The sequence below is a fragment of the Aptenodytes patagonicus genome, chromosome 1 (assembly GCF_965638725.1).
Source record: "Aptenodytes patagonicus chromosome 1, bAptPat1.pri.cur, whole genome shotgun sequence".
Lineage (NCBI taxonomy): Eukaryota > Metazoa > Chordata > Aves > Sphenisciformes > Spheniscidae > Aptenodytes > Aptenodytes patagonicus.
Window position 1 is genome coordinate 209343069 of NC_134949.1, and position 288358 is coordinate 209631426.

Genomic DNA, 288358 nt, shown 5'->3' on the forward strand with positions numbered 1-288358 from the left:
GTAAAAGTTGTTACTTTTTTAAAGAAAGATGGCTGTTACAGATACTTTGGTATATCCTTTGTAGCGAAGGCAAAGCATGAAGTGAACTTTATAAGCAAAATAAGTTTAAAGTGATACTTCAGGAATAGTCTATACTGTATTCCTGTACACTAATAGTGAACTCCAAGATTAGATAATTCACAACAGTGAAATTAAGTGTCAGGGTTATACAATAAGATTTTATCTGCTAAAATATAAGATTCAGAAGAATCAAGAAAACATTGTATCTCTGACACAAGCACTCAAGCAAAATCCTATACAGAGATTCAACTCATTCTGGCAGGTGTCCTTAAGACAGTTTACTTACGCTGTTTGGTAAGGTGAGTTATTTAAAAAAATGTCAGGAATGTATGTTGCTGATAGAAGCTGCATCTCTGCCAATAAATTCTGCTTTCTTCTGCCCTATGAACAAAGCTACTTTAATGTGGACTAACTCCTGCTGACCAACTCCAGCATGCCTTTTCACACTACAACCATTCCATCTTATTTACAGGCTTTGGCATTTCCTCTATTCCCTGAAAGACTCATTTGTGTCCATAAGTCACACTGATCCAAAACTTCCTGTAACTGAACCTGAAAAGTAGGTGTAAATTTGAAATACCTGATTTGTACTTAATGATAATTATCTTTTCACTCTTTAAAAAAACCAGACATTTAAAGGTGGTACAGATCACGTAGATATGACTTCATAACACATCTGCAATATTTGGCAATACTTAAATGCAAGTAGTACCTATATAAGATGCAAAATATTTCTGAGCATTTCTTATGAAATAGTTTCTAAATTCTGGTTACCTGCAAGAAAAGAAATTTTCCTGTGATAAAATGTTGTATCAAATAAAAAATATTCCCAAGGATCCAGAAAAACTTAAACTTTTTCCTGACTATGAATAATACTATATATATAGTGAATCGTTCACTGGAATTAAGACCATGGCTATTGCTATTTACTCTTTCACAAGATAATATATTTTACTCATTACAGTTCCATTCCAGTCACAGAAACACACACTAGCAATTGGATCTTTTATTTCAAAATGAACAGAGACACAGGAAAATTGGCTTTTCCCTGTAAAACTTGAACTGATCAACTCAAAACAGGCAATCTGTGCACTGAAAGATGCCAATTTGAATGAGGTCTCCTCTAGGGACAGTTACTATCATATGCCTGTTCATGAACCAAATGAAATGAAATCATGGGGAAGTCCTTCATGAACACACAGCTCTAGCTACCATTAGCAAACAAATTCAAGCATTTACTTGAATCTGATGATCAAACTACCCTCATAAGCAGTATGTGTTTTCTCCATTCCAGTCACAAGACAGTATTACTCCAAAGCCAAACAATTCTTCTGCTCATAAGTTATCTTCTCAAGAAACTATGGTCCACTATCAAATGTGTTTGCTATATTAATTTAATATTAAGTTACACCCTGCTTTGATGATGTGCACTAATGTGTAATAGTTGTCAAACTGGATCTGTTAAGTAGGTTACTAGGTGCAGTTGTCATCAGTTCCTTGATGGATTATCTTGTTAAGGAAGCCATTATAAAATCACTTCTGATGGGGAATGATGAGTATCATTACAAATGATACTCACATAGAAAGGCCAAATTCTGGTCCCATTAGAGTAAATGGCATAGGACTTTTGCTGAGTGCATTCATACTTGTAATAAAAAATAAGGTCTAGAAGGTTACCTGATCCAATGAAAAAATTAAGTGAGGGAAAAGCACCTACTGTTTATAGGCAAATGAAAAATTAGCTTCAGTATCCTTGGGTTTGCGACACAGGACATCTTCTAAGACTAGCTAAGCAGTTTCCTATTTCTAAAGACTTAATACCTTGACAAGTTGTCCCCTAAATCAATGCCCTTGAATCACTCCATCATTTCTCAAGACTAGCTAAAAACGTAAAGCAAGTAAGAAATGATATGCAAAACTGGCAAAGTCATGGAGAAGAAACTTTTATTGCGTGCCAGTTAGGTTTATTTCTTATTGTTACACTGTCAAGTACAATGTTAACGATCTATGCCCAGATATGAAGAACATAAGAGTGGCTGATAAACTATGTAATTTTCAGGGCAACAGGAGCAACATCAACTCTCACTGAACTCATAAAATTGGCCCTTGAAAATTACATCTGTCCTGGTTTCGGCAGGGATAGAGTTAATTTCCTTCCTAGTAGCTGGTACAGTGCTGTGTTTGGGATTTAAGATGAGAACAAAGCTGATAAAGCACCGATGTTTTAGTTGTTGCTAGGTAATGCTTACACTAGCCAAGGACTTTTTAGTTTTCCATGCTTTACTGACTGAGAAGGCTGGAGGTGCACAAGAAGCTGGGAGGGGGCACAGCCAAACTGGCCAAAGGGACATTCCATACCATGTGACGTCATGCTCAGTACATAAACTGGGGAAAGCTGGCCGGGGGGGCTGCTGCTCGGGGACTGGCTGGGCATCAGTCGGCGGGTGGTGAGCAATTGCACTGTGCATCACTTGCTTTGTGTATTATTATTATTATCATATTATTATTATCATCATTTTATTTCAATTATTAAACTGTTTTTATCTCAACCCACGAGTTTTTCTCACTTGTGCTCTTCCAATTCTCTCCCCCATCCCACCAGGGGCAGGGGGAGTGAGCGAGCGGCTGTGTGGTGCTCAGTTGCCGACTGAGGTTAAACCACGACAACATCATATCAGATTGTAGTCTCCTACATGTTTCTGAGAACAAAATGGTCTGTTCCTAAGAATTCTGAGTTCTATTGAAAAAGAGAAAGTAAGTAATGATACTGGTCATGTAAGTAACCCAGTAAGTGAATAAATTCAGACATTTTCTGCGGCTTCTCGCTTAAAATGGTTTGGCTTTTACTGCAAAACTGTGTTAATTAACCATTTTATTAATTTTGGACTCTTTGAAGTGGATCACTATGCTATTGACCCAAGTTAATAAATGGTTAAAAGCTCTTTCCCATAACTCAGTGATTTCATGGGAAATAAATATTTTCTGATTAAATATATTGTGATAGTGCCCAAAGACTTAAAGTGGGTTGCCGGAAAAAGAAGACAAAGAACTAAGCTAAGGCTCTTTCACACAAGAAATATTGTATATTGGATTGAATAAAAACCTATAAAGTTTCTCTTCTTTCCCTTCTTGAAAAATGATCAATTCATGAAGAATCAATTATTCATTGACTGCTGAGACAGACTTTCCTTTGAGAAAGAAAACAAGGAAAGAAAACAAATCCTGAGTGGCAAAATTAGCGCTCCAACTTCACAGGAACACTTGCTCCTGGCGTGGAGCTGGCAGATACTCCCTCGTTTAGCATCTCACAATCTGAGAGCCATGACACTTCTCCTGGCATTTCCCTATTACCAAGCAGAATTCACTCACAGTAGAGAAACTAGCCCCTGTATTTTCAGTTAGGTTAGCACTTACTACAGGGTCCTCTCCGTTCTTCCAATGAACAATGTCATGTATTTATCTTTATAGCTACCTATTTGTATAATAACGTACATATATTTGTATTCTTCCTATATCATCAAACTAATACTTGTCTGGCTTTAGCTTTGCATTTTAATTTAATAAGAAATTACATGTAATTACTTTCTTTAATAAATTTTCATTTGGAGTACTGATGAAGATGAAGGCCTCTGGCAAGATCTGGCTCTTAAAACTGGCCTGAGCACCTTTCAAAAGCTATCTTGTGAGCTAGCATAGTTGGGCCTACTTTCAAACAGAATTCATGTTACTTACACAGCTTTTTGATCGCTGTTTCAAAGTCTTTGTCTTTGAAACCAAGTTGCAATGTCATCAGTAAATCTAGGGTGGGTTTCTCCTTGTGCTTTATGTCCTCTTCTTCGTTCAAGGATTTTGAATCTCGTCATTACATACAAGGCAAAAGTTTTGGTGAAACAGTATCTCCTGGCTTAATCAGTACAGACATTATTTCTTTCTCTTTTATCTATCTGATTTTATCTATCTAGCTGATCTAACAGCATTAACCAATTTAAAAGGTTTATTTTAAAATATTTAGTTTTTGCACTTGGTAAAATAAATAATACAGGATAATATGAATATGAAAGTCATCTATCAGGTCTTCACATTATTGACAAAGAAAGTCAAAGTAGTACACAATCTGCTATAATATCTAACTGATCACAGGACAAGTTAGGCTATCCAGAAATAAAGGGATTGATTAGGTTATCTAGTAATGTCCGATTTAAGAAACAGAGATTCTGCTTACTTAGCAAAGTGATGGACATTGCATAAAAATACAAAGGGATGTACATATCCATTTAAAAAGGGATTGATTGAGAGATTCAATTGCATGTCTCCAACTGTCACTGAAATCAGTGACAAAACTTATCCTGTTGACAGTGGGTATTATTTCCTTCCTCTTATATTATTCTTTAAGAAATTAGACATTCTGACAGGGAGGATACTCACCAATGTTTTCTTTCCTGAATGTTCATGCTTCAATGATAATTTAAACTCTTTAAACTATCAGTAATAGAAGTATCATACTAAACAAATATCAAATTAAAAAAACCCCAACAACCAACACCACCTTTTTGCTGCTTCTGTTGACAGAAGTCAACAGAGTAATCAAAAGCCCTAAATAACAGTCATCTCACTTCAGTACATGCTTAAAAACTAGCAAGTGAGGGGGAATTGTCTGTTTTGCCCCCTGTGGTAGCCAGTAGTGTTCAGCAGTACAATTTCTTTGTAGTCTGTCTTTTCAAGGGCTACAAACACACAGCAGTTGCATTTCACAGTGATTGTTTTCTGAAATAGTTGCCTTTACGCCCCCGTAGCTCTCTTTGGCAAAGAAATTTCTCGAGCCTCCCTTAATTTTCCTCCTCTCGAGGGGTCTACCGTGGCCTTGATCTCAGGTTGCTGCAGCTTGGAAAGGCCGAACTCTCTCCAGCAACTCTGGCAACCCCTGTCAGGGAGCGTGTTGCTACAGGACGCTGCCCATTCTGCAAGTACCCATTTCGCCCCACCGGCAGTCTCCCGCTCCGGCAGCCATTAAAGCCTTCCCTGCCTAGAGCAGGCTGGGTTTGCTGTGGAGTGCCAGCTCCCAGTGAGTCACCCTCTCCTCCTTTCTTGCACCTCAAGGAAAAAGGCAGATTGCTCCGTGGGACACCATTCTTGCTGGTGCTTCCTTACCACAAGCTCGACCTTAAATTTGGAGCAGACTAACAAAGCTTTTAGCTCCTCTGCTGGAAACAGCTGTTCCTACAGGCTGCCCGTCAGGGGCGGGAGAGCGCGAGTAGCGACACGAACGCGGCCTGTTTACCGTGGGTTTGAACCATCCCTTTTCCGGAGAGGCTGTCAGCGTTCCTCTCACCAGCGGAGGACAGCCACGGTTCCCGAGAGTCGGCTGGCCCGGGGGCGGCGGGCCCTCGGGGAGCGCTTCCCCGCCGGAGGAGAAGGCCCGATCCGTCGTGCTTGGCGGCGGCTGCAGGCCCCCACGCCTGCGGCGAGCTCTCAGCCCCTCTCCTGCTGCCCGCTGCCCAGCCTTGCCGGTCGTGTTCCCCGTGAGGGGAGGGCGGCAAGCCCGCCGCGCTGAGGCGCCTGAGGCGGGCAGAGGCCTCCGGAGCCCCCAGCCGACCTAGCTGGCGGGAAGTATGTTTGTCGTGCAGTGACATGAATTTCAGCTGGTGAAAATACCTGTCCGTCAGAGTGAGGGGGGGAAATAAGCGCCGTGGAAAGAGAAATGAATCCAGAAATGTAAAATGGAGGTTGTTTCATCGTTCAGGCATTGGGGTAGCTTTCTGTGGTCTTCATGAAAGCTGTTAAGATTTTTGAAGGGAGTACTGTGTTTGATAAACAAGGGCAAGTGAGTGGACAACCCTGGGATTTTTCAGTAAATTTTGAACTTTTAATACAGTACAAACATTTTAAAAAGCACCACCTTTTGTGTACTCAAAACTACAGATCAAAACGAGAGGTGGGAGCTGTGGATCTTTAATCAGTTTTCCCCTTAGGGCTTTCTTAAACCAATACATTTTGGAAAGTAAGCTGTTTTATAGATGAGCTGGTTTTATTTTTGTATATGGTAGAGTTCCAATCACATTTTAACAACGAAGAAAAATGAGTATGAAGGTAAAATAAATTTATTGGCTAGAAATATTCCCTGAAGCCAGATGCTCGGATGGATGGTGACAGGCAATGTCTTTAGCCAGAAGGTCTAAGCATAGGTAATTAGTAACAAGAAATACTGTCTCAGCATGCATGCCATCTCATCAGCATCTTGGGTAATTTTCTACATTTAATTTTGTGATGTTTTGTTGCAGAGATGTTTACACATAGTAGAAAATCTCGTGTCTTTCCTCACATAAACCTTGTTCTCTTTTTCTCCTTCTGATAATGAGGTTTGTGCAGGTATCATCACTGACAGGGCTGTTCTCTGCTCACTGAAAATGTGTAATCTCATTAGCAATAATGGAAATCGAGTTTATGCATCAAAAAGAGAAAAGATCATTAGTAATTTAATCGCTGCCTGTGATAAATCCTGCTCAGGATTTATCCTAAGCAGAAACATTGATAGCTTTTTCTTTTAACCAGAGGGTGTATCTTTTGTATTGCTCCAGAGATAATAGAAAGTATGTTCTATTTTATGAGGATCAGAATCATAGTACTTAGACATCTAAAAGTCCCTTTAGCTCATGCTTTTTGTGCCAGTGATAATGCAGATTTGTTCATTACTAGATACTTTCCCCAGTCTAGTGCTTAAGTCTTCCAGGAACTATTCTTGTTTTTCAGTTTAAGCGGTTTTTATTCTTGCTTCTTAGCTTTATTGCTGGTTTTAGCAATAATTTTTGTCTTAAGTAGTTCTTTTCTTCCCTGTACTAAGAAATTTGTATCTCATTTATTTTTTCAAGAAATCAAGATTTTATTCTGCAAATCTTTCTGTCAATTTGAATCCTTTCTGCTGCTTTTTGGAAAAGATGCGCTCCTGCTCTGATTAGTTTGTGGGATACAAGCCTCAGTCACCAAATGTGGCCACAGGCAGGAACAGCACTATGTCCAGCTCTGTTTGTCCCAAGTCAGATTTGGTGAAAATATGTGATAGAATTTTGTATTCCTTTAGCCATGTTATTTTCCTTGGTTTTTGCTTGCAGGACTCTTCAATGCCAGCTTGATCTCTGAGAAAGGGTTCATAGGAGTGGTTTGCAAAGACGCTTAAAACTGCAAGTCATGTGCACAGCCAAACTAGTTTAATTGTACATGTAGACATGGTGAGTGACCATGGGAATGATCTGCTTGCAGTTACAAATGACCTTTAAAAATGAGCTCTTTTATCTCACCTTGTATCACCTTCTAACAGTTACAACTATAGGAGGCGTTAGAACAACATAGATATGTGGTACATTTATAGATGACAAGGGGTTCGTGTGGAAATAAATAAAAAAAAAAAAGTCTGTAATATGTAATTAAAGACCATGTCATCACAGGATAAAATACGTTGAATTAACATTGGATAAGAAATCATGTGTATCTCAACCTTAAGGATGATCACAGAATTATTCCCAGCTCCCACTGGTATTCTATTCAGCCTCAGGTCCACCTCTTGTCTCCTTTCTACTGTCTAATGATACCTGAGTCTGTTTTTTGGATCAGGTCTAGTGAGAGGCCACTCACAGACCTGCTCCCTCCTGCTTTGCCTTCCATTATCCCTGCTTGTTTCCTTCCATGCACTTCTGTGTATATCCTTTTTTTTTCTTCAAGGTCATGTACTTACAGAGGTCATTCTTGCATAAGTAAGGACCTGTCCTACATGCTTGCTTGTCCAACAGATGACTGTAATGCATCAGTTATATATGTATCCTCTGTTATTACTTAGAAAGCTGCATTTTCTGTCTGCAGTGTCAATCTCACTTTGCTGTCTTTGGATTATTGGTCGTTACAAGACAGAACACACGGAGCAGATGTCCTATTGAAAACTGTCTGGAATCATCTACTCTACCATTTACTTAGCATCTTTGAGTTTAACTTCAGTTTTTAATCTACTTTCCCTCCCATGGCAGATCTCAAGGTCCTTACAGAATTACAAAATACCGTTAGGTTTTGGCATTATATCCATTGCTAAGAACTCACTGACAGGCCTTTACACAACAGATATGGGGCCCTGGAACTTGAGGGCGAGGCAAACGAGGATGTAGATGAAGGTCCATCCAGGGGGTCACCTAGGGTGAGGCAGTCAGCCCCACGCATTATGACTGCCGCTGCTAAGAAAAAAAGGAGGGTAATTGTCATAGGCGATTCCCTTCTGAGGGGAACAGAGGGCCCGATATGCCGACCGGACCCGTCCCACAGGGAAGTCTGCTGCCTCCCTGGGGCCCGGGTCAGAGACATCACTAGGAAGCTCCCTGGTTTGGTACGGCCTTCTGATTACTACCCGCTGCTGGTTATACAGGCTGGCAGTGATGAGGTTGCAGAGAGAAGTCCTGCAGTGATCAAAAGGGACTTCAGGGCACTGGGGCGACTGGTTCAAGGATCGGGAGCACAGGTAGTGTTTTCCTCTATCCCTACAGTGGCAGGGAAGGATACTGAAAGGAGCAGGAAAACACACCTGATCAACACGTGGCTCAGGGGCTGGTGCCATCGGAAGAATTTTGGGTTTTTTGATCATAGGGAGGTTTACACAGCACCGGGCCTGCTGGTGACAGACGGAGTTCAGCTGTCTCACAGGGGAAAAAGGATCATGGCTCATGAATTGGCAGGGCTCATTGAGAGGGCTTTAAACTAGGTTCGAAGGGGGAAGGGGATAAAACCAGGCTCGCTAGAAATGAGCCTAGGGGTGGCGTGCCGATGCCGGGGGCGAAATCGATAGCCCAGCTCAAGTGCATCTACACCAATGCACGCAGCATGGACGGCAAACAGGAGGAGCTGGAAGCCATTGTGCAGCGGGAGAGATGTGACTTAGTCGGCATCACAGAAACATGGTGGGGTGACTCTCATGACTGGAGTGCTGCAATGGATGGCTATAGACTCTTCAGAAGGGACAGGCGAGGAAGGAGAGGCGGTGGGGTGGCCCTGTATGTTAGGGAGTGTTTTGATTGTATAGAGCTCAACGATTGTGATGATGATACGGTTGAGTGTTTATGCGTAAGGATGAGGGGGAAGGCCAACGAGGCAGATATCCTGCTGGGAGTCTGTTATAGACCACCCAACCAGGATGAAGGGGCGGATGAAGCGTTCTATAAGCGGCTGGCAGAAGTCTCTCAATCGCTAGCCCTTGTTCTCGTGGGGGACTTCAACTTCCTGGATGTCTGCTGGAAATACAACACGGCAGAGAGGGAGCAGTCTAGGAGGTTCCTGGAGTGTGTGGAAGACAACTTCCTGACGCAGCTGGTAACTGAGCCTACCAGGGGAGGTGCCTCGCTTGACCTGCTGTTTACTAACAGAGAAGGACTGGTGGGAGATGTGGTGGTCGGAGGCCGTCTTGGGCTTAGCGACCATGAAATGATAGAATTCTCCATTCTTGGTGAAGTAAGGAGAGGGGCCAGCAAAACCGCAACCATGGACTTCCGGAGGGCAGGACATTGGCCTGTTCAGGACGCTGGTTGAGAGAGTCCCTTGGGAGACGGTCCTGAAGGGCAAAGGGGTCCAGGAAGGCTGGACGATCTTCAAGAAGGAAGCCTTAAAGGCACAGGAGCAGGCTGTCCCTGTACGCCATAAGAAGAACGGGCGGGGAAGACGACCGGCCTGGCTGAACAGGGAGCTCTTGCTGGGACTCAGGAAACAAAGGAGAGTTTACCGCTTGTGGAAGAAGGGGCAGGCGACTCAAGAAGAGTACAGGGATCTCGTTAGGTCGTGCAGAGAAGAAATGAGAAAGGCAAAAGCCCAGCTAGAACGCAATCTGGCCGCTGTCGTTAAAGACAACAAAAAAAGCTTTTACAAATATATTAATGACAAGAAGAGAGCCAAGGAAAATCTCCATCCTTTATTGGATGCGGGGGGGAACATTGTCACCGAGGATGAGGAAAAGGCTGAGGTACTCAATGCCTTCTTTGCCTCAGTCTTTAACAGGCAGACCAGTTATCCTCAGGGTACTCGGCCCCCCGAGCTGGAAGACAGGGACAGCGAGCAGGATGAACCCCCGGTAATCCAAGAGGAAGCAGTCAATGACCTGCTACGCCACCTGGACGCTCACAAGTCTATGGGGCCAGATGGGATCCACCCGAGGGTGCTGAGGGAGCTGGCGGAGGAGCTCGCCAAGCCACTCTCCATCATTTATCAGCAGTCCTGGTTAACGGGGGAGGTCCCGGATGACTGGAGGCTTGCCAATGTGACGCCCATCCACAAAAAGGGTCGGAAGGAGGATCCGGGGAACTACAGGCCTGTCAGCCTGACCTTGGTGCCAGGGAAGATTATGGAGCGGTTCATCTTGAGGGCGCCCACAAGGCATGAGCGGGACAACCAGGGGATCCGGCCTAGCCAGCACGGATTCACGAGAGGCAGGTCCTGCTTGACCAACCTGATCTCCTTCTATGACCAGGTGACCCGCCTAGTGGATGAGGGAAAGGCTGTGGATGTGGTCTACCTGGACTTCAGCAAGGCCTTTGACACCGTCTCCCACAGCATTCTCCTAGAGAAGCTGGCGGCTCACGGCTTAGACAGGTGTACTCTGCGCTGGGTCAAAAACTGTCTGGACGGCCGGGCCCAGAGAGTTGTGGTGAATGGAGTTACATCCAGTTGGCGGCCGGTCACGAGCGGTGTTCCCCAGGGCTCAGTTTTGGGGCCGGTCTTATTCAATATCTTTATCGATGATGTGGATGAGGGGATTGAGTGCACCCTCAGTAGGTTTGCAGACAACACCAGGTTGGGCGGGAGTGTTGATCTGCTCGAGGGTAGGAAGGCTCTGCAGAGGGACCTGGACAGGCTGGATCGATGGGCCGAGGCCAATTGTATGAGGTTCAACAAGGCCAAGTGCCGGGTCCTGCACTTCGGCCACAACAACCCCATGCAGCGCTACAGGCTTGGGGAAGAGGGGCTGGAAAGCTGCCTGTTGGAAAAGGACCTGGGGGTGCTGGTTGACAGCCGGCTGAACATGAGCCGGCAGTGTGCCCAGGCGGCCAAGAAGGCCAATGGCATCCTGGCCTGTATCAGAAATAGTGTGGCCAGCAGGAGTAGGGAAGTGATTGTGCCCCTGTACTCGGCACTGGTGAGGCCGCACCTCGAATACTGTGTTCAGTTTTGGGCCCCTCACTACAAGAAGGACGTTGAGGTGCTGGAGCGTGTCCAGAGAAGGGCAACGAGGCTGGTGAGGGGTCTGGAGAACAAGTCTTATGAGGAGCGGCTGAGGGAGCTGGGGTTGTTTAGCCTGGAGAAAAGGAGGCTGAGGGGAGACCTCATCGCTCTCTACAACTCCCTGAAAGGAGGTTGTAGCGAGGTGGGTGTTGGTCTCTTCTCCCAAGTAACAAGCGATAGGACGAGAGGAAATGGCCTCAAGTTGCGGCAGGGGAGGTTTAGATTGGATGTAAGGAAAAATTTCTTTACTGAAAGAGTGGTGAAACATTGGAACAGGCTGCCCAGGGAAGTGGTGGAGTCCCCATCCCTGGAGGTATTTAAAAGACGTGTAGATGAGGCGCTTAGGGACATGGTTTAGTGGACATGGTGGTGTTGGGTTGACGGTTGGACTCGATGATCTTAGAGGTCTTTTCCAACCTCAATGATTCTATGATTCTATGATTCTATGATCAAGGAGGAGAAGAAAATAATCTGGAAGCTCAGGTCAGTTACCCTAACATGCTGCATTGCAGTGTTTCAGAACATCCCTGCTCTTCTACCAGTAGTCACAGATCAACCCATGGATCAGTGGGTTTTATGGTGTTACATACCCTCCTTTTTGTCATAGTCCATAGCCTGTGGTGAAGGACCCATTACGGGGACTTCAGGTACAGAGGGACAGCCCTCATCAGGAGCACAGCGCTGTATTGCTGGAGGAAAGTGTTCTTCAAGAGTCACGAGTAGTTACTGATGGCTAGAAAATAAGGAAAGATCTGGATATGATGACCTGATTTTATGAAAAAAAAAGATGTTGGGTAGGATTAAAACATTATTTTTAGGATTAGCTCTGTAAATCTAAGCTGGAAAAGAAGAGCTGAGTTTTACTCAGTGATTTTTTTCAGGATAAATAAATTGAGGGGTCTACATGCTCTATTGCAACATCCTTTCTAAGTAATGAATGTGGGACTGTATAGCGATACGTATTTCTCTATTTCACTAGTGTATTTTACTATTAGCTTATTCTAATATCAGAATAAACTATTTCTTCTAACAATGTATTGAATTTCTCTTATATGAATACAATTTATTAGACCATTTCAAGGACTGTGATTCTTAAATTCTGTAATGTTGGACATGGGAAAATCTGATCGCAGCTTTTTTCCAAAACTGTAAAATACAAAGACTATGGCTTTTTTGGTGTATTTGCACTTCTCTACAGGATGTGCATATATTTCAATACAACAAAAAACTTACAAGTTTTAGAGGAACAGATCCTCCTCTTCTGGTGAAGAGCATTTACCCTCAGGAGATAAGGGCTGTACAAGTTACACAGTACAGTGCAAAGTCAGATACTTAACGTTCTACTAGTGGCTTGTTACGTTCTAGTAGTGGATGTCTCACTGTTTTCTGTTTGTGGCATAGTGTTGTAAAACAAGGCTCATTACAGTAATATAAATCAAACAGTATTTTTGATTGCCCCCAGTCTGCTCCTACTAAAAGCACAGCTTTTTTTATCTCAATCTTAGTTTTTCTGTTGGTTTCAGTTGAACCTGCTTCTTACGGCAGACTTATAGTGGCCAGATTTATTCCACCTGTCCTTGGACACTTAGCAGCTGTTCAAGGCCCCTGTGTAGTCAACTGGAAGAAATTGTTATCTCTGTATGGCAATTAATATCTTAGCTGTTGTAAAATTGCTCTGTGGAAGTACCTTTCTAGCTCTGGTAGCTACAGAGCGAGCCTATGGTGCATAGGCTTCTGACTTAGATACTACAGTGAGATTTGAAAAATGGTACGAAATGCTTAAATATTCTTTTACCTGAAATGTCTTGGTACATGCATCTGCTTTGACTTAAGCATAAAATACTTGCCTCTTGATTTTTGATATTTAAATAACTTGCAATATCATAGTCCTATGTAAATGTCTCATGCTTTTAAGGTATTTAATTAAGAACTAAGAATTATGGCTATAACACCTGAAATTGCTGGAAGGAAGCTAATTTATTGCCAAAATTATTGCCCAGCTGTCTGGCGTTTTTACTAAATTTCTGCTTTTCTTCCATAATTATTTGGTTTCTGTTCCAAACCTCCTCCTCCTTATTTATCTGTGCTTTATGAACAAAACATCATTAGTATACCTCACATCAATTATACATGAGGCTAATGAAGCATTAGACACTACTTAGACTTCTGTTCAAGTTCTAGTGTAGAGGCCAGGGTGAAAAGTTAATTTATCGTTTACAAGATGATCCCCTTCAGTAAGAGTTAGCATGAAGTAAGGAAAGAGTATGTAGGTAGGAATTACAGAACCATTTCATAACTTTCTAGAGAAAAAAAATACATGTACCATCTGTGCAGTGAGTTAGAACTCCAGATGAAAGTACTTATGAAAGGCAAATATTTTGTGCCGGACTTGTCATTGCCAATCATAATTCAGCATTTACTTCTAAAGTTCAGTGGTTGTGGCTCCAGACACAGGTGGTGTTCATCTTTGAGAAAATAAGCAAATACTAGTCACTCTTAATCATGTAGGTTGACACTGTCTGAGAAAACTGGCTTTCCACAGTGAAGTATCATATGCAATTATTGCCATGAACCCTCCTCTATAGCAATATGTAGCAAGGCAATCAGTCAGCTGAATCCCAAAGCCCTAACAGTCCATTAAAGCATGGTTTGAAATATGCAACTGTTGCAGTCGTCAAGACTTCTGTATACTTCATCTGTACTTTTGAATTACTCTAAGGATTAACTAGTTTTACTGTCTTTTATTGTTGGCATATGGTTTTGTTAATCAAGGTTGTAATACAGCTGCATGTGTACTTAATGTATTTTAGAATTAAGTTTATTTTGTTCTTGACTGTACTTTTTGAAGAGAAACAGACAATCTCATAAAGGCAAATGCGGTTCTTTGCAGCACTTTCTTTCTGTCTATGTTTAGCAGTTCCAGTATTAGGAAATGTGTGTCTTCTTGCACATAACAAAAATGTCACGAAGGCCAGACGTCAATACATGGGAGTGATCTCATGAATCTTTCAGGAAAAACAGCTGGTTCATACTATTCCACATGGATAAATCACTCTCGGACCATAAAAAAATTGAGCGCTCTACAAAAGGAAGCCCTAGTTTTCTTCTTAGTGGATGATAAAGCATTTTTCAGTAAATTCTAATTAGTTCATAGAGAGACTTGGAAGACCAATATAAAAAAAAAGAGTTATTCACAAATTGGATATGTTAAATGCATTGTGACAGCCAGCGTTTAAAGTAAATTACTTATTTCATATACGGAAGGTGTTGTAACAGCCTCCTCCTCCAGCTAAGAAATCCATTAAACTCCTCAGTGTATATAGTCAATTGGATCACTTGCTTACTGAGACATTCATGTTTCTAATAAAGAGTAATTGGACAATGCAACAGGATAGAAATGTAGAAAAATTCTTTCTTTTTATACCGTCAGATTAATTTATTAAAATGATTTTACAGACATGCAATTTCTTAAAGCATTGTTTAACTTTAAAAGCTTCAAGCATGCCCATAATTAAGTGATGAGTAGTTCTTTCATAGCAGCAAACTATAAAAAGACCCCTCAGCTACATCTGTAATGCAGATGCTGTAATGAAAACAGGGAACAATGAATGAAGTACTGGAGACACAGGCTGAAAGCCGCATCCATTAAGGGCTTTTGGAATCAAAAAAAAAAAGGATACTTCGAAACCATTAGAACCAAGACTCACAAAACAGTGTAGGAGTGAGAAGGAAAGCAGTTGAGAAGGGCAGCGGGAACAGTGCAAACAGGGAGCCCACAAGCTTACTTCTGTGTTTTACATAAAGTAAAGCTGATAATTTGGAACTGAATGATGACAGAACACTTTTGCTTTAAGTAATCATCGTCTATCCTGAGGAGAACCACAATTCCAAAGGTCTGCGTTTATCTTTCCATATATAATGTCTACCTTAACACAATACCTCATGTACTGTCATGGCTTTGTGAGACCTTGTGTGTAAATGACAGAATTAAGATAAACAGATAAGAGAATTATAAACAGATGTGTGTCACATGCAGGCTTGCACCCACAGTGGTTTTCACAGACCTAAATAAATTGATTTAAAACTGGTTTTAATTACACCGGTAGGACTGCTGTGTGCTGATAGGGCATCAGTTAGGCCTTGGTTTCTGTGTTTTGACACAGCCAAGGGGCTTTTAGTGTGTATGATCTACTTACGTGTTATGCAATGTATAAGTGTGTTAACATACATTATTGACTGATTAAGGTAGTGAGGCAAGTCAAAAAACCAAAACAAAATCATATAAAGAGCCAGATTCTCTTACATTTACACTTACATAATTGAAATTGATTGATGTAATTTAGACCTTACACTGCTGTCTGGAAAAAAATTGGCCAACAAACTGATTTTGTGAGAAATAATATTTTTTTAACAATAGAGCAATATTAAGTAGAAATTATTAAGTAAAAAAACAGAGCATTGATAGCAGATTATGTCTCATAATTATAGAAACTACCTTGTTAGATGTGCAATCTTAGGGAAAGTTAGTTCTCTTCTATCTCCATTTCTGTAATACAAATAGAACTGTCTCTAGCTTTGATTTTTTTTTTTTTTTAAGTTTTAAGTTAGTGTTATAAGGATTTGTAGCAGGTGTAGGTAAAGATAGTGTAATTTTAAAGATCTAAATTATATCTTAATAATCATCCCATTTCTGCGCTCTGCTTTGGACAGCACCAGTTGGCTCTTCCTGAGCAATACTCGGCTTTAGTTTGGCAGACAGTTCATCCCAGGAACGGGGTCCGAAAGGGACGGTAGAGAGCACTGCACGAGGTTCGGCTCCTCCCAACTACACGCTGGCCCAACAGGCTTTATATCCTCGAACACTCCCAGATAACCTCACGTTACACCCCATTCATGCAACACAGGATTCGGTGTCATCCTAAAACAAGAACTGCAGATTGGTCTGCAACAGAGAGGTATTTCAGAAACTGACCAAAAATCACCTCCTAAGGCAATAAATGTACATGGTAGCCAAAAGAGCCCCAGACAGGGATCCATCCTTGGACTTGATCTGTGGGTGCAGTCAGATAGTCTGCTGGAAAAAGGAAGCACAAACCAATGCGAAGACAAGCAGAGTGAGAGACACTGATGTGGTTGGTTATATATTGCTTCCTTTTTTATGTCTGATTAGAGTAATCGACTCAATTTTTAAATTTTAATTGAATAAGCTCATGTAACTTTCAAATTAAAGATTTGCGTAATGTAAGAGTTATTTCAGATATCTTGGCAAATTTCACGGAATGAAAATCTTGAAAGAGGAGTACTGGTCTAGTCCTGAAGTGCCAACCACTTGAACACAGGTCAGGAGCACTCCAAGAGTCTCTCCTCCACGAAAGGATTTGGTTTGGAAACTGCCCATGGGAAGTACTCATTGGAGCAAAGACTCTCCTGTTGACAAGTGTTATCTACAACTTCCATGGCATGTTAGGGGGCTGGAAGCAGGGCTGGAGACTTGAGGACTGAAACCGTAACTATCGAACAATGATTGTGTTGATAAAACTTATGGTGTACTACCTCGCTGGTAAGAAGTTAAATTCCCTTAAAGAACAGGACAATGGGGGTGGAAGATACATTGTGGAATGTGCATACCACAAGTTTCAGCTGTTGTACAACTGTGTAATCTCAGTCCTTTGGCTGACTGACTGTATGCACATTTAATTATTGATGGGCCAAAATCCAATAGTAGTGTTCAGTCAAAGGTAAGCTCGGGTACAATGACCGGAAGGTTTCTGGAAATTCCAGGTAAGTCATAAGAGATGAAGTACAACTGCCTCATTGTTTATTTTACTGTAGTCTGAACTCTGTATGGAGCACTTCTGGATAGAGTTTCCAAAGCCATCATGCTCTCTGCAGTGGCCATAGAGACCTGAGAAACACCTACAACTAAATGTTTTGTCTTCTAGAAATAAAAATCTCTCTCTATGGGAAATCTGAAGAACTCTCCATCACAGATGCAGGTAGTTTGAGGAAAGTATATGTGGAGGCAAAGCTGTTTTTCATATGGAAGTCTTAACACCTTTGGTGAGAATCTAACAGATCCTTATCTAGATGGGAAAAAAAAAAATCACGTAAAAGGAGGAATCTACTCTCCCTTTATTGAGGTTATATACTGTACAAAAATACTATAATCATTAATAAGAAGTGGGAAGCATAATGCTATGGGTTCATATGAGGGACTGGTGAGAACTGAAAAGATTAAAGTTTCTTGGTGGAATTAGATCTTTTTTTTTCAGATGGAAGTATTTTAAGTAGATACTTCAATAATATATATATGCTTATATAATGGATGTGGAAAAACTACTTGACTGTCCCTTGTTAAGTGATGCACCAAAATCACAATGGTATGGACTTCACTCAGCTTAAGGAACTGCCATTTTGGCACTTTACGTGCTATCTCACACAGCATAAAGGAATTTTTCCAAATACTAGGAAATTAATCCTGCCCACCAGAAAAAGCTGATCAAGGCATCACAGGCTGAAGAACTTTATGTGCGTGATAGCTGTCCAACTACCTATAAAACAAGTTTTACCTATAAAACAAGATCATCATCTTCTGTGATGCAGAAGCAGAACTACATTTTAGGAAATGGTTTCATTCCTGCTACGCCACTTGTTTAATTTCCAGAACACAAAATTGCCAATCCATAAGCTCAATTTTCTCTGCTTTTGTGAAAGCAAACATGGTGTGTGGGGGTGCAAAACAGGGACTTTGGGCAAACAAATCAAGATACAAAAAAATTCCTGCAAGTCAAATACGTGTTCTCTGTGGCAAGATTTTCCTGCACTCTGTGAACAGTGAGGTGACTTAGCAATAACTAGCATTAAGGATGCTAGTTATAATCCAGAGGCACGGTCAAACTACATACGCCCTATGACTGGAGACTTGAAAACTTCATTTTGCAGTAGTTAGAAAAGCATGCAGACTGTCTCTCTCCTCTCTCCCCACCCCTTCCGTCTCCCGTTCTCACATTCTTGGTGTGTGAGCATATGAGGAGTACGCCCAGCACCACTTCAGCTCCATCTTAATCACAGAAAAAAACCCCTTGTCTGTGAAGAAAAATAGTACTTGGTCAAATTCTGCTAGTTAACAGCCAATCTTCGAGAAGCAGTCAGTCACCACTGAGCACCCGCATTATAACACTGCTTCATCCTAGAAGCTGCAGGGAAGACTCGGTGCAACGTGGCCGAGGAATTTTTAAAAGCGTGGAGGACTTCTTCACAACTCAATCCAAGAAGAAAAGTTCCTTCAAAAGGGGGATTTTCCATAGGTAGTTGCATTTTCTTACAATCTTTTCTGCTTTGCATCCAGCATAGGTGGTATACAGCAACTGAGGCAGCCAAATAAGCTCAAATCTGTTGTATGTTGTGTGTTGTTTGGCAAAATGGGTGTGGAGAGAGGGAGGAACAGCTGTGGATGCTGCAGCAGGAACTCTCCAGGGCAGGCAAGGGTGTAGTCACTTTGTACCACATTTTTTGTGGACACGCGTACAGCAGTGAGGAAAGAATGAGGGAGCGGGGGGAGCAGAAGCTGTGTGCGCCCTTAAAGATATTACCGACATTATTCACTATGCAGCTCTGAAAGCTAAAGTATAGGTGTACTTACAGTGTTAGTGTGCAGGATAGATGATGAGAGCATGTGTTGGGTGAACAGCACGTTAGTCTTCTCATATAATCAGGATACAGGCAAGTCTTTGAAATGTGGTGGGAAGAGAACCTAAACCCTCCCTTGCACACTTCCCAGCTTTCTCGCTGTAGTTTTTAACTGCTAACATTTAAGTGTCATCATTAAGTGCTATCTACAGGTTCCACAAGACAACACTACGGCCTTACTTTAGCTTTCAATTCACAGGGATGAAAGTAGCAGTAAAAACATATAGCATCATCGCTTAACCAATCAGACAACCGAATTCCCCAGGCAGATTTTGGAATCGCCTGTTTACAAAGGTATCTTCATTGATCCTTTGTCGTTGAAGCATTACCACGTGTGCAGGTGTGGAATAACAATATTCATGAAGAGTACAATTAAGTAACAATGTATAATAGAGTGCATTATCCCCTGAAAATATGAAGCCTAACATTTTAGTGCATTCAAAAACATTTAGTAGTAGTGAATACTTTCTATAAACTCAAGAGTTTCATAGTAACATAGAATAGTGACCTAATTAATTCATAGTTACTGAGAAAATGATTTTTGGATGTTTTATCTGTACAAACAGAAGTTTTCAGATCTGCTCTCGTGAAGACTGACATCCTTGTTTTATTTAAATTGGATGCACCTCACCAGGTGGCCAGTGTAATCCGATTCCTGTTCATGGGACAGAGTTCCTTGCTGATGGAAAAGTTCAGTCAAGGTATATAATTCAAATTGGTTTACCTGCTAACGCTTAACTTTTTTACAGTTCATACTCCTGAGGACATTTCTCCAACAGACATTTCACCAAGCTAATTTCAAATAAATAAATATGTTGCTGTTTAAAAAGTCTTCCCCATCATACTAGATCACAGGCTCATTTTTCTTAGAAATTATCTTTTCTAAATGTGTTTAAAATTACTAAGATGTATTCCAAGAAAAAAATTAATGCTAAAGCGGCAACTTGACTTGTCTCACATATTTCTAGCTCACTAATATAGTAAATATATTTGAGGCTCTCAAATACTAATCCACCTTGCCATCAGTAGTAGCATTTGTGACAAAACCATTGTTCAGAATTAAACAGCATTCCATCCAGGTTTTATTTTCCTATTCTTATACAAGGAAAGCGTGTATCTATAGATGATACATTTTTGCAAACCATTCACCTTCTAATTTTGACTTTTAAAAATTAAGGCATTACTGGAACAAAAAGAAAGCAGTGTCTCTGATGGTTACTATTTGGCTACATGAGGCTTTGCACGGATGACAATTATCTCAACAATGTTAGATGAGTTGAACTCAGATCTCATAGTAACAGGATTGTGTCACATTGATTTTGACAGTGTTTTGGAGACTCTGAGGTTGGTTAATAATTCAAACTGTTTCCATATGTTTGTCAGCTAACTGGTGTTTCACTGCTACAGGAGCTTACAAATAACGCAAGCAGGTTTCAATTACATTCACAGTATTTACATGCATTTTTGTTTGCGTTTCATTCAGCTTGAACAACGAAAACGTATAGACACTCAAAATCTAGGCACTAAACACCAAGTTAACAGCATTGCAGAGGAATAATTAAATTACTTCCTCTGAAGTTAGACTTCCCTGAGACAATCGTATTAATAGTAATGTTTCACTGTTTGCTGTAAGTGAAAAACCTAAATTGCAGCCCAGCATGATGAAAATACTCCTTTTCAAGTGGAGCATCAGTAACTCATGTAGGAAGGACAGGATCTGCCAAGTGCTTTTATGCAGTAATCATTTATTCAATAGCTAGAGTTCTAGTATTAACCCAAAAAATGCCTGAAGAACTTCCTCTATAAGAAGCATGAGAAAAATTTCCAGAAATACTACCAGATTTTTTGAAGTCTGTGCTTAAAAATAAAAGTTCTTTAAGTGCTTTTTGTTTAGTCCTCTCCTACCTGCCATTCCATAATTGCTTGGTAGGACTCTTCTCCCTTTCCTAAGTGCCATTTAAAATTCACATACAGAGTGCGTGCTCTGTCAGTTAAGTTTCATTTTCCGAGACCAAATTGCTGTACCCCTGGATGAGAGTTCTTCCCCACAGAAAAGCCAGGATGCGCTTTTGATTCCAAGGATCAATGGAAATTTATGTCAGCTTCATGAAAACATAATACAAAAGACTCATCTTGCCACGTTGACATGAACTTATAAAACAAAGATACAGCATAGAAATTGTGGGAACACTGTACAAATGAAAACCAGTGAAATGCTAATTAGAACAGAAATTCTTCACTTACACTGCTGTAAAAATGCAAAAAGTGTCAACTAAGACAATGTGAGAGTATGCCAAATTTTATTCATATTTTTAAATATAAAGATGATTTGGGAAGGTTTATTAAATATACCAGTGAGACAGAATTATTTGAGTGGATTCTCCTATTCGTATTCATCGACTTTCCAATTACAGTAGGTCTTTTTATTTAAGAAGGAGCAATGTCTTCTGTAAAACTGCATGCAATCAGAATGAGATTTTTGTGCTCAAAATACACCTTCAATGTTTCCAACAGGTGTTTATTACAGATGCAGAATGACTGTTTGCTTTAGAGGCGTATCTGGTATGCTAAGCTTCATTGTATAGTCAGTCCATTTTATCAAGAAGTCTGAGCTACAAAAGCTAAATATTTTTTGTTGTTTTATACTATTAATGTTGTAAAAATAAAGTACCAACATAATTTCATTTACAACAGGAAAAAAAGCAGCCTTATTATACTTGGCTTAAAGTCCATATCTATATAAAGAACTGTCCATTTAACTAAGCTAAAAAAAACCAACCCCAAGAACCCTCAGTTCCTGAAACACGAGGTTCTCTGGTTTTCTTTTATATTTCCTGTAGCACTATCTTTAACGTATCACCCCCCCTTTTGAAATGCACTTTAGCTAGTTATTTCATCACTCCTGGTTTTTCGATCATCCATTCTACACGGTCATGTTACCATACAGAATTATTATATACAAGACTCCAGCTATTTAACGTGTACACAAAAGTGATGAATCTCAGGCTTTAAGAATATAATGCATCCAGTATGCCCGAGCACAGTCCTTGCAGGTCACAAGGAACATCAAAGCACTGGTTGGTGTTTTATACTGTATGGTGAACTTAAGTGGACAAAAAATGTTTTCTTGGTAACAGGTTATTGAAAAAAAACCCAAAACATCCACCGAATACCAATAAGTATAAGCCTTCACGGTTGCTCCTGATAGAAGTTTTAATTGTAAAATACCAATTTGAAATGTTAAGACACTTGCTGCATAAAAATAGGTTTCTTCTAAAAACATGCTGGATCCTTCCAAGTCACACCCAGGGTTTCCATCCAGGAAAGAGTCGGCTCAGATTTTTAGGGTCCATGGCCTGCTGTATGAGGAGGTTCACCTGCCCTCCCACACTGAGCACTGTTCCCTCCTCAACACCTTTCAGCTTCTCCTGAAGTCTCATCAGAACACGCTCAGCCACTTTGTTAAAACTCTGGTCATCACTGCTGGCAGAATAAAAAAAGAAAAACAGGTGCACTAGGTACGGATCCTGAACAGCATGAGCAACATTCAGTAAGAAAACCGTAAAGCAAGGCAACAGTGCAGTAGGCAGACAGCAAGAAAAAAATCTTGCACCTGGCTTTTCTTTTACATTCTTGTGGATCAGTATTGAGTGTAGAGCTCATGTCAGCCTCATCCTCCGGTCTCTGCTGCAAATACAAAGCTTTCAAGGGGTTCATGGTCCAGTCGAAAAGAGGATCATACAGCAGCACCTACACAGTAAATAAACCTCTATTTAAGTTAAACTGTTAATGACAGCTAGTCCAGTGCCCTAGCAGGAAGAGAAACACTCAGTTGGTAATGCTCATGCTAACCACCACATTAGGACCCCCCTTTTTTTTTTTAAATCCAATGGAATTGGGCTAAATTGCTTAGTAGACAATCCAGCAATAAAACTGCACTTGGTCATTTGCAGGTATTGGCGTTGTTCGTACTTGACTCAGTTTTGCCACTCAGTACCATCTCAGCAATGAAGAGGTCATTTTTTAATACACTTCTAAGCACATCATTATTTTTTAATGCATAGTATAAGCTGCTTTGAAAAGTCAGTTTAATTCTCATCTTTGTGACTTACGCAAAGAGGATTTAATTCAAATGACACTACTCATGCTAGGAATGATGCACTATGGCTAGACGCATTTAGATGCTGAAGAGGGAAAACTGCATATGCCTAAAACGAGTAGTTCCCATATAAAATGCAAACTGGTCTTGATTTTATGGAAGATTACATGAATTAAATCTGACCAACACTGCTAAATTAAAATTGAACAAAAAACCCCTACATGAATATCTGGTATAGTAGTGCATACAAAGACAAAGACAAGAAACTGAAGATATTCTGGCAGGTTACTATCAGAAAGAATGAAAAAATGCTTACCTCTACAATAGTCAGCAAAGCTTCTTGAGAATTTCTCATAACAGCCATTGTTTTCTCACAGCATCTAGAAAATATTTTACTGTATTTTTAGTTTCTTTTTAGTAAAATGGAATGGTATTTTCATCATTTAAATAATGGATATGTGTACCCTTCTTAAAGGTTAATTTCTAACAAATGAGCAACCTCTCTGATGTTTCCATTTTGGAAAAAAAAATGGAGAAATTTGGAAATATAAGATGAGAAGGAGACTGGGTAGTTCACTCATTATATTCCCTACAAGGAAGAGATTACCTGTTTCACTGTCTGAAATGTTTCCATACATAGAATTAACCACTGAGTTAACACCGATCGTTGAGGTATGCCACGATGGCAAAATTGCTTGGCTGGATGAAAACGTGTGTGCCAGAGGTGCTCGGCACCACGTCGGAGTATCTTGGTAGGGTTCCTTAACATGAAATGAGCAGATCCAGTAGCCAGAGACATGAAGCTATTTCTGAAATCTCTCCAGTGAGTTTAGATGCAGAAATGGCTACCTACATTCACTCCCAAGTAAACTAAGCTTGTGGAAGGAATACAAAACTTTTCTTATGGGACAGGCACTCCAGTGAAAGAGGGATTAGGCCTCCTGTCTACTTCAGCATGAGAACACACACAACAAAGCTAACTGACTATGTTCACACCCAATCCTTGCTCATGCACTCACACCTGCACTGCCAATTACAAGTCAGCCTGGCTGAGGCAGAAACAGTATTGCACCAGTGCCTTTTATACTGTATTTACTTCAGCTGGAGCCAAACAATTCACGTTTTTCTGTATCATGGGACAAAAGTTTCAGAAGTAACACAAAACTGTGAATTTGACAGCATCACGTTTAGTTAGAAGTGGCAGTGCCTGTTCCTTCACAGGACAAAGGTATATTAGGAACTACTTATTAATGGTAATTGCTACCTTACAAAGAAAACACGCTATGTACTTTTTTAAAGACATAAAATTTTGGGTTTGCAAGCACTACGTTCACGAACATCATGAAAGTCTTGAATGAGAGAAATGTCCTGCTTTTTAGGGCTCTCTTGGGTCCGTCACAGGAGATAGGATGGAGGTTGACAGAAACTCAGCCTTTTGGGATTTTTCTGTTTTGCAGCTCAAATCTATTGTGGGAGTTATATTTTGCGCTTGCAAAGCGGTATCAAATACATGATCCAAAAGAGGAAAAAGACTGCAAATTACTTACATAAAACTGAACAGAAATAAGAGACAGAACAAAATGGTTCAAAGAAACTTAATAGCTCCGAATATATAGTATAGCTCTGAAAGAAATACATAGTTCTGAAGGAAAAAAATCCAGCAGTCTAAATGAAGGGATGAAACTTAGCTGTGGAGTCTTTGGAAGCACTGAGCCATTCCTGAATTCCACAAGAGGGTGACAATAACCCATTAGTTAGTGAAGAATATGAAGCTGAACAACAATAATGAACTTGTAATTGGTTATATAAATAAGAGCGTGTGAGTTAGAGGACAGCATTTACGTTTGGATATTATCAGCAGAGATCTGAGTCTCCTCTCAAGCACCAGAACTATTTAACATGTAACAATCACAATGCCAGAAGTACTCTGCTGCCTCTTTACCCCTATGCAGTACAGGAGCACTTACCTTCTGAAGACTCCTTCCACGCCAGTGATACCCATTCCGTCCACAATGTCCCTGGTTAATCTAAACGGAACAGTCTCTGGTGTGGGAAGGATTTTACCTTGCTCAAAAGCAACCCCTAAATGAAAGGATAATAAATGTTTTAAAAAATGTTAAAGTAAAGAAAAATTAAGGTTCTCTTGCCTGTCCCACTTACCCAGATCTATATGCACTAGTTCTGCCGTTTGTTCATCTATCAAGATATTCTGAACATGTCTGTCTCCAAGTCCAAGAATGTAGCCAACTAAAAGAAAAAGGTAAGTGCTGAAACTGTATTTACATGCCATAAAAACCAGGGAAAATTTAACAAAGAGAAAATTATCAGAAGCAGTGTAACACATGAACAAATTAAAAGTGAGAATCTTTCTTCCCCCATGTATACATATTACTCCAGTAAAGAGCAAATGTCATTCTGCAAATCCAAAAAGAAGAGGTTATCTGAATGCAACTGCAAAAAGGTTATTCTTATACATTCTTATTATGTGTATTGTTTTATCTACTCCACAGACTTCTTGCCCATTTCTCTCTGTAGATAGGTTAACCAAACAATTTCACAGCTTTCAAAAAAAAAAAAAAAGCAATTGCACAATAAAATTAGGGTTTGTTATTATTACTATTTTTAAGAAAACCTTTTAACTCACAGTATCATATAATCCAGAAAACATATGGACATAATTCAGTCCGTAATTCAGTTGGGGCAGCTCAACTATACATAAATAGTTCGAGTGATTCTTGTCTAAGTCAGTTTTAAAAATCTCCAGTGATATAAATTATAAGATCTTTCATGTAAGCCTATTTCAGTGCTTTACTGTCCTTAAATGTAGAAACCCTCCATCTCTCTTGCTGCAATTTATGCCTGTTACTGTTTTTCTATTAGCTGATGGACATGGGTAGCAGTAGTATTTCCTACAAAAATCTTTCATCTGAATTCTGCTAAATTGTAGATTTACTTCTTTTTTTTTTCAGCAAAAAAGGGGGTGTATAAGCAACATGCTAACATCTAAAATAGGATCTACTGCAATGTACACAATCTACTATCAAATGTCTTCCAGAGACTCAATACAGAACTGCGTCATCCAATGGAAATCCACAATCCAAGTACATATATTTCCTTATTAAGACAGAAAAATCAAAGGAAAAATGCCAAAGCTTAAAAAAACCACATTTCAGCCATGGCTAATGATGCCAGTACAAATATAGTAAAAGATTAAGCTTTTCAAGTCAGTTAAAACATTTGAGGCTACAGATGTAGCCTCTACTCGGCACTGGTGAGGCCGCACCTCGAATACCGTGTTCAGTTTTGGGCCCCTCACTACAAGAAGGACGTTGAGGTGCTGGAGCGTGTCCAGAGAAGGGCAACGAGGCTGGTGAGGGGTCTGGAGAACAAGTCTTATGAGGAGCGGCTGAGGGAACTGGGGTTGTTTAGCCTGGAGAAAAGGAGGCTGAGGGGAGACCTCATCGCGCTCTACAACTCCCTGAAAGGAGGTTGTAGCGAGGTGGGTGTTGGTCTCTTCTCCCAAGTAACAAGCGATAGGACAAGAGGAAATGGCCTCAAGTTGCGCCAGGGGAGGTTTAGATTGGACATGAGGAAAAATTTCTTTACTGAAAGAGTGGTGAAACATTGGAACAGGCTGCCCAGGGAAGTGGTTGAGTCCCCATCCCTGGAAGTATTTAAAAGACATGTAGATGAGGCACTTAGGGACATGGTTTAGTGGGCATGGTGGTGTTGGGTTGACGGTTGGACTTGATGATCTTAGAGGTCTTTTCCAACCTTAATGATTCTATGATTCTATGAAATGAATAAACGTTAAATCAAAACAACAGGATTAGTCAAGGTAGAAACTTTAAAAAAAATACCAGAACCTAAAAATACAAACCATTATATAAAACAAAGAAACACAGAATCTCATTATGTCTTTCTATTGCAGAAAGGAGTGACGAGGGGAACGAATCAGAAATCTTAATTACAAAAATAATGCTGGTGTTCTTGCTGGCATTTTTTACCTCCTACTCCCCCTTTTCTGACATGTGACAAAAGCAGAACAGCCATTACCTCTGAAATGGTATAAACTCCTTGTTTACATAATCTAAAAGCCAATGTTAATAATCCAATATAATACCTATAGAAGATGTAGCCACACTGCGAGTGTACGCCAATCGTTTTTCAAACCACACAGCTGGATCCAGGAATTTTTCCATGCAGAAATAACGAAACACAGGCTGAAAGTTCTCGCAGACTTTCATGAAGATGTTGCATTTCTCTTCAGAATGTTTCTTTTGTGCATCCTTTAAACAAGTAAGAAATGTTTTCCCAGTGACTGACTACTTTGAAAGGAAATTACCTCTTGCTTTGAAAGGAATACATTCCTCCTTCCTACCCTCTCCCCTCCATCAAATGCTGTTCTCACTCTTTTCTCTCTCTGAGCTATGAATTAATGTCTCTCTTACAGCAATCATTAATGCACCTATCTATCTTACTAAACAATTATATTTTCATACACAACTCATGGGCTATGTGTAAAAAACACACTCCCATTTCTTTGGCTCAGCAAGCGTACCTATTTTACATGCATGTACAGGTACATGCATCTTGTTGGGAGATAACTCCTCTTGCCCTCTGTACTGGTACCTTTGCATATCTGATGGCTCATGTCACTGTGAGAAAGTCATTCTCACTCATTCACATGCAAAAGCTGCACAAAGCCAAAATTAAATATACTTTCATCCTGTTAGTACTATGCAGATTTAAAAGGAAATAATTTCTTGCACAATCATGGTGGTATAAAGTAAAATTTGCAACTTTCTAAATGTATGGTGAGGTGGTTTGTGTAACTAAACTAAAGCAGATGAATCCATCTAGCAGCTAGCTACCATCAGAAGAAAGAACCTTCCCCTACTTGTAGCTACTGAACCAGGTCTTTTTCTGCCAGTTTACATAAGGTTAGTCTTCTTTGGGCTTAGCTCCCTGAACTGACTCACTGTGGGGGGTGGAGGGTACATGGCTGTCATGGTGGAGGAGAAGCCAGACCCCTTCACACTGTCTAAGAGCAATTAAGACATTACATTAATCTCAGCTGCATTCTAAAACCGTATTTTTGTTTTCAAGGACTAGTATTTAGAATTTTGGTTTATTCATGAAAATAAAATGATTTTCTAATGCAACGAGAAACATGACAAATATAAACTAAATCTGTAAGATAACTTCATACTGACTCTGTTGGGTCTCTGTAACGATCATTTTGGAATTCCAATAGATTTATATTCTAGAAAAGAGTTCACAGACTTCTTGGAGATTCAGCTGTATTCAAATCTTTCCTGCAACAGTCATTCATTTAGCAATTTTTCATTTTGTAAAAACTCTTCCCAGGCTGCATTCAGATTAGTCTGAAGCACTGTTAATTCCATGCCACTGGTCATATTCATTATTATATACTAAAAGCATAATATATAATTCTCCGCAAATCTGTAAAAAACCCCAACCCTCTGTGTAAAAGAATATAAGCCAGATATTTTCCTTTAATTATTTTGACTCACCATCATTATTTTCTGACACTGATAACTGGAGTAATCTTTTGGCCTGTATCTCTTGTGAGCTCCCTCTTCGACATTCACAAGAAACTCCCCAATGGGAGTTGTTCCCGAGCACCACTCAAGAACACCACTTCTCTGAGAAAGGGGAACCACCTGTAAAAACAAAACCACTGCTGCATGGGGGAGGGTTATACACACACAACTATGAATATGCACGCTGCAGAGCATGGGTGCGTATTTGTGTTTGTTTAAAAAGACCAAACCATACAGCTGACCACAATATATGTTCTAAATACACATGTATACATACATAAAGTACACTCAAGGTTTTTCTATATTTTATCAAATACTTGCAAATTTCTTCCTAGCCCAGAGAACCTTCCACTAGGTACTTCAGTACAGCTTAATGATTATACTCAATCTGCACATTTGCGTCAGTATTCTGGATGACCTGCGATTGCCAACAGCTTGCTATGCTTGAATAGGATAATACAAGCATTGTGCAAATTGCACATAAAAAGTAAAATCTGGAACAAACACATGGTGGCTGTGTGAACATACTAGGCTTGTCTTAGTCTGCTTCCCATCCTAGGGAACAGTTTCTCACTTCGTAACTGTCTGCAATAGTTACCTCAGTTTCTGTAGCAGACAGAACTGGCCAGAATGAACGATCTCCTGTCCTCAGAGGAATAGCTACTGCCTGTTTCCTTCAATTTTCTTTTCTTACGAAAGTCTCTTTATCTCATAATGCAACGCCCATTCTCTTTTTCCCTGCTCTCATTCATTTTCACACACATAAAAACCTGAGTCTTCATCGAAAATTATTCAAAAAATGTGACTCCAACTCCACCTGTGAATTCTTAAAACTATGTTAGCAACTCAGATAAGCTCCTTTAGAGATTCTGGAGTGCACATTTCTCATTTGTCAAGGACAAGAACTTTTACTAAGAGAGTAGTTATTCAGAGGTCACCTTCATAGCTACTGTTATAAACCAAAGCACTTAAAAAGGAAGGAGGAGGGGAAAGTTCCTGTTCAAATACATTTTCTGCATTCACAATAAGAATTTATTCCTGTATTCCCAATTCCAACAAAAACAGTTCTGCAATTCAGATTCTGTATGAACAGACCCTAGATGGGACTTCTGGATTCAATTGTGAGGAATACTGCAAGACTAAAATTAATTATTAATTAAGGAATATCGCAAGACTAAAATTAATGAGAATTCATAAACAAACTTGTATGCTCAAGTTTAACGACTAGCAACTTACAATTCAAGGACAGTGCATGACTTAATTTCTTTTCAATTATAAGTTCATCTAAAGAAAGCTTTGAAGAGTATTTAAATATGTATTTGGCATCAGAATTTTTTTTGAAGGATTTTGAAAAAAATTAAATTGTAATAATTGTTGTAATTGTAGTAATTAAACTGTATTAATTGTTTATTCCGTACCTTAAGGAACAGTGACTATTTTAATAACACATAAATAAATACACTTTTATATTGTCTTTGGGTTAAAAAGAGGAGAATGGGGAAATAATGCTTTATTGGTAGCATTTATTCCTCTGCTGCAGCGGCTGTTCAGGGTTACCTTGTATCTTCGGATAGTTAATTTTCTCTTTCGTGTTTCAGTGTTTTGCTGGAGCAATGTATTGCACATCTGGAAAACCTGTTGCATAACAGCATCTTGTCTCAGGTCATCACGCCCCTTTAGCATAAACAGAAGAAGCAGTTAAAGAACACTTTTCAGCATCCGACTTCTTGTTCAGCAACTTTAAAAAATTATTTTAAAAAATTCACAAAGCACAAGTTACTTTTCCACAATAATCACCTGTAATAAAAAGTAAATTAACAATTGTTTTTTCTCTGTATTTGGTTATCTAATAGTGCTCAGCTGCTTAAGCAGAACCATCATTAACTTAAATCATCACCTTTTTGTTCTTTTTTTGACAAATGTTATTTGATTAAGGTTTCAATCAACCTACGTGCCTTATTGGTACCCTTTTAAAAAACAGATGTTTCATTCACCGTATTCAGCAATCCAGCACACAGCTGAAGCAGCATCAGTTGGTACTGCAATTCTGATTATTGGATGCTGATCTAGTGATTCATGCTTCTCTTTAAAACTTTCAGAACTACCCCATACCTAACAGCAAACCAGAATTCTCCCAGCAGCTGCTGAATGTTTACTTTCAAAGACAGACAGAATGAAATCAATTGAGTTCGAAGAGAAATAATTTTTTTGAGAGATTTTTGTTTCTAAGTGCATGTTTTTGTCTCTGAACTGTAATTCTTTTTATACGGGGAAGAAAGAAAAAAAGGAGGTATTTAACACCAAATTTTGATGGCTTTTATTTGCTGTACACTCCAGGTCACTAGTTGAGACATGACAACAAGTTGCAGGTCTGGTAGTTGTCAGGGAAGCTAGTGTATATTACATGCACTGTTGAAAAATAATTACAAAAATAGTTAATATTATTACTTATTATATTACTATTTATATTATATTATTATAATATTACTTATTATTACTTTGTAATTTCCTTTATTAAAGCATTCCTGAACTGGGAAAACTGACACTGAACTGTGAAAAGTCTGCTCATTGTACAGAAGTGATACCTGAGAAAACTGACACGAGAACTTAAAAAAACTTCCAACATGCCAAGTCTCTGAGACGTCATTACAACTGACAGAACCTACCTTAACCAGCTGCCTCCTTTCTTTACCATCTGATCCTACACAATCTATTATTTTAGGCAGATTCAGGCCTCCTGCTAACCGAAATTCTGGCTTAAAAGATCTTATTGTCACCAAATTTTCATATCGTCCCGTGGGATCCACCTGAAATTATAAATTAGTTTAAAATTAATATAAATATTACCGCCATTTCACTCAGAGAAAGTAGTAATGAGTTGTTTGCAAACCTCATTAGCAGACTATATGCTAAATATTAGTATGAGCATTCCATCATCTACAAGGGTAATATCCACAAAGGCTACAAAAATATGCTGAGCAAAGGAGTGAGTTTGATTCCTCCTTGTTCACCTCATTGGTAGAGGGGACCTGGTGCTGCAGACTTCCACTAAACAAGATCTGTCACAATTTCAGCCTGTCCCAACTAGCGTTCTCTCAAGAAAACGTTCATGTACAGTTGGGGGGCATTAGGCTTACATTAGGCTGCAAATGGACCCAATCTACAATCCTAAAACTGCTGCAATCTACAGGATCTGTATCTTCAGCCATCCTCCATATCCTCATGCTACAAAGCAACCCCACTCAGTTAGCTGTAAGGAAATAGCGCTCCAGCTGTTTACATCGCAGACCTCCAACTATTTCAGATAGTTTGTACTGGAGAAGAAGAAAGGCAAAGACAATCGAGTTGTACAAAGGAGCAACACCTGGGGCCAACAGAAGCCCTACAAACAAATGCTATTTAGCATGGGTGGCAATTTCTGGCCTCTGAAGTCAAACGGCATAATGTCCCTTGGCTTTTTTTATTTAGCTTTATAGACATAGCCTGAGGAACTTCAACAGAGGGAAGTTTGGCTTTATAACATGTAAATTTTAGGCGGCTGGCCCAAAAAGCAACTCTACACTCCTGAAACCGGTAAGTTTCCTAGGTAGAGCATGCGGCATCTAAGAATGAATGCCTATGCATCCATCCAATCAACCACTTATGCTAATGGGAATGGATCATTCACCATTACTGAATGGTAAAAACATGTAAGCTGGCCATTTAGGAACAGCCGAAGAGGCATACCTATTAATTCTCACAACTTTCTGGACATTAAGTGCCTCCCTGAAACTCTGAGCTAGCACCTACAAAATAAGATCCTCTCTGTGATTTAGGTAGCTCATCACCCCTTTTGACAATGGAAGACTAGTCAGTGGTAACAGTGGCAAAGCCATCTTCATACAATATGCCACTATCCAGCAAATATAAGACTTGGGGTTGAGGTCCTCTAAAGCCTAAGGGAAGTATCTCATGCTGCATCTCCCACCTGACAGGAAAGTACCCCTGGTAGGCTGACCTGTAAAGAACATGGGAATTTGATGAAGAGATATATGCCCTGACTGCCATTACAAAAATTCGAAGTTGATTCTAAGATATGATATTATAGTGTATATTTATTTCAACTTCAGTCACCTTAATTTCCATGGTAGGAACAACAACATCCTCCAAGTTCTTCAGTTTAATAATTGGCTGGTCAGCTGGAATACTTATTCCTTCTGTAACTAAAAGGAATTCATATTTTTAAATTCAGAACTATAAACATACATCAAGTTCACAAAAAACAGCTTACATTGCTTTTGGGACCCAAAAACCTCACTGCATGCTTCTGTCGAGCTGATGATGACCACCACAGCACAACTGGAGTTTTCTGGAGTTTCATACTCAGAAAGTCTGAACCTTACAGTGCAAGTAATTACTATGACTTTTAATCCAGACTCAGTTCTACATTTATCAAAAATAGGACACAGTGCTAGCACAGTATCTCCTTTAACTAAATATCAATATTTAGAAATAAACTTTTTAATCCAAGAAAATAAAATATATCTTCACTATTGACAACAAAAATAATTTTTCCAAGACTTACTTCTTTGAGATTTCCATGGAGTAGCATCTACATTTGCTAATGTGATGTAAGCATCACAAAGTGCTTCAATGTCTCTAACCATACGAGCTCTCCTTTTTCTTACGATATTGATTATATTCCTAGCAGCCTCCATTCTGTCCTAAAAACCCCCAACGGAATACAAATATCAGATATTGCAAACTACACCTTGTAAGATTAAAGATGCATCATAACATGCAGTCAAATAAGTACAATTGAGATACATCCTACGAAAACAGAGAAAATTGCAATAATGGACAGCCCTTTGTGATACGAGCAGAAGTAATTTGAAGAAAAGTTCTGTGTTGTCTAATCTGAGATAATGAATAAAGTAAAATATTATCAGGGATGGAGAGGGAGCAAATCTGTCCAGGCAAAGTGCAAAAAACCTGCAAAAATTCTTCAGAAAAAGGGACAGGCAGTTTTGGATGTTCTCCCACCACCTTCCTACTTCTGTTATTTCCTTCCAACTGAAGAAAAAGCCTGTATGCAAAAGGCAAAAATCTGACCATGCATCCCTTCTGTGCCTAACTCTGAGAGACTCAGCTGAGTTTAGCATAATCCTACTCCTAAGGGTGGGACCACAAAAGAACCACAAATCTGAGAGAAAAGCGAAAAAAAGCCACATAAAAATGTGGTGAAAAGTTGTATCAGTGTGGGGGGTAAGAGGGTAATGACAAAGCACCATGCCAGGCCTCTAGTGACAGGGGAAAGAAGGGGCATTAATCTAGGTAAGAGATGATTCCAAAGACAGGTTCCAACAAAAATTAAGCAATAACAACATTAACGTGAAGCCACAGTTCCGTATTACCCATCATCGTGGCTTTTACCATATAAAGGTCATATAAAGGAACAAAAGATATACTGCACAAGGCTAAATACTTAGATAGAACAGATGTTACCACTCAAAGCAGAAAAAATACTCGATTCAGTATGCACTTTTGACAATAAACCCACTCAAATCTTTGTGGCATCTAAAATGCCTTTTACAGAATCACACATCAAGGACATTTATCACAAAACTCTTCGCAATAATTGGGGCTATTTGTTGCAGGAAACATTAACCATGTTTTGTTCAACCCCATAATTACTTCTTTCAATAATAATTATCAATGTATGCACAAAAGGAGTTTTTTTAATTATTAGAAGTACTTTTTTCCTCCTACTCTTTCTTAACAAAAGTCAGCTGATGAGCTCTACACTAAAATACCCCTTGACATAATTTTTTTTTCATTTTTTAACAAAATGGAAGGACTGAACGTGGTTAATAGAATAGAACTTTGTGTAGTCACCACATCAAGCTGGGAGATTTCTTTCGGTGCATTTTTAATTAACTTATTTCTTCTTTTTGCATCTGGTTTTGTGAGGAGTTCATCTTTGTTAGCATTTGCCAAAGCTAATATTATAAACAAAGTATGATGTGGATGATCCAGTGAAATTCTAGACATTAGCTGTCAAGAAAACCAAAAAGATCCCATTATTGAAAACTGTACAGAGGAAAAAAATTACTTAATTAACATTATTAATTCTTTTGACCTTCTAAGGTTCCTAATAAGAAATAAAAAGTAATACTTAGATGGTATTTCCACAACTAAAATACATTCAAAGTATATTCCTATACCTGCATAAGACTATTCTTATACAACAAGAAAATCAATTAAGTAGCAAGGAAAAAAGTCCCCAATCCTCTCCCGCTCTTCCCCCACTATACTGATTTTGCATCACTCATTTTTAATACATCTTTATCACCTACATAACTCATTTAGCTGTAACTGCACAAAGGAAAATACATATTGTTTAGAAGTATGCAATACTAAGCCAATCAAGGTATCTTTAGACACGAAAAGCACAAATTACATTATTCAGAACTTCATGAAATCCTAAACCACCCATCATCTTGGTTCCCATCCGAGCTGCCAGCTGGTACATCAGAGGCAAAAACTTGTATGAAGGGATTTTCTCTGCATTTTTCTGTAGTAGAGAAAATTCAGTTAGAAAGCTGTACTAAACACCACAAAAAATTGTAATCATAAAATACCAGGTAAGGGCTAGCAATTTTGGTTTTGCTTTTTTTTTGTTTTTTAAAACTGAGAGCAGTCATTGCTGTGTGATCAAATGGCAGTCCAGTGAGTATTACATCATCTTGGTCCATGTCTCCTGAATGCTACAAGTCCTTCATAAGATAACTACTATTTTCTATTCTATTAGAGCAGAGCTTAGAAATATTGATTCAGAATTCATTTCTAGATTCTTTGTGGCAAGAGACAATCCTAATTAAAAAAAATAATAATCTAGTTTAAGACAAGAAACAATTGTGTGTTAAAAATATGAATAAAAGAACACTTCTCTATTTTTCAAAGTTACTTATAATGCAAAGCAAAGAATTAAATTATACAGATCTCTGTTATAAACAGATCATTCAGGTAAGAATTAACACATTTCCTGCATGATCCTAGAAACGATAGAACCAGCCTGAGAATGAGAACTTTACTGGTCCCTGGCTACTGTGTTATAGAGACAATCTGAAAGCACATCCTTTCACCTAAAAGTATATATAATATAAACTAGAATAATGTACTAAAGGATGTTGAAGATGGGTAGTATCCAAGGTATGTAAAGAACAAGGTGACAACAGTGAAAGATCATCAGATATGCTTAATCATACAGACTTGTCAAATTAAACTGCTAAATTAAATTAAGTTAAATTAAAACGCATTGAGAATTACAGCTCTCACTGATGAAAAACTAACTGATGAGCAATGATGACTGAAAAAAGTGAATTTTGAGGGAAAAGTTAAGGAGATAATAGGAAAGCATACTGCACAGCACTATAATTCATCTTCTAGAAACACAGGAGGAGAAGTAGAAGAAAGATGGATAATTTAATGTCAAAGCATAATAAGAAAAAGCAACAGCAGACACATACCTTCATCATTTCATTGACTCTATCAACTCCAGAATTTTCAAGCCACAGGGAACAGAGTCGGAAGATCCACATGTCATGCTCTTCTCCACTTAGTAAACAGCTGATGTAGTTCTCCACTGCTTTACACAAGAAACGTTTACGATCCTCAGTTAGGGCGTGTATGGCACATTCATCCAGTTCAAGTTCTCGCTGAACCTTCACTGTATATCTATGTGAACAGACATTTTTAAACAACAAATTATCTCTCAATGAACTTACAGGCAAGGCTGTCCCTACTTCTCTTGCTTACTTAATTTAACATTTTTTTACTTGTTTTGTATGTACAAGCACAGTAAAATAAAAAACTGAGAAACCAAATTGTGGGAGCTATTTCTTTGGTGTATGTCCACAGAGACCCCCCACTCTAAGTAAATTTTCAGTTAGTGTCTTTTTTCTTTTTTTATGGTTTAATCTCAATACTGGTGTAAATGTGAGTATCCAGTACAGATCATTGTGTAAGAACTTCAGTTTCCAACTGCTGAAGTTCAAATTTTTCTGCAATTGCTCTTACTAAATCTTTAAGAGTTCTGTATTAAGATGAATTCTACACTTTCACCAAATGTGTGATAGATAAAAATCTCAAACATTTATTTTTTACTCTGTAACGTTTTCTCTGTCAAATAAACTAAACAGATCCAGGGAATAAATGTGAATTCTGGCCCATGATCATCCATACCGTTTAACCGTTGTAACACTCCTTGGCTTAGTTTTGGCCCATGCTATCTAGCACTCTCCTAGACCATGTTCAGGCACAGTTCAGAAACTATTTGCAACAAGCACTACAGATTTGGCCACTATTTTGTGAAGAGAAGGAAAAATTGAGCTGTAGAGATGTGACCCATGCTGCACCACTTGCCCAGAGGGACAGAGAATTAGTAAAGATGGAGCCTTTGATGGATCCATAGTAACCATCCCTCTATTTGAATGCTCACCTATTTGTCTGAACTCTGCACTCCCTTATGAGGCCAACCTCCTCCTTGGCCTTCTTCAGCAATGCCTGCTTATTTTCAAACTCTGAGGATTTCATGTAATTCTCAATTTGCTGGTACTGATTATCTGAGAAACGAGCCAAAGACAGGAAAGCCTTCATCTTTCCTTTCTTCAGCTCATCACTGCTGTCTCCACTGTGGCTTGCAGCAATTTCCACAGCCTAAAAGGGAAATTACAATAATGATGGTAAGACTGATAATCATATTAATAGTGCTGCATAATACTTGATTAAACTCTGTTATCACAGAAAAACAGAATGGTTGAGGTTGGAAGGGACCTCTGGAAGTCATCTTGTCCAACCCCCCTGCTCAAGCAGGGTCATCTGCTCGAACAGGTTATTTAAAGTTGCCTATGATGGAATATATATGCATACAGACTAAAACCCACCAGGCTGAATATTCTTCTCCTAAGTGAATTTGATCTTTGAGGAGTGTTTCAGTGCAAACAGTCAAAAAGATTATCCTGTATGAAACAGCTTTAATAACCATACAGGAGTCTCCTGTATGGTTATTAAAACCAAAAAAAATTTTTTTTTTTAATATTTAAAACTTCATGTAAAGCATGAAGTTTTACAATAGTTTTACACCCTTATATCATAAGATGGTGAGAAAAAAATAGAAGACAGTCCAAAAAGTGCCAAAAAGAGAAGGAAATTATATGTGAAAGTTTAATCATCAGAGTGAAGAAACCATGTAGAGAGTTAACAGAGAAAAGCAACTATGTAGAGTTTCACAAATTAGGATGAAATAAAGAAATGCAGAGTAGGCAAATATTAACAAAAATGTTTCTACTACTAAGAGTTTAAAAAAAATTACAGTACTTTGAAACACTAGTACAAGACTTTCCAGCACCTGGAAAGAGACTGTTGCGAATACAATCCCCATACTGAAAACATGTTAAGTGAATGATCTGTCCTGAGAAGGAGAGGATGGGGTGACATAGGAAAGGGAAACAGGACTAGCAGTCATTATCACTGAACTTTTAAGCCAATATTACACAGAAGTTTCACTATGAATTCTTTAAAGCCATATTCTGAATATTTTATAAGATCACAATTTTATACAACGCTATGTGAAATGATAATATTTTTATAAGAATCCATATTTTCAATCCAGAAAAATAGAGGCTGCATTGTAAAATTTACTTGACATTTTAACAACATATTTTAGCACAGCATTATCTCAAAGACTGCACATTTCAAAGACTGGATGCACCTTTTCTAAGTATTTCTGCATGATGACTGTAGGGTTTTCCAAGCATGTTTCTGCTAACCAGGTTCCGCATAGCCGCAGACACTCTGTATACACCAATTTCAGATGAGGATCATTCTCAACCTTTGAGAAAGCAAGTTTTTGGGGAAAAAAGAAAAAAGAGGAAGGCACCAAATAAAAATACTTTTTACATATGAGGTAGGCAATTTATAAAGCTTTTAAATCCTGAATATAATTCAATCACTCGGGCCTATTACATGTAATGTATCTACAGAGTCATTTACCATCCACATCTACAGTAGTCAATAACCTTATATCACATTCACATTCTATAGTAAAGGAGAGCACATTATTTTTAAATACCTGACAGTTTGAACAATGAAAAACAGAATAAACCAATGACAAAATGTAATAAAAATTACATAAATTCACAGCATGTTTCCAGAATTGTATTTTCTGACATCCCCATTTAGTCTGAAGTACCATAGTACACTCTGTAGGAAACATTCAGGAATTGCAATAACTGTGTGATCATTAAATTTTTCAGACAGACCTCTACATGGAAACTTGGTTAAAAGTGCTCTGAGATGATGGAGCGGGTTTCCAAAGGACTTGCCTCCAGACTGGAAGCTCAGCTTTAACTGTATAGTAGGACAAGTTTCCAAAATACTTTTAGTATAGGGTACATATTAAAGACCACCTGATCAAGATGGCAACGCTGACTGTGAAATACTGAAGGATATCATAGGCTGTGAAAAGACAAAACCTCCTTTTGTGGACAGGGTAAACTTAACACTGGAAGGTGAGAGAACAACTGAATTTTTGGAGGCCCTCACCAACTGATTCATGGAGTAATCATGAAAATCAAAAGAGAAGCAGCAATTCTTGATTTTGCCTAGACATGCATGGAGAACTTCACCCAAAATTTTCCAGCTTTTCTGAAGTGTGATATTCCTTAATAATGTACATGGATTCAAAGCAAATGTTTATTACCCTCCAAAAAATACCCAAAGAGAGCCATCATAGCTAAAAACAAGGGTAAGGATGATGAAGGAATTTTTACCACATCAGTACTCAAAATGAAGTTTTGTCAAAGTGAAAAAGAAAATTTATTAAAAAAAAATCATAAAATATCCTGTCAAATAAAAAAATAAAACCCCACCATCAGGCTGTCCAAAAAACCCAAACAACTTGAAGAAGACTCAACAAATAATAAAAAAGCATTTTTTAAACATATTAGGAGCAGCTAGCCACCAGACAGTCCACTTGATAAAAAGACAAGAGAGTTATAAAACAAATAGCGCTCTGAGAAGATAAGCAGAAAATTTAAATTATTTGCATGTGTTCACTGCAGAGGAGCTTGAAGAGCCCCACTGCAAAGCCTTTCTTTATGAGGGATTCAAAGGTCTGTCTGCTATTGAAGTGTCAACAGCAAAGGCTACTGAACAAACGGACAAAATGAAAACTATCAGCTCACCAGGATCAGAATGTATTTTTCTGAAAGGTCTACAGCGATTCACAGATTAAATAACTGAACTACTAAAAGAGGTATAAAAGCTATTGCTTAAAACTGCCTTAATATGTAGCAGGTGGCAGATGTGACATCAGTATTTTAACAAGTTCCAGGGAAGCATAGGTCAGTAAGGCTCTTATCAGAAGTGGACAAATTAGCAAAAAAACCCCACAAAGAGAACAGATGGATTAATATGAAAAGCCAGAACAGCTTTTGTAAAAGGACATCGTAGAATGACAGAAAAGTCAAGGCTGGAAGGAACGTCTGGAGATCATCTGGCTCAACCTTCTGTTGAAAGCAGGGCTTCAGATTAAGTTTTCCAGGACTGTCCTAAACTGAGTCTTGACTATTCATTTCCAGCAAGGGAGATTCCATCACTTCTTTGGGCACACTGTTCACAGTGTTTAGTGGTGAAGAATTTTCTTCTTGTATTATCCAGATGGCATTTGCCTTGAAACAACTTGTGCCATTGCCTCTTGCCCTTTCACTGAGCATCTCTGTGAGCAGAGTTACCTCCATCTTCACTATAACTACCTTTCAGGTATTGGAAGACTGTAACTAGATCCCCCTAAGCCTTCACTTCTTAAGGCTGAAAAAACCCAATCCCTATAACTTCTATTCCTTTGCAAAGTTCTCCAACCCTCTAATCATCATGGTGGCCCTCTGCTGGACCCTCTCCAATTTTTCGATGTCTCTCTTGAATGGTAGACCAAAACTGGACACATTATTTCAGGTGTGGGCTAAGAAGTGCCAAATAGAGTAGAATAATCACACTTCTTAATCTACTGGCTACACTCTTGGTGATGCAGCCCAGGACATGGTTCACCTTCATTGCTACAAGGGCACACTGTTGAATCATTTTAGCTTGCTCTTCACTGGGACCCCCAGGTCCTTTTTGGCAAAGCTACACCCCAGCCAGTCAGACCCTCCCTGTAATGCTGCTTGAGACTATTCTATCCCAGGTGAAGGACTTCCCACTGATCTCATGCAATTCCTATTGGCACAATCTTCCAAATTACTGAGGTCTCTGTGACTGGTGGCTCTTCCTTCCAGAATATCTCTTTCCAGTTTGCTGTTATCTGCTGATTTGGTGAGGAAATTCAGTCCCGTCATAGAGATCTCAGTCATAAAAATAGTATCAGACCCCATGACAAACTCTAAGGAACTCTACTTCTGACTGGCTACCAGGCTGCCTCTGAATCATCCAACAACCACCCTTTGAACGCAGCAGTTTAGCCAGTTTTCCACCTATCTTGTGGTCTTATCTATCCAGTCTGTATCTTACCAGCTTGTCAGGAAGGAAATTGTGGGACACTATGTCAAATGCCTTGCTAAAATCAAGGTAGGTGACATCCGCAGCTCGTCCCATGTCTACTGGGCAAACTGTTTCATCACATAAAACAATCAGGTTGGTCAAGCATGATAGTGCATTTCTGTTGGCTTTTCCCAACCACCTCCTTTTCCTTCACGTGCATGGCAACAGCTTCCCTAAAGACCCGTTCTGTAATTTTCCCAGGGACTGAAACAAGTCTGACTGCTCTGCAGTTTCTGATCTTGCTTTTTGCCCTTTTTGTAGATGGGTGCAATTGTCCTCTTCCAGTCATCAGGAATGGATGATCTCTATGACCTTTCAGAGATGATACAGAAGTGGCTTTGACATATCAGCCAACTCTCTTAGCATCCTCAGATGTATCCCATTTCCCAACTCAACTGAACTTCCTGAAGAACTCCACAAGCAAAGGAAGATCTGTCTGATTCAGCCTACTCCAACAGATTCCAACAGTCATGTGACATGGTTCTACAAAACGCTTTTGAAGAAACTAAGCCGCAAGAAATAAAACGCATGATTCTTGGATGGATAAAGAACTAAGGCAACAGAAAGAGAAATAAAAGGGCCACTTTTTACAGTGGAGTTAGGTCACCAGTGAAAAGCCTCCAAAGATCCAGTCATCTGTGCAGTTCAAAAGATATTAATCTTGAGAAGGTGATGAGCAGTGAACACAAAATCTGGTGATGATATTGAGTTATTCAAGGTGATAAAAACAAGGACAGACTGAGGAACTGCAGACAAACAATACAGGACAATAAATGGAATGAAAAAAACCTGATGAAATTACCAGCAAAATATAAATGTTAAGTGATGCATGAGAGGGGGAAAAAGACTTCTTGTATACAACAATGGACTGTGAAACAGTTATTCTTGTTTGGAAGTGTAACTATAAAAAGGCACCTCACTATGGAGAATGGAGATAGGGAACATGCGTTCGGTGTTTTTTCCAAGATCAGAACTAACATCAAATGAAGATAGGGTGTTCAAAATGAACAAAAGGAAGTGGCTTTTAAAACAGTGGGAATTAAGCTGTGAAACTCCTTGTTGCAGGGTTTTCTTGGATATTAAAAGCTTACACAGATCTAAAAAGTGACTGGACAAATTTATGGTTATCCTGGTTTCGGCTGGGATAGAGTTAATTTCCTTCCTAGTAGCTGGTACAGTGCTGTGTTTTGGATTTAGAATGAGAACAAAGTTGATAACACTCTAATGTTTTAACTGTTTGCTAAGTAGTGCTTACACTAGTCAAGGACTTTTCAGCTTCCCATGCTCTACCGACTGAGAAGGCTGGAGGTGCACAAGAAGCTGGGAGGGGGCACAGCCAGGACAGCTGACCCAAACTGGCCAAAGGGATATTCCATACCATGTGACGTCATGCTCAGTACATAAACTGGGGAAAGCTGGCCGGGGGAGCCGCTGCTCGGGGACTGGCTGGGCATCGATCGGCGGGTGGTGAGCAATTGCATTGTGCATCACTTCATTTGTATATTCTTCTTCTTCTTTTATTATTTTATTTCAAATATTAAACTGTCTTTATCTCAACTCACAAGTTTTCTCACTTTTACTCTTCTGATTCTCTCCCCCATCCCACTGAGTGGGGGGAGAGTGAGTGAGCAGCTGTGTGGTGCTCAGTTGCCAGCTGAGGTAAATACCAACAATGGTATAAAAAACATTGGAAGGAATTACCTACAAAGCAACTACCTCTGATTCAGGAAGTTCTTGTGCTACAAATCAGTCTGGGGGAGTACTCTGGCTATACAGCCCAACTATTCTTTACACTCTTTCTTAGAAACTTCGTATTGCCCATTACTGAGATAGGAGAGAGGGATTTTTGTTTCAGTTCTTGTATTCTGAACTGGAGATGGGATAGTAGTTGCTTCACATCAAGTTACATAATTTTTCAGAAAGCTTACAAAAAGATCTAAGCTAACTAAGATGCAGAGGCACTTGCTGAAGTCAAATTTGATGAGAAAACATTCCCCTGTTTGAGGTAATATTCCATTTTCAGAAGTACAACAAAACTCACAGCTCAGTGTGCTTGTAAATGGAGGAGGATTCAAAGATGTGAAACAGCACCCCAAGTCATATCTGTGTTCCTTGATAATGGATTAGTTCAAGGGACAAAGAAGTCTGAGGTACAGTAGTGAATGGTTATCAGTCAAAAACTTGCTTGGAATTTCTGTACACTTCAGCCCTACTGAAATAGAAGCCTCAACTCATATTCCCACCTTTGCACAAAGATTCCCTACAGTTGTGAGGGACATGCCTGCAACAGAGGTATGCTTCTTTAACATAAAATAGATTATTAGTGTCTCCCTATATTAGTATTTTTTTACACAATAAGGACCAAAGATAAAATCTTTAGTCGTCTTCTTCTTCTAACGTACACTATTACAGTTCCCAACATAATATGTACCAGAAATAGTGTAGCCAGCAGGACTAGAGAAGTGATCGTCCCCCTGTACTCGGCCCTGGTGAGGCCGCACCTCGAATACTGTGTTCAGTTTTGGGCCCCTCACTACAAGAAGGACATCAAGGTGCTGGAGCGTGTCCAGAGAAGGGCAACAAAGCTGGTGAAGGGTCTAGAGCACAGGTCTTATGAGGAGCAGCTGAGGGAACTGGGGTTGTTTAGCCTGGAGAAAAGGAGGCTCAGGGGAGACCTCATTGCTCTCTACAACTACCTGAAAGGAGGCTGTAGCGAGGTGGGTGTCAGTCTCTTCTCCCAGGTAACAAGCGACAGGACAAGAGGAAATGGCCTCAAGTAGCACCAGGGGAGGTTTAGATTGGGTATTAGAAAAAAATTCTTCAACAAAAGGGTTATTAAACATTGGAACAGGCTGCCCAGGGGAGTGGCTGAGTCACCATCCCTGGAGGTATTGAAAAGACATGTAGATGTGGTGCTTAGGGACACGGTTTAGTGGTGGACTCAGCAGTGTTAAGTTAATGGTTGGACTCAATGATCTTAAAGGTCTTTTCCAACCTAAGTGATTCTATGCCTAAACAATCCTGCTTGGCCATTAGTTTCTTTAACTATTGGCACAGAACAAGATGATACACCTCTATTTAACAGTTTTGTTTAAAACAAGTTAATTTTTTAGCAAGGGAAATAATCTCTGATTATAAAAAGCTATATATTTCACAGTGGTGGCACTGGAGGCAAAATAATGAATAATGAATTCTAACATTTGCCACTCTAACAGACTCGCTTTGAAAACCCCTGGTAAGATTTGCTAATACAGATTTTTTTGCTCTCAGATATTTTGAGAATACAAAACAGATTTAGTAATATTGCAGACAGCCTTTTAATTTTCTTCCAAGAGAAAACTTCAGAAAGTGGAAATAGGATCTTAAATAACTTAATTCCCATAAGTTTATATATTATATAACACATACCTGAAACCAATCTGCATCTAATTTTTTTATCATCCTTTTAAGAATATTCAGTGCAAGACTCTCTTCCTTTTTAGCCCAGAAAACCTGAGCTTCTTCTAGTTGCCATTCAGAAACTCCATATCCCATTGGATTGTATTGTTTGATCTGAAACATAGCTCTTTCTGGAAGCTGAAATTGAAAAAACATTATAAACAATTCTTTAAGTCAAATACATGTATCTCACAGCAAGTTTTGTTTTTAAACTCCATCTTCATTTGCTCTACTTGTGCAGCATATTCTGCCTATCCAATGCTAAGAATTTATTTGCAGCAAAGAGATGAAATTGTTTTTCTATATACTTGCAGAAAATCCTGATTTGCAACAAAAATAGACTATGGAATTAAAGTTCACAAACCCCAAAATAAAGTATCAATGTTTAACATTTTAAATTACTTGGAGGTATAAAGTATAGAAATTCTACAATCAGTATCTACTGAAATAACGGATTTATAATTTTAGCTTAGTGATTATTATTACATCCTAAGAGACTGCAGAACAATAATAAGAAAAATGGCACCACCATACACTAATTCTTTTGTATGCCTACCTCTTCACTCGTATCACTAGTGAAGTAACATCCTCATTATTTAGTAATCTAATATCACTATGATAGTACAGAGAGCAAACTGTCTTTTTAACAATGTCAAAGATGAAGACTAAAGTGTATTTTCACAAGTTGTCCAACCAATAACCAAATCAACCAAACTTTTAAATAAGCAAGATAAACAATTAAAATGTAAGAATGACTGTAAATGACAATGCAAGTTTGGGTACTTCAATCAGTGGTCAGTGTGATAATTCTGTACGGCAACTCTCTTCCTTGTCCTGATGGATGGTAGTGGCACCAAAGAGGAAGAAAAGCCATTAGTTGCAAAGAGTGCTTCCTCAAAAACTTTCCTACATCCAGACGGTGTTGTCAACTACTAGTGTGCCAAAAGGAAAGGGTTATCATCCCATGGTTTGAAAGATTGATAAGGCCCAGAAGTACGTCCCAAAGGTTGCACATGACCTACAATACTGAAGAGGCTGGAACGATAGTGTTTTCAGAAACACACTGGCTCAATCTTTCAGAACCTTCTAATCCTCCCAAAATATGGTGCCCCAATTTTAATCTTCTTCTGTAACTAAAAATCAAAAGTGAAAAAAAATTAACTTCTATTGAGGCTCTTACAGGACACTCATCACCACAGTGTTTTAGTGGCTGGGCAGGCATAAGATTAAAAAAATTCTGAATAAATAATTTTCCCAAACAATTCTGGAGGCGCTGAGTAAACCTTGCAAACTTACAAAATCAAAGACAGCTGTTCTACTGATTTCATCATTATTCACAAAAAGAGTTAGAACCTTCCTGAAATCAAAGTTTAATATAGTTTCACATATGTGAAGTGTTAAACATCTTTCCAGGTTATATATTTAGCTGGAACTATTTTCTGCAGAGGTTCTTGGGGAATATTGTTGCTCTAAAAATTCTTGTTGAGTTACTCCTCCAGATGCACTACCTAGAACAAGCCAAGGCTGACTCTGGACCTTAAGTGCATTAGCAGCTGCAGAAACCACTGATACTGCAAATCTCATTAAGTCATTCACAGAGAGAGATTCACCACAGTGCAACGGTGCTTTGAGAGTATAAAATCTTGAAGACAACACTAAATATACAGATGCAATGGAGTTCTTTCCGAAGCTTTACTCTGGAACACTACAATAGTATGATGCAACTGAAAGCTGGATATATAAAACTGCATCAAAATAAAGTAACAGAGCTAGAAGAGCATTCTTCACTAAAAATTCATTTTTATATTATCTACCTCATAGAGTAGCTTAAGAGTTATGAACAGAATTCAGAAAACATGTCCGTAAATACAATTTATGACTAAGTTCTACATAGTTTAAGTCTCCAACTAATTGATTCATTGAATAAACTTAGAATACAGTTAATCTTTAGTACTGTTAAAAAATGGAAGTTCTATTATAAACTAAAAACTGAAACATCCATCACTGATCTTTCCTGGAATTTGTTACCTGTGTATTTTTAGCAGTTCTTGCCAATCTAGAGAGCTCCACTAGATGTTTGGTAAGGATGTCCTTAATACATTCTCTTTTGGTATTTTCATTCTCTTTTTCAAGCAAGATCTCCAAAATTACAGTGCGCAGAGCCATGATAGGTTCCTGAAAACAGAAGTCACTGTCCTTGAGAAGCTGGGACTGTCTCTGCCATTTCAAATAAATATCGTTCAGTTGCTGAGTAGTAACAGATCTGCAATTGTTACCAAAAGAAAAAAGGTCTGTTATTAATTCTCACTAAGTATTAGTGAAACGCAAGATGAGTTAACAAAAGTAAACTACCAAGGTAGTTCACAATCTACAGTTAAAAACCAAGAAACAGTCCATAAAACCCTACAATGATTAATATGCATGAATAAACTGGCAGGCTTCCAGTTTTAACAAACATGAGAATCAAGACATCAACATTAGTAAGGTGAACAACTCCACTGTAAACATTCTTGATTAAGTATCAAAAACTGTTGTGTTAAAGGTCCATCAGCAAAGGGAACCGCATTCAAACATAGGGCTACTTAAAAGATTAGAGACCAAAATTCCTATTTTATTATATAGGTTGTATATGGATTAATATAAGAATAAATTCCAAACTGTGACATTGTAGCTGCGTAGGTTGTCATTATATGTATTATTTTCTTAGGCAATTCATTAACTGCAAACAGCAATGGTTCATAGGGTCCTGGACATGCTAAATGACTGTAGGATGACTACAAGCTATCAAACTGATACAACTATAGCAGAAAAAATTCAGTGTTTATAGCACTACAGAGATAAATACCTTCCTATGATTAAAAAGCAATGTTAAGAATTCAGGTAGAATACTGATGGTAATAGTGGTCCATGAAGAAAGTGATTCAAACTGAAACAACTTTCAATAGATCTATGGGTATTATCAAGGAAATGGAAAACATTTCTAGAAAGGAAACTAGAAGAGGATGACTCAGTTACTTTAGTAAACCAAAGGCTAGGAGATACGACTGCTACCTTGGAGTATACCAGGGAACTCAAAACAAAGGAAAGAAAACAATTATTTAAAATACAAGATTGCCATAATATCAAATAATTAAAACTAGACCACGAATAAATCCAGTCTGGAAATAAAGAGAATCTAGATTTGTCTTCACATAGTAAAGCTAAAATCCGTATTGTTTTTAAAATGAAGTTTGAGATGTTCATGAATAAAATCTATTGAGGTCATTTTATTTTTGTGCTAGACTTGATTACCAAAAATCCTGAAAACTGAGAAAGGAGTATGAAACAAGCTTAAAAAAATACCTGGAGAACAGCAGACCTATGTTTTCCAACTCTCCAATTAGCTGTAGTCTGCAAAGAGTTGGATATAATGAATACACAGACTCAAGACTGCCTTTGCACAGCTCTTCGACTTCATTCACTCTATGGATTTAACAGAGAAATAGTAAATTTTTTTTTTAATATCCACAAGTAATTCCAAATATCCGTAACATAATTTCCATACAATGAACAGAATTTAAACAGACAAACTATTCAGTTCGGAATTATTTTGTATTACCATTAAAGTTCAGAAATTAAGTTTGTCAATAAATGAAAACACAGAAAGCATATATAAACTCCAAAGCCTATGTGATAGCTCAGCTAAAGAGTAGTAGTCAGCATTCAAATCCACTTAAATCCTTAAAAGAGGACCGCAAAGTAAGGGATGTATACTACAGGAAATGTATCTTCAATTAGCACACAAATTGTATATGCACAAAAGACAAATTTAAGTTAAAAAACTTAGAAACGAAGTTGCTGTCCAGAAGTATTAATTTTATTCTATGCATGACTCTTTATTTAAGCCCATAAAACCCTATAATAGTCTTTTGTACATAACTTGTGTCTACAAACACACACTCTCCATCTCTCTCTCTAACAGCAGAATATTTGCATATAGTTACCTGGCATCTTTAAGACTGTCATAGAAAGCAGAGAAGTCCTTATCTCGTAAAGACTGAAGAGCATCATACAATGATTCATGGTACCCTGGTCTTCCTGTCTCATCTCTTAAAAATAAAACAAAAGTAACATAAAATAAAAGGAAAATTGTATTTCTCTACAAAGAAGTCAATTTTATCTTTATGACAAATATTTTTAGTAATACATTTTCTGCAGTTGGATGGATTGCTGTTTTGCATGATAAAAAATAATAATGCAAGACTTTAAATTTTAAATTAATTTAGTATTTTATAAATTCAAGCTGTTGTTTTAAAACAGAAAAAACAGTAATTGTCAAAATATTTGGAATATGGAGAATATGTTCAAGGTTGTATCAAAAATATGACACAAAACCAACCAATAAAAATTTAATCATCACATTTCTCGCAGTATTATGCTGAAAGATATATATTACGGTATGTATGCAATTTCAGTTCAGAATCAACAATTTTTTACACTTAACTTCAGAAACATTCTTAAAAAGGAAAAAATAAAGAAAATCAGAAGGCTGAAAAAACCCATAGTGTTCAATTTAATTTCTCTTCTTTGCTCTTTTCACTTTTCTTTCTTCTTCTCCTTAACCCTCCTCTTTCCTGCCATCTCATTCTCGCTCTTTTAATCTGACATGTTGTTTTTCTGTTCCTGTATTAAAGCTGAATATTCTATTTGCCTAAGAGGTTTATAACCAAAAAGGTTCATACAGACCCTAACCCAGGGACAAAGAGAGCCCACCTATATGAAGTTTGTTCTGACTGTGGCATGACATATGCCCTTCAACAGCATGTCTGTGAAGTCCTCCAGGTGCTTCTAAACAATGATCTTAAGACAGTGCAGGACAAGAGAATGAACACACCAAGAGTACGTTCCCGAATGAACACACCAAGAGTACGTTCCCCAGACCCATCTCTCTGTAAGAGTCTTAGGAGAAAAGTCCTCCATCCTTCTTACTACCAAAAGTTAATGTAGAAGGAGTTACTGAAGACCCCATCATGTAACTTCTGCTTGTGCCAAAATCTAGTCAATCTATTCTGTATTCCTCCTAAAATGTGTGATGATGTAGCTGTACTAGGAAGAGACAGAGTTCACACTATATCCTGGCCAGTCATATGCAATAACTAATGCCAGGCATCCAACATTACACAAGGGAGGAGATTACTCCTTATGAGGGAGCAGCCATGAATCAACACTTGTGTTTGCTCATCCAGGTCTAGATAACCTCTTGTGGCTTACTGAGTAATATTCTCCCCATTTGCTTATAAATTAAACATTAAAAACTATCTATCCCTCATATGTACTTAAGACATATCTACTATCTGAGTCAAAATGGAAAATTTCAGTTTATAGTTATGAACAATCAAAAAGAAGAATCAACTGCATACAGTTTCCCAGGAAAATGAAAAGTGATGTGCATACAAAACACAGGTCTAAGTGAAAAAGACTGCTTTTCAATTCAACAATTAAGATAAATTAGGTGACCTGCTTCATAGAAATTATATTCTAATGTAATCTTTTGGCTTGGAACCGAAACCATTGCCTTTCACTTAAAGAACTAGCAAAAAAGTAAGTCGGTTTACTTGACAGATGAGATGTGACCCCACTGCATATTCCTCCATGCTGCCTGGTAGCGTATTTCCTGTAGTTCCGCACACCACTCAGTGTTTTCATGTTCCAGTCCTTTTAAATACATGGAAAGAGTGTGGCAAAGCCCAAAATTCTGCAAAGCCTGGAATTAACAAAATTACTGAAAGTTGGTTTTCCTCCTTTAATAAACTGAACTGTTTTTTTACAAGGCTTTGTTTTATCTTTAGAAACAAAGAAGCCTTTGTGGGTAAGGCAGAACCATAAGTATTTCTTAACTCAGCACTATACAAGATGAAAACATTTTAATAAGACTACTAATCACACTATTGATACCTGCAACCCCAGAAAAACTGTTTCATTACTACTGTGGCTGGCATTCTTTGAAATGAATTTCCATGTTGTGTTTCAAATGAACTATCTGCTCACATTTCTCCATTCCATCATTCCTGGGTAGTAAGCCAAAACTGGTTTTACTTCTTAATGAACTATTTTTCCTGGTGGGTATTTGAAAAAGTTTCCTACAACTCCTAAACTCCTATCTGTTTGAAGACCAACCATAACGACTTTATAATTGTGACCACTTATCCAGGTGATGTGTGCAGCCATTATGAAGGAGAAACACAATGGAATTTTAACAATGATACTAAATAATTTGGGGTAGGAAAAGAAAAGTACCATAGGAAAATGAAATGAGGGGAAACACAGATATACCTGTGCTATGTTATTACAGAACTGGTATAAACATTTTTAGGCTAAAAAAGCAACATATTTTTAAGGGATCAAAATAAGACAACATCAATTCTATTTATTTATTTAATCAGAAATACCACAATTTCAGTAAGATAGTTGCCATAATGGAGAGGTTTAAAGAACGAGATGGCAAAAATAACCAATTACATTACTTTTTATATCTTGTCATTTTAGGAGCTGGCCAAATTCTGTATAAAATTAAATATATTTATTTTGAAATATTTCACAAAATTCATTACCCAAGATAGGGATTACAGGTGAGTGACAAGAGGACTAAAAGCCTTAATGTTTGCAGGACAAATATTGAGTTGTCTTACATTATACAGTTTGGATGCCTATGACAGTGGGCTGGACTTGATGATCAAAGAGATCTCTTTTAGTCCTAAAACAATTTTGCATTTACTACAAATGACTCTCAGTACAATGGATACCAATTCCTCCATTCATTTCCTATTATAAAATAAAATTACCTCTATTATTCCTGCCTGGCGAATAGATGGAGAGAGGCTTGCCTCAAGGTCATACGTTACAAGGGCTTTCTCCCATACTGCTTCATGCTCATACGTTCTGATCCTGTTGTAAGTTAACAAGAAGTTTTCAATTTAAGTTCCTTACTAATAAATGAAAGCAATGACTTTAAAGAACATAAGAACATTAATAAATTATACCGTGCTAATGGCTGTAACATTCTTCCTCCACCACAGCCATAGAGACTGTCAGGTTCTCCAATGCTTCTATATATGTCCATGAGAAGGTCCTAGAACATGCGCCATTAAATGAAGAATTACCTTTTTTGGAACCAGTTCAAGTGAGTTTTATACATATCTCGTAAGTTTATAAATACAAGTCCTTCCATGTAACATGTTGTTATGACTGCTCACAGTATCTGAGCCTGCTATCATCACAGGAAGAGAAGTTTTGTAGTCTAGCAAAACTCTTCAGGACTACCTAACCTTTCTGCTAAGTTATTAAAAAAACAGTGCTGGGTCTTAGGTGGACTGGTTAAAAAGCAAAAGGCAGTAGTACTGAATGAGCATCAGACATACCAGCTGAGCAAGGCATTTTAAAGATATGCAAGCACAGTTCTGGAATAATGAACTATGGAAAGAAGTAACTTAGACAAGCCTACTGAATCAGATTTTATGTATCAAATAAACTTGTAGGAGATAATACTACTTTGGTTTTGATTATTACAACTTGCTACACCACTTGCTGATTTTTAATGAATGTATCTCTCTGACAAAATAAACTGAAAAATACTTGGCTGGTTACCACCACGAGGTCAGTTCTTCCGAGGAACAAAGTCTGCTTTGCTGCAATTTAAAATTTGCCAGTTGATTAGTGCTTCAGGTTAACGAATACTCAATTTAACTTGTCTGGCAAGGCCATTGAGTTCACTTTGAATTAGAGCACGAGGAGAACTTTCAAATACAGCTTTTGGAGTTCAATGAGATCTGCCTTCAGCTCAGACGAAACCTACTGTTAACTGCAATTATATGAGAAGGTTTGCTTCCAGATTATGAAGCGCATACATGTACCTGTAAACTTTTGCCACTTTCTTCTTTACTTTTTTCATTCAAAACAGTAATAGTTGTTCTTTGACTTTCTTCTTCAAATGTCAAACTCTTCGTTGCTTTAAAAGATGACCTAAACGAAATGTTTCAACTGGTAAAGTTAAATGAAATTTCATACTAAGAACTAAAGAAATTCTGAAACAACACTTAAGAAGGGGCACAAACACCAAATGCAAGATCAGGCCTGTCATATCCCCAGGTTATTCAAAATGGCTCTCCACCAGAATGACAAATTGATCAGCTGAACTGAGAATATCAACATCAAGGGATTTTAACATCAAGGTGGTTTTTCAGAGAAAAAAAAAAAAACAACTTGTAATGTCTAATCTTTTATTAAATCAAATTGCTTTTGTGAATGCCTAAAGCAAGAATGCTCTCTTCTGGGAAAGAATAAAAGCAACTACAGAATATATATGCTTACAACTATACTTTTGTTATACATTCACTGCCTTAGTGTTATTTGTCGCCAAAACGAAGCTAATAAACTAGTTCTGTATTTTGACCTTGCCAGACCAGAAGACAAAGATAATTGTCCATTATAGAAGAAAACTCCTTCTACAAGGATCATTCAGCTCTACCCACACAATTCTGGTCATCATTCTGTGGTTTCTTTCTCCCCTTGAGTCACTTCTGGCTGTAATTTAACCACTAGCACACTATTAATTATGAGAAATAGAATCTGAAAAGTGTTCAATTTAGAAAGTGAGATTCAATACATTTTAGTATTCAGAAGCATTAGATTTAGTAAAGTTTCTCCAGAACACAGGCTACTAAGAAAACTTTCTGGTTAGAAGTGAAAATGACACTATTTTGAGTGTGTCACAGCTAGCAAACTAGCAAGGTTGGGATCACATTCAAGGACTGGTAGAAATATTTTCCAGGTCAATACACACGCTGAAGGAATTTTTTTAGTTTCCTTTTCACATAACAGAACACTACTGGGACACACAAAACATGATCCATTTTACCAGAAATGTCAAGAAACTGCATTCCTCAAGCCTTGTACCTTTCTCGCTGTTTGTCTATATTTATCTTGTCTGCGTAGATTTCTGTGTAGAGCAAGGCTGTGAAGTGAGCAGCACAAGACTGTGCTGCTATAGCAACCTCAAGATAATTCAGATCTAGCCAGAAGCTGTCATCAAAAACTGTACCTGAAACAGATCTGATAAAATAAAGACTTTAATATTGCTGTAACTGACCTTCCCTCTAACATTAAAGAAAATAAATCCAATTTAACTATAAAGCCTTCCAAAGGCTAATTTTATCTTAGCCTCCCCAAAACCCATACCACAAAAAGTTCATCAGACAAAAAGTTTTCTAAAAACTCCTTCAGCATAGTTAGAACCCTTTAAGGCTAGCCATATCACTTCTGTAACAAATGCAAGGTCACTATTATATCTTCATTCTTTTAACTGACATGTTCTCTACCACATCCTTCTTCCTTAATCTAGGGCATCAGCAGATCATAGAACAGTCATAATTAAATTAAAGCAATAGTTTGGAAAGCTGTAATTCACCTCTTTTGTCTTCTTAAGTAATCAACAACAGCAAGCATGGCTCGTCGAGATACTTTATCCAAACTTCTAAAATTACGGGTTTCTTGCTCTGGGATGTATATTTCAAAAGAAAGAACATAATGAACTTTTGTTATAACGTATCCATTTACAAAATAAAACGGTGTATTTTGTACTCAAGAAAATAACTAAAAACATCCTTGGACGGCATTTCCAAAATTAAATTAATAGTTTGTCACAAAATGTATTTCTCCTCCTTATATGACGTTAGTGACATTACAGTAGTTTATACTGCAATTTTCTTTACCAAATCATCTTTGCATTAATAATTTGTGGATTCTATTTCTTCTTATAGAATTCAGAGATGATTCAACATCATTGCACAAAGCTCCATAACAGACCTCTTCCCTTAGGCTCGAGCCATATAAAGTTATTCCAAAGCCACAGAAATACTTATTAGTAGCTTTATTGGAGATGTTACAGCGTACGCTTATGCAAAAACCACTATCTCCCACACACAGACACTTACTTTTAAAGAATTTATATTTCCATGCCTTGCTTTTGGATTAAAAAAAAACAAACAGATGGCTACAGTTTTGTGTTCTGGTCATTGCGTTAATAATCTTGTCATTTTTCTGGACATTTTTAATTTATAAAATACAAGAAGCAAGAAATAGGGAAAGCATAAGCAAAGGTTGGATTACTATTACACTACAGTAAGGTGCAGAACTAGAAATTTCCCCTAAAGAAAGCAAAAACCATGTAAAAAAAGAATTATCTGGGCATTTCGCGTGTTCCAACAAACAGAAATGAACAACACTTACTTTTCACTGCTACTAAAGACCTTACATAAGGAACACCAACTCCTTCTTTATAAGTCATCTCCCACATGCTTAACTTTTGAAAGACACACAGTGGGGACATCTGACTCTCAGTTCCTAACACACCATGACATTTTGCTCTCCAGATCCATCCCCATGTGCTGCACTACTTGCAAATGTAGACATAGCATCTCACAGGCAGGGTCCATTCTGTTAGCACTGTACAGTCAATGCCCCAAAGAGATTGCTACTTCCTCTTTCATAATTTGATCAGATGAATAATTGAAAATTTCTGAATGAATTATATTTGGGTACCAGAAAGTATTAACGAGTCAGGGGAAGGAAAAGGCACTGGCCAAGAAAACTGGAAGAAAAAAGTTATTCTTCAGGATTTGTTGAACAACAGACCAAATGACTATAATAGTAACTATAAGCTGTCAGCACCGTGTTCACATTCACTTGCTAACAAGAAGCTTACAGACAGAAAACGAAAACGGTGTCTGTTTTTTCATGGCATCAGATAGAAATTCTAAATTCTAAGGAGAAATAACTGAACATGTATTTTGACAGATTCATTAAAAAAAAAATTATATCTCTTCTGCAAAATAATAGATTCAACTGATATATGATTCTGGCCAGACTGACATGCACTAAGTCCAAATTGGTTTTCATTTTTAGTTTGGTGGGTCTGACTCTTGTCAAGCAGTTGACAATATACGATTAGGTTTGGTTTCTCAGGCAGAGCAGTGATTGGCATGATGTTCACACTATTTATGCTTTAAATTGCCAAGATTAACAGCAATTCCTAGAACTTCCATGTCAAAATGGATCAACAGGAAGACTCTTGTTCAGAAGCACTCAACTCTCTCATGTCTAACTGCCTGGTCTTTGCCACAGTTTGGATCCTGATGGATTGGAATGAAATTTATCTAGGTTTTCTAGGAAGATTTTTCTCCTTGTTTTGATAGGGTAAGAGTTTATCCTTGAAGAAACTGGTAGTCACCAGATGTTTAAAATTTTTGTTTTGAATACTGGTGATGTTCTATTGTTCCAACTTTGGAATTAACGTATCTTTGCTCTGTTGGCTAGCGCACCTCCAGTTTATCTGTAAACAACTACATAGACAACGAGCTGTGTGCTACTTCATGTATTTTTTTTTTTTTTTTTTGGTACCAGGACAGTTTTTCATCTGAAGAACTCCATTTAAAGCTTTCACATGTCCTTTATTCTGCTCTTATTGCCTCAGTAAGATCCCTTGCATAGAATCACAACATTTGAAGAGGCCTCTATCATTTGCTCATTGGTGTCACTTAACTAACTGCAAGTTTATAAAACTTAGAAAAATCCCTTTGTAGTTTTCATAGAACATTTTGGGTTACTCTGTGCATCTGAGATAAATTTGTGCAGTAGTTTCCCTGGCTGCTTACAGGACGGAAATAGGAAATTGTTAATCCTTTTCTATCTTACAAAGTGAGACAATAATAAAAATATCTGGATTGTGGGAACAGCTTATTACCCGACTTCAGAAATGTGTAACAATATTGCTCTAGTCTTTCTGGCCAGGCTAGTCAGCATCTATAAAAAGTACCTTAAAATACATCTAGTATCATTAGGCTTATTTACACCACTCTTAGTACAAACTACAATACCAAGGGTTTCTTTACCTCTCTGGCAACCTAAAGCTTGCATGACTTGCCTGTAAAGAGACTGCAAGACATTGTACAGACTCATGCTTTTGGTGATTTGGCACTGAAGAAGGGATTTGGAAGATATAGCAGAGCAGCTACTGCACAAAAAAATATTAACCTGAAGTTACTGTATTTGTCTTAAGTAAGGGACATGCACAAATAAAAGAAATACATTACTTCAGCTCCTGAAAGTAAGTTAATGTACCATTCCCATAGTCTAATAACAAAGATCTTATTTTTTACACAGATTTCTTACAACTTCAACCACAATCTAATTGGAAAGGACACCAGCCAGCTTGATTAGAAGGTGTTTTGTTTTTAATGGAACTTACGGCATTACTCATACTCAGCTGCAGTTCTTTTGGTTACGACTTCCTTTCATTCTGCTGGAATGGAACAAGTCTTTTGAATGTAATAGGGAGACCATTATCAACATTAGGCAGAAGCTACAGCAAGGGTTAGTCTCTTTTCCAAAGGGAAAATCCAGGTGAAAACTTGCTCTTGTTTGAGTAAGAGAGGAATTTAATTGCCAATTAGTCATTTTAAGAGACAGTCTAAGACTCAGTCTTGCAGCACACAACATTGGATCACATCTAAATTCAGCAAGTAATAAACATTATCCAGTTGTGAACAAGGAAAGAAGCTATACAGAAGAAACTACTTGGATGCTGCTAATGAACAGCTTCAAAATTACTGGTATCTCCACTGAAAAAGATCAAACAATTGGACAGAAGCTTCTAAAATTCTGTCTGCCTAGAAGTGTGCATCATACATTTGATATCAGAAGATAATTTTTTCACAACCAGAATTCCTCTTTCAGCTGAAACAAAACTATTATGACATTACCTGATTCAGAATTTGGAGGTGTTGTAGATCTACTAGATGAGGCAAATCTGCAACAGGCTGTAAAAAACTTCTGGATATGAACTGACAGAAGATTTCTCCAAGATTCATCTGAGTCATGAAGAAGGATATCATGAATCAGGTACGGAAGCAAAGTTTGACACAAGTCTGTTTTCACCTAGAAAACAATCATGCACAGCAGTTGCTAAGAAAAACAACCAAACACCTTTCTTTCTCAGGTTATAACCAAATGGACAACTACTCAAACAAACATGTAATGCTTGAGAAAGAACATGTAATATGAAAAATATAAACCATTCAATAGGGCTATGCTGGCATTCAGTTAAAGTAGTCACATAAAGTTCATCTATGTTTACAATTATCTCTCAAATCTTGTATTTCAAGAGTCTATTTTATGGGTATCTGCAATATCTGGCTATGAAGGATCTGTATTACTGTTAAGAAAAAGTAGTAACTTAATAGCAGAAATGACTATTTGCTATCAAGATGAGTAATCATATATTTTTGAGCATCACAGCACACATACATATATACATACGTATAATTTAGCTTACCTCACATAGCGGCTTCATTAACTGGAGAACTTCATTTTGCACACCTCCACTGTCCAGTATTGAACTAGTTAGGTGCTTGATCCAGGTCTCATGACTTTCTCCCAGAGGTATCCACAGGTTTGTGTCATCCAAAGTTTCTAAAGGAGCCTCTGTATCATTAGCAGGTACTACAAAAAACTAGAAGGAAAAAATATATATTGAAAAAATATATATATTGAAAAGAATAAACAAATTCTACGTCATAAAAAAACCCCGTACTACAATCTGCACAGATTAAAACATACTAAATATTAACCGTGCTTTAATTAATTGACAATATCAATTTTGTTCATGTAAATGTAAAGTTTTCCAAGGAAATCTGAAAGTATTAAGAACAAAATTTTACTGACGACATCAACAAAGCCACATTAGACATCACATTTAGGTTACAGATCAAAAGTTTGAAAATTAGGAAATATCTGATTGATGGTTAATTATGCACTTTTTTATCTGACCTATTTTCCACTAAGTTTTTGCATCAAATGATACTGGTATCCTGAGAAAGAATGTATTAGATTACCACGGAAATAATAAAAAATTGTCTGTCTGATAATGAAAATACACAGCTTTTTAACATCAAATTGGTAATTTCCTAGGTGAAGAAGATGCAAATGCTGAAACAGAAAGGAGAAACAGATGTACAAAAGCAATCACATTTGCAATCAGACTGATGAAAAGTCCAAATTTTGCATTCATCAAAGCCTATCTCAAAAATATTTTCAAATTTACTTTTTTTTTTAAATATATATTTTTATGTTTTCTCTACCCCATATGCCATATAAATAAGGTATATCAGAAGAAGTACCTTTTTCCTAGACATTCTGAAAGGCTGCAGATAGATTAACATGGGATCAGCTTTATTTTTATAAACTTCCCAAAATTCACTGCCAGACTCGGTGGCTAATATGTTTTTCAAACAGGAAACAGCAGCAGCTCTAACATCAATACTGAAAGAGTAACATACACAACATCACTATTATTAATTTATTCAGATATTTTATTTTCAAAATCACCTTTATAACAAGACAAATAATTCCACAATCTAACAATGTGTGCATCAAATCAGAAAATTTTGGACTAGGATATGCCATTGCATATTTTGTTATAAAGCAAAGCCTCGGTATTTAGTCTGCAGCATTGCTATTCTCTACAGCACAGAAGAGACTCTGGCTCAAGTCCAAATAGAGAATTTCTAGGAAACATCTAAGCGTGACTGGATAAGTAATCTGAGCCTTGAAGAAGCACATGGTTGGACATTAACAGGTGTTAATAACACTTTTAGAGTGTTACTGTGAGGTGATTTGAACAACGTACAACTTAATGGCTCCCATTAAGCTTTGAACTAAATAAATTAAATAAGTAAGTATACTCACAAATTATCTGTTAAAGCAATATTTATTTGAGTTAACATTATGAAGACCCATTGAAGTTTTCTATCTTCAAGTAAGTCCGCTGCTTTAGAATCCAGTGCATTTTCAGCATGCTGAAGAGCTATGGTGGAGAAATCCATGGGACCTATTTCTCCCAAGCAACTTCCAACAGCCTCTGCAAATGCAGGTAATTTTATAGTCTTATGCACACTAAAACAAGGTCTCACCCTAAAAAGTTGCAATTAATATAAACTACTTTTAGAACTGAGATTATTATGGGGTAAAAAGCTGCAAACATTTATAATCATTTGAGGAGCTTTATGATTGAAATTACATGTACACAAATTTTGCAGCTTAAGATTCATAAATAATATAGTTATGCTTTCTAACTCAATTTTCTAGGAGTGCCTATGGCTCTGGATTTGGCAGTTTACATCAGATATGGATTTTATTTTTGCTTGTGTCAGAAACAGGGAAGTGCAAATGGTGAGAATCACAGCCACTAAGAGACACTAATTTTCATTCTCTAAGGGTATGATAAATACAAACAGTAGCCTGTGAACACAAACAGCAGCCTGTAAACTCATTAAGAATTAACCTACATTTTACATAAAATGATGTATCAATGTGTTCCTCATTTGCTTTCCAGACAAAATATTTTATAAAAACACATAACTACATGTAAGAAAAAACAAAACAAAATTGACCTTGAAAATAGTTTTAAAAAAGCGATGTTAATGTTCATCAGAAAGAAACCAAAATCTACTTCCCTGCTCTTTCCTTCATTCTCGGACACATATGTGTCTTAAAAAGTTTCCGTTTTCTACAACATTGTTTTAACCACCAGAGCAAATAAAGAACAGACTGAAGATACACCGGTTATATTTTGAACTAAATTTAACAAATCATCTTAGAAAACACAATGCAGAAAAGGCTGAAACTTACAGCTTGCGGAGGTGCTGAAGAATGTATCATACTGAAGTCAATGTGAGCTTCAATTGCTCAGCATTTGTAATTATCAGTTATGAGTCTTTTAGACAAAAAATATATTAAGGCAAATGTTCTCATTACTTGTGTTTCTGTCTAGTTTAGACATCTAATTTCAGTAAACATCACCTTCGTGGAGGTACTCCCCACTTGGGGAAGAGGGGATTTGGATTTTAGCTTTGGTGCTTTGGATCAAACATTAACCAGGCGCTCAATGTAAACAGTGAGAATAATTTTAATAATACAGAAGAGGTTTTAAGATGGAGAACAACTATTTTAATTTCCACTAAGACATGCCTTTCAAATTTTCAGATAAGTTCTCTTCAACTTTTCTTACTATTTTTCAACCTAATAAAGTGACCCATATAACAGCGGATGACTCTTTATTGAGTATAGAAGAGACCAGGGTCTGAACTGATGACAATTTAAGTTATTAGTGAAAGCTGTAAAATACAGAGACTGAAAAGAAGACGTATCACCCATTTTAACATTCCTGATGGCAACCTCTGGCAGCAAATGCAAAATAGCAGTGGGAAGTAACATTGAGAATGGCCACAGTTTCAACCTGGGGTTTGCAATGACAGCCCTAGGATGCCTGTGGGACTAATTAACTTACCCAGCACCGCTTTTTCACCTGTATGGTTAACTGCCATCTTGGACAGCTGCAGTAAGCTCACCACCAATTTCACTACTACAGAATCTTCTGGCTTTTCTATCATTCAGAAAGAAAAATAAACCCCAAAAATGTCATTGTGTATTTGTAATGCGAACATATTAGAAGAAAACACTGCTTTAGCATCTTTTATCTAAAAATGCCAACATGCATTATTAATGATGAAGCAAGTTGGTATTAAACAGTACATAAAAAGAATTATTCATTTTTCTTATTCATCATGTCTTGAAAAAATTTGTGTTTGACTATGCCAAAGAATCCCCAAAACTAGAATACACAAATGCTATTATTTTCAGTGTTTTGATGTAGAAATGATAATTACATACATGAAAACCTAGTGTAAGAAAGTTATTTGAAACAGTGAAGTCATACTATGTGACTCCACTGACAGCACTTAAGCTAACACCATCATTCTGTTCTAAAGCTGAATGCAAGGAATATCCCAAAATAAGGCTTTCTGCCAGGAATTTCACAGAATTTGACTAGCTTTCAGTTGCCTAATTAACTTTGCCAAATTATAAACTCTCAAGATGGATATTTCCTTACATATTTGCTGCCTGCCTGAGGTCTTTTTTTAAAATAAACATTCCAAACAAAATGGTTTTGCTGTTTCCAGGAACAAGGCAAATCATCATATTTTTTCCTAGACCAATGTAAAAAAAAATAAAAGCAGTATTTTCTTTTAAAAAATCCTGCTGCCCTGCTGATTGGAATGGAAACCTGGAATTGGGCTTTATGCTTGCTGACATTTTTATAAAAGTGAATACACATGTGGCCAAACTGCAGTAGTTATTTCTTAAATGTTATCTTTCAGCATACAGTTTTATAGCCTTTATCAATAACTGTTTTTTACTTCTTTTTAACTCCTATACTAACAACAAAGTTATTTGTAAGTAGTCTTTTAGACAAAAAATATATTAAGGCAAATGTTCTCATTACTTGTGTTTCTGTCTAGTTATTAAATAACAAAGTTATTTGTAAGTAGATTTTTAGTATAAGGCAAAATCAAGGCAACAGGCCCATCAAGCCTGCTAGCCCACCTCCAACAGAGCAAGAGTAAGTATTTCTTCTCAGGTTTTGCCAGTCAGCAGATTGGGGATTTCTGAGCAGATCTTCATGCCTAATAATCTCTATGAGAGATGTCTAACTCCTTTTAAGGTCCATTATGCTTCTGATTGCCAAAATAAGTGGCAGTAAGTTCCATGCTGTATATATTTTGTTTGAAAAAACCCATGGTTTCTCTTGTATAACTGCTGCCAGATAATTTAATCTGTTCTTGCACTGCGATAAAAGTGGTAAGTGCTCCCTACTCAGCTTCATCATACCACTCACCAGCTCATACACCTCTCTGTATTCCTATTCAATCTCTTTTCCAAGCTCACAAGGCTCTCCTCTGATGGAAGCTGTTCCACACAAGCTTGTTGCCCTGTTACTAATGCTCTTTTCAAGCAGAATTTCGAGACTAAAATTGTAAATGATATTCAAGATGTGGGGGGACAATGCACTTACACCATGGCCTTATGACAGACTAGTATTCTTCCCCAAATTTTACTTTGCACTTATTTACAATGAATTACATCAGCTCTTTTTATCTTCCCATCCTGCACACAAGCTGACGAAGACTTGATGTAGAGGAGAAAAGTGAAATGGTCTGGCACAAGCATCTGAAAACCAAAATAGGAAGGAACTGGGTCTGGACTGAGGGCTGAAACAGAATGCTGGGATGTGGCAAGGTTCAAATAAACTAAATCCTACCATTTTAAAACTTCTGTGAGCTTTATTTTCTAACATACTATGCCTTTAATAAAATCTAGCTTCGTTACATTTAAAAGAGTAGGGAGATTCATATACAAGAAAACTCACTAAGCAGCCATAAAGCAATACACTCATATATAAATATATGTGTATATATATAGAAAAAAAAAATTATACACTATCCTGGTCATTCACAATCGTAAGTGCCCCAGGCCAAAAGCTGGAAGGGCATTTTATCCTCTCTGCCATATAACACCTCATATAATATTTATAATACACTCTGCTAAAGATACTTCAGATTTTGCATGAATAATAAATGTCATTCTACTCTGCATGTGAAATTATAATAAGGTTACATTGTTAAACATACAAAAACCCAGACACAAAATAAAACATCCAATGTCAAATTAGAATAGGGTTACATCACTACATACCCAAAACCAGATACAAAAGAAATAAAATACATAATCAGATGTCAGTACCCTGGAAATTTTTCAGGAGATCCTTCATCTGATCTTTATATTGTTCCAATTGTTTGCGTAAATCATACAGTCCTTCAAGTCGTGTTAAGGGCAGTGAATCACAAACACCAACTGAGAGAAAGTGATTAATTTCCTGCAAAACAACATCTCGTATTAAGCACATATAGCATACAAATAAAGGCTTCAAGTAAAGAAGTGGCTCTCAGCAGTCCACAATGTGGATATTAATAGATGCAAAATAAGAATGGAGACCTACAAATGTCTCAGTGTCTGAAACTGGCAATAAAAAGAATCCACATCTACTTTAAATCTTTCTCAACTATACCTATAAAATTGTTTTTCTTTTGAAAGTTTGCATTACAAAAACCACTATGCCATGAGATATATTTTAAAATGTAATTACCTCCAAAAGAGAATACGGTCCTCTACTGTATTTTATCTTCTGTTGAGTTGCTCGCAAATCTTTAAAAGCGGGATATTCAGGAAAAGGATCTAAGCATTTGATTGCTTGGTACAGATTTTCATTATCCTTATTATCTATAACCAGATACTTCAACAAGTCTAGGACCTGAACATAAAAAGTAAATGAAAAACAAAAAAGACAGAGAAACGTTTTTCAGCCATATTTCTTGTTCAGGTTATAAAGTTTGTATTTCTCCAAGTTCCATTAAACTGAGAACTCTATAAAAAAAATGTGAGATAATTTATTTACACTGTTAAAAATTATAAAATGTTTAGAGGCTTGAGAAAATCACAGATATATTCTAAAATGGTGAGATGTTTTTGCTACTCCCTCTCCCAAACAGACATCAAAGCTTTTATTATCACAGTCCGCAGTTTTATCCTGTCTTTTGATGAAGCTGATTTCAAATACTGGCCAATACAATCATTACAATATTGGCAATGATTTACCAACACATTGCGCCCAAGCAGTCCTTCTGATGTTATTAGGACTTTATTATTCTTACTAACTAAAGCGACAGTAATTTGAACTCCAAACAAATGCCTAAATATCATAAATTACTGCCCAAATCACTGAGCTCTGGCAGAATTTGTTTTAGAACAGATCTACAACTTGAATAAATGCTTGCTAAAGGGGTACCATACTTTCTTTGCAAAACGCTTTTATGCTTTACTTACAAATCAATGCAATTAGATATTCAATCCAAGCAGCTCTGAGGAGTCTACAAATAAAAACCTCATCATTTATATTGGAGACATATTTACCTGAAAATTATTAACTAGCCTCCATTCAATGCTAGAAGAAAAAAAAAGAGAAGAAACTGAAAAGTGAGACTAGAGGAAGGACTTCCCTGCAGGAATATGATATGAGGTTTCATATTTGGTATCAGTTCCAATTCAGAGAAATTTCTGCCCTCCCCCCTTTGTTTCTGCCCAGCAATGCCCTGACATGTTGCCTTTGCAGTTGTGCATGCACAACTCCTTGCACAGACATACTGTAAATCTGATCATGATCATTAAGCTGAGAAAAAGACTGCCAGGTTATTTTCAGCTGGATCAGCATAGCCCTCCACCTGAACTGCAAGTACAAGGCCGAGGACAATGTAGGGCTACACTGCAACCACGAAGGTGCATATGGTACTACGGGATCAGATTAAACCAGAAGGCGACCATGAGGACTGAAGTGCAACAGGCATCTCTTCTCACCTTCAGCTACTAATTGTAAGCCTCTGAATCTAAGTATATTTCCACACCCAGCAGAATGCACATACAAATCATTACCAGAAGGAAAACAAGGCTTGTCACACAACAGAAACTGCTTCATTTCCCTTTTAAGGACTATGTACTACATTTGTTTTTTATGATAATTTGTTAAATAAATAGCTGAACTACTGAAATCTGTTCTTTGCACATATTTCCTCCTTGTCCTCTAGATACCTCCCCCTTCCAAAGGTCTCCATCATATTTCCTGTGAAATCATCCACAGAGCTTTGTAGGTAACTGCTTGGCTACTTGATGTGCTTGTACTGATTAGCTTGCCATCACCAGCAGTTTACCAATGCCTATGTTCGCTCTATCTTTTCCTTAGTGGTACCACTGATTCGGTGTCTACTCAACGGAGGTAACAATTTTTCTGAAACTTACCCTGAAGTTTTTAAATCTCATTCAGATTTGGCTGAAAAAGGCACACAGGCTCAAAGCAGACATAAAAGACATTACAACACCATTAAAGCTCTTTAAGAAATCTTATTTTTTATAGACTAAGTAAATAGAGAATTAGAAAGTGATACAGTAATCAGCAATTATGATACAAATACATGACAATCACTGTTTAAAGCCACAGGAATTAAATATGGAACACAATATTTGTCAAAATAGAAGTACCAAAAGTAAAAACACTTTATTTAGAAAATTAAAGGTATAGTGTTACATCCCAAATAATATTTTTATATAAATCTACAAAGCATAGAAAAAATGAATTAAAATTGAACATGAGTATAGATATAGCTTTTACAACAGTGAACATGAACTAAAAAGCTAACAGATAAGGAATAAGCAGCAACTCTAAACTACCTGTTCCTGAATCTCAGGCTGGTCCACGGCAAGAGGTATTAGGGTTCCTACAATAACATGAAGGTGGCTCTCTAGAGCATCATTGCAACACGTAACTGCTGTGTGGCAAACATGATGAAGAAGATCACAACAGAGTGAAAAGCTGCGCATGGATATATCTCTGATAATAACAGGTCTGTCACAGGAAACAAAAAAGTGCAATTAAAGAAATACAAATTGTCATTGTCTTAAGTATTAACCTATTATACAACAGGGAAGAATAGGGGAAAAGGAGAAATATAAATCAACTTTACAGGAGGAACTGATCCTAAATTTTAAAATTATCGACTCAATCAGCTGTGAGGATTTAGCTCAGGAGACATGGGAGAAATAAAACACACAGAATTTGACTGATCACTTTAAAAAATGGTGTAAAAAATTTAAAGAAAAATATATTCCAAAAAGGAAAAAAAACAACCCGAAAAGGCTCTTAGATTATTATTTGCCAGAACAATGTTGACAGAAACAGAACAAAGTGGAAAACATGCTCCCTGAACCCTCCTCTCTCTCTCATAACCATTAATTAAAAAAAAAAAAAAAAAAAAAAAAAAAAAAAAAAAGAAGAAGATTTAGGTTACAAAGGACACCTGGGAATTATCTAGTCCAGCTTCCTGCCTGAAGCAGGGTCAGCTTCAAAGTCAGATCAAGTTCCCAGGGTTTTGTTGAGCTGAATTTCTGACACATTCCTTGGATGGAGAAGCAGTAGCCTGTCTGAGTAACCTGCTCCAGTATTTGACTATTTTCACTGTGAAAATCTTTTCCCTTATGTCCAAACACAATTGCAACTGGTGGGTGCAACAGAATATTGCAACTTGGTGGGTGCTACCTCTTGTCCTTTCTCCGTGCACCTCTAGGAAAAGTCTGGCTCTACTTTCTCTACAAGGTATCTTCCCCTCCAGAAAATGGAGAACAGAAATTAGATCAACTCCACTTACCCCCTGGGGGATCTTCCACTCAACCCATCCCAGTTTGTCATTATATCTCATGTCCTGGCTGGAGCAGCCCGACACTGGACACAGTGGTCCTACCACAGCTTTACAAGACTCACAAGGGAATGACTACTTCTCTCAACTTGCTGGCTACACTCTTGCCAGCACAGTCCCGTACACAGTCAGCCTTCAGTGATGAAAGGCACACTGCTGACCCATCCAGCTTGTCCTCCAAGACTCCTGGGTCCTCTTCTGCAAAGCTACTTCTGAGACAGTCAGCTCCCAAGCCTGCACTCATGCATGGGGTTATTCCATCCCAGGTGGAAGACTTAGGGGTTGTCTTTGTTCAACTTCACAATGTACCTGTCATCCCACTCCTACAGCTAGATGAGGTCCTTCTGAATGGCAGCCTTGCCCTCTGGTGCATCAACTGCCCCCGCCCCAGTATGGTGTTGATTGCAATAATAAGTCTCATAATAATGGCATTTACCATAAAATCCACACCTCTCCAATATTTCAGGGTATGAAATGCTTCCAACAAGCAAAGCAATCAACCTGCACTTAAACTCAATGACATTTAGGTGAATAACTGTCTTGGAAATCCAAAGCTGAACCTCAAGTAAGAAAATATCTCTAGTCCTTATGAAAGATAAGAATCTCTATTTAAATCTTATGGCTGATGAAGTACCAGTTTCCTCAATCTGAAGACAAGCTAAGATAACATGTACCAATTCTCACTCATTTTATTAGCTACTTATTGGTGAGAATGTAAATGCCAATACTCTTTATTAACTCAATAAGCACATTTTATTTGACATGTGCTTACTTTGCACTTAACTCCACAACCTGAGTTTTTCTCCCATATCCTTTAAATTCCCAAACATGCTTTCTGTCATCAAAATCTCCCAACACTTCTTATTTCTACAACTTGATAGCCTACTATAGATACAAAATTTTGCAGTATAGCAAACATTTAAATACAAGGATAGCACAAAACATTCCACATTTTAGTAAGTTGTAAATTTAAATTCTGAAATTATCAAAGAAAGGTAATTTAATTTTTTCTTTCAGCAAATCTCAATTATTTCTACAAATGAATTAACATCTACTAGTGATACTGAAATGTAAGGTTACAAGAACAAGGGAGCACAGACTGGTAGAACAAGATATAATTACCGTATTTACCTGCTATTGATGTGATGAATCAGGGTGTAAATTACATCTCGGAGGACAAAAGCCCATGCTCCTCCTAAACCATCTTTTATCTCTTGAAGTAACAGACTAACAAACAAGTGATAAATTATAAGAACTCTGTGTTTCTTGTAAATGTTGTTTGTATTTGATGCGTGCTTACAAAGGGCTAGAAGGATTTTCTGGAATGAATCCTAAAAATGAATAAACTATGATTTAAAAAAAAAATTCATAATGCCAATACAGATATACTTTATATGAAGAAAAAACTTCAGTGATAGATATATATATATGTTTTTTTAAAGGACATGGACAAAAAGGCTTTATTATTTTTACTGCTTTAAACAAACAAAAGACCTACATAGAAACCAATTCTCCAGGCAGGACTGCAAGCCCCATATCTCCTAGTTTTCTTTTTTCTTTTTTTTTCCCCCACATGACAAAGGTTATGCGCATTTTTCAGAAAACCAAACAGTTATGGCAGTTTTCACCAACAGGAGAAACATCAGATAAAAAAACATTAAAACATCAGGTAGTGCTTCAATCTATATTCTTTCAAACATAATATTCATACGTACAAAATGCATTATTTCATAGAATATATCAATACAGATTGTAACTGTTAAAACTGTAAACTTAAAAAAAAAAGTAACCATCTTGAAGTACTAGGCAGGTTGTGTTACATTTTAAAGAATTTATTCCACTGGCTGGCAATATTAACTTTTACACTCAAAAGATTTAGACAAACAGTCTGGTAAAAGGTTTTTTTCTTATTTTTAGATTGTTTATGGATAGGCAAAATAAATTGTTGACAACATATGCAATAAAATAGCATAAACTTTGAAAAGATACGTTTCTAAGAAATGTTACAAGACAGTAATATGTTTATGATTTATTGCAAGGTCTGCATAATTTTATATGCCTTTGTATTTGCCTTTAACAACTGAAAATCAGATGTCTAAAAACGTCACAGACTATAAAATTTCACACTGTCAGTAAGGGAAGCAAATTTTAATATCTTAATTGTAGATAGTATTTAGATAAAATTGTCCAAATGTAATTATTTTAGAACGTTCTTCAGACATATGCCAAAGAAATAAATTGCATCTAAATTGTGTCTGGTACACACAGATTTCCCCAACCTTTAAAATAATCCTCTCTATTTATACATTATTTTATATGTATTATTTAATGCATGTAATAGTTCAAGCATGTAGTTTTTGTAAGGTTACTGTGTCCCTGAACTTAGGACTTCTTCCATTTCAGAAGGCAAACAAAAGAACAGAAAGGTTTCTAAGGTGGTATTTTTTCCTCATATATACATGACAAAAATGTCTAATTAAAGCAAAATGTACCCATAAAAGAAATTTTATATTCTACAGAAAAAGAAAATCATCATTACATACTTACAGGGCTTTTAGAAAGAACTGCTACAAGACTTTTTAATTTGCTTTTATGACAGTTGCTAATATAGTCCAAGGTTGCCTTAATCACATAAGACGGAAAATGAGGAGGATTAGGAGCAGGATCCAGTTCCCTAAATGAATAAAAAAGAGGTTTATTTCTTTTTCTTCCCAAAATCAAACCCCATGTATTAAATAAAATAGGTCTCATTGAATAAACACTTAACTCCTAGGAAATCTTTTCTGCTTTCAGTAAGAAAGAAGCACCAAAAGCATCCAGCAGTGACATGCATCTTATTTTTAGCTGTCTGTTGTCCCTCTATGGCAGCTAAGTTGTACTTTCTTAACATTCCTTTATTATTTTTTGAAAGCTCGTACTGCTAAAAAACCCACACATTTGTCTCATCTAAGGTACCTCATAGGAAAATCTAATTGCAAGTCATGGATAAAGCTTCTGCATTTTGCAATTATGGGAACAATTTGGTTGAGAAAAAAGTAATCACAAATCTCCCCATTATAAAAAAAGGGTAGTTGACTTTTCTGGGACCTCAAAAGAAAAGAAATGCATCATGATAGTAACAAAACAGCAAAATCTAAGTTTCATCACTCTTATTCTTACTATTCCCTTCCTAGAAAGAAAAACTTTGGCTACAAGCAGACACCACAGTCTGTTAATAAACTCACTGAAACAAATTTCTTTTATAAAGTTCTGAAATCCTCAGCCATTTAACTTTTGGCAGATTTTCATAGAAATGTTTTCGTTTGTTTCAACTTTATATTTCTACAATAAAAATATCTTCTTCAATAACTTCAGAAAGTGTAATGTTTTTCCAAATAGTTTGTATCTAAACACAAAAATCTGGAAAATTATTTCCAGATAGAATTATGCAAATAGTGATATTTTTAGGACAACAACGAAGACTGAAAAGCTTGTAAAAATGAAGACATTTATGGCATTAGAATATTTCTATTAATTAGGAATTCGTTAATTTGGCATTGCTTAAGCAATCTCCTTACCAAAGGCAAGAGCTGCCACTACAAGAACTGTTAAGAAACAGTTCACTTCACTTCTCAGTGACTTCTAAATATTTAAAGACCTTTAAAAGAATCACTTTAATTTAGACATTAAAACCTGACCAATTTTAGAGAGAGGGCAGTCCATCCAAATTTGAACTAATTTAAATTGGCATTGCCATAGTCCAGCTCACCAACATACAACGGCGTTCTCTTGCCCACCCGTTCATTCTTTCCATTAACTGAAGTATTATAGAGGTTCTCCTTACTGATACTGGGGAATAACTATGTGAGAAAGCATGCCTATGATACATCATTACTAATGACAACAAAATCCTTTAGTTCTCAGCTTCAGGGCCACCTCTTCTTGTGCCTGAAGGGCACATTTTAATGCACAATGTTATGCAAACACACTCAGCATTTAGAAAATCTACAAACATGTACCTTATGTATTTACTTAAATGAGCTCCTTCTTCTACCGTGGTATCAGGTGGTTCATGTAAGGTCATCAACAGTTCAACCACAACCTCTGGTAAGTTATTATGAGATAAATTGTCAATTTGCTAGAAGGCAAAAAATAGTGTTTTAATAAGAGTAAAATATTTTAGCTAAAATAATTTAACATGTCTTTTCTTTCTGAGAAAACCCATTTTTTCCTGTCTGAATTCTCTGTTTGTTCAGTTATGCATGACATACAACTCATTCAGAAATTAAGCCTGGTTAAGTCTTGTCTATGGCAGTCACAGGTAGAACAATTCACTTTCCTACAGTATCTGGGAAAAAAAAGTTTAATTTTACTACTAGTTCTGAATATAGAGTCTGCCTCTGGAGAAGATGGCTCCTCATAAAGCATTAACAAAATATTTTAAGAGGAAAACATGACATACTTAAACAGATATATGACAGGGAAACTCAGGGTTGTATACTGAATGGTAGAAAAAATTTTTATTACATTCTGAAAAAAATTATACTTCAAGTTAACTGTCTGCCTGAAAGTTTCTATTGAATAGCTACTTCAAAACCTTGGGATAAAAATTTGGCTAGTTTGGCTTTATTAAAATAATAATTTTGTATCTATAAACTTGAACTATTTACATTTTTACAGACTATATAAAAGTTTCTTTCAGGTCTGTTAAACGCCATAGAACTCAATTTACACATTTAAAACAGATACCTGTTTTCCTAAGCAGTTTTCGTCCTTAAGCATGTCGTAAACTTTAGAAGCCGTATCTCTTTGCTCTGCTGCTTCACTCTTTCCATGGCTTTCATAGGCAAAATACGGGAGGATATTCACAAGTATCTTTGGAAAGCAGTCTGCTAGAACCTGCCTCCAGTCTTTTTCAATCTTGTTGGCAAGTGATTTCACATCTTCAAATTGACTTCTAATCACCAGGTGTGGAACCAAAACTTTATAACAAGACCTACATGTAGTAAATACATTTCCAGAATGTCCTTGAATTGGATTTTTTTAAAAATCTCAAGCATAATATAGCAAATACCATTCATCTACTGTATAACTAAACTTGTAATTATTGTTTAGCTACCGCTATACAAAAAAATCTTACCAGCATAAATATAATAGACAAGATACCAGAAAGACATTTTAAAAGCCCTCAATATGTTATCTTACAACACAATCCTGATGCATTACTACATTTCGAAATTTGAAACCCTGTCTCATGATTGTAAATAAATCTTAATAAACTGCTTTCATATAGCAAACTTACCTGTAGAATTCCTCAAGGCTAGTATAGTTCAGAAGTACATAAGGAAAAGAAGACAGGCTATATCCGTTGTCATTTATTTTCAGCCACTCCATTACCAAATAGTCTAAATGTGATGTCATGAAGTCTTCTATACTTTTATAGCCGAAAATGTCAGATACTTTTTTCAAAACCTGTGCATGAAACAGGATTGCAGAAATAGCGTGCAGAGTATATGATACTATGGCAAACTGACAGTACTACAACTCCATGTCCCCACCCCAGCCTTTTAATGAATATTTGTATAACTCAACTTCCATTTAACATAAGCAACTTTTTTATTATTTGTATTGCTGTACCTCAAAAGAGTGCAATCAAGGAACTACAACTACCCCGTATGAGGTGGTATGCAAAGAAAGGACAGCCAGTACACATTTTGCAGGGTAGGGACTGTGTGTAAAAACAAGAGGCAACGAATAGAAAGAAAGGATAAAAAGGAGAGAACACGCACTAAAAAAAATGACAGGCACGAAAGGCTGAAGTATAAACAGCAATGATTTCAGTACGCCCTTGTGAACTTCAAAATAAAAGTCCACAGGAGACATACCATCTTCCACTACTTCGCATTTATTTTACATATTTTCCACATTGGAAAACTCATTTTACTTCCACTGGGTAGAAAGATTTTTTAAAATGAGATCTGCAATCTTCAATGTATAAAAATCTATTTGTATTTCAGATCTATGCTTTTAACATACAAGATTTATCACTAAAATTGCCTTTTATGATGTCATTATTTCTATGTAGGTCATTAAATATAATTACAAATTCATTCAGATATTTAAGTCCCACATTAGTCATGCTTTTACAAAATTTAACAACTTCTAATACTGACAAAAGCATTTTGTACCGTTCCAATTTTAACCTAACCTTAATTTATAACCTAAATATAAAATGGAATTTTATACTTGCCTTTTTCACAAGGTGAGGTTCTAATCCATTCTCTTTCACAGACTGGCAAATAGCAAACAAAGCTTGCTTTTCACAGACCGGACTGCAGCACAGAACCATGGTTATAAGCATCAGCAAATCCGCTTTTCCATTACACTGTTTGTCCAAAAGATCTTCAGGACTTGCATCACCCCTGACCTTCAATAGGAAATAATGAAGAACTCGTACAAATATTCTGTTAAAGCAATCTCCTAATTAGTAAATGAGCATAAATAATTTAAAATTAAGGGCATTGACATAAATACTGCTGAAAATCTTGCTTTGGTTGCTTAAAAATTACTTCCCCCAGCTGTCTGCTCCACTCCTCAACCAGAAGCTACTGCCTCCAGCACGCTAGCACACATGCCAATACCTCATCCACTCCAGTTCATGTTATAGTATCAGCAGTTTAAACAAAGGCAACGCACTTAACAGAGAAATGATGGAGGCATTGACAAGACAAGTTGTCTTTTTGCTCCTCCCTGATGCATACAGGAAAGAACTGCCTTGTAATTCAAATGCAGTTCTTCCCCTGTTAAGGCATGGTGTTGACAAGTGATGAATACTGAATAAAAATAACAAGAAACTGCAATGAAAGGGCAGAAGCTAACAGAAAACAGCAAGCTGAGGTGACAGAACAGGGAGCCAAGGCAACACAGAAATGAGACGAGACAACAAAGAGTTGGAGGCAACAGTACAGAGATGAAATGAGGTGACAGAGAGATCGAGGCCTCAGCAGCGAGCCTAAGCTACAAGACAGCAGGCAAAGGGAACAGAGAGAAAATGTGGCAGAGGGATGACATGCAGATAGATGATAGTGTGACAGAAAAAAAATGGAAAATGTAGATGATGTAGATGACTTAGCATGGTAGCAAGGAATGGGGAAAAGTGAAAGACACTAATAGAAAAATTAATGGTTAAAGAAATTCCATGGTAATACACACCACTGAATTTCTAGTCACTGCACTGAAGTAAAACTTTTCCTTCATTTGAAGTTTCTCTGAACAGTTTAGTTTTTTAAGCAAATTTTGGTTTTGTGAAAACCACTGCTCTAATACCATTGGAAATATGATCTTACTGAAATTTATAAATCTGTTTTTATACTATGTAAACACATAATTTGGATTTACTTTGCCTCTTATTCACCAGTTACATGTTGTCTGGAATATCGAGGCTCCATTTTTCTTTGATTCTTAAGTGTTACAGTCCTGAAACCCACAACAACAAATAGTATGATACAGAAGAGCAGTCTGGAACATACAGTGAAAAAGTTTACAAACTTCTAATCTGGGCAAAACAGTGACTGACTGGGCGTGTAAGGAATTTCCTGACTGCCACCTTGTTTCACCACCCCAGATTATCAGAAGTCCAGAAGAATTAATGTTCTCAGAAAACTTAACACGATCATTTTAAAAGTCATCTTATTCATAAGATGAAAACTAGGCAAAACTAAAGACTAGATGTTGGTACCTGATTTCTCATTCCTTCCTGAACTCTGAGATATGCATTCTCAAAAGCCTTTTGCTGGAGCTTCAAGGGAAGAGGTTTTGACATTCCAGAAGAATCTCTCTGTTTGACATCTTGAAACAAACTTCAAAAAAAGAACAATAATTATTAGCATAACATTTAGTCTACAGAATTACTACATATTGTGCATATCAAATAAGATGATTCTGATTTTCTGAATATCATTATTTGCTTCTTAACTTTCTTGTACAGCAGTCTTTCCTTCCTCTCCCTCAAACATTATCAATAACACTAAGAATATCTAACACTAGGAATATCTGTTGGAGCAAAATGGCGGAGAATAGCCTGAAAACATATAAAAGTTTCCCAATCTCTGCCAGCGCAGGAAGCCAAACTTCAGTTGTCCATCACAATGGAATATTTCATGTAATGAAGTACTTTGGGAATATATTTATTGTACAGATGTATATGTAAAAAGAGTTTCTCAAAGAATTTATTTTTTTGTAGATGAAGGCCCAACCTACTTTGCTCTTTGTAACAAAATGGGAACACCACAGTGGATCGGACCAAATGTTATTCTAGCCTTTTCTAAGTGACTATTAGCAGGTACCTAAGATCACCGTATGCTTGCCTCGTATGCATAATAATTCCTTGAATATAACATTTGACCACAGGTGACCTAGGCAGATCATGAGTTAGAAGTGGTGACTGTATTTAGTATCCTTCAATGATTTCCTCTTTCATGAATTTGTTGCTTTTTGAACCCCTGTAAACATCCAGACAGTTGAAGACAGTAAGATAACACTCAGGTTAACTGAATGTTGTACGAAGAAGTGAACTATATTTTCTTAGTATCTTGAACCTGCTAGCTTCACTTGACATCCCCTAGTCTTTAAACTGGAAAAGACTGCCAATCTTCACTTTGTTCTGCTCCAGATTTTGTAGAGTTATGTTATACCTCCTGCAATTCAGCTCTTTTTGTGCTGAAGGGTTCCAATTTATGCAACCAATAGCTGTGCATAAAGTGTTTCATACTTTTGAACATCCCTCCTCTACTCCTATTCCAGTTCAATTACATCCTTTTTGATGTATGGAGAAAGAACTATATACAGTATTCAAAACACAAGATCCTTTGAAAAAGTTTTTATGCTACACAATGTACCTAATCTATTTCTAGAGGATAAACAACTATTTCCTATTCAAGTTTTGCATAATAAATTCAGTGCAAAATTTGCTATCATATATAGTTTTTTATATATTGTTTATCTCTCTCTCTCTCACATCACAGAATAATTGAAATGTAGACAAAGTTTGAACACCTTAACCAAAGTCACTTGGTCGGATTTTATATTCCATCAAGATTAAAGCCCCAGAAGCACTGAAAAGAGCAGCTATACAGCAGCAGAAATAACACTCAGTTAAGTGAAATTAAGCAAATTAATTAAACAGAAAAGAGATCTACATTATCACCTGGTAATCGACTTTGCAGCAAGAATGCGAACTTGATGGTGGCTATCTGCGAGAAAATGTGGGAAAGCATCACTCACAGGTAGATCTTCATTTATCACATTAAGGATCGCCCACTTGCAATGAGGATCAGCCTGAAGAAAATTAATATTGTGGTTTAAAATATACAGAAGACCTACAATGGAATATACATTGATGTACGCAAAAGATCTTTAGACACTGCTTTTAAGTACACCTGAAGTATATACCTAACAATGTCAGAAAATCTGGGATTACCTCAAGCAGGGCTTTCATGCAGTTTAAAAGGGCCACTCTTACTGGCGCTGTGCATTTCCCTCCTTGAGCCAAATGCCTAAAATAAGGAAGATTTGAATAAATGAAAAAGTTGCCAACAATTTTGAGAAAAAGTTTAATGAGTTAGTGTCTGCTGCTCACAGGTCATTCTTTTATGCTCAATAGGCATGTTTGGGAGGATTTGACGTTTTTATTGATAATCTACAATTGTAAACAATATTCATTTTTGGTTGCTGAAGTTATCACTTGTTATAATTACTGATGCAATTCAGAGTATAATCAGCCTTTGTTAATACACAACAGTGTAGCATTTATTGTTCTAATACTATCTTAAGGACAATATGATTCTTTGCTAAAAAAATAACATGACAAAGAAAATCTGGAAAGTTAAATGCTGGATAAAGATATCAAAGGATACCAACAGCAAGACACCCAACAGCACTACAGTCTTCATGCTGATAGCAAAGTTAAAAATTTTACGCCCAACAGATTTATGCATTAAATAGATAAACATACCAAAAGGCTCCAACAACTGTCAAAAATTGTCCTTGGGCATCCTCTGTCTCTTCAGCATGTGTGTTGGACTGGGCCAACCCTACTGCTATAGGAAGTAAATTATTTAGAATTACTTTACAGACTTCTTGATCTCGGCGGTACAAAGAACACACAGCTCTGTGAAAGAATGAAAGAAAAAATATCTTGAAACACCAAACAGCCCCCAAATCCTCTAGCGGTTGAACTAGAATAGCTCTAATACATGCTGAATATATTCTCTCTTACGAAAGAGGCCTAAGAAGCATAAGAACATCGTCTTCAGGCAAGAGGTGTCCTTCCATAGGGAGCTCCTTCAAAAGGACCAAGTACTGGGGAATAAAAAAAAATTAAAAAAAAAGAACCAAAATGGAAAATAATACTTAAGAAAATAAGTAGACAAAAAGAAAAACTATAAAACATTTTCAGTAACTCTTACATGAAATCACACAGCAAGGATACCTATTGTCAGCTCTTACATGTTAGACTGACCATCTTTTCATGCAAAGACTGTCACACAGTAATATGGCTCATGAAATTTTTGGCAGTCAAAAATATTTCCTTTGTAAACTAAAACACAGATCCTATTCTACTACAGAGACCATTTCTAGCTATTTAACAAATAATTAATGATAAAGGTAAGATGTTTATACTTCTCAGCTCTTTATTTTCTGGCTTACAAATTCGAACTGCTCTTTCCCCGACCACAGCACACTTTAAAACACTAAAAGTAGCCATTTTAATGTCTTCTCAGGGGACCGATGACAAGAGAAAGACAAGAATATACAATTGACAAGAACATACAAATTTAAGAACAGTACAAATATAGAGGTGGGTCTGCTGTAAAACAAGCTCACACTCACCACGTGCAGATGCAATGGCTTAGCACTATCAAAGACACTGCCATCAGTAAGCATTAACAGCCTCCTCCGTATATCAGAGGCTCGGAAGCTCACTGTCTGAATTTGGACTGTAGTTACACAAATACATAAGAACCTCAGAATTTCAAGGAGAAGTAAATCCTGCTTTGTCAACTGTTCTTCAGCTAATGGGCTCAAAGCACCTGAAAACAAGATTTTCATGTAAGAAATGCTTCTCTAAGGACAATAAAAAAATTGATAACATTTTAGGTCTTTACAAAACTAATTTAAGTTCTCAGAATAGAGTACTAGCAACCTTTAAGTTTATTTGTTACTGAGCAGTTACTGCATCAGTAACAGCTTCTTGAGCGTGTTTCCCACTTCTACAAAGGTCTTCTCTAAAACAGCAGCTTTTAATTTTATGTGCCCATACATATGGCTGATTTCTCCATCGAGGTTACAATGAACTCAGCAGAACCATCTGCAGCTATGTTCTTTTGTGTTGTTAACTAAAACTTAGGATATATTTCAAACTACGGATTCAAAGCTTCCGCAAAACTGAAATGATGACAATTACTACTGTGTTAATATCCTCATTGAAATTTCAATTATAACCTAAATGAAATAGTTATAAATGCCATTTTCCTGTCACATTTAGAACTCTTGTAACTTTCTGCAATTGCAAACTTTATTTATTAGAATTATTTATTGGATGGTTGGAGAAGATACTTCTAAAGACACTTATTCAACATGATGGGGAAAACAGACCAGCTGCCGTTTGTGGCATTAATTTAACACCCTGATTTCCTTCTCATTCAATAATAAACAGAAGACATAGTCCTGATTAAAAACTAAGATACACACCATTTTAAGAAAGAATTTAAAACAACAGAGAACGTCAGTACTTGTAGCTCCTAACAGGAATAAACAGACAGATTCGTGCTCCTGTCCCTCTGCAGGTCCAGAGATATAAGAAAGCTGACCTTGTCAAGAACTACTGATCAGGAAAAGGAGAAAAGTTAAATAGGACTACTTTTAAGAAAATGAAGACAGAGACAGGTATCCTACAGACACACTTTCTAGTCTCCTCTTTGCCAAAATTTCTGCCTGACTTTGAACAAGTTAGCTAGCTTCTCTGCTTGCATTTTACTATTTATAAAATAAAAAATAAAATTCTCCTTTCCAAATAAGCTAGAACCTTCATTAACATCTTTAAAACACTAATGAGGTACAAAAGAATTATTATTGTTTATAAAGTACCTGGTTCAACCATTGCCTGCTTCAACTATTAATAAAGCAGCACAATTTTGTATCTCACTGTCATTCAAGCAACGAGCAATCTGTAAAAACAAGCTTTTGCAAATAGTTTTGGACACAGAGAAGACTTACCTGTTACATTTTGCATCTCACCAGATTCATTTGTATCACTGATGTCAGTCACTGAATGATCATCGAATAGATCATCAGATACCTGGTTATCTACTTCCATTATACTCTCCTCAGGATCATTCCCCGTTAGATCTACTTCTCCTAGTTCACTTGGTTTTCCAGTAAACGTCATCTGACGAAAACACCACATCCTTTTAAAGTTGGTTTTTAAGGACAGGAGAAACACCACAGGCATAACACAAGTAAAGACACTACAGCTTCCCAGTGAACTAGAATGGGTGAAGACAACAAGGGCTACACTGAATTGATTAATTTCATCCTTTGTGATAAACCTGTCTTCTACGTACATGAATTGTTTGATTTGAACTATTCTCTTTAGGACACAAGCTTCCTAAGAAAGATACTAGTCTCTGTGGTTTAGATGGTGCCAAGGACATTGTTAGTATTTGAAAAACAATTCTCTCTACAAGACTCACAAACTTCTCACTATACTTCATAATTACAGAGAAATGAAAGGAAGGCATATGACCTTTTTGAGGGCACACTAATTACTACTTTCTCTACCAGATGACAAGTTAACAGAAGGTAAGACTCTCAGCTTCTCATCACCTGAAAAAGCAAAGGATTTTGCCTACCTAGACCTGACTACAGGACAACGTGCCAAAAAGATAAGTTTTAAGAGTTGTGCTAAACACAGTGATGTGCCATCCTATTACTTTTCTCAGTGAGAAAGGAGAGCTATTTACATTTAGAAGATTTAATATCTATATAATAAACACATTTAAAGTGTTTTAAGGCACATAAGTCCATCAAACTACAAAATAAAAAGAAGCTTTTAAAACTTTACAAATGCATTAAACGTGACGTGTTATAGAAATTCTTGCTGTGGCATAAAATCTGTATATACTTTCTCTCTAATACAGTATTGAAAAATTTCCAGAAATAACATAATTTGTTTTTTAATGTGAACTGGCGTGCTAACCTTGATCAAATGTTATCTATCTGCTCTCATTTTTCCCCTACACCTGTGTTCAAATGCTAAACAGAAGTGTTTCCAGTTAGGAATTCTCTTAACGTATTTTGATTTATTTTTTCAGTTATCTGCATCTCATTTGGTTTGTCGCCAGGTTTGCTTGTAAAAACAATCCTCTCATAGAAGAGCACTGCATTTAGGAACAGACAGAACGTACTTACCAGATTTTTGCAAATATCTACGAGATCATTCATAAATTTTGATGTTAACAAACGCAGGAATATATTAGACAGCATCTTAATAGCACTGTTCTGTAAGAAAGCAAGATGTACAGACAGGTTAATTCATTTTTTTCAGCTACATATGTACGATATTCAACTTTGTGATCTCATTAATGAAGAAAGAAATATAAATTCCTTTATAAACTTTACCTTGGTACAATTGCATAAACAGTTTGTACACTGCATTATCAAAGTCCTCAGTGAGCTGATCTGGGTATCTTCATGTAGTTTGTTTTTAGACTGAGAAATGCTTTCTCCGGCATAATGAATGAGTGACTAGTAAAAATATAACACAGTTAAAATACCTCAGTTAAATTCCTTTATACATCAGCACATACACAGCATACACACAGAGACAAAAGGACATGATTCTCATTCATACATTCTCATTCATACAGCTTTGATATTTATAGTGTGCATCAGTGAGTTTGGACTTCTTTTTTTTTTTCTTTGATTTTTGTTTCACTCATTCTGCTCCAGAAGTGACAAAAAGATGGCCCAGACCTGCCTGAAACATTGGTATTTTCATCACAAAAGAAAAATACAGCATCTCTCCATAATGTGTAACTTTTGGGTTTTCATATTTTAGCAAGAAACCACCTCAGACAGTAGTAGTAGAAGTAATAACAACAACAATAATAATAGCAGTAGCTGTCTTCATACTGGTTTAAACCATCAAATGATCTTAACAAATTCCTGCATAAAAGACCTATAAATGAAAGGACTTGTTATCCTCTAAGTAGTCCTTTGTCCACGTCCATGATTATTTTATATTTTTAAAAGGGGTGACTCAGAAATGTATCAATATTTAGAATACTCTCTACTGCAAAATTGATGCATTGGTGTACTAACAGAATTTCAGTGACTCCTCTCTTTCAGCAGCAGTAACATACTTAAACCTCTCTCAACTGCCTTTTTTTAAGCAGAAACCAGTGGAAATATTCATGCTCTGAAAACGTGTCAATATGACTAGAATTTTAAACATTATTTTATATTTAATGGTTTATTTCATTTTTAATAGCTCCCAAACACATTGCTATTACCTTAGCATTCTGGAACAACTCTGATTTAAAGGCATCCTCTTCTTTAAATATACCAGTGTAGCAATAGCAACCAAGAACACCAATCAAGAGACTGACACATCGGACAAGGTGTTCTGCAGCAACAACCTTAGACTAAATCAAATACACAGTATAAATACCAGTGGTTTATCATTAAACTTTTTCACCAAAATACAGAATTCTTTAGAGTCTTTTTTAAACACTTTTATATACAGATTCCATCAAAATTAACAAAGATTGGCATCCTAGTGTTTTGCATTGCAGTCGCCTCAGCTCCCTAACATGTCCTTTTGGCTCTCCATGTTATAATATTCTCTGTATGTCCCATGGCCCTTATGCTTCCTTCCTTCACAATACTTTAAATTCTCCCTCTCCTTTAGATTCCATCATAGCAATACTTCCAGCTCTTCCCACGTGCTCTGTTGATCTATTTTACCTCCTGCCAGGACAAGAGACAGTATGAGCTAGTCAGGAACTATATCACATTCCTACTGCTGTCTCTTCTGATCTTAGTAAATTTGTAAGTTGCTTCTTAGCAGCTACTGTCTCAACAAACAAATGGCTAGATGGTTGTAAATGCATGCAAGCTTACTGCAGGAGTATTCTAGAGATCCCTGGATCAAAGGAGGAGAAAGAGCAGACAAATAACTATTTGTCTTACTTTCTCAGGAAGGGAGACCAAAAAGGATTGCTATCACATTCTTGAAAAGCAAGTATTTATTAAAAAAGATGGGAAAATTTATGTATATGTGCCATTGTTACATGTGCAAAACCATGGATAAGTTTTATAGCTCCTAGTTGCCTATACCTTGTTTCAAACTTGGGTACTGCCTCTTTTGGCTCACCAAATATTACAGGACCTTAGCAGTGAATTGCAAGGAAGGCACACCACTATATTAAAACCAAAGATAGCCTGTCAAAGGAACTGGAAGTTTAAAAAGTCTGCTGCTTCTGTTTTCACAAACTTTTTACCATTATGTAGTGGCTTTTCTTCTACAAGTCAAGATTTTTCTCCAAAGGAGAGATTCTGTGGTGTTTCAACAAGTGGAAGTTACAAATAGGATCACAGGATAATTCAGGCTGGAACGGACCTCAGCAGGTCTCTGGTCTAAATTCCTGCTCACAGCAAGGTCAGCTCTGAGGTCAGAACAGGTTGATCCAGTCAGGGCTTGAAAACCTCCAAGGATGAAGACTGCACAACCTCTCAAGGCAGGGCAACTTGTGCCACTGCCTGACTGTCCTCACATAGATAAAACTCTCTGGGAACTTCTCTTGACTCTGCCTGCTGTCTCTCATCTTCCTGCAATACACCACTGTGAAGAGCCTGGCTCTTACAATCTTACAGGCACTGACAGGCTCCCCCAAAGCCTGTTAGGTCCCCCCAAAGCCATCTCTGCTCCAGGCTGAACAAGCTCAGTTTCCTCCATCTCTCCTCACAGGTCAAGTGCTGGAGCTCCCACCATCTCAGTGGCCTCCACTGAATGCACTAAATGTCTGTCCTGTACTGGGAGGCCCAAAGCTGGATGCAGTATTTCAGATGCCGTCTAAAGGCACTGAGTAGAGGGGTATAATCAGTTCCCTTGAGCACTGGCTGTGCTCTTGTTAACATAGCCCATATTTGCAGCTTTCTTTACAATTACTCCTTTACACAGCTGCCTCTTTTTACAAAACCTAACTATTTGAGACCTCTCTGCCTCAGGCTATCTTGGCTGAAAACTGGCAAGAGCTTAAAGTGTTACAGGGGCACAAAAGTTGAAACCAACATCACAAAAAGCAGGGTAACAGTGGTTTATGTGGCAACTTTGCACACACTTCCACTTCTATACAGCTTCTATGTATTCCCACATACTGATGAAAACTATGGATATTTTGCCAATGATGTAAAGAAATACAGACTTCTCTATTTTGTTTTATTGGATATAGGTTTTTAAATGCTTGCGGTTCATTTTTAGCAGCAAAAGGAATGAAAATCTATACACTTTGCCTTGAAAATATATTGTTTGGGAGCACAATTGTAAGGATGTAACAGTAATTTCTAACTTACCTTAGGAGCACAGCTGCTTAAAAGCTTTTCTGACATTGCTAAAAGACAGTACTCCAGTGTTTCCCTAAGATTTTGGTTGATGGCAAGTCTTGAACCAGTCACATTTTTATCTGCAACATTTACTGCAAAGTTAGTGAAAATATCCATTTCATCAAATGTTGTCTGCAGATACAGCTCTTCAACATCAGAAAAACTGTTTTCTTCTTTCCCTTGCAAGTGTTGCACACTTGAAGAAGAGACATCATTTTTACTTAGCAGCCAGTATATGACTTACAAGTCTTCAAAACTATTAGTTAGATGTAAGAAATAAACAAAAGCAAAATAAAATATTTTATCCTTTTGTGCTTCCAAACTCTGGTTGATCTTTTAATTTCTGAGGTGACTTTCACTGTGGAATGGATACTATCATTTTAGCTCTGACTGAAGAAACTGCAAGGACAAATGAAGCCTGCACACACATTGTATGTTCTACTGTAGTTCATATAGCAGCATCTGTTTTGTGTTAAGATGGCTGACCTGAACCTACTTTACACAACTGGAGCAGGAATTCACAAAACCCCTGAAACTAGCATTTCCTTAAGTAGGGAAGTCTTATCTTCCATCAGAACAGGTTATACATGTTTTAGTTTCATTAAGAGGAAACTGGATATAGTCCAAGAGCTTGAACATATGCATCAGTGAAAGATGCAATAGCATTCATAGAGTGACTCCGACAGACTCAAGTAACGTGTGGCTGAGGCCACAAATATAAGTGGAGTGGCATGAGGACATATGGCCAGTGAGCATCTAGCCAACTTTCTACTTAGCACCTATCTTCAAGAAAACTCTTAAGATATATGCTTCCTTTAGAATGGAAGGTAATGTTAAAAAGTATGACTACATATTTGTATAAAGTTACAAATTATTCAAAAAATATAATTGTAATGAGTTAAAAATACCTAATGTACTTATGGATAAAGAGCCAAATATTTAGCTGTATTGCTGAAGAGAGATGATACACATATTCCTTATAAAGTATTTTGTTCAGTACCTGAAGCTTTGACTCTGTCAGCAAGAGACTATTTTAACATCTGCTTAAAGCATCTTAACAAATTGCAAAAGCACTATTATTTTTATGGCGTCTGAAAGATGTTGTACAGAAAGATGTGAAAGAGCTTGAGGAATTATGCATTTCATTATCTCTGCTTGCTAAAATGACAAATATAAGAAGCTTAAGTATCTATAATGATTGATTTAAAAACATACCATTTAGCATCATTTTGGAAAAAAGTCATGGCAGCTCTACAGTTCTTCATTGTAAGGCTCACAAGAATTTTTTGTAATGTAAGATGAGGAAAATCACTGTAAAAAAAGAAAATTGTTTTGTATTTTCTTGCAATCAAACAAACTCTTGAGATTCCTGAAGCGCACCCAAACATTAACAGAGTAAGAGTGTATCTTCAAAGAAGCTTAAGTTTTCACTTAAGATTTCTAACACATAGTTCATGTATCTGCTATGGACAGATAACTAAATCATGTCCCCAGAATGACATTCTACAATAAGCTTAAAAGCCCTATAAACTCTACCAAAGCATTAACATAATACAATTCTGCAAATCCACTTTTCCCTGTGCAATTTTCTGTGTTATAGGGTGAGCTTACATATAAAATTATGCCACAAAGACTTTACCTGCAGAGCACAGCAGGCAACTCTGCACATTCTTCCATTTCTTCCTCCAAATAGCAGGACAGTATCCATTTCATTATTGCCCCCTTTAACACAGAATCCAGATTTCTTTCACAATTACTCTGTTCCATTCCTACGCCCAAATTTTCTGGCACTGAATAGGCAGACATCACTAATGATAAACAACACACAGCAGAACTGTAACAAAAATGGAACACAGGGCATTTGTGAGAAACAACATGGTATTTGTTGATCAGCCCTCTAAAGCAAAGTAAGTATTTCTGCATGCTGAGGGAGCATCAAGTACATAAGCAAGTTAATAAGCACGTATATTGGAAAACTTTATTAGAATCTTTGCATTTTCAAAAGCCACATTTTGGCTATTACAGACATTTCCTGACTATTTTAAAGACTGTTTCAGAATACTCATTTCAGAATCAAAATATATTTAGAAGAAAACATACTTTTTAACTTCAAAAAATCAACATCTCTTTTAGTCAGATTTTAAATTTCGAGTCCATTTTACGTTTTTAGTCCATTTTAAATTTGAAGATGCTTGCTGCTCCTCTTCTGCCTCTGCTTTCAGACTTATGTATTTATGCCTGTTTCAAATGCTTAAAACACAAACGTGGGCAGTTCTTAACTAGAAATACAGCCACAACAACAATAATATTATTTTGAATAATACAGTGGTTTTGGTTGCACAGTAAAGAGCAATGTGAATCAAACACAAAATATTCCCATTCTACCTTGAAGGCTTGCATGCAGGTCCTGAAAATATCTTCCAGAGTTCTTTATCTGTTACAACAAGGTTTCCTTGAATCATAGCTCCAAGTAGCCCAAAGCTCTCCACTTCAATTTGCTGGAAACTTATGCTACGAATGGTAAGAGACCAAATCTTTGCCCAGGTTCTCTGGAGCTCCAACTTGTGGGTGCTTTTCAAATCAGTTTTCTGGTTTTGACACAAAGCTACCTCTGTAAGACACTTCAGCACGTATGGGGTCCTTTCTCCTCGGCGCTGCTGAGGCAGTAACTGGTGAAGTACATTGAGTAAGGGAGGTAGCTCACTGTTAGGAAGACTCATGGGATACTTTGATATTAATTGAGCTGTAATCTGTAACCTTGAAAACACAAATTGAAGCAATTAATATCAAACATACATAAATTTGTGTCTTCAAAAGTAACTGAACAAAGTGTTCTCCGATTGTCATTTCACATTTATGCTTTCCAGCACTGAGCTGATTTGTTTACTATCAAAGGTTAAAGATTCAGTATTTCTACCGGTTTTACTTGTAAAGTCTGCTCATCTAGCCACACTATCACTAATAATTCCTTACAAGCTGACTTCATTGATTTCTAATTCCTTACAAGCTGAGTTCACTGATTTCTGACCAGAAGGGAAGAAAGTTTCAGGCAAAAAAAATATTTTTCTCCTTCTTCTGGACTAGCCTGTTATACACTCTAACTTAGGGAGTTACCTCAAGGGTGAAATTACATAAACAGGAAACACTACAACAACATCTCTGCAGATAAGAAAAATAAAATTTATCAAATGAACAAAATGTTAAGCTGGGGATGGTAAGTTGGAAGGGTTTTGCTCATAGCAATGGTTGCAACCCTACTCAAATTAGTAAATTACAGTACTCACAGTATTTCTTGGAGATTGCCACCTCCATACAGAATGGCATGTTAACTTCTCAACTGGATCCTAAATAGCCACTTTGCCTCAATACTGCGAGCAATAAACACACACACATACACACACCCAAACCTGCCTCCCCAGCTCAGGACCCAATTCACAAGCAGCTACACTATTCTGGTATCTTGCACAGCAGTTTCCAAGAAAAGACAGAAAGACTAACAGCAAAAACCATCCAGTGTAATCTATTTTAGCTAAAAAGTAAACATTCTTGGGCTTAGGACTACAACTGGTAAGTTCTGGAAAAGTCTATCTGTGGTCTTTTAACAGCGATTTGACTCCCTGCTACGCGTTCTGCTACAGAGTCCTGCTGCGGCAGTCAGTGGAAGAAGATGTGTAGCTATACCTCCAGTTCAGAAGTGCCTCATGTCAAACAAAATACACCTCAATCAAGGTCCAAGCTAAGACAGCAGGCCCTGCACTTCAACAGTTTTCAGGACAGGTATTATGGCAAACTGTGTGAACTAGTCCAAAATAGCCAAACTGTTAATGGTTGCTGACCTATGATACAGCCAGCTTAAGACAGCAGTAAATCTCACGTTAATTTCCTAATACCCGTAAACTGGATCACACACACAACACTTACATAAAGACTGGTAATATCTAGCACAAAAGACGGGTGAAAAAAAAAACAGAGGCAGTAATACCTTATACACTACCACACAGTTTACCAGACCTCATTTGTTATTTCTTAGGAAACCAAAGATACAAAGTTTTTAAAGCAAGAGTGCCAAGAACACTACTCACTACTTTCCAAACGCTGTGAGAATTTAAGCTTAGTGCTGAGATCTATAATTACAGCATGTGCAGACACCTAATTTGAAAGCACAACATATTCAGGAGAACACTTAAATGTAGAAAGATGTCTGTATTGATATTTGTTTCATGTAAAGATGTTATTACCAAGGTATGACATCAAAATCCTTCTGGGATCTTTGCAGGTTGTCTCGAATTACCTCCCAGCCTAGTTCAATCCTCCTGCACTTGTTTGGTACTGCTTCATCACTGGACTCTCTTTGGGAAATGGCATACGACTGGGTGATTTCCAGAACTTTGGTATCCTCTGTAAAAACCTTTTATAAAGAGAAATTAAAAAGTATGCAAATAAAAAAAGTAGTATTTACAGGAAAACTGAAATGCCAGATTAAACTGGTCCGTTTTTTACTGTATATAAAGCCTCTTAAGAGGCAACCAGAATTATTATTTATTATTCTTTACTATAACAGAACCTCTGCTTATAGTCTAATAAGCAACACTAGTGAAACCTAGTATAATTTAGGAGTCCACATACTTCTAAACTGCACAAAAATTAACAACTAAACACAACAGAACACAGACAAAAAGTACTAATACTTCAGTAAACGATTTTGAGGAAATGCTAAAGCCATATTACTTTAAAAAGCAAAACATACAGCACAGTAAATACATAGTCAACTTTATATTCAAATAAAAATGTTACCTGATGACAAATATCAGCCATTAACTCAATCAGATTTTCCTTTACAGCAATATTACGTGAGGCTGAGGAATACTTTCCTCTACTACCGATGAGATTTATTTCATTCACCAGCAGATCATACAGGTTATGTAAGATACTTTGCCATTTTGTTGAGTCATATGCACCTGGACGTGCAAAAACAATTAAAAGATAACATGTACCACTGACTTGATACAGCATGTAAACCTACCTAAACAACACAAAATACAGCCAAAATCAGAATAAAGCATACAAAGCTTAACAAATGCAGGCCTGCAAAACAAGTCTTATAATGGAGAATGAATAAAGTAAAAAAAGAGAAAAAAGTTAAGAGGGAATTTAATCAGTGTATACAAGTAATTAGGGTAGGAACGAAGTTTCTAATAAACAATTCTTTATCTAACTGGAAAGACTACAATGAAATACAATGGATAAATTTGGACTAATTATAAACTGTTTGCCATTTGTAGACAAAGTAAAAAAAAAAACTGTTTAAAAAAGTGACGCTATAACTGAAATAGGGCATGACAGACAAACACAATTACTGAATGATGTTCTCTGACCAGTTTTATACATTAAGTCAGACTTAGACCATAGTAGTACTTTCTGGGCTTAAATAAACCTGGTAAGATATGAATACATGTCACAATCTAAACTCAGTCTAAACTATTATTTCCCTTCCCCAAAGACTTTGTGTTTTGATTTAGTAATTAAAATCACCTTTTTATAAAAATAAATCAATCAGCCTTTACAGGACTTAATACAATTAATATTCTCTTAGTGCATACAATTTGGAAATGTATTTTCACTTTCACTCAATATTAACCTATAGCATAAAACTACTGACAAGTAATCATCGCTCCCATTAATGTTTCCGAGACTCAGTATCAAAATTCAGAAAGTTGGCACAATAATTCGACCAATCACATACAGTGATAGGAAAAAAACAGGGAGCTTTTTATTGTACCTTTCCCCTGAGTTTTTGCACCCTTTGGATGATGAATATGAACTTGGAGACGAAATAACTCAATTATTGATTCCTTCAGAGAATCCTTTGGTCTATACTGAGTCCATATATAAAGCACAGTAGGCAAAATTTCTTCCCCTACTTTACAAATCCGTATGCGACAGTTGACAGCAAACTTAGTGCAGAAGATATTAATTGCTCCAACAATATGATCCAGGCCTGCAGTATTCTTCTCCTGCCTGCAACATAAACCAAACACTGAAACTTCCGGAAGAAATAATCTTATTTCTTTTTACAGGAATTGTTTAAATGTAAATACTAGGAAGTAACTATATTCATAATATTATTTGCCTAACAAATGCAGAAGTTATTCATATTTTAAAGAATTTATTAAATTGGTGTTCAAAGACAGAACAAAGTATGTCTAAAGAAGTATTACCTGCGACTACTCAGGTCTAATACCAAATACTTAAAATGAGTTATTCTCTAAAAGTAGGTATTGGCATACAAAAGGAGCACTTGCCACATACCTCGCACACTGCATTGCTTTCGAAAAGAAGATAAACATATCAGAACTCAACCCATCAGTTTGGAAGCAGTACCCCCTCGTAAGTGTGTGAATTATCCTAGCCACCAAGACTCTATTAATCTTCCCAGAAGGTTTGAGGTATAATTGGCCATACAGGATCAGCAACTCTGCAAATGTATTAAAAAGAAGTATACATTATATAATGTGTATATATGTTGTAAATATACAAATATATATATAAAAACATATATATTACAGAGGATTACATAAAAAATGCTTGAAGCAAAATATTGCATTAAATATACAGAAACCACCATTCTGAATTCAGCTGCATGTCATTAGTCACAAAAGTTAACTGGGGAAAAAAAATAAAACGTGGTCTTGTCTACACTGGAAGTAAAGTTATATTCATTCTGAGCTGGAATACAATCTGCTTTGTGTTACACTGAGCGAAGTAGCTTTAGCCACACAATCAACTTTCACAACTGCTTCCACACTCAACTTCTACTCTGCATTGATTGCTCAGCACAGTGCGCTCCACTTGTTGCAGAATACACAATAAAAGTACTCAGAAAAAATTTACAGCCACACATACATTAACAAAGAATTTGGTGCAGCAGGAACAGGTAAACAGATCAGAACAGTTGGTACTGAGGCTGCCCGTATTTCTATTACATGCAGTTCAGTTAGTTCACTCCAGCCCGCAAACCAACACATCCATGCTTTGCACTCATTTACAAGTTTTCTGAAGGAAAGGCCTCTTCCTCAGATTTTTGCTTTCTTATCTCAAGGCCCATTTAGGAATCATCACACTGTCCTTTCATCAGCCTCATAGAAATCACAGTAGCACATTACTGATCCAACCATCACCATCAGTTTAACATGACACATACAAAAGCCTTGCTGCTATTTCAGTTATGGCACCTACAAGTGACATGATACTGTCCTGCAGTCCACCAATGGACAATATCCACTGCAAAGAACCACAGCGGGAAGAAATTCTGATTCAGTCCTATGACCTCGGCAGCTATTCCGGGACAACATTTTGAATGAATGGACATCCACCACTCAGGCCTCCTTTTCTCTAAGGAAAAATATAGATAGAATGATCTTTTGCAAATCCCAGACACTATGACTACTTTGTTCACAGTCAACCAGACATGAGCTCAGAACAGCTGTATCATATAGTCCTTGGGATGCAGAATAACCAGTTACTGTACTTTCGCTCTGTAGAGTGACTATGTCCTAGAAAAGCCTGACAACCCTCAACTCTACTAGTCAGTAGCTCATCAGTTTGGGGTGGGTAAGCTATCCACAGTCAGGATCAAGGCCTCTGAGGCACCCTCTCAGAATCTCTTCTTTTGAATACTCTGCATGGGTGACATTGATGGCATCACCCAGGGCTTTGAGCTCTGGATTCCTGTATTGTGGAAAAGCCAGCTTGGGACAACTGTAAATAAATAAATTGCAATGCTACTGCTTCACTGTTGTGCAGGCTTTGGTAGATTTATGGACATCTTGGACTCCAGCAGGACTCATAATGCCACCTTCACCAAGTCTTTCATAACTCTGGCCTCAGATTCAATAGATACCACACCTTCTTTCCAAGCAGGCATAGGGTCATTTGCAGAACTCAGGCGACTCTCTGAATCATGGGAATCAGAAACAGTTCATACCCCTGTATTACTGGGTCACAAAGCTTTAACCTGGTGACAACAGTGCCCAAGCCTGGTTTAACTGTGTCCCTTCTGCATAAAGGGTGGAAGTGGAATGTGCATCAGTGACCTTCCAACACCCTCAGAACAGTGGGCCCTACAAAACTGCAAGTGCACTGCAGCCCAGGGTCACAACAGCCCACAACCAATGCTCCCTGTCCCTACAGGGGATTCTTATACTGGGACCTCCTCAGGTTGGGAAACCACTCCTGCTCACAACTGCAGAGCGCTTACTGGCTGAACTCTTTTCACATCTACTCCCCATGCTCTCTGCTGACCTCCCCTCAAAGAACACACGTGCAAGGAAAGCACACAGCTTTACACAAAGCCTAGAATCTGAATGGGAGCAAAACCTGCAGCAGAACAAGCATGTGAACAAAAAGCATTCAAAAAATAACTTGATTCCACAACACCAGTTGATCCCTTCTCATAGCTGAGCCTGCTTCAAGCAGGGGATTGGACTAGAAATCTCCTGAGATTCCTTCCAATGTGAATTATTCTCTAATTCCCTGAGAGAGCCAATACAGCTATAATATATACAGAGATGAACAGGAAAGAAGGGAAATATTGCATATGATTTTTTAAAACCAGGGTCTGAACATAGGAAAAGTATAACATCCAGCAATATGATACTTCTCCTGAAGGCCAACAGGGTCTACTGGAAACTAACGAAGTCTAGTTGACCTGGCTGAACTAAAAGAGCAGGCACAACACTTATTTTCTCCATGGAGAAAAAAAGGCCCAAAGAGTCATAATGGTCTCTAAACCCTGCTGTCATGCCTTACCCTCCATGCTCCATTTAGACACCTGAATAGAGACTTTGTAGACCAGGCCCCCACACAAGTTGTTGGAAGAGTTGAAAACCCCTTCCCTGCTTGACTGAGCTTCCTCTTTTTTCTCCAAGTCCAACTGCCTGCACACTAGTCACTACTTAAGAGCATGGTCTAGTGTATTATCACGCTGGAACTGCTACTACTGCCACCCCCCCAGCACTTCATGTTCCCAAGCCTCTGTGAAGCCTCATCTAAGAGAGCCAAGACCTGCTATAAGTCCTGCTTATAAAACCTCATGATCGTCTCAAACACAGCTTTCACGCTGTCCTCCATCTCCTCCCTCCTTCAGCCCTGCGGTGTTGCAGCATCCTCTCTGGGATGTCTGCAACAACATGGGGACGAGATCGGGGGTGAAGAGGTAGGGGAAAGAAGCTGATGTGGCATCCTCCTCTTCAGAAGAATATGCAGAAGAAAGAAAAGCAAGTCCGTTGGTCCTTAAATATATGCAACAATGCATGGTTCTGTTGTTTATTGCCATCCTTCCCACAGTTCTCAGAGTATCAAGAACACAGTTTTCTGTAGGTGGCCGTAATACTGGGATAGATCCAGTTCTGCCTTAATTCCTACAGCAGACAGGTGAAATCAAGCTCTGAAAACCCTAAGAGACATGCTAACTTCAGTACCAGGGGGTGACACAGCAAATAGAGCATCTGGACACTTAGATTAAGGAAGACGCAGTGTAATTTGTTAAGTAGCAAGAGTGGAAAGAGGCCTCCTTAGCAGTACCAATTCCTCTTGTTTTGGTGGCTGGTGTTTACTGGAAGATGGATCGAGAATCTTCTGCTGCTTTGAGTGCCTGAGGGGGTACCAGATGAGGTCTTGAGCACTAATGGACTATCTCATCCATTTTTGCTGTGAATGTGCTCTGAACAAAGGAACTACCTTCCTAGATTAAGGAACAGGTTAGGCTTGCATCCTGTGGAGATCACACAAACCGCCCACATCAGTAATCAGCTACCTGGAATTTCTGCTGATGCAAAAGTTTACTCATGTGTCTATCTCATCCTGGATGATGACTTGGCATGCCACGATCTTAGTGTACCCTTAGAAACAACAGCATATCAGCAAGTGGAACGGAACATCCTCTTCCTCCTCTCCCGCTACTGGTGACCGCCTAGGTACAGACTACCTGATGAAGAGTGCTTCTCAACTCTACGTATTATATTCTTATGAACTGCCAGTGCTGTGAAATAAAAGTCACTGTTGACCACCACATAGAGTCTCTGCATTGGAACATTCACAACTGGCAGAGGTTTAAGGAGCAAGGCTGCTCTCCCATAGCTGACACAGGACAGCTGAACATGCAACCTTGTCAGTATGTGTGGCGAAGGGGGTGTCACCACAACTGTCTGCTACCTCACTCGATAACAGACATGCTGAATAAATGGAAAACTTTCAACCTACTGTCATGGTTTAGGTCAGGACAGACTAAATGCACACATTAATTACTGCACAGTAATTTGCATATTTATTGCCTCTGAGAAACTACAAACAGAACACTACAAAATTGCAGAAAAATGGTTCTCTCTCCTTCCCCTCTCCTTGCTGACAAGAGCAGCGGTTGTCAGTGGTCAGGAGCAGTGTGTTAAGCGTGTTGATTCTGGCTATGCGAGCTTGGTCCCAGGCATCCCTAGAGGTCCTCCACAGTCTAAAGGTAGAACTGTGCTGACACACCACCACCCCTTTGCCCCTTCAAGCTGAGGTAGATGAGTTTTATGAGGTAGAGAGCATCTTCCAAATTGTTCTGTGTTTACCAGTCAGCAGATTTCTCTGAGCGGTTGTTCATTGACTGGTGTAGCAAGTCACTGCATCATTTAAGCAGGCTCAGCTATGAGATCAGACCAGCCGGTGTTGTCGGATCACTCATTCCTGTATAAGTTTGGTTCTGCTATTTCTGCCAGTTACATTGTTTTTTCCCCACAACACCTGCCTAACTGTGCTTTATCTGACAAAAAGTTACACCCCTAACACCTGCACAGCAGCGTACCAAAGGTCAAACTGGGGGCTCTCTGACATTTGCCTCATTACTCAAGTTATACCAGCTCAGTAGACCATAACACATTCCACCCCTTGCTCTACACCTCCCTAACACTCACTCGTTTAATGGTACACAGTGAGAGGTTACTTGCATCATAAATTACATCCTTTGCGACAGTCTCCAGACTCAAGGCTTGGAGATAATAAAAGACATGGTATATCTAGCCAATCTCATGTTCATCTGTCCATAATTTCATCATTTTGTTTTTGAAGTGAGATCCATTACCAGACTCAAGTATTTCTGGTGTACCATATCTCCACAAAATTTCTTTTTCAAGACCTACTACAGTGCTTTTAGCAGTGGCATAAGCTACTGGGCAAGCCTCCAGCTAGCTCACAGTCATTTCTTTAAAATAGCTAGGACATACTGATTCCCCCTACTAGGCCTGTACAAAGGTCCAATGTAGTTCTACTTACCACATATCTCCAATCTGGCAGTTTAAATGACAGCTTTCACACTTCAATACCTTTTGTGGTTTAGCTTTTTTCACTAATGAACAAATTTCAAATACTTTTATTACTTGTAGAATGGCATCTTTAGACAAATCACTCCTCAGTCTCTTGCCCAGAGACAGGTGGAATCATCTAGATGTTTCATGAGTCCATCAAGTTACAAATAGGTCCACTCTACATTCCCAGTCCAGGACTTTGTTGATTGCAGCAACTTGAGTAGTTTGGTCTGATTGATAGTTGTTGATTTGTTCTTTGGTGGCTCTTCCTTTTGGGACGTAGCGAATGACGTGTCATACCCATACATTGAGGGTTTTTTTTCAAGTCCCACTGATGTTTTTCCACAAGGCAGCTATCCAAATAGGCCTCCCTCATCTCTGCCAATTCCTGTTTCCACTGTGTAAGCCAGTCCCAGAGGGCTCTAGCCACTATTCAAGAGTCAGAGAAAATCTGCGCTGTTTCCTCTGTAATGTTGCATCAATGGCCAGTCTTATGGCTTGGACTTCTGCATATTGACTTGGCTGTCCTTCACTTTCACCAAGTTCTATCACCTGTTGGTCAGGATTCCAAATGACGGCTTTCCATCTTTGCCAATGGCCAACAACTAGGCAAGAATCGTTAGCAAATGGGGCATATTACTAATTTTTTGAAAGCCTGTCATATTCCAGGGCTTCCTGAGCATGTGGTAATACCTTGGGTGACACCGCAAAAGTCACGATGTTTGGACCAATCCATCAACTCATCCAGTAGGCCGAAGTATCCCTGTTTCCCCTTACGAGTCCATTTATTCCAGGTCACACTTGTTATATGAAAAGACAAAGCCATTTCTCCTTTCAGCAAACAGCAAAGCACCAGCAAGCGAGGAGCGAGCAGCATTTCTGATTCCATTGCCGCTACTTCAAATGCTGCCCAGATTCCTTCATAGATGGCCAATATTTCTTCCTCTGACAGGACATAATTAGTAGCCTACAGTCAGATCTTATTGCTGCTCAGGTTGTCACTCAAATGAGCCCATTTTCCTGGTGACTTGGTACAGTGGATTCATGAGCGGACTGTATCCAGGGATGTGCCTTTGCCAAAATCTCACCATTCCAAGAAAAACTTGTGCTTCCTTTTTATTGATCAGTGGTGCCATTGCTGCAATGCTGTAAATCACGTCAGTAGGAATGCAACAGCAGCCATCCTGCTATTTGACACCGAGAAACTATTTCTTGCACAGGTCTTTTCACCTTATCTCTTTTGAGTGCAAATCTTTGCATTTAGTAAAATTCTAATTATCTCTTTGCTTTTGTTATACAACTCATGGGTAGTGTTTCCGCATACTACAATGTCATCAAAGTGTTCCAGGGCACTGTCCTCTTCCAAAACCTTTTGTACAAGTCCATGACAGACGGACTATGCTTCTATCCTTGTGACAGAAGGTTCCAGGCATATTGTACTCCTCTCCAGGTAAAGACAAACTGTGGTTTACACTCAGGGGCCAGGGAAATGGAAAAAAATGCATCAGCTGTGTCAATGGTCATATAATGGGTAGCACTCTTTGCTTTGAGTTCCTACTATAGTTCTAGTATACCTGGTACTGCAGTGTTCAAGGGTGATAAGGGTGATGTTACCTCATTCAAATATCAATTACCTCTGATTAATCTCCAATCCCCGTTGGATTTTCACACAAGCCTGATAGGATTGTCAAATAGTGAATGGGTTTGAGCAACTACTCCTCAACTTTCCAGTCCTTTGATAAGACCAAGGACTGAGAAAATCTCTGTTGGTCCAACACCGTCACCAGTGCACTGAGTTGCAACCAGCACCAACTGAGGTGATGTCTGTTGCAGCCCTGACCCCCTCCTCCTTTTGAGAGAGTCAGGCAGTTGAGCAAAGAGGTGTCCTCATTCATGTGGCAATACCAAATGCCCACTGACATCCTCACGGGTCCCTAAAATATCTATTCATTAAAAAGTCAATGCCCAAGATGCAAGAGGCACATGGTCCCAATACCAATTCACAGGGCTTCCAGTTTCCTTTAGTAAGACTGAGTTCAGCTTCTACCACATACAGCTTCCACTGACTGCGTCTGATGCCTTTGATGATGCAGCCAGTATATACCAATATGACAGCTCCTCATCATTTTTAAGAGTATGACTATCAACTCTCAGAAGCTCAGAACTTCCAGCAGATAAGAGCACCTCATGAAGGCAGTATTTGCTTACCAAATCTAACTGCTTTGGGGCAACAGCTGGAATCCATGTTCCTACTTCCAACTCCTGCACCAGATCACTGATTTTATAAATAGAAAACAGACTTCTCCATCGTACTCCAAGAATTATAAACAAGCATTAAGGTGGAATCGCTAAAAAAGGTTATGATAACCTTTACAAAGCTCATATATCCCTCCTTTAATAAAAGCACCTTGTTTCATTTAATGGATTTAAGTCTGACTTCCTCTAGATTTATGGTCTTCAGTCCTGCCTCACTTCAGGAATTAAATTCCACTGTGCCCCTTATGATATAACATCACAATTTCTTCTGTCACACTTCCAGCTTCAGTCCATACACAAAGAGACTCAGCTCACTTCATGTTCCTAAACTACCTAACCACCACACAACTCCCATAGGCTCTTTATGTAACCTGTATGTACCCTTCCGGTGACAGTCTCAGTTTTCCTTCTCTGCCCTCTTCAGTATCTCTTTTCAACATCCCTGGCTTCTTGTCCCATTCCCCACCTGCCTACCCTCAGTTCTACCCAAGTACCTGGTTCTTCTTCAGATGCCTTTCCTGATTATTGCTCTGAACTCCAGCTTCCAGCCTCCTTATCTGATCAGTCCCTGCCTTCACATTCTGCTCCAACCTGCAGGCTGGCAGCCCTTTGTGTTCTCCCCTGCTTACTGGCTCCTAGTCTCAGGTGGCTTCCCCATACACTTCCAGCTTCCCTTCAATCTTCAACCTCCAGTGCTATCTCCATGGCCATATGGTACCAACTTCTTTAACTCCTGAGATCTCACCCTCAGGCTCTCCAATCACATCTCCCATCCTGAACTGTTAAGTTCAGTCACTTTGCTTTGCCAGTCTTCTGCAGGTTTTTTTTGCCTCCCCTTTCACTCCCAGGATCACCAGACCCCTCTTCTGAGTTCTTTGCAGGTTTATTTCCATTCTGTAGTCAAGCAACTCTCTTCAGGCTACAGAGCAGAGTATTTTCTCATAAAATGTTTTTCATAAATCCAAACTTAGACTTCCAAGCACCATACTACACAAATAAAGATAGCATTTCTATGCTTTCTCCAAAATTGCACATGCAACATTCAACAAACTAGACTGTAAAACTTCTAATACCTTTTTTTTTCCCAAATTATGGTGCTATTACATCAACAAATGAAAACAGATGGGTTGAGAGCTTACTTCATGTCAGTTAGATGATTCAAAATACATAAACATTCTTCTCCCTGCTAAATAAGTTAACTGTCTTGGAGTCAAATCCAATTCTCTGAAAAGTGAAAAATTATGCTTGCATTTCCATTCAGTTCAGGTTGCATGCTATACCATTGCCCAACTTTTTAATCTGTTTTTGTCTATTTAAATCTTAAGCTTTCTATTTTTTCTTTATATGCAGTATATGCATATAACACCAATGAATCAATGCTGTTTTAGGACCTTTATGAGCCAACAAAACTCAGATAATAAAATTTAATATTAATACATTAACTATATCAAAACTATACCAGCCAATACCTAATAACTTGTAAACAACTGCCCACTAACACCAGTTTTACTCAGGCTATTTCCAGCACACACACTGCACGGATTTGTTATACGTGTTAAGCCCTGTGGAGACAATCCATACATAACCTGATTGTATATAAGTACATATGTTTCAGTAAGCAATAGACAAACAGTATGTAGAAAGAAAAAAAAAATCAATTCCTAATCTTTGCTGCTTTGTTTATTTCAACTGTAAGTCTTCAAGGCTGACACTATTTTACTCCACGGTTTGTGTAGTACCTCACACAACAGGCCATCAAACACATTAAAATGCACCTAAATATGCTTCTATTATAGGAAAAGACATTTGTAAGTGGGCTTAAAAATGTTACCTGACCACTGCTGCTGGGATATCTCACACCAGTATTTCCTTACTGAGAGGATATCTTTTAGGAGTATACTACTACAGTCAGATCCATAAGCAGCACAACTTGTTGGATCTCTTATAATTTCCATGACATAAATCAGAAGTTCCTGACATTTCAGTCTGGGTCCTCCTATATGAAGAAATAATGTGAGACTGTAATTAATCCAAAGTGTGCCAAATAAATCTGGAATTAATTGTTTGTAAATGTTTACTTAAAAATAAAAAACCCCACCCTACAGTTCAGAAACAGTTCTGTTAGGAATCACCTTCTTAAACAAACTGTTTCTAAGAAATTACTTATGAGAGAATACATCAGTTATATACACATTGAATAATAAGAAAAAAACACTGTGAGCATCAACAAGGACAGAGAAGGAGCACAAAGGACTGATTCACATGAAGATATTTAAATTGTAAACACCTGAAAGCGAGCAAGATGAACCCCACCCTGGTAACCTACTTCAGAGTAAAAATTGAAAGTTGAAAGCAAAGCACCAAAACAAAACAGTAATTCTATATGAATATCTATTACTGACTTTTATTAGCACATCTGATGAAATATTTGATCAAACTTCCAAGTTCTTGCATCTTTTTCTGTCTGGTAGTTTGGGTTGAAGCAGATGCATTTGGTTTTGTCAGTTGGAGGTTTTTCATTTCTTTCTGGAAATATTTCTGCAGGACACTTCAAAAATAAAAGAGATATTGATCAAGGATCTGCACATTTATGACTAAAGTAAAATATGTAAATGTTTTAGCCTAGAATGTCAGTGTTCTTCTTGCTTGTTCTTCTCACAATTCTAATTATTAAAGACTAAAACCAACTGAAATAGATTACAGTCTAAGCATGATGGAAATAGTCTATAAAAGGAGCTACTTTAAAGATAATCCAGAAGCAACTTGAATAGGAACCACACTTTCCTTTAAACTTTGCATAATGCTAAACATACAATTTATAATTAGGAAAAAAAGCAATGCTAAGTCTTTTTATTTATGCTGCAACATTATACAACAAAATAATAAGTACTCTTCGTTGTTTTTATTGGGGAAAACCTTCAAGTCTTATTTCTCCATCATTTAAAATTAACATATAGATTAGATTTTAGATCTAACAATAGATTAGATTTTTCACTGGCTTTGTCACTGGCAATTACTGGAGATTTTCTGGCCTACTATTTGTAGGCCAGTTTAAAGTCTCTATTTTTGCATTCCTCCTATGTATTTCTAACATATTATTGGCCATCTCAAAAGCAACATATAAAATTTATCAAATACTTCTTACAATATTTTACAGTCATGAAACAACAACTATTCCAATGCTGTCCAATTAAAAAACATAACGAAAAGCTGACCAGACACCAGCCTGTGACAACTAATACTTCAGATGCACTTTTAACATGAAATTTAACACTGGTCCCAGCTGCTCTAAGAACTTACCACACTCAAGCTCAGTCCCATCTTGTAGTACACCTAAAGCAGATTATATCAAAGATGGGCCTCTACAAACCTCAGCACAGCTTCTTTAATTCACAAGCCACAGTCCTCCTATTGTGTCTTGAAGAACTCAGTAACACAAAAAATTCTAATGAGCTATCTATAATCTACGTATGAACTATACGTTGAAAATCAGATGCAGAGGATAATTTTCAATAAAAGAAAGCAACTATTATTTTTGCAAGGAAAAACGACCACCCAATTAATGATCAGTTTCCTAGCAGTGAAGTTTTCTGTATGTGACGTGTTGCATTTTTGACTATTTTAAATTTACTTCCTTTAGAGACTAAGTAATTTCTCATTTACAAGCTGACAATAAGTCTAAATCAACCTGCAGAAAGATAAGCATTAAAATAGGCCCGATAAACAGAAGAATGATGTTCCACCTAAGAAAATGACAACCATTCACAAAGAAAAAAAAGAAAACTACCTAAATACAGCATCCCAGTTGAGTTGCTTTCCTTGTTTAGAATCAGAATTTCGGTCCAGCTGGAGAACTGTTTCAGAATCACGGAGAAGTCGCTTGAAATTTTCAATTTCCTTCTGAAAATATATTTCAAGAAAAACAATTATTAATGATTCGCTTCATTGCTAATTGAGGCACACGCACCAAAAGAAAACTTGTTACCCTTCGCTCCACAGCTTTCTCATTTTCAAGGCGACGACAACAAATGAGCAGATCATGTAATGCAAGACTCATGGTTCAGTTTAACAGACAAGTCATTTGTATCTGCAAACAGAAGAAAAGGATAAAACAGTAATTATTTTATTTAACACAGAGCCATGTCAACCAGTCCAAAAATTGGGAATGCAATATATTGAAAATCCAGTATCAAACACAACCACAGTGTTATTTCACTGAAAAGCTCATTCGTCTCTGGGTTAGTCCTATTGGTCACAAGACTGAAGCAGTGTCTCACGTCAAGAATGTAATCTATTCCCACAGGCAACCGTAGTAAAGAATAACAGCAGAGACCCCCTTCACATGACTCTGATTTCCTCCCTTTTTATGAATAGTAACAGAGTAGAGTTGGTCAGACAATATGGAGTGAAATTGTAAGATTAAAATGACACAGAGCTGAATACATTCAGGCAAACAGCACTAACTTTCAGTAGCTAGCTGTTTATCAGTAACTGTCTTAACCTGATGCTGCCAGGAGAAGGTAGCACCTTGAAAACTCTCTTCCTCTCCCACATCCTACATTTTCATAGGTATGCACTATCATTGACAAATCCTTCTGGACTCGGCGTGTCAAAGGATGCTCGAGTATCAATCATAAGAGGAAACAACTTTTTGCTTCTGCAACCACTTAAAATTATGCCTCATCTTCAACAGAGGTCGGAATCAGCTAGACCTCGCATTTCTGGTTTACATAAAGTTATGCTGATGCAGATCACAACAATGACATCTATACAACTTCCATGCTTCCCCTTCAAAGCAGCCCCACGAGAAACTGTCTGAAAAAGGCAGATAAGACAAGTTGGAAGTAACTCCAAGCATATGCTGCTGAGGCTGCAATAAGCAATTGAGGATGGGCATTCATGATGCATAGCACTGCATCTTGAGCACTTAAGTGAGAATATAAAAATATCCATTCAGACAAGTAAAACTTTAAATGTCTACTGCCTTAGAGTATATTTATTTCCTTCGGCTTCAATCAAGATCAGGCTGGGACTAAGTATGATCAGAGATATGGTGGCTGATCAGGTGTGTATGAAAAGGAAAACGTTGTAAGCACGAAGGCTGGCTGTACTGTACAACTGAACTCATTTAGATGATGAGCTGTTCCTCTAACTTGCTGCTTTTGCCGAAAAAGAGACAGAAAGGAAGAAGCAACTTTTTAAACACTAATGGCTTCTAAAATGCTGACAAGCTGAAAAATGGTTGACCGGGAATTGTGGCAACAAGGGTTAACAAGGGTTGCATGTTGCAGGGACTGGGTAGCAAAGTCAGTCCTCTCATTTGTATTTAATGGTATTTCAACTGCCGTAACAACAACAGTGAAAAATTCCTAAGACTGAATCCATCTATTTTACTTACTAGTTACATAGTTCTCCAACTATCATATTATGACCACGTTCATACCCTATAAAAATTACATAGGGCAAGGAAGGAACACACCAAAAAAAAATAAACCACGGAGAGGTGCTTACTAAGCACCTACAGAGGTGCTCAACACAGGCGTGCTGGGCAATTACAACTAACAGTCGCCATCCAGCCGCTCCTACCAGACGAGCTCTGGCTCTCCCAACACCCCACGAGGCCGCCCCCCGCGCTGGCGCCCCACGGCACGCGTGAAGCCCCGCCGGGGCCTGCAGCCGGGGCCGCCGCCCGCCTGCGCCGCCGCCGCCGCCGCCGCAACAGCGGCTCGCCCACCCCGCCGAGCCCGGGTCCCTCACCTCAGCCGCCACGGACGGCGGGGTTAAGGACCGGGCTCACCACCCTCTCGCCAGGACTCGAGCCCGGGCGAGAGAAGGGAAGGCTGAGCAGCCCCTCAGGCCACGAAGCCTCGGGCGGGGGGAGGCCGCGCCGCCACCGCGGCCCGGTGCGGATCGGAAGGGGAGGGCAGGACCGGGCCCACTTCCAAGCGGCGTGGCGGGCGGCGGGAGCAGACTGGGGAGAACGGCCGGCCGTGGCTGCGTCGCGCGCCCTCGCCTCCTCCCGGCGGCGCGGAGCGGAGCGGACCGGCCCACCCCTGCGGCAGCGGCTGCGGGCGGGCCTGGAAGCGGATGCGTGGCAGCGGCGGGTTCCGGCGGAAGGGGCCGGGCGCGACGCTGGCTGGCGGAGTTTCCGCGCCTTCCCCTCGGTGGCGGGGCGGCCGCGCTGCGCCTCCGGGAGCTGTGTCCCGCTGACCTCTCTCTCTCTTCCCCCTCCCCCCCGTTACTGTTGCCGCCTCGGGCCATGCTGCTGCCGTCCGACGTAGCCCGGCTGGTGCTGGGTGAGTGAGCGAGCGAGCGAGCGAGCGAGCGAGGGTGGGGCAGGGTCGCCGCTCGCCCCTGAGGCGCAGCGGGGACCCGCGGGGCGGCGGGGGAGGCGGCGGCCGCGCCAGCGGGGCTTTGCTGGGGATTGTCAGCCGCCGGCAGCGCCCTCGGCGCGGCAGGAGAATGAGGCGGCTGCGCCCTTGACCCTCGACCGCGTCGCGCTCGTCCTCCCCGGGCTGGGGATGTCACTGCCTCTGCCGCCGAGGCGTAGCCCCGGGCCCGGCGGTCTCCGGGCTGGCCCCTCGCCCCCTTCCGGCCCGGTCTCTAGCGGGAAACAAACGCAGCTCGATCTTGAGGGACTTTCGGGCCTCTGGAGCCGCCGCGGGCGCAGGGGAGCCCGCCAGGCCGTGCGGGCCGGGCTGTGCTGTGCTGCTCACCGGCCGCGTCTTGAACTCAGGATCTTCACGAGTTCAAGAAAATGCGGTGGTCTCTGGTGTCCACCTACAGACAGATGCCTGGTGAATGAGGTTTAATAAAGTATCTGATTACGGGAGGAATACAAGGGTGATCCAAAATACCAGAGGAGGCTAGGTTAAGGTTCAGATGGTTTTCCTTCCCTCCCTTTCTGTCACCTGTGAGGCTGCATTGAGAGTTTGGATTTGCTCAGTGTCTGTGGAAAGCTCAGAGTAAGTGTGTTCAGGACGTCGGGAGCAGACAGTGAATTTTCTAAATGACTTTATGCTTTGGATTATTTGGATACTGCCAAAGATAGTAACAAATGGATGGTAATCAAAAATATGACCCACATATCTAAGTCCCACACGTAAGCACCTGTTGGCACAGGTTGCCAAGATTTCCTGGCAGCTTGCATTGTGAGATTCAGTTTTCAGTTATCCACAAATTTTTTGAATCCCAAGCCATTTAGGCTTTTCTTCAGTGTCCTCCAGCACAATTTATTTTTAAATACTACCTGACATGTTTCTTGCTACTGTCTTGAGAAACAAGGCTTAGTAAGAGATGCAATGTTTTTATTATTGTGAAGTAAAGGAGGATTTTTAGAAACTCCATGCACTGTAAAAGAAGATTTGAAGTCATGCAAGGGAGATCTCTCACTGTACTTTTCTATAAAAAATTGGTTAAGTTACAAGTTTCTGAGTAGAAAGCTTATCTCGCGTGCTTACCAGAGACTTGCAGATGTAGCATACAATCTTGGTAATGTCATGTGTACTAAGAATGATCCATCCTATCTTGTGTCTATTGTGGCATGGTACATGCATCATGTCTAGAAAACTTCTGAGTAACCTAAGGTTGTAGAACAGGATATTCCTTGTAGCTATTTCTGTTTTCTAATAGGGATTCCTCTTCCATGAGGCATCTCTGAATTTGGGTGGATAAACAGGCTTCCCAGTGTGGCTCTTCTTCCATCTTTTTTTTTCTTTTTTTTTTCTTTTCTTTTCCCTCTAGATAAGTCTTTCTGGTGCTGTGAAGGTTGATGAATATTGGTTTAAGAAACAAAACTAAACTGATAAGATGAGCTCACCCATAGAAAAATACGTAAGAATAAGATGAGCTCACCCATAGAAAAATACATAAGAAAATTTATATTCTTCTAATTAATGTAAGAGTGAATGTGTGCTATGAGTTAGACATGTGTCTTTACATTTCTTAAGATAGAACAAAATATTGAATCATTCCTAGTTCAGAAGGTACTGTACCTTTTGTGCCTTTAATTTGGTTTTGGCAACGTTAAAGATTGTGTACTGTTATGTCATTATACAGTGTGTGCACAAGCAGTTCAGTTCAGTTGCACAGAAGATCTCAATTCAGGCATTTTTAAACTTTGGAATGCCTTATTTTGCAGGAAATCGGTGTATGCACCAAATGTGCCTGTATGCAAGCATTCAGTCATCCCTTGCAATACTGTAGTAGTAGGTTCAAGAAAGAAAAATTGCAACTTTTTATGTAAATGTCCAGTTGAGTTTGATTGTAAGAACAGCCATACCAGCACAGATCAAAGCTCCACCTAGCCTAATGCCCCATCTTCCGTCCTGGCCAACAGTGGATGGTATAGTGGATAGGAATAAGACTGGCACATAATTGTGTTTCCCCAAAATACACTTTCAGCTTCCAGCAATTTGTGGCTTGAGAGTTTTCTAGCAAAATGTATTTGAAAAATGAAATAAGACAGCCCTTTCCTTTCCACAGGTACCACTAATGTTTTCTGTTGGGTAGGCCAGCTCGTGATTAAACTCACGGTGGTTATTCCCAAACTGTGTTTAACTTTCAAGTTTGCGTATTTGTTGAAGACCTGAACAAGGGCTTGTGTGTCTGAAATATGATCTGTTTTTTCCAGTTTATACTCAGATCTGCTGGAAGATATTTGTCTTCATGCAAACTCAAAGGCTGCATTTTTCTATAGGCATTCCTATAGAAATGGTCCTGGGGTGGACCATTTTGGGGGTCCATTGAAATAGATGTGCTGATGTATATATATCCTGCATTGTATAATTAGGCACATATTTTATCCTTTCTTTAAAACATTGCATGTTCAGTTCTGCTACAAGCAAGAAAGAAGAGACATTTTCTTTTGTGGTTCTTTGTTCTAGAAGCCTTCATTCAGATCGGTCTATTTCTATCTTCTAATGTTTAGAGTATTTGAAGATTAAAGCAGGGTTTAAAAGGTTGATTAAAGCAGAACATATTTGCTGAGGAATGGAACTTTGGAAAAGTAAACTTTTTCAGTATATTTCCTGTTAAGGTAACTACTGAGTCTTGGGGTATGTACAGGGCACAAGTTGCAGCTAGTACATCTATTCGAAATGAAAATTACAGTAAGTGGCGGGAAGAAACCTTTTTCTGTTATTAATTCTTGTACAGTGCCATTTTTTTAATAAATTTTATACACTGTTGTAACAGCTGCACAGGTTTTACCTGTTTTGAAACAGGAGGATGCATGGAGAGTTATTGTTACATAGCAATGCATTTTATTAACAAAGTATTATAGAATTCCATTTAATTATCAAACTGGGTTGTTCAGCCCATGTGAGAGTTAGTTTGTCAGCCTCCTGAGCCAAGAATTTTTATTCTCTTGTCTATACAGTACTGCCTGTACTAAAGATCAATCAGAAATTGTTCATATTGCCTCACTTACAGTCTTGAATAGTTTGTAAATACAGTGTAATATCAATAATATTTTGTGTTCTTTCTGGTTTTAACTATTAAAGAAATATTTTGCAAGATACATATTCTTTCAAAATAACTTCACTTTCCTTGTCTAACATACAAATCTTTACCTGATTATTTCAACACTACATGCATCTGGTTATGTTAATGCTTTGATACCTATTGAGCAGAAGTAATGAATGAAATAGCAAAATTTTCCATCTGATTTGTTGCAGGGTATTTACAACAGGAAAAACTTCTAGCTACCTGCCGTGAATTTATTTTGGAAAGCTCAGATTTGAAAGAATATGCAGAGCACTGTACGGAGGATGGGTTTATTCCAGCCTGCTTGCTGGTGAGTTTGTATTTGCAAAGCAGAAAGTTAAATTGTCTTGCATCCATGGAAGAGAAAATTGAGATTTCTCAATTACTTCTCAAATGCTGCTTAAAATCTGTCCCCTCTGGTTTTTGGGTTTTTTTTGCATCCTGTGGTATTAGCAGTTATCTGGTTTCTGGTCTTTAAGCTTACTAAGAAACATTTAAGCGTAAAATATGCAAATTCATTTCAGCATATTACATTTAGTCTGCTTTATAGCTTTGAGGTTGATTTATGGAAGGGTGTCATGAGGGTTTTATTGATTTCAGGGCTGCTCTTGTAATTTATTGGAGATTGCTTTCCTATCCTAGACACGGCAGCCAGTAATGTTCCATTTCAAGTACATATTAAATATTTAGGTAAGGTGCCTCAGCTTTATCTAAGGCTACCAAATTTTGTTGACAAAAACTGTGTTTCAGTTCAGCTTCCTCTTTGATCAGTATCATCTGCTTCGTCCCAGGTGAAATGTGGAACTTTGGGTGTGCATAAATACAGTGTGTAGCTACATATGTAAATATGTGCATATAGCTACAGGGTAATTAGATACTTTGAATTTTTAACATACACAAAATGGGATTTTTAATATAGTATGCAAATTACAGGGTTTAGATATTGCTATGTATCAACGCTTTAATGTTTATATGTGTATCTTCTTCCTGTTTTCCATTTCATTCTTCTAATATATCAGTTAATTATATGGTCTGGGATTTTGTCCACAGTATTCAAAATGTGTGGAAATCTTTTCTGAGATCCGAGGTCTTGATGCACCTATTCGAAACAGACCATTGAGCTTACTTCATTTACAAGTAATTTGTAAATGAGATTTGTATTACATTTAGTCATCTGTACTTCGGGGGTAGGGAATTGAGAACCAAGCTATGGCCAGCAAAAATTAGAAAAACCAAATGTAAATAGATTATCCAGATTTTTAAAGTTTTTAATTATCTTCCTTTTCTCAGTATAAACATTTTTCCTGTTTTTCATAGAAAAGTGATGATATGATAGCGTCTAAGAAAAAATTCTCACTGCAGCTCAAAATAGTTGCAATAAAGGGCTGTATTTGTCATACCCTGTAGAGTTCCCGCTAGTAAACAAGACAGGAAGGTACAACAAATGATAGTGGTAACCTTAAAATCTTAATTCCCTTTGTTTAACTTAAAATAACAGAACAAGTAAATACAATATGAAAGTTAATTCTGTGTGACTGTTAAGAATTTTACTTTAGACAGAAGTTCTCTTCACGTTTGCATCTTAATGCGTGTTGCATTCCAGGATGATAACTATTCATTACTCTGTTACAGCCATTCATCATCTTATTTTTGTGTTTTTATTTCATAATAACAAAGGTGAGTGGAGGTCATGCAGCTCTAACTGCTATACCAGTGTTGTGCAATGAGATCAAGCACTTCAGATTTTGTGTTCATAATGGCATTTTGTTCCATAGATTGCTCTCTACCTAGCTTGGGAAAGCCCAGCACCAGCAGCATAAAGTGCAGTTCCTTGTGTTGAGGGTCAGCATGGTGTTGTCTTCTAAAGAACTGCTTAAATATAATGTGATACAGCAGATGAAGTATAAGTTATTAGTGAAGATTCTAAGATCAGTATTTTTTTTCCAGTCCCTGTGTGGAAAAAACTTGACCACTATTCTTAATGAATACGTAGCCATGAAAACAAAAGGTAAGACTTCAGAATGAGATTTTATTTTTCTTATGTATCTGTTGTGACCTCCTTGAGGAAGAGGTATTATCCGCCTATATATGGACTTAGAGCAATCCCCCATCTATGCTAGAAGTTGAAGGTTTCCATATTATGCAGACAACGGCCAATTAGATCAGCATCTTGTGAGCAAAATTAATTTATTATCTTAGTTTGGATTTGCCAGCATATATTTTCACTTCAAATTTGAGCAGAACTTCTAATGTAATAAAGCACAAAGATATAATAAAGTGTGCAAAATGTATGCATTTATGCTTGTAAAATTATAGTTTATTGTTTATACTACAAATAGGAGGGGGAGATGCTGATGTCCTCTCTCTGGTGACGGGCGATAGGACATGCAGAAATGGATTGAAGCTGCATCAGGGGAAGTTCAGATTGGACATTAGGAGCAGGTTCTTCACTGAGAGGGTGGTCGGTCACTGGAACAGGCTCCCCAGGGAAGTGGTCACAGCACCAAGCCTGTCAGAGTTCAGGGAGCATCTGGACGATGCTGTTAGTCATATGGTTTAGTTTTAGGTAGTCCTGCGAGGAGCAGGGAGTTGGACTCAGTGATCCTTATGGATCCCTTCCAACTTGAGATACTCTATGATTCTATGAAATAACCAGGAAGAGTCCTATGGTGTGAAATGTTTCTTGTCTTGTTTTTAAAACTAATTAAAATAATTTCAGAATAACTTAATATTATGTATGAATATTAGAGACAGAGCTGGAACGTTTCCTGTTTTTAAAAGCAGTTATTGAGCTTCTGAATGTTGCCAAGTCTTACAATTTTTCGATACATGTTGTATGATTAGATTTTAGTGGTGCTTGGTTCTAAGACTTGCAATTTAAGACACATCATGTTTGGAACATTTCTGAATGTTTTTTTCCTTTCACACTAGGTTTAATAGAAATGGTAACTAAGACACAAACATACTTTCTTCAAAATACTTTGTACTTGGCACCTTGAAAAACTTTATAAATTGATCTGCTTACATCTTTCCATTTATACTTTAATGTTCTGTGCTTCAAAAATACCAAGTGTTTTTACCTGTTTGGGTGACATCTTAAAATAAACCATTACTTCTAAAGGCCTGTCTGCCAGGTTACAATTTTCAAAAACACACGAGTGACTTGGGAATATGGCTACCATTTCCAGAAGTGAGTTAGTTTATGTTAGCATGTGTTTGCCCGGGAGTCAACACCATGTGCAGATTCCGTTGAGAATTATCATCGTGAATGTCTTTGCCTCAGTTTCATTTAGACTTCTAAAACTGAGAACTGTATCCATGATGAGTGTGTGTTCATATCAATCAAAGTTCTTAAATTAGGAGTTAGGGCTCTCTAATTAACAGAATATTAAGAAGGCGACTAGACACCTGAAGTTTGATGATGGCTGAAACAACCCTTAATAATTATTTTGCTTGTGATTTAACTTTTTCTCAAGATGTATCTGTTTCAGGCATCTAAAATGCCTAAATTTTTTTTTTATGGTTTATTTTAGAAACAACAAATGAAGTTCCAGCAATGATGTCGTCTCTGTGGAAAAAATTAGACTATACACTTTCTCAGATCAGGTAATACAGTTTTGAAATCAAGAAAGTAAAATTTCACTCTAAGAGCGAGACCCTATGTTGATCAACTCCCCTTATCATTGTATGAGAATGGTTTTGCTCTCTATTGCCACTGAGAGATGGTAAAAGAGAGAGGTATGTGAGAGTTGATAGCTGAGTAGACATTTCAAGATTTTAAGGCAGGACTAGCAGATAAGGAGGGTATTAGTGTGAGTATGTGACCTTCCTGTAATAAAACAATATACTATGACTCATTTAGAATCCGATACCATTGTGGTTACTTGATCAAAAATATAACAGTAAGCTTCATTTGAAGGATCTGTGACCATTATTTGAAAGAATAAAAATAACAATCAGTAGATTGAAGCTTTCTGAAGTGATGTGTGGTTGGGACCAGACTGACATTAACCGTATGATAGATACCGTCGCACTGTGTAGCTGAGTGTTTCCATTGTGCTCCTTTTATTTATGTCACCTGCTTTATTTTTTAGGAGCATGCAGAATTCCACAGGATTTTCTGCTAATCAAAGGAGTAAGTAACTGAGCCAATTCCATGGGATCAATAGGCTTTATGTTCAAATTATCTGTGTTGGCAAAAAATGGGGGAATGCTGCAGCAATCAGTAACACATCCTTACTCTTAAAATGTTGTCAGATCTCTTCTGCAGTGTTTTTTTCAGCATGTCTGTTGTCTTCAGTGCAGTCTGTGGATTACTGTAATGATCAAGAAAGGAAAATAAGAAAAGCTGAGCTTTTTGCAAGGGGCTTAAATTCTATATATAGCATTTTCTTCTCTGCTGAAAACTTTTTAGTTTACATGGTTAAAAGGTTTAAAAACTGCTGCTTCAGTCCTGAAGCTGTTGACTTAATTTGTGGTTCATAGAGGAACTGAAAACATAACCAGTCTAATTATGATGCAGTTTCATTTCTGTACAAGGGGAATACAAAAATGTGTTACAGTCTTGAAATGATTATTTTTTTATGCATACAAACATATATCTAAGCAAAATATGAAAAGATACCTTGTTCTATCTAGAATTGTTTCTTTCTTTACAAAAACTGCCAAATGAACTCTCAAAAAAGAAAAGTTATTTTACTTAAAAATAAATTTTTCTCTCTGTAGTACTTTTACTGAGTAACCTGTGTGAGAAAAGAGAATGTGAAATATAGGTAGTGATTGTTCTGGATCTGAGATTCACTGGATCAGGTGGTGTTCTGTTTAAATTTGTCAGATTTAGTCTGATAAATAAATGCAAACTTACATTGGTTTAGCTATTTCAGTTAAGGTCAATTATATGAGTGGCATATTATGTAATGAAATATCATTTTGGTATGATTTATTCTTGTAAATATTTAAGCAGTGATACAGGCATGGTTACAATGTCTATGTAAGTTGGCTGTACTTCTTGAATTGTTTTGGCTCAAACCTGTAACACAGGAGAAAGATGGGTGCTACTTACTTTTTGAGTTTCATGAATTAGTCGTTGAAGTACAAAAAAGTTTCAATGGAGCATTCTTAATTAGGTCTTGGAAAATCAGCAACCTTTTTAAATTCCTTTACCATATATTTTCATCTTGTCTTTATTATCTCCAGCACGTACAAGAAGTGGAATTGTAGAAATGAAAAGACAGAGAATGCTTCAGCAATCAGCTCCTGCAAACTCAGGATTGTTGGCAGTAGCTCATCAGTCAGGGCCACAGAATTCCTCTTCTGTTGTATCTCCTCAAGTTATTCACAGGCCAACAATAAATCAAAGCATGTCACAGACAAGAGTGAATACGTTGTTTGTGCACCAGTCACAAACCCAAGAAAACAAGATCAGCAGTAAGTTGCACACTTTTTTAAACTTTTTTTCTGTGAAAAATCTATGGATATAGATGGAAGTTTTCTAAAATCAGGGCTAATCATCTTCCACCAAAAAAGTTTCAGAAAATTCATGCTTTGTTCCCCTAGCTCTCCAAACTGGTTCAGGTGATTAAAATAAAAGGAGTGCGCAAAAGAGAAATGGCTCTTGCATACTTGCTTGCTAATGTGAGTTCAGAGATCAGAAGTGCATTAATTTGTCATTATTCTATCCTGTGTTCTCACCCTCACCCAAAACACTTGTTTTAGCACATAGGGATGATCCACATCAAGTGGATGTTTTTCTCAGGATATATTTAAAAGGAATGATTCTCATTTTCATGATAATACCAAATTATTTTGTGTCAATTCCCAGGAATTGATTGGAACATAATAAGTAATGTATAGATTTCTGTAGTGCTCTAAAAGTGTCACTGGAAAAAGGTATTGGCATCATGATCCTTTTTTTTTCCTTTATAAAGCAGGAGATTTCATACACATTCAAGTTCCAGCATCACAAGAACGAAAGCTTCATTCAAATTTGCTTTCTCCAGGAAGACGAAAAAGGTAAACACGGGGTTTTTTTGGTTTGGTTTGGGTTTTTTTTAAGATCGTTTAGAGATTATGTGGTGTTCTAACCTCTAGTGTAAATTTTCTTAGATGGTGGAGTGTTTCACATTTAAGATCCGCTGAGAGTGGCCAGTGTGTGATGTTTCACAAAGGAAAGAAAAGTCAAAGAACTTAACCTAAGACTGATAGGAGGCTACTTGTGCTTCTTTATTGGATATAGCCAGTCTTTACATTATTCCAGTATTAGTCATAGGCAAATAATCTTGGAGCCTGAGATTTAGTATTCCTTCCAAAATATCCCTATCAGTTATGAAAATTCTCAGTATTGATATAAACGTGTGTTTTGTCTGGTTTTAACTTAGAGAAACTATTGGCTTCAGTAAATTTTGTCAGCAAAAATTTTCATATTCACACTAAAAGTGGTGTGAAAAACTGTTCTTATACTAGTTTTGATTTTTTTTATTCTTTGATTCCAATGTCCTTTTGTTTTTAATGAGTTGACTGGTCTCTTTGTGTTCCATTTGTTGTCTTTATCCTTGACTAAATCCCAATCGGTGGTTTTGCTTATCATTTTTCCAGATCCTTACTCGTTTATACCTTTTCCAAATCCTCTCTATTCCTGCATGATTTTTTTGTATATAAGTGATTTTAGTGCCACTGCTGATCGACGGTTTCAGAAGACCCTACACAGTGATTTCATATAAAAGCATTACATTTCCTATTCATAATCTAAATTCTTATGCAACCTAACATTTGTTTGCTGCTTTGACAATAGCTGCTCCTTGAGAGATCTTTATTTTCAGTGGTGATGCCCAAATCTTTTTCTTGAGTGGCAGTTAATTAGAACCTGTACCACCAGTTAAAGTAACGTGTACTGGAGGGGGAAAAAATACTGAATAGTGGGCATGGAATTCAATTTGCTATTGTGCTGTTTACCCACAGTCTATATATTTGTTTGTAACTTCTATGAAGTCAGACACAATATATGCATATGACATAATGAAACAGGTATTGGCTTTTATTGTATTTCCAGTATGTAGTTAATTTTCTGTTGATTAAAATCTTTCATTTGCTAAGAAGGAAGAGAAACACTTGATTTACTGACCATTAGGTCTATTGTTTGCTATGTTCTCACGAAGTACATCATAAATTTCCTGGAATGTTTCAGTGAATCTCAGAAGAGGAAAAGCATTGCAACATCTGGACCTCTTTCAGCAACTAGAAGTTCTCAAGACCCTGATGAAGTAATAATAGAAAAAGAAAGTGAGCCACTTGAAGAATTCATAGATGGTAACTTCCCAGTAAGTATATACTTATGGAAGGTATTTACATTTAAGAAACAAATTCAGACTAAGGAGAACTAGTCTTTTACATGTTGTTTGTCTTGGGTATTACAGAAATTAACTTTAGAAGATAAATTTATTGTTTCGTATTTGAACTAGCTCTTCTGTGTACTAAACTAGTGAGGATGGCATGGCTATGTAGAGGTTTTTTTTTTTCCCTTGATTTATTGGCTTTGCTAAGATACCTGTAAGCTGTCAGAATAGAGTAATTTTTTAAAGAATGAAACCAGAGAGCACAATAAGCCTTGCTGTACTTTAGGAGAGTAGAAGTACAGGAATGTTTTGCAATGATTTTCATAGCAATGTCATGCAGTCACAGATAGGCTGTCTCTCTGTTACAAAGAGTTCTCTGTGTTGAATTGATTTTTTTTTTTTTTTTTTTTTTACCAGTAAGTTGGAAATTCACGCTCCTTTTCTAGTGATGATAAAAATAGAAACCTGACCACTTTTAAACTGTGTTTTCCAGCAACTGGTTATTGAAAATGCCAGAGAAAAAATTTTGAGCAACAAATCTCTTCAGGAGAAGCTTGCTGAGAACATTAACAAAATCCTGGGCAGGTAATAAAAGAAACCTCTGAACTTCATACGTATTCTTATTTGATTTATTTTTGAGTTCTGAACTAATGACTAATGTGTTCCAGTGATGGCAATGTCGCTCAGGCCCCTAAACAGACAGACAGTGGTCCCACGGAACAGGAGACTTCAATTGATGAAATCCTTGGACTTCAGGTAGGTGTGGATTGCCTTGTTTACATTTTTTGAAGACCAGGCACATGAGAATCAGCCTAGTTCCCGTAACTGATCAACCTCTGTCTACTGTCTGATACATGAGATTGCTCTCCTCTTTCTTTTCTTTCTTTTTATTTATTTGTTTGTTTTACAATACAGCTAAGCCTATCTAATGGCTGGCTTCTGCCCAGGGGCAGTTCCACAACTTCCCTTGCATAGGCATTAACTCTTACCTTGTCATATGGTGGTGGGCAGGTTTGAGGACCTGAACTGACAGGATACTAGTATTTTGCTGGGGTTAATTTTGAGCCAGTTTAACACTCTGAATTCATTCCCAGTGCCTGTACAAGGCAGCATAAGCATGCAGCAGGGTCAAAAGCCAAGGGAGTAGGACCGCTTCTGGCAGTGGCTAGCTGTTAACGTTACCCGCAGACTGAGTACACTGTCCCACAGTCACCAGCTGCCTGCTTGTCACTGGATCTTTGGTACCAGTAATTGGGTGCCAGCTTCTGACCGGGGATCTGATCAATAGCCTTGTAAAAGAAAAAGGAATTTAAAATATCTTGTGGACTCCAAACATGTTTAGTCTGATCTGATTTTCTGATTTGCTGTAAGATAAATATGGATTGTCTAGTATAGCAAGAGAAATTGTCTTTGGAGGCTAAATAAGGATGCTTTTTCTTCAAATTTAATATTTTCTTGCTTTTGGAGGAAATGTACATTCTACTTCTACAAACTAAACTTCTAGTGTTCTCCCTTCATTCTCCTACAACCCTCAAGCTGGCAATCACAGAGTTATAAAGGGCTTTTAATGAGGGAATTACAGTCTTCACGGCCCTCATGAAAAGGGCAGGAGAGTAGAGGCAGTTGCCTGTTTACAAAGTAGAGGCATCTGTTTTTAAAAAGCTATTCTTCTGTCACTTGGTGATTTTTAGGTCAATTTTTGTCAAAATACAGAGCTGAAAAGCTGTATTCCATTTGTCTGAGCAGAACAAAATCAAAGTAGCTTCTTGGTTTAGTTAGAGTAGCTGAGACAAAATGATCAAGCATGTCACATGGAATATCCACCCTTACAACCACCATATCAAAGGTTGTAGAGTGCTTAGAGGATCTCTGGGAAGTCAGGAGAAACTTTGCATTTGAATATGTACTGAGTGCCCCGCTCATTTTCTTCCTGGGCTGCTACCAAACAAGTCAGCTTGAAACAGGAACCTTAGAGCAGTGTCCTGTGTAGCTGTGCCTTCCAACTGCCTTCCACAGAAGAGTAGTTGGAAGTTACGTTATAGAACATGCAATGGGTAAATGAAATAAAACTTCCCTTTGCTTAGCATTGTCTTCTAGATATATGCAAAACCAAGAAATTAGGGTTTATTTGGGGATTCTTTTTACCAGTGGCTGGCTAGTGCAGGCTCACGGTGTTCATACCATCTGCATAAGCTTCCAGTGTAGCCCGAGATTTAGTCCTTCTTAAACGATGCTGGTCATTATGTGGAGAACACTCCAATATGCATGTGCAGGGTGTGATGTCTGACAAAGATGTTTGGGTTTTGGGGGACTTTATTTCTTAAACTTCAATCACTAATATTTTTTACAGACATTAAATTTGTGGCAGAAATGTTTCCAGCATTAGTCTTTATGTTTCTGTGCTGAGCAGAAGTAATAGAACTAAAAATAATCTGAAAAGAAAACAATTCTTGTCTGTTTTTCTTTAAGTTACTAAAGTAACTGTCTAACAGTTCTGTATGTCTTGTCTTTTCTCAGGGTGAAATTCATATGTCAGAAGAGGCTATACAGGACATTCTAGAACAGACAGAATCAGATCCAGCTTTTCAGGCACTCTTTGACTTGTTTGATTATGGTAGGGTATATTATTCTCAATTGTACCATTACTATAAAGCGTCATGAACAATGAGTTTTCCTAAGTATTGCTTGAAGAAGCAAAGGTAATTCAGCTGGCCTCTTTTGCAAGAGAAATGGACTGTATGGCATCTGTGTCCCTCAGTTCAGAATTAGATTTTTATATACATTTATATATGACTATAAAGTACAGCATTTTCTTGTGGCTGAAATCCTGGTTTTGTGCTGGCTCGGTGATTGTTTTACTGCTTTTATTTTAGACTCTTCTGGTCTAAAGGATGATAGTTGATACTTGTTTTTCTATTCTGTTGTAAAATTTTTCTATTTGTCTGATCAGGGATATCCTCACATAAAGTATAAGGATGTTCTTATGCTATTTCTGGATTTGTAATGAATATAGAAAAACAGTTCTTTGAGTTTAGGATGGCATTTCTTGAATTTGAAATCTCCATGCTTCATTTAAAATGTAATAATCACATTTGTGTGTAAAATGACATATTAATCATTCTTCATGCTTTATTTTGAAAATAGGAAAGAGCAAGGTAAACAAGAACTTACCTGCTGGTATTTCTGGTCAGAGTGGAGTAGAAAATGCAATCCTGGTGGATGAGGATAATCTGGAAACACTTGAAAGTTCTTTAGGAACAGAAGAAACTAATAGATGTAGGTTGTTTTGTGTTTTTTTCTCTAAGATCTCTTCTAGTCTGTTCACTTTTCACTATGAAAGTATTTTCAGACAATTTGTACATTCCAAAATATTTCTGTTTTCAGTGATAATATCCCATTTGACATTTACATTGCATGAACATATGGATACACATAGTCTGTTAGAAAGTTTCAGTCTATTAAATTTAACGGTAGTCCATCAGTGTACTTCAGGTTGTACTTGATAAGCTCTTAAATGAAAGCAGAATATCTGCAAAACTCTTTACTCGTTCAAAATGGAGATACTTTGCAATTTTCACTGTCAAACATAAATATAATATTTTACATCTAACCATACCAATCTTTTCTCTGTATTTTGTAATGTATTGGTTAATTAATACACAAAAAGGGTCAGTAGCAGATATTTAGAGAAAGTATATGAGAAATAGAGCTAAGAGGTCTTTATCCTGAGATGTTTATTGTGCTTCTGGAAATCTGATTTAGTGACTTGAGCCATTTGCTTATTATGTGTATACTTATTATTTACGTACAAACTGATTTGCCAGATTGCCTAATCTATGTAATCTAACCATACGTTTCATATACTTTCCACTCAGCTTGAAAGTAAGGATGAGTAGCATTATTCCCACTAAGTTTCATGTGAAACAGTTTTCCATTGAACTGATAAGTTGCTTCTAAAATGCTGTTAAAGGACCATCTGTTCTAATTATCATGGAATTTATTTATTCTCTGTTTTACAGGTGATAATTCTAGAGAATCACTATCCTGTAAAGGCTTTCAGTTAGGAGAAGCATCATGTGCCTTGAAGACCAGCATCAATGATGATGATACAGCTAAGAAAAATACAACCAATGAGCAGCTGCATGGAAATTGTAGACCAAGAAAGCAGACTGAAGTACTCAAAACCATTACCCCTGAACATATTGGAGAGCTTGCAATCGCCTTTGACTCTGTGCCTGGTTTGACTGAACCTAACAAGAGACAGACTTCTGATAGCGAATGTAATGAACACTGTGGAGATTCTTATGATAAAAACGAGTTGTCTGCATTAGTATCTGAAAGTGAAAGAGCTATGGAAATTGAAAAAGGTCCACTAAGTCATAGTGCTCAAAGTAGTCCTAACTTAGAATATGTTCATTCTGATAGTCCGCAGATTTCTTTGATTTCATTGGCAGAAGGTACTACAGCCAGTGAAAACAAAACACATTCTGGAAGTAAATGTCACTTACCACCAGATACATCACTGTCTGAAAAAACACTTACTAAAAGCCCTTCTGATGGGAGCCCTGGCCACAGTGTACTGCTGAGAAAAAACGATTCATCAATTTCTAGCCCGTTGGCAGATGCAGGAAAAGAACAGGCTGTAACAAATGATACAGCTGCCTTACCTGGTATTTTACAGGAGAACTCTAGCCACCGCTCTAACAATCAGGAACAGAGTACACAGTCAGACTGTGCTGCAAGATCTGCAGTGAAGATTTCGGATCTTGACAAAACAGAGTTGCAGCTTGAAGTTGTTGATACTTCTAACAAACCTTATTCAAATGATCAACATACACTTGATAAGCCTTATAAGAAAGATTTTAACCTCCCTTCAGGACTGTCAAACTCAGAGGGAACACAAGGGGAAATGCAAGAACCTTCATCTTCTACAAAAGTAGATGCTGACAATATATATTTCTCTTCTGGTGATGATGCATGTACAGAAATTTCTGTAGTATCCACTGAAAATAATCTTACTACATCTGAAATATGCCACTCTCCTCTCCCAGAAACTGCATCCTCAACAGACGAGTCAGGTACCGAGGCCAAAAGTATAAGTGGTGTATCTTCTAGTAGTCAACCAATGGATGTTGATCCTTCTAATATAATGTCCCTCAAGATCATCATCAGCGATGACCCATTTATTTCATCAGACACGGAGTTAAATAATGCTGTTTCCAGCATCACAGGAGAAAATCTGCCGACTATAATATTGTCTTCTCCAGCCAAATCCCCAACCAAAACTGCAGGCCTGTCCAAATGTCTGTCTTCAGAAGACACAGAAAAAAATGTGGATTCAGCTTTGGCAGAGCAGAATCTTCTTGTGCTTAGACCCAAGGATCCTGTGGTCACCTCAGTTAACACTCAGAATGAAGACTGCACTGTTTTTTCAGTTGCAGGTACAACTAATCTTTCCAAGGAAGGGGGATTTATACAGTTGATGCCAGCAACGAGCACAGCTTTTGGGAATTCAAACAACCTTTATATAGCCACCTGTGTGACAGATCCAGCTACCTTGGGCACAGCTGTAACACCATCAAATGTAGTTGTATTGCCCAGCAATTCTATGCCACTTGCTGCCCAAGCTCCAGCTGTACAACAGTTACGGACTCCTCCTAGATCCAGCAATACGTTTGCAGCAAACCAGACTGTCTCCCCAAATTTCCCACAAGGTAATTTCATTATTAGAAAATGACTGAAAATGTGTTGTTTATATAGCATTTTTATTCTTTTTTTTGCAAGTACCTTAAAAGTAAACAATTTTTAAACACTGCTCTGTCTGCCCCTTGAAATTAGCCAGGAGTTACATATTTTTTGAGTATATTAGTTGCTACTAAAAATGAAATAAAAATTATGAAGAGTCATTGACCTGGCTGCTTTGAAAAAAAATAGCCTCATATTTCAGAAGCTTAAATTACGTAACTTTAGCAGTGATAAATTTAGGAAGCATATTTTGGCTTACACTAGGAAAGATTCCATTGTTTCGGGTAAATAAAGCAGTTCTTTTGTTTTTGTTTCATTAAGATTCGTGTTATAAATAGAATGCTATGTGTTATAGGCATCCATATTTAGTTTAGATAACTGGCTAGATGTAGATAGTCCTTCCAGAATTACCTCCTCCTTTTGTTTTGTTTCATTTTCCAAAAATCTGTTCTACACTAGAAGTACATTCAGACAAATATAAAAGTATAACATTATTTCTTTCCATAGTATAAAATCTCTCCCAGTACAAGCATTTTTATTACTACAGCAATAAAAAATTTAAGTGCTTTTTAAAATGTTAAACCTAACTATAAACCAGCTGTAATCAACACATTTAGATTTCTTTCCAAAACTAAAAACTTGTTGCAGTTATCCTTCAATTTCTGTGTGTAGTCATTTCATTGTGGTCAGAGGCCAGTGCAACAGTATGTGCAAGATCTTGGAGTGCTGGCCTTTTCTGTCATTAGGATTTCTTTATGCAACTGTTACAATCTTCCCCCACCCCCGTCCCCCATAGAGAGAGAAATAGAAGTTTGCCCATTTTTCTGCATTTGATATTTTTCCTGGTAGTGCTTATGTAACTGAAGAACCACGTGGAATAAATTTTTCTTTCACTTTTGAAATTTTTCTTCCACTTTTCAATTAATGTGCTGTAATAGTTTCCCTATTCTGTAATTCCCATATGTCTGGCAGCCGGACACTCTTACAACCTGTTAGAATAACTGTTTTAAAACAACTGTTTTAACAATGATTTAAATAGTTAAATAGGAAACTTTGGCTTAAATATTCCAAATTAGTGTGCTTTATTTTATTTTTTTAAAATAATTAATCTCAAACCCCCTAATTAACTAGAATCTTTGTGTACTACGTTTAACACCTCCTACGAGCCAGGAGTATACATTAGATATCTACATACAGACAAAGCTAGCCTTTGCCAGCTTGTTGTGCTTCTAAGGGGAAGGTGTTATGGGTGCACTGGAAGAAAAAAAATAATTCTGCTAATGACTTTTGAGCATGATAATTGTGGAGAATAGGATGCAAATAACTGTTTTTACTAAGCAGCAAAATGAGCTATTTGATGTTACTTTTACTGTTTTTTATAAATCACTTTAATTCAAAGTTCAAACCTTAGCATAGGTTTGTCATACTTCAAGCTTAATTTTGAACCATTTCTTAAAAAGGAAAACAGACTTTAACTAAAGAATTCGATACAAACTAAAAATAACACTGGTACTTACCCTGTTTTCTAGTAGTAATGTATAATAAAGACAGTGAAGTTTTTCTAAAAAGCCAGGGCTTTTCTTGCCACAGGTTTGACCATGCATAATTTTAAGAAATCCCGTCTTGAAGCTTCTCTTTTCACTGAAGTATTTGTAGTTTCTGTACAATTTTAACACTTGATATTTTTTAGGTTCTGCCATTATAATTGCGTCTCCGGTGCAACCTGTTTTGCAAGGAATGGTGGGAATGATACCTCTCTCAGTAGTAGGACAAAATGGAAATACATTCTCAGCACCTGCCCGCCAGGTAGCATGTCACAAATAAAGCTTTTCAAAATTAAAGCCGAAGTGATAAGGAGTCTTCTCGTAAATTGTAATGGAACATTTTGATTTTTAAGGTTCTACATATGCCTGTGGCTAATCCAGCGTGCAACAGAAGTGTCCCAAAACTTCCCATCCCTCCCAAATCACAGAAGATTCCTGGAGCAAGAAACAAGACTAATACAGGTACCTGCCTGGCATTCTTGAGAAGGGCAGAAGAAAAGTGGGGTTCTAAAGACATGTCAGTTTTGAGCAGTAACATTTTATAAATACCAATGCTCCTCTGCCAAGTAGCTGCTGTTAGTTAGGGGCCTGTACCTGCAGTTAGTAACTGTATTTGCTCAGTTTACAAAGAACTCCCAGCATGTAAAATAATTCCAGATTTGAGATCAAGCTTATTTCCAAAATTTGATGTTTCAAGGCTCTAATGCAGTTTTAAAAGTTTACTTTTCTTTATATTTCTGATTATTTTTCATCTCACTGGTTGTAAGTACAGTTTGCTGCTGTTGTTGAAACCAAGCCACATGGTAACAAAGAAGTTATTAAAGAGCCAGCAATTCTAAACATTTATTAAGGAAAATATTTAATAGAAGTGTTGCGTATTTATACAAAAAAAATGCACTCTGCTATCTGTTGTCTCTTTGCGATTTCAGGCATACGCTTCTGTATATTCATTTCACTGAGACCTTGCTTCTTTAAATAGTAAATTGAAACAAGACTGGAGTTACATTCATTTCTCAGTGTTGGGAGGGGGTAAAGAAAAATAATTGAAAATAGGAAATAAATTGAGTTATAAGGACAACTTGTGCTTTAGCCTATCTACCTTTTTTAAAAAGAGTAGGCTTACACATAAAACTGAAAATAGAATGAAGAAAAAAGCTAGGATTGTATAGTTAGTCTGCATTCTGGTTTGCTGATGGATAACTGAGAGTTCCCTGTGGTTATTTCCCTTCTACTTGGAAATCCCTGCTGTGCGTTTGTAAGTCCTGCATAGTTGGCTTTGTCTTGCCAGGCCTACGTATTATCTAAGTGTAGACAGCAAGCTTCTTGTTTATTCTTAGTTGGTGACCTTTGCTAAGCTATTAATCTGTAAACTTTAAAATTACGAAAAAATGGCAGAGTTTTGTTGCTAGGTTTTTCTTTATTGATTCTCTGTCAGGTGAAATGTCATTGTACTAACTGTGAGATGATTTACTTGGAATATTGTAGTTTATTAATACTTCATCTGTTGTTCCAGGAAAACTGGTACCAAGTGTAGCTGAGCCTTTGAACCATACAAATTCTCGAACACAAAGGTCAGTGGTGCTAGGTATTCAAACTCGCTTTCTTTTTCCTGCCATGAATTGCTTCGTACAGTATTGGTGGAGAGGAGAGCAGCTTTTTTTAACGATGGCATAAGCAGTACCCCCTTTATTTCCTCCTGTCTGTCTGCTAGGAGTATTGATACAGATGTGTGCTAGTGCTGGTGCAGCCTGTGCTAGAATTTTGCTGTTACTGTTCCTGTGTTAATTTTGTATGGCTTCATGTTTATTTTCTCCTGTCTCAATTGTCAAATAAAAATTGTTTGAGCGGAGTCCAAGCTAGGAGAAATTGCCTGTTACATTTACTGGGAGATTTTGATGACTAAAACCTTTTTTTTTTTTTTTTTTTTTTTTTCCCCCTCCTCTTTTTCTTTTCAGATAAGTGGTACCCATGGTTTTGTAGTATAGCCTCACTGCCTTTATGGCTCTCTGGCCCAAATCCAGTAGAGCTTGTTAGACTGGGTTCTGCATCTGTGTTTCAGCTGTGCAGATTAGAACACTGCTTAGTCATTTTAAAGTGAAAAGTCAAAGGAAAGATTGCGAGGAGAACAGCATGCTAACTTTATATTGATGAATGTAACTTAATTGCTAATTGGAATAGGTTTTCTGTTGGGCAAGAGAGAGAAAAGAAAGCAAGGCTTCAGTAGTAACTCTCCTTATTATTAATGGACTTAAGAAACAAGGATGTTGGCATGAGCAAAAGAGTGTAGGAGAAGATAAGAAGTTCAGTTTAAATGTTAGAGGTGAAACGTTCTTTTATTGTAAAAATAAAACATACTTTAAAAAAATAATATACCTATTCAGAACTCAGTTAAAATGTTGGAAAAGTGGAGGAAAACAGGAACAATAAAGTCAACTTATTAAAAAAAACCCAAACAAACAACATATACCAAGGTATACAGTATACATGCACGCTGGAAGATAGAGCAAATAGTTTCCTTTTTGTTGGCTTTTTTCCCAGAGCTCTATTGCGTTTCCCCTCAGTCATCTCTTTTTCCAGGCTGAAGAGCCCCAGTCTTTCTAATTGTTCTTTGTACAGACTCTGTTTCGTACCTTGTTGTCATCCTTTTTGGCCTTCACTGAGCTTTCTGCAGGTGTCATCCCTTACTCTTGGTCTTTGTGTGTTGATAAAATACTTACATGTAGAGAATGGAGAGAGCTTTAAACAGGTGTTTTGAGGGGCAGGTGGGGACTTCCAGCCAGCTGAAATGAACTCGCCTAGTAAGAACAAGTATGTTACTGAAGTGTTTTCATCTCATTTTCAGGACTGGAAATTCGGACAAGCTTATTGCTGCAGAACTAAGAAGGAAAGTGGAGGAGAACTTACCTGTTGCACCAGTAGAGAGCACAAGCTCAAATTCAAAACAAAGTGAAAGTCACAGGAGAGTGCTTTGCTTTGATAACGTCCTACCCGCTCCAGGAGGAAACACCCAAATTCAGACTACTAAGAGTTTATCCCAAAAAGAAAGAAATGAAAATACTTTATTTGCTGTCGACTCTGCATCATCCTCTGCTAAGGCACAGGTAGCAAAGAGAGAGAAAGATAAAACATTGCCTAGAATTCTGTGTAAGCCAGAAGTTGGTAGCAACAGAAGCACATCTGCAAAGGAGCCACAGCCCGAGCGGAAGGTGGCAACTGCAGGGCTTCCATCAGATCCCTTCCACAAGACTACGGCAAATAAAGAAAATGAATTACGGAGGGATGCTGATGAAAAACAGAAGAACCAGGACACTGCCAAACTCTCAAATGGCCAACAAAGTGTTAGCTTATGGAATGAGAAGACAGTTGCTTCAGTGCAAGAGCTGAACAAAAAGCAAGGGTCACTGTCGAATGGGAATGGCAAATCTTCAGTGTCCGTTTCTTTGTCTTCGAAGGAGCCAAAGCGAGAACCAGCTAAAGTTTCCAACCAAGGCCTTTGCCTGTCAAGTCCGTTCACTAAACAGTGTGTGGAAATGCTGCAAGACATTCAGTGGCATAGCCCGAATAGTAAAACAGTTGAAAACGGAGAATTGCCAGTACCCCGTACGCCCTCTGGAGTTGGGGACAGACATACGGATGATACTACAGATAGCGTACGGACACCAACCTGTCGGCGCTTCAACGAGGATAGCACGACCCCTAGAATAATGGTACCCCCTGCTACGCCGGACTTGCCTGCCTGCAGCCCGGCTAGTGAAACAGGTAGCGAAAATAGTGTCAGTATGGCTGCTCACACGCTGATGATACTGTCACGGGCGGCTATTGCAAGGACTAGCACTGCAACCCCCCTGAAGGACAATACTCAACAGTTCAGATCTTTAAGGAGCACAGTAAAGAAAAGAAAACTAGAGGACTTGAATGAGGGGGAGAGAAATTCACGTTCTGCAAATAGAAAAGACCTTCAAAGCTCTCCAACGCCATCAAAAAAGAAGAAAATAAAGGCAAGTACAGGCATTTACTTTTTAATTTAAAATTCTAAATATGTATTGGACAAATGTGTATATATATTATTTATAATGGGATGGTTCAGAGGTGCTAGTCCACATCCCCGACATCCTATTTCTATTTGTCAGTTTTACTACCTTTGCCTCTTGAGCCTCCTCTGAACTAACAGTTTTCTTAAGATTAGCATAGTTTTCAGATACACACAAGTAACTCCTACTGACTCTCTGCACATACCTATGAAAATAAAATTTTCACCTAAAACATGAATGAGTTTCTAAATGTTAACTTCAGACTAAGTTTCTAGGTGGAGTGTAGGAATTAGGCCAAACTCAAACTAGGCCTTACTAAAATTCAAGCTGTTTTTGCATCCTTGTTTACCACTGGGACTAGGAATCCATGTTTTGTGTGTTCCCAGTCTCTGTAGCCCACAGCACCATGCCTTTGACTTGGGGATTTTAATGGCAAACAGTAAAGGGGCGAGACGTGAAAAGGTGATGCATGTAAATAATCAAAAAGGGGACACAGTATAACTTCGTAATTCACCATACTTAGTTATAGCATACTCCTGAAATACTGTAACTGAAAAATGCTCACTTACTCACACTGCGTATGTGACAAGAGCTGAGAGGCTATGCCTGTCTCAAGTCCGGGTAGGCTACTGCTGAAGCTGAGAGCTCAGCTACTCCTGTCCCATAACCATGCCATTTGCCCCCTGGGGGGTGTATGCAAGCGTGTATGTGTTTTGGTGCCTGATTTCTGGGTGAGCTTTGTGCAGTTATGTCTACAAGGTAGACAGAAGGATGAGGAAGAAAGGAGCGCTTACAGACTCTTCGGTATCCTCGGGTTCTTAGTATTTAACACAACTTTTCTTTTCCTCTCTCACAGAAAAAGAAGCTACCAAATTCTTTTCCAGCAGGAATGGACGTGGACAAGTTCTTGTTGTCTTTGCATTATGATGAATGAAAAAAAAGAAGTTGAACTGTGCTGTCTAAGGCTAGGTGGTGTTATGCTGAGGTTTTGCATGGGAAGAGAAGTTAATTCTAAAGGGTGAGTTGCACTTTCAGTGCACTGAAGTTTCACTTTATAGCAAAATCATGCTGTTTCTGAAGCAGGTTGCTAAGTGTAAATATCATTGAGTTGGTGTATGTTTATTTTTGAAGAGCACTTGCGTAATTATAGAGCCATTTAATTTGCGAAATTGTAAATTTGTATAAATGTAATGTAAGAAAGGTTGTATGTTTCCTGTTACACCACGTTGTCTGTGTTTTGCTGCATTCTCTACTCACCCATCTGAACCGCTTAGCCAGTTTGTGAAAAGGTGGTGAATGTGAAGGCGGTATTTGTAGTTCACCGTTCTAAGACACGGGCAGCTAACCTGGCCACTTCCCGTTGTCTTGTTGAATCTGAAAGGGACGTACTCTTCAGGTGTAACTGGCTTGTACTAACACTCTCTTCTCTCATAATGGTCAAACCCATGTTGTAAGGCTTTGAATGAGTTAACGAAAATACCAGTAACTAAACATAAGGCCAACAAAACCTCCAGAAGTATTCCTCGTCTAATGAAGCTTTTCCCAACCAGTCATTCAGGTAAGAACTTCAGCTGGGATAGGCTTCATCTGTTTACAGGATTTGCTGCGTACGATGTCATTTGAACGCAAAAGCTGTTTTCAAACAATGTGGTTAACTTTCTTGTGGGTTAATCCCGGTATTCATACCCTGGCATGCATCTGATCTTTCTGTTTAACGTAGAATTTGCCATAGCTGTTATACAAACTCTCTTCAAAACAGGCACAGGAGAAGCTCAGCCTATGTTTTAGTAATAATTAGCATGGGTGAAAATTGCCACACTAAGCCTTGCTCCAATACCGCAGAATTTTCTCTACTGGTATTTCCTCCTTTGTTCTCAAACTGTTGAGGTCTTAAAAAAATGCAAGTTTTCTTGTAAGAAAGAGATCTGTACAGCAACAGGGCGATGTTTCAGATAGTATACAAGGATTCCTAAGGAACCAATATTATGCAGTAGATGTTTATATTAAACCCATCCAATAACTAAATACTGCATAGCATTTACAGCTTGAATAAATATTTTTGTTTTAATAAAAAGTTGTGTGTCTTGCTTAATATTTTGTAAGTCCACTAAGCAGTTTGCAAATATTGCTTAGAAAAGTCATGTTGATTGGTCACTTTTGAAGACAAAGAGTTCAGTATTAAACACGGAGTCCTAACAGCAGTTGTCAGAGGGGCTACAGCAGGCAAGCAAAAAACAAAACTGTCTTAAGCATAAAATGCTTAACAGTATTCTGGCAGTTGATATGTGACACTTTTAAATAGATTTGCTATTTGAGACCTAGTGTAGCTCTTTCATGGCACAGCCACTATCCACCATAGTCCTTCTTTTTTGATTCAGGTGATCTGGTAATACTAAAGGCGTGAATTATCAGTTCACTTTCAGAGGAAAAAAAAACCCACCTTCAGTTCCAAGCTGCTGTCCTACGCAAATAATTTTTAGAAGACCAGGTGTCAGAGCTTGAATGAAGGTTAGTTTCCCTAGAATGTGGCATTTAAACCCCACTGTTCATTTGCTCCCTCTACAAGTACATTCCTTCCCAGAAAAAAACAGATCCCACTACATCCCAGTCCAAGTATTTCTTCCCCCTGCTTTACGGAGGAAAATGTAAGGACAATCAGGGGGTAAAGATGACTTCCTGTTGAAACTAATGTAAAAATAAGAAAGCAGTTGTCCTAAATCCCAGCCAAGAAACTTGGAAGTGCTTGATGTTTATCCCTTGTGAGAAGGGTGAGGTGGGAACAGGCTTTACACTGGTGAACTGGCCCATTTTTGCCCTCTGGTAAAAAGCCTGCCGAAGAAACTGCGTGAACTTCTCGCTGAAGTCTTGGAACAAGATTCGTTCCAGGCAAGTACCTTCCTATCTCCCCATACTGCAAGAGGAATGCTTAACCCTGTGTTCCTGAAGCCTTAACTGTGAATTCAAGAGCGCAGCCAGGTATTGGGCAGCTCCTAGTGAAGAAGCAGTAACGGCAGTTGCATTCTGTTGGTCCTGATCCATCTCTGCTTAAAAGCATATTGACAAAACTGTACATCACAGAGGTTTAAATGAACAAAAAAGGAGCAGGAGCATTTTGAGGCCATATGAGTACTTGCATCTGTAAGTCCCAACACCATCTCTTCTAGTTTACTGGGATACTACACCCCAAGCCAGGGTGAGTGCGTGCTGCAGAAGGGCTCCTTTTTTGCATTTGACCTGGCTTTGAGGTACACAACAGTAGAAAACCAACCTTTGAGTAAAGTTATTTTTTCCGTGAAAATCACTTAGTAGTTAGTAACCTTAAAACAGAAAATTAAGCAGCAAAGCTGTAAGAAACCAGCTCCTTCTAGTAGCAGCACTACGTGAGTTAGTTAGTTACCAAGAGAATTCATTTTCAGTGGCATTTGAGAAACCATACGCCAGTGACAGAGGAGCCACAGTTAACAAACGTTCTTTATTCTCAGGTCTGGAGACATTATCATAATTTGATGGTTTTTATTTGTACTGTATAAAAACTTGCATTGAGTCAAAGTAATAAAAGCCCAGTCATCTGCATCAATAATCAATGACGTTTTAAGAAATTTTAGAATAGCAGTTAAGGGATTCATCCACGTATCGATAAATAAGATGTAACAGGTACCATTCATCCCTTTGTTCAGAGGGCGTTTAAGGCTTTGTTTCCAACACTATCTGGGCCTACAACTTCTCTATCAGTATTGCAGAAGCACCTCCTCCTCCATTGCAAATTCCTGCAAGACCATATTGTCCTTGTTTCAACGCGTGGACCATGTGAACAACGATTCTTGCTCCAGACATTCTACATAAAAGAAAAAATGTATATAGCTCAGTTTAAAGGAAATTCTTAATTTGACCCACACAGGATAGCTGGCAGAATATAGCACTGACTCACTGGGGGGGAAAAAAACACCAACAAAAAGACCAAACCAAGCCTTTCGTCTACATTCAGATGCAATGCAGGTTATTTTTCTCTAGCTACAGTACTTTACTTAACAAACAGAAGGATTCTTATGCATACACAAACAAAACCTCCATGTTTATCTAAAGTTTCTTCTGGAAAAGGAAATCACCTCTAAGGAAGTCTGTTTATTACGAAGTATCTCTACATGTAGCAAAGCTCTTTCAAAGAAGTAACGAATCTACCACAGAAACCACAGCGATAGAATGATCAATTTCAAACCGTTTCTTATTTGCTTACAACTTGATATACTGCAGCATGCTACTTCGATCCACCTAATGTGCAAAACCAGACGTTTCAAGTTTGTCATTAGACTGTCGAAATTAACTTTTAAGGCCAAAAAATCATATTCCCTTATCAGAAGAAGCTGATACTGCAGAGGAGATGTCTGCATCCTTGCGGGGTTATGCCTTGATTAGAGCTTTTTTCCGAACCGTGAAGTACTCCTACTTGCTCCCGAGGTACAACGTGGTTACTTCACAGCTATATTTACTTACAGGTTTTGAAATGGGTTTTTCCTCATAGGCCTGGACCGTGGAGCACGATCACCCTTAGGGAGTTTTAATGGGATATACTTAAGTCATGAGTAAGTTACAGCCGTTGGGGAACACAGCAGGTGATCTGACTCCTCTAACCAGATGACAGAACTTCAACCAAAAGACCCACCAACCTCCCCCAGACTATCCCTGCCTGCTGCATTAGGTGGATTCACTGCCAAAAGTGCCTCGACGAGACCTGGAATCTCGCTTTGCTCGTGTAAGAAAAATAAAAGTCCCTGTACCATATCCTTCGCTATTTTCCTAAGCTTACCTGTAAATTTTACTAGCTTAACTACTTGATTAATTATTATTGTTTATTCTGTCATGTTAATAGTGATTTGCTTTTAATACTTCATAAATCCATATAGCTATGGTAACAAGCAAACTCTTTATAGAAGTAGGTGATAACTAACTGTGAAGAGAAAAATGGGATCCTGCTCTTTTCAAGGTACCCTGAAATTTAACACCTGAATTAAAGTCACTATGTACTTGACAGGAAACTTCCTATTACCCTTCCTACTTGCATTAAGTTTAAGAATAAAGGTAAATGTGTTAGCAGTATGTCTAGAAAACCACGCCTCTGTGCAGAACAAAAACCCATGCTTATTTTACTTACCCTATTGGATGTCCAAGAGAGACAGCGCCTCCATTAATGTTTACTTTTTGCGGATCAATACCCAGCATTTTAATATTGGCCAGCACCACAACACTGAACGCTTCGTTGATTTCCCACATTGCAATATCTTCTTTTTTCAGGCCTGTCTCACTTAGAATCTAGAAATAATAATAAAAACAATTACTACTATGAAAAAAAATTAGGAAGCTAATTATAGAAATAATTGGGTCTATTTTGAAGTCGGTGACTCAGGCTGCCCATAGCCTGATTCAAGTTCACGTTTTGGAACCTCTTTGTCAGATGGGAAAAAGCAAAATTGAGGTACTGAAGCACAAACTTGAGTTTTCACAAAAGAAGGAATGGAGAGTACCCTGCGCCAAGAATACGTTTGCATCACACTTGTACTAAGACCGCTGCTACAGTAAGTACATTTAAACCGATGCAGTATTGCCTCACGCCATACACTTGTCTTCAGTTCCTTTTTGAACTAGTTGATACTTGTATAACCATATTTATTTTGCCTTTTAGCCATACTAGCTGCAAAGCTTCAAAAGTGTAAACAAGCCCAAAGTTGGTGAAAGCAGTATAAAACAATATTCTCTTTCAAAACAGGTGTGAGAAATTTGTTACTCTGAAAATCTGCATTCTAGCCTCGATCCTCTAAAAAACATGTGCTCTTTGTATTTTCGACGTAATTATAATTTCAGTCCGAATTACAGGAAGATCCACTGAGGGATGAACCGATGATCCAGTGCTTTTTCAAAAATCACTCAGTTTTATTCCTACCTTGGGAACAGCATGTGCAGGTGCAATTGGGAAGTCAATGGGATCAACAGCAGCATCTGCAAAAGCTGTAAAAATCACAAAAGCTGTTTAAAGACCTTTTGGTTTTACCATACATGATTTTTATTTGTGCAAGCCGCAAACCCAGCCAAGATAGAAAAATTCTGAATATAACGGTCCATGAAATAGATACATCTGAAGTTTAGTGCCTTAAGTGAGCCACATAATAACATTTTCCTATTTTTAATATTATTCCATATAGAAAACTGTTTATGATCAAAAGCCTGCTGGCACGACACTTGAAATTTCACGGACTGTATTGAGAAGATGCAGCCGTAATGCCTAAGGGCTCACCTTTTCTGTCCCATGACAGAAATGTCAGATAACCGGCCAAACAGGACTCCAGCCTGAGAGCGTACTATGGGAGTATTTTCCAGGACTGTACTCAAAGATAAGAAAAGTAAAAGCTTACCTACTATCCGTGCCAATGGCTTGACTTTCAGTCTCCTGGCCGCCTCTGTAGTCATCAGCACCAAAGCAGCTGCTCCATCATTCAGCGTACTGGCGTTAGCAGCTGTAACTGTTCCTAGAAAAGGTACAGCATTGTTTAAGCAGAGGAGAAAGTGTGATATAGCTCGGGTACATCCTGTTAATGATTTTTTTTTTTACCTTAGGCCCTTGAACATAAGGTCTCAACAATACGGTGATAGCTGTTGCACCGAGTTAACTAAAAATGAGTTGTTTTTCTAAATCGGTTTGATTAAACAAGTACAATCAATCATCACATGTATTTGTATCTTTATCCAAGTGCTGCTTTAGATCATGCCTTCCACGTCAGCTGCACTGCTGGCATTAACACAGAATTCCAGCTCAAAAAGGGCTGCGCATGAGCAGCAACTTTGATTTAGCCAGAAAGATTTATCAGTTGCAGATTCAGGGAAGTGACCGGTAACTATGCAAAGGCGCTCCAGCTCCCACTGAAACAAGAGCTTATACTTGGCAGCAACCAAGGCAATAGCTAAATTGAAACCAATCTGTTTAATTCTTTTTTAAAGTGAATGTCCAAAACCAGAGGTTTTCACTGGTTTAAGGTTCTTGGACCGTCTTTTAATCCAAGCCAGTTCATGCTGTTGTGAAGCATGTTTCTTTATCTTAGCAGACATTTAAAAGTTAACGGACTACTGTTGGGCATTCAAGCTCTTGTGAACACTACTCTTCACTGTAACAATGTATCCTTGCACTTGGTAGAAAATTAAGCAGTTAATTTAACAATATTTACCATTTTCTTTTTGGAAAACAGCTTTCAGCTTTGGAACTTTACTAAAATCAACACGTTTGTATTCTTCATCTTCTTTCACTTCTGTATCCGGCTTTCCTGAAATTCAGATTTGGTTTAGTATTTTATAGTACAGTGCATTCTTAAGACGTTCTAGTACTAACACAGTACTTTGATTAAATGCTGCCTTATTTGAGCAACTTATTTCTGTAGAAAATGTAAACGCATGTAAAATGCATGTCAAGAAATATGCTGAAATGAATGAAATAATGAATGAAAACTGAAAAAAAAAATTATTCCTTAATCCAATTTATTCACAGCAAATCCAGTTATACTTCCTGGTGGCTGAATGGAAGGGACAAAGAATGCATCTTTAAGGTAATTAATAGGGAAATTAAAACACAGATGTCCTCAAGCCATACTAAATAAGTTCAATAGCTAGTCTTCCACTTACATAAAAAAGGAAGAAGATATGGTACGTAACATTAAAGAAAAATTAAAAACCAAAACCAGATCACAGGTCACGGACTGCTGTTCACCAGAAAGTCTGCCTAACAGAAAATTCTTAGCTGATCTAAAATTAGTGTTCCTGACACCTGCATGTTTAAACAACACAATTTGCACTGAACACAGGACAATGTTACGGCTTTCAATGAGAAACACAATTCATTTTATCACACCTTTCCATAATACCTTTTTTTGAAATAGTGACAGGAACTATTTCATTTTTCAGTATTCCTGAATCCCAGGCTGTTTTGCTCTTAGTGTAAGAGCCTATGGCGTAAGTGTCTTGTTCCTCTCGCGAAATAGTAAACTTCTTCGCAGTATTCTCAGCACAGTTGCCCTTGGAGAAAACCAGGCACGTTAGGTTTGGTATTTCTGGAGACGTGAACTACAAACGTAGCTGAAAAAACTCAACCAGCAGATTTCCAGAATTGAATGTGACTAATATTTGGTGTCCATTTCTAATTTACACAGTCATGATCAAATAGTAACTTCTGGTTTTGGAATATAAACTTCAGATTTAGCAAACGTTTTCTGGATCCAGATTATGAAAGCCATGAAGGAACATTCATTACAAGACTTTTTTTTAAGTTAAAAAACTGCATGCAAAAGCAAGTTTTAAAGTATGTAAGGTTGATGTCTTCAGAGACTGAAGAGCGTTGCTCAGCCACAGAACAGTACGTTTGCATCATCTTACTAGTGTTTTCATTCCATTATTAACCTGTCTGTTCCAAAGGTTACAAGAACAGGTCAACACACAGGGCTTATTTAGCCTTCGGGATCTGATACTCTAAAAACTGTACAAATAAAAGTATGTATACCTTTTGCCTAATAACAGGAATGAAATAAGTAGAATGAAACAATCAAATAATTTTATATATAGGTCAATCATAATCATACAATCATAATTAATTACCAACACTGTCTAAATACCTGGTGAAAATAAAAAAAAGATACTCATTTAGGCAACCTGAAAGATTTGTTTTTAAACAGGTTTTGTTCCAGCTTCTCATTTCTGTAGAAAACTCACTGAATCAACACAAAACCCTTTAGTACTGTGCTCCTCCAGTCTTCCAACAAGCAAGTTCACTTCTATGCAGTTAAAGAATTTAAAGCCTCCATAGCACCAACAACGTAGTCTATTGCCAAAACATAGACAAGAGTAAGCTCCTAAAGCCATCAGATGGGCCTTTCTGTATATTCTCACAAAGATTGTTAAGGTTTTCCAAGCAACCTACAGCTGCTTGTCTATAATAAAGACAAAAGGTTCTGAAATATTGTCCCACTCTATTAAAACCTCATGTATTATAACCAACTTCTCTAGTTTTTCCCCATATACAGGAACTAGCAAAGCCACTATTTGCGTTCCTATAAAAATTCTCACAATCAAAATCCATTTTGGCTGAAATGTGGGAGTGGATTTCAACCAATAGCCTAAGCAGAGTGCGCTATACTGCAAAAAGAATAAATCACGCACGGAAGCAGTGAGGTCTGTATCAAATATATGGATCACAGTAGAATATTCTTCATGACATCTTTTCCTGTACACCAGCAAGAACACTAACTGATCAATCAATAATGCCCTACAATTGTGAATTACCAGAGGCAGAGGTCAGAAATATTCATAAACTGAAAGTAGCCATTCTCTTTTCAAACTGTTCTTCCCTGATGCTTGTTCTTCACTATCTGCATATCAGTTGTTTTCCAAACCCATTCTAAGTTTGCAGTTGTTTGTCCAATTTAAGTTACCATGCTGATGAGTAAGCACATCAGCTGACTCAAACCTTCCAACAGAAGATATGAGGTATCTTCTCATTGGGGGAGGGAAAATAAACATGCGAGCCTGCTGAACCGTACAGAGTAGGTGCCCTCAAAGACATCACGTAACTTGACTGCTCTCTCCCACAGATGGAGCAACAGCAATCTACCAGTAGCAGAGTTTTATTTTTTTTAATCCCTGCTCTAGGCTATTCAGACTTCAATCAGAGACAGATAAATATTAACACACAATTTGCTATTCTGTTTTGGTCTTCTGTCTAGCCCCTCCATTACAGTTACCTCAGGAAGCCTGGAAATGGAAGACTTCTTCCTCCTCCGTTAATGTTATTCCTCATTTCTAGGTTTGCTAGATGAAGCAGTTTCATAATAATTATAAGTAAGCTCTTCAAAGCTGCATCAGCCCTATGGTTGATACTTTAGTACTGTGCAGGAATATTTACCATATGGATATGGTTATAAGCATCTGTCAGCCCATCTTTTACTATCAGGTCTTCCAGCTTTACTCCTCCATAAGGCGTTGATCCTCTGCTCATTGTATAGGGAACATTAGACATGCTCTCCATTCCACCAGCAACCATTACATCCTGCTCAAAGGAAACAAGTGAAAATTACTAATAATGCAGCGTGTTCTCTCTGACTTCTTGTAGGAACAAATATTAACAAAAGCTTAAGCATGGACGCTTTATATTTCTGAGGAGTCTTAGAGAAAGAGGGAAAAAAATCTTTATGCATTTAAACAGCAAACAGCAGGAACAACCGCTGAAGGCAGTTAATCCACCCTGACAGAACAACTGGACTTCTATCTTGTATGCAGCTTTAGAAAGCTGCAAGAGCCATGTCAGTCTCTTGCACTTTTACTTCAAAAGCTTCTGAGATCAAATTATAAATTTAACTTTAAACAGTTTCTTTTTCTGTAAATTTCTCATTTTTGTTTTTCATTTGCAGCTCCGTATCCCTATGGAACAAGCAACAGTCAGAATCTGAGACCAGTAAGAAGAGACAGAGATTTACGAGTACCTGCAGTTTTACATAATATTGTTTCATCTTACTAAGTAAAGAAAGGTGACTTATAATATGGTTTTATCATCTGAAAAGGCCAGCAAAAAGAGATGTTAATAATTAATGATTACTGAACTTGAATTAAGCTGAATCATTATGGGCATTTATAAATTAGTACACTTTTCAAGCTGAGACAAAGCAAACAAACAGAAAACCTACAAACAGCAAGGCTATAAGGACTGTAAGTATTCCTACTGTTCATCAGGCTATACCCCCAAAATCCCTAGGAGCTCAGGATGTGAAGAACAGACACAGTTGTGTTTAACGGCGTATTTGAAACATGGATAAATGTAAGAAAAATACACACACAGCAGCATGAGTCTTTGAGAGTTCAATAGTGCTGTTAATATAAATTCAAAAAGATTTTACATCAAAACAGCAGTAAGAAAAAGATGAAAGCTTTTTCAGTTTCTTTAAATTAAGACTCAGAGAAATAATAGTTTGGTTCAGAATAGATTATAAACTAGATCCAGGAACAGTGACATGAAGTAATAAAGAAAAGAAAGAAGGCTGGAGACAAACTGGAAAGGCAGATAAATCGGAAGGGCAGTTGAGACATGGAAGCAGCAATAGATCAGAGGAAGAAGAGTCCCTGGCATTTCAGTTCCATAAAGTGAAAGACTTGGAGGCAGAGTTAATACAATTGTTTATACGATGATGTACACTGACTCCAGCCACTGGGAACCATCACTGACTTTCATACCACAGATACCCCACAGTCTGCAGCCAGGAAAACCAAACAAATACCAAAAAAACCCGTAATTCATAGCTCCAAGAGACTAATAACTGGCAGAGTCTCTGCTTTTGCTGAGACTGGCAGCACAGCATGTATGATTAGCTCAGCTGAAAACTCCCGTTCTCTTCAGAGCTCATGGCCTGCATCTGTCAAACCAACCAAACGCACAACCACTCTCATGAAGTCATCGGATGTAAATTACTAAATCCAAATGTAGCTGTTTACACAGACATGCTGGGCCTGGTTCAAAGTCCAGTGACAAGACTTCCACCGACTTCAGTAGGCACTGGACAAAGTGCTGTTCTCTGCGGAGCAAGGCCAAAGCAATATACCTGAGTTGCTAAACTCAGCTATACTGTTATTTTCACAGAAGGGACAACAAAACTTAAATATTTTACTTTTGTTAAAAAAAAAAAAAAAATAGTAAGTACATTTCTTACTAATGAGCCACTTACTTTGTAAACCAAAAATATATATTGAACTGACAATACTTTCACTTCAGAGAAGGGGAGATGTTGCCAAAATGCTTTGAGTATGGAATTAAAAGCAAAATTTAAATGTCTTCCTTCACATTCACACTTCTTCCATATTCTTTGCTGCATAGGATTTAACGGCTTGCTGAAGATGGTGTATCCTCCCATCCTCCCATTAAGTGATACTATTTGCCCCATCATATAGAGAATCTTAGAACACAGTTGACAGAGGTGAGCAATTCTCCTCCATCAAGCTCTCTTCAATGAAAACACTTATTCAGCAACAATAGATTCCGCTTCTTCTAAAACAATAAAAATGCCTAAAACATCTTTAATGTACTTGGAAACTACATTGCTTTAGTATGTGTATATAATTCACTTAAGCGTTTAAAATGTCTGAAAGTCAAGATTAAATGTGTTTCAGAAAAAACTAAGCCTATAAAAATTTCTTCAAGTTTTCAAACCAGAAAGCTTGAAAATTCCCTTCATTATTTTTTGGGGGTAGGGCGGAGGGTGGGGCAGGGGAAAGAGCAGTAGGGAGAGGATGTAAACACCCCCCAAAAAAATCCACCTTATTTGCTCAGGTCTAAAAATACATCTGACAATTTCCTAACTATAACACAATTTTTTTCTGTTTTAAACCAAAACACACTTAAGTGACTATAAAATTAAGGTTGCATAAGCAAAACAAAACCCGGCTAATTAGCTTTATTATCCCAAGTCAAAACACAGTCCCAAATCAAAGAGCACAGTCATTAGTAGGACAGGATCTACAACATTAGTTGCATGTTTTTTCCATAAAACAGCATTAAAATTCACATACCTGACTCCCACACATCAGGCTTTGTGCTGCCATCATGACTGATTTCATTCCTGAAGCACAGACTTTATTGACAGTTGTAGTAGGAGTGCAGATTGGTAGACCTGAGCCAAAGAAGTTGTACAAACAACTGTATTATTTAAAGGGTAGACTAACACTTCATTGTTGTTTCAGCAAAATTTCATCTGGGACCAATTTTTGTCTAAGCCCAGGGCATCCCAGCTTGCACTATTCAGCCTGCCAGGGCAATTTATCGACCCTCACCCCTAGTTGCTATCCTTCTTGGAGGCTCTTGCTGCTTCTCCCCTTCAGACAACAGACTTGTGATAAGGGAGCAAGCAAATGAGGAATCGGGAGACAGAAGATCAGGGAAGCAACTCCAGAACTATTCCTCCTCCTGACACCCCAATCCCTGCCTCTAAGAAGCATTCAATATTGAAAAGGCATAAACAAGCTGTAGAATTTAGCAACTGGCAACAAGACAGACCCCAGAAGTACAGGGACTGTAAACACAAGCACTACTGAACGAGACCAAAAGCGCTAGGTGTCAGTGTCATTCACACGGTTATTATTGAGTTATATTGTTATTGAGCGTTCATGGCAATAGCTTTGGGCTCTGCTGTGTGCAGCTTGGCTCAAGACCATTGCATCACTGCCTCTACCCTACGCTTGCTCTCTAGCATTGCAGCTTGGCTACCAGCACATCACCTCCATACCAGCAGTGAGATGGGGAAACTAGCCAGGGGAAAGAAGAGAGCGCCATATTCATCCCTTTGCTTCACACGGAAGCAGTTCCTTCTTTTTCAAAAAAGTACAGGGGCAGAGCCAAGAAAGCATCCAGTTCTTCCCTGACTCACAGACCTTCCTAGCATCATGCTAAGGTATGGAATCCCATCCCTACAGCAAAAGGGAGAAGAAAATAATTCCTGAACCCCAACATTTGTGCTGCAGTTAATGTTATAGAGTGATTCCTTCCAGTGACAGCTCGACTCCACAGGAAGATGAGTGTAATGACATACTCCTATCTGCAGTTGATGGAAACTCACGGACCCCTTATCCAATAAGGCTTAAGAGTAATGATACACTGAAGAAAAAAAGTCAGTTTCATGAAAGATTCAAAGAGCAGCATCCATCATTAGCATAAAGTGCTCTGGAAGTAGCAGCCTGGTCTCTAGTATCTTCTCCAGGTTCTGCAAACACCATAGGCAAGTAGCACCCGTTGTGCATAGGAAAATTGATTCCTGAGGATGCACAGTTAGGCTCACATTATACACCCTTCACCCACCACAGGGAAAAAAGCAGACAGACTGTCTTGACAAAAGGCTGAGCACCACTCTGCTTTAACTCATAGCTCAATCATCTATACTGTCTACATAAAGACAGAAAACCTTTAATCCCAGAATCAAGAGAATTAATACCTGCACCCAGGACTGCTTGTCTTGCTGGAGCTTGTCCTTGTCCAGCCTGCAAGACATTACCCATATACGCTTCTTTCACTTCTTCTGCAGGGATACCTATAAAACAAAATTGTTTCAATTCGGGATTCTTTGCACGGAAGATGTAACTCCCTTTTACAAACCTTCCCATTGAAGTTTTCTATCAAAGACCGATGAAACACGCCATGTCCAACCTGTGTTGCCAAAAGCAGCACACAGGCCCCTGTTAGGTGCGTGCCGGATCGCTACTCTCATATTCATGGAACATGGTGAACTGGTGACCCCCACAGAACAGAATTCCCTTGTTACCCTGCAGAACAAGCTACAGTTAGCTAACCAAAGCGAACATTTCTAAGTCTCACTAGCCACCTGAGCAGCTCAATTTACATGGATGGTTAAATGCACAAAGCTTTCTACCTGCCACAATTATGTCTAAAGAAACAGTTCTGTTTGTTTGTTTAACAGGGGTGAGCCAAGGCCACAGCTAGCTACCACCAGACAGAAGAGGCCTGCTCTCCCCCTGCATCTCTTGCAACAGCCCCGGTGTTCAAGTTCTTGTAATATGCTGTTTCAAGAAGCCAAATTTGTAGAAAATTAACCCTCCTCTCCCCCCAAAAGACTTTTTTGCTAATTTGAATCCATCAATAGACTCACAAGGGTGTCCTACAAGCATAAGTGCCAATGTAAAAAATGGGCAGGAAAAGGAAGGGCCACTGGTTTCAGCAATAAGTAGCCTTTGCATCAGCTTAGGTGTCTCATAAAACCCCACCCCAGAAAAACAATTAGTGTGTTCCATCGGATTTGGATTAGCACAGATATCCCTAAGTAATATTCTGCTCCTAGAAGCAGCACTTAACTCAGACTGAAACAAAGCCCAACAGTCAACTTTACTTAAATACCATTTGTGGATAAAGACTAAAGAACGCCACAGCAGCAAAAACCACAGGATCTTTTGTTTACTAAGCAACTTAAAAGACACAGACTGATGCTGTTCTGAGCCACTTGAGGTTTTCTTTGTCACGGAAAAAATATTTACATATACCTGCTCTGTCAATTGCTCCCTTAATTGCAATGGAACCAAGTTTAGTGGCTGGCAATGACGAAAGAGATCCCTGGAAAGATCCAATCGGTGTCCTTACAGCACTTGCTATCACCACCTCCTAAGAGGAGAAGCATGGAGTAAAAGTCACAGTCTCTTTCACGCATGCCCACATATACCAGTATTTTTTAAATTTATCCACTTCTACTCTTTCATTCATGTCACAGCTTCCCTTTTATCCTGCAAGTGTTTCAGAACACTAAAATAATGTTTATTAATGCATGCAGCATGGGGAATAAACATAAAGAATTAAAGATCGGTGTGCAGTTGCAGGACTACAATCTTGTTGGGATCACAAAGCCGTGGTGGGATGGCTCCCATGGCTGGAGTGCTGCCACGGAGGGATACGGGCTCCTTAGAAGGACAAGCCAAGGAGACAAGGAGGGGGGGTTGCCCTTTATGTGAGAGAACACCTGGAATGCACTGAGCTCAGCCTTGGGATGGATGATGCTTGAAAGAGTCCCAAGGCCCTGGAGGGAGGAGGGGTCGAGGCAAGCTGGTTAATATTTGAGGATTACCCCCTCCAAGCTCAACAGCAGTCCATTCCAACAAGGAGGAAGTCAGATGAAAATGCCAGGAGGTCTGCATGGATGACTAAAACTCATACACAAAAAGGAAGCATACAGAAGGTGGAAGTAGGGACAAGGAACCTGGGAGACACTGTCCGAGCATGCAGCGACAAGGTTATGAAAGCCAAAGCCCAAATGGAATTGAATCTGGCAAGGGATGTCAAAGGCAACAAGAAGGGCTTCCAAAAGCACCTAGGAGGCAAAAGGAAGTCTAGGGAAAATGTGAGCCTGCTGCTGAATGGGGCAGGGGACCTGGTGACACAGGACACGGAAAAAGCTGAGGTACTGAATACTCTCTTTGCCTCAGTCTTCAGTCGTAAGACCGGCCTTCAGGAATCCAAGGCTCCAGAGACCAGGGGGGAAGTTTAGAGCAAGGAAGATGTACCCTTGGTGGAAGAGGATCAGCTCAGGGAATACTTAAGCAAACTGGACATACGTAAATCCATGGGCCCTGCTGTGATGCACCCACAAGTGCTGAGGGAGCTGGCAGATGTCTTTGCAAGGTCACTCTCGATAATCTTGGAATGGTCACGGCAACTGTGAGAGGTGCCCAAGGACTGGAGGAAAGAAAACATCACTCCTATCTTCAAGAAGGGCAAGAAGGAGGACCCAGGGAACTACAGGCCAGTCAGCCTCACCTCGATTCCTGAGAAGGTGATGAAACAAGCTAATCCTGGAAATCATTTCCAGGTACATGAACAACAAGAAAATCATCAGGACTCATCAGCATGGATTCACCAAGGGGAAGCCATGCTCAACCAACCTGATAACCTTCTACAGTGAAATGATTGGCTTGGCAGATGCAGGGAGAGCAGTGGACGTTGTCTGCCTAGACTTTGGTAAGGCTTTCAACACTGTCTCCCATAAGATCTTCACAGAGAAGCTGTTGATGTACGGGCTGGATGAGCAGTGAGGTGGACTGAAAACTGGCTGAATGGCCAGGCCCAGAGAGTGGTGATCAGTGGCATGAAGTCTGGTTGGAGGCCAGTAACTAGCAATGTACCCCAGGGGTCAATACTGGGCCCAATCCTATTTAACATCTTCATTAATGATCTGGATGATGGCGCAGAGTGTACCCCCAGCAAGTTTGCTGGTGACACCAAACTGGGAGGAGTGGCTGATAGGCCAGGGGGTCGTGCTGCCATCCAGAGGGACCTTGACAGGCTGGAGAAATGGGCCCACAGGAACATCCTGAAGTTCAACAAGGAGAAGTGCAAAGTCCTGCATCTGAGGAGGAACAACCCCATGCACCAGGACATGCTGGGGGACACCCAGCTGGAAAGAAGCTTTGCAGAAAAGGACCTGGGGGTTCTGGTGGACACCAGGCTGAACATGAGCCAGCAATGGGCCCTTGCAGCAAAGAAGGCTAATGGCATCCTGGGCTGCATTAGACAAAATATTGCCAGCAGGTCGAGGGAGGTGATCCTTCCCCTCTACTCAGCACTGGTGAGGTCACATCTGGGGTGCTGTGTCCAGTTCTGGGTTCCCCAGTACAAGAGAGACATAGACGTACTGGAGAGAGCCCAGTGAAGGGCCATAAAGATGATGAAGGGACTGGAGCATCTGACATACAAGGAAAAGCTGAGAGAGCTGGGACTGCTCAGCCTGGAGAAGGGAAGGTTCAGGGAGACCTCATCCATGTATATTAATACCTGAAGGGAGGGTGCAAAAGGGACGGATCCAGGCTTTTTTCAGTGGTGCCCAGGCACAGGACTGAAGGCAATGGGCACAAACTGACACACAGGAGGTTCCCTCTGAACATCAGGAAAGACTTTTTCATTGTGAGGGTGACTGAGCATTGGAACAGGTTGCCCAGAGAGGTTGTGGAGTCTCCATCCTTGGAGATATTCAAAAGCACCCAGGTCCCAGCACAACACATAAGCAGTAGTTTAAGACATGGTATGACATTCAGCTCTATACCTAGTAGCCCCTCAAAACAGATTTACTCTTATTTTGCCTCTTAGCCTTAGTGCTACATCAACGTGTCTACCTGCTAACCCTGTGAGAGTAGCATGAGGAGCTGGCACAAAAAAGATGCACGTTTCAGACCTCTGGCTGCCCCTGGACAGCTACTGAGAACCAGCAATGAATGCCTCCAGCTGTGCTGGTTTCAGTGGAAGTTAGACACAAAGCTTTATAGGGTCTCACCACAAGTTCTTTATTTAGGGAGACAAGCAAAGAACAAAACACTAGAAAATACCTAAACCAAAAAAAGAGACAAATTATACTTGTTTAAAACTCAGAAGGTCTGCCTGTTTCTGTAACCCTCTCTTCATCATGATTGACTTCAGCAATAATAACATACTTGTCCTCATCTTCTACGTTGTAACAGCAAGTTGCAGGATAACATACAAATAACCTCAAAGGGATTAGCTGGCATCAGCTTTCTTTTCCAATAAGGGGTAGATAGTTGCATTAAGTTAGCCGACACACTTCTAACCAATTCTGTCCCACAGTACCTAACAATTAGCAAAACAAAATAAAAAAGGAAATCTGACTTTTATTCCAGATTTTGCAGTAAGGTGTGACTTGGGCACAAGTCACATTGTCTACAATGCAGATATTTTTGTGGTAACTTTTTTAAAAACCTCAGTGATTAAGAAACAGATTTAAAATAGTACTTTATTGCAGTCAGATGGTGCTTTATACTTACATTTAAAGTACGCTGTGATGCATAGCCACGGCTCGTATACTTCAAAGCCTGAAAATAAGAAAGTCCTCAGCATTTTGTATCGAGAAAGCCAATACCATGACATTTCAGTAATGTACCATTTTCATAGAAGTCATTATTTTAAAAAATAATATTTAAGAAACATTGGGAAAAATATTAGATAAAAAATCATAAAATGCCTTTTAAAAAAGTGTACTCTAGTACACAGTCTCACCATAACACCTGTGATAAAATATTTTCTGAAAAATAAACAGATACTCCTTTAAAAACCAAACCCAATTCCTTTTGGCCAAGTCTGTTATGTACGCATATAACATATGTCTAAACCAGGGAATGAGTGGTGCTATCTTGAAAAAGTTTACTAGCCCCTCTGTCTGCTTCTCTGGACTTTGGTTCATTCATTGCTATCATTAACTTCACTGCTTTTTAAACAGTGGCAGTTTGTGTCTACAGCTTCATTTCACTGGCATTTAATGAACCAAAATGAAGATAATTAATTCAGAATGCTAAAACAAAATATTAAAAAAAACACCAAAACAAAACCAAGAAAAAGAAAAAGGTATCACCTGAGCAGGCTAATTCACCAGCTACTAGCTTCATCTAATTAATTAGTGTAAAAATACAAAGATACATCTGTAGGTATTATTTCATATATTAACAGAATTATCTTTCAATTAGTGGTTTGAAATATCAAGAGTTTAAGTCATTTCCTTAGACAACATTTCAGTACGCTGGAGACTTCTGGTCATTACTGAGTGAGAGCTAAATAAATACTAATTAAAACTAATAACTACTTAAGGACACTGCAAAAACACCATCAACTTTATAAATCAACAAATGCCTTCTGGTATTGTGTCCACCATATGAAAATTCAGTCTGTTTCTCTCTTCATTTGACAACCTTCGACTAACAAAAACCAGATTTTTTTCCTACTGCTTTTCAATTAGTTATTTTTTTTCTAGCTCAGGTTGTAATAGCCAACGGAAAGTTTAAGTTAAACTTCTCTCTGAAAAGGAATTATGTCTCTGCAGGGCTTTAATAAGAGGGCTTTCAAGGGTTAGTGTCAAAAAAAAAAAAACAACCCCAGCAAAGTAACATGCCCTTACTGTGCTACACCCGAAGGTTACCTTTGTAGTAAACTGGACAAACCAGGCAATACTCCTCTAAGCGTAATTAGCATCTGCTAGTAGCGTTCATGCTCTGTGTTACAGACTTTTTAGAAAAAAAAAAAAAACAAACACCAAACCACTTTCTACAGCTGGTAAGACACAACCTACAGCTTTGCATGAGGCAATATGGCCAATCCACATGCAATCCAGTGCAACGTGGATGCTTCACCTGCCCTTTTCTTCCTAGTACAGCTCTGTACACCAGTGACAGGATTCCCAGCGCTCCAGGCAAACCAGCCCCCCTCCCCCCCCGCCAATAAAGTCAGTAGCGCCTCAAAGCAATCACGTACTGTGGCTTTTCAGGCAGGAGCACTCCGTATCTCACCTCCCAGCTGTCCTTCTGATGAACCTACCTCATGCACACCAAGGCAGTATATTTGCTACCCGCTTTCCCTCCCGGCCTTGGCTAGAGAAAGCCTTTGACAGCTGCTACACATCCTTACCGCTGAAGCGGGTAACAGATGGATATAGGGGCTTTGTAGGGCCGCCAATTACGAAGGAGCGAGCTGAAGAGCCGGGCGAGGGCCCTGGCCAGCCCGCTGCGCTCCCGGCGCTGACAGGCGGTTATGAGGCAGTGGAAAAAGCCGCTCTCAAGATCGCGGCGAAAGGTCCCGCCGGGCTTAGCGCGGTACCCGCCACGGGCTGCCGAGGCGGGGGGCGGGGGCAGCCGCCCTTCACCGGCCAGGCGGCTCCGGGGCGGCGCTTGCCCGCCCGGCCCTGCAGGCCGCGGCGGACACCGGCCCCCGCTCCCCCAGCCGAGGGCCCCGCCGCAGGGGCCGGCCCGGGACCTGCTCCCTCCCCTCAGCTCCTTCCCGGGCCGGGGGCTCCCTCCCGCCGCGCCGCAGGGGTGAGGTGAGGGGGGCGCCGCCTTCCCCGCCGCAGACGCGAGCGTGACCTTGGCCAAGCCTTTCCGGGCCCCGCGGCGGGGCCGGGACTGCACAGGGAGAGGGAGGTAGAGGGGAAGGGCCGGGGCCCGCCCCGCGCGCCGCCCGCCTCACCCGCAGCAGCTCCGCGGCCGGGCGCCGCCAGCCCAGCATCGCCACCGCCGCCATGCTGCCGCCGGCCGCCCCCCCGTCACCTTCACCGCCGCCCCCACCTCGGCCTATAGACGGCGACGCCCCGCCCCCTCCCAGCTCCCATTGACCCCGGGGCCGAGGGCGGTGCCAGACCCGTCCCTGCCATTGGCTGGGCTGGAAGGCGGGCCGCAGGGTCAGCGGGGCCGAGCCGGGAGAGGGAGAGGGCGGCGCGCGTTCCCTGGGGCGGTCGGGGCGGGCGGCTCGGTAGCCCTACACCGTGGGGCGGGCGTCCGACCGGTGTCTGGCGGCTCCTGCCGCCGCCGCGGAACCTCCGCCCTCTCCGGGAACCCTTTCTGCAGTGACAGGCGCATTTCTTTCGTCGCCAGTGCCGCCGCTTGGGGACCGGGAGGGACGGGGCGGGGCGGCAGCGCAGCCCGCCTTGAGGAGAGGGAAAGCGGGCTGCGGAGGGACAGCCCCGGGCGCGGGGCAGACAACGCGGGGCAGAAAAATAACTCCTAACGACGGGTATGAAGAGAGCGTGGAAAATCCTTGCGGGGCGAGAACCAGCTCCCAGGGTTGTCTCCTCCACAAGGAGGGGAAAGCAACGCTGAGGCTGCGCCCTGCCAGTCCTCCGCCCAGCCCCTCGCCCAACCCTCTCTTCAGTGTCAAGCTGAAATAAGCAAAATAAAGCTACCCAGAAATTTATCCCTATATGGAACCCGTTTCAGAAACACACCTGCTCAGCCACAAGGTCTGTGGGGACGCAGGTGCTGGCGTATTTCTGAGTCTGGGGCACTTACGTGCCTGGAGTGCCCTCGTGCTGTAGCTGCATGCTGTTTTCACAAAAGCCAGCAACTTAATTCCCCTTAAATTCTTTCCTGTCTTACCCTGGGCATAAACGTCTAAAAGTGTTACCTCAGAATTCAAACCTGGCTGACAACCATCTCGGCAGCTGCCTTTACAGAAAGATTGGTACCCGCTCGACCCCAGGACGCCCATACTGGTTCCACAGTCTTCCCTGCATTTTGCTTTCCCCCCTCATGTTCTCTGCCTCCAAATCTAGACTTCTAAATGAAGGCCAGTATTAAATCTCTACAGCTGTCTGTCTGTCTGGCAGTGCCTCTTTCCAGACTGTCTATCCAACACGTATGGAGCTAGGCTAGGAAAATCCTGGTCCTTCCTGGTCTTGAGCTTTATATCTCAAAAGAACAGGCTCAAAAGACAAGGTGACATTCATAGAATAGAATCATAGAATCATTAAGGTTGGAAAAGACCTCTAAAGATCATCGAGTCCAACCATCAACCCAACACCACCATGCCCACTAAACCATGTCCCTAAGCGCTCCATCTACACATCTTTTAAATACCTCTAGGGATGGGGACTCAACCACTTCCCTGGGCAGCTTGTTCCAATGTTTCACCACTCTTTCAGTAAAGAAATTTTTCCTTACATCCAATCTAAACCTCCCCTGCCGCAACTTGAGGCCATTTCCTCTTGTCCTATCGCTTGTTACTTGGGAGAAGAGACCAACACCCACCTCGCTACAACCTCCTTTCAGGTAGTTGTAGAGAGCGATGAGGTCTCCCCTCAGCCTCCTTTTCTCCAGGCTAAACAACCCCAGTTCCCTTTTCTCCCAATTCTCTGTAAATTGTGCTGCTGCACACTGTCTAGGACAAGCAGTTCCATATTTGTTTCTGATCAGTCTTGCTTACCTTCTCCTCAGCCACTTTTTTAATTCCTGAAGGAGTTAGCATACCGTCTGTTACAATATCCCATGACCGACTGCTGCATTCCCTGGAGTTGATGCCTACAGCCAGGTAAGGCATTTACTTGCAGCCTTCCTTCCCTTCCCTTCAGACCACAAACTGGAATAAATGCCAAGAGGCATCCTTTCAATATACCATATGGAAAGCAAGAGTATCTCAACAACTTGTTACCATCCACTTGCTATCTTGACTGATTTTTTTAATTATTATTTTTTCTTCATGTTGTAAAAGTAACATTCATCAACATTACTTCAGTTCATTTTCTGTTGCACATCTCATTCATTTCCCTTTGAGATAGGAATTAACCTTCTGTCTGTCTGCTCTCAAAAGTAAAATACTTCTTGCTTTCCATATACGTCTCAAGATTCTCCAGCCACGTGGCAAGAGGCTGATTGGGACTGGCACAGATGAGGGAAGCATTTGGACTCTCTTGCTTCCTTGACTGTCGATAGCTGATGTTTTGAGAGTTTGACCAATCTAGTCTAGACCTTTGATTTAGAGCCAAAGTTTTCAGGTACAAACCAGAGATAACACAGGAATTGACAAATATTGACTCAGGAAGAACTGAAAATTTTACCCTGAAAATACATATGTACCATATAGGAAAGACATCCAACTTGGTTGGATGAGGATGTTTTTCAGAAATGAGTAATGCCAAAAACATATAAAACAAAAAAAGGGAAAGCTCTTATTTAACTTCACCTTCACTCCAGCAGTATAAGGCCCTTTTTCTGGGATGCAGCCTCCTAATGCACCAGTACTAGCATTCATATCATAGCAGCCAGAAAGGCACTTGGACTCCCAGACATATTGATTAATAGGCCCTTTATTAGAGCTCACATGAGAAGGAAAAGAGGACAGTAAAGATAATCTTACTTTCCTTCAGATGCTGGGAACCCCGAACTGTGCAGCATCAGGCACACCTCCAATCAGGGCACGGCCCACGGTGCAGATCCTGTCTGTGGAGAGGTTCCCCAATGTTTTGGTCTTTAGAGCTCTTGTAGGATCTTCTGAGAAGAAAACAATTCTAGTCATCACTCCTACTGTCAAACAAAAGGATATTCACACAAGAACATGCTGCTTCACTTTGAGATAAAGACAACATGCAGGTGGTGTAATTGCCAATGCCAGGAGGGAGCTCCTACAGGTTCCTTCGTTACAATTAGCTGCCCAAGTATTTTCTGCGGCCGGGGGATAGGTGCAGCACAGGATAGGCCAGAAAGCCAAGGTACACCTGCACCATAACATGGCATAGCCCGTGCTGTAACATAACCTGCATCTTTTCAGGTTAACTGGTACATGGGTCATTACCTCCTTGATGGACGATGGTCTTCTGCTTAGGATGTTGCTGAAATATGACTATTGTAACATACAGAGCATCACGTCCCTGGCCTAAAGGGTAAGCAAGGTTATCGGGTAATTTACCAGTTTTCAGCAACGTAAGTATTAACTCTATGGCAATTTAGAAGATCCAACATAGCACTATAATAAAACTATTTAATTGTTCTGCAACTTCAAGTCTCCAACAAGATGACACATATTCTTGAAATAAGGCTAGTTTAAAAGTTAGTCTGGAGCTGCCTAAGAAGTCCAGTGCATAGAGAAGCTAAGTGAAGAAGAAAGAAACGTCTCCTCCCTATGGTTAATAAATATATTTCAGGACACAAATCCTCTAATGCAATATTAAAAAAAATACAGAAAGAACACCTTTAATAGGTCAAACCAAAAATCCATCACAGCCAGCGTTCCCTCATGCGCACGTGAGCGCCCTGGGACACACTATTGCACAGTCCCTCTCCCAGCGGTTTGGGCTGCACTTTCCCCCACATCTGCTTATTTACACCCTCCCCGTCCTCCCCTGCTGGGCACTCCCCTGCTTTTTACATTTTTGGTCCTATGATCATCATGCATCTTCTTCCTCCCCTCCTGCATCTGTTGCTCCCTCTAGGCAATTGGTTGCTTTTTAATTTTTTTTTTATTATTTTCCCCTTCTCTCTTTAGCCCTTTTTCTCAGGATAATTCATTTTTTCAGGATAATTCATATTTAAGAGAATTCAAGAAGAGAGAGTTCAATAGGGACTGTAGCAGAGTAGCACCCCCTACAACCACTGCTTGAGGCTGAGCAGAAGAGGCAGGGCACTTTCTCTAGACTTCCCCAGCATCTACCTTCACCATTTAGTGATGTTAGAGGGTCTATCCTCGACTTTATTATCTATTTATGGACTTGTTATGCATGAATTTGTCTAATCCTCTTTGAACCTGCTGATACCTGGGATCTGCAGCCCCAGCTTTGCCTGGTTTAAAACACTAAAAGAGAACTTGTTCCAATCTTCTGCTGGTTTTATCAAGTAGCCCTAGTGCTGATGTTACAGGGTTCTGTGAAAATAGTTCTGCCTTACTCTCTGCCTTTCTGCTTTTGTAAAGCTCAGTCACATCCACGTTTGAATGCTCCTCTCCCAGCTGAAGCCGTAGCTTTCCCCAGCTCCATGGCGATTTGGTTTCCTTCATACCATTTGGTGTGGAAGCTAGTCAAAAGCTGCTGGCAACCTGCCAGTCCCCTGGCACCAAAGCTGGTTGTAGCAATAGGCGACGCACCTCGGCCAGCAGTTCTGTGTCACCCCTCAGTTCCTTCTAAAGCAACGGCTGAGTATCATCTGGGCCAGGGGGGCTTACTGACATCTAGAGTACCTGTTTCGTGCAATAAATCCTGCACATTTACCCCAGCTTGAGCTAAGTTCCAACTGCCTGCTACAACAAATGCAGGAGGTGTGGCATTTTCCTTAATGTCTTCACTAGTAGAAATCAATGACTGCAACAGATGGCAAATCCCGAGCTGTACACACATTAGACCGTGGTCTTAAAAACAGGAACAGCATGGAGAAAGAAAACCATAGCGCATTCCCTTCTTCAATTCTTTCAGCATCTCTTCTCACCAAGAACAACTATAACACACCAATTTCAAAGTCACTGATTTTCAGTGTTCAGTTTTACTTAGCTCGGGAGATGAGATTTGCTTTGACCGTGCCCCAGATCAGCAGATAGAAGCAGCAGCCTACCTGCCCCCAAGCGTTCTCTCTTACAGGTGTTTCAGATCGCATGCAGGACTTGCAGCACAGTATCCAACTGAAGTTACATAGTGGATCTCCATCACTAGAATAAAAAAGGATGAAATGCAGGCACCATGCCTACACCTAGAAAGAGATGTTTACACGTAAAGCAAAGAAAGCAAGCAAGCAAGCCAAGTTCTTAGTTTATCAGAAGAATGAAGCAGGTTTAGAGCCTTTCATATTTTGGTCAACCATTCTGCCTGAACTGTGATCTATTTAAAGTGGTAGGAGTTGATTCAGCTAAGCAACTCCTGCGATAACTGGCTTATTTCTAGAGAACAACTCTACCTGGAAAACCATTGTTGTGAAAGACTACACTTTGCCCTAATGGAGAAAAAAAAATTTGGAAATAATGGCAGCATGCTATCGAAGTTCTGCCTGTGAGAACTGCCAGTTTGAAAATTGCCGTGGGCGCTGAACAGTCACTCAAAAATAGTTATTTATTCCATACAAATAGTTCTAACCTTTCCATGTACCAGAAAGCACAAAACAGTGATGTCAGCCGGTGCACTTAAAGGAAAAAGGAGTTGAAATGTAAAAAGAGATTCGCATTAAAAGGCAAGGACAATCAGAGGAGAAAAGCCATTACACAGTAAAAGCACTCCTTCAGGCAACCGACTGTTCCCGCATCACTGTTTGTTTACTGCAGGATCAGGGACCGGAAGGTTCCAACAATCTGGTGACACCACCAGTAATTTTCAGGGACACTCATTATAAGTAATTTCAGACACAAATCAATCAAAACATTCAGCAACCCAAGTACATCCCAGTAAGTTACACAGAGACATAACTCTTTCCAAAAATGCCATAAACAGAAAGTCAGACACCCCCAGCCACTTTTGGCATGGCAGGCTTTGATAAATTTAAGTTGAAAGACTACAGCGCATCTTTAAATAGAATTTGGAAGACTGAATAGCTCTACATACAACATTAAGTACTTGAAAAATCATAACAAGAAAAGAACTGGAAATCTTTACTTTTTTTTTTTTTAGTACTCTGATCATAACAGAATTTGGGACTTGGGCTCAGGCAAATTTCCTACAGTGATATTTTTCAGGAGCAGCACCTGAATTCAACCCAAAAATTTTGCAGGGGAAGACACCAAAATACCTTGCTAAATGAGTAGTCTTTTATATTACATTTTTATTTTGCAAGAAAATAAATTATACAACTTAAAAAATAAAATTCAAAAATTAAGCAGTACATCAAAATAGTTCAGCTGGACTGCCATACAGAAACTACCACCATTCAAAATTGTACAGCATTATTACCTTGGTAGTGGCACACATTCAAAATCGTAAATACCATACGTAGATAGATATTACAACTCAGGAACTCAAGTTTGCTCAACACTCCAGACTACATATAGTGTATATGACAGGAAAGCTTTCGTGTATTGTTTATTTCACAAATATGACCTCAAAGAATTACAAAGATAGCATCCCAGTCATTTAGATGAAAATAGAAAACAGTTTGAGTTTAAGATAGCAAATCTTTCTGTAAAACTATCAAATCTTTTTGCCAATTGTATTTTTAAAATTTGCACTTTACAGGACAATGGCATCCCAATGCAAATAAATGCAACACGTGAACATTCAGAACATTTATATTAAGTTTAAAAAGGTGAAAATGAGAAAGTCACATTGTCTTTTGGAAATGTAATTGCATTACAGTCATAACCAATGAAAGATAGACGAGTAAAAATAGAAGCTAGGGACACCAACTGTGGAAAGAGGAAAATGGAAGACTTCAGAATTGAAACGGAGATCCTCATCAAGTTGTTGGGACAGAGAAAGATTTAACAGTATTTCTTAACCCATTAAGAGTGATTTTTTTCCCCCTCTTCTACACCAGGTTTCATTCCATAGCTATTCACCGTGGCAGTGTGTGTGGCAACATGTTTTGCAGATGCAGCACCTCTTTAAGCTAGGTCTTTGGACATATATATTCATAGCTAAAAATTGCAGCCTTAAAAGTGCGTTGTTGCCATATTGCAAGTGAAGAATAGTTCATTTGCATTTAGGTATGAACTCTACCCGCCCCAAAAGAACAGTTTACCCCAGGTATCTCCCTGTGCCCCGGGTGATACTAGTTTTAAGTGCATATTGGTGAAAGTGACCTGATGAAGGACGTTAAACGTGATTCTGCATCTTGAACAAATTTGCTGGTGTGAGTCTCAGATTTAATAAAAAACCCGACATCCATTTCCGGTATATATTTAAAGAAAAATGACCATGTCATAGGCACATTACCAATTATATTTCTGCATCCCAGGTGTTGAGAAATATAGAGATAACATTTAGGTTGTATTATTTTATATTTATTAGTTGAGGGAACGTGCAGATCCTTAGGTTTTAGCAACCTTTTTCTGCATACACTCCAGCTTCCTAACAGTTGTGTCTGAGATGCTGCCTCTTGAACTTCTCTCTCAAACCTAAATCAATGGCTTTGAAATCAGCTTTACCCCCTTTGTAGCTCTTTCTGCATGACAATTTCACACCTCTTCTTCTCTGGTTAAGGGTTGGAATTTTTTATGTTGAAAAGAGCGTGCTCAGACTGTCATGTTTCCCCCCAATTATCCCAAGCGAGCATTTATTACTTTTAAGTTTCAAAGACTGAAAGTCTTGCAGCACAAAGTTTTTTATTAGAATTTTGTTTTCTAATGTTCAAATAGCTTTACTGGTTAACTGCACAGAGCACCACTTGCTTTTGATTCTGAATCGCAACACCACAGGGCCAACATAAAGGATGCAATATTTTTAAACAGCATCTACTTTTGAGTATCAATAAAAGCATATGGCATAAGCTGTGGGATTTCAATCAATTGCAATTGGCCAGGTCTCGATTTCTCTCCATCTCTCGTTCATGAAACCCTCACTACCAAAAATTTCTTACTCAAATAGATGTCCGAGTACACACCGTTCTCAGGCAGTCACATTGGCATTTACATTAGTAACAGAGCATGCAGCCTGTTTAAGGGTGCAAACAGACATTCTTGCAGTTTGCTTTTAAACCACTCTTACTTTATACTTCACTGCAACCATGTGAAAGCAAAACTCCTCCTCTTACTTACTGGAAGGTTTTCCTTTTTGACTAAAGTTAATTGTATCCTCTTCCCCCTTCCAATCACCAAAGAAGATGAGACCTTTAGATGTTGTACTTGAACTGGTTAATTAAAAAAAAAAATTCGCACACTTGCGATTTATGCAATATTTAGACAGAACTGAGTAAAGCGCAACTTACCTTTTGTCCCAAGACAGGCACTCTGCTCCAGTGATTCATGCTATCAGTCCAGTACATGCTGGGACATTTCAGAGCAGCAGAGAGGCAGGTAGTGCCAAACAACTACTTAAGATGATTGAAAACAGAAGAGGTAACATTAAAGAGTTGAAATTCCTGATGTGTATTTGGCACTCTCTCTGCATACACTAAACAAGGTATTTTTCCTTAGCTTTTCACCATTTTCGTTAGAGTTGTATTTTTTACCCTGCCAGTTTAAAAACAAAAAGCAGAGGGTTTGCTTTTCATATAAAGATGTTGACTTCTAAGCAACAAACCAGTCCACTTGGATTAACCTTGCATGTATATCTAAAATTACCAATGAGGAATTAGTACAGGGATCTTCAAGTGTTATTTTCTTTCCGGGGGAGTTGTGCATCAATTACTCTTTAATGCATTCAGATATATGTAGTCATACTTAAATATTTGGAATACAAATATTAAATGTACAAGGAAATACACTTAATATTTCTGTTCAGTATAACAGACCCACCCATGAAAACTTTTAGAGTGAAGTATCGTTCAAGAAAGCTTTACCTTCTCAAAAAGGATTGTAGCAAATCATCCGTCCAAATAAGGTAACAAATAACGTATATCCACTTGTTTACAGCAAACAATTTAAAAACAATGATCTCTTGCTAAAGGAAAAATATCACCCATGACTTGAATTCCTTTTATGTCACTTATGCGTCAATTATTAAAATCCAGTTACTAGATTGAAGCACTGCTCTAGCCAACAGGTTTTAACTGTAACAAATACATATCAGTTGTGATGCATGTGTTTGTGTCTCTCAAATGTTATTACATAAAAAGGATCAAAGGTGGACAGTACATTACTCTGTTGATCCAAAACACAAAAGTGAAAGTGCTACTTCTAGTCCTAATTGCATTTAAAAAAAAAAAAAAAAAAAAAAAAGAAAAACAACCCAAACCCAAAACAAAACTAATAGCAGTTCCTCAGTGCATGAATATTTGAATATTTTTTTCCTTGTGCAAGTACTGGTCATCTAAAAACCCAAACCTGTATTCTTCCTGGTGGGTGTAAATCAAACCTACTTTAAAAAGTTCACAATGGGCTCTTCATGAATGCAAGTTTCCCACAAAACAGCATGCTGTTAAACGTGTGCAACATGAAGGGAATGCCATCATGCTAACTGAACGAGATTGGCAAAATATAGTCCTCTGTAAGGTAAGGCAGGGATTTTAATACGTAACGAAAGTCAAAACAAGTCCTTCTGCAGCACAAACTGTTGCAGCTGTCTGTCCAAGCACCCTTCCATTTATGTTCTCAGCATCCTGCAGAGTCCTCAAATTATGCCATATATATGAAGGTGTTGATATCCGACTCATCTCTTCTGATATATTTGTGCTCTATAAGCCATTCAATTTGCTCTTTTATCATTTTCTTTTGTGGCAAGAACATGTTTTTCAATATTTCCACCAGTTCAGTCTGAAGCTGGGCATTAGTAATTTTCTTCCGCATTTTCATTATTTGGATGATAGCCTCCTGGTGGGGGACAAGAGAAAAAAAATAGTTTTTTTTTAAATGCTTGGCTGAAGCGACAAAATGAACACACCATTAATAGGGGAGTCCTGGTAATGCAAGACAGCAAGGAAATCTATGTTTTCCTTAAAAATCAGATATATGCTGCATTTCTGAGCCTAAGTAGATACAGAATTGCTTTTACAAAGAAGTTGATAAAGGAAAAGAATGAAGCACTGGCAAGATGCGATATAAGACAAGTCCAGTCACAGGAGGATCTGCAGTTAAATCTTGTATCTAGAGTGTGAATTACTCACTAAAACCTAATGTTCATTCACTCTCTGAGCAGAAGTCACCACTTCCAGGGTGACTTGTGATATACCTTGTGAACACCTCATGAAATGCAAGCTTAATGTCCAACTGGAACTCACAAGGAGTTCTCATTTCGTAAGTACAACCAGGCATTAATCCTTCTGCTGGAAGTATGGCCAAGATGTTAAGTCAGGTGGTACAATTCACAATGTGCATGGCCTGGAATCTAATCTGACTGATAGAAGAGACCTGCAATTGCAAGGTAAGATGGGATTTTTGAGGCTCCATTGTAGGTAATGATCGCTGATGCCTGAAAAAATTCAGGTTTTTTTAGAACTGTCAGCTCAAAAGATCTGACATGGGTACCCGACTGAAGGACAACCAACCACAAAGCAGGAAGCTGCAGTTTATACATCTAAGAGGTACTTATAAACTTTCCCTCTAAAGAGAAGGACTCTCAAAAAGTCATACTGCTATTACTAAAGCGTGACCCCATCTCTGAGATTACTCTCTTCATACAGAGCAGTCAAAGAGATCTCAAAATCAACAATACTGTTTGTTCATGTTGGTGACTCAAGTCAGTCAACTTTACCATCTGCTGCCACCCACCACTACACAGTTATGCCTTCACCAGTTGCTTCGTATCTGCTTTGTCCTCTTTCAATATGATGACCTGGTACATCAGAACAGGAGGCTGATAACTACAAGTGCACAGACACACGTGCAAAATCCTGTACTCACAAAGGATCTAAGCCAAATAGCAAAAGTTCCAATGAGATTCAAAAGCATTCAGTTCATACATCAACATCCAAACGTGGACAGCATGCAGGAGTGATAATACAACAAAAGAAATAGGGTAATTTTATATTCCTCTGGCAGTTTACTTGCCTGGGTTCGCAATATTCTTAGCTGGACTATTCCTTCATTTTCCTCTTCCCGCATTCTCTCTGTAGTAAGTTGCAATCGACCAATCAAATTTATCTTGCCCCTTTTCTGAACTTTAGCGTTTTTTCTGAAAAAGTTGTATTGTATGAAAATAAGCAAAAAATACATTTTCAATTAAGGAATTCCCGTTAAACTTAAATTACAGCAGCAAGGAGTACCATCACATATCAGATATTTATAGGCTATTAGCATTGCAGCAGTGAGATAGCTGGCTGACAAATCAAAACTCAATGCCAACGCCTCCGCACAATAAAACCTGAATATACTAGCATTACAAAAAATCCATCAGCTGAAAATGACAGCATCCAAAGTTGAAAAGTTAACAGTACTATTTTAACAAATAAAATTTCAGAGAAATATATTTCAGTTTAATTATATAAAACTAGGGCTCTTTAGAGGAAGTTTTTATAACAAAGTTCAGGAAATTGGACTAGTTCATTTTCCACCAAAAGAAATGTTTGTCTAGCAGAAAAAAAAGGATGAATAACAGCTATAGTAACAAAGAAAGCTGATGGCATTCTTCAGTGGTCACCCACAAACTTTCTGTACAGCCTGCCTCTTCTGTCACACCCTCTCATAATTTCCCAAAGCTCATGATCCTGATGACAGGAAAAAACATCATGGCACTGGGCAAGAAACTAAGCCCCAGAAAAGCAGATTCGTTACCTCCCTCTCTCTCCACAGATCCAGATGTCCAGCTGCTACTGCGAATGAGGCCCAGAATCTGAGGTTACTAGCAAGGAGCCACTTCTAATCATAGCCATTGACAATAGAGAGAGGCAAAACCCAAAGCAAAACATGCTGAATGTAGTATATACCATTTAGATATTCTCTCTTTATGCTATCTTATGCTCTGAAGGATTTCAAAGCACCAGTAAAAGAGCACTGCAATTCTCACTGAAATAAAGACACTCTGGTGAAAGCCACACCAAAAACCCAGGCTTTTGACAGCATACCATATTATTAAGTTAAAAAAGCAAGTGAAACTGCTTATCACTCTGCTTTTGAAACTCTGTGTGTGAGTGTAATAATCAATACAGCACTAGTGCTCTGCTTACATGCTGTTCTTCCTATATGAAATTTCATTGGCTCATTAGTAACAGGAAGATAGCAGAGCCTCCAATTTTGCACCTCATCCCTGGGTGTTTTAAGAAATTTAATTTCACAGAAATCAATCATAGAAACATTTGTCTGAAGGGGCTGCTGGAGGTCATCTGGTCCAACCACCTACTCGAAGCATGACCATCGCCAAAACTAAGTGAGGCTAGGGCAGCAAAGCGTGTGTCTAGCTGAATCTTGAAAACTTTCAAGGACGAAGGTTAACTTAAAGTGAATTCCTTTAATTATAAAATAGCACATTGTTATTTTACTTTTCAAACATCATCTTACATTAAACTGAACTCCTGGTTCACCGAGAAGAGGGTTCCTTCTGTAAAGTCTTTGGGTGAATTGACTTGAGGTTCATACAATAAAACCTGACGTTTCAGCTTTGGAAATGCTACAAGAGACTACAGAGAAAAGGAGGGAGGGGGAGGAGAATGAAAATAAAACACCAGACTTTCTAAATGAAAACAATTGCTTTTTAAGAACACAGGTCACTGCTGTGCAGACTGTAGTGAGGGAACCAAGTAGCCTTGTTTGAAGCTGCCAGAGGGCAACACGAAGATACTAATAAAACCAGAGAGGGGACACAGTTTACCAAATCTCCTTCTGAAATGGGTTAGCCTAAGTAAAATCATACGAAGAAGTAAAATGCACGAACTCACAGCTACAGAAGTGGTGTTAAGTCTGATTTACGTGATTTCTCTCTTTATCCTTGAGCTAAATCATTAGAAGCCTGATAGAGCAAACACTGAAGTTATTTTTTAAGCAACATACAATTATCAGGAGCCACTGATTTCCTAGAATTAGACCAGTCCCACTCCAAAACCCACAATCATAACTGTGTGCTTTAGGCAGTATATGGTCAAAAGATATTGCTGTTTCCAAAAGCTTAAGTTAGGTAACATTGGGTAGAGAGAATGTCTTAACGTAAAGGCTGTGTGTGCTCAACAGTAGTGCAAGGAGCCAGCATTACAACTGATGAATTAGCAAGAAAGGTGTTCACATTTCAGTTTCAAAGTGTTATCTGGCAGCGCTTTAAAAATACTAATCCAGTATTTCAGAGTACAAAAATCAAGAAGAAATCTTTTTCAAGAGAAAGGGAAATACCCATAAAGTCCTCCTAAGTTCTGCATCAGGGAGTTCAGTTGCCAGTTTAAGATTTTCAAAGCTGATCTTCTCTCTGGGTCTTTGGTTCCACGCAAACAGCACAGCTAGCTGAAACGTTGTTACCTCCAGGTCATACTGGCCAACCTCGTTCTTAAACGTTATCTGTGAATAGAATGATAACTGTACTTATAAGCCTTTCTGGATCACAAGCTTTCTTACTATTATAAATACACAGAAAGTACAGTCATTGAGATTGATACACCGAAAACCGTAGACTTACAATTCCATTGGACATGAGGTGGTGCCAGTGCAGTTTTCTACCACTGTGATTCTTTTTATAAAATTCTTCAACTTCTGGGATGAGATCTTCTAATTCCGTGGGCAGCGAGACAAACACTTTTTCAGAACTTCGGGACCAGGCGCCAGCATTTAAAATTTTAATATTCACAGAGTCAGCTGTAAGCCAATATTGGATTATATGAATCTTCAGGTATAACAGACAGATAAACAAAATGCATTTTTTTTTCCTACTCGAAATACAATTATGGAGGACTGAATTTTCAGAAAGTAGCAGGGTATCTACCTATTTAAACATTAAGGTACTCTATTTATGCACCAGTGGCTTTCCGCCAGCAACACTGATTGAAACCTCTGTTTTTTTGGCTTGCTTCTGCAGAGCTCCTTAAGCCTTGATGCAGCTTTATAGATGATGCTTGTAAGCACTACTCAAGGGTTTTCAGTAACAGCAGGTCCAAAACTGGATGTTCCTCAGCCACCCTCATCAATGAAATTTAATCTCAGAAATGTGATTTGAGCTCTTCATAGTGTGCATCCAGCTCTCCTGCTGGCAGGTAAAGGAGGAGCACAGCATGAAGCACTCATGAAGAATGACGAGGGCATAAAAGAAGGAGTAGTTCAGGCATTCACCTGGTTGACACTGATTCAAGCCCCTGCTTAGAATTTAGCTACAAGAGTAGGAAGTCTGTATCTACAAGATTGCTCACAATGAAAACCCACAATAACTTACAGAATGATATCGCTCCAGTGTCAACTGCAAGAGAAAGTAGAGTCTACAGACACTTCCAATCTAGGGGTAACAATGCCCTGAAGACTAATGTTCAACATGCAGTTGATATAATTTTTAACTCAAGATTCAACAGAATTATTTTTCACTAAGAGAAATGAAAAATAGCAAATCATTTGAAAACAATACCTGGTAAAGCAAGTTTATTATTTTTGTGCATTTCTTTGAAGGCCTGGTTCAAGTCTTCAGACACTTTGATATCCTGGAACATTCTAGCCAACTTGTTTACATAGTCTGCTGGCATTCCTACTTCCTGTACAAATAAAAAAGAACATTAAACTATGACATAGACAGCTATGAACAAAAAAAGCTCCATTTTTGAAATAATAAACTAAAAAAAGAAGAGCATTAAAGTACACAGGTATCATCACTTTACACTAACAGTTAATCTGCAATGCAATATAAAGATTTTTTGCACGGATCATAAGTAGTTACCCCTTAAGGGCATATGATGATTCTTTTAAAGAAATCCAAGCGCTGAAGAACGCATGCATGCATTAAGGAATCAGTGAATTCTGAGATTTGAAGGAATGTTTAAGGCATGCAAATAATATTCTAATCTACATAAAATTTCACAATTAGAACACATCTCAAATCATTTACATACCTAAACAAGTACACTGCATTTTGCTCATTTGCATATGGAATATATGAAGCCTTCAGATAATCATACGTGAAATATTTTAAAATCTATCACTACCACTATTAGGATCAACATTTCTCTTAGAAAAGAGCTAAATTGTTTTACTTGCACGAAGCATTGCAATAAAACAGAAGTATAAGATGTCCTGAGCGGCCTGCAATTTAAGATAGAACTCACCTTATCAAGAAGGATATCTAAGTTCAAGAGTGGGAATTAATACCACAAGCAAGAGGCACAACCAAAGAAAGAAAGATGTCAGGCTACTTACTCGGAGCCATTCCACCATATTCTCCTCAATTTCACTATCAGCTGATATATCTAATATCAGGCGTCTTGTTAAGTGAGCTTTGTGATATCGCATGAAAACATCTTTATTCTGTACATATTTAAGTACCAAAAGCTGTCAAAAAAGTAGATTTTAATATATTTATTTGCATTGTCAATCAGACAAGTCTTTGAATGCTGATCTAATGCCACTGTAGACTATGAAGTAGAAAAAGGCTACTTGACATTGCCTTAAGAGCAACTGTATTAATCCTATCACAGGCATCAGCTACGAATCTTTCATAATGTCACACCTCCAATTTCTTCATTTGTCAACCATCAAGAACCTTCTCTTAAATCAGAAAAGACATTGACACCGGTATGTAAAAGTCTCCTGTATTATTTTCTAGACTAACATTAGTTACTGTAATACATTACAGTCTGATACAGGCATTAATTTGCATACTAATTTTGTGAACTGACATAGACACATGAAACACTGCATGGTTTACAAGATTTAAACACACACACACCTGATGACATAATAAACTCTTTTTCCTATTATTACACCTTGCATAACTGTTTTTGAAGATCAAGGCCTCAACCCACATAAGGAAATAAAACAAACAAATTCATTCTTCAGAATAATCGATAAGTAGAAAGCAAAAACATACCACTTCTTTAAGCTTTGCTTCAATTTCTTCAGAGGTCAGTTTTTTGCTTAGTGGTGTTTTTCTTAACAACATGTCACAGTAATTAGCAAGAAGCTCAGGGCATTTGGATTCAGGCTGTGTTTTCAATCCAACACTAAATAAAAGAAGAACAACATAACTTCTGGTGGCGAATTCATATTCTTGTTAAACTAGTGAAAAATTAGGGATAACTCCCTTTTCTTCTTGAACGAATAAATACTACCAAACATTTTCAGTCAGCTTCTACAGCTTGTTCATTCCAACTGCTTTTAATTTTAGAACTCTTAACAATGAAGGATTACGTTCAAACTACAGTTTGAAACAACTAAATATTGCACGGCAATAAGTATTCCAGTGAAGAATTAACAACTGCTGCAGTGAAATGGCTCACTCATCTTGTCAGTATGCTTTAACGGAAGTCTCAGGAACAGCCTCCTGCACTGCATTTCACAGACTGCAAAACCCGACACATCTATCTTGTAGTAACAGGATAAAATTATTTTGTAACAGGTATAAACAGTGGACTAACAGCTTGGAATTAAAAGCAGATTAAAGTTGAACAAGAAGATGCTACAGTAGACAGACTGTGGTTCTTCAAAAGGCATGCAAGCACAAGGTTGTGTTCTGAATCTATGTCTAGACTGGTGAATAAAATAGTGCCAAGGACCAAACCCTATTTCTAGAGTCAGACGGCACCAACTTGATTGCTAGTCTCAAGGGCCCAAAACAAAGGCAGCGAGTAAGACAGCAGGTAAGCAGCTGTGGGGATGCTCAGGAATCCAGTGTTCTTGCTCATTTTCTCACCCTTTCATCAACTAGTGTAGACAGTGCTAAAACTGTGTTCAGACAACTTGTCCTTTTTAATTCATGAAGCAGCTTGCAGGCTAGTGTCTTCTGCACTCCTAAACACCATTTGGAGTAAAAGCAGATCACTAGTCTTTTGGTTATTACAAGACAGAACCCTTATTTAATCAATGTGTTCCCAAATATTTCTGAACAGGAGTCTTCCAGATCCTGACAGCGATGAAAAATTACCAAATTCCATGTTCTTAGGCTGAGCTTAATGGCACAAGTTAAGCAGGATGAAGTTTCATTTTACTTAAGGCTGCATATGTAGACAACTTGAAAGTGCTTGGGAAGAAAAATGCTGAACAGAAGACCATCGCCATCATGGTGGTTTCTAAGAAATCACTAGGCAGGTTTAGCTTCAGGAGTGAAACACAGTTTGAATGAGGTATTGATTTGGATGCTTCCAGGAGAAATTAAAACATTAGCAGAGCCCTAAAAAACTCCTCTACCTTGCCTAGACCTAAAAAAATCCTCTACCTTGCCTACATCTATACGAAGTATACAAAGCAGGGATCCAGTCTCTTGTGAAGGTGTTCCTCCAATAACATAAAAACAGCAAGGCTAATCCCTGTCCAGGCTTACCATTAGTCCAAAACCAAACACAGAATAAGAACCAGAATGCTGAACAGATATTTATACCCATCCACCCCTAACTAGAAGTCATTGGAAAGGGAAGCTGGCAGCCCAGCTACATAAGCTTTGTTTCCATAGTAAATCAGACTACAAACTGATACATAAGCAATCCCAACCACCTAAATATATACAGATTCCTACTCAAGTGGCACATCACGTGTTAAATGTTAACAATCAATTAACTGACTGCTACCTCCTCTTGGCTGAGTTAGCAGAGTGGCTACCGTAAGCATGGTTTTTCTTCTTCAGCCACACAGGTCTGCTTAATCTACTGGAAGTTGTTTAAACTAACCTGGTTAATCCTGCACTGAAACAAAAATGTAACACCCAGACAGGTCACACTCACAGCTGGCACAAGAGGAGGTGGTAAACAGCTTGCGCATGGTTACACCTTAATCAGCCACAGTTATGCCCATGAAGACTACTGCCTCAGTTTTCCCCAGGACTTTTACTGAAGTTGTGGCAGAGTTATACAGCTCAGGTTTATGGAATTAATAATCCAGGAAGGTATTATTAAATTCAGCTAACAAATTGACTCATTAATCTACTATAAAAGAATAGATTCCTAATTACTACAAATAAATTTGAGTTTAAACAGGCTGCTATTCACTGATCCACTGCCACGTGAAGAGTGTCTTACCAGAGATTGATAAGCAATCTGAAATTCCATAATGCAAAGAACACAAAGCACTTTTAAACACAGTGTTACTTTCTGAAGAGATATTTTAAAAAAGAAGCTCAATCTTTAACAATTTAAAAACCTTGATTCACATAAAGTTTATATGGCTTACCCCTTTTGCTTCAATGGCAATTCAAGTTTAAATATTGTAGCATCGTTCACAACTGCTTTGTACGCCTGAAAAATAATTAGATTATTAGTGCTTCACTCAAATTCTCTTTAACATAAAGAATCACAAAAGTTTTATCCCTCTTTTTAGATTACTGTAACATGAAATGAATCAGATTTTTTTTATCAGCCCAAAGTTTGCGGATTTGATTTTCAATATGAGAGTTCAAATCCTATGACTCAATTTCCCATTAACTGATGTTTTGCGTTTTCCTCTTTTGCATTAACATACTACTTTCCTCTAAGCAACAACTTAGGAAGGGATTGCATGGAGCAGGTTGCATATCTGAAGTCATGAGACTTACTACAGCCAAATATGTAGTAAATTCTAAACATAAATATATTGCTGAATCAGACGTTAAGGGGCTCCACACAAAGATCATCTTCTGATGTGCTCTACAACATTACAAAGCTGAACACAAATGCAACTTTATGCATGACTACAACACAAATTAAAAGCTAATCAGTTGGTAGTAAGTTTCATCGATATTTTAGTCTGCATATTTACTAAAGTATGAGCAGCTTCTAGATTTAACAGGGAATGGGCACAAAGATTTCAGAGACATCATAATATGAATTACAAGAATTCTTAAACTGAAAACAAGTGATCAGCAGAAACACATACCTTATCTCTTGCAGTGAGAAATCTTGGATCATCTTGAAAAGCTTCTTTAACCAACTTACTAAATCGATTAAATAGTGTGAGCAATTGCTCTACGTATTTCTCAGAATCCTAAAGTTAAAGAGGCGAAAAATCAAATAAAAAAATGAGGCTGCATAGAATTCAGCGTGAGCTTACATGTAATTCCCTGATCTGTAATAATGTAGTATTCTCAAGCCTGCATACTATGAATGAGCATCTTATCTTTATTCTCTGTACTGAAGAGCTCTACAGCATGTAAGCCTCAACACAGACTTTCAGAACAGTATTTCCAATATACAAACATATATACATACACAGAGAAAAAAAATACCTTTCAGATATTGTATAACACATTCTAAATTAAAAAATGTTTTCAAGGACCAATAAGAGGCACATCCTAATTGCTGCAGATACTCAGGCCTTCTAGACCCAGAGAAAAAGATGATAAAAAGCTGAAAAGAACAGTGGGGAAAAAAACTTTTAATTTCTACAGTGAACAACCACTCTTAGATTGAAAGCAAATTTCAAATCTCATCAGGAAGTCAGAATTCTGAAAAAAATTATGATGCCTTTTTAATTAAGATGCTAACACAATCCTACCGTGTAAGTATCCCATGCACTTAATTTATAACTTTTTCTTTACTACAAATTGGATTCACATTTTAAAGCTACAACTGAAAACATAAGGAATAAAAAATTATTCTAAAGACATTTAAATCTTTCAGTGGATTAAAATCTGATGTTTAAACATGAAACCTTCAAAAATTATTTCCATTCATATGTATGTCTCACAATTAGAGAGTATAACTTCTGCAAAGTTGTTTTTTCATTGTTACTTTATTAAAAAACAATACACTTACAGTAGTAATAGTTTCAGCAGCTGCTACCATATCTGCAAGTCCAGCACTAACAATATGTTCTTCCAAGTCTTTTAGCATAGGCTCTATGCCATTCGGAACTTTATCCATCAGTGAAAACATTAAATGCAACTCTGAAAGATACAAATACTGATAAAGCCACCAGTCAAAGACCTGTATAAAAAACAAATACACTGCATTTCTGCTAGAGATATCTCAATAGAACACCGAATATGTAAAGAACAGATAATCCAATTCATCCCTTGAAAGGAAAGGTGTTTTGAATACTGTTCTAATTCTGGTCCCACAAGGAGATTCTTCTGAAGGCAAAAAGAGGTATTTATTGCAATGTAATACTTGCTTATGCATATAATATCACAAGCTTGAATAAAAACCCCTAAAGTCAATGGCAATTTGGATTAAGTCCAGGTTCTCAGTATAACTGCCTTAAAATCCCTGGCAAAAATGGGATTCTAATTTCAGTTGGAAGCCTACAGGAGTTTATGCAGGAAATTGTATGGATTCAAGATTTTTTTTTTTTTTTTTAAGTTAAACAGAGCTGTCTTTTTGTATCTTCCAATACCATCTACAATGTTTTAATTAAAAGCATGCCAAATTCTAAAGTAACCAAAACTGACTAAAGTAAACAGCATTTTTTCTGTTCTGTTTTCCCAAAAAGTTTATTTAGTTTTTCTGAAAGTTACCAGTTCAAAAACTTAAAAAACTGATATGGTTTATTTGTCTACTTTTTGTGAATGTATTTCAACACTGCCAAAAAAAAAAAAAAAAAGGTACTGAAACATCAATAATCACCTTGACAAAGCTGTCCACAAAGGAACACGTGGATTAAGGCCACCAGATTGTTTTAGAGAGACCCCAGAGATTTGAACTAAACACAGCAAAGGACTCTGCTTAATGAAGTAGAACAAACTGATCATGGACTCTGATTCTTTTTTTGATAGAATAAAAATTGATAGATTTGCTTAGCTCCTCAATGCTGTATCTACTGTGAAAGGGGACAAAAGCCAGAGGCCCTGTCTTTGTTTTCTCCTCCGCAATACTTTTGTCAGCAACATCAAGATCCTGTCACCACTGAGGATGAAATATATGTTACCAATTTCTGCATCCCAACAACTGTTGCAGAACCAAATAGAAAAGCAATGCACAGAGAAGAAAAAAAAAATCCTTTTAAAACGTAACAATGCAAATTAAAGAATGGAAACTGCCACCTTCAACAAGAACTTGCAACGCTACTAAAGACAACTCACAATGGGATTTCAAGAACCAGAAAAAAAATGGAGTCAGAAGTATTCTCAGTGCAATTTAGATGTACTCTAAGTGATGGGAGCACTGTTTTACATACGGTAAGTCAAAAAAGCTCACTCAACTTTTACTGGATCTTTTCATTTGTACTTTAAAAAAGGGTGAGAGGGAGGAAGAGATGGTGGAAAAAAGGAAACAAAAAGATCTATTAAAGGGTTCTACAGCTGTTTCTGTAAACTAGTGATGGCATGGATAATTCAAGAAAAAAAATTCACTGGTTTCTCCTAATAAACATTGGCAAAGGAAGACTTCAGGTGCATCCCTAGAACTGTAGGAACCCGAAAAAAACAGATTCTTCAAAGACATATTTCAAAACAACAAAACCAAAAGGAACATTTCACTAGAATTTCTCTCAGAACACATTATGACACTGAAAGGTAAAGAAACCCTTATCATAGTTGTTGGGGCACTTAAACAAGTTCTGTTTTCATTTTGTATTCACAAAAGCCAAGTTTTTGTGAATTTTTATTTCTGCTATGAAGTACTTCAAGAATAAAATTTAGGCCCCCCCATCCCCAATACTATAAGCAAACAAAAACGCACTAAGCCAATTCCAAAGAGGGTTTGCAAGTTATGACATCTTTGACAGTTTTTAGTTGGAAAACATTATGCCTGCCTTCCTTTGCATGGCATGTAAATATTAAGTACTTAAATGTAACAGAGTATTTTACAGTAATGCCCAGCTCATAGCCAAAAAACCCAGCCCTTTTTTGTCAGATGCTGTTTAATATAAAGAAAACATCACGAAATTCTTTGGGGCAAATAATATCAGAAAGAGATATGCATAAGCGAAGAACAGCAGAGGATACCATCAGATGTATATATTACTATGTATCACTCCAGTCTTTAAGTAAACTTTTAATCATCTGCACCTGTATCCTTCATTAAAACATTTTAAACAGCGTAGGTAGGTCTAGGAAAAAAAAAAAAAAGAAGATTTTAAAGAGATGCTTGAGTTCTTATATACTAAATGGAAGTATTTTGCAACCAAGCAGTATCAGATGGACAGATGTAGCCGCAAGGAAAGAGGACTGTGTGAATACTTCAACAAGTTTCTAAAGAAAGATGCTTTGGATGCTATAGATGAAGCCTTCTGAAGCTCTGCATTTAAATAAGCCTCCTGTGTTCACCCAAAGGCTGTAACATATACTCATAAGAAGTCTGGTGGCTTTCTAGATTTAGCTCTGGACTACTGCCAGAAATCATGCTGCTAGATGAACAGATCAGTATGACATAGTTTTGAGGTCAAATATTTTCTGAAATGCTAGCTTTAGAAGTGAGCATTGTCTACACTGTTCTAAGTCATAAAACAGTTTTCCCATTTGCATAGAAATGAAAACTTCATATAGACATTAGTAAATATTCCCTGGCTTCAGGATACTGAGACTTCAAAAAAAAAAAAATTAACCTGTGATTTCAGCTTTTATTTTTTTCAGATTCCCTACTCGAATTATGACATTTTAATGACTTACCTCGTTTGGTTTATCATACAGGACCAACACAAGACTTTTGAATCACACTAACCTCTCAATTTATGGCAGCAGAGTTAAAAAAACTTTTGAAAACTTTAAGAAGGCATGCAGAGCTAACATTCAATACTCACGGTGACGTACTGGCTATAAAACTTGCAGAGATTTTGTTCATTGACTTATTGGTCCTGCACTAATAATCAGAATAAGAAAGATTTCTCCCTGCTTTTCAGAAAACCAGCTTTGTAAAGAGATGCTTCACTTTTTTCCAGGGGGAAGCTGGGTAGTGGGGGTGGAATGAAGGGGGAGTGTTTGTATCTGAACTATTCAAATAGAAAATAAGACACATGCAACATTTACCAGAGTTGGTCAACACGAGGAAAATAAGTTGTAGGAAAAAATAAAGAAAACAGAGCACAAAATACTCTTTTCTTTCAAGTAAGATGAGAGCTATCCAGTCATTCAAATTAGGGTATTGTACATACAGAGTTCAGAAACGATATAAAAAAATACTAACCAATGATGGTCATTTTTTGTGGGATAGAATATTACATGTAGACAATTTTATCTACGAAACACTGTCACCATCTATTAAAAACAGTAATTTGATATTAACTACAAACAAATCTATTTTTATGCAGTTGATGCTGAGTTCATCCTGCACTATTCTTGAAGCTTTACTTACTTTCTGTTTCATTTCGTTTGATCATGCCTTGGCATTCAGCTAAAATAGTCTCTTTAAAAGATGTCACCAGGGCATTGACACAGCACTCCATTAGCTGAAACATATTAAACACAGAATTAGCTCATTTAGCCACCTGAACACCAACACCTGATCTGTCTCAAGTTCGCCATGCCACAAAATCTAGCCTGTTCTCAACAACTGTGCTCTATATTAATTCATTCACTAATTCATAAATAAGTAGTTTGAATAAAATCTATACAGGAAACGATATTTCTTCAAAATGTGTAGGTTAGTAAATGTGGTAAACTCTCTTCCAAACCACTAATGAGCTTAATATTTCTGTCGCCTCTTTTCTCTCAAGGGAGCCATCGCTTTTGGAACACCAACTACCCTACTTAGTTTCCGAGTATACATCCAAGAGCTAAGAATAGTTCTCATTCCAGCATACCCTATTTGGACCAGGCTGGTTGGTTTGAACAAGACACTATGGCTAGATCTAGAACAGAAACTGCTTGTACATATCACGACCATCTCTCTTTTGTCAGCCTCTTTATACGGGTTACAATTTATAGCTCTGCAAAATGAGTGATTTACAATTTAACAAATGCATAAAATACATTTTGATCCACTGCAGAAAATTCAGATTTAAAGGGTATTTATTTAAAATAACCTGTTTCCTGAACTAATTTCAACACAGACAATTATGAACTATTCATTGCAGTTAAATCTTCCTCCAGAATCTGAACTGTGTAAAATATCACTCAAAGGGGGGAAGGAAGAAAAGAAAAAAACATCCTTTATATTAAATGGCCATATTTCAGCCTAAGAGGAAATCTAGAACAGTTTTAATGGAATTTCTATTGCTCCTTTTGATTGCAATGAACAATAACTCTTTCAGGTATTCTAAATGAGCACTGAGAAACCCTCTACCTACTAGATTGGCCAGCTTATTTTCAAACATTATTCTCATCCACTGTTAAGCACAAGAAAAAAAAATGATACCTGACTCAAAATGAAAGAATAAAAATCAACTTGAATAAAAACCTGCCCTTCAATCTGAACTTTTGATCTGTTTACTATTAAAACATCTGTAAAAACTGTAAATTGCCAGATTTTTTGCAAGAAAAAAATATAATGGATGACTAAAAAACGTAAAATCAACAGTTTCATATCAATCTACTGCTACCAAGTAATACTGTAACACACACAAAAATCAAAACTGCAATATAATAATACTGTATAAATATAAAATACATCAATTTTTCTATACATTATACTTACTGCTTCTACAGAGTTACATTCACGCCTTGTTTCTAAATATCGTAGTGCTCTTTTCTCTTCTTCTTTTAGTTTAGCATCTGCCTGTGCAAAAGTAGAACAGCAATCATTTTAAGTACTAACACTTTCAGAACAAAGTTACAATAGAATTTTTACTTACATATTTCATATAATTCTGTACACCATTTTGTTGTAAATAAGAAGGAGCCTGTGTTCTATAAAATCTCTCTGTTGAATCCAAATATGCCTTTTCAAAGTTATCCCGATATATCTGAAGCTTATCTTCAGGATTAGAACAAAGGTTAACTGCAAAGAGAAAGTCCAAACTTACTCTCAAATCTTGGAAAGTTATGTGGCTAATAATAAGCAAATCTCTCTCATTAAAGTGAGTCTTGTATTAAAAGGTTCCATTGAACAATTTTAAGTATCCTATAAATACACTCTGATCCTAAAGGTAACCAAAATTGTCCAGTCTTTGCTCCAAAACCATTTAGATTAACTACAGGGAACTGAAAAGAACTGCATACTTATCTCCAGCATTTTAGATATTCAAACATGGTAACCAGAAATACACATACAACTGCAAAATTGGAAAGAAAAAAAAAGAAACCTCAGCACAATGCCTAATAAAGTGAAAACTTCACCTCACTGAGCAAACAGCTTTTCTTAGACACTGTTCTTAGAATCCCAATGCCTTCATTTTAGACTTCTTTCGCATTGTTTTTTTTCTGTTTTACAAGAATGGAGACAGTGAGCTTACTGCTACCCAGCAGTGCTTTGCACTATTTGGAAAAAAGTTTCCACCTTCCTCTCAACTGTTACAGAAGAATAAATAAATAAAGTCTTTAAGTGGAATATGCTTTAAAAAAATATTAGAATTGGACATCTATAAAGCCATCTGAAAGAGTATTAGCCACAAGTTTAATTCAACAGGCTGCAGAGCTTTGAAGAAGAGGCAGGCAATGGTGAAATGTCACAGAAGTTTCACATACACCAATCTGTTTTGCAAAGAATTAAGACTGGGAGTCTTAGATGCAGCCTATTTAGCATTTCTTCTTCAAACTGTCTGCAGAATCAGAAACAGTACGGAAAGGAGCACAGACATAAGGTTATATCTGCAACCCTAAGAGGTCAAAAAGTAGTTTGCTCTTTGGGAACAGATTTTTCAGTAACTGAAATGGAGCTAAATAATTTAGAAGTTAAAGATTTTAAACCAAATTTAATTGGTATCACATATCAACCACAACGACGACAACAAAATCAATACAAAATGCTGAGATAATCATTCCAACCCTACCACCACGATTGTCAACTTTGTATGATGAAAATTCATTTACTAAAGTGAGGAGGCAACAGATTGGTCTGTGCAAGACATACCATATGATTCTCGAACTCCAATAACAAGCTGAGAGTCGAAAGCTTCTCCTAGTCTTTCAGCATGAACTAGCTTCATCGCACTATCCTGAAGTCTATTTTTTATATTTGAAAATATGGATTCATTCCACGTATCTAGCATGAGCTGTGTATCAGGAAGAAAAAAAAAATGCTGTCAGAAAGGTACACGCAGACCTAAGTTTATGCAAAAGAAATACAAGAGATCAGAAACAGAAATCAAGCAACTTATAATGTAATTTTCAGGTTATATACAGCAGTTCAGCTACCTTGGAACTTGATCTTGCTCTGAATTTGTTATAGAAATAATGTTTAGCTTACATTCTAAGCTTACTTTATGTAACTGGACAGCTAGGGGAAGCAGTAGTTGATTCAGGTATTAATTCCATAATTCTGTGTTATTTCTACAGTTCTCAGTAATCGCTCAAGTAACTTTTCCAGCAGCGCAATGTGTCAGGAGTTGCAGTATCGGGGGGTACTTCTGAGCCAAACATCCAAATATACTTCACTATTTGGCAGGCTCAGTCTTAAACAAAACCAAAAACTCAATTAACACCACAGTTATGTAAAGAAAGAAAACCTGATGGCTTTATATTTATCTAACACGAAAGTTCAATATGCAAGTAATGCATATATAATTCACAAAAAACTCCAAACCTCATCTAAGCACTGCAAAGTTTTAAAATTAGTTATGGAAGGCCCTAACAAAATCCTCAACACTCAAAGGGTCCCATCATATTCCAGTGTGTGATTTTTTTTTTTTTTTGGTGATTGCTACTGACACTGCTGCAAATGTATTGCATTACACCTGATCACCAGACCCAACACGCTGAAGCTGAGCAACACGAAAAGCTCACTGGCAGGCCAGGCCATACTTATGTCCGCCTAAGCTCCACCAGCTGTTCAGCAGTAAATACTCAAAGCATGCTACATGTTTGTTAAAAATCTTACTTTGCTTTAGAACTCAAGTTACTGTGGTCATTTTTTTGCCCTTAGACACTGGATCTGGCTCTTTCTATCTGCCACTGAATACCTAATGAAATTATGCCAAAGCTTAAAAGGTAATTTTTATTTTTTCTATCCAACTCATGCCATTTTGTTGCTTTAGAAGAAAGCTCAAACTTACAGTATTTTCAAACTTGACAGTAACTGCTATGAATGTAATTTAAGCATACCAACTGTCAGTCTACACTGGCAGTGGAAAGCAGGTTGGAATCGTAACATTTACCAATTCAAACTTTACCTCATGATTGTGAATAAGCTTACTAAAAATGAGCTTAGGATGACTTGACACAGTTGTATGGCAAAGTTAATAGTAAAGATTAGATGGTCTTATTCCATTCTTGCTTTGTAAGTTTTAGATTTTAACACAGCAAGCACCTAATAAAAGTCAGATATCCTTTTGAGAGAGTTAAGTTTACCATCCTTTATTCTTAACTTCTTCGTAACTGTCTCTCAATTTCAGCTAAATTTCCATTTCTGACACTTAAGTCATGTGTTGGAAGGGAACTATTGTTCAAAACATTGGAACATTCTTAGAAGCAAAGCTTTGTTTTACTACGCTTCCTCAATTACTTTTTTCATTATTTTAACATTACTGATATGCATATTATGGTTGCACTGTACAATTATAGAATTGGTTTACAAGAGCTGAAATGAGTGAAAAACGGAGAAGAAAACAGTGAGATAATGTCAAGCAACCTGGCAGGCACATTAACAGCTTTGTCACGGTCAAACTGCTTTTAGACATTATGGATAAGGAAGTTTTATGGAGATATTTGAAGGAAAACACATGTATTGTTTTGGGTGACTACATGAAGAACTTCTCAAGCATGGGAAAAGTTTTCACAAGGTGCTTTTCAGAAAACTAGAGAATGATGCCAGAAACAGGAAGTGACCTTCAGCAGTGAATATGAAATAATAAGATGGGCTGGGGACTCTGGGCTTTGATGACCCAATCATGAGATGGCCCTAACTGGACTGCATATGAGAGAGAAGACACATCTCCATCAGCTTCAGTCCTGAACAAAATCTAAATTGTTAGACACCACTACTTTTTCCACTCCACCTTGTTTTTTGTTTCATTTCTTAGTTCTCCTGCCTTCTGCATACAGCAGAGTTAAGAGTTCAGGTTTGCCAGATCTTGGAGAGCCTAATAAGATCACATGCTTTCTCCAACAAACAATGAAAACAAAGGTAACTTGAGATAGTGATTCCTCTCTTTGCTGCTGTTCTCTCTTCCTTTTCTTCAAGAAGTATAGAGGATCAGATGTCAAAATAGGAGGGTGAAGAAAAAAAACCTTGCCCAAAGTAATGCATTCGAACTATTTTGTTCTTCCCATCCTGGAGATAGGGGGACAGTTAAAATGATCTTCAGTACCAAATTAAAGACTGCTAAAGAAATTTCATTTCCCTACTTCCCTACAGATACTTTCTGCAATGAAAAGGGATAATAAATGATGTTAAACTAAAGGACTTAACACTTTACAACTGATATGCTCCGGTTTTCTTATAATAAAAGACTAAAGCAATTTCAAGGACCATTATTCATGGGACCAGAACACTGAGCACTCCATACTCAAACCCCTAGACTTTCTTTAGGTCTTTGATATGAAATAGTAAAAAGATCATATTCACAAGATACTACATGTCCAACCTTTTCATTGATACGACTGACATTTTGGAAGAAAAAGTGGAAATTAGAAGATCAATAGCCATATTTAACTTGAGATGACAGTATTTAATTGGTCATTTATAAAATGCAGAGATGTGCCCCAGTTAAGATCTTGGCCTAGGGAAATAAACTAGGAGTAGAAAAACTACTCACTTGTATATATAAGTACACTTGCTACTCACAAGTATAGAAACAGTAGGTGAATTTACAACTGCCTCCCGCCCCAAGATTCAAGTCATAATTAAAAAAAACCAACAAACCACAAAAAAAACAAACCCAAAGCCCAAAGAAATGCTTTAATCACCTGAACAAAACTGTTAATAGCCAAAGCAAAACTGGAGAAACAGAGTGAAATTATTGTGGAGAGAAAAAAAAAAGTTGCAGGGTTGTTCTGACCCTCACACTGAAGCAAAGTGATGCATCATATTACATGATTGGTGCAATTTCATCTTCAGCTATAGAATCCCTTCTGTACTATTACTGTAGGCAGAACAGTGTGCAACAAAACTCTTAATACCTATCACTTACCTTTCGAACAATACTGTCTTCTACATTAGACTTCTTGTTGCTGCCCTGCTTGCCCATTAAAGTAATCTCTAGTTGACAAAATGGCTTGGGCAAAATATCACACTGCGTGAAGAACTTGCGCCACTCCACTATATATGCTTTCAGTAAAGCTGTATCATCTTGATGACTCAGCACTCTCTGGAGGAGGGAGGGAGAAGAGGAGGTAATTTATAAACAATTTTCTGCACAAAGTACGGGTTGACTTTGCTTATACTGAAAATAACTCCCCATATAAAATTCAAATATACAGATATATCAGAATAAGAAAGTCTACATATTTAAGTGCCATTTAGTTTAGGGCAGTAGTTATAAACTCATGGCATATGGACCATTTCTAAAGGGTAAAGAAAGGTAACAGCAAACAAGTAGTCAGTACATTTAAATTTTCCAGATGAACCATTTTTTTTTCCTTTTAAATAATCTGCAAGTCAAAAAGATTAAAACCTTTGGACCAAAGGCACGTAGTGGTACAACAGTATCTAAAAAAAAAAAAAACCAAACAAACCTGTAAGGACTATGTTATATTCTATACAGTGAAAAGTTTAATTCAATGGCATCTACTAACCTTTCCTTAGACCCAGACAGCTAGTTAACATGTATATTTTATTAATGCCTGGAAAATACAACTACATTGCACAATGGCTATCACAGTGCCTAAAAAGATGCCCCTCAAACAACAGCCAACGCAGACCATATCAAAGGCCCCAGTTCAGCACAGCATTTATGCATGTAAGCAAGCAAGCTGATGGAACTTAAAAATCAACATTTATATGCCTGGTTATACAAAGGCCTATATAAGAAACTATTTTCTTTTAATCAAAGCCTTAGTGGTGTAAATCTCTTCACTGAAGAAAGATTTTATACTTTCATTTTTTCCTTTCCAAACCTCTGTCATGGGATTTTTTTTTTTTTTTTTTTTAAATTTCACAACAACCCCCTCTTTTAAACCCCTTATTACAGGAAACATCTTTTGCTATACATTTTACAAACACAAACATTTCCTTTGAATCTACTGATGATTTCAATCGTTTGGGGGGAAGCCCATAAAACTGGACAGCTAAGCTTGCTGAGTTGATAGCACGTATGTATTTCTAGTATGCCATACATATGGCTTATTTTAAAGCCATCCATGAACATGTCAGCATAGCACTGAAGCTAGACAAACAAAATTTTTTTCAGACTAATTTCTTATAGAAAATTTTGCCTCAGGAAGTTTTCAAGTGGAAGAAGATTCCATAAGTATTGTTGGATAAACAAAAATAATGCTGTGTTTTGTGTTGTTTTTTTTTTTTAATATAACACAAAAATCATCGCCCACCCCAGTTTCAAGGACTGTGAGAAAACAATGAGCCAAGGCAAATGCTCAAGGCTAAGTCTTCTTTTTGTCAATAGAAGTTTGCAGGGTAATTATGATCTCCAGAACATCACAGAATTTTTGTTTAAAAGCAATCCATTTAGATCCAATGAAAGTCAGAACAATTTGGTTATTTTCCTAACGATATGAATAGAAGTTATGAAATGTTAAAAACTTACTGCTTGTGCCTGTTTAATAAAATCAAGGATGTCTTCCTTCAGAGCCTGATGGATTTTTGCTGGACCTTTATCATCCCACAAGCAAACTGCATGTACATCTCTAGAAAACAATTTATCCATCTTTTAGTAACAGCTACTCAAAGTTTAATGCTGTAATATACGAGGCTTAAACAGTCCTAATTTAAGTACGTCTAAGAAATTAATACACTTTTTATTGTCAAACAATATACGGCTAGATCCCAGTGACACATGATGCAAGAAAACATGTTTGGAGAAGAGACTGAAGCTGTAAGAAAGTCTTGGAAGCAAGTAACAGCAACCTATCTAGGAAAAGGCTATGGTCAAGAAGGAGATGTAGAAGCCAATTCTGTTTTCAGTATCTACTCAATAATCCTTATTGCATAAAGGACAATTTTTAAAGCTTTTCTTTGACAAAGACAGAAATCACTTGCCAGCAGAAGCATTACTACTCAGATGATACTATTCTAAAATACTCTCCTTAACATGCAGCCTTCACTCACAGTTTCACAATCCAAGCACTACAACAACCCTGTGCTACAAAGGAAACAGACCTTCCTTGCGAGAAATGTGAGCTTAGGGGCATCAAGTAATTTAAAAGTAATTTTAATTAGTTTAATAAGATCACTTAAACATTTCATGACAGTGGTAGCATTTCAAAGCAAAACCCTACTGCAGAAAAGCTACCAAACAGCATCGCAAAGCAAAATTGTATTAATAAGTTTTAACCAACATTCAAATGAATTCCTGTTTTTCCTAGCTGACAGACCAGCAAGTGTAATTTCATTCCTATTTTCTTTCCATACCAGAGACTAAATAAAGCAAGTTACATTCCTAACCATACATCATTTATAACGTGGCCTAGCAAGCCTTTTTTTGACTCATTACCTTCCTCTGGTTCTTCTTCCTCCCTTCAATAATAAGGCCACATCTTTGCAGGAAAGCAACTATATAATCTAAAGGTATGACTTTGTTCCTATTAAATCAATACAGTTATTTCAATACAAAAGCATCTTTTTTAGTTTAACTGAAAAGACAAAATTTACAAGGTAAAAAGTTCCTCTGACACAGATCAAAGGTGCTGGCCCAGGATTACAGAGGTATACCTAACTTGTGAGACTTACGCAACTTTCACATGCAGAAAAGGTGTTACTGTATTTAGAATGCCACTGTTTCCTGACAGCAGTGAAAAAAGCAATACTGGATAATTATTCTCAAAGGGCCGTTAGAAGACACCTACAGATTTTAAATTTTTATTAAAAAGCTTAACAAAGACCACTGTCCAAAAATAGGAACCTAGGAGAGCGGGATCCTTTCCCTCAATATCCTTAATTTAGCCATAAAGTTACTTAAGTTCTATTCAATAATTCAGCTACAAGAAAAATAATACATGGAAAATTTCAATACCAATGCAGAATTATTGAACTAGCTATTAAAAATGAATGCAATGACTCAGAACTGAATTTGTACCTTAACTACACCATGTTTCTGGCAACTACTATAGCCATGACATCGTAAGATGTTAAAACTCATTACATGATAAACTACCTTTCCTTTCAGTTGGCAGAAAAGTGTGACAGGTGCAGCAAGATGGGTGTAAAAAGAATCACTGCACCGTCCTCATCGAAAAGAGCAATAAAGATACAGACTGCAACAAGGCTGTGTTTAAATAAAAAACACTTTTGTGACAGATTTTAAAAAGCAGAAGGAGAGACTGCAGATTTAAGCTACAACTGTATTTGAGGGAAAATAACTATATTGAGACAAAGATTATTTTAGATACACTTTCAATATATATGTTGTAACTCACTTCCGCATTATGTTGGCAAAGGTCACATGATACATTTTAAGAAAAAAATCATCACCTAACAGGAAGCAGCTTCTGGCTTTTTGGAAGGAGGAAAACGGCAGGGTTTATAGAAAGTACAGTAATGCAAACACTGTCTGAAAAATATGATATATATTATTCTTAGGGTATATAACTATTCAAATTATACCAGTTAAACTGCATTACCCTGTTACTTCAGTAGCATTCTTAAGTTATTTTAGAAGAAAGCCATTCAAATCAGAATAATGTTAACATTCAGCAAACTGCCTTTAAATGAACTTACTGCCAAAGCAGTAAACATTTTCTCTCTAATTCTAACAAAAGCTTTGTGGGCAGGTACAAAACTTGTTTACTATGATGAGCTGAAGTCGAAAGCTCTGCCGTTCTTTCTCCATCCCATTTGCAAAGATCTGAACCTCAGCAAAACTCTACTTTTGCAAATTTACAGTAATGTAGGTGCACTTACCACTTCATAAAACTTCAACTAGTACTTTTGTTCTGTGTTCTCACATAGACCGTGTCATATGTGACTTCTGTATCAGAAGTAGTACCATTACTGTATTCCCGTTATGCAAAAGGATGTAAGATACTAAAAAATTACTTACGAAAACAGATCAAACCATTGCTGTTTTGTGACAGACTCCTGACGAAGAAGTTTCAGAACGATAGGGCGCATGAAATCCCATTTGTCTTCAAACTGAAGTGAACCTTTATTCTAAAAGGAGCAAAAAAGTTACTGTTAATAAAACAGTTTCTTATTTAAAGTTATCTTTAAGGATTGCAGTTTCTATGGTTAATGTAAAAATATCTTCTTCTCAGAGTTGTCTCATAAGCTAGCATTTGACCTACAACACCATAGCTGAACAACACTTTTCACAGTAAGTATTATTTTAAAAAGTGACAGAGCTATTATTTGTTTCTTAGAGAAGCAGATTGCCAACTTCTTCCTTTATTCACTACATTAGCTACAATGCAACAAGTTCTAGCAAGTGTTCTTCACCTCTTAATGGAGTTATACACGGACAACATGAATGACACCCGGTCAGCTTCACCGGCCCAGCCAAGATACATGCAATGAAAGTCATGAGGCAAGAATTGCAAACCCGTCTTGAATAAATTACCATTACCAAAATGGCAGCCAGGAATCAGGAATAGCACCTGTGGATGCTGCCACGTACCCTTTTTCTCCACTGTGCATTTGGCATCAGCAGCAAAGAGGGAGGAAGGAAGCAGAGTAATGTAGGAGCTGTTGTATCACAGACTCCCTTCCTGTGGGTTAACTGGCCATAGGCAGTTTGACGGCCAAGACTACAGTTGGTGCAGATAAAAATGATTTACACTGTGCTGAAAAATCTAATCCAAGGTGAATTTTTTCAAACTTACGATGTAAATTAAGAGGAAAGCTAAAGAAATGAAGTGCTCCCATATCATTCTGATTATTCTGAAAAATCTCACTGTAATATACAGGCTGACTTCCATTATTTAAAAAAAAAACTGTAAGAGAAAAATAACAGTTCTATTGCATATGTTGTAATCCTATTTGCTTACAGCTCCACATTTTAAAAAGAAAAACCCGCAATTAAAAAAACATGTTGATTGAGAGTTCTGTGGCAGAAAGACTACTGGTTGAGTTATCTGCAGTGTTTACTCTTGAAGAGATCATTGTCTTGGCTAGTAATACTACATTTGACACAATTCATTTCAAATACAGCAAATAATAAACTACTTGAAATTCTGACAAATGCACTGTTCTGCCACTAACATCTCTTCAGACAAACAAGCACAAGCAGCACGCCACGTTCTCTCAACCGTCTCCTTCTGATTAATTTCTACATGGCACTTTACAATTAAATCTGTTATTTAATACTCAGAATAAGCACAGTTTGGAAACTGTATCCCCTGCTGCTCTTAAGTGCAAAGATGTCTCATCTTCAAGTTATAAAGATGCAACAGGCATCACAGTAACTATTTTTACAGCAACACCACCTGGAGGCCTCACAGCATTATCAAACCACTGCGGTAGGTACAGAATATGGGTTTCACAGAAGCATTCCCTGTTCGATAAAGTTTAGAATTCTTTCAACATAGAAAAAAAAATAGAAAAATAAATTGTTTTCCAATTCAGAGAGACAGTTTTGCCTGTTCTCTTCCACTGTAAAGAAAAAAATAAATAAAAAATAATTTGAATTCATCATCTTTGAAAATCATCAACTACATGCTTCCCCCACATAGAGCTAGCTTTACAATTATTCCCTAACCTTTGATGAGTTGCTCTAATCTTTCCTATTCCCGTGAAAATGATTAGTTTCTACTCGCAGGTATTTCTGTTCCCAGTCCCTCTTTGCAGGATAATGAACTTGAAAGACCAGCTGCTGAACAGTTAGAAGTTCCAGAAAAGGCATTATAAAATAAGTAAAACTAACTTCCTCAAAAGTTTTCCTTTGGAGTGAAACTTCAGAGTAGATCCCATAAGTTTTCTGGAAGAGGTAAATAGCCTGTTTTGCAATTCTGGAAAAGTGCAATTCAGCCCTTCACTGAAAACAGCTGAAGATAAAACACAAATGCTCTATCTTTGTGAATAAGACTAGTTTCACTGTAAAACATGGTGGGGATGGAAAATTGCAAACACTGGTGTTTACACGATTTAGATTGTGATTACCTAGTTCATGCTAAGAAGCACACATAAAACTCCATTTCAGTTGTAAAAACTGCATGTCCACTTGTAACGAACATGTACCTACTTAAAAAGAATTCCCCAAATAAAGCTTGGCAGAAAATGCCATTAGGAAAATTTAGAACTTTGTTTCCTATACATAGGAGTAAAACTTTTTTTTTTTTTACACTTCCTTCTTTATTCCTAAATTAAGGAGAAGAGGAAATAAAATTAATGGATTAAAAATCCCACTCAACTAAACTATTCTTTAATTTCAATAAACAATTCAACATCTTCTAGATAGATTCAGGCTTCCATGGCCATTAATCTTACACTCTTGTACTGAAATTACAAGTAGAAAGGGTGCGTAATACCACCTACTGTGTGTCATTCACATTCATTAATACTACCCCTATTAGTGTACGAGAAAAACAAATTTTATAGTAGAAGAGGAGGTCAAACAGCGGTAATTCATAGTTGTTACCAAAGTCACACATACACCAGTGACCCAGACAACACGAGGAAGCCATTTCCCACTTTGTTGAGCCACCTGCAAACCTATGCAATTTCTAAGCAATATTTCCCAGGTAACTCTTCTTTCTAAGCTTGTTGCCTCAAACCACAGTTCCCAAGGGAAGGTAAGTAGGAAGGTAAGTCACACCCTTTATGAATCAAATCTTCTCTGAAAACATGGATTACGATTGATAGCCATACCCTAAGTAACCATTCTAGGAGTTCAAAATTTAATGCTTTGAAAAATAACTCCACTTATGAAATATTTTGTTTCAAAAATCACTTCACTAAATTTGTCCACAGAGATTTAAAGTTCCATTTTAACACTAAACTTTACTTGAAATATATACTTCACACACTATATTGAAATATATACTACAACCTTACTCTTCAAACTTACTTTTTCCTGTTCTTCACTTCTATGCATGAGCACCTAAACACAGTATTTTAGGATAGCAGGTAAAAAACCTCCTAGACTATGTTGGTGGATGTTATGTAGAATTAGTACAATGATGCAAGTGGAATTGTTCCACTCACCAGTTTTCATGATTTTGGGTATTATCAGATAACACAAAACTCCTCTCCTTAACTGTAAGCAAGTTTAAGAAAAGCGCAGCAGAAGCAGGCACAGAATATGGTATAAGGGCCTAAATAAATGTGGAATATAACATGGCAAGGCAATATAACAAGACCTCCATGCTACTGTCCCTCTGAACCTTGAATTGTCTATTTGGACATTCAGCTCTTTACTGTGTACTCTATATATTTCAGGCCACATACAAATTCAGCCCTGATCTCTGACAGATGCTCTAAACAGTACTGTAAAAAAGCAACATCCTCTACATTGTATTGTATATCTTATCTACATATGAGTAACATCTTCATCTTTACTACTTCACCATTTTCAGGCGCTCTCTCTCTCTCTCTCTCTCTCTCTCTCTCTCTCTCTCTCAAGGCTAGTTCACAGAGGGATGAAGTATAAAATATGAGGTCCTAAACTGAAATAAGCATGAAAATTCACTGTCTGATTAATCTCTGCTACCAGCAGCTCTAAAAAAATCAGTGTAATGATTGTGCCAAAGTTACTAGACAAAGCAGAAAAATAGCCATAGGGTATTATGGTATTATAGGTATTATTAGTTACATTGCTATGTAACTAACTAGTGTGCAACATTCCCTAGCTTCTTAAGGATATCCTAATTGGAAATAGCCAGGAAGAAACAGACAAACTTAAAATACAGATCTGGAAATATATACTTTAAGTCAAAGAATTCAAAAACTTCAGCTGTGTTTCTAGTTGTCAGTGACAGAGGCATAAAAAAAAAAAAATAGTTGAAACCAATACAAAGGTAAATAATGTTTTCTTATTTCACTTAAGTCTACAGAAAATCTATTGCTTTCTTTGCTTCTTTCCTCCTAACACCAGGCTCAAGCTGCAATTCATCTTGCAAGGATGGACTCTTGCATTTGCTGGCAGCTCCAGTAAAGGTCTACAGAAGTGTCAAGATCTGCTGGCATGGATACAGCTACAGGTTTTCTTTGTGCTGCAATAAGCTGAGGTGCTTTCTGTTCCAGAAACTGCAGAAAAACACATGTATCTTCACATTATGTGAGTGAATTGGTTAGACTATCTTGTCACTGCAAAGGGAACAGGTTACAAGTCCAACACACCCCCTGAAACAAAGCACCCCACTTTAAAAGTGCCAGAGTCACATCTACGTTGCGAGAAAAAACTGTAGGGGACTCACCTAATAATGGCTCAGTCACCTACAGGAAAGCCATGGCCTCAACGTGGGAGAGCAGTTCTGCTACAGGTAGGGTACACACTAGCTTACCATGTAACGGCTCTCTCTTACTAAGTACTTCAATATTTTCATGACATTCCGATATGCTGTATCTCACCAGGATTCAACATATGATTGGTCATTCTAATTTTGCATTTAAAGAAGGCTCTCTGAGAATATGCTTCTCACTAAAAAAATAATTTACAATTAGGAAAATGATGCACTAGTGGAGTTTAAACGATGCCCTTTAAAATTATGACAGCCAGTCAGATCTGAATTCAGCTAGTACCTGTTACAAGAACAAGAAAACAATATTTCACTTAATTTTCTCAACTATGTAGAAAGTTGAACGAGGATGGGGGAAAACCAGAGAAAACTCTTAGTTCCTGTTTATCCTAGCAAAAACAAGACCTGCCTAAACCCAACTTAGATTTGATTATGCAGGCTTGCTTGGAAAAGATATGGAAAAACCTCTCCTTTCTTACCCAGGGATTTTTACTGTGCCGAGACATTGCTTTTTTTTCCCTAAACATTAAAGCAGAAGTATGTTTCATAGCCTCAAATGGCATGAGGCACTGCCAATTAACACTAACCTGGAATCAACAGTTTGCTTCTCTGAGAGCACTCTGATGAGCAGAATTGGGAAACAAAAGACCTTATCTAGTTCCAATCCTTGCATTGGTTTATTGTGTCATTATAAACAAAGTCAAATCACTGAATAATCTTTCCTTTTGTAATGCAGGACTCATACTTTATTGCCTTTAGAAAACTCACTAATTAGTAAGTTATAGTGCTTAAAAACACTCTAAGTGACCAGAAAGGCCTATTTTAGAATAGGTATCTCTGTAGCATTTTTCCTAAAACGCACTGTGCGTATGTATCTTGTTGTCAATATAAAATATTAACGATTCAAAGGCCAGTTGCAGAAACATCACTAGCCAACACAAAGGCTTCAGTTCAGCAAGAGTCATCTCGCAGAATCAAGGCCTTTGATTCTATTTTCACTTACCGTACACCTATTATTCTTTCAAAACAGCTGAAGTGGAACGCTGACAAATCTCATAGGCCTATGTTTCTTCTATCTACTATGGGCTATACAACCACATACCTCATCAAAGCACGCATTGGTCTTTCCAGAGATCCTCAAACATACAGCAAAGAGATGGACTAAAACATTAACAAGCAGATAAACTGTCTGAGCCCTTCTCTAAAGCCACGCTCTTCCACAAAAAGCACATTTATTCTTATGGGACATTATTTTTTTCTCCAGTGTTCTTGGATTCTTCAGTTTTAGATTTTTATTTAAGTCTTATCTGCTTAAAAAAAATCTAACTACCCACTCAGGCATAAAAAATATAGAGAAATTAATTAAAATTCATTTCAATTACATTTCAATTTCAAGAAAGATTTTAAAAAAAATTATCTTTTTAATACTAAAACCTTTTTTTGGATACCAGGAAGAAACAAGTCTATCAATTATTTCTCATTTCTTCACACTGAGTGTCTCAGAGTAATACAACCAGCAGTTTCAGGCCAAATCTATACATGCAAAATGGGTCAGATTGCTAAAATGTAAGCAGCACTTTCTCAGAACCATATTAAACTGTAATACATAGAGCTGAACACATGTATACTTCTATATTTATATGTAATTTAAATTGCTAACTGATAAAGTTAAGCAGACAGCCTTCCCAAGGCCTACTTTCACCCTAACTACACTGATGTTCTAGAAACACTTACTGGAGGCACTAGTAACAGTTGTTTAAAGTAGGCCTGTCTTCCATGTGCTGGCACGGCCTCAAAGGCCACATACAGCCTTCTCCACACACATGCCGCAAATACCAGGACAGACAGTCCTGAGCTCAAATACTGGGCTGTCACACTGAAAACTTCAGTTCAAATCTGCAGCAGCTTGGGGTGACTGACATCTGTCATCAAACACCGGGAAAGTGCTTGAAAACATCTGACTACAAAAGCAAAGCTGCTTAATGTAAGCGAAAGGCCTCCAGGACTTTGCTGAAACACTGTAGTTAAGAAAAAAGCTGGAATACGGTGGCAACCCACATAACGACACCTGCCCACCACGAAGGCATTTTTCAACTCTTTGTTTCACTTAAAACTCATTTTCCGTCTACCTAGGTCTTCTTAAATAAACAAAGGGACGACATCGTGCCCTGTCTAACAGCACGACGCAACGCTGTTTCCCAACGACGCGTGTTTGGGAAGGAAGAGCCGGGGGGGAGGGGGTGCTGGCAGCCAGGAGGCCACCGGCCGGGCCGGGCCGAGGCCAGCGGTCCCGCACCGAGCGCGGCGCCGCAGCCGTTCACCTGAGGGAGGGCCGCCGGCCCCCCCCGCGCCTGGGGAACGGCAACTTCGGGGAGCGGCGCCCGTGGCCTGCCCCCGCCGGCCGCCCGGCCCGGCCCGGCCCGGCCGCCCTAGCCACCCGCAGGGCCCAGCCGGCGGCGGGGCAGCCCCGGCCGCCCGGCCCCCACCGCCTCTCCCCTCACGCAGGGCCCGGCCAGGCCCCGCTCTCACCTTTAAGAGATTAGACGTCGCCATGATCCCCCCCGCGGGGCCTCCCCGGCCGGCGGCGGCGGCTCCTCTCCCCGAGCTCGGCTCGGCTCCCCCCGGCCGCTGCCGCTTTACATGGCCCCGGGCCGCCCGCCCGCCCGGCCGGACCCGCAGCGGCGACAGTAGCAGCGGCCGCAGCGCTGGGCTCCCCTGCCCGGGGGCGAGGTCGGCGCCAGGCTCGGGGCGCTCCGCAGCGCGACCGGCTGGGTCCTCCGCACGCAGCCGCCCCTCAGAGCCTCATGGCGGCGTCCGCCCAGGAGGCGCTCGGCAGCAGCCCCGGCTCCATGGAAGGGGCCGGCCCACATGATGCGGCTCTGAGGAGCCGGCCCCGCCGCCAAGCGCGGGCGCTCGGGCTGCGGGCTCCGCCGGCAGCGCCCCCTGGCGGCCCGCCGCCGCCGCTGCGCCGCGCGGGGGAACCCCCGCCACCCCGTCCTGTCCCGCCCCGCGCTCCCGCTCGCTGCCGAGCTCGTCTCCGCCGAGGGCCGGCCGCCCCGCCGCGGTGAGGGCTTTGCCTTCACGGCCCCGCGGGGACGGGCCCTGGCAAGAAGCCCCTTCGGCAGGGGCCGCCGCCGGGCAGCTTCCGGGGAGCGAGCGGGCGGCGGCTGTGCACGGCTGCTCTCCCTCGCGGCCCCGCGGCCATCCCCGCCTCAGAGACACCCCCCGCCCAAACCCCCTCCTTCTCCTTTCTACTCCCCCGTACCTTCTCCCTGGCAAACCCCCATGAAGTTGCGCCACATAAACAGAGAACCGAATTCAACGTGACTGAATAATGTGGTTTATAAGCAGAGAAATAAATCTATTCCTTACTTGACGGAGGTTGGCGAGCGTGGGCCTCCACCCCGGCTCACCGTCCCCGTCCCTCCGAGGCCACAGGTGACACCGCACCAGCCTCCCGCACGCCTGGCCGGTGGGAGCGCTTACGGCAGAAAGCACCGCACGGTTACGGGCGCAAACCCTATTTTGCAAAGCCAGGTGACTTCCCTACGCCCAGATCTCCAGCTAAGCGGTCACTCTTCCTGCCAAACTGTTTTCACTTCACAAATTTTCTATTTAGTAAGAAATGTGTGGGGTTAGGTACCTTTTAGGAGGGATTTGGAAACTTTCAGGTTTTATTTATAGGAAGCAGAATTTTACTTTTCTATTAAAACGCTTAGCCTTCATCTAAAACATGTCTTGAAGAAAAGTTCAACCAGCTTTTCTCACAGGTTAGGAAACCTGAGAGTTGACGCCACCCATTCAGCCTGGCCTGCTGCACGTCACCTGTGTGGACGGCCACACCGCCCACCGCTGGGGACGACAGTGCTCCCCTCGTCCTTCCTGGGGCGTAGGGTGAGGGGCGCGATTTGAAGATAAATTCATATTATAGAGCATTGGGACCCTGAAGTGTTAGAAAAGGTGGAATAAAATATTCAACAAATCTGTACGCTATGGAAGTTTTGATAATGCTGACTGAATATGGCCTGCAGCCTTATTAACTTAATAAATTAAGATACCCATATTAAGGCCGCCTCTTAACTGAGAAGTAAAAAGGAGGTACTGAATAATTTCCTATTTTGACATTTCCAGCTTCTGAATGTTTCAATTAGTCTATAATTTTTTTCTTTGCTGTTATCAGATATTGTGTATTCTATACTATAAATATTTAAGTATACAGTATTCATGGCACATATAATGCATACAGTTATACAGTTGTATGTATAGTATATAATTATGCAATATAGATCAAATTGTATTACATACTGTCCATTGCATATATATTCTACAACAGTGCTGAAGTTACGAGGCCTCCAGCAGGGTCAGTAAAATGTGTGCATTGTGTATCTGTGCATCAGCCACTCTGCTCCACAGCCTGCATATTACGTTACAGGTATGTAAGTACCAGAGAAGCTGAGATACAGGTAAATATTCTATAAACTGTGATATGGAGGCAGTCATTTCTGGGAGCCACTACTCCATGAACTGATTTATCCTCTTTTCCCAAAACCCTTTTAAAATGTGATTATTTCCAATTATTTGAGATTTTTTGTTCTTTTCAATTTCTATTGCATCTATTATTTTTTTTAATATATGCTTGCTATTAATGCCACAATACAGTGATGTTTTTAAACTGCTTTTGAGAAATAATGTAGACATCATTCAGCCAGAAAATCAGCTAACTATAGAGAACTTCACCTCAGTTCCCTTCGATGAAAAGCTTAGAGTACAAAATCACAACGCAAATCATTAGAATGTTATAATTGTAAATTTTGCTTAGCCAGCGTTTAACCTAAATGAAGTTGGGCTGTGTTTTAAAGTGCTATGTTTTGAAATGATGGATTTCTCTATATTTGCACTTTTCATGCAAACCTACCAAACGTTGCCACAAAAATGTAAGAGGACACGGGACACAGCAGTATCTCAGTACCTTCCACGGTCTTGTCTGTTCTAAGTATTCCTAGGTACCCAGCAGCCATTGCTGCAACATTTATGGGGTTGGCGTGGAAGGGTCAGCAATGAAAGTGCTGAGTCTAAGAGTTCTGGCATCCTGCCCAAATATGCCCTTGTGCAGCAGTTATGAGTAGAGCTAGTCAAGGAATAAAGAGAACTTGAACAACTGAGAAACAGTGGGACAAGGAAACGGTACTTTTTACTGATATTAAAAACAATGTGCATCTCGGTTTGCATGACACAATGACTGTAATTTTTTTCTAAAGATCTGTGCATTAATTTTCTGGGAAGTAAAGACATCTGTGAGCCTCAAGGTTTTGCGGTATTTTAGTACCACTTCAGGGTGCTTTGAAAGTACACGGTGTTACATAATCTTGTTTTATTTGCTTTAATTCTATTGCAAATGGATTATTAGTAAATTCTGATGGTAATGAAGATATTAATTATTGATTAGTATATGGTACTACATTGGCCTACAGTTTTATATCCCTTGCATGGATTGTAAAAGACAGAGTGAATGACACTTAATCCCAGAGATGTCCATGGGTTCAAAGTGATTGGCAAGCAACAGCTCATTAAGATTTGGATGATCAGTGAAATTAATACCATGCATAATATCCTAGATGTCTCGGGGTGAATTGATTCCAGGCACAAATCTGTTGGCTTTGAATGAGTTGCATCAGAGAGAAATATGTGCTGTTATGTTCTCTGCTAATGCCCTGAAACACATGGCACAAATAAGGCATATATAGTTTCTTCTAATCTTCACTTAGTCCATGATGGAAAAAAGCCTTTGATGGTCAGTTAGTCAGTTTTAGACTCCTCTCCAGTCAAACTAGATATATTCAGTAGGGATACTAAAACTTATGTTTTTTCCTTCAGCGGGAAAGCCTCGTTTATCACTGCTGTGGACAGTCATGATGACCCTATGCACAAACCATGCCATGAGAGCCTCTGAAGACAATCCTTTTAAAAGGGCAAGGACACAACAGACACCTACCTGTAGCTGAAAAAAGAAGCGCCGTCAGTGACCAAACTTTGCACATGAAACAACTTCTTCTGTGTTTGTTTCTATTTCAACAAGAAACCAAACACTTTTATTTCTGGTGTTTTACTATCTGGGCTTCACGTCACCCTTTCAGTTAATAACAATAGCATTCTGGAGAAATTGCCTGCGTGTGGGAGTAAAGATCACTGTTACTTTCACTTGAAGTCATTTAAGATTTTGGTATCTTAGCATCGCCAGAACCGCCTATCCTGTGCATCTCAGGGTGACCTGTTTGTTCTTGCGCCAACATTGTCCTTTAGCTTAAATAACTTCTCTCTCCCTGATGTTTATTCTTCTCTGATGTATTTTTAGACAACGGTGCTATTCCCTCACAGTTTCCTTGCTGGAAAATTTTGCACTTTTTGCCTGAGTTACACGGAGGATGACATGGGGTGGTGCAGAACGACTGTTTGCAGGCAGAACCTGCAGGAGGGTTTTTGCTGAGGCTGAATTCCTCCCAGGACACGGAGAAGCACGTGGCATGTGCTAGGCAAAATGTGGCCATTGTTCCATGCCCAGGCTCAGAGTTGCAGAGAACCGCTGCGGGGAGTTACATCTGATCTAATTTTTCCTCTCCTAGCCTTTTTCGAACAGCTAGAAATTTACTGTTCCGTTCACTCTGTACTCAGGGAGTTATAGTTGGTCTGCGAAGCATAGTAGAGTGAAAGAGGATACAACATGAAAAATTACAATTTCATGTGCTGCTTTTCTGACACTTGTTCACATATGCAGCTCTTTTTCAGTGCTCAGTACACTTTGTCTCTCGTTTGTTTTAAAAGTTTCTCTGAGAATCAGACTCTCTTTTCCACAGAGAACTGCGCAGAGAAAAATCCCAATAAAATGAACAGTGTTACTGTGAATTTCAATGGTCTGACTGACTGGAATTGAGACTTACGTCTTCTAAACTTCTGTCCTGGCATAGCTTGCTCTTCTAATGCATATAACACCGGCTATATGTCAGGGAAATGAGAAAAATGATATGCACAGAGGAGGCTTTTTCCCCTGAATAATAAGCAGTAATTATTTTAAAATAGCAAATTAATATAAATTATGACTAAATAGCTAAACTATTTGCTTGGCATTGAAAACTTAACCAAAACGGACAATTCTCAAAAGTGCTGCAGAGCAGTGCCAGCCCTGCAAGGTTTTTATTACTAAGATTATGACTGAAATATTTTCCACAATTCCTCCCCTCAGTGTTAGTACCTTAATACTTCGCAACTACCACTAACATTTTAAACTATCGCCCTGCTCACTGTCAGACCTTGGTGCCAAATACAGCTTCTGGCAGTCCCTTCCTGCAAAGAAACCATGCGGGGAGAAGGTGAAAGGGGAAGAAGCCTGCAACGTAGATGTAGTGCCGGCACAGTTATACCCAACCGTTCTTCTCGGGCAGCTGTCCCACAGAATTAACCGATCCTTAGGGAGCCGCTGGAGTTGGGGAGTCAATAGCCTGTGTCTCTGTGCCGACTCCGGGTCTTTGGCACTTTCCTTCATCCTGCAAGTCCCATAACAGTGATGGAAATTTCTATAGGGTCTTAAGGGCTCTGGCAGTGGTTAGCCTCACTGCTCCCCCAGGGCTGTGCAGAGACGGAAGAAATGATGTCTTCCTTTCCATCCTTATCTTGTGCATTCATTTCCCTGGTGACTGAGTTTATTGCTACAGGAGGCTCAGTCTGTCCCTCCACAATTTTCATAGAGCGGGAAAAATCAGTTTGCACACAAGCAGATTTGAAGCTACAGCAATGAGGAATCACAGTAATTGAACTACAGCTGAAACTTCAGCTTGTTTACTTAAGCATTGATTTTATTCACAATGCATAGAAATTCTTTTTGTTGCTTCTACTCTTATGTGTCTGTAGAAGCTCTGTAGCTGCAAGGTGGGCCCTTAGCAGCCTGTGAAGGTCATCAGGGTTAGTCTTAGTTTGAGCTGCCCTTGTAGCCTGAGAGGCTGCTGAAGGTTGGTGTCAGCTGGTTTACAGCACTGCTCCCACGGAGGAGTAGTCTCTCAGCAGATTACACACGAAGTGTCCATCCCCGAGTAGCTCAGGCCTAGCCTAAAACATGACTTTCTCTGAGAAATGAGTGAATGAAATACTTTTGAAGACGGTGATCCATTCTAGCAGCTCAGGATTGGGATTTTGGATTCCTCAGTTTGAGTTTAAATGAAGATTTACCTACGCCTACATAAAAAGCCTGCTACTCCCCATTCTGGTCTGGCCTCTGCGGGCGATGGGAGGAGATCTGTGGGATGGGAGGATCTCCTCTGTGGGAGGAGATGCCATGCAAGTGCTGTGGTGGTGTTGGCTGCCAAACAACTGTTCCCTGTCTCCCCAGGGGTAAAAAGCCCACAGTATATATATTGTATTTTTGGGGATTTGTGCTATCAAGTTCTTTTCCTGAAAGCATTTTAGCCGTGTGTTTGCTGTTCCACTGGTTGCTTTGTGGGAACAGCAACTCCATGAAGAAAAATGATTGCTCTGTGGAGTCCTGCGCCTATAGAGCCAGCTCTTCCATGTCAAAAGTGCTGCTTAGCAAAATATTTTTGGGTTCGCAGAACCAACTTAGTTTTCTTCACACATATGCTACACTCCCATTAATTAAGTATTATGCAAGGCAAATTGTCTTCAGGAACCTATACTTCATAGTCTTTATATTGTGCTCAACTGGCACATCTTCAATCGCATTACTTTCATCAGATTTGCACTTTCATTGAAACACGATAAACAATTGTGCCGTACTCAAAAGTAAAATTCAGCTTTTCCACAGCTGTATTCACTTCGCAGAGGAGGGAATATTGCTGAGTAAAGTGACAGCATATGGAGGTAGTCGGTTTTCAGAGGGAAGACTCACGCAACATAGCACTAAACCCAGACGAATTACTACTAGAAATGAGCTGGGAAGTAAGTATACATGTATTCATGAGATACAGTCATTTTTTTTCTCTGAGGATCAGGCAGGTGAATTTTTGGTTGAATTCTTCTAGTTTTAAATACATTCAATGATACCATCATTATCCTTAAGAAACCTATAGGTTTCTTAGGTGCTACCACATACAGTTAAGTACTAGAGCAAAGGATCGTTACACAAATGCTTGGACTTTTTTTTCAGAATCTGTTTATTTTGTTGTGCAGTTCTATCCATCAGGCTTTTCAGAGAGATTTATATTTCACAGATTCCTTTTTTAATTTCATTCACTCATTTAAAAGATTGTCTTTGGACTCTGAGAAACGAGCAATGCAAATGTTTGCTATTGACAATTGTGTTTTGATATTTAATGATTTCTTAAACAGTCCAGCTGTTTGAGGTATGGTTCCATGCCCATGTAGAAAATAAACCCTCAGCCCTCCTTGTCTCTCTCCAAGGCTGAATAAAGGCTGCTGAGATTGCTGTGCCAGCTCTGGGCGAAAGGCAAGGGTGGAGACTTGGAGGAGCTGATGTCATGTGCTGGGGTCTACAGCCGGGGGAAAAGCGCTCTCCCTGAATGTTAGTTATGTAAAAAGAGGGCAACGGAGCATGTGTTCTATAAGGAAGCTGAAACACTGAGACTGAAATATCTGTGAGCACAGTGCATCCACCTATCTTTGCTTTAAGTTAGGCAGCTTGGGTACCAGTAACGGTTTGGCTGTGGCAGAAGGAATCTCAGCACAGAGCAACTGCAGTGTACTTGGGTGCTCCGTCAAGCCTGTATTATTTTCTGTGAGCACAGGACAGTCACCAGGAACTGAGTCATCTAGCTTGAAGTTAGATTGGTAAGTCTATTCCATACTGAAGGCATAAATGAATAGTATAAAAATATGCTACCTCAAAATTTTTTCCTTGGTTGATTCCTAGGGTGTGCTAGGTTCTGCTTCTTACACAGGACAGATGCAATTATAAGCAAGCCAAAATATCTAAAGAATTCATGTGTAAAATATTTAAATGAGTAAAGGAAGGTTTTTATTCTTCTTTATCAAACGTAAAATAAAAGCAATGAAAATTTAAACATTTTAGGAGTACAAAACAATACTTTATATCCATTCATTTGGCAGCCCTATGAATCCAAATACAAACTGTTTACTATTTCAACAGCTTTTCCTTTTCCTAACTGGGATTTGCCAAACTTTAATTTGCAAAAGTTGTGGAGTTTTCTTAATAAATAATTTCTACTTATTAATTTGGCTGCCGAATGAGATTTCTCTAATTCCTGTAATTTCTGAAAATTTCATTCTGGTATCAATAGTAAGCGTTGTATTTGCCCTTCCTTGGGAGAAAAAAATATACATGCACTGAACTATAATCCGTTCTACAGCCTATTCGAGCTGTTACTTATATACTGTACTGCAAAGCATCTGAAAACAAAATTATGTATTTCAGCAAATCATCTATTTATCAGACATTTCTATTAACTGCACGTGTGTAGTGAGAAGGTACAGTAGTGGTTTAATATATCATCAAGATAGACAATGTTTGAATGTACATGTTAATCTACATTTTTAGGGATTACAAATAAGACAACTATGTGCACAGTACTTTAAAATGCAGTGAACTTCTCTTCTAGTTGCATTGACAGTACCAGTTCCTTACACAGTTGAATCTGGTTAAAAGCTCTATTCCCAGTGTAATAAATGTGACACTACAGGTACAACATTGACAGCAGAGATCATTAAGGCTCTGTTCTGATGATTGTTTATTTCTCTGTGCATACCTCCCCTCCACTCCTCTCTTCTCCCAGTCCCTCCCCCCCCAACACACCTGATTTTTTTCATACAGAATGAAAAGCTCATTGGCTCCAGAGTATTCAGGAAGAAAAGTTTAAGATAAAAGATTTTAACCTGAAAGTAATGAAATGTGTAATGAAATGTAGATTCATAGCAATACCTGGTACTTACAAAGCTGTTTTAATATTTTTAATTTTTTTTTTTTGGTATGGCAGAAGAAACCAGTATCCACATCCCATGGTGCTAAACACTCTACAACAGGTAGCACACAGAGAAAAGAGTCCAGACTGAAGATCATACAGTCAGATGAGTCTCAGCAGTCTTTGTGAATTTGAGGAAGAACGATCATCTCTATTTTTGAGATACAGGTGAGGCACAGAAAACGTAAATGCCCTGCTCAGAAACACACAGTGAAAGAGTGGTAGACTTTGGGTCTGTTTACTCCTCAGCCACCGATTTATTCGTTGGCCCATTCTGTCCTCTTAAACAACTAAGAGAAGATCTTCTGAGATACACAACATGGGCCTAATATCATAGGGGAATCAGTGTCAAATGCACACAGCCTGATTCTGCACTACCTTTCGGCATCTGTAGTCAGTTACGTTTACGTAAAGAGGGCCTAAAATGCCCTCAAATTAAAACTGATTTGGTGTAAACAACTAATATATGTAGTTTAATAGAGAATCAGGCTCACAGCAACTACTTTGTGGCATGCTGAGACTAGAATTAACTAACTGTTTTAATTGCTAATGAATTAAGGCTGATTCCTGTTTATATTAAGGCCTCTGTATCCTTCTATGACAGTGTAACTGTGCCTCAGTGTAAGTGAGACTCAGGCTATTGAAAAAATTAACCTTTCAGTTCCCTTTGAAAGTGATGATTTTAGTGGCCATAAATGAACAAAATAACTGGAACCAAACAACCTGTCTCTACACTATGGAATTTTTACAAAAGGATTGTAAAAGGACCTAAAAGTAATCTGAGGGAAAACCAATCATATGCTTGTTGAAGAAAAAAGTTAGATTAGATAGACTTGTTGCCTGGTCTTCAAAATGGAGAATTGTAACATGATAACACAACTTGGTATGAAGATAACTGGCTTGATGTTCGGTGATTATGAGTATGTCCAGATAAACTGTAGATGCTTATCAGCTCTGGAGATCAAGTCATCTTGTTATACTACTACAATAAAATAGAAGTAGACTTATTTGGTATTTAAGTGCTAGACATATAGGGCATAGTTTGCATAAAGCGAGTGTGTGTTATATTCAGAGGAGTAGGAAGATGACCTTAAGCTCAGTAAAATGCTACATGATCACAGAGTTCTCCTATTATTATTGTTGTTATTAAAAGCTACTACGTGTTGCTTTCTTAGAATAGGGGTTCTCCAACTTTGCTCTCTGTAGCCAAGCATTATTTTAGAAATTCTCTCCTCTCCAAACACTCTGTTCGTAACAGGTTTGGTTTCAAAACCTTCATTTTTTAGACAACGGTTTATCATTTTCTGGCTGAGAATAAAACAATCCTTGCTCTATTCAAATTTAAGGCCTGGGTCCCCATGGGTTGCAGCACTTTTTAACTGATTTTTACTTCTAGTTAGAAGTAGATTTATTTTTTAAAGCTAATACAGAATTTGTTTGTGTAAATTAACATAATTCCCTAGGCATCAATGTGGCTATGATAATTACCCAGCTGAGGATCGGGCCTCCGAAATGTAACTCCAGTGGTTGGGAAATCTGTTTTGTATACAAGTCAAATAACAGCTGGATCATATATGATGTTACATTTAGTTTCACTGGCAATTCAGAAAATATTTAATAATAAATTTCATTGCTTCTATTCCCCATTTTCATATACAAATAAATCATCTTTTCTAAAACATTCTTTTTCTTTAGTAAGGCTTGTATTCATAGTCATATCAAAAACGTTTGCTATTGGAGCAATCTTTCAGCTTGCTTTCTTTAGAGTTATCTTTATTATGAAATTCTACAGCATTCTAAACTTTAATGGTCATTAGCAACCCTGCACTGGAGTAAAGAATCACATTAAAAAAGTATAAGGTATAATATTTTCTTGTCCAAAACTAAGGCAGGATGAACCAAGTAATGAGCTCATCTGATCCTCACCTAGCAAGCCTTGATTTTAAACAGTATTCAAAATACAAAGCCCAAGAGAGGATGTTGTCACGATGATTATTGCGCTTTCTCAGTGTCTTGCTATAGGATTAGTTTTTCCTTTAGCAATATATAATTTCTTTTCCTGAAGACCACACAAAGTTATTGTACTCTGAAAAGAAAAAAAGCACTTAAAGTTTTATGAAGTTATGACCTAGACAGAAGGACACAAAAACAAATTACCGTTCTATGATTCAGCTATGTCATGATCTAATATTGTTTCAAAATTATTATTCTGTTATTTAGGTTGGCATCATCTTCTGAACACCCGATGTGCTCTTTGGCACGCTACAAATTCAGCAGATGCACTGTCTCCTGGGCTTTACAGCTTCTTCTGATGAATGTACAACATTTGGAACAAAGCCGCTCTTGACACCTTCCCATCCATCTTGTATCGAGATTTCTCCTTTTTTTACAAGTTCATAGATGTCTCGTGTAAGAATTGTAAAGGACTCTTCAACATTCGTGGCATCTTTTGCTGAAGTTTCTATATATTTCATACCACAGTCAGATGACAGTTTTTCAGCTTCTTCTCTTGTAACCTCACGCTGTGACACTAAGTCACATTTATGTCCTACTAACAGGAACACAATCTGAAAGGGCTGCACGTGCATTTTTGCTTCTTCTAGCCAGTCTTTCACATGTTCAAAAGATCGTCGATTTGTGATGTCAAACACTAGTAAGCCACCCACAGAATTGCGATAATAAGAGCGTGTTATTGATCTGTGAAGGAAAAAAAAAAAAAAGGAAAACTAAAATACATTTTCAATTTATTCATAAATAGATTACTTTTCCATGTGGCAATGTGTTTTTATCTACTATGAGTTTTATGAAATATCTTTGCTTGTTTTAAAACTAATTGGAATTTATTAATTTACCTTCTACACACAAAATGTTCCTTTTTCATTTTTTTCTTACATTCAAAAGTCACTTCCTAAACATTCTTGAAGCCAACATCTCTAGTGTGAATTTTGAATGCTGAATTATTCTGCAAAGTAGACTTTATTATCAAACTGTGGCACATGTTCACAGAGTAAAATATATATATTTATTTGTCAAACACTTGCTGGTGTTAAAGTCCGAGTCCTTCAGTTTTATACAAACATGCGCTTCACTTTGTTCTAATCAATTATTTCAAACTGAAATACATAGGCAGATGTCGAGAAACCTGGAGCCTAAGCTTGCCAGTGTACAAGCGTATCCTTTTGTATTCCTTGCAGAAAAGTTCTTCGATAGAAGAGTTTGTACAGAAGATAATCATAATTCTTTGTGCTGATAGAAGTCAACAGGTAACAGGCTAAGAAAGGACGCTCACTAAACAAAACTGTCCAAAAGTAACTGAGCTGGGCAAACACACACTTGTTACAGCATTGGCAAGGAACACTTCTACCTCCAGCATCTCTCTCACACAGAGGTTCAAAAGCTCTTTATAATTGCATTTACTCTTTTTTGGCATGAGACTTCCAGGACTGGCAACAGATATTTTCTACTTTTGAGCCCTTTACGTTCCAGAGCATTCACTAGAAGGAATTTTGGAAGAAGGAAACTCTTCCTCTGGTTGAAAAATTTTTAATATGCTCTCAAAGAAGAAAAAATGTTTGTTAGAATGTAGAGAGAGAGAAAGATACAGGGACTACAAAATTATTGTAAGTCTCTAATCACGAGCAATAGGGGAGGACAGAGAAGGTGAGAAGAGACATTTTAAAGGAAGTGACAGCCTACCAAGGAGTGGACGCAAGCACTCGTTACTGGTATAAATATATAGCTAGTGTGTATATAAGTATTCTCCAACTGAAATGAGATGCACATTCTCTATTAACAGTCATTATTTGAAATTATAATTTATCCAAGAATTAATTCCATTTTATCTTATGATTATGAAGAGGATGCAGCCTCAAAACTTTTGGAATCAGGATGAACTGTACGCAGTAACATATCTTTCCGTAACAGTAGCTCCCTCTGATTTTCAGTTCATTGCATTTCATATAGTGTTTTATAACAATTTGAACACAGAGGTATAATTAGCAGCAGTAGTCATATTACAGATAGGTAAGTGCACAGCTAGATAAGGCTTAGGTTTCTTGGCATATCTAAATTCATTTAGCCACAGCAAATGGCATTTGAAGTGGTTTTATTTAGATAACAGGGAGGCATTGTTTGTCCTAATGTTTAGAAAGATCTTTTCTACGTTCCCAGCAATAGAGTCCAGGAGTGTCTCTCTGAACAGTTCGAATGTGAAGACAATAGGATCTTACCCTCAGATTAATTAAAATAGCCTGGATATGAAAAATGACACATGGTTTCGCAAAATTATTTAAGACCGTAAATGAGGGGTGTCACATTTTGTGAAGTATTAAATAAAGATGCCATAAAGATCTGTTTCAGGTTTTCTTAAGCATTTTTTTTGCTGTAGAGCAGTTGCAAACACAAATGAGTACATTAAAATAATTCAAGTGTTTCTAGAAAGAGCGGAAGTGGGTGACAAAAATGGGATTCGATTTGGAGAAGTGGAAGCTAATACAACCTATTTTCAGTAAAAAAAAAAGTCTTGAAAACAGTTATGCCAAAGAAAAGCATTAGCCAGGGAAGAAAGCAGGTTACTATCACAAATGCAGTGCATCGTTTACCAAGCATTCCTATATAGAACAATGTTATATCATGTATCTATGAACTGGAGTACTGAAAAACAGCCCTCCATGGGTTACTGGGTGCTTATACACAGCAGTCAGTACCCTCACCTGTTGTAACTCCTGCAGAGATATGCTAATCTACACTAGCTGATGATCTAAGCCATTATATTTAATTATGTGTATGTATTGCCTGTAACGGAGATGATTAAAAAGCATCTGTAACTTTGGGCTGTACATCACAAAAACTGGGTGAATATATGGGAGAGACAGCAGTTGTTTTTTCTATATTTTTGGTATGTATAATTTGAAATTAGTTTTCTCATTACTAAAAAAAGGTTGATATACTAGAGAGGCTTTAGAAAACAGTAACAAAAGAAAAAAATAACACAAAAAGTTTTAAAGATACATATGATACATATGATATCATGTTATGTGATTGTCTAACGTCTGAGAAAAGCATGGTGTCTGTTAAAATACGGTCTACAAATATTTGAACAGTTTTACTGTTAAGGTGAGTTATTATTTGCAGTTATATTTTAAAAGAAACTATTCCTGACAAGTAAGACAAAATTTTGAAGCAGAAAGTTTAGGCCATCAACTGGGAAAAACATCTGGCACGTGAATGTGGTAGGTTGTATTGGGTTTGCGTGGCAAGGTTTTGGTAGCGGGGGGCTACAGGGGTGGCTTCTGTGAGAAGCTGCTAGAAGCTTCCCCCATGTCCGATAGAGGCAATGCCAGCCGGCTCCGAGACGGACCTGCTGCTGGCCAAGGCCGAGCCCACCAGCGACGGTGGTAGTGCCTCTGGGATAATGTATTTAAGAAGGGGGAAAAACTGCTGCGCAACAGCAGCTGGAAGAGAGGAGCGAGAATATGTGAGAGAAACAGCCCTGCAGACACCAAGGTCAGTGAAGAAGGAGGGGGAGGAGGTGCTCCAGGCGCCGGAGCAGAGATTCCCCTGCAGCCCCTGGTGAAGACCATGGTGAGGCAGGCTGTCCCCCTGCAGCCCATGGAGGTTAACGGTGGAGCAGATATCCACCTGCAGCCTGTGGAGGACCCCACGCCAGAGCAGGTGGATCAGCCCAAAGGATGCTGTGACCCCATGGGAAGCCCATGCTGGAGCAGGCGCTTCCTTCCTTCCCTTCCCTTCCTTCCCAGGAAGAAGGGAGGAGTGGGGGGAAGGTGTTTTTAAGATTTGGTTTTATTTCTCATTACCCTACTCTGATTTGATTGGTAATAAATTAAACTAATTTCCCCAAGTCAAGTCTGTTTTGCCCATGATGGTAATTGCTGAGTGATCTCTCCCTGTCCTTATCTCGACCCACGAGCCTTTTGTTATATTTTCGCTCCCCTGTCCAGCTGAGGAGGGGAGTGACAGAGCAGCTTTGGTGGGCACCTGGTGTACAGCCAGGATCAACCCACCACACAGGTTGTTCAACAGTATCTGAAACATCTTACAGATGCAAAATATTTGACTTATATATGACAATCAGAGTAGATTAAGTATTAGACGTATTTTTAGTAGACAGCTTAGAGTTATTTGGAAAATGAACTATGTGAAGTGGATGTACTTCTGCTCACTTATGCCCTGTATCACACCTAGAAAGAATGAAAGAGCATTGACTTAGATGGTCTGGTAGGTCTCTCTGCTTTTGTTTTGGGTTTTTTTTTTCTCTATAAAACTAAGTGTAAGGGCAATTTTTGCCTCTTATTAATATTATTGCTAAAGATTATAGGACTTTTAAGTGCCTTCAACAAGGCTTAGGCAGAACTATAACACAGACATCTGAAGTTGTGCTCCACTCAGCTGCGTCCCTAACCATGGTGCCTGAATAAGTTCCCTGGGGATGCGAGTGCTTTGCCTCTGCACAGGCTGTGAGCCGCTCAGCGGGGACAGCCCTGCCTTCCCTCTTAGCTCAGATCCGAGCTGAAAACAAACCATTGCTCCAGGTGAGTGCCTAGAAGGGTTCTGCTTGGGAGGGCTTCGCAAAAGAGCATGCCAACCCTCAGATGGGTTTTCAAGCTCCTCACAAAATGCAGAGGAACTTTTTTTTAGCACGGTGGAGGTACCTATCTTTCACACAGATTCCTCGTGCACTACTTCACAAGGCACAGGTCAGTGTACACAGAGCCCATGGTACACAGGATGCTCGAGGGGTTTTGCTCAGAAGACATATAGCTTTATAAAATTTACAGACCATGTCAATGTACTGCATACGTCTTCACTGAAAAGCTTGATGATGAGCGTGCATGGTAGCCAACAAAAGATAAGGAGGGCTGACAGTAAAAGGCTCTTCATATAATAGCTGGTAGACTTGTAGATCTCCTTGGGAAAGATCTTACGAATGCAAAGAGTTCATCTGTATTCCATGGAAGACTGAACAAGTACTGAACAACAGACTGAGGTTTAGTGAATAGACAACCTGCATCACTCTCCAGAAGTCCCTCAAGAGTACTCAGGAGAATTCAAAGACTCTATCGGAGACAAGATATCTGAGTATGGACCATAGACAAAACCAGACTGGCCTTTCTTGTGTTCTTTCACAAGCAAGGAATCCGCTTACATGATTATACACACTTTGGTAAGTGCTGCAGGATGATACTCTAAAAGCAAAATGAAGTTTTTAACTCCCTTATTGTTGTCACTTTTTGAACAGAAGGAAAAAAACATAGAGTCCTGCAAGTTTTTCAAGTCAGGATGAGGAACTGGTGACAGGTCAGGTTTGATGTAGTCCAACTTATTCATACAGGATGTTCAAATTTCCATTTCTCAAATTATCCATGTGCAGATCCTAAATTCTTGTTGAAGTGATGGCTTCTCGTGTAGAGTAAACTTTGGTTCAGCTAATTCATGTCATTAAACCAGCACTATGGAAGGGAATGTGTTACTTGCAGCACCATGATTAATTTTCTGTGGGGAAGAAGGGAGAGGGGAGTACTTCCTTTAAGTAGGGGGAAAGCCTTAAGTTAGGGACAGGGTGGGATTAGGGTGAAAAAGTAATGGCCAAAGAGCAGCCTTTCTTCTAAAACTGGGGAGACAGCAATGAAGCCTGCCATCTCCTTCCAGGAAACCGTTCAGAGGAGGTGCTGGTTGGAAATAGGAAGCAGAACTTCGTTCAGATTTAGAATCTGGCAAATCTGCCTGTGACTTTGAATGAAAGGGAGACCGAACTCTTAAATCCATCCCTGCATCTGTTTTTCTTCTGTCTTATCTCTCTGCCTAAAACACTTTGTTTTTCTTCTGTTCCTTTGTGCCCAGTACTTCCTTGCTGCTTCCTCTCTCAGCTTCTCTTTCACAGAAGACTCTGAACCCTTCTCAAAGTGACAGCTAATGGAAGTGCCCAAACCAATGTGTCTGCCTGGGCTTTTGTTCAAGGTGCAAGCTGATATTTCAGGAGGGAGTTTGCCTGCTTCCTATGGCTACACTAAATGAAAGGAAACAACCCTCCTACTTAATAGAGGTGACTGTAACCCCTTGGTGACCGGAGGCCTATGTGGGTGTGCAGCCCCTCCTCTTTCAGGCTGCAGTATGCATGTCACGCTAGCCACTGATGATGGGTGTGCTACAGCCTCCGGTCGGTCCACACTAAATATGTGAACTATTATACCATCTTTGCCTGAGAGTTACAAAAATTGACATAAGCATTACTGAAAAGGTAATTCTTATTTTCTCCCCCACTCCATATAAATAAAATAGATATTACAAAGATCGTTATCTGTGCTGTTGTTAAATATGGACCATCCTAGCATCCTCAAGACCATCCTAAGTTGTTATTTTCAGCAAGAATACTTGTATCAATAATATTTTGCTCATTTTGTATAATGCTTGGTATTTGTAATAAATGAAGGGTAAATACAGATAAAGGCTTGGAGAAAATAAGTTTTTCCCTATTAGAACATGCTAAAAAGGTAAGACTGCACTAAGTATTAAAAGGGAACCATGACACTTTGATATTGAATGCTGTAAGGTTCCTCCAGATGGTTCTGTATTTGAAATGCTGGAAGTTATACGTTGTGATGTACAATAATGATACATTAGAATGTTTTTCCAAAGGATAACTTTGAAGTCTTTAGTTTTAATTGGGAATATTTGTTAAATGCAGATCCTAAATTCTTTTTGAAATTATGACTTCCCATGTAGAATACGTGTTGGTTCTGCTAATTATTTCTGCCTAAACTAGCATTATGGAAGGGGAAAATACTGTCTAGAACAGAAGTCATCCTCTTAGCTTAATCTAAATATTAGGTTAAAGATGTAAGACCCTAATTAATACTCTCAAGAAAAGCCTTGATAAGATGATGGCCACTGAACAATTGTTTCTGAAAATGAATTAGAAGATGCTTTAATCACATCAGACTATGGCTTTAGGGTGACTTTAAATCAGTCACAGTGTTTCTTTCTCATTATGATCTTACTGATCTTTACCAGATGAACCAAACTTTCACTAAAAGCTTTATCTAATATTGAAGACTTATTTTTATACTATGACTAAAGACTACATTGTAATGGTATTAATTTTGAAAATACATATTGCTTACTTAAAAAGAAGAATAAGGATAGTCTTTTATTTTCAAGCCATGTGTTAGAAACAGAATGTATCTAATATCATAGGCTACTAAAAAGTGGGTTAATGTAACTGAGGCATCCCCACAACATTTCGCCCCTGCGTTCTTGAAATGAGCTCTCAGTCTTAGCACCACTACCAAGCACTTTATAGCCTTGGAAGTTTCATGATTTAAATATATTGTTGGATTTAAATACCGGAAAATTAAATAAACAAAAAAAGTCACAGCGAAGTAGATGATGCAAAACACAGCCAAAGCAGCACATTGCTCTAAATGACAACTAATCTCAAGATAGAAAGAAACCTAGGGTGTACCCCTCATTTACCTTAGTCTGTCTTACGGACCTGAGTCTATACTAAGCAAGTCTGTAGGTTCTTGTTCTACTAAAGTGTTGAAGGTATTGATTATGTTGTAGTTGTCCGTACGGCACCTAGCACAATGGGAGATTCTGCTTAGTGATGCCTTACTGATGTCAAAGTAAATACAGTCAGTAACTGCCCTGTCTGAGCTCAAAATAAGTAAACTGTCCGGCACCAGTGTTTGCAGCTTGCTCACCCTTCTTGTGGAAGTGGTAAGAATTACTTTATTTGAGAAGTAATACAAACGGTGTGTGTTAAAGGTGATCTCTAAGATCGTGCATGACATCCAGTTCAAATACAGCAGCATCAATGAACTAGACGCATGTAAGAATTTTTCCAAAACAATTTCTCCAAGAAAATATGTGCTCTCTTTCAAGAGAGTGTGATGGCAGATGTGTCACACCTAACTTTTCCCCTGGGAATGTCCCTAATGCCTGGGACCAAAAGAAGGGGGTTATTATGCAGCCAGTAGTTTGCCCTGCACGCAGGGAACTCTCCAGGGAGCTTTAAAGCCAGGTTTTACCTCCTCTAAAGTACCAATGCAAGTGAACCAGAGCAGAATTGGGAATCAGAACTGCAAACTGCTTGGCGTTCCACAAAATTAGATTACTTCTTGGAATAATTAGTTCTTCCCCAAGACCATCTTTGCTCGTGATCTGTAGTCTTCTCCATTAGCAGAGAACAGAACATGCAAGATTTTAACCTGTGGTGTATAACTTAGTAAAATATTTATAATTTACTTGAGTAAGTGTAAAACAGGCTATACAATAAACGCTATGATATTTGGTACACCAACTGACAAGAAACTCTTAGCGGAAAAACAAACACAAATGTTTAAAACTACTTCCTTCAGTTTGTATCTTCTGGGTATTAGAAAAAACACAGATGTATACTAATGGTAAATTTAAAAGCAACTGAATGCATGACTCATCACTGTATATCCCCTGAGCATTCCCGGGTTAAAGGATGGCTATCATTTGATTTAAAATGTATGCAAAACTCTCTGCATTTGCATTCCTTTCAGTCAAGTGCCTTGTCATTGGCCATCCCGGCTATTTGTCAGCAAATTCAAAATAAAGAGATTATACATTGTTAGTCACTTGTTTACAAGTATTTTACATTCTTTGCTGGAAAGCACAAGGAGGATGAAAAATTCTAAGAGCTTGCCATTATCACTGTTAATTTCTTTGCTAACCCTTCAGAGGCCTGCCTGCAAAAATACATATAAAGTTGTAACTCATGCAAGCCCAGGAAATTTTTTGTGTTGTTTCAGTGTAATGCTTGTTACTGAAAAAAAAGGGTTGGTGTCCCCTGGTAAGATAGTGAAATCCCACCTCTTCAGCTGAGTGCGAGAATCTGCACAACTGTTGCAGCAGAAGACAGGGAACATGAAAGAATCAATTCTGGCCAGTGAAGAGACCCATTTCAACCCTACTGCTAGCATCCCAGTAACAGCAAGTGCGTGGGTCAGGTACCGCGTACATGGGCTATGCACTAGCCTCCCACCTGAGTTCATACCTACTGAACCCCAAGCCCAAACTAAAATCCATACACAACTTGCCTGAAGTGGCAAGCACTACAGATACAACAGAGCCACAAGAGTGAGTGAATGATAGTACCGGTTTGTACGTTGGGGAATGACCGTGATCCTTTTGGGGCAGGAAAAGAGGGTAGCTTTGCCACCTGTTTGTGACAGGGAGGAGGAAGGAGAGGATTTAATAGTGCAGCATTTGAGCTGGTTTAGCTACACTCTAAATGACAGAGGTATTAGTGAAGGCTCCTGGCAACCATCAGTGCAGAGCAGGTGCAGAAGGCCGATAAAACACTAATAAGGGACTGTAGCTGGCTGCCCGGTGGCTTCCACGCTGCCAAGGCTGCACTGGTGCTCGCAGTGCTGCTGTGCTGGAAGGAGGAAGAGCAGGGAGGTGGCCTGGTCTCTCCAGATTGCATGGGAGGGAGAGTTATGGCAGAGGGAAATACTGCAGGGGAGGATGAGTTCTGAGGTGATGACAAAGTAAGAAATGCAGAGTGAAGCAGGGGCCTCCTTCTGCAAAGAAGGAAAAAAATGCGGAGAAGGGATTGCTACCCTAGGTCCAGGACTTCAGGGCAAGATGAGGGAGGGAAGGAGAAACTCGACAAGGCGACTTGTTACCCCCTAGTGTGAGCTGGGAGGGGAAGGGTAGCTGTTTCCTGGTGGGTGTGAAGGGAAAGGGTGGGGAAGGAGGAAGCTCCTGGAGGGGAACTGGTGGGCAGTGGAGCGAGAGGAATGGTGGGCCACAGGGCTGGGGGGCACGGGCAGGCAATGGGGTGGTGAGACTGGATGGCAATGGGGTGGAGGGCTCTTTGGGGCACAGCAGCCAGGTGGGTGCAGAGTGAGATGTGCTGGGGGGCAAGGCAAAGTCCTTGGGGCGGGAGATGTGTCAGACGATGAGGGTACGGTGCTCGGAGGGTGGTGGGGGCCGGGACTGTGGGGCAGGGTGTGCCCGGGGGCCGGCAGGTTTGAGGGGGGGGACGGGAGGGGGAGAGATCCCGGGTCCTGTACCTGAACCGCTCCTGCCCCGCCGTGTCCCAGAGCTGCAGCTTGACCCTCTTGCCGGGCTCGATCTCCACCAGCCGGGAGAAGAAGTCCACCCCCACGGTGGGGTCGGAGTGCAGCGGCCCCGGGAAGCGGCCCTCGGTGAAGCGGTGCAAGAGGCAGGACTTGCCCACGGTGGAGTCGCCCAGCACGATCAGCCGGAACTGGTAGATCCAAATCGCCGCGTCCATGGCGGTCCCGGCCTGGCCCGGCTCCGCCTTGGGGCTCTTCCTGGGGCTCCTGCGCGGCCGGTGCCTGCACCGCGCTCCGATCGCCCCAACGCCCGGCATCGGCGCAGCGGGCGGGCGGCGGCGGGGGGTGCGCGGGGCTCGGGGAGCCGCTCCCGCGGGTGCAGGACGGGGCCCCCGTGCCGGCCGCGCCGGGCAGGGCGGCGGCGGCGGCGGGCGAAGGCCGGGTCCCCCCGCCCCGCTCCCGGGGCGCCGTGCCGGGCTCCCGGTGGCTGCCCGGGCGGGGCGGGGCGGGGCGGGGCGGGGCGGGCGGTGCCCGCGGGCGCTGTCCCTTCAGCACCGCGCTGCCCCGCTCCCGCCGCCGGCCCCGGCCCTCGGGCCCCGGCTCCGCGCCCCCGCCCCGCCTGCTCCCGGCCCTCCCGCCGCGGGGTGCGGGCTGGGGCCCGCCTCTCCCGCCCGCTCTGCGGTGGCGCGGCCGAGCCGCCCGCCGGGGCCTCCCACCACGCCGTCATGTGCGCGGCGAGACGGGCCCTCCCCCGCGGCGCGGCGGGCAGGAAGCGCGGCCCCGAGCCGGCCGCCCGCACCACGGCGGGCTCTGCGGAGGGGACCGCCGGCCGCCCACCGTCGTGCTGCGGCGAGGACGCTGTCTTGCGGCCGCGGCCCGTGCCCAGGGTCCAGCTCGCCCAGCAGAGCAGCTCCTCCCGTGGGCAACAAGTGTAGGTGTGGGCCCGGAGAAGGGGGATGCTAGGGGGAGGGGGAACCAGGCCGGCCTGGAAAATCAGGTGGGAGAGAACCGGGCTGTTAAAGCGCGAGATTTACAAAGAAAAGTGGGAGCAGAAAGGAAATACCGGGGAAGGAGGGGAGGAACCAGATCAGCAGGTGAAAAAGGGGCAGGGAGCTGAAAGGAAGCTGTCTGGTGGGGTGGGAGCTGGGCAGGGCCTGGCCGGAGGACTGCAAGCTGGGAAAGAGACAGAACAACAAGTAGAGGAACAAGTACCAAGTGGTAAAGATGGACTGGGCAAGTGGCGAAAGGGAAAAGGAGAGTTAGCGATCTAGGTATTCCCAGAGAGAATCATGCAAACTGTCTGGAGAAAAGGCATAATACCAGAAATGACAGGGACATACACTCTTCATTTCCCGGTGGAACAAACTGCATGTATTGGGCCTTTGTTAAAGTACCTTTACCTATGGTAATTGAACAATTCTGTCCGTCGAGATGCCCGCCGGAGAAATTTCTTTGCCCCCCTGGGATCTTCAGCTAAGTATCATGTTATGATAAATCTGCTGAGCAATAAATTCCTCAGGTTTCTTTTAACATCTCAGAACCACATGGGATAGCAAACACTAACAGGCCTCAGATGGCTGGTAAGGGCATTAGAGCCAAATAAGCAGAAATCCTAGGACTTCTGGCAAACAGAATTGCAGAAGCTTCTTCTGCAGATTGGGCTGGGGTGAGGGAGCCAAGGGCAGAGAGCCTGAGAACCAAGCAGAGTAGGCTGGGTGAGCTGGCAGAAGGTCAGCAGCAAGTGGATACTTACATGAATGGGCACTTTGATAGTGAAAAGGACAGGGAGAGAAGATGGGTGGCATTTTTTTTCACACAGCCTGCTGTTTTCCTCTGTTAATGTCAGGCACAGATGCAGCTAAGACCATAACTGCCTGCAGCTGGTTAGGGGCGTATCTGAAACCACATTTCTTTTGTAACTCTGTGGGGCAGTTTGTTATGATGAGTGTTCTCATTGCCTGAATCTGGTTTTGTTATTCCAATGTGTTACGTGGTCACCAGTGTGAGACTAGGATGTTTCCCCCTGTAGGCTTGGGTAGACCTTGCAGCTCCATAGCGTGGATGAGTGAGACCAAGGGCACCTTGGCCCTTCACCTGACTAAGGGCAGGGTGAAGTCAGAAGAGGGGTTTGCATGCAGCGCTCGGGAGATCACATTCTCCAGCCCCCAGATGAGTTTGGCTGGGATGTACAAGCATGGCTGGCCCTGGGAGACTCATCTGTGCGACCCCAGAAGCTTCCAGCAGAGACTTGGCCTGGCAGCCCAGAATCTATAAAAGGCACAGCCAGGAGCTGCCAGAAGGATTTATCTTGCTGTGCACGCTGAGCTGAAGCTGCAGGGTGCCGCCAGGTCCAAGAATCCGGACTCTTCAGGGACCTTTTGGGCTAGCCAGTCAGTCCCCAGGACTTGGTGATTGTGTGCTTGTGTGTGTCTCTGTGTGCATTTCCTCCTGAACCCTGCCCATTTCTCCCGTCTACTTTCACCAGCTATTCCTGTAAAAAATAAATTGAACATAGCTTATACTTTACTAGTTGCTCTTTGAATAACATTTAATATAAAACAATGTTAACTCAGATAAATGAACCTTCAGAAGGGTAAAATCAGTCCAGTTCTTGCAGTTCTACATGGGACATGATTACAGGTGATTCCTAGGGAACTTTTCTAAGTGTTCTGACAAAAGTGGCGCTTAGATACAAGAAGTATTTGCATGTGAAACAGATGTGAGGTATGTGATATCGGTAGCTCTGATACTTGCCAAATGTGAATAGGGCAAAATTTTAAGTGGACTTTGCTCATTATATAATACCTAGATCCTGCATGGATCACCACCCTGGCTAACACCCACAGGTCTTCAAAACCTCAAGTCTGTGCTCACTAGCTTAGATGCACAGTAGATTGCTGTCCTTTGCACATCTGGGCTGGAAGAACCTCACACTAATGAGTTATACAGCTCATTTCATTCCTAACAGGTGAGCAAAGTCAATTTGCCTACGGCATTTACAGTTGAGCTAAATATGTTTGCAAATATTTTCAGGCTTCCAGAGTCTGGTCTGTCTAGCTAAGCTTGCCATTGCAGAAAGACAGTGGTATATAAATTCACATATATCCAAAGCACAACCTTATATCTTCATTTGGGACCTTTTGAGTGTCATATGTTAAATGCTACCTAGGGAACCTGCATTTGTCGTGTCTGCTGTGGAGTGGACAAGGTGGGTGAATTTTATCTCCAAGTCATTCAGTTTTTGTTAGTTTACCAGTGAGTACAGAGGCCCTGACAGTCCATCACAAAGATGTCTGACCAGCAGTCAGAAGAAGCGATCAAAAATGGGTATGCTTTGAGGACCTGGAATGGTTAAAGTGGAGAGGTTTAAGCAGCAACATGAACCAGACTTTCCCTCAGACAGTTTCCACCACTTGGGCGTTGGCAACTTGAATCTGCTCTTCCCAGCAAGGCTGAATCAAACCTAAATTCTGGGAAATAGTAAAAAAGCCAAACAAACCCAAACTTCCAAATCTACTGCATTATTAGCTAGATGACTGCACTAAGGCATAAATCTAAGACCTTGCAATCTACAAGTTCCTCATTTCTTTTCACATTTTTGACTTGGCATGGATTTTTCTCAACCTTTGGTAAGTGGGTAGGTCATCAGGGATTATTACATAGATCACAGTGCTCCTGAAGAATGTGCATATGTGATTACATGGAAGTTTAGAGAAGCATGGACAAAAGAAAGTGATTCTCAACCCCAGTCAACCTGAGACTGAGAAACTATGCTTTCTGCTGCCACCCAAGAACCTAAGAGAACTAAGGGACCTGTCTAGAAGCAAGATGCCATCCATGCCTGTTTTAGTTGCCTAGGCTATTGGTCTGGAGGCTGATGCAGCTGCTCATTTTATCACAGAGAAAGTTTCAATAGATGTAAGCTGTTGGAAGATGCTGCCAGCTATCTTTTTTTTTTGATAGAGTAGTACTGGAGGTGGGATACTCCCTACTAATGAGCAATGACTCTCCTTCCTCTAAGATGTCATCAAGCCAGGTAGGTTTCACCTGATGGTGGGAAGGACATTTCTTAAACCACAACATTCTGGTAATGTTTCTTCCACAGACTTCTTTGATGCATATCTATAAATTTAGTATCTGAGCAGCAGAACAGCACTACGTTGAAATGATCAGTCTGCCCTAAAATCTCCTAAGTGGTTGTCCTGGTTTCAGCTGGGATAGAGTTAATTTTCTTTCTAGTAGGTGGTACAGTGCTGTGCTTTGGATTTAGGATGAGAATAACATTGACAACACACCAATGTTTTAATTGTTGCTAAGTAGTGCTTACACTAGTCAAGGACTTTGCAGCTTCTCAAGCCCTGCCAGTGAGAAGCTGGGAGGGGGCACAGCCAGGACAGCTGACCCAAACTGGCCAAAGGGATATTCCATACCATGTGACGTCATGCTCAATATATAAACTGGGGGGAATTGGCTGGGGGAGGGGTGACCGCTGCTTGGGAACTGGCTGGGCATCGGTCGGCGGGTGGTGAGCAATTGCATTGTGCATCACTTATTTTGTATATTCTTTTATCATTATTATTATTATTATTTTCCCTTCCTTGTCTGTCCTATTAAACTGTCTTTATCTCAACCCATGAATTTTACTTTTTTGTTTTCGATTCTCTCCCCCATCCCACTGTTGGGGGTGGGGAGTGAGCAAATGGCTGTGTGGTGTTTAGCTGCCTGCCGGGTTAAACTGTAACAGTGGTATGAGAACAAATCTACTGCCCTTCTTACTTTTTGCAGTTCATAGTATTTGATGGATTTCACACTTCCTCCTGTGGTGTTAATTAGTGAGTCATTCCAACTCTTGCTGAAGCTAATGCTCCTGCTGCTGGCTGGGAGGGCCGAGATGGGTCGGCAGGAGCGGCAGGTTGAGGCCGAGATTTTAACGCCACTCTTGGTGTAAGCCTTCCCTTCTGAAAGTTTCCAAGAATGCTCATATGTCCTCAGACACCAAAGGCAATTGGGTAGGACAGAAAACCTGCAGGACACCAAGCCTGCTAACCCCGTGGTCCACAGATATCCTCACCAGTACCGGCAGGAGCAATGGGATATTCCAGCTGCCGAGATTCAACTTCTTGATCTCGCACCCAGGTGCCAGGGTTCACCTCTGAGCTTGCTGTGGTTAACAGCTCCACATTATGCTGGGGCTCATCTCACTATGCCAGTTTTACAGTGGTAAGAAGTGATGGGATAGCAAAGAAATGCAGAGAGAATATTCACCTGGCAAGATGGTGAAAAAAACCCTGAGTAAAGGGAAATGTGTTGGAAAGTTTTGTGTTTATGGCTTAGCATAATCTTACTGCATTTGTTATTTGTTGCTGGAAGTTTATTTCTGATACTGTGTCTGGAACACCTGGAGCTCTTCACAGGTGAAGGAGAAAGGAATATTCTAGGAAAACATGGTAGGAGTTACAAGCTTCTTTCAGTTTATGGTATTATTAATGAATTCCTGTATAGATTTCAACAAATAAATGGTTGGTGAGGGCATTTTTATAGTGTCCTAAGTCTCTGTGTGGTAATGTGGTCATTCATTCAAAGGTACACTCTGACATCTTAGAAGATGTCCTTGTTTGATGAGCGTGTTCCTCATGTTGTTGAGATAGATATGTGCATGGTAGAACATCAGTATAGACATTGAAAAAAAAAAAGCTGCACAACTGAGTCACCAGAATCCATGGATGGATTTATAGATAGATAAATAAATAAGTATCTACATACAGATCCACTATGTTCATGAGGCATTTAAATGGCTCTGTGGAGATGACGCAAGTGAAACTACTCCACAGCAGAATGAACTCACAGAGGCAGTCAGTGAAGAACAGAAACACCTAGCTGGGACAAGGAAAACTTCTCCTGATCTTCCAGAAGGACCTACAACATACCTTCAAAGACAAGCATGGGAACTAAAAGTCATAACTTTTCAGAACATTAAAAACCAAGGACTGAGTATTTACTCAATAAACATTTTATAACCATTAAATATTTTTACACTTTTCCTCACATCTCGCCAACTGTTAAACCATCCCTGTTCCACACAAGTAAACAACCTCTATCTGACCTATAGGCCCATCATTGTCTCACCCCTCTTTGCCAACTATCTCCTCCTCAAAATGTTAGTAATATTATGTTATACTCAGAGCAATCACTCCCAGCTTGATGTTTGTTGTGTCTAGATCAGATGTACAACAAGAATTGTATTTCCCTCCCAAACGTCCGTTTACTCCAAGTGTAATAGATGGTACCTGTCTCTGCAAATCTTGCCATCTTAGACATCTAAGATGGCATCTTAGATAGCCACAGTTACAGGAGCACATCTAACTCAGTATAAAGTGGCAGGAAAATACAGGAACATGCAACCTGCTCCACTAAAATACTGAACTGAATTCATGCTGTCCTGGTTTCGGCAGGGACAGAGTTAATTTCCTTTCTAGTAGCTGGTACAGTGTTTTGGATTTAGGATGAGAACAAAGTTGATAACACACCGATGTTTTAGTTGTTGCTAGGTAATGCTTACACCAGCCAAGGACTTTTCAGCTTCCCATGCTCTACCGACTGAGAAGGCTGGAGGTGCACAAGAAGCTGGGAGGGGGCACAGCCAAACTGGCCAAAGGGACATTCCATACCATGTGACGTCATGCTCAGTACATAAACTGGGGAAAGCTGGCCGGGGGGGCTGCTGCTCGGGGACTGGCTGGGCATCGGTCGGCGGGTGGTGAGCAATTGTACTGTGCATTACTTGCTTTGTGTATTATTATTATTATCATATTATAATTTTATTTCAATTATTAAACTGTTTTTATCTCAACCCACGAGTTTTTCTAACTTGTGCTCTTCCAATTCTCTCCCCCATCCCACCGGGTGGGGGGGAGTGAGCGAGCGGCTGCGTGGTACTTAGTTGCCGACTGAAATTAAACCACGACACATGCACATTGACATTTCAGAGCTAATGCCTAACCTGCATAAGAATCTGTCTTTAGGCGGGATTAAGATTGCCTTTAGGTGAGATTAAGAACCAAACCCAAAATGGCAATTTATTCTACTATGTAAAACAAGTGAATTATTTGTTCTCATGCCTTCCTTTTTGTCATTTGTCAATCTTACACCTCACTCTTCTATTTGTCATTTGGAATGACTCCTTCTAGGATTCTGTGCATTCTTTGCTCTGATGAAGTCCATCTCCTACATCTCTTTTCTGTTTGGGAAATGTTGGTGTGTGAAACAATATAGATTTCCAGTAACAAAGAACGCTCTGTCTGAGCTTTGTGCCATGGACCCTTTGGGTACGTTGATCAAAGAGGTACTTTCTTCTGTCAGCGTCACATCTCTGAAGGAACCCTACAGTTCATTGCCCACTGTCATGGTTATCTGCTTTTCCCAGATTCCCACTTTTGCTCCAGACGTATTCTCTGATAATTTCTTAAGAGGAGTATTATTTCTAATTGCCTTCCCAATGTCTCTGTCCTATCCAGTGCCTGCAACGCTTCTCATGCTTTATACTGTTGCAGGCCTCACAAAGGACACTGCTACGTAAATGTAATTGCTAAGCTAATTCAGGATGGGCAGACAAGACGTTTTTGCACTGTTTGCAAAAATTACACTTCCGTGTATGGTACGTGCCACTGAGTTTAGCCTACCTGGAAGAATTGCCCAGACAAATGAGCTGGGATTACACCTGCCAAGCTTGAACTGACTGGATTAATCCAGTATGAGCTGGTAACACAGGTAATATTTCTTTTCTTGTAAATTACTTGGGTGGGAGGCTGGAGGGTTATAGAAACTGCGGTGGCAACTATTAATTGGCCTCAGGGATGGAGGATGCCAAAGAGATTGGGCCTCAAGCCATGTGATTAGCAGAGCCATTGCCAGCTTATATCAATTATCTAATATAAAAGGCAAGAAATAGTTAAGATCATAGCCCTTTGGGGGCGACCACCATACATGGTCATCTGATACCACATGGAAGCTGAAGCCCAAGAACTGCAACACACAGAAGCTAAGCTGTCATCCATAGACCCAGCATGTCAACCAGTCAGAATGAGTGACCTGCTCCTCTGGGGTTACTGGTATAGGACTGATCTAAACTAGACTGGTGGGGCTGGAGTTGTGATCTGCGTGTGATATGCATGTTTGCAGAACAGGAATCATTATCCACTTGCTATACCCATCCTCTTAGGCAAATAAATGTTAAACTGTGTGTCACTGAGTACAGCACTACACCACCCAGTCTCCCTGTGACCACTGGATGCACAGTGTAGACAACTTCCATTCCAAAAAAGTGACAGCTGCCCTGCACCTCTACTTCTGGTGCAAAGCCTTGTCTTAGGCTTTGTAACTGGAAGTAGGTCCCATGGTCTTTCACCCCGAATGCCATCCCCCACGCTTCCAGTTGGAACCCCACCTTGTTTACACTGGAGGTAGACTGAGTGCCTTTAGGGCAGGAAGTCTTCCCTCTGCCCATGGGAATTTAAAGCCATTTAAAAGTAAATAAAGTTTCGTAAAAATTTAAGAGACTATGCCTCTGCTCAAAAAGCACGCATCACATGAGGATATTTAGAATAAATAAGAGGTTTGTAAAAGGGTACCAGCTGACATTCATGGATGAATTTTTCATAGGTGAAATCATCAGAAGGGGTTAGATACCCTTCCCTTGTACTGCTTAAAAGACTACTATCACAGAGCTATTCAGCTTACCCCAAAGAACTTCAAGAAGTGAATCTAAATGAGGACAGAGCATACAGACTGCTAGGTTATGTGACTGAAGGCTCATCCCCATGAACACAAAGGAGCAGAGGCATGATAACAGGCAAAGGAACCCCAGTAACCGCACCAGAGCTGGCTGAACCCCTGATGGGGTTGCTCCAAGGGCTGTCACACAGGAGCCACCAGCCCCATGGGTTGGGGGGACACCCCCAGCTGAGTCCATGGAAGACACTCCCATCAACTCCCCATCAATCCCATTACAGACTCAGAGAGAATTACTGCCTACAGGAGCATGGGACTCACTATGGGAAGTTGGAAAGAACATTTTGGGGTTGTGCAAGACTTATTACAGGATGTTTAGGGGATGGACCAAAGACAGGGGAAGGGAAAGATCGAATTGGACTGGGGAGGAACAAGTGTGGAAAAATACAGAAGAAAGGGGATAAAAGGAGCTGGACATATGTAAACAGGTTACTGGCCAGTATGCTTGTGCTGAAGCGCAGCAAGGGCCGGGGCCTTTGCCAGCCAGGGCTCCATCCCTGGGGGGCTGGTTTTGGTGTGCTCAGGGACACAGATAGCCAAGCTGTGCAAATGACCTGTTGATCATCAAGAAGTGCAAAAGCATCTAGAAGTAACCGAAGCAAGAATCGGAAAACAACAAATCAGAAAACAAATGGTGTAATCATCGATGAGGTATTCTCTAACCAATCCTGTAACTAAGGACATGGAAAGGTACTGGGATAACTGGAGGTGGCTGAAAAAAGACTCTGGGGAGGGAGGACCTATGACCCTGCTCCAGGATGCAGGACCATCTCTGCAATCTCTAGGTTCCGCTTCAGTGAGCGGAAAAGAGCCCAGGGAAACCCATGACCCACCCATGACCCTCTGCTAGGATGACACAGCATGGCAGGAACCACCACGCTGACCCACCCAGCCTCCCTCCAGGGTTGCACCATCTCTCAGGCAGAATGAGGAGCTTGTGAAAGAAACCACAACGCCAGCCTGCCCAACTTCTCTCCCTCACTGCACCATCTCTCCCATGGCACAGGGAAATAATGCAATTTGTAAAATTGCATACATCTTTGTATTGAGCATAATTGGCAGGGGCAGATTTTTTTTTGGGGGGGGCGGCTGCAGGTGTGACCTCTGTGGGAAGGTCACAGCTGCACCAGACACAGCCACTTCCAGCTGAGCACATCAGCCAAGCTGGTGGTGCTTCTGAGCTCATTAGATAAGTTTATAGCGCCTCTGGAAGAGATGTATTTAAGAAAGGGTAGAAAGTGCCAACACAAAAGAAAAAACAACCAGGCTGGAGGAGGAGGAAAGAGAATACCATGCCTGAGCACGGGCTGGAGCCATGTAGCTGCTCGAGCAGGGCCCGCAAGGCATGGTTCTAAAGGGACTGATACTGATGGAGGAACCACCACTGACCCCAGTCTCCTACGCTGCCCATTGCCTCACCAAAGGGACTGAGTGCAATGTTCAGTGAGGGGATGAGAGAACAAAAAGAGGGGGAGAGGTGTGCAGAGGGAAGAAGGGGTGTTTTTTCTGAGGGTTTGTTTGCACTCCATTACAGAACCAGCTCTCTGAACTCCCTCCCAAGAAGGGAGAGTTTCACTTCCACTACCGCTTCTGAGTCATTCTGTGTTACTGTCAGGGATATTACTGTCTTTCTAAACTAGACTGTTCTGGTTCAGAAAGAAATACAGAGAAGCCTTCCACCAGTGAAGTCCTGCTCCTGATCCCAGCTAAAACATACCTTGAATTGAAACAGAACTCGGCAGATCTGCTGACCCCAGGACTGAAAAAGAAAACTATTATCAACAGGTCAAACCGTCACCCTAACACCTGTCTGAGATATCTCAAAGACCATTTGAGCATCTTTGCTCTCAGCTCTTCAGTTCTTAAGCCCCAGAATGTGTCTGGGTTCAAAAGGAAAGCTCTCTGGTTTTGTAGCAATCAGTCAAAGATGTTTAGGGATTCTCAGTGTCCAAAGTCTCACATGCTATGACTGGTTCGAGCCAATATATTGATGCTAACAGGTACGTTGCTCTCTTTTTATCTGCTGAAGGATACAGTGTTGAAGGAAAGGAAGCTCCTTAAACCTGCCTGGTGTGCCACAGTAGACAAAGCTGACAAGCAGCACTATCCACTGGACGGCAGTGACAAGCCAGGGAAATTTTGCCAGTGGAGCAGCTGAGGCGAGACTGAAAATGCTTCTGCCTAAATATGACCCCTAAATAGAAAGATCCCAGGTTGCCCAAGACTGAAAGAAACCGGTACATTGGGCATAACTGGCGGAGTTTTGGTAGCGGGGGCTACAGGGGTGACCTGTGTAGGAGAAGGTCATGGACTGCCCTTCAGTCACAGCTGGTTCCAGCTGGCTTGGCAACAGACAATGCCAACCTACCATGTGCCAAAACTCAAACCAGAGAAGCATATAGCACCTCTGTGAAAACCTATTTAATAACGAAGAGCAGCTGCTGGGAGGAGATGTGTGAGGATACACATGACGACACACAGAAGACACAGGAGCAGATACATACCGAGGGGACTGCAGCCCATGAAGAAATCCCTGCAGAAGCAGGTACTACCCTGAAGGGGACTGCAGTCTGGGGAGGAATCCACACTGGGGTGGTTGAAAAGTGTAAGAAACGTGGAGCAGCAAGAAAGGAAATCACTACGCGCTGATGCCAACCTCCTGTGCTGCCTGGTACCTCACTGAAGGGACTGATAAGAAACGTGGAGCGGCAAGAAAGGAAATCACTACGTGCTGGTGCCAACCTCCTGTGCTGCCTGGTACCTCACTGAAGGGACTGAGTGTAACATTTGGCAAAAGCAAGGGGAGCGGTGACTAGAAGGGGGGGGGAGAGGTGTCTGGATTGAAGTTGAGGTGTTTTCCCTAGGCATTTAATTTTTATCTTGTTTCTCAGTACACCTGAATCAGTAATTAAAAAATATGTAGTTGGCAATAAATTAAAAATCAGTGAAATTTCCCAACATGAGACTGCTTTGTCCACAACTACTAGACAGACTAGAAAAGACAAGTGCTGGTCTTTCTTAAGATTATGCTCTATTTAGGAGCCAGCCTGGCTGCAAAGGTGCAATTTGGTGCAGAATGTGGATCCTTGAGCTAAGATATGCTCTGGAATGGTTCCTAGCAAATTCAGCCCTTGGAAGAAATGATAGAGAACAAATGTTAACGGCAGTTAAGAGTGAGAAGCTCTTGTGTTTTGTTCTTGCAGGTAAGAAGGTGTAAGAGACCTGTTCTGGTGTGAGGTCCATCTAGGCCATTATCTTTTCTGAGACTGTAGGTGAAAGTATGTTAGCACTGGCAAATGTGGTGGAGGACACTGGATCCACCTTCAGAGACATCACGCTGAAACCTTATTTGATGCTGTAGGCGAAAGGTAACTCCTGTTCCAGTGGTCTTTGTAAAGTTCACCTGAGAAGTAGGATTTGAGCAAGTGCAGGTAAAATAATTTTGGATTGAGGGAGGATGCTTCTTTTTTGGAGGAGACTGTGTACTGTGCAGGGGTGTATGTCAGTGTGTGCACACCTGCAAATATCAAGTTGGATTAGCCAGTGAGTAGGATAAGAGGCTTGGGAGCCATGCATTGGAGCTGCCATAGATCTGGGCTGGATACTGGTCACACCAGAATGGTCTGACAGTTGGCTCCTGGAGGGACCAGGAGGTCCAAGCCAATTACCAGAGAGACCATGAGGTCAGGTGCCAACCGAGACCCATTTGCGCATAAGTCTGTGCATGAGTCAAGTGGAGAGCAGGGGATCCAGGGACAGTTACTGGGGAGATCCATAGTGCGTATGTGTAGATGTTGGTCTGTGTGGGGGCATGCAAAGTAAACTGGAAGGCCAAGGGTCCAGTAACTGTCAGTTACTGGACAGACTGAGTGGCTAAGGCCAACTACTGGAGGGATCCATATAGTATATATGTACACATTTCACACTAACAAACCTTTATCTTTAACTGCCAAAGAGGGGGACAGTTTGTGCCACCCGTGTTTGTGTGGTCAGCTGTGTATATGTATGTATATATATACATACATACAGTGTACAGCATCTGTGGGCCTATTGGGAATACGTGCAATAGGCCACCTCATTACTGACTGCGTGTGGCAATATGGAGCTGCGGCAGCCTTGCCTCTGTTGGGCTACCAGATTTGGCAAACCTCAGGCCAATGAGTTTCTCTCACACTATAGAAAGAAGCTCCAGCATTTGCATGGAGTGCTCCAGTGACTCTGCATAAAGTACAGCATTCTCACTATACCCTTCCCAAACCCTCCAAGGCCCAAGACCAACAGAGGTCTTCAAGCTTTCTCTGGTGACGTGCTGCCCAGTGAGACAGGGAAGACATGACCATTCCTTCCTGGGATTCGATGCACCAGTTACAGAAGGCAGACGAGCATCTCATTGCGTGGCAGGCAGCAGGAGCTCAGTTCCTCTGTGACAACTGGTCAAACCTATCAACTGCTTACAATAATCAGAGGTCATCAAAGAGCACTTCTCCCTGAAACATGGGGAATCAAAAAGTCAAAAGGGCAAGAAAATGGCAACCAGTTCTGGGCAGTGGGCCACCTGCATTACCACTGGGCCAGTGCAGTAAACAAGTTGGATTATAATGCATTGCCAGTACAGGAGAAGGCTGGACGAGCCCTTGGCTGAGGCAGGAATGCTGTGCTGGTAAAGAACAGGCTGTTCCTGTAATGCGTTTGAGCTACATCTCTACAGAGACAGGAGAGATACAGGGGACTGTTTATCTTAATGATAAACACATGTGTTACATGTGTTTAATGACAATTTAATTTAATTTAATGTTTATTTAATGATAAACACAAGGTGGGCACATGATTCCAGAGTGTATTTCTCTACAGTGCTTCTGTTTGCTATTGCAAATTTTTCTTAAGTTCACAATAGCAGCCTTAGGTCACTGCTGGGTGACCCGACTCTGGTTTCTGGCCTGCCTGGCTGTTGGTGGGGGCTTGCTCTAGCAAAGCCTGACCAAGAATTAGAGTGGAAGGAAAGCACATTTTAATTTCCAAACCCCAGCGAGGCTGCAGTGGACAACAGCAGCGCTATTGTGTTCTCTGCAAAACCTGTTCCCCTGCCAAGTCTAGAAAGGGGTGAGGAGCTGCTTGCCCCCTGTGGGGAAACAGCACAGACCACACGCAAGCTAGGATTGACCAGGAAGATCTCCGAGTTCCCTTCTCAGCCATATGAAAAGTACAGTGCGAGTCTGAAGAGATGTATGTAGGGAGGCAGAGAAAGGGATAAAATAGGCAGAATTGGAAGAAAGCCATACATAACTTTCCAGAGTACCAACGCTAGAAGTGGATGCACCCGAGCCTCTATTCAGATGAGTATTTGTCTGTATTGCATGTGCAACTGCCATTTAATCCACCAACAAAAGGTCACTATGAATGCAATGCAGCAGAATAGTGCTGAAACTTCAACTCACAAAATTTATTTATAGTGTGGAAGTGCAGGGACAGAATTTGTAATTTTAGCTAACTTGAGAAATTAAGAAAGATCTCTGGAGTATGTCCAACATCCTCACAGTTCTTAAAATATACCTACTGCATAAACCAAAGGTGTAACGTCTGTGTATCTGTAATGTGTGTGTATTACTGATTTGGCAGAATTCACATTTTAACATTTAGAGTATGACTATGAATGTTGAAGATTTTCCTGGATAAGCAAACAACGAAACTACTTTTCCTTCCTCAAGACATATGCTATGGTCTGGCATGCTGTACAAGTGTGATATATACTGAGGAAATTGCTCTTTACTCTTTAAAAATCAAACATTACCAATGGAATAGTTATTATTTACTCAGAGTATCAGAGAGCGCTTTTTAACAGAACAGCATTTGCCTGCCTCCCCCCCAAATGATTGTTACAGGAACTTTCAGGCTTTTACCGTCTTAATTATCACCTAAGTTACCATGTATATTCTTTCTTGGAAGGAACGGTGGTTTCTTTGAAACTGTTAAGGACCTTCGCAATTTCATAGTTTGGTCAGTGCTTATTTCACTGCTGCCTCAAAGTTGTCTTATTGCCAGAGAAAAAGAAGTCAAAACACAAGCAGTTAAAATACCCAACTAACAATGTTTTTCCTTTCTCCCTTTGAATCTGAGTGGCCCTTCTCTACACAGACCATAGTCCAAGAGGGCTGCTAGTGTAACCAAAGCAGAGAAACATGGCACTGTCTAGTAATTCAAACATCTTATAAAACTACAAGATCCCAAATTTGCTGGGAGGTGAGAAGATAAAGCCCACTTTAGTTTCAGCACTTCTCATTAGAGAGCTCTTGAGCCTAATTGCTTCCACCTTGGTGACTGTGGTTATCAGTGCTCACAATACAGTACCAGTTTCACAATATTGTATACTGATATCTAATTTTGGATATACTGCTAAAGATAGTTTTGACTATTTAGTGATAATAATCCATAAGAACTAACCACTAGCGTGGAATGTATTAACAAATACTAATTGGATAAAGTTTTGAAGTTTAAAACTTACCTATCGATTTTCTAAACACTTAGTGAACCCTAGCACACACAAATATGCATATAAATACATATACACACATTCAGCTGCAAAGCAAGTGACAACGTTTTCATACATTCAGCATTAGTATGTCAGTCACCATAGGCAGTACTTCCCCAAAAGCAGCCCACCAACCCTTGCACACGTACGCGCACCTGGAAGAGCACATCGGTGAAGAAAGCATTCTGCATCACGCCTAGAGGTGCACTGGCACAGCAAGCCACTTCGTACCAAACGGGCTTGCGTGTATTTCCTGCACAGGAGTCCACCTTTGCTTCTAAAGTTACTTTTATCTCCTCCCTAGGCAGCACAGGCCCCTCTGAATCCGCAGGAAAACACGCTCCCACCACTTCGGTGCAGGGCTACGGCCCAGACACTGCGCCTGCACCCCACTGCACAAACGCGGGGGCTGTGAAGAACAAGGCCGCACACGCAGGGGTCCCCCCACGCCGCAGAGGAGCGCCCCAGGCTGCCCACCGAACCAAGCCCTCCTCAGACACCGGCGCGGAGGACGAATGACTGCAGAGAGCCCTGCTCGGGTAGGGCCGGCAGGTGCAGGGGTACCCCCCCACCCTGACCTCGCAGCCCAAACGAGCAGGCAACCCGCCCTAACGCCTCACCCCCACAACCGCTCGTTTCCAGGCTTAGCCCGGGCGGGGCGGCGCAGCAAGCCGGCGCCACGACCCCAGCGGCGGGAGGAGCGCGCATGCGCCCACCTCCGGCGGGCAGCCGAGCGCGAAGGGCGGGCTGTGCCCGCGCGCTCCCGCCCCGCCCCGCCCCGCCCCGCCCCGCCCCGCCCCGCCCCGCCCCCAGCCTTTGGTGCGGTGGAGGCGCCATTTTAGCGCGAGAGGGCGCCCGCCGCCGCGGTGAGGGGGGCGTGTCGGTGTGGGATTAGGAGCTGGAGTTCTGAAAACACCTAATGAAGTTCAAGTAGAGCTTTTAAAAAACAAACATTTTGACACGGAATAATAGAAAAAGTCCATGTTTTACCTGCCAAAATCTATACCTTGGCTTAAAAGTCTGTTGTGTGTTTAGCCCATTGTGTCTTATGGAACACACTGGGTTTATGTGGATGCATTAGCAATAATTAAACTTGGTAAGAAGTTACAATGCTCTGTGCTAGCGGTGTGCTATGCCAGAGATGTGTCTGCATGTTTGTGACCAATGGCATTTTAAGACAGAAAAAACACTTTGACAAAGTATTTTTTTGCTGAAGCCAAGGGGAAAACCCTTGGTGCTGAGGAGATTCTCAGTGGTTTTCAGGATCAGACCCACGGACAGGTTTATAGATGGATCATTTTTATAAAAAACACTTTTTCTAGAAATAAATTCCAGTTGCTGTGGTTAAGATGCATTACCCCCACTGTCTTCTCTGAAGTCTCCTCAAATGACAGCATTACACTCACTGCCCTAACAGAAACACCGTAATGAATGTTTTTTAGTACAAGCAGTTGTCATTATGAGACTATCAAACAGTTTGGAAGACAATTACCCAGCTGCTTTTAAAAGGGTCATTTTATGAACACAGGCCCCCTTTCTGGGAAGTGCTAAGTGTGCACAGCTCTCCTCTTGGTTTTAAAGGTCAACCACCAGTTCTCTTCGAGCCAAACCTGAAGATAAAAACTAGCTTACCTTGGTCAACACTTACTAAGCCTCACTAGTCTTATCAAACATTCTGGTTTTCATAGTTCATTCAAGCAGACGCATTTATGTTAAACATTTGTAGAGACATTTTTTGTTGTATTTTTTTTTCTGTATCTTTTTTTGCCTACATCCAGTAGTTACAGCTAGCCAAAGCCAGCTGGCAAGCTCAGCTACCTGGTCCTTTGATTTAGGTTTCTGTGCAAGCCTTTGTGATGATCCTGAAGTGTGACTAGATCAAAGTTCGAGTTCAGATATATATGTACAGTCTTGGCAGTCACTCTGAATTTATTCCAGTGTGACTCTAATCAAAACCTGGCTCATGATTTTCAAATAGCAGAATGTCATGTTCTTTTCGTAAAGTTCTGACTTACTTGTAAGGAAATGGGAAGTCTGACAGTTCCAGGTGGGTCAAAATACAAGTAAATACATATTTGACTGCAAATGTAGAAAGTTCTTTTTCTTGAGCATGCATTGTCTAATATATTGTACTGTTTACAACTCCAGGAAGCACAACGGTCTTTTCACAATGCAAAAGTAATTAGAGCTCTTTGAAAAAGTTTTAACTCACCATTAATGCACTGCAGATAACAGGAGAGCATACCTTAGCACGCTGAGAGAATTGAACAACCATTGACTTCTACATACTGCTTATAGAAACAGAAGGTGTCTTAGAAGTGATCACTGTAATACTGAGGTGTCACGATGTGACTGCTGAAGTTGTGGCTGATATCACTGTCTGGTTTGGTAGGCTGGGGAATAGTGGCAAGGGGTTTGGTGGTACAAGTGGGCTAAGTGGTAGTGGTGGACTAAGGGATATTGGTGGATGAAGTGGTTGTTGGGAGAGGTACCTGAAAAATTTGTAAGCCAAAGAGACACCACACAGAAAAAAATTTGTAAACAAAAGAAACAGGACGCATGACAAAAATTACAGTGTTCATAAAATTATGACTTTGCAATAAAATCATGCAAGTGATTCCTGTAAATTAGTCTAGCCATCCTTTTTCTTCTTTCACAGATGTAATAGTAAGTCATTTTCTTGCATGGGATATTACATTTATCAGACCCAAACAGAATGACAAAGCAACAATCAATAGTACTCCGTTACAGTGTCATTCAGTCTTGGATACCAACTCTTTGCCTGTGTATTTCCTGTGGAAAGACCTAACCTGTAGTTTCTAGGACTGAAGGCCAAAAGCGTAAGGAAAAGTTGTAAGAAAAAAAACAAACAAAGTTCTGGTCAATGTTATAAGTTGCATATCTTTGGATAAGACTAGCAAATTTCACAGACCTATTGCTACCTTAGACTGTTATAAATGAGATAAAATTCTGAAACATAGAGATCACTTTATCATGAAACAGCTGAGCTTTCAGATAAGAACATATTTTATTTTTGTAAACCCTCCCCCAACAAATCTCCAAGAATAATTCCTCTATCATTAACTTATTTTTCAACATAACATTGATTTTACTAAGGTTGCATATATATTAAGACTGTCAGATAAAGAGAATTCTTTGATCACTCTTAGTCCTAATGGAATCATAATAGGAAAAGGAATAGGAATGGCTAAAACTATCTGGTTACATTTCTTAGTAAAAATGTTTAGGAAAGCATTTCAACACATGAAGTTAAGTGGATACTTAACATGCTCCTAACCTGACAACTAAGCTCTGCAAGCATCTGGAAGACTAATATTTTCTGAGACTCATATTGACAAAAAAAAGTGAATTAACATTGCTTATTTTGTGTTCATTTATGAGAACAACTAAACAATTGCCCTTTGAATGTATATTAAGCTGTAGGTTCAAAACGTCTTCCAATATCTTCCCACATGGTGAAAGTTCAACTAAAGTAATGCTATGTTAAAGGTGCAGCTTACATCATTTACTCATTAGTGGAATGTCTTGCCAAGATTAAAACGGAGAGTGGAATGCTGTTCCACAGGTCTGGTTGACACCTAACCTCTTTAACTTTTATTCTACTTTTACAAAACATTTTCCTCTCTCTCCTCACGTAAAGAAAGCGTTTAGGAACTGTTCAGAATAAAAATACCAAGACCTAAAATCCAACATGGATAAAAGAACAGACGTGTTAAAAAAAAAATCTTTAAATACTTAATACTGAAATAGAATGTTCTTGAGAAAAGGTCATTATTTTTCTAAGGAGGAATTGATGTGAAACATAAGCATGTTATTTAACTAAAATTTCTTCAAGCAGGAAATTTTAGTGAAATGGTTTTTGTATATGTAGGAATTTTAGGAAAAAGAATTTAAAGCTGTTTACCTCTGCATTATTTGTATAACCTTATAGTATCTCTTTTCTACAGTATCTTTTTATATGTAGAATAGTTTTATTTTACACCATTCAAATGTCTGGTATGACTCATGTTTTGTTGATATTGACAAAAACTAAAATGAAGAAAAAATAATTTGATCTTAGTTCCACATTGAAGTTGATACTCAATTTCTGCTTTTTCTCGTGTAACACCTAGTATGCTAGTTCTACAGAGTGCTTTTCCTCCAAGTATGGTTTAAAATGTCAGAAGGCATGTTTTGATTTTAAGAATAATATCTTTCCTAAGAAAAGTAACACTTCTTTCAATATAGATATGAACAGCAAAAAGAATGAAGAAACAATAGGTAAGTAAGACAATGTAAGACCAGAAAGGAACGGGCAGAAACCATGCTTCTGAGACATTGAATGTTAAAACTACTGAAATCACCCTGCATGATCACCTTAATAAACATTACTGTGTTCAGGTTTGGGCTCTCCAGTACAAGAAAGAAAATGGCATATAGGAGGGTATCCAGCAGAGGCCACCAAGATGGTCAAGGGTCTGCAGCATATGACATCCAAGGAGAAGCCGAGGGAACCTGGCAAAGAGAAAGCTAAGGGGGATCTTCTCACAGTCTTTACCTTCTTGATGGAAGGATGTAGAGAAGACAGAGCCTGACTTTTCTTGGAGGCACACAGCAAAAGGACAAAGGCCGACAATCACAATTTGCAACGAGGGAATTTCTGACTAGATATAAGGATTTTTTTTTTTTTTTTACCATGAGGGTACTTAAACACTGAAACAGGGACCCAGAGAGCTGTGGAATCTTCAACCTTGGAGATATTCAAGCTTAACAGGACATGGCCCTGAACAACCTGCTCTAGCTGACCCTGCTTTAAACAGGGGGTTGGGCTAGATGGCCTCCAGAGATCCCTTCCAACTGAAACCATTCTGCAATGCTATGAATATTTTTTGATAAGCCCTAAGAAACACTTAGAAAGGAACATTCATTAGGGTGGAACAGTTGGAAAATTACATCCATGTGCTTACCTTATAACAATGAGGACATTTGTGTGCAAAATAAATAAAATTCAGAGCATATTTTAGTATTATATAGTAGCTATATCCCATAGCAGAGCGGGGCAGGGATCCCACGCTGAAGGCATGAACTGAATGGTGGACACAACGCACACCGGATTATCAGATCCCAGGCCTATAGTGCAGGCCAGAATAACCATTCCGTGTGCTTTGCCCAGTCTGACAGAAATGCAGCCAAGTGCACCCACGTGATCCACACCAAATTCGTATTGCCAGGAGTTTCTCCCTGGAAGACAAAGCACAAAGGCTTCCCAAACTTTGGGAATATTCATTGGGCTGTAACTCCTAAATAATGTGGACAGCTTTCAGATAGGGTTGTACCCCAGTCTATAGAGGAAACTCTAGGCCATTTTCTGGGTCTTTTCAAATACTATTTTCATAGTCATCAGAGTGATCAACTAAAAAAAAATCAAAAGTATTCTGTTTAGTCCAAAGAGCAGAAGATGCCTGTTGAAGAGGTCTTATTGTAGGCTGCGGCTGCACAGTCAGAGGTGTGAAATGCTATTCCATGAAACCACCAGGAGAATACAATTCTCTTAAGAGAAAGAAATCTGTCTGAGGATTGAAGAGCAATTTCCTTCATTTCAGGGACGAGTGTTTGGGAAAAAAAATCATGCTATCAGCATGTGCTAAGTAGATTCAAATTTTGATGGTCCTTGGGCTTTATTATGTCTGCCTCTCTGAGACATAGCTCATGGTTTGAAGCTGTAATCTCCAGTTTTCCCATTAGCTCTTTCAATATCATCTACATTGGTGTCGGTGCTGGAAGACTAAAGATTTGAGGGACCTGTGTTTGGACTGGGTGCAAAGCCAGTGTCCTTTGAGATTTTACTAGTTATTACTGAAATTAGCACCCCCATCAGTTTACTTAGGCCTCAGGGGCATTACGTTTGCAACAAAACCCCAATTTTTTTGCCTGGGTACAGTTCCAAGCAGGGGATCACATCCCAGATGAATGGGAAGCGAGGGTGGTGTGTGAGACCAGAATTAGTGATGCATAAAGACTCATGTAACCTCGTATTAATCACTCCCTAATGCCACCCTGTCTTACCATTTCCGTTGGCTCTGGTGATTTTCAACAACAATCAAGTACCTAAATTCCATTCTTGATCTTTTATCTTAAATAAAATTCTCCATATATTGAAATTCACACCCTTCCTCATTTAGTTGCTTTTGCTTAGTTAATACCTTTTTGACACTGCGATGTGGAAATGCATTCTGCTTCATATTCCTTCTTGGAAGAGACAGCAGACCCACCACTGCACCGCAGGATATGTCGGTGCAGCCATAAGATGTGTTTTTGCACTGAATGGCTTACTGTGATGTTTCTCAGATTAATTTTTTTATGGCTAATTTTAAAGAATATTAGAATATTTTAAATTTAAAATTGTGATTTCCTTCATCTGCAAATCCTTTTTTTCTATAGATACAGGATGGGAAGGAATCTTTTGGCTGTCAGGGCTAATGCTCTGCTGCCAGGTAGCTGTTTTCTTGTTTCTGCTACTCCTGCGGAAAATCTGTTCCAGGCCCTGATGGTCCTAATAGAGACTGCTGTATTGCAAGTATTAGTAAGGAACTGTCTTCTCATTTTCAGCCTAAACCTAATAATATTTCATATATACGTGTTTGTAATTTTGCTAACATTGTCTTTTATTTTTAAAAGTTTCTTTCCTTTTCTAGGGTTTGCTCTCACTGCACTTTTTGACAGCAGTCACGTCCTGTCTCCGTGTCCTTTGCTAGACGAGCAAGCCAAGCTCCCGTGGTCTCCTATAGATCCTTTTGCATTTTTCTGCACATTTTTCTTGAACATGAGTAGCCAGCACATACACCATATTTCAGAAGTGTCCCCAGGACTTTGTATAGTCTGACACATCTCTGTCTTGATTCCAGCTGATGCATCCTAGGATTACATTTGCCCTTTGTGCAGCTATTAGGCCTTTTCAGCTGGTGGCCATCCTGGGAACAGCAAGTATCTCTTTGCCTTAGTTCCTAATAATTTCCAAATGATGAGCTTATGCTACAAATCTTTGTTACTAGTTTCCCGATAAATGACATTGTGTTCTGCAGTGATAAGTTTAATCTCAGTCCTATCATTCAAGTTCCCAAGGCTGCACAGTTCTTCCAAATAGTTTTCAAACATTTTTAACTGGCTTCTAACTAGGAAAAATAAGAAGAAAATAATGAAGCAGCAGAGAAAAACTACCTTACATACTGTTTTATTGTTCCAGTTGTTTATCCTAATTTTGCTCAGTAGTTTGACCTTTGCTTCCTTCATTTTTCTGAGAAAAGCGGTTATGTTGGAGAGGTGGCGTGAGATGATGAAAAATTGGAAATGTGAAAACGTGCAATTGTTGAATTAAAAAATAAATAACATTTAATAATAAAGCAGGAGCTTTTATTAAAGAAATTCTATTTGAAAAATCTTTATATTGATATTTTCCCAGAAAAAGCTTAATCAAGGAAAAATCACTCTATTGTTCTATGAATGTATTACATTAAACAAAATAAATTTCTTTAGAGACAGTAATTCTTGTATGTAGCATGGATAAAGAAATAGGAAAAAAAAAAAAAAAACCACCGTGGAGGAAATCATAATCTGACCATGAAGGACCTCTAGTGGCATAAATACTTCCAATTAAAAAACCCCTAAAATTATGCTTTCTCATCATTTTACAAGGAATCACTTCTGCAGTTTCAGATTTTAAGTTCAGTTTGTGTGATATTTTTTGTCTTTCCCTTTGCCAATAAAGTAAATGCAGAAAATATAATTTTGTTATAGGAATATACAGTGAAGTGGCTAGGCGTACAGTGGCATTGCACTTTAAGTTCCCTGAAACTTAAAGCAGACGCTGTCACTTAAAAATTATGTTGTGTGTTTTTACTTGTTATCATTGTTATCTACTTTTATCACCTACTTAGACTTACGGTTTTCTCAGCAGGAGGAACAGCCTGATAGGACACACTGAAATAAAACTGCTGAACAAAAAGGAGTTGAAAGCAGATGAAGATACGAGAGCTATGTCTGTGTCTCATTTGTTATGGCTGTGCTAATTCTTTTATCTGTTCCCAGCTCAAAAGTAACTTTTTTGGAAAAGCAGCAAAAAAAGCTATGCCATTACTTTTGGGTTATCCTTCAACCATTCTAGAAGATAATCAACTATAAGAAATATTTTGATTCTTAGTTCCTTTCAATCACGCTTCAAAATAGTTTGAAATTTAGATACAAATTTTGAATAGAAACAATTCATTTTTGAAGAATTCTGCACATGTATTGCTAATAGTTCTTTGCCAACAGTTTTTCTAAGTCAGAAGAGAGGTATATGCCTACTACTCTTGAGGCCCCGTTAAGCATCCAAATACATCCTGCATGCAGATGAACTATAGCCACTCCCAGGGATTTCACTCACCCTGGAAAAGACACAGTAACCAGTGAAATCAGTTACTTTTGTAGAGCCCTGGGAACAGAGTTTCTGTATCTGAAAGAGGATGCACAGCCTTGGGTGCGCGCACTCCCAAGTTTCCAGCGGTGAGACAGCACAGGGGAGCGATAATACCAATCCTCGGCTGAATGGAGGGCCTCTCTGGAGCCCGGCCGCCTGGCCGGCACACGCTCCGGGCAGCTGTATTGCTTCACTGTGGCACGAGGCAAACTCAGGAGCTGACAAAAATCCAGAAACGCACTGCCATGGGCACATTTGAGGTGAACCCTGAATCGTAGTAAAAGCAGGAGCCTGGAGCAGGAGTAGCTGAACACAAAGTCATGTTTAGACGTCTCAGATATCTGCATTCATGGCCATGTTGTACACAAGCCATAAACATTTCCTGAGATAGCAAAATTTATCATACTCTGAAATGAACTTAGTCCCCAAAGTCTAACGAAGGGCACTCTTAAAAATTGTTGCTGTTGCTTTTTTTTTTAAACCTTCAATTTTTTTCTTTTTTTTTTTTGTTAAAGAAATTAAATTAAAAAGACGTCCCTGCCTGTTTAAACTTTTACTACTTTGTTTCATATTTTCACAGCACACAGGTACCCCTCTGGGACTGCAATCTTTCTGCAGCTGAGCAGCTCTGGTGTAAAGGCCCAGCCTGGCAGTGGCTTTCTGGTGTGAGGCTGCTGCAGCCTACCTGTAGCAAGGAATTCCAAGAGCTGAGCTTAAATGGAGACAAAAAGCACCAAAGACATGATTCTCCATCTCTGGAGAATCGGCAGCAGATTGCAGGTATAGGATAAATAAAATTAAAGGCGAAGATAATAGTACCACAGCTGTGGAGCTCAGATATGATGAAATGTGCAGGGTCTGATAGTTCTGCTTCTTTTTTTTTTTTAAATCTTGTTTTTATTTTAGGTTATGGAAATTTGTGACCAGCATGACCTGGCTCATGACTATCACAACACTGAAACTAATCTTGACAGACTGATTTCTTGTGGGAGTCACAGCAGGATTGTTATTGGGTTAGGAATTCAAAATAAAAAAATGGATAAACTATTCTGTTATACAAGTGAAGAAAAAACACATAAAATCTCAATATAATAGAGAAATGGTATGTGTGTGTATATGTATAAAAATATATTTATGAATGCTCTTTTAAGACATATAATTATACAGCTTTTCTCTCATATTGACCTACAGCTTTAACATTACACAATCACAGAGTCAAAGAGGGTATTTGAGGACCAACCCTCTCTCATGTAGCCAATACCTTAGTGGTTAGGGCCTGGGCGTTGGGAAGTGTGAGACTAATATTCACCTTTCTGCTGAAAAGGGACTGCCAGGCACAGGAAGTTATAAAGATGACCTGAAAACGGCAGAGTAATGCCTCTTTTACACTCCTTAATCAAATCCTACGAGGATGAATTTGCGTAATTGCAAAGGGAGATAAACACAGCTTGAATGACAGAACTGTGATAGGGAAAAACATGTCTGAAAAAACGTTGTGGTATTGGGGGGAGAAAGCTTAAACCGTGGTGCTTTGTGGGGAACAGGTGAGGGTAGAGAGGAGCAGTGTCTTGTGGCAGAAAGGCTGCCAGCATAGCCAGGACAGTGACAAATACTTGCACCAACGAGGGCAGAAGATTGCTCTTCCTGAAGGCACTTCTGGGGTTTAATTCCATCACCTGTGCCACAAGCAGAGCATCATTAAAAGTGAGAGCCATTAGAAAAACCACCAGGGTATGCAAAATGCCACCAGGTTCTCCAGGTGAGTTCGGCTGAGATGCGGGTGAAGAAAAACAGGGTGAGGTAAATCCTTAGGCATGGGAGTCATCAGCAAAAAGGTGGGAGTTGAAGCCTTAGAAATAGAGGAGCTCAAGGCTGTGCACAAAGCTGGGAGAAATTAAAATTTAAGGGTTTAGAGTAACTTTGACTTATGTAACTGGAAGAAAGGTGAGACTTGAAATGCCTGCGCATGAGGCCAGCCACAGTCAGGCCTCCGCATGTCCTGGGGGCCGAAGCCTGCGGCGGGGCTGGGGCCAGAGTGGCCTTGCAGAGACCCGCACCAGGCTAGGTTGCCTGAGCCGGAGAGCAGGAATATGAACTTTGCGTTGGCGCTTCTGGAGCAGCCCTTCGCTGCTCCTCTGCTCTGCTCTCACCTGCACCCAGCGGGTGGAAGGAAACCTGCGGAGCGGTGCTGGGGCTCGCCAAGGGGAAGGAACACGAGGAGCATCCCGGGGCAGGCAGCAGAGCTCCGTCCCCCCAGCTCCAGGACGAGCCATGCCCCTCCTGGGGGCGGCCCCTCGGCGGGCACAAAGCTCGGCTCGGCCGCCGCTGGCGGAGCTCTGTTCCGCCGTCCCGGTGCCGCCGCTCCTCCCCTCCCTTCCGCGGAGCACCGCCCGCCACCTCCGCAGCGCCCTCCCTCTCTCCCTCCCTCTCGGCGGGCGCAGGGCCGGGGCCGCGCCGCGGCATGGAGGTGGCCGCTGCCGGGGCGCCGCCGCCCGGTGTTGCGGCGGCCGCTGCGCCCGGGGCCGAGACGCCGCCCGGGGCTGCCGCCGCCCCTCCGCGCCGGCTGCTGGCGCTGCTCGGGGCCAAGCTCTGCACCTGGTGAGTCCCCGGCCGCGGCCCCCCCCCGGCCTCCACGTGGAGCCGGGCAGCGCCGGCCTGCCCGCTCGCCTGCCCCCGCGGCCGGGGCGGCGGGGGGGCCGGGCCGGGGTTGCACTCTGCGGGAGGGAGGGAAGGGGGAAACCATCTTCCTGTGCTCGGCGCGTTGGCCGATAACGCGGTCAGGATGCGGTGGCTTACCTGTGCCGCCGGGAGAAGCCGTGTGGTGCCCGGCCCGGAGCCAGCGCCGCCGTGGGGTACCCGCCGCGGGGGGACGCCTCGGTGCGGGCCCGGGGCTACTGCTGGGAGCGGGGCGTGGGGCTGAGCGAAGCTTTGATCCTTCGGGCCAGCCTTTAAGGCCGTCGCCCTGGCAGAGGTGAGTCCGGCGGGGTGCGGGCAGCAGCCAGGAGAGCTTTGGCTTCTGCTGATGGAGGGCTGCGGGAACGGGGTGTTCTGATACCGGGGCCGCTGTGGAAGCACAGCCGAGCTGCAGCCTGTAAACTGCTGTTGGCTTGGAGTGTGAAGACTCACTTCAGCTAAGATAAGTGTGGAATTGGCGAGTGATGTATTTGATTTTTTTTAACAAAATCAATGTTGAGATTACACTTAGAATGTAATCTCATGTATGCACGCGTGCACTTGATTTTTTTTTTTAGTAATTCTGGCTTAGGATTTTTCTGTTATTCCTATTTTTTCTGTGCTTTTATCTATTTCCTATTTTTCTGTACTTTTATCTGTTCTGTACTCTTTTATCAACATTGCTGCGAAGAACAGGTCGTGGCAGGCAGAGGAGATAACAGAACAAAATAGCTGAGATGAGGTGTGGAGTCCAGAAAGAGCAAAATCCCTTTTCCCTCCTTCCTTGAATTGGCTTAGGACGGAGGCGCATTCAGGTATATCACTTAAAATGTGAGCACTGGTTAAGCATGGAAAACTTGGGGGAAAAAATCTGCCAAGCTGTGCAGGCATCGCACGTGTCTCAAAGCTGGTACTTGCCAAGTGCTGCCTTTAGTGAAAGCAGAACTACTTCCTCTGACTTCCAGCCTGCAAGAGCTACCATTCACTTCCAGCTTCAGTTTCCATTTGGGGAAAAAAAAAAAAAAGAATCCCTGTTTAAAAGGCTTTTTTGGGGCTCTACATTTCCTTTCTAATAACTATTGCATCAGATATCCTCGGCTGACAAATAGGAGGTGCTGGCTCTCCTGCCACCCTCGCGCTCGTAAGCTTGAGTCTCACGACTAGGCTGCTTGGAGGCGTGTGCTGGCCAAGCAGTCTTATTCCAGAGGGCAAAGCCTGCCTTTCTCTTTTGGATATAAGTTTTTCTCTTTTCATTCCTCCTGCCTGTCAGGAATGCCCAAAAAGACAAGATAGGAACTTGTTGAACTGTTCAGTAACCTCACCTGTGCTAGTAGTTTTGCTAAAATATTGCCAGAGGGCTACACTAAGTGAGTCTATTGATGGTACTTGAAAGAAAATGCAGCGCTCTCACTGACTTTTGCAAAGTCTTGTCTGAGATACTGAATTGATTTTTTTTCTTTTTTTTTCCCAGGTGGCTGGAGGCGCAGCCACTTCAGCTTTCTTAGAGGCCTTTCTGAGTCATAGGAAGGTTTAATACTTGTATGTACTAAACCAGATTTTTTTTTTTTTTTGAGTAAAACCAGTAGAAAGTATACTTTCTGGTTCTTGAAACAAAACAAGTTTTTCTTTTCTGTTTCTTACCTTTTACAAATTAAATTTACCTCAGTTTCAAAGCAGGACATTGAAACACTAACTTCTGAAAATGTTAGCTCAGGAGAAAATATTTTTAAGAACTGTCTGCTAATCATGTTGGAATATGGCTTCAGTCTGAACCTGCATTTTCCTTTAACTACTCGCATGAAAATGTGAGATTATTAAAATGAAATGGTCTCTTCCCTGCCCCCCCATTCAGGAAGGGTTCAGTAATTAAAGCTGAAGTGCAAGTAAACTGTCTACATGAAGAGTGTTGCCAGGCTTTGCCTGTTAGTGTTTAACTGGTGGCATAAATAAATTGAATTTTTGAAAAGCTGTATTTATTTTCATGAAAAAATCACATTAAAATTATAGGATTTATTAAACTAATAGCCAATAAAATTGTTAACTGTGGACTTATTAGATTTTTAACTTCCTCAGATATAGACTCTGATTTTATTTTAATATCTTGGGGTATTTTTCTTCTGTGTTTCACATGGAGCCAAAGAAAGCCAGCCTGACTTTCTCATGGTGTCAAGAACTGCACATTGTTCAGTGTTAGCTTTAGACCAATTTGTAGCAAACTTTCACGTTCTGAAAAAATCCCAAATGACTCCTAGTTTTGCTCGTAGCTATAGATATAGCTAGCTAAGATATGGTGGCTGAAGGGAGAGGAGGAGTAATTACTTAGTAGCCAACTACCAAGCAGTAAATAAACAACAACAACCACCCCCTCCCCCCCCAAACTATAAAACTAAAAGGCTGTTTCAGACCACTTTCCTTGTGTCATCTGAGAGTCCAAAGTGATTTAGTCCTTACCAATGCATTAAAAAAAAAAAGAGCAGAGAGGATCAAGTTCTGCCATGGAAAAGCTAATTATTAATATATTTTAAAAAAATTATGATAAATTATTAATAAGAAAATCACGGTCATCGATACTCATGTCAATACCGAAATGAATGGAAACTCATGTCTCTGAAGCATTTTTCTTCTAAGAAATTGTCTTGCAAAATGAAAACAATAGGATTTAAAGTTTACTTTCAAGTTTTACAGAGGGTAAAACAGTTTTTTTTAATTTGCTGTGGGAATTTAGTGGGTACTCAAATAATACGTCTCTTGAGCCCACATTTAACAAGGGTCATCTTACTCTGTTCAAACCGCCTTGAGCGCAGTGCATCATGCCAGGACCGTGGCATCACCTTCGCAATTTGAAGAAATTCATTTTGACCCCTTGGCAAATGGTGTGAGGGGAAACCATTGGTGCTCCCTGCTGAGGCTTGCACCTGGTGTTGGGGGGGGGGGGGCGTCAGGGCAAGAAGCTGTTATTTTACACGCAGCCGAGAAAGTTGCTAGAAAAGTAGAGTTTTGGGATTCACAGAGGACGTTTTTGAGGACAGCCTTTCACCGCCAGTGAACAGGGTCTTTGTTTGGCTCTTTTGACCTTAACATTTTGAGTCTCTTCAGTAGAGGGAAGAAAAAAAATCCCTGAATTAAAATATAGAAAAATAAAGAAGGGAATGAGGCAGGATGAAGACTGACTGCTTGCCTTGTCAGATGCCTTCGGTACTGTAGAAGTAAATGCTGTAGGACTGCCTAGATATACATTAACTAAATGGCAATGATTGCTGGTGCAGAAACCACTAAGCAAACAGTTCTGTAGATTCTGGACCTGTGTCTTCCCATTTGCAAAAATGCAAGGAGATAATTCCCTTAGTTATTGGAAAAGCTGAGGATCAGCTTAGTGGAGTTATTCCACTGCAAGAGGGCAACCAGGTCTTTCTTGTTTTTAATAAATGATGGTTGAAGCTGATCAATCATTAGCAAATTTCAATGGCAGCAGATTTTCCCCCTTTTACCCTCTCGCTGGAACATGGTCGCTAACCAGTTTGCCACTGCATGTAGGGTCCAGGCCTGTGCTATAGAGAGGGCACCATAGTTCAGGAGAAGCAAAGCTACTCCTTGCATATCATATCCTGGGGGGAAATGTTTAAAACCTTGCCCCACAGAAGTCCATGTTAAACGAGCCAGATGCTTGTGGAGTAGTATTGCCTGTGCTTCTGCCTGTCTCTGTGGCACCACCTAGGAGGTGGGTGAAGGGGAGTTTGCATCCAGGAGAGCAGGGCTTCTACCAGCCAAGGCAGCTTTAACTTCTCCTGGTAATGTGTCGACGAGTGCAATTCATTTTGTGGACTACGCAGGCTTCGCAGCTTTGCTCCAGTAAAATTGCAGCAGTGTTGCCCAGTCACACCTCTATACAGGTTTGATCCCCGCCTCCATGCCCTCGTCCCAGCTAGTCCAAGCACTGGGTGAGTTTAGTCCAGTAAATTGCTAAAGGCTTGCTCTGTGCCTCCTGCACTGAGGGTAAAGAAGAAATATTTTCTGCTAGTTTGGAGCAAGAAACTCTTTATTTGAATAATAAAAAGTATATATGTATTTTTTTAAATGCCTGAAACCACATTTTTCGTGTGTTCACCACATTATTTTTTCTTGACGTTTCAATGGGTCTTCTGTCGTCTTACCTCCTGCAAAGGAGCTGGAATTCACAGGGCTGGCAAAGTGCGAGCTGGAACCATTGTCCATGTCTGCTTGAGAGAAGAGGTAGTCTCATCCCTGAAATTTTAGCTAACCTATGTTACATTTTTCTTAGTGGCACCTGATTAAATTAATTCTTTAGATGAACGTAAAAAGACATTTCTGCATCAGTCAGAATAATTAGAATGTGTCATGATCATTGCTGATTTGTTCACCAAATAGCAAAATCAGATCTTCGACCAGAATAAAAAGAAATTCAATATAACAGAAGTGAGGTAGCTTCAAAGGTTTTTGTTTTCTTTTTTTTTCCCCATACAAATACATATATATAAAAAATACATGTATGTATTTTTTTTGCATACAAATATATATATAAAAATACATGTATGTATTTTATAGTACTGTTTACAGTTAATACTGTGCTACAAAGTAGCCATGATAAATTTCTAGCTGAAACACCATCTCTGTTGCTTACTTCAACATTCAAAATGCTAGAAATGAGAATGTTTGTTCTTTCACGCACCAGAAAGAGTTATTCACACGAGGCTGGATAGGACCTTACAGGATTGTCATGTGATATATGAATACTTATAATGTGGGTGTGCACTGTTACTGGGATTGGCAAGGCAAGCTGTAGCAAAATGTGGGGCCTGAATCTCTTGGAAGTGCAGCATCCCTGGACTTTGCAGAGATTTGCTGTCTCATCAGAATGGACTTGGAGAGAAAAACGTGCCTAGTAGCATTTTTAAAGTCAGAAGAGCTTTGGTGTCAGGTTGAACTGAAAATGAGATCCATGCAGCTGAATTAGAATCTGCGCAAAGAAGATGACTCCCTTCCAAAAGGAGGGATTGACTGTGGGATTGTAGTTGGCTTTAGCGCCCCTGAACACACCCTTCTCGTTGCCTGACAGCTGGATTGCACAGCATAGCTGGGTGAGCTGGTATTTACTATGTTCAACTCGCCCACCTTGGGAAAACAACTGGTGTTACTGCCATGTGGTGTGCCTGGCACGTGGGTGCCCTGCCAGAAATCGTCGGGGAGAGATGTGGGCACGGGGTAGGTGCAGAATTCTAATGGATGCTTTCTTCCCTTGCTCAATTACTTTGAGTAGGAACAAATGAATCAGTTGTGCAGACAGTTAAATTCTCATCAGTAGTCTTCAGAGTAAACAAATTAGATGTGAACTTTGCAGACCTGTACAGACAGCAGCACAGCACCGAGCCCCTCTCACTGTGTATTGTGAGTATGCAGGCAGAGACTGGGGTGGTACAAATCTGCATAGCTCCACTGGCAGGAAAAACAACAAGCCAAAAGATACACAGCAATGTATATGTACTCCTGTTTGTCTAGGAACATCTGGAACAGTTCACTTCATATTAGGTGAAGAATTGCTACTAAAAGAGCATAAACTTTTTCTTTTTCACCCTAGCTGTGGGTTGGATTCTTTTGAGTTGTAAACGCTAACATGATCTTTGGCCAAAATGTGTTTTTAACTCCATCCTCAATTACAGCAGGACGTGATGGAATATATCAGAAAAAATCCACAATAAGTATTAATTATAACAATTCTTATTATAAGAAAGAATTTTTTTACAGTGAGAACGATCCGTCACTGGAACAACCTCCCCAGGGATGCTGTGGAGTCCCCATCGCTAGAGGTTTTCAAGATATGACTGGACAGGGTGCTAGATAATCTCATCTAGGCACACTTTCCCATGAAAGGTTGGACCAGATGACCTTTCGAGGTCCTTCCGAACTGGGCTGTTCTATGATTCTATAGTTAGTGTGTTTCTGTTTCCTTAGCTCTGCTCAGCTTAGGGTCTCAGCTCACTTTCAAAGACTCAGGTCTTGGAAGAGCCTGAAGGCAGTCGTGCCTTATCTCCATGTTGCAGATTTCTATTGACCAAAGTCAGAATGGGATTCAGTGGAGGACGAAGGATTTAACTCAGGCCACGTGTATCAAAACCTCTCTTGATGAGAATAGATCCTGCTGTTGGTTTGAGCCTGCCCAGGTGAGCTGCTTGAAGATCCTTGCAAATTATTGCAGGCTCCATCAGTGGTGATTTGAACTGGCCTCACTTATTATATGGCTGTCATGAGGTTGGACTAGATCTTCTGTGTAGACAAAACCCTGCTTTACCGGTAAATCAGATAGGGAGTAGAAAAAGAATAAAGTGTCAATCTGAAAAATGGCATTTTCCCTGTACAACTAGCAAATATTTTTTTAAAAACTTGAATGTTTAATTCTAAGCTTACTGTGTTGTCTTTTATATTCACAGGCATATTTTGAAAACGATAATTCTGGGCCAGATGCTCTCCTTGTTTATCTGTGGGACTGCTGTTACAAGCCAGTACCTAGCAGAACAATACCAAGTGAATACTCCAATGTTTCAAAGTTTTATCAACTATTCTTTGCTTCTTCTAGTTTATACAACAATGCTGGCATTTAGGACTGGTATGTGAAATATGGGATGGGAGATCCCGGTTCATAATTTTTTTTCTCTTCTACATTTTCCTTTCAGATTTTGAAACTAAAGAACTTACTCAATACTCATCCTAGTTTTTTAAAGTTCCTGCTGAAATTCCTGCCTTGTGATAACACATGGAAATGAATTTCACAGGTTAAAAGTGCATTTAATTTGATTTCATTTCATATCTGTTTAAAATTATGTGCTCTTTGGTTTCAAGTCCTGTGTTATATTAGGGAAGATAGGCTTTGTTGTAACAAGCTTCTTTACCAGAGGCTATTTAATATTCCTCTTATTCTTATTAATTTACTCTTTAAACAACTCTAGCTTTGTGGTTTTTTCCCTCACGTGGAAGAATTTCTGTGCTTTTCACCATTTGCATTGTCTCCTCCCAGGCTGCATTTTGCTGCTATTGTATCTTTCTTAAGCAGGGGCAAGCAAAATTGAACATCTCAGTATTACTTATGCTTCTGAAAAGCAAGATTCCTGTGCAGCATTTGGTTGGAAAGAAACACATATTGATTGCTGCTTTCTTCTAAACAGGCAGTGACAGTCTTTGGCAAATTTTGAAACAGCGGTGGTGGAAGTATATTTTTTTGGGACTGGCTGATGTTGAAGCCAATTACATGATCGTAAAAGCCTACCAATACACGACCCTCACAAGTGTGCAGGTAAGGACCGATCTGTCTTTTTGAACTGTTGCTTTTATTGTAGTTTTGGACCGGTTTCTGAAATGAGATTCATAGGACAGACATGGAAGCTATTTAAGCCTGAAAAAGCTTCCCAATATCTATTTTCTCTCTGCAGTACAGAGAAGAGCATCCTGCATCATGAATAACATTTCCAGGAAGCAGAGAAAATTGGCTGGTATTACCCAATGCCAGCTCTTGAGTTGAACTGTAATTATTTTGAGAGAAAGCACTTCTAAGAGTTTGCTGACAGCCACTCAGGTTTTTCTCCTGACACAAAATAAAGATTTAGGACCAGATAACACTCACTCAGCCCGGGATCTTGCTGATGAGAACAAGGTAGACCTCTTGCCTAGTCCTAGAAGCTGTGGGAGACATTGTGAGATGTAACCCCACACATGAGGACATACTGATAGTTAGCTGGTATTGCTGACCGTGTAGTGAGGGACCAGCCCTATGGCTTTTGGATGTGGCACTTCAGTTCAGGCCCCTCTCTGGAAGAGGTGGAAGGGAGATCAGCATGCTGGGCTCCTGAACTGACAGTAAACATCCTCTGCAACGCCAGTGCTTGGTGCTGCATCGCTGCACAGAGAGTGCCCGGCTGGCGGGGCGGAAGGATGTTGGTGGGCCCGCGCTCAGGAAATATAATCACCATGTCGTCTGCACTATTGCCTAAGCCACAAATGTGGCACCTTTTAGCCAGGCGGATGAAGTTTCACCTATTTGGGGCATTTTTTCTATCTGTGGGATGTGCGGCTTTATACAAGTTTGTAATTGCTGATCCCAGAAAACAAGCTTATGCAGAGTTCTATAAAAACTATGATCCCGTGAAGGACTTCGAAGCCATGAGAGCAGAAAAAAAATCTTACAGGGGGTTGGACTAGATGACCTTTAGAGGTCCCTTCCAACCCAAACTATTCTATGATTCTATGATAAATCTTGTGTTCTGAAATAGCTCTACGAGCAGGAGGACTCGTGAGTGTGTCTGGGGCCGTGCCAACCTATGCCTGCTCTTACCAGTGGTGGATCTGTGGCTGGGGTCATGGCCCCACTTACCTGAATAAAAATAACGTACCATACAGAATTGGCTGTTAGTTGGAAAGGAGTGTTTAGGTGTCAGTGTTTTACAGAGTCAAAGTAACAAGGGTTAATATTTAAAAGAATTACCTGTAAAGCAATAAACTCCTGTGGTCTGGGCTCCCTTTAGAGAACTGCAGTAACTTTTCCTTGCACTATTTAAAGACCAGTAACATGTGCCTGATGGATTATTATTGTCACGTTCCCACTTCATACTTACGTGTTATGACTCATTAGGCCTTTAATTCTCTTACAAATAATGCCTAAGAAATCAAAGCTTTAAGAGTGACACGTTTCAGTCTCAAGATCAAGTTAAGTTGATAATCAAGACACTGAGCATATACTTTACAGCTGAAAAAGCCAGGACTTTGATCCAAGTTCTCAGAAGTAGTAAAGCTATTCCTATGATTTCTTCCATAGATATTAAGAAAGAGTAGATACAGTAGGTTGTACTGTCCAGTTGCCAAACTTGAGGAGTTGCTGAACCTTCTTCCCATGTGGTAACCGTCAGTTCAGTAATTGTGAATTTGTTGTAACTGCCAGTTGCAGTAAGGTTTCTTGCACATTCTCTGAAGTCACCAGTTTCTCACCACTGTCAGAAATGAGATACAGGACAAAAAAAAAAAAAAAAAAAGCCCATGATTTGCACCAGTGCAAGGCATTTGCTATGTGTCTGTTCTGCAGTTACATCAGAACCTGTGGTTCGGAGCACCCAGCCTGATAGCCTGTCTGCAGTACTGGCCGTGAGTGGTTGCCCAGGGAGCAGAAAAGCAATGCAGGAGTATATGGCACCTTCCTGAATACAGGGTAATCACTGTTAAAATGCTGGCTGGCTGGAGCTTCAGCTCAGCCCTATGAAACTTGTCTTCAAAGATAAGTTTTCTCAGCTCAGCAAGGAACTTCCATGTATTTTGTCACACATGCACACAAAAGCAGAACTGATTTTTCCTTTAGTTATCAAATACCAGCATTGCACGGAAGGGGTTGGGAGATTTTTAAGGAGATAACATTGGGATGGCAGCTCTCGTTTCTCCGTAAATAAAGAAAAAGACTTTGGTCCACAGCTGAACTCTTTCTGTTCAGCTGTGGCTGAGCCAATGCCGGGAAGACTTCTTGCTGCTGGTGTCCTCCTGTCTTGTGGCAGGACTTGACTGTGCTGCTGTTTGACCACATATTTCATAGCAAAAAAACAAGCAGCATAGCTGTGGTATCATGTTATTAACATGTTATTGGGTGTAATTAGCATTCGCTCCATAGATAATTTGAGTGGAGGCATTTTATAGGCAGCTACTGATAGAGTATCAGCTGATGGAAGAGTGTTAACCTCAACATGAGAAAATGCAGGATGAGCCGCTGGGGCTCAGCTGGAGGCTGCCCGAAGGGAGCCATGCGGGGAAGCAAGCAGGATGAGCTGTTGAGCTTTCTTGCTTACAAAGCTGTCTGGAGCTGGCAATTATAAGCAAACCAATGACCTCCAACAGTCTATGATCATTTATTAACCATGTATTAAAACATATTTTAATAATTTACTCACCCTGCCTTTAAAACCTTCTTATAAACAGTGTCGCCAAAGGCTGGCTTGAGTCAAAATATTTGTAAATCAAATCAACAGGTTATCTAGGTTTTTTCCCTTGTAAAAATAGAGGCTAGAATTGAATAAGATGAGAGTTTGCTGAGGCTCTACTGGCAATAGTACTCGGTACTGCCGTAAATGTCATAAAACCTGAATAAATAAACTTTATTCTTTTAAATGGTTCCATTGACACAATTCATTGTGTTGTTACATCTGCTTTGCACCTCTTTGATCTTGATCCTGTACAGAAGAGAGCAATTTCCACCAAAGAAAGAGCTCTGTAACGTAGTAGATGAAGGGAAGGCAAGATCCAGTAGTTGGAAATCAGATTTCTTCTGTCTGTAATTGAGGTTAATTGTCCCCTGGAACAGATTACCAGGGTGTGTTCTTTGTCATTTGATGCTTTGTCTGTCCCGGCTGCAAGTCCTCTAACCAGGGTGCTGTAGCTCTACAGTATGTTATTGGTCTGGATGCAGCAATTCCTCATCTGGCATTACTGAAAGAGCTTGTGGCTCATTATCTACTACTCCTTTACATCCTAATTAAGATTTTAATTTTTTTTTTTTTAAAGGGTTTTTGTTCCACCCTTTCTGTTTGGGTTGAAAAACTGTTTGGGAGGTTGGAAAATTACATCTCAATAAATGGGGAAGTGAAAGCTTACGTATTAATAGAAGAGATGTCTACTACCAGGGGGGTAAAATTTTTACTTTCTAATTTTTGTAATATTTCTTAGTTTCTGTGATTACAACTTCACACCAGAGAGATCAAATACATTTCCATACTCAGGACAGAACTGGTTCAGACAAAAGGTGGAAAAAGAGAGTAATGAGAGCTAAATTGTACATTTTGCAAGGTAAAATAGGGAAAAAGGCCTGGGACTAGATAGAAACTCACAGCATGATACTTTTCCAATAGAGCAAAGTTGTACTGAAATATGTGATATCACATACTAGGACTTGTGCAGCTCTAATGTCTCCTAATACAGCCTAGGCAAGTGCTTTTGCACAGACTTCTCAAACTGGACAAGCTGGAGGCAATCCAAGGAACAAAGACAAATGGAAGGATTAGAGAGCACCGTTAGGATTTAATCTGTAATAACTCCTCCTAATACTGTGCCGGTAAGACTTTAATATGTGTAGTTATGAACAAGTAAAACCAAACTTACCATGAAAGTCTTACGAGTTTGGTTAAAACCCTTGGGGACGATGGCTGAACCAACAGAAGCCAGCACAGCAGAAGACTGCGGTGGTGCACTCAGGCAGGCAGAAGTTAGCAGTGAACATTAAGGACTAAGGGCTCTTGCCTTGATTGTAATGATTATGCCCCAGTCCTGTTGACCTGGACCTACTTTGTAGTGACTTCAAGGGGCCAGGTTTTAAAGGCTGACATTTAAGAGTAATTTGTGAGCAGTCTTTGGAAGGCTGACTATATGTTCTACTGTAGATTGTTCCCTTATATATTCTCATGGCACTCTACTGAGGCAGGTCAGAAAATACACCTCTTTTTTCCCCAGACAAATTCAGAAACACAGTCTATTTTGTTGAATATTAAACCAATTATGATTATATCAATGTTCTTGGTATTATTTGGTTATTCTGGAATATTATGACCATCTTATGCTGCAATGTATTTTTCTGTATTAAGTACACAGCTAACTTGATTTTTTCTGTAATAAAGGAGAATGGGTGGAAGATGGGTGGGTCTAACAAGGCAAAGATACGTAAGATTTTAGGAACACACAGAGAGGGAATAATGAAGAAAGGAAAGAGAAGTCGGTGTTGCTGCTTGTCATGGAGTGCATATATCCTTGAACCGTAGCTATTAAGTCTGCTCGGGGCAGTGTCTGCAAACACATCCAAAGTGCTTCAAAACTCCAGCTGCCTTGTGTGTCTCTGCTGCTGTGGCATGGGTGAATTAGAGTGGGTTACCTGCTTCTGACTAATTGAGTCAGCTCTAACAGAGTAATGAAAATGCATTGGTGGATTGCATGTGATTTTGTGGGAAGCTGGAAGACTGGGAAGGTGACTTTAGGAAAACTGTTCTTCCATTCCTGTTTTCCTTCTACCAATTTTGCACGTGGCTTCCAGCTCATGTACCTTTTTTTTTTTTTCCCCAGTAGGATCTACTTGGGGAAAATAAAATCAAACCCAAAACTGCAGGGTCAGATTCTTGCCCTATTCACTTTGATGTAAAATCAGATCACTTGTATCCTTTAATAGTTTCACGTTTTTACTTTGTGTACATGGAGCCCTAAATTCTAATTACAGATTTGAGAAGGAGCTAAAAGACGAGCTAGACAAAACCTGCTGGGGAGAAAAGGAAATGTCAGTGAACCCCCTCCTTGTATTGGTGTCATGGGGAGCAATGTGGTTTCAGAACGACATCCTAGCATTCATTTGTGAAGCTACAAAGATTGATTAGATCCATTGTTAGAAGAGTTTCTAGATCAGTGCCTTCCTACCAGGAGAGAGTGGACACCCTGCCCCAGCTCCTCCTTCATTTGCAAAATGCTTTTCATGGCAAAATGTGGGTCTGACCCCTCTTTTAAACAAATCCACTGGGGTTGCTTTGTGGCTTTCATTAACATCTGATAGCGACGGAAAGTAAAATCCTGTACATCTGTTTTCAGGATAGTGCAATGCAGATTTGGGGTGGGTTTCTAATTCAAACCATTTCTCTGTACACACAGCTGCTGGACTGTTTTGGGATTCCTGTGCTGATGGCTTTGTCGTGGTTCATTCTCCGTGCAAGATACAGGCTGATCCATTTTCTTGCTGTTGCCATCTGTTTGCTGGGTGTAGGAACAATGGTGGGTGCAGACATTTTGGCAGGGAGGCAGGACAGCGAAGGTAAGGAATCCTTTATGTGGCGGGGAAAAGCGGAGAGATGGTTCCTGTGGTGGGCTAACTTGCAAAGGAGAAAAAGAAGCAAATGCAGGGGGAGTGGATATAGTTTTATTTTAAAAGAGAAGAGGAGAAGACACGCTGCTATTTGTATTTCTTGTCCAAGGAGATAGTGGCTGAGGAGACGCTGATTTTATAGGGAGCTGTGGAATTTCTTTGCTTGTAGATTTGGATTCTTCCGCCTTAAAAGATAAACACTTGTGTTAAGCTTACATTTTGCTGCTGTTCATCAGACCTGATGAAAGGCCTCATTCTTGAAAGCTCATTCACTTTTACTCATCAGGTGAGATGGTCTAATAAAAGATGTTGCCTCTCCCTGCAAACCTTGTCAGACTTCTCTGATTTGCAGTTTTCTATGAGCACAAATAGCACATAAAAAGTTACTTAACTCGGAGAAGTCAGCCTGCTCTTATCTTTGGCAGACTCAACAGAAATACTTCAGGTATCCCCAAGGCCCACAGGCCACAGCCTGGAAAGCATGGGCTTACGACGGGAGAGCAAGAGGAGACATGGGCAGGATGCTGGGATTCCTGGGACCTCTGGGAGGGTGGTTGGGCTTTGGGGACCAGGATCCAGCTGGGCACAGATGAGGGCAGGTCTCGTCTTCTCTATGACAGATGCCTGAATCAACCCATATCATAGTGATCTTATTTTGAATAAGAATTTTGAATTTTCAGAGCCAGTGTCTATGAGGCAAGGTAAATGTCAGGGAGAGAGGAATGGGGCATTGCCTGCATCAGGCAGCATAGACATAAGCCTATTTGGCGTTATTTTGGGGCCTTACTGTAGGTAAGACATCAAGGCAAACTGAGGTTTAGCTGTAGTGCTATGTGGTACAAGTATCTCAGTCCTGAGGAAGAAAAATCTTTCTCTGAGACTTTAAGACAGTTGTGATTTATTCGCTGACCTGGGTACCCTTACTACTGCTTACCCTCATATTTCAGACATATTTTCTTAGTGATTGCCAACCAACTTGGGGAAAGACATTTTAAATCAATTCAAGGATTTAAACAACAGCAATCCTCTTGCTATTTAGCTGATGCATAATAGCGTTTACTTGATGAGTGGTTGTATCGCAGGGAGTCCCATTTGCACAGTATAAATAAATCGCAGCAGGACACATGATACCACCCATCTGCAGTGCCCACTTAAGACCTGTCATAAACTTGAAGCTGAGTCCAGGTCCCTCTGAAATCAATAGACTGATTTTAGCAAGACTTGAATCAGGCCTTACTGCAAAAGCAGGGGCAATATTCAGAAAGGCGGAGAGCATCTCTAACTGGGAATTTTCTTAAGTCCCTACAGTGCCTTAGATCAGCACAAGTAAAATTGGACCAGACTATACAGCAGTGGCTTGGTCAGGATGAGGTTTAAATGCTGGGTTTAGCTCATTCCAGACTGTGCAGGGGAAGGTGAGCAGGTAGCAGAGTCTGTGCTCAGACACCAAGCCACTCATCTGCACCCAGAAGAGATGTTTCCTTTCCCCTTACCCTGGAAGGCGCTAGGAAGATAGAGGTGTTAAAGATAAATTTGCTTGTCTTTTTAAGGAAAGTTAAAAAGTGTTTGCAGCATTACCCTTATTGTGGATTAATATTTCTGTACAGGTAGTGACGTGGTGATTGGAGATGTCTTAGTGCTTCTTGGTGCTTCTTTGTATGCCATTTCTAATGTGAGTGAGGAATACATTGTGAAAAATCTGAGCAGAGTGGAGTTTCTAGGAATGGTGGGCTTGTTTGGGACTATTATCAGCGGTCTACAGCTGTAAGGATCTAATATTTATTTTAAAACTAATTAAGAATATTCTACAGATGATTGCTTGTCTACCATGAAATGATGATGATGTTATTAAATTAATTCTTTGTTACATCTGCATTTGGCCTATATGGGAGTCCTTCCACTTGAATTTTATTTTTGTTGCTGATCAGCATCCCTTTCATATCCTTTTTATTTGCACTACTCTTATTACAGCAATTCTAAAGCTGAAATCCTGCAATTGAACACATACAGTACTTGGCTGTATTTTTGATTTTGTTGATCTTCATGAGGACACTCAGTATGCTGAGGACTGTTCACAGGAATGTATTTCTTAATGGATTTTCTCTGTGGAAAAGTTTAGGAGATAATCATTAGCAGGAGGTCTTCCATATTAAACTTCAGTTTAAAATGAAGTCATGTATACTCTTATAAATAACCACGTTAGAGTAACAGACCACATGCACTTAAGTATATCTAATGAATTTTATGTTCCTCATTTCTCATCATTATAGTTAATAATTTCTTCAAATGGTATATCAAATAAAACCGAATCTCTGAAGGATGAAAAAGCCTGGGAAGAAGGCATAAGAATTAAATAAAAGTGCTCTTAATTTTCAGGCACTTTAATTTTCAAGTCTTTTTTCATACTTGTTAGATGTTGGAGTTAGTGTCATTCAATAAAATTTCAAACAAAAAATTAAGGGATTATAAATCAAAGTGTTTCTTATATATTCTGGTAATTAAATTCTCTATTTGAATATGCTATGCTTTTTTTTTTTTTTTTTTTACTATATCATATCTTTTCTCTAACTCTAGAGCCATTGTGGAACATAGGGAGATAATGAGAATTCAATGGAACTGGAAAATTGGTATGTGTATGACAAAATTATGTGCATTTTTACAGAACACTGGAAAATGATGATCATTTAGACTTCAAATGCTGGGGATTTAATTTTCTTTCTCTGGATATTAAGCAGCATTCATATTATATTGTCACAAATTTACTTTCTGCAAGCTTTGCAGCTCAGCAAAGAGATAAGGTTTGCAGGATTGAACATTAAAACCTTTGAGCTCAGGTTTTGCATTTTACATATAGCATGAAACCATTTTTCAAAATAAATTGCAAAAAGTGATAATTAAACCTGTTTAATCAGAGACATGCTTGGTGTTGGAACATCACAAGAACATTTTTCTGTTGTCCTTCCTAAATGAAATACTGGGAAAATGGATTTTGTGACACATTTTGATCTCAACAGAACTATACGTTAGTAAGAAATGTGGCTCTAAATTTCTTCAGTCAGCTCTTATGTTAACTAGGAAAGAATGAGAACTTTCTTGTATAGATACCATAATTTTTGCAATATAGGGTAGTCTTGAAAAAGAAGTATTTCTGCCATGTTTTTCTTAAATTTACATTCTCATATCTTTTAGGAAACCTTATCCTAAAAGATAAAAATGCATGGTTTTAAAGCATCTGAAGAATATCAGTGTTCTTTAAAATTATTCCGTGCCTTAGGAGTAAATTGTCATCTTGTTTTACAGCATTACTGTTCACAGTCTTTGCCCTGTGTATGTTTGCGCTGTATAGCTTCATGCCAGTAGTGATTAAAGTTACCAGTGCAACCTCAGTCAACCTGGGTATTCTGACTGCGGATCTCTACAGTCTGTTCTTTGGGCTTTTCCTCTTTTTCTATAAGGTGAGTACCTTCATTGTTTCGCTATAATTTCAGTTATGTTTTTACTCCAAAATTATAAATAAAGCATAATGTTCTTAAAAGCCCCTGAACAATCGTTTGCACTTGTGCGTTTCCACAGCTTGTATCATTCATTGTTGGCAGATGTCAATCAGAAGGACTCATACTTAGTTAATTACATAGCATCACACCATTAGGCGGACAGTGATTTTCAAACAATTTCACACTTCATGGAATATGTTAGAGTTAATGTTAAGAAATAGTGAATAACTTCCTGAGGTGTTCAAATGGTAGAGTTCTTGCCGTAAGCCCTGTGTGGAACTGTATGCTAGATTCGGTTCATCTCTTCAAGTGACCAAAGAGGTTTTGAACCTCCCTGTCCTGAAAGGCATTTGGTGTCTGAGAGCGGATCAGTTTGGCTTGATTTCCAGAAATTAATATTTTCTTTTAGAAATTTAATCTGTTCATTACCAACATCTTGGGAGAAGAATCAAGCTTTCTCGGTACTACTACTGAGGTGAGACTAAAGGAACTGAAAAAAATGCAGATAAATGTATTATTCTCTATGCTCTCCAAAAGGCAGTTACTTTTTTTGCTCTCTCAAGTATTTTTGGCAGTGTCTATTCAAGCTAAATGACAGTGCTAAAAAGATTTCATTCCACCCTACGCTTTTCATCCAGAATCATTTGAGGGAACCTAGCTCATTACAGCAATTGGAGTAATGGAGTCAATTGCTCAGTGACTGGAAGGGCTTAGTGAGAAGCTTGTGAACTTTGCTTAAGAACTTAATTTGTATTATTCCATGTGGTTGCTTTCTTCTCAGCATTATGGAGAGCCAGAAGCTTTTAGGTCAGATTTGTTTCTGAAAATGAAGGCCAATTTATTTTACAGCGCGGAGGTCTGGTAATGGTAGGATCTGACTACAGCTAGATTTTCCTTTTCAAGAGCCTCTTAGCTCAGCCTTCCTCCCTGTTTTGGGTTCCAAAATTTGCTCCAAGCGACAAAGCATCCATTAAAAATGAATGTAGGAAGCGATCCATACTTACATTCTAACAATTAAAAAAATCCTTTCTAAGTCACTTCCAAACATATATTTTGGCACCCAGATAGCTTAACTCAAGAAGTGATTATAAATTTATATTCATAATAGTAAAGAGGAATAAGTAAGCAAGAGCTTTGGAAGGGAGGGGATATAATAACCTTTTATTCTTCAGGATTTTTAGCTTATTTTGGGGAGAGGTTTTTCTGGGAGCAGATCATCCCATAATTACTAACTGCGGGGTACTCTGGTAACAAAAAGGAAAAATGAATTAGAGAAGACTTTGGGGTTGTATTATGAGAGAATTTCAGATACTTATTAAAATAGGAACTTGTATCTGTGGTTAGAAACAATGAAAGAGCAAAAAGGGGAGCAATAATAATACCACATCTGTAGTAATCAGAAGATCTGAGATAGCTTAGGAACCAAGAACTGAGAGCGCCTGATTTTGACACTGCTTTTATCATAATACTTCTTAGCAGTAGAAAATCTTATTGCCAAGTTAACCATGTAGTTTCTTTACCTACGGGGCAAAGAAACCAGGCAGGACATTTCCCGGATTAAAAAGCACCCTGGACACAGGAATCTATAAACAAAAATGCAAGGAATCGCTCTCTATTCACCATTACCAGATGATATTTCACAGCAAGCCACTGAAGGCTTGGCTGGGCTGCAGAGCGGAGCGAGCCACGGAGAGCTCTGAATTGCTGTGGTCTGAGCCTGTTTTGAAACAGAAGCAGCACAGACATGCAGCGGCTGCAGTAGAGACTGAGCCCAGGAATTTATGATGTTTTGACTTGAGCACAGTGTTTTGCTAATGCATCAACTTTTCAGACCCAGTTGAGTCTGTTTAAGGCGTAATGTGAATTTTACAAATCTGTCTTGATAAGCCCTTTTTTTTTCTTTCACTGCATAATGAATCTTTGCTGTGCTTGTTCCTAATGAGCTCATTATATACAGATACCTGTAATCCCTCAAGAGATATTAAAAAAGGTCTCAAAATGTTTCTGTTGCATAAACTCTTATGGAAGGGTGTCTACTGCAGATACAGACACTAGATGGAGTTACAGTCCTCCAGTAACATTTCAAGTTGTCTTTAGGCTTGATAGTGAGTATGGGGATATAAGCTGCATAGGTATAACTAAAATCAGGGTCTGAAGCAATGAAGTTGCTGCAATATTTGAAATTAAACAAACAAACAAACAAACCAGGAAAAGTACTGAGCCCTCCCCAAAAAAGAAAGAAAGAAAAAAAAGAAAAAGAACTGTTGGAGCAGCATGGTTAAGGTTCACCTGTGTCAATAGCTGCAAACGCATAGGCAGGCCTTGAATCACAGCTACGCTGCAGCGGCTTTGGCACCCTGGCTTGGTGACTGTATCCACTCACGGAGGAATTAATTCTGAGCAGGATCAGAGACACCTACTGCCTTGTACGCACTACGAGAGGGCCTGGCAGTTACTGTGACTGCCCAGTCTCACCTGCCAGCCACATGTCTTTGCATACAAGCACATGTTCACTCATGGCCTTAGGTTGCACTCTGGAGAAGTTGTGCAGGTGTCTTGATACAGACCCAAGCTCTGCCCATTTGATGGGAATGGGTCAGTCAGGGGTAGGACCACGGACACTGCTGGTGCCTCCGTCAGGACATCTTCAAAGCTTGGTGCTTCCTTCTGTGCAGAGTGAATGCTTGAGTCCAAGCTCCTCCAAGCGAACAGCCAGCAAGGTGAGGAAAGACGGCATGTATCACAAGGCCAGTGTGTTTCAGTCTGCTTTTCCGTTTGCATGGTGTCGTCCAAGGGTTTCTGAGCCAAGTGACTACCACCTAGGAATTTCAACGCCTTAACTGTAGATGCCTCAGTCTTTTTTGGATCAGAGTCCACTGTCCAGGTTCTACCATTCATTTCATCCAGCTCTGCTGCTTGATAAACTAGAACATATTTTTTAAGCATGTCTAAGGAAGCTAAGGAGGTTAGGGAATATTGACAGTGGGATGTAGGATATGCTGTGTCCTTCATCCTACTGTTTAATCAGTGTGGTTTGGCAAAGGCAATACAGAGGACTTCAACAAATCTGCTAAAGAAGTGTTCCTGGCTGTGGATAGCTTGAACACTTTGTATTATTGAATCTGGCATTTATTTTTCTGTCAAGGTGGATGAATCTCAGCAATTGTTGGACTTTTAACAGGCAAGTGAACGATAGTGAATTAAATGCCTGATGTACCTCGGCAGTTCGTACTCTTACCTCACACCACTCTTAACAGAGCACAAATGCCAATCTTGTAAAAGGAGCCCCAGTCTCCCTCTCTTCAAGGACTTGCTGGGTGTAGAGAGCAAGCTGGTTTTGGTCCAGTAATAACATTTATCTAGCCCTGCAGATGGTTAAGAGAGCTGTGCAGAGAACCAGCTGCTCTGGTGACTTGCAGTAGGACAGAGAGATTCATCTCTTGCCAGGACCTGAAATCTTTGGCTGTGCTGAAACAAAATTCTCTTAGGGGTACAATGTTTCAGCATTCACGTGTGTAAACAACTATCCTTCAGTATCACCATATTTACAGCCATTTGTTCTCTCTGTTAAGATTCTTATATGCAGACCTAAGGAAACTCCCTGTCCGACAGTGTTGAGGATGAGATGCAGAGAAAACCAGCCAGCACATTGAGTCTATCAGTGAATGGAGCTGTTGAATTTTGATTTTCAGACCTGAATACAGATCATGGTGATAATCATCATTAAAATAATTTTTAAAAGGAAGGGTAGCTTTCACATCCTTAAAACAAGGCAGCGTTGACATGTTTTTACATCAGACAAGCCTTAATGCATCTCTTCTTTTCCTCTGCCAGTTTTCAGGTCTTTATATCCTGTCCTTTGTTATCATCATGGTGGGCTTCATCTTGTATTGCTCCACTCCAACTCGGACGGCAGAACCCACTGCTTTGCCACAGCCCCGAAGCACCGGCTTGGACAACGCTGCACTAAAGCTCGAGGAGAATGACAGTGAAACTCCGGCCATAACTGTACAGTTCACAAAACTGTGAGAAACTGTGGTGGTCAGCACTGATTAAAGAAATGGCAGCATTTCAAAATAGAGGTTTTTTTTTTTTTTTACTGCCAAATTTCCCTCAAATATTAACCTGGAGAATTCTACTGCCAAGGCATATGTTATGCTGCGCTGGTTTTAATGCACTGGATAGACTTTTAAGGCCAGATCCTCAATCAGTGAAACTGTATTGATTTACCGTTGCAGAAAATCTGGCCCTTAGAAGAAGAGAGAGTAGTATTTATGTGGAGTCTCTGGGAAGTGAGAGACTCTTATTTTGAAATGCTTAATTAACTTAACAGCAAATGCTTGGGGGAAAAACTAAGCCAAAGCATGCTCTCAGGTCACTAACTGGAGCAAATATGTTTTATATTGCATTAGGGACCCACGTCTGCAAGATGCTATCTGAGGGCTTCATGGTTCCCACGCCTCAGTGCCAGGTACCTTCAAATAGCATCTTGCAAAAGCCACTCAGCTTCTCACAGGATCAAGTTCTGCAAGCCATATTACATACCTACACCTTCCATGTACTGATGGACTTCATTCCTCTGCTGGAGGATTTGGTCTTACATTCCACCCAAATGTTCCTCTCTTCATATTGCTGCACTCCCTGTCGCAGCTGGGGCTGCTACAAGTATTTTATTTTCAATTTTGCTAGTAAGGGAAGTTTGAATATGTGTTTTTATAAGCCCTCCTTTTTCTCTCTCAGTGGCCTGTTGTTTGGTGCATTCCCACTAGGTGGAGGAGACAAAGTCAGGCCCTTGCTCTGTTCAGCAAGAACTGAAGGATTTTTTTTCTGGATGAGACAGCAAAAGGGTTTGAACTGAAGTTCACTTCTCAGTGAATTTCTCCCTGCAATGGGACACATTTCTGCAGGAAGATTTGAAGAAAATTGGCATTTCTTAAAAAAATTGAAACATCTTAGCCAATCCTCATTGCAACAATAATGACATAATCTCCAAAAGGTTAAGTGCTTTCAGTAGATTCATTGGCAGTTTTCCTCCCCCTCTTCATACTTACAGTAAATGATTAAAAAATATGAGGCTGCAGTTTTAACATCAGTAAAACCATACTGGGATTTTATTTTATTTTTTTGTACAAGCCTTCATAGCTCAGGTGTATGAAGTAACAGAATAAAGTTTTCAGCAGCTGAAGTTGGCTCTTGGTTTGTTTATTTTTTTAAGCTAGAATTTCTTTATTGCTCAAAATTATATTAATTGATTTTACTGACCAAATGATTCTTTTAATGGCTGAGCTTTGCCATAAGAACTAAATATGACATTTTCTGAAGATACTGGTGATCAGACAGCACAGACTAGTTTTGTGTACTTCTAGTGTAGTTTGTTCAAGCAAAATAATTCAGCAAAAATCTTACGTGATTTTATTTAGTGATAGCAAAACAAACGTTCAGCAGATACTACAGCAATGAACATTGCCTTTTCACTGAGCAGTTCATGCACAGAAGGGTGAAGAGGTGCTGAAGTTTTATGAAAAGCATTTGAGCCCAGTTATCTTTTGCTTTACCACTGGAGTAAGATTCAGGTGACGGATTAAGACACCTACACTGGTGCATCTATAGACATCTATACATTTAAAGCTGAACAAGCAGCTGGAGACCAGCTGGGGTAAGGAAGTCTCATGGCAGTAGATACCTAAGAGAAGCCATCTGAATGAAGTTGTAGTTCTCCATACCAAATTTTAGTTGCCTACAACCTGGAGCTAAGTCCCACCCACTGTTACCTGTGTGATTAGTTAACTACGTGCAGTAACGAAGCAAACAGCAAGCAAACCTATAGTTCTATAGGTGAATGTTCCAGAACTCTGCACCTATTGGCGCATGATGGGATTCAGCTCCTAAACGTAGCTAGTTATGTATTTTGTTCAAAAAAGTTGCTGAGGTCCTGTCTAAAGTGCCCCTCTGTGGGGCATGATTCAGTTGCCACAGTGTCAACTGAGACACCCTATGGAGTCTGTGGCATCTCTAGGGGCTGGTAGATAGGACCCAGGATCTAGAGGAGACCTGTGACCTGGAGCAGATTGTGGAGGCCAGATGAGATGCCCTGTGATCTCTGAAATGGCACTGCAGCCTATGGTTGAAACACTCAACAGTTCCCTCATGACCGTGTGGGGCCATATGTGATTAGTTTTCATGCTTAACCTTTACGCAGCTAAAATTGGATGAGATGAATCCCAGATGAAGCTTATGGCCCAGCCTGTAGCATGTTCTTTCTGTGGTCACCGGGTGGCATTTCAGCAACTCTGTGGTGGTTGCTAAAACAGCTGCGTGTGTCCAGTGGTTGAGAGAGCACTTTGTTGTGCCTGCACGTCCCATGTGCAGTGCGGCATGAAAATCGGTCTCATTTTATGCACCTCAGGAAAAATAGCAGGGCCCTTTGCACGGGGCCCACAGCAACTGTGAATTGCTATGCAAGGAAGAGAAAGCATGAGGCAGCAGCTGGAGTTATAATAGAAGCGCGATGGAAAGTGTGGTCAATCGAAGGCTGGCGTCAGCAGGTGAAAGCATTACCTTGGAAAATGGAAAAAGTAAAGATGAATTAGCTCCTAAGTTCACAGCATCCCTTCTGATAGTTCCCATCGAGAGAAAAGCAGGGGGAGGTTTTTCCTTTGTGCCAAAGCAAGGAACAAAAGCCCACCAGCTTGCTAATGTTGTAGCAGCTCCACCAGGATGCTTGACTGGTGTCCCGTAGTGCTGGCATGAACAGGAGGGGACGTGGCAGCTTCCCCAGGGACAACCCTGGAGGATTTCCATGAGCACCAAGTATCACAAGCTCTTACAGTGCATTTGGGGTGGACAAAGTGGGGTCAGGCATCTGCAGCAGTGCAGATCTGGAGCGACCTGTGCCCAGACAAGGGAAGAGGTGACAGCCCAAAAGGTATTTGGAAGTGGCAGAACAAATGCCAAAGGCAGGGACTTGAGTCAGCAAGCAACTGAAAGAAACAGCTAAAAAGAGAGGCCATTCCATAGCTTCTACCCCTTTTACAGGCAAGGGGTGGGCCACATGTTGGGGCTGTTTAGAGGAGAAACTGCTGATGGGAGCAGGAAGCTTTGGGGAAACCCTGTTTGTTGGTGAAGAAGGCACCGAGTCCTGTTGTTCTGAAAATGGTGGATCCTTTGCTTCCCGCCAGGGCCCCTCCAGCTGCCACACTCCCCCGGCAGGTCCCGCTGTGGGGCCGTGCCTCCCCTGCCTATACCTGCTCTCCCCTGGACCAGAGCAGTGCTCCCCGGCATCTGGGGTGGAGCCTGCTCCTGCCCCGCGCACAGGAAGGACGTTAGGGGTGGTTCTGCAGCTATCTTCAGAGAGGGCTTGCCTAACCCGAGAACATTTTTTTAGTGAGATTTCCATGTGAGAGGTAGAAATCACATTTGCCTATTTGGGATGTTTTTGACCCAACTTGCTGGTCTTTTTCTCATTGCTGAGTTGTGGTGGGGTTGCTTCACTCATTTCAAATGAGCGATGTATTGAATGGTAGAGCACGTGTTGGAAAACATCAGGAGAACTTACGAGCTTTTCTGTGCCAAAAAATAAAAGTGCACCTGGTTCAAATGTTAATCTACAATATTGCTTTGATTGGACAACAATCTTTGCTAAATTAGATAACCACTAGTGTTGTGGTTTAACCTCAGTTGGCAACTGAGTACCACACAGCCGCTCGCTCACTCCTTCCGCCCCCACCCCGGTGGGATGGGGGAGAGAACTGGAAGAGCACAAGTGAGAAAAACTCATGGGTTGAGATAAATACAGTTTAATAATTTAAATAAAATAATAATAACAATAATAATAATAATAATGTAGTAGTAATAATAATAATACACAAAGCAAGTGATGCACAGTACAATTGCTCACCACCCGCCGACCGATGCCCAGCCAGTCCCCGAGCAGCGGCCCCCCCGGCCAGCTTTCCCCAGTTTATGTACTGAGCATGACGTCACATGGTATGGAATGTCCCTTTGGCCAGTTTGGGTCAGCTGTCCTGGCTGTGCCCCCTCCCAGCTTCTTGTGCCCCTCCAGCCTTCTCAGTCGGTAGAGCATGGAAAACTAAAAAGTCCTTGGCTAGTGTAAGCACTACCTAGCAACAACTAAAACATCGGTGTGTTACCAACATTGTTCTCATCCTAAATCCAAAACACAGCACTGTACCAGCTACTAGGAAGGAAATTAACTCTATCCCTGCCAAAACCAGGACAACTAGTTGTTGTGTATTTGTCTGGGCCAGAAAATGCTACGGCTGTCCAGATGTGAGGGATGGCAGTTATCCCACCTTACGAATCTGAATTAAAGTAAGGATTAGATCTTGCTTACGTGTTAAGAAATAGTGTATCCTTGACAATGTCTTCTGAGAATTTGTAGAAATATTATTTAGAGGTTACATTTTTGAGGGATTTTGAAAGGAAATGGATCACCCCTCAGATCTCTTTGCTGTAGGTGATTATTGCATGAACAGTTCGCTAAAGGTTTTGTGCTTCTTAAACCCATCAGCATCAACAGGCTGTGTTTGAAGACTATTAACTCTCCATTGCAGCAGAATCCAGGGGAAACACCTACATTTGATTATTGAAGTCTGGATGCCACTATATTTGTAGTGCAACCACAAAAATGTTTTAATTAGGTGATTATTCTATACTGTCACTATAACAGGACAAAGATCATGCTTGTGGCAGTGTAGTATGTTATATTTCTAAACACAGTATTATATCTGGGTTTATATTCATTTTAATTTTAATCTGGATACTTGGTTCCTTCCCATGTAGAATGCTCCCTTTGAGGGGGGATAGTATTTTATTCTCTGCATTAGTGGTATAATCAGTGGTAACATAATGTAGGTTTTATCTGAAAGTACGTAGAAGTATGTATTCACTCAGACTTTGGCTAATCTTCAAAACGCAGGACCATCTTGTGGCATGGTGTGAGTGCACAGGCAGTAACTAATCTTAATATATAGACCACTGAAATCAGAATTGTGTAAAATGCATGTGAGATTACAAACACATCCCATTAACTACGGATTGTTCTTCCAAGGCTTTTAAAATATGACTATAATAGTAGATTGTAAATCCAATTCAAACGAATTGGGCCGGACAGGACTTCTGCTGATCTGCAAGGAGCGGGGAGCAGTGCGGGGCAGCATGCCAGCTCAGATTCTCCATCGCTTACACTAGGACAGCTTAGTGATTTGGCTGGCTTATATTCTGAACTGAAAACTTTAAAACTCTGTTTCATAGACACAGGCTGTGATTTAACATCATACAAAAGATTTTTGTGCCACATTGTCGGTAACTCACGTTAAGATGTGTATTAATGCCACCAAGAAGCTCTGGAAGGTCTTCCAAGCTTTTGGCGAGGACAAGGTTGATATTTTTTGTCAATCCTTCTGTCAATGACCCCATGCCCTTGCCATCCCCATGATGCAAGGCTCTTGTTTCTCTCCTTGTGACCCCACTGGATGCAGGGGGCTCCTCTGGCAGCCTGGGAGGGTGGCCAGGCACGCGCCGGTAGTTGTGCACACCTGGTGTCCTACCCTTCCTCACCCTAAATTCCTACTCCTGTTCCTCTGGAGTGGCTACCTGGGTGAAGAGGAGGCAAAGCTGACTTGCAGAAGGGCTCTGCATCACAAACTGGCACCGTGGTGCGGTCCAGGCTCTGGACAGAAGAGGTACTTGAAGCCTGGCCTTGCAAAGTCCTAAGCACGGGGTGCTGGTCCCCCGAACCTGCTCTGCATGGGACGGGGTCCAGATATACAGCGCCTACCCTCTGTCTGTCCCACGGATCAGAAGGAATTAGGTGCAGATTCTTTAAGAAAGATGCATCGCTTCAGAGCACAAGTGACACATGTATTGCTCCTGGGGAAACAAATGTTCTGTTAATGAATTGCATATGCCAGATCATCTGGTACCTCTGAGAGAAGGTGCATGGATGAGTCTTTAACATGTATCTTTTTAACATTGGAATAAGCTGACGAAAAAATCCAGCTGTCACTTGCATTAAACCCAAGTATCCAAATAAAAATGTGTGACATCCAGCCTCCCTCCAAGGTTTGGTTACATCAAAAATTATCTGGCATCAGAATGTCATGATGTGTTGGAAAAAGAAAAAAATAGTGTGGCAGTAATTGAGTGGTGACATTATCTGTGCTAGAGTCTGAGGGAGAGGATGAGCTTTTGGACATCAGCTATTTTGGGACTTTTGACCTTTCCTAAGTTGCACATACTCAGTTCTATATGATGTGATGTCTGGGACAAGCATATCAGTTCTTGTCAGCACCATTCACTCACACTTTATGTATTGTGGCATATTTCATTGAGTTATACATATCTGTCTTGTAAATATATATTTCAAGCAATTTAGGAAGTTTGACAGAGAGAAGCTGCACAAGCTACATGATCAATCATGAACAATTTTGAGCAAGCAGACAGAGATTCCTAAAAATGCGAAGTGAAGGATCCTGGGACTGTCTTGGTCTTCCACGAAAATTCAAGTGTTAAGCAATTTAAGTGTTAGACCTGATGAGAATCTGATGAGCTGTGATGTTACAGCATTTAATTTTTAACTTGGGGCTACACCTAAACCTATACTCATCAAACAGCGTCTGAGGTGTTGGAGTCTCGCCCTCCTGAGCTCTCTCTTTGCAGTCCTGGGAGGGAGCAATTCAGCTCACCTTGGAGATGCCAATATTTGTGTATTGAGATTTCCTGGTTTGGGTGCCTAGTTTTAGGTGGAACCAAGCCAAGTCAAGAGACCCCAACCAAGCGCAATGCCCTGTTCTTATGGGCATTGGTGTCTGTAGTAAGGGGCTATCCAAGCTGGACGTTTTACAATTTATGTGAGAGATGAAAGGTACAGAGAGATCTGCTTAGCAACTATGGGAAGTCCACGGCTGGTTCAACAAGATTTGTGTGCAGTGGTATCCAAAGTGTGCATCCTTCACTCCTCTCCTGATACAATTTAATTTTTATCTTGTATAAGAGCATTCAAGACTGAAAGTTATAGATTTTATAGAAAAGAGCCAGAAGGAAAAATCTGATTTCTTGTACAACACAGGTCAACACATTGCATCCAATTGCTCAGAATCAAATGTGTAGGTTTTAGTTAAGTTGCAGTATCTCTTTAATATCTTGATATTAAATTCCCAAAGCAATATCGAATTAGTCTCTTCTGGAAGTAGGAGAATTGAATGTTTTCATGAGCTGGCTCTTGGATATATAAAAAGTGAACAGAGAAAGTTACAGTTCTCAGAGTCCTCTGAGAGTACGCAGCCTCCAAGTGCAGGTTCCCATGCCCTTCAGGACTGATGTATTTTTGTTAAGCTACCAGTTGGGAACAGTTGTGATATTTTCACCTTAATGGTATGGCCTGGGGTCAGTATCACCAAACTCAAGCCCATGACATCACCCTATTCAAAATAAACTTTATTTTACCAGCTCATCTCCAGCCGGTCTCCCTAGCTGTCAATACCATGAGCAGAGCTTGCGCAGCAAGGCAGAAAGATCACTGGGACTACAGGTGAAAGGTGTGTTTTGTTCTCATAAATCACAGTGTCAGAGTGTCCAGAGTATCCCAAAAGAACAGACAATGTATACTGAAACTACATTACAGACAACTTCCAAAGAAGGCATTAAAGAAGATGGCTAAAAAAATTATAGAGACATATTATTATTGTACAAAATAAAATTTTCATGTTTATTTAAGAATGTTAAGATGTTTTTATAGAAATACCAAAGTTCATTATGTACTGATGGCTGGAAACAGTGCAGTATCTCCAGAAGTACAGGTCACTGAAAGTTTATATAAACAGCAGCTAACAACAGCGGTTGCAATTTAGGAATATTCTTGATGCTACAGCAGTCCAGGGCGATGTTGCTGCTCTTCAGCACCATCTATTGACACCGTATCTAATTATTTTAATTAGGAACAGCACTCTGATAAGCAAAAGTGCACCTTTCACAGCACAACAATGTGACTCAGTAAATGCATAACCAAGGGGGTGATTGGAAATAGGGTAAACGTGGCAGGAAGAGGACTGCACAAGAATATGGCTGCTTGCCAGTAGTCCAGAAAAGATTGGTTTTGCTTTAACTCATTTTTATTTAAATAAATATTATTTAATAAACTAGATATAGCTCATCCATACACAGATCTTTGTAACAAAGTGGGGAATGTTTTAGGTTTTAGCTTCGAACTATTGAACCAATAAAACACCCCCTGGTGTTCTTGCTTTGCTCTAGTGTTTGCAGCAGAGCTCCTTCAAATCAGTTGTGAGGAGACTGCGATGCTCCTTGAAGCTCAAAAATCTTTGTAATTTGTCTCCCTCTACCATTAGTGTAAGTGCCTGTTGGACTTCCCTGAAGAAATTACTTTCTGTAATAAAGTTTATACGTGGCATGTGTTAAAAAAAAAGAAATCCTGCTGGGTAATCCTATCTCTTGTAACATCTGTAAATTAATTTGTTTCTTGAGAGCAAGAATGTTTTATAACTCACAACAAAGCTAAAGTGGCACGACTAAATTAAGAGAAGCATTCAGGCAGCTGGAATGCAATTACAGCATAAACATACACATTGTGTTAATGCGATATTAAGGTTATGAATTTAGTGAAACAGTAATCAGCATGCACAAAGATACGGTTCTTTCCTTCCTAAAGTGTTTGTCTAGTTGTGCTAACATGAGAAATGTCTGCATTAGCTAGATACAATCTGAGGACTACCTATGAATTTCATGCATGCAGATGTGAGATGCCATCTTATCTCTGTGATGCACCAGCTCGTGGATGGCGTCCACACACTGTGCTCTGTCAGAGAGATTTTGCTCTTCTTCTGGTGGTTTTCCTTAGTCTAAGGGAGGTGTTTGGCAGGAAATGCATGGTTGCTCTGTTTGCACAGAAACATGGGGAGGCAGGGCAGGGTGCCAGGCACCACTTTCCCACCCCTAACCCTTGCGGGACCTGCCGTGGGGCTTCCCCCAGGGCAGCAGGGAGGACCTGCGGGAGCCCGGCCCTTGGCTGGGATGCGTTGCAGCCGGTGTGGTTGTCTCAGGATCTCAGTTTCCAGTGGAGCATCATCTGCCAAAGGTGGGTGTCCCTTGGTCTCTGCAAAGAGCATCCACCATGGCGACGGGCTGTCATGAGCTCTCCAGTAGCATCGGTCTGTGCTCATGAGGACAGGGTGAAGGTACAGGGCCCCAAATTATCTTAACTGCAGTGAAACCTGGGTCCAGCCTCACTTTCTGGGGCCCACTTTGAAATACACAGGTGACGAGTTTTCCTGGAAGGGATTTGCAGCAGGGGGTGAGGAACACCCAGCAGGATTTGGAGCCACCTCAGCCCTCCATCCTGGTGAGGACCTTGTACAGACGCAGGGTGCAGGGTTGCTATGTAAGACTGACAGACTGGCTTCTGCCTGTCTGCATCGACTCAGGATGCAAAACACTGTACAAGACACATTTTCCCAGAGCCCGGTCACTGGCGCAACCTTATGGCTGTGTCCGTACCAGTAAATGAAGAGGCTGTTTTCTGGTCCCTAAGCCAAGGGCACAGTGGCACAGATGGAGCTGCAGGTTCAACCACAGCTGAGGTCTTGCTTCTGCAAAGAGGAAGGCATTCCCAGCTTCACCGCAGCTCGTATGTCGAGGGATCTGACAAACACCAGAAAAACACTAAATTTAACCTCTGTCTTGTATTTGCTTTTTTTTTTCTGTTTTGCTTGCTGTGAATGTATTTCTCTGCTTTTCTTACCCAAATAATATAAAAATCAGCTTCTTTGGCAGGTTGGTCTAGCAGAAAGGAGAAGGGAGCAGGAACAAAAGGAACCCTCCACCGAGGTGTGCTTCCTCACACACAGACTTGCAGTAACTTGTTTTTTTCAGAAACTGTGAAACATCATGTAATTTGGCTGGTGCTCAAGCTGTGGTCTCCTGGAGTGGTGCAGAGCGGAGACTGCCCAAGGCAGGGTGCTGGGGGCGGGTGGCAGTATACCCCTGGGTGTTCACCAGAGCCTGAGAAAAGCAGCTCCCTGAACGGGAATGGCAGCAGTTGGAGGAGACACTGCGCTGGGTGAGCCCTTCGGCCATTTCAGCACAGCAAACAGCATCCGTGGCCACACTGCTGTGGGCTGGCTGTGCTTACAGCTGGCAGCGGCGTCCTCTTTGCATAGTACTCATCCCTTGTCTTCCCTGGGCTCTGTGGAAATCCCTGGTGGCTCTAAGATGTTGGTTGTTATTTTTGGGTTTTCTTTAGTTGCAAAGAGTCTGAAAAGGTGTGAAGGGTGAGTTGCAGTCCACCAGCAGAATGGTTTTATCTCCTGAAATTGAGGATGCAACTCACATGCCCTGGCAGAAAGCACGGGGGATCTGTCTGATGGGTGAAGTCCCCCAGGAGGGTGCTGGGAGGCTGCAGAGGGCAGTGGGAGCCCAGCCCGGTGCAGCCTTGTCCACCCTGCCCACCTGGAGTGGCTCTTGCCAGGAACCATGTGCCGGTTTGGTTTCAACGGAGGCTGACTGATTCACTCCCAAGATACTATCTGGGAGGGAAATGACCTTTTAGCAACATGGATGATCAGGACAGCAGGATCCAGGAGTCAGTGAGGAAGGTAAAATATTCAAGACCCATTGACTGGCCCTGCGTGCAGGTGGTGTGACACAGCTCATGTCCCTACAGCACACTCCCTTCCTTAAAGCTGGGGCCGCATGGATCTGCCTTCCAGCATGAGCTGCTGGTCTGTGCTGGTCTTCCCTGAATTTGTCTGGGGAAGTCCAGCCAGCACAGGTCACAATTTGCCAACCTTTATTTTATTTTCTATGTTTCATCCAGTGAAAGGTGTGGCAGAAGCTAGCTGCACCAATAGCTCAGGCAATGTCAAAGGGGAGGACCCAGCAATTCTTCCATGTCCCCAGGTCTGGCTACGCAACATGATCCGGTTGTGACACCATTTCAGGAGACTGAGCTGGGGTAAATGTACCAGGCCCACCACACTCACGCTCCAGGTTCCTTTTATATTGTCCTTTGCTCCCCTCTGCTGTGTGCTTTCTGCAATGAATCATTTGGGTGCCAGGAATCTGCACGTACTTTGTCCAGGAACAACCAGTGATGAGTGTTAGTGCAAACTTCATTAATGCCAGTGTGATGACAGTCTCTTAAATGTCAAGCCCATGTGCATGCCTGGGCCTTGCTTTCTTTCAGGGAGGTCTATTTTTGTTAGAGGGCAGCCCGTGAATTTGCAGAGCACGCACTCTTCATCCCTTAACGCTGCTCTGCAAAGTCAGTATTGTCCACTGCGACGGGCTGCAGTGTTTGGGATGAGGGAGAGACAAGTCACCCAGAGGAGCGAGCGAGTCATTTCAGAGGCTCCAGTGAACTACTATGACTGTTGCTAATAAAACATAAAATGTTCCATCAAACACCCATCTGGGTTTTCTGTAGGTGTTTTTAAAACTCCTTGCAATTTCGAGGTGTCTGTTGTCTCTCCCACCTACAGTCCCTTCACAGATGTTTTGATCGCTTTTGAATAACTGCTAGGAAAAAAGATACTGCATCAAGGGAAGGGAATGATTTATCCAAGCATGAAAGACATTTCAAAAGACAAATGTCCCAACCCAGGCTGTTAACCTTAAGACTCCAACATGAGGATTATGGTCTACTGAGAGCTAGCAACTTTTTTGTAAAGAAAAGGACCTTTCATCTTAGTATTGAATGAGGAGAATTGAAGAACTCCTACCCTTTCTTTTGGTGAAAGAGTACAACTGTATTTTAGTAGCATTATTAGGCTGCTGGCAGAACTCAGAGTCAGTTTTGTAACAAACTGAATTAAGATTGTTTTAAAGAAGACCTGCATTTTGCTTTTTAGTTTGCTGGTAGTGTTATGAAGTTTTCCACAGGGACTGTTTCAGTTTGCCACAGGTCATTTAACTGCCATTCAGTTAGGAGAAGTGACAGATCAGAGAAATTTCATTAAAATAATCCAATATTCAGTTTTGATTATAATTTGGGGATGCTGCGTGTTGAGTTACTCGTCACTGGATCAACCTTTAGCCTCAAGGAAGACCTCCTCTGAGGATTGTGCCCCATGTCCTCCAGACAAAGCTGATGGATTCGTGTTCATGAAGTACTGACCATGTACCAAAACCGAGACTGGTCATGGCCAGGTCAGTGCAGCACAGGTGCTGACCTGTGACCAAATCCTTCATGGTCTTCCCTTAAAAAAAGGAAGAGAGACCAGATGACAGCTGCCAATCTAATTTCTCCCAGTAAGGGATTGTCCTATGGATGCTTTTGCTGGATGAATTTTGGTCACATTCCTGCTTTGATTGACTAATACTGGCTGAAATGAACTTGTACACGTTGGTCTCCCCTTTCTGCGATCAACCATAGCAAGGTTAGTCCTGCCTGACTATGGACATATCTCTCTGCAGTGTCTCCTGGCAGCATGGTCTGGCAGGTGGGATGCAGTGCTGAGCAGCCCTGTGGGCCCCAGGAATGAGGGTCATGGGCATGGTGCCCACCCCCGGCCTCACTGCCTTCCCCCTCTGCTGCTGAAGGCCACACAGACAAGGGTTGTTTGCAAGGACGCTGTGGTGTGATGGGGCAATTTGGAGTCACCCGAGCAAGAGCTACGACAGCCAGCCCTGGGGATGTGCCCTGCATAGGCAGACCTGAGGCTTGCTGACATCCCAGCATGGACATAGTGCTGTTGAACACCTGACCATCCTGTTGCTGAGATGTAATCCTGCCTGCTTCGGTGATGCAAAGCTGATTAAAACCCCTCTTCATTATGAAGGACACACACTCCTGTGCATGCTCCGATGCTTGCAATGACAGCCCCACCACCAGCAAAGTATCGCAACTGCATTTGCACAAGCTCACACGGTTCAAGCTCTGCCTGGCCCGTGGCATCAAGATGCAGTGGAGTTGTGTCCTTCTGGGACTTCTTCCCATCCAATTAAGCTTCTCTGTGCCGTGATTTCTATCTCAGTAGTAAGTTGATCCTCTGGCAGGGTATTCAGTCAGAAATTAATTAGTGGGAGCAAAATGTTGTGAATACATACAGTGTTAAGTTTTTATTCTAATAACCTAGTTAATAATTTTGCTTCTTCAAGCAAAGAGGGAAAGTAGTGTGAATTCCAGCGCTTTGATCAGGTGGTGACATTTTGATGCTAATTCACTAAGATAAGAACCTAGACCAATAGTGTTATACAAAAGCGATTTGAAAGTACTTTGGTAGTTTTGAAAGTGCCCTTTTGGAAGATGGACCAGGCACTCAGAAAAAGGTCTGTGCCCCAACACCACCGAAGGTTGGTGCTGTATGAGGTGGGGAGGAACCTATGCACGTCCTTCTTCATAGAGGTAAATGGATTGAGCTACAAAGCACTTAAGACTTTGATTATTCTGCTTAGGCTCTGTCGTGAGTGGAGGCTGCTGGGAATCTCAGTGACGCAGGCAGAACCATGATTCAGGGCAGGCTGCAGGAGAACACCCCCTCTGATGCCACTGCTCCTTGCTCTGCTATTCCTGCCTGGCTGAGGCAGAACTCGCCCCAGAAAACCGCATTTCTGCTCCAAGGTCTAGCAACATTTCAGTTTTATCTGCTTATTCTTTTCATTCATGTTCCTCAAAAATGTATGTAGACTTTTTCTACTTAGTACAGAGCTCCACCATCTGCCCGTGACATTCAACATTCTCTTTTTATTTTGAAATGGCCTAATTGACTCGAGGTCATGTTGCAATGACAGGTCTGCAGGCAAACCTTGCTCTGGGTGTCTGATGAAGCTGTGGGAGTCAACAGAAGCACTTCCTTCTCATTTTGAAACAGAGAGAGCACATTCCTAGGAGGGAATAATGAGTTTGACCACTTACACTGGTACTTAACAACGTGAACCCATTTAACATAAACACCAGAGCAGGCGAGTTTCAGCATACCAATGCCCTGCAGTTGTGTGCAGTGCTGGAATCTGTGCTCAGCAGATAATAACACAAACAATAGCTTCCTGCTTTCACTACAACAGATTAGCAATGCTTGTCTGTAGGTTTACCGCAGTAACAGGAGGCGATTTAATTTTGGCATTTGGAAAGTGGTTATTTTACTGCATTGGCGCAAAGGCAAGGATATGAGGGGTGCTTTTCCACATCTGGGACTCAACTTATAAGCTAGCAGAAGATATTTTGATCCTGTACTTAATTTTCTCTGTTTCCTTTAATATAAACCTTCTTTTCTTGACATGAAATCCCTAGTGTTCAGTACAAGCCCCTTGCTTTTACCGGTCTGCCATCATCAACAAACAGCACAGAAATATTAGTGATGGATAGGCTTGGAGCTGTTGGGAGCAGAGGGCATGTGGCTCACAACAGAAGTTGCTCATGGCCAAGTGGGATCATCCTTAGAAGAGTGAGCTTAGACAGGTGTTTAACTCATAAAGCTGGCACCAGAGCTGTGGCATTTGTGCCCTCTGCTTGGCGGAGGGTTGAGACTGGAATACTCCAGATTCCTCTCTGCAGTCCCTCATCAGCTGATTGGAAACCTCCAACCTTTCTGAACAGAAAAATAATTGGAAAAGCGTTGTCACATTTCTCCAGGTTTAAAAATGCAGTTCTAATTATCTGCAACATCGTGACTGGCTCCAGAAACTGGGATAGTATTCATTTGTTAGATACCATCAGCCTTGATACCCATAAGCTCTTCCTAAATGGACGGAAACTATAATAAGGAAAGTGATGCACTACAGTCTATTATCTGATTTCTCAGCACTGATGTGCCCTGAATAACCACTTTTGGTATTAGTTAGTTTGGAAATAATGTCAGTTATTGCTTCAGAACATCTCTACCCAGGCTAGCCTAGTTCTGGAAGTGGCTTTATGGAGTCAAACTTCTGTCATTTGTAAGTGGCTGACATTAGTTGGTCAAACACTGAATAGATTTGTTTGCAGTGACTTTACCGTGCTCTGTTTTGATCTTTAGATCTTTCTCCTTAGGAGTGCTGCCTTGCAGACAGCACGCTTCAGTTAAAAGTCCCTGTCTGGAGAAAGACTTTCAACTGCAAAGGTGTTAGACTATTTTCAAAGCTTTTTTTCATCAGAGATAAGATCTATACTTGCCTACAGTCAACATCTTCGAAACACCATAGGCAAAACAGAAGCCATCAACAAACTACATTAATATTTTAGAAAGAGATTTAATTATTTATGGTGAAGTTTCAGCATATTCTTGATATAAAACTTCAGTGTAAAGGAGTTGCCTTGAGATACACTTCTCCCTGATCAGTAGTGTACCACTGGGAACAGTTTATAGGGCTTTTATTTATCAGAGAACATCAGCAACATTTAGTTAACTTAGAAGTGTATTAAAGCCACGTAGCACACTGGGGTTATGGTATTGTTTGGTTGCTGTTTGGATATGCAGGAGTCAGCACAGGCTTATTGGGTTTCTGCCTGCAATACTGGCACAATGGGGGTGTGTGAAGTACAGGTAACTTAGAAAACATGGAAATAAGCTATTTTATTACAGCTTCTCAGATAACACAATGAAACTGCCATGGTCTGAGCAGCTGTGCTGATAGCAGGGACCCCAGGAGCTGAGCCAGGAGACTCAGTCTGCCACAGGACTGTTAGGCGGCTGGGGAATGTCATTTGATCTTCCAAACTCAAGTTCCCCAGGTATTAGAGGGGGACAGGAAGACACCAGCTTCCTTTGTAAATGCTTCTTGAATTAGAGATGAGAAGTAGTTTATGAATGGTCTGGTCCTCAACAATTTTAAAGGACTGTGGGTTAGAGATGTGCTAGCAATGTAGTTAATTTCTAAAAGTTAATTTATCTAGCCAGACAAGAATGACATTTCCTTCTTGATGTCCATTAAAGGACCCTTTAATGTGCAACATTGATTTTATGTTGTAGCACCAACGAATCCGGGATTATAATTTGCCCTACTGGAACAGGTAGCTGTGTGTCACTCTCCTCTGCATACCTGGCTTTCTTGGGGAAGCTGGAGGTGGCATTAGAGAGCTGGGGGCACAGACCTGAGGTTGAGCTTCTCTCCTTGGCTTGCCCCAGGTTTAAATTAGAGTGAGAACCCACATGGTTGGCATGAGGGCAGATGAGGAATATGGGCTGAAATGGTAATACAGATTTGCAAGAGATAAACACAGGTTTCTCAGAAACACTCCCTTCACCACCAGCCTCTCACCTGGTACCTGGTCGGGATGCTTACCCTGCCTTTCCAGGTTAATTTTCCCCCTTCTGCAAAAGAATCTTAGCATTTCCTATATTCATAGCATTGCATCCAAATGTATAACTCCACAGAATACCAATGAACTTTCTGAAAATCTCAGATTTACCAAGGCAGAAGATGTTAAATGCTCACTGATGTATCAGAAGATCATTGCTAAACCTGTAAGTTGAAGATCAACTTCCTGAGCTCCAAGCTGGTGCCTGCTCCCACAGCCCTGGGGTGTGCTCCACCTGCTGCAGAGGTGTCCAGATGTGTCACCTCTTGATGGAGCTTGGGTCACTGCATGAGATGTTTGGTGGTCTAAGTCCTGTTCTCAGGGAAAACATCATAAACAGCGGGATAATTAGGCTAGAAAGGCAGATTCACAGGCAGATTTATTGCACATTTATTGGTACAACCAGTGGATAGGAAAAAAAAAATATTAGGAATAGAGAATGGTGTAGTCTTATACAGTAGCAGAACTAGAGGGAGTGAATTTCACAGCTTCTGCTGGCAGTTGATCTTTTCTTTGACTACTGCTAGCCTATACCTGCTGGGCATCACTTTTATCTTTGACTCAAAGGACACTTCTGAAGAAATTTCCTTCCCTGGCAATTTTTTAACTTGAAAGTATCTCATAATCTAAGGCATTTCAAAGGGGAAGAGAGTCTCTGGACCTACTTGCAAGGATGTTATCACACTACCCTCTGAAAAAGCACTGTTTTTTTCCCCTGTATGTGAAACAAAAGAGCGCTGAAGGAAAGAGAAGAAAAGAAAGCCAATGCTTACCCAGATGCCAAGTCAATGCACTTGGAAACCAAAGCAGCATTTGGAGACAGGTTTATTTAGCACTATGCCTGTGATTTTTTTAGTCACCTTGGGAGCTTTTAGACCTGTGGGTCCTGGAGATCTGAGATGAGGTGAGGGTCTTGCCTTTTACAAAAGTAAGTTTCTTGCTCTTGTGCTTGCAGAGGAAATGTGTTCCAAAGGAATGGTAATGGCTTAAGTCAAGAGAGCTCCTTAGTTGCTTCTATTTAAAGAAAATTGTTTGTTTGGATTTGGGGGAATCTGACTCATGATATTTAAATATTTGAAGCTGGCAATAGTAACCCAACTCTGTTTCTCCACTTAAAACTTCCACAGGCTCTTTGCAAAGTAATCATGATGCTGACAACACACAGGGATCTGAGTCTTCCCTATTTGTGCAAGAATTCACAGTGATAGCACACCTTTGACCTTTGGTGTTTTGAAACCAGAACAAGAGGAAAAATAAAGCCAAGCTCCAAATCCAATTGTACGTTGATTTAACTGGCTTGGAACCCTTCTCCAAATAAAATCCTGCAAGAGCAGAGAGCTGGACTTGATGATCTGAAGGTTTTATTCATGTTTCAAATTGAGATCCAGCTCTTCTAGCAACAAATCTACTCTGTAGGTAGGAAAAGGGAAGTTTCTCACATTGTTTTCAGCCCAAGAGAGTAGAAGGAAGGACAATCATTTGTCATTTTGCAGATACCTTATTTTGGGGCTTCCAGAAATGTGTACCACTGAAATCACTACTGCATAAAAAGTCACTAAAGTATCATATTGAGGCATGGCAAGATCCAGGCTTGTTGAGCAGGCTTTTGTTTCTGATATGCAAAGCCCATATGGAGAATGGGGTTGTTATGGAAGTCTTTCCTTTAGGTGGAGCATGTGAGCTCTTGGACGCTTTTGTCTTACATGGCAAATTGACTATCACTGTTCTAGGCAAATAAGCTATTCCAGAACAGCACTCTGTGTCATCGCTGTATTCCCAAATAAAAAAATCACCTTTCCCATTCAGACAAGTACAGGGAAGGTCAACTGCCTTTCTATTCACTGTGCACCTTGTGCACATACACAGCAATTCTTCTGCATGTGTGAATTTGCTCCAGAGGGCCTTATCATCTAGGGGACAAGTTTTTAGACCAGTACTGCTACTGTGAACCCAGTAGATGTCCATGCACATCCACCTCAATTCCTGGGGCACTTACTTGTCATCTTGTTGTGAGAGAGAGCCTGGTTAAATTAAAAAGGGAGCAAGAGCATTAGCACAACCACACTTCAGCGCTCCTGGAAGAAACTGTTGCCTTTCTCAATGTCGTCAAGCTCAGGCAGAGGAGGGGGGCGGTTTCTGTGGCTCAGCTGAGCTGCTGCAGAACATGGTGCAGATTTTGAGGTTGTAAATGGGTTTTAATCTACATTGACAATTGCGTGCATCCCTGCCTTTCCTCTAAACTGCAGAAGCGAGAGCAATTAGTCTGATTAAGAACATGACTGTAGAGCAGGCAATATGGGCTCTAATAAAGCAAGCATGCTTTTCCATTAAAAGAATTTGCATAATGTAATTCTATGAAGCATTTTCTTCATTTTTCAGCATTGTTTTCATTCACTGAGCTCCATATTAATTGCTAATAAAAAACAGAGCAAGAGTTTTCATTTTAAGGGCTTCCTCTGCCTTTTTGAAGTAAGAAGTTCAAAGCAAAATACAATTTGGTAGCTTACATCCTGATATACCTCAGTGTAGACCTCCTTCCTATCAGAGATGTTTGATAGCTTGGAGGACACTGTGATTGTGGAGCGGGCACAGGGGATATGCAGCCTGTGAGATAGCCCTCTGGTTACGATGCTCTTAAGTGCTGCAGGTGCCTATCTAAAGCTCAATGGCTGGGTTATCTGTTCCCTGCTCACCCTGAGTTGGCTCTGTTTTGTTCTGGAACCAAAGTAGCCTCCAGCCAGGTCAAAACTGATGTGTCAGAAGTAGTAAAGACAATGTTTAATTTTTTTGGTGACCCACACATTCTGCTCTGAGGGGCCAATGCCTTACCCAAGGCCTGGACGTGTGCCTGTTCTGTGTGTTTTGACTTCATGCATTCAGAACACCACCAAACAGAAGAATGCACGAATCCTTGGTGTGCTGGGGGCTGAGCAGTTGTATCAACATGCAGAAGCTTTTGACCATGGCAGCTGCCTTTGCTTTTGGGGAACAAGGGAAGACTGAATGCCCCCCTTGGTTAGACGTAGTGGAAAACTACTCTATGTGGGCAATGGGATGAGGGTGGTGGGACACTGGAACAGGTTGCTGAAAGAGGTTGTGAATGCCCCATCACTGGAAATGTTCAAAGGCAGGTTGGACAATGCTTTGAGCAACTTGGTCTAGTGAAAGATGTTCCTGCCCATAGTCGGGGGCTTGGACTAGATCTTTGAAGGTCCCTTCCAACCCAAACCATTCTATGATTCTATTATTCTATGATAAAGTGATGAGTTTGGACCCTGGGGTCTGAGATGTTTCTTAATGCTGTGATGGAAAAACCTCAGGAGGAAGGAAAGGTGTGGTAGCTGCTGCATATTTGTGAGAGAAAGAGGGAAACCACCAAGGTTCAGCTCTGTAGACAACCAGAGAGGTGTTTTCTGTGAAACCACGAGGAAAAAAATAAAACAAAGCATGAAACTTTGGGTGGAAGGAGTCATGACCAGAGACAATGTGTGTTGCTGGTGGTCTCTTACTATGCTCAGGGGAAAAAAATGCTTTACATACTTGGGAAATAACATACCCCTCAATTTTTCTTCCTTGTAGAAACATTTTGCAATTTTGTTCAATTCCTTGGGTCAAAAGAAGCAACTATCTAGCCAGTTCAGACCAAGCTACAGTTTACAGCCCTGGTTTCCTTGTGCATCACTGCGGCAGGGTGGTGAGTGCTCCAGTGCTAGGGTAGGATGAAGCAGGTTGTCCTGAAGATCAGGACTGGGTAAATAGAGCAAAACAAAACCAACATGGAGAATATTATTATTAGTATATGTCAAGTGAGTCACAATTTTCCAGGTGTTTGAATGCACAAGTTTTCTCTGCTGGATAATTTGAATGAAGCACAGTATATTTGATTGTGTCAGTGGAAATGTTTTTTTTCCCTCAGTAGCATCATTAGTTTTCTTGTATTTCCTCATGTATTTATCTGCATTAAATGCAAATAAAATCTATATGTTTAGCTACCTCTTTTTATATTGTTGTGCATAGATAAAAGTTCTTTAAGGTACGGATATTGTTATTTAACTGCTTGGTGCTTTCTGGTGGCGTTCTGATCTTTAGACACTACCATTGTAGTAATAAAATATAATGATGTTAATGTCTTTGGGAGGGCACTTGCTGACATTGCTTTTTGGGTGTTGTGAAGAACTTTTATTTATCAAATGATTAAGAGAATATAAATTAGCAGTAGTCATTAAAAATTTGAACTTATCTGCATGTAGTTCTTGAGGAGATAAGGGGACTCCTGTTCATAAAAACTACAGTGCTCAGTCAGGAAGATGACAATCACATGTGATTCAAGTGATCTATGATAGTCAAAAGCAGCAAATCATGAAGCCATGGCAGTTAGTAACAGCAATCAGGTGACAAAGAATGATGGATCAAAATGTGTTTCTGCAAAACATGTCCATTATGAGTGGCAAGTATTAATAAATATCACTGGTTTCTTGGAAATAAATATCACATTAATAAACATCATATTCTGCTGAGGAGCTCTTCATATTTTAAATACAGTCTGTCTTTCTTGCCATTGTCTCAAAGGCTGAGAGCATATAGATCTTAAATAATTTAAGTTTCAGCCTCTCAGTCAGGATCAGTTTTTGGCCATGGCCTACCAGGGCATGTCCTTGACCACCCATAGTCTCCACAAACAGCAGCAGAAGCAAGAAGAAAAAGGCGGTGGAGCCCCACGCTCCAGCTCCTGCCTTCAGGAGATGTCTGCATGGGGTCAGATAAATCCTATCCTCTGTCTCCAAATGTTTGGGGAATGGAGAGGGTGGCTCTAGCTTTCCATTAGACACTTAGTGTAAACCATTTCACAGAGGGGTAGTGGTTTGGGTGGCCAGGAGGGAAAGGTCTTGGTGTGCATCCTAGGGGCTGCAGGGGAAAGGATGCCTCAGAGCCATGCTCTATGGTGAAAACCTGGCCAACAGTGATTAAACCAAGATTTGACTAGCTGGGGGCCCAGGCTTGCCCAAGTCTTGCTCGGTCCTGTGCTTGAAAGGGGAAAATTAATATCTCACTGCAAACTGGAAGGTGAACCTGTGGGAAGCAGTGATCCCATAGCCGAGGAGGGAGACAGACCTGGCGCAGGGCTGGTAGGGGAAGAGAGGCTCTGCCTGGGCTGGGCAGGGAGGATAGTTCTCCTCTCCCACGCAGGGCTGCCCAGGGGATGACAGTCACTTTTCCCTTTGCTCAGCTTGGCCCTCACCGCTCACCACGGCACTGGGATCTGTGGGGTCTGGTCTAACGCACCATGAGGCATTTTTCTCAGGCTAGGAGCACGGGTGTCTATGCAGTGGAGACCCCCATGGGGACTGCTCTACAATCTCCCTTGCACTACTCCCCAGTGCTCCCTGGGGAAAGAGACCATTTGGGTCTTCAATAGCAGCACTGAAGCATGCGTTTTCTCCCCAGGACCTGTCAGCTGCTCTCAGTGGGGGGGAATGTGCAACATAATTAGCACACAGCATCCAAGAAGCACCAAAGGGCAGCTCTTGTTCGTGGCTCTGGTGCTGGGTGGGATGCTGTGACTCGCTGGGGAAGTCCTGCCTGCAGCCAGGGAGCTGCTGCCTGCTTACTGCTGCAGCCCTCATGCCTGGCCTTGCCCTCGTTGGGGCTTATAGCCCTGCTGCAAACTGCTGCAGCTTAGCACTTGTGTGCGGGCTGTCTGCACCTTACAAACTCTGGTGATAAATCCTCTGGGGGGATTAGTCTCCAGCAGCCCCAGCTGCTGCCATTCCTGCTCAGCTCCCCATGCAGAGCTGGCCCCATGGTGCATGGGGAGAGCCGAGGTGCCTGTGGGGTCCGTGGTGCCGTGGGGAGGGCATGCCGGGGCCGGGCAACTCAGCGAGAGTCCAACCAGCCACATAGCCTGGAGGCTGCAGCCATGGCACAAGCCAGGGCAGCGCTGCAGCCTCCCCGGCACTGCAGGGCACAGAGCCAGAGGCATGCTGGAGGCTGCTTTTGGCCTCCCTTGCACCCCCTCGGAAATGCACTGAGGGAGTTGCATGAACTTCACCACCCTTTGCCTGAGAAGGAGCTGAGGTTCCTCCTTCGCTTTCTTTAAAATACGAATTCAAGCCTTATTCTTTGCCCTCTCTTCCTCCCCCCCAACTCCTGATTCTTGCAATCAGTTATTTTTCAGTCTCAGCTTTTGTAAAACACAAGTGTTTCTCAGGGAGAGAAATCTGACAGCTCTTACCTACAAGGTGCTGTATAAACCCAAAGGTAGGAAAAAATTAAAGTTAAAAATAAAAGGAAAAAAAAAAATCAAAGATATTTAGTTGTCACCAGAAACTCCTGAGTGCACTTGATCTCTGGAAAAATACATTAGAATGAAGTTGAAAACCTAGAAAAGGATAACGGAAAGACAGGTGTAAAATTAGGGCCTGATGCAGCCTGCAGTGAACCAGTGGGAGCTGAATCCCGAGCACCACGAAATGGTGGGCTGAGAGCTGCTGAGCGGTGCTGCGGGGAGAGGACAGGTGGCTTTTTGCAAGGCTGTTTTTAGGTCAGAATTACTTTGAAATTAATATTTTTTCCCATCAATAAGTGAAACCTAAAAAAGGCATAAGACATCTTGTAGATCTCCTTAAGTGGAAAACACCCTTTAAAGTATGTCTGATAGTGATCTCAGAAACAGCTGCCAGTCCTGGCAGGCAGCAGCAGCCCAAACATGCTATTCTTAGACTAAGAAAGCGTAAGTAGGTCGAGTTACAATTGGTTCTTGTAAACACCATCCCCACTAAAATCAGAAATCGATATGAGGTCAGAAATTTGTAGTATGCTGAATCAGAGAGATAAAATGGACGCGGTTGATTTAGTCTCCAAATACCTGTTCTTTTGGTTCATCTCCATTTTTACCAAATGTGTTTTGCTCCATATGGTGTCAGTGGTCAGAGACTTCTCTCTGGTGGGGGAGGTACCATGAGCCCTCCTGAAGGCCTGGCAGAAATAAGACAGCGGTACAGTTTAGGGATGCCTTTTTATTTATGCATCCCGAGGTAAAGCTAAATAGTTAATGAGACTAAAAAGGAAGTTGCAACTTGATAAGTGCACTTGCTAATAAAACACACCGTATGTGTGAGTGGAGTGACTCCAGTCACAGTGCCACCGTCTTGTTTTCCAGAGCTGAGATGGATGCGCAGGTTGTGCCAGTCCACCCGGGTGCCTGACTCTTGGAAATGTAATCTTCAGCTCGTGCCTGTCCCCAGCCAGCGCCAGCCTCCTGCAGGCCCTGGAAGCAGGTTGGAGTGACCACCTCCAGGCCACGTCAGCTGAACATGAATTTCAGGTCATATTCTTTACTGGCTGCACCAAGGGCTTCCCAGGGAGTGGGGCATCAATGGCGACCAGAGGTGCAGCGGGAGGTGGAGGTGCCTGGAGCGGGGCTTTCACAGGGTGCCCTAGAGGAATTATTATTCCTGCTTTCTTCTGAATTCCTGTGTGAGTTTTGGAGCTACTCGTATCTGGTTGACACCACACCAAGCAGCAGTGGGCTGCTTTTGTGGTGCTGCTGGCTGTAAAGGAAGGATGAGGAGCAGCAGAAGTGGATGGGGTTGGTCAGTTGAGGTGGCCCTGCAGGGTGCTGTCTCTCTGAGAGGGCTGTACAAGGCTCCTGCCTCCTCCAGGATGCTGTGCCTCCACCAGTGTTTGCGATGCTGCAGGACACCTCAGTGGGGTCCCAGCTTCTCCAAAGTCACTGTTGTCTCCTCTGTTTGTGCTCTCGCCTCTCTCCCTTTCTGGGATGGAAATGTTTATACATGGAGAGAGTTCATTTGTAGGTTCAAAAGAAGGTTTGGGGTAAAATGTGGGTAGTAAATCCAATGCAGGTTTTAATCCTGTGCTTTTTTTTAACTGCCCAATTTTATTCTGTATTTTAATCTGCTTTTTTGGGCTGGCGTTATAAATTTGTTTCTACTCTTATTCCACACGTATTACATTACAGCTCAGGGACCTCCTCCACATCCAGTTGAGCACTGCCTAATTATAGCTCGAGCTGGCCTTTTAAATAAGCATAGCATCGTTTCCAAATAACGTTCTTCTCTGCCTTTTTCCCTACAAAAGTAGACGTGCTACCGTTGTTTATGGCCACCTTGATAGAGGAACTGAGACCAAAATGTCTTTAGCAGCACTGAGCTCATTCTGATCACAAGAAAAACTTCTGTGCTTGATTGCAGAGGACGAGAAGGAAAGAGTACACCAAAAGGAGGTTTCCAAATAAGCCTGGTAGGGAGGACAACATGAGGAGACTTATCTGTGAGCTCTTGCCATAAAAGACTGAGGCTTAGCTGAGCCTGAAGTGAAAGAGGGTTGTCTTAATAGTGAGTCTGAGCCCCTTCCTTGAAACTGCGACTGAGTCAGTGGACTGATTTAATTCCTTGCCCTTGTTAAAACAGATTAAAAAATTCTGACATGGTTGGCATGCCATTTTCAGCCAAAAGCCAGGTTAAATCTTTAAGAACTTGGGGTTTTAAGTGGGATAGACTTGCCAGGTCCTGTGATTTATAATGTTTTTCACAGTATCTTTGAATTCCTCCTTGCAGCTCCAGCACCTGGAAGCATCTTAGCAAACAAGAATACTCCACTTTAAATGAAAAGCGAATGTGCGTCTACTGTAGCTAGACGAGCTTGAAAATAGGACTCCTGAGGTGCAAAACCATCAGGCAAATGACCTCCTGCCCCAGCAATTTGTGTTTCACCTTTCAAGTGAACACTCTGCTTTCCAGGTCCTAAATCAAAGGGCAGCAATAATATCAATGTTAAGTTTATAAGTAGCCATTGGCTATACTGCAGCTTTTAATGTGGGAATAAAATTGTACTTATATATAGCTGATACAAGACAGAGTTGCAGCTTGGGTAGGTCCTGCCTGTGTAACTGAATATATCTTTCATTATATCAGCTAGGCTATTAGAGACCACTGATGGGAGTGTTTAGAAGACTGGCAAATCATACAACTTTAAACTCTAAAATGAAATTGTCTGCTAAATTCATTAGCATAAACACACTTGCTAATGGGTAATTCTTACACGATATTAAGCAGTGTCACTACATAGAGAAAACTCTTAGTCCCCAACAGTCATACTCTAAATTAGCTGTGAGTACACAATACCACGGAGCTAACAGTTTGCACTGCTCACTGTGGTCTTGATTGTTCGTAATCACCAAGGTAAGAGAACTCAGAGCCCACATGGTCTTCTTTCTTCTCTGATTTTCCTTGTTTATGTCTAATGTTTTCATGCTACTGCCCCCCCCCCCAAAAAAAAAAAAGGGGGCAGAAGGTCTCCTCTGCTCCTGATACCACGTATCAGGTTACGTGGGTTACGTACTCGTCATTACCATTTCATGTAGTGCCTACACACGCAGTTTCTGGCTAATGAAATGGAAAGGGCTTTTAAAATGTTGAAACTGGTTACACTTTAGCTGTATTTTCATTTCCCTGATATTTCTTGGACTTCAGAGAGCCCCTCTATTGGTCAGTGGCAAAATCTCAAATGGCTAGAGTAAGACTAGATCCATCTTTTCACTAAGAAGGTCACTATTTGAATATAACATGTCCGCATGACAATTTGCCTGCAGCCTGATTCAGCAAAGCTCCTCAAGTGCATTCAACTCTAAGTGAAGAGCTATTCTGAAACCAGCAGCTGACTCATGTACAGCTAAACGTACACTTAAACACTTGATGGGATGCTGCGGCGTGGCTCCTCACCTCTGGGTAGCTCGGCACCCAGCCAGGCTGTGGGTACATGGAATGGCCACCCCCCAGAGTTATACATTTATTTTATTATTAATTTTTTGCCACTGGGAAGAAAAGAGGTTGGGATCTAAAAGCCACTGGCAATGTTGAGCTTTCCTTCTCTTGTCCCAGCTCCTCCAACTTCAAATAGGTGTGCAGCTCTCAGAAGACACTCAAGGGAAAGTGCCCTCCTGTGGGGCATTTAAATGCAATCATCAGTGTCTGCTTGGCTGCAAGCACCCAGCAAGTTGCACATCCACATTCCTTCCACTGAATAATTAAGGCACTTTTAAAATGTCTTAAGACACTTTTGCTTCTATGTGAAGAGATGTTTTTTCAGGCCCAGACCACTTACAAGGTTATTTTTTGTTGTTTAGTCTGATTTCATCAACTGTGTCCATTTTGGGGTTGCCTCTTGGTAGCCAGACAAGGGCTTTCTTCACCTGAACGTGACAGCAGATTATTTAACCAGTCCCCTCAGTGAAGAGTTATCTAATCCTCCTAATCCTTCTTGATGTGTTCTCTTGCTTTCCATGCCTGGAAGAGTAAGGGCACCAAACTAGCTGAAACATTATACTGCAGGATCCTCACTGTAGAAATAATACATCCAAACAAGTCCTTCTGGGATCAGGTAATGCCCAGCCGCTCCTTAATGAGATTTTGAAGCAAGAGCTGACAGGTGTCCTGCAGCAGGGATGGATGCACGTGCCAGGGATGGCTACAGGGGGAACTTCAGAGCCCCAGACCCCACGGCAGTGGTGGCACAATGCTGCCCCGGCTGCGTTGTCATCAGCGGGCTCCAGCTGTATGTTGTACCTCAGTTGTTTGAGACCGCACAACAACGATCTGGGAAACCTGCCAAGCCTCAAGCCTATGTTGGAACAGGGCTGGTGTGAATATATATAACTGCAAGCTGTAAGGAATACTTTAAATGCTGCTCTAGCAAGGACTAATGACTGAAAAGCCAAACTCTCCCTGGAATTCTGCATCTATGAAGATTAGCTTTCATCCCTCTATAAATTACTGGAATCTGTCCTTTACCTCTCTGAAAACACCAAGGGCTTCAGATTATCTACCCACAGTCTGTAACAAGCTCCGAAGCTCTGGTAGAAGACCCAAATCCACAAACATAAAAGAGCCACAGTACCACTATAATAGGGAAATCAAAGTTGCCACCTAGAGCAAGGGCAGGGAATTTGTGGATGGCATGTTTCTTTTTAAAAACATAATTTTGAAGTAGACTTTTTAAAAAAGCTTTATTAGATTGTTACAGAAGGTATTTACAGTACATAAAGTATGTGCACAATACAAATACTTTGTAACATATAACTTTGACAAGTGAGACTGATCCCTGCTGGCTTTGGATTGCAATTTTTAAGCAAATTTATTTCAGTCACAACAAAGGGGCTAGTGGTGAATCCTGCATGAACTCCCAGGCTTCATATCTAGACCTCCTTCCCTCCTTGCTGCGAGCATTTTGCTCCATGGCTGTGGTCTTTCTGTGCTCAGGGAGCAAGTTGGTACTGGAATAAAATGCTTATAACAGGTAGCTGACGGCTATTTTGGTGTCCTTAACGGTGTCCAGTGCATGAAAATATTCCTTTAGGTTCTTCTCCATCTCCAAGAGCAGTGAGAAAAGCTACTTGTCTATTTCTTTGGACTAAGGCAGCCAGAAATTTGAATGTCTTGGGCTCATACATACCCACACAGATGCTCTTTTTCTATTCATCTCCACCTGAGACTGAAGCAGAGAGCCTGTGAAAGTTGGAGAACTCAAGCTGAATTAAGGAAAAGCTGCCCCAGCCCTTCAGCACTCTCAGGAATTTCTTCTTGGCTTTTCTGGCCTCTGCAGACTTCACCAAAGCTTTCCCAGGCCTGCGTAGAGCCAAATTGCAGCAAGCCTCTTTCTTCCTTGAAAGTGCCAGGCATGCAGGGGAGCCTCATGCCCCTGTGAAGGGCTTGGGCAGGCAACAGAGCAGACAAGGTGCACTCAAGAAACCCCCTCCCCGTTCCCAAGGGGCTGCAGGTCAGACCCTCCCAACCAGGGGTGGCTGGGACCAAGGCGACCGTCTGCCCTAGCACACCCCTCTGCCCACCACCTCCCTGTCCACGGTGGCCTGCACCAGCCGAGACCTCGTGGAGAAGGTTCCAAAAGGGCTGAATTAGACCTCTCTCTCCACTGACTGCTGGGGGATGTCAGAAAGATTGGCCTCGTTAGGCTGAAGATGCACTTTAGCTGTATACCCCTAAGTCTTAATCATACAGACAGGTGAGCAAAGAAAATATCACGCTGGTTTTCTGTATATGTCTTTCTCATCTTTCCCGCCCCCCTCCTCTGGAATTATCTAGGAATAAAGAAGAGCCAATGCAACAGTTGCGTTGTCCATGAACTATTTATAGCAAACAGCTTTCTAGTATGCCGTTTATCAAATGGAAAAATTATAGCTTGGTCTTTAGTGATACTCAGAAGCTTTGAAATTCAAAGAAAAGAACTTGCTGTATATAAAGTAAACAAACAACAGGCTTTTGAATGGAAACCCCCCCCCCTTTTTTTTTTTGTAGAAGTAATTGTTCCAAGCTTTCCTCTTTCTGTCTCTTTGCAATGAAGCATCCAACACCCTATCTCAAAGATTTTTGTCCAAATGAAATAAGTAGACCTGCAAATATTTTCCATTTTTTGCGATGCCTTTGCCTGCAGGTCCATCCAATTTTTACAAGAGTCTAAGAGGTCCAAAAGATGGACAGAATAAGTATTGCTTGAACTAAAAAGCATGGAGAAGTCTCTCTGGCTTTCCTGGGGTTTAAATCAGGCCCTAGAGGGAGGTTATTTTGCCAGCTGTGCTGTTTCTCCCTGAGCACACTGCAGCTACAATTTGCAGTAAACATTAACTGCTTCTCTACTGAAGTTTTCACATTTGCCCATGAATATATTATAGGAAAGCTAAGAAATAGTACAGTACTTACAGATCAGATGAATTTATGTAAATGTTCATCACCTCAGTGAACAGTTCTTATGAAAGGTAGGGAGAAATAAACTGTGAATAATTCCTCCCCAGTCTTACCAAGATGTGGCCTAACTAGGTTTTGAATTTTACATCACCATGAAATCATAGCATAAGCTCCTTGGGTGCTGGGCAATTCCCCAGGGTCCCATTTGCATGCTGCTTCCAAAGGCCACTGCAATGACATTTGAATTACTGAACACCTTCCTCTGTTGGGGTGGTGTGTCAGTAGCATGAGCACTGGCATTGGTGCAATGCTCTGTCTGTGCTCAGCCCAGTGGCACTGTTTGCCTGTCATGCACCACAGCAACACAGGCCATGAGGATGCCGGAGCCATGACATGCTCCATCTTGTGCTGCTCCGGCTGCCCCAGCCACGAGTGTCCTCTCTGCCTGCCCTGGGAAGTGGATATTAAACATCAACATGGCATGAGAAGCTGGACAAATCCACAGTCCAGCTTAGGAAGAGGGAATGCTCTTGTAGCCTGCATGGATGTACAAAAGCCATGAGCATTCAAGCCCCTAACGATTTCCCCAGCGAGGACTCTCCAGACTTTCCCCAGAAGCCTCTGTCTGTCCTTCTGAGCAAGTGGTGAGACCTGGCTGGGGTCGGCACCTGTTTCCCCAGGTCTGCAGATGTGTCCGCTGCTAATCCTGTGTCTGAACGGCGCTTGACACAAAGGGCTACTTGACGATGTGCCTATGTGCTACAAATCAAAGCAACCGAAGAAAGTGGTGGCTTTCCTTCAGAGCCAGTCTTTGCCACAGGACTGTGACCTTACAGTTCTTCTAGTGATTCATTAATCCCAGGAGTTGACATCCTATTAAACGTCCTTATCATGTTCCAGAATTTTATTTTGTAAATATTTCATGGACCGTAAGTGGAACAGCTGTTCCCTTGTGGCACCATTAATAGTACGGATCCCCTCTGCTGGGAGTCCCGCTCTCCGCTGTGCCACCGTGGCTGCCTCAACCCTGCCCCTCTTCTGCATCACCAATGCACAGAGCTGCTGCAGCTCTCCCAGGCACAATTTAATGCTTTGCTTTATATCTCAGGCCAAAAGCACCCAAATAAAGGACCAATGAGGTCTACCAGGGGAGGAGACCTGGGGAGCTGGGCAGGGAACATGAGTGAGGGCAGGTCAGGCTATGCTGAGGCTGACCAGCCTGGCATGGTGTTAGTCCTTTGCTGTATCTGCGCTACTAAATAAAACAGGCCAGAGGCAGTCCTTTGCCCTGAGAGCAGGAGGCATGGCCCAGCTGCCATGCACACGACTAAGCTCTCTTCCCTCTTAAAATGGGGCGATCACATCCAAACTGCCTCTGGTGAAGGGTCCTGGTGTCACACTGCCCCGAGCCATGCATGAGCACAGTCTGATACAGCATCCATGGGGCTCAGTCAAATGTGTGTCCTGTGTGTTTTTTTTTTTTTTTTGTTTTTTAACTAGTACAGACGGGACCTCTGGGACTAGTGGGGAGCACAGAAGCAGGGAGCATCCTGGCAGGGGAGAAATCCTGGGGTCTTGGAGGGAGCAGAGCCCTCCACTCTTCCCTGTGTGCCTGAGGGCTTTGTTGAGAACAGAAGGAGCAGCAGAGACACAGGCCTGACAAATTTATGGGTAGGTGACTCCTGTTCCACTTTTTTTTTAACTGGAGCTTAGCTAAAGTTCCAGCAAGCCAGTAAATGAGGATTTGCACCTAGCCATGTGAGAAGACAAAGGTCAGGTGTGGCAAGCCATGCTTTGCCCTAAAAATGATGCTAAAACCAAGCATCCATAGCCAACCTATGCTATGGGATTAAGACCTCCTGCCAAAGGAATCGGTGTAACAGCTGGGCTGTCACATCAGTCCAAAATGACACAGTCAAAGAGCTTGCCTCCTACAGGAGATACTTTTGGTTTTATGCTAAGCCTGGTGGGACTGAGATTGAATAATACAACACGCCTTTTCCCACTCTTGTTGTGTCATGTGCGACCTGCTAACCTGGGATGGGAATCTGAAATTTCTGAATCAAACATAACATAAAGGGAGTAAAAAATATAGAGCAGTGAATCTGGCAGAAGTGCAGAGCTGGTGGGCACTGAGTCTTGAAAAAGGACTTTTTGATTTCAGAAGGACAAATCTCCTTCATCCATGGGGACAGGACTTGGTGGGTACCAGGTAATCCATGGAGACACTCAGGGTGGGTGCTGGGGATGCTGCAGACAGATGGCTGCAATTTGCATCTCCATTGTGCACTCGGAAGGCAGGTCAGAAATCTCATCACCTCCTGCCTGGCTTCTGTGATGTGTTTTGGACAAGACATGCAGTACTGAGATTGCAACCCAAATCCAAGGTCAAATTTGTAGGTGGGATCAGCAATATTTCTTACTCAGATTACAGTTATTTTACAGGCATGGGTCTGCTAAAGTGCCAAAGGCATTTATGAAATTCATAGCTTGAACAATTAAGATAACCTGGATCTGGGCTGAGTGTTTATGGACTGAAGAACAGAGGAGTGTTGTGAGGGAAGGAAAGCAGCACAAATAACCCTGATTTTAGAAACAGTCTCTGCAGACTGAAACTGGGGTTGGCTTTTTGTGCTCTCACCTACTACACTTTTAAATCTGTAATAGTCTGAATTTCTGCTGAAGAAGGGATTTTGAGATTAGTTGGTAAAAACCAGTTATTTACACAATTGTGTTTTTATTTGCAGTTTTCTGCCCAGATCACATGCATTTCCCTGACATTTCCAAACTGGCTCTGTTTTGCCTGGCTAGAAGTACTAGCCCTGGCCAGACATAAGGGTAAATCCCATTTTAGGTACGACTGCTGACCAAGTGAAAACTGACAGTGGGCTCAATCCTGTTCAAAAATATTTGTGGCTGGATGCAGAAAGCTCTGTTCCCTGCATCTACCTCCAGACAAGTTCACCCGTGTTCTTGCCGGACATGGTTCCTGAGTGCTACTAACCTCTTTGTAAGTGCTTTGGACCCAACACCATTTTCTGAGACACTGTGACTTGTCTGTCACCGGTTTCCCTGAATTTGACTGGGCCTCTGCTTGGCCACTTTTCCTTGCAACAAGGTTTAATGCGCTCTCTTTCTTAGGGCACTGCCAGAGCAAGACTTTTTCTTCCAAGTCAAATGCCCCTTGGGAGAGAGTAGGCAGGCAAGGGCATGCACGGTCATGCCTCCGAGGGGGGCGGGCAAGCAAGCTCCTTGGCTCAGAGTATCCCTCGCATCCTACTCCCACTTCTATACACATACACACACACTTCTCCATTGCTCCTTGGCTGACATTTCCCCTCACCTCCCCTTCTCTCAGGCTGGTCATACCCAAGCCATGTGCTCGCAAACCTCAGAACCAATCATTTCTTATTACAAGGAGGACAGCACGTAGAAAACAACATGAGCTAGCAAGGTTCGTGTGCCCTCATTGCCCAGGTAATCATCAACAACATCAACCCCTGCCAGTGTGTCAGGGTGGAAAAACTGAACTTTAGCTCAAGATAATGAAGCAACATCCCTCTAATGTTTCCTGGGATAACGAGTTTCTTGTCTGACCTGGCACAGATTGACACTTCTCTCCAAGAGCATAGTGAGCCCCACAGGAGTTCTGCAGAGGATCAGAGCATGGTGCCCTGGCTGTTCCTGCTGGATTAAGAGATACTTTTGTTAGCCAGGGTTGACACAGGTCAATGTCATGTCATCCAACCTGAGCGGTCTATTAGGTGTCAGATGGTTGCTAGGTCCTATGGGCAAAGTGCTGATTTTGTTAATATTATCAAGCCAAGCCAAAGAATGTACTGACCTGCGTCCCTGACTCTCTCTGGCAGGGAAGAGTTATGATGGAGTAGGAATTCATGCTTGCTGCTAGTTTAGCCAGACCTCCTGTCTGGAAAGTGTCTCCTGTGGTCCACAAAGATCTGGAAGATGGCAGATAGATAACACCTCTTCCAGTCAAAAAGAACTGGAAGAGACTTCAAAGGGGCAGATGCCAGAAGTGCATTCAGCCAGTGCTTTCAACACAGCACTTTCAAGCAGAGTATCTTGTAACCACCCATGCAAGCATTTGCACCGTGCAAAATGGCTAGGACAGAGCAGTGAACCAAAGGGTGGAGGGAAGGTGGGGTGCTTGGCTCCAGCTGCCATAAACACCGACTGCACACTGGCAGGTCAGCTGTTCACTGCTGCAGGATTATGTCCATGGCCTGATGCAGAGGAAGTCATGCTGACATCTGGTTTGGTAGTGCCCAGGTTTGATATTAGTGGTTGCCTAATCAAGCCCTGGGAGGGTAAAACAAGTAGTTTCCTGTTTCAGAGAAGGGAATGAATGATAATGTGTTAGAAGAGGGTATGATCCTCCCAAAGAAAGGTATGATAGCTGAGCAGGGAGTGGATGTCCTTGTTTTTTTCCCTTAGCCATATCATACTCAAGTCTGTAGGCATAAACGTAGGTGTCTGTACTGCTGACTTGCTGTTATCTGTCTGCAGTTGTATACCCTCAGGTAACGAAGTCTCCATCTGCTCATGCAGAGATGTGTTAATTGATTTTGTAGAAAGCAAAAAGTGGATTTAACTGTTCATCAGTGATGCACAAAGTGTGATTATTAAGACAAGAAGAGGGCAAGAAATATTTATCACAAACAAAAGAGGAAGCTTAACCTTAGTGTTGTAGCTATGTAGTGTTAAAAGACTGCTCCCAATACGTTACTGGCCAGTAGTCCTGTTAAAAGTTGTTGTTCACTCTTAACACTTGTCTTGCAAAGAGGCCAGACAAACATATGTCTAGCAAAACAGATTAGGAGAGCAACCTCAAAATGGCTAATTATAATGGATGTGGATTTTGACCAAGCAAGAGGAAAGAAACGCTGGGGGAGCCCAGACTGAGGGTGCTGGTTTGGGCTGTTCCACAATTTGGCTGTTCAAACTTTTTTTTCTGGGTTAGATCCTGACAGTCCCTAAAGCCCAGCTGCATTTGGTAGCCTGGAGCAAGCATCTGGGTCTTAGAGAGGGAGGGGGTTGCTGGATTGTTGAGAGTATCTATGTCTGACTTCTCATTTATTCTATAATAGTACAGTGCACTGAGAAAGAATAACAATTTCCTTTCATTAGTTAGATACAAAACTCCAGTCTGCATTGTCTTGAGCCAAGGTTCATTTCAGATTTCATTCCACTCACCCAGGGTCAATGACTGATGTGATTAGAAAGTCATTAGAGACCTCTTGACTCTCTTTGGCTGTGTATAAACACCTCAAAGACGAAGGATGAATCAATGCTGAGTGGGAATCTGCTCCTGCCTTCCCTTCCTATCATGTCACTCCAGCCCTTATTAGCTCTGTTTGTCCTAACGAACACAAAGCAGTGCCGCCATGTGCTTAGGGCTCAGTCCGGCCCCGGTTAAAACCCATAGCAAGATTCCTCTTGAATTCAGTGAGAGAAGGATGAGATCCTTCATGGGCTGACTAGCACCACGCAAACTTGCATAGGAAGGAAAGTTGATTAGAACATGGCTACTTAAATTAAGATTGTGTTTGCTATTGTAGTCCATACCTTTCTCAGGAATCAATGACTTATTTAGGTTGCTACAGTTACTTGGTACTGTTAGGCAAACCCAGCTCGGTCTATCGTTGGAATGCTAGGTGTGGGCAATTTGAAAAATAAACACAACAAAAGCTGTGTTAATCATGCCAGAGCTCCTCTGACTGCCTCAAACCCATAAAAACAGTACTGCTTGTGCTGAGGAGTGTCTCTCACTTGGTTTTGGTTCATGGAATAAAATGTTTTAATATGAGGATCGTGGCTTTTCTCACCAGAGTGAGGCTAATTAATACTGGCCTTGTATTTGGCTCAATAAATAGAACAGAAATGTGAGTGTCAGCATCTCTCTGCAGAGGGTCTTTGTGGGTGTGGTGGGCCAGCAGAGGCATATTTTAGGTACTGTTTAATGGCAGTTTATCTATTCATTACCCCCATTTACATTTGTAGAGCACACCTAAATCTTGCAAAAGGTCTTCCAGCCCTGTTGACTTCTCCCTGTCCCAGGCATCACCTGAGTAACTGACAGTTCTTGTCTACAGCATCCAGAAACTCAAAGTACTGTAAAAAACAGTGATGACTGCTAAACTACACTCATACCAGGGCTCATGCTAGGAAACATTTATAGAGATAAGCTTCCTTTTTTGTTTAAATTCAACAATATTCCTGGTTCTGATACAGATACGCAGCTCAGTGTGGTTTCCTCTCTACCAGTCATGGGCTGGACTCAGCGCTCACACCCACACATGCTGTTTTTGCAGACCCCCATGCTTCCTTTTGGTGGTTCCTGGCTGGAAGTATGCTGCTTCTTATCCACCTCTGAGCTTCATAATTCCGGAAGCAGAGC

The 288358-nt window shown here is 40.2% G+C and overlaps 6 protein-coding genes across 10 annotated transcripts; 2 read left to right on the plus strand and 4 right to left on the minus strand.

Annotated features, from left to right (window-relative positions):
• Positions 1 to 21270: 21270 nt before the first annotated feature.
• Positions 21271 to 103160, minus strand: ATM (ATM serine/threonine kinase). Of its 3 annotated transcripts, none has more exons than XM_076328177.1 (63): positions 102896 to 103160; positions 101124 to 101225; positions 100926 to 101038; positions 99541 to 99686; positions 98970 to 99134; positions 89850 to 90015; positions 89320 to 89558; positions 88335 to 88498; positions 87779 to 87948; positions 85926 to 86297; positions 85180 to 85374; positions 84756 to 84851; positions 83511 to 83736; positions 81449 to 81580; positions 80556 to 80681; positions 80346 to 80435; positions 79152 to 79323; positions 77766 to 77965; positions 77152 to 77234; positions 76888 to 77043; positions 76354 to 76429; positions 76081 to 76211; positions 74614 to 74734; positions 73126 to 73302; positions 72178 to 72347; positions 71625 to 71871; positions 70895 to 71013; positions 69444 to 69570; positions 68028 to 68227; positions 65875 to 66049; positions 63743 to 63907; positions 63340 to 63472; positions 61046 to 61141; positions 59446 to 59617; positions 58878 to 59019; positions 58034 to 58210; positions 57462 to 57636; positions 54110 to 54197; positions 53599 to 53754; positions 52557 to 52665; positions 51687 to 51775; positions 51489 to 51591; positions 50262 to 50410; positions 48651 to 48755; positions 48010 to 48129; positions 46696 to 46930; positions 44638 to 44805; positions 38405 to 38524; positions 37133 to 37350; positions 36162 to 36369; positions 35093 to 35206; positions 34528 to 34686; positions 33218 to 33356; positions 32767 to 32855; positions 31320 to 31460; positions 30211 to 30327; positions 28624 to 28773; positions 27210 to 27375; positions 25247 to 25333; positions 25054 to 25168; positions 23403 to 23466; positions 22601 to 22737; positions 21271 to 22467 (listed from the first exon to the last, which is right to left on the minus strand). In XM_076328177.1, exons 2-63 carry the CDS (start codon positions 101193 to 101195, stop codon positions 22287 to 22289), a joined length of 9213 nt encoding a protein of 3070 aa, XP_076184292.1. In that variant the 5' UTR covers positions 101196 to 101225; positions 102896 to 103160; the 3' UTR covers positions 21271 to 22286. The 3 variants fall into 3 exon arrangements, with proteins under 3 accessions (XP_076184292.1, XP_076184291.1, XP_076184293.1); XM_076328176.1 differs by having other exon boundaries at positions 21271 to 22470; XM_076328178.1 differs by lacking the exons at positions 77152 to 77234; positions 77766 to 77965 and having other exon boundaries at positions 21271 to 22470; positions 76888 to 76972.
• Positions 103161 to 103290: 130 nt separating this feature from the next.
• Positions 103291 to 127349, plus strand: NPAT (nuclear protein, coactivator of histone transcription). Its single transcript, XM_076328179.1, has 18 exons — positions 103291 to 103434; positions 106816 to 106934; positions 108572 to 108632; positions 110158 to 110230; positions 110719 to 110759; positions 111821 to 112051; positions 112552 to 112636; positions 113808 to 113940; positions 114449 to 114540; positions 114624 to 114711; positions 116473 to 116569; positions 117100 to 117231; positions 117975 to 119669; positions 121391 to 121506; positions 121598 to 121706; positions 122758 to 122815; positions 124087 to 125242; positions 126132 to 127349. Exons 1-18 carry the CDS (start codon positions 103398 to 103400, stop codon positions 126207 to 126209), a joined length of 4401 nt encoding a protein of 1466 aa, XP_076184294.1. The 5' UTR covers positions 103291 to 103397; the 3' UTR covers positions 126210 to 127349.
• Positions 127350 to 128728: 1379 nt separating this feature from the next.
• Positions 128729 to 145879, minus strand: ACAT1 (acetyl-CoA acetyltransferase 1). The gene is made up of 12 exons (XM_076328181.1): positions 145797 to 145879; positions 143612 to 143659; positions 140333 to 140450; positions 139273 to 139368; positions 137858 to 137958; positions 135207 to 135350; positions 133177 to 133327; positions 132487 to 132582; positions 131680 to 131793; positions 131211 to 131275; positions 130425 to 130582; positions 128729 to 129110 (listed from the first exon to the last, which is right to left on the minus strand). The coding sequence occupies exons 1-12, from the start codon at positions 145848 to 145850 to the stop codon at positions 128990 to 128992; spliced, it is 1266 nt and encodes a 421-aa protein (XP_076184296.1). The 5' UTR covers positions 145851 to 145879; the 3' UTR covers positions 128729 to 128989.
• Positions 145880 to 151811: 5932 nt separating this feature from the next.
• On the minus strand, positions 151812 to 185915 carry CUL5 (cullin 5). Of its 2 annotated transcripts, XR_012994419.1 has the most exons (20): positions 185683 to 185915; positions 178803 to 178912; positions 176352 to 176451; positions 174780 to 174956; positions 171563 to 171704; positions 170346 to 170491; positions 170189 to 170269; positions 168908 to 169001; positions 165434 to 165564; positions 164556 to 164663; positions 163875 to 163939; positions 161584 to 161716; positions 160914 to 161045; positions 160132 to 160255; positions 159199 to 159374; positions 158919 to 159080; positions 158097 to 158215; positions 156651 to 156774; positions 153932 to 155474; positions 151812 to 152411 (listed from the first exon to the last, which is right to left on the minus strand). XR_012994419.1 is itself a non-coding variant. In XM_076328182.1 (19 exons), exons 1-19 carry the CDS (start codon positions 185704 to 185706, stop codon positions 155280 to 155282), a joined length of 2343 nt encoding a protein of 780 aa, XP_076184297.1. In that variant the 5' UTR covers positions 185707 to 185915; the 3' UTR covers positions 151812 to 155279. The 2 variants fall into 2 exon arrangements, 1 of the variants encoding a protein (XP_076184297.1); XM_076328182.1 differs by having other exon boundaries at positions 151812 to 155474.
• A 7677-nt stretch (positions 185916 to 193592) lies between these two features.
• Positions 193593 to 206484, minus strand: RAB39A (RAB39A, member RAS oncogene family). The gene is made up of 2 exons (XM_076328183.1): positions 206162 to 206484; positions 193593 to 196790 (listed from the first exon to the last, which is right to left on the minus strand). The coding sequence occupies exons 1-2, from the start codon at positions 206482 to 206484 to the stop codon at positions 196364 to 196366; spliced, it is 750 nt and encodes a 249-aa protein (XP_076184298.1). The 3' UTR covers positions 193593 to 196363.
• Positions 206485 to 232396: 25912 nt separating this feature from the next.
• On the plus strand, positions 232397 to 254158 carry SLC35F2 (solute carrier family 35 member F2). 2 transcript variants are annotated; one of them, XM_076328184.1, is made up of 8 exons: positions 232397 to 232533; positions 239052 to 239227; positions 239784 to 239911; positions 245269 to 245428; positions 247087 to 247243; positions 248054 to 248106; positions 248780 to 248934; positions 252808 to 254158. In XM_076328184.1, the coding sequence occupies exons 1-8, from the start codon at positions 232397 to 232399 to the stop codon at positions 253000 to 253002; spliced, it is 1161 nt and encodes a 386-aa protein (XP_076184299.1). In that variant the 3' UTR covers positions 253003 to 254158. The 2 variants fall into 2 exon arrangements, with proteins under 2 accessions (XP_076184299.1, XP_076184300.1); XM_076328185.1 differs by lacking the exon at positions 232397 to 232533 and adding an exon at positions 236808 to 236838.
• The last annotated feature ends 34200 nt before the right edge of the window (positions 254159 to 288358 follow it).

Coding starts and splice junctions, on each gene's coding strand:
- CUL5 (XM_076328182.1), bottom strand. CDS start 185,706: ATGGCGACGTCTAATCTCTTAAAG. Junction 171,705..174,779: donor AAGACAGTATTGTTCGAAAG/GTAAGTGATAGG, acceptor CCTGATACACAG/CTCATGCTAGATACGTGGAA. Junction 161,717..163,874: donor TTGCCATTGAAGCAAAAGGG/GTAAGCCATATA, acceptor TCTTTTATTTAG/TGTTGGATTGAAAACACAGC.
- RAB39A (XM_076328183.1), bottom strand. CDS start 206,484: ATGCCGGGCGTTGGGGCGATCGGAGCGCGGTGCAGGCACCGGCCGCGC. Junction 196,791..206,161: donor GCGGGGCAGGAGCGGTTCAG/GTACAGGACCCG, acceptor TTTCCTTCACAG/ATCAATAACACGCTCTTATT.
- SLC35F2 (XM_076328184.1), top strand. CDS start 232,397: ATGGAGGTGGCCGCTGCCGGGGCGCCGCCGCCCGGTGTTGCGGCGGCC. Junction 245,429..247,086: donor AGGGAGGCAGGACAGCGAAG/GTAAGGAATCCT, acceptor ATTTCTGTACAG/GTAGTGACGTGGTGATTGGA. Junction 248,107..248,779: donor TCAATGGAACTGGAAAATTG/GTATGTGTATGA, acceptor CTTGTTTTACAG/CATTACTGTTCACAGTCTTT.
- NPAT (XM_076328179.1), top strand. CDS start 103,398: ATGCTGCTGCCGTCCGACGTAGCCCGGCTGGTGCTGG. Junction 114,712..116,472: donor ATGAAATCCTTGGACTTCAG/GTAGGTGTGGAT, acceptor GTCTTTTCTCAG/GGTGAAATTCATATGTCAGA. Junction 119,670..121,390: donor CTCCCCAAATTTCCCACAAG/GTAATTTCATTA, acceptor GATATTTTTTAG/GTTCTGCCATTATAATTGCG.
- ATM (XM_076328176.1), bottom strand. CDS start 101,195: ATGAGTCTTGCATTACATGATCTGCTCATTTGTTGTCGTCGCCTTGAA. Junction 73,303..74,613: donor AGGAAGGAATGAGAAATCAG/GTACCAACATCT, acceptor TTCCTATTGAAG/GTCAGGGGTGATGCAAGTCC. Junction 38,525..44,637: donor TAGATGCAGATTGGTTTCAG/GTATGTGTTATA, acceptor GCTTTCTCAAAG/GTTGAGAATGATCCTCATCT.
- ACAT1 (XM_076328181.1), bottom strand. CDS start 145,850: ATGGCGGCGGTGGCGATGCTGGGCTGGCGGCGCCCGGCCGCGGAGCTG. Junction 143,660..145,796: donor CGGCCGCGGAGCTGCTGCGG/GTGAGGCGGGCG, acceptor TCTTATTTTCAG/GCTTTGAAGTATACGAGCCG. Junction 139,369..140,332: donor GGGAGCAATTGACAGAGCAG/GTATATGTAAAT, acceptor TTTGTTTTATAG/GTATCCCTGCAGAAGAAGTG.